Raw genomic sequence first — 233,185 nt, 5'->3', positions numbered from 1 at the left:
CAAGGGCTACAGGTGGCTTATGGCTACCACATCAGACAGTGAATATAAAATATTTTCAACATTACAGAAAGTTCTACGACAGCACTGCTCTAGATCTTAGAACACAGGACCTGCTAAATATTTTGGGTTCTGTGAAGGTTATGGAAACCAAATAACTAAGGACAATAAAAATCGATCATTGAGCTTACATGAGATACCCAGAATAGTTAAATTCAGAGACAGAGTAGAATAGTATTTTAAGGGGGTTTGGACAGGGAGAAAGGAGAGTTGTAATTATGTGTATATAATTTCAGTTTTGCAAGATGAAAAGTTTCTGAGACAGATGAGTGATGGCACTGCAAAAACAATGTGGATCTACTTAATGCCAAAGATATGTACACTTAAAATTATTAATTCTGTAAATGTTGTTAATGCATATTTTAGCAATATAAAATAGTTTTTTGTGTTTTTTTTCTTTTTTGTGGGCCCCTCGCCGGCGGCGGGGGAACGAACCGGCGCTGCAGAGGCTGCGGGCAGCCTCGCAGCCCAGCGCTCAACCGCTGTGCCACCAGCAGAGGCCCAGAAATATAAAATAGTTTAAAAATTGCTTTTCCTTAGCTGATTTTTAGTGCGGATGAGAAAACAACTGGTGTTATCAGAATTATGTCCGGTGTTATCAGAAAAGATATTAGAACTCAGAAACCCAGTTAGATTACTATCCATACTCTTAAGTATTTACTATAGACTTTCCTCAGCTTATAGGTGAAAAGAGAAAAACAAGTTGAGACTCTTTCTCCTGCTAGGTGATATCTGCCTTTTCATATAACACTGATGATTTAATTCGTTAGGTTATGGTACCATATGGCCAACAGTAGGAACAGTTCTCTAAATGAAGCTGAAATAAGAGTTTCTAACAACAAACCACCACCGAAGCACTCGATTTTGAAGATTTAATAATGGAAAACGTTGATCATAAGTGTAAAACGTTTGTAGAGTAAGGACTGTATTACATTAATTCAAGGAAAGTGAGGCCATGTATTAATACTGAGCTCTAAAAAGCTTGTGCTTCTGTAACACCACGTCAGTTTAAATATTACTTCAGGGGCCTCCCCGGTGGCGCAGCGGTTGAGCGCTGGGTTGCGAAGCTGCCAGCAACCTCTGCTGTGCCGGTTCGATCCCCGGCTGCTCCCAGGCCACCGGAGGAGGGTCCCATATGGCGCGCAGACCTCTCCTGCCGCCCGCTGCTCCCCTCAGCAGTGTACTTCATCAGTCTGCCTATTCTGTTTCCCGCTCTGGCTCTGGTGAATTCTCTCACCCTCCCGCGCTTCTGACTGTACCCAGTGCTTGTATATATGCATGTATCAATCAATCAATCAATCAATCAATCAATAAATAAATCTTTAAAAAAAAAAATAAATAAAAAAAATAAATATTACTTCAAATTCTCCTTTAAAACTCCTCAATAGGGCCTCTCCGGTGGCGCAGCGGTTGAGCACTGGGTTGCGAAGCTGCCCGCGGCCTCTGCAGCGCCGGTTCGATCCCCGGCTGCTCCCCGGCCACCGGAGGAGGGTCCCACATGGCGCGCAGACCTCTCCTGCCGCCCGCTGCTCCCCTCAGCAGTGGACTTCGGTCCTTCTGCCTGCTCTGTTCCCCGCTCTGGCTCTGGTGAATTCTCTCACCCTCCCGCGCTTCTGACTGTACCCAGTGCTTGTATAAAATAAATAAATATAATAAATAATAAATAAGCACAGAACTTACTCTTCTCAAAAAAAAAAATAAAAAAAAACTCTCCTCAATAAAGACAATTCCAATAAAGAAACATCGATTGATGGGTGGAAGAGAAATTAAACTTCATTTGAAGATGCTCATGCTAATAGCTTAGTGAAAAAAATCTCTGTTCGCTAGGAAGAGACTGAGATGCCAAATTGTCTATATATGCGCCTGATTTGCACATGTGCCATCTGGAAAGCTGTTCTCTAGGACCTCAACCCTGTTCTAAGAGATCCTAATAAATCTACAGATATCCTTTAATATTGAAAATACTGTTACTATCCTTCACAACTTACAAGAGGCAACATTTAACAACTGGACGTTTTCTTTGCAGAAATTACTCATGGTGTCTCACTTTCCCCAAGGAATAAAACCACACACTGACCCCTCCAGGTATTCAGGGACGGCGGAGACAATGAGGTTTTCAGGTAGGGCGTAGGCAATGTTTTAGGTACGGCGTAAACACTTATTGTTTTACTCAACAAATAGTTACTGAAGCCTCATAGAATCTATGTAATTTATTCATTCCATCCTCTCACACCCCTAGGAAATACTATGCCCCCCATTTTACAAAGAGAGAAAAGTTCTCAAAGAGACAGAAGTTCACGGACCCCACGGGCGCTGCCACCAGGGACTCCCACGCCAAAGCTCTAAACCACCAACCGCGAACCAACGTCTCTAATTGTTAGCTAAAGCACGCCAGCTCCCCAGAAACCTCGCGAGAACTCTCAAACTACGACTCCCAACATGCAAAGCGGCTTCTGTTTGTCAGCCAATAGCCACGAGTCTGGAGGGCCCCAGCATGCCTCGCGACGCGAAAGGCAACGTGGGAGTCGTGGTTCCGGACTCTTACCGGTCTCGCTGGCTCGGCAGTGGCGGCTCCCTGGGCCCCAGCCAGCGGTTCCTGTGAGGGCGAGCTGAGGCTGAGAAAGGGCGCGGAACTGAAAAGGGTGAGTCAGACACGGTTTACGCGATAAAAGGAGGCGACACCGTGGCTAAGACTGAAGTTAGTGCGGCCCCTGCTGGAGGCTGGGAAGGGACGCGGCGATCTTAGCGCTGGAGAGAGGAGGAGTCAGAGTCCATTCCGCGCACCTGTTCTCCCCCGGCACCCCGCCGCCATCGCCACCATGCAGTCCCGGGAAGAGGCCCCGCGCTCTCGCCGTCTCGCCAGTCCCCGCGGTGGGCGGAGGCCCAAGAGGATTTCCAAGCCCTCGGTTTCGGCGTTTTTCACTGGCCCAGAGGAACTGAAGGACACGGCCCATTCGGCCGCCCTGCTGGCACAGCTCAAGTCCTTCTACGACGCGCGGTTGCTGTGCGATGTGACCATCGAGGTGGTCACGCCTGGCAGTGGGCCTGGCACCGGCCGCCTTTTTTTCTGCAACCGCAACGTGCTGGCCGCCGCGTGTCCCTACTTCAAGAGCATGTTCACCGGCGGCATGTATGAGAGCCAGCAGGCGAGCGTGACCATGCACGATGTGGACGCCGAGTCCTTCGAGGTGCTGGTGGACTACTGCTACACGGGCCGGGTGTCCCTGAGTGAGGCCAACGTGCAGCGCCTTTATGCGGCCTCGGACATGCTACAGCTTGAATATGTGCGGGAAGCCTGTGCCTCCTTCCTAGCCCGCCGCCTGGACCTGACCAACTGCACCGCCATCCTCAAGTTCGCAGATGCCTTTGACCATCACAAGCTGCGATCACAGGCCCAGTCCTTTATAGCCCACAACTTCAAGCAGCTTAGCCGCATGGGTTCGATTCGGGAGGAGACTCTGGCAGATCTGACCCTGGCCCAGATGCTGACTGTCCTGCGCCTGGATAGTCTGGACATCGAGAGTGAGCGGACAGTGTGTCATGTGGCGGTGCAGTGGTTGGAGGCAGCTCCCAAGGAGCGGGGTCCCAGCGCTGCAGAAGTCTTCAAGTGTGTGCGCTGGACACACTTCACTAATGAGGATCGGAATTACCTGGAAGGGCTGCTGACCAACACCATTGTGAAGAAGTACTGCCTTGATCTTATCGAAGGAGCCTTGCAGCTGCGGTATGGTGATATGTTGTACAAGCCTGTGGTGCCAAAGCCGGAGACCAGCAGCAGCACTGTTGTATCTACAGCAGAAAATCCACCCCAGAGGCTGGGTATGTGCGCCAAGGAGATGGTGATCTTCTTTGGACACCCTAGAGACCCCTTTCTCTGCTATGACCCATACTCAGGAGATATTTACACAATGCCATCACCTTTGACCAGCTTGGCTCACACTAAGACTATCACCTCCTCAGCTGTCTGTATTTCTCCAGACCATGACATTTATCTAGCTGCCCAGCCCAGGAAAGACCTCTGGGTGTATAAACCAGCCCAGAACAGTTGGCAGCAACTTGCAGACCGCTTGCTGTGCCGGGAAGGCATGGATGTGGCATATCTCAATGGCTATATTTACATTTTGGGTGGGCGAGACCCTATCACTGGAGTTAAATTGAAGGAAGTGGAATGCTACAGTGTTCAGAGGAACCAGTGGGCACTGGTGGCACCTGTACCCCATTCCTTCTATTCTTTTGAACTGATAGTGGTTCAGAACTATCTTTATGCTGTCAACAGTAAGCGCATGCTCTGCTATGATCCTAGTCATAATTTGTGGCTGAACTGTGCTTCTCTTAAACGAAGTGACTTTCAGGAAGCCTGTGTCTTCAATGATGAGATCTATTGTATCTGTGACATCCCTGTCATGAAGGTCTATAACCCAGCCAGGGGAGAATGGAGGCAGATTAGTAATATTCCCTTGGACTCAGAGACCCACAACTACCAGATCGTCAACCATGGCCAAAAGTTGCTGCTTATCACTTCTACCACCCCACAGTGGAAAAAAAACCGAGTGACTGTGTATGAATATGATACTCGGGAAGACCAGTGGGTTAATATAGGTACCATGTTAGGTCTTTTGCAGTTTGACTCTGGCTTCATTTGCCTCTGTGCTCGTGTTTATCCTTCCTGCCTTGAACCTGGTCAGAGTTTCATCACTGAGGAAGATGATGCACGGAGTGAGTCTAGCACTGAATGGGACTTAGATGGATTCAGTGAGCTGGACTCTGAGTCAGGGAGCTCAAGTTCTTTTTCAGATGATGAAGTTTGGGTACAGGTAGCACCTCAGCTAAATGCACAGGATCATCAGCAGGGTTCTTTGTAAATATTTTGAAACACTAAGATGTTTATTACTGCTATGGAATGTATTGTAAGGAAAAAAGTTGTTTAGGACTCAGATTTGGTTTATAAAAGGTAACAATGGATTACTAATGTAATGTTACACAATTTAAACAGTCCACAAAATCAGCCTATGTAATAATTTACTGTGCAAAAAGTTGAGATTAAAATATGCAAAGATGAACTATATAATTGATTTGAATACTTGGGATTTTTTTTCATCATTTAAGTTTATTTTACAAGTTGTTTTAGTTTCTATTTCATTATCTCAGTTTTCTCTAACTTTTGAATTCTACTTAGTGATGCTAGGAATTTAACTTCTTAAATTTTATAAAATTGGATTTAAGGTTAGTAGGATTTGAAGGTTTGTATTTTTCTTTTAGAATAATGAAGGTAGTAGATTTTCCAAATTTTGAATGTAATGTCTTAGTATTCTAGGTTAATATAGCTTGTTAAATTTTGGTTTGATTTTTTTCCCTTCTGCAAAAAACAAAACAAAAACCTGGAGATAAATATGTAAAGGTTATTGAATAGTGATTTCATTTTCATGTACAGAATGATCTTAAGAACTCAAAGAAAGTAAATTTCAATGTTCTAGAAGAAATGTCACTTTTAATTTTGGAATATAAAGTGCGTATTTGCTACATGTGACCATATTTCCATCATAAAAATATCCATTCTAGTAGTGTCACCAATTATTTAAATAATCTTCTAGCCACCCTCCCCCCCACATACACACACAGGTAATTTTCTTTTAAGTTCATATTTTTAATCTATAACTGATACAGGCTTCATGGAGTCAGAGGAACAATCCTTTTTCACCGGACATATGACCAGGTAATGTAAATTTCATCCATGGTCATGCCTTATCTTAAAAAGATTATATACTTTCCAAAATTATTTTAAGTGTATACTTTTGGTATTTATCCTAGGGGATACTTTAGCAAGAATAGATTTATTCTAAATGTTTTTGTGAGGCAATAGTGGTCTTGAAAATAATTAAGCTAAAAGTATTTTACTGAAATCAGTAATTATTGTGTCTATCAACTCTAAAGTGCCAGAAGAGAACATTAAACCATTAAGTTGTGCATAGAACTGTTTTGTGTAGCATTGACAGATTCTATCAGTTTTTTAAGTTATTGTACATGTTTATCAACTTGAAGTTGTTTTTGTATTAAAAATGAGCAATTATAAAACATCCATAAGTGGATGATGACATTGGGGCCAACAGTGAAGGTATGCTTCCTCTAAAATATTTCAGTAAGCAGCAGCATACATGGTTATTTTACTAGGTTACTTGTGAACTATGATCCAGTTTGGGTTTCTGGTTTTTTTGTTTGTCACCATAATATAAAGGAAATGTCCAGAAATAGAGACTAAATTGCATAAAATTGACATTGTTGCTTATATGAATATATAAGTGCTTACATTTTGAGAGTCCATTAATACATTTGGTTGTCACTACATAAACACATGATAAATCGTATACTTTTACAAATGTTTATGGTCTATAATTTTTCTGTACCCACTTAGAGTTATCTTCTTGAAGCTTTGTTCAGTAGCTTGCTAATTATTCTGTGTTATTCAATCATTATAGTCATCAAATGCTGACATTTCTTACACCCTGGCTTAGTACTGAGAAGTGTGCTCAGAGATGGGGAACTGAATTTTGAATGAAAAAGAGAAAAGGAAGAAGAAAAAGATTACAAACCATGTTTTCTTAGCTATTTTGATTTTCATTTGAAGAATTCACCAGACATTCTTGTTTAACATTATTTCTAGTACAGTAAAATTCTTGCCCTGGTGATGCCTGCTCCTTCTAGAAGGCACACTTACTTTTTGGTCTAAAAGTAACTTTTTTCCATTCAGTGTCAGGGATGTTATAAGCACTGCTCTTGATATAGAAAATTATTTAAATAGTGTTATTTTTTTGGTGAACTTTTCTTGGCCAATAACATCTTTGTTTATAAATTTTTTTTTTGTATAGTTGAAACAGGCCAATGCTGATCTTAGATTATCCATCTGCAGAATTAAAGTATGCAACCAATTTATGAGACATATTCTCTAGTTTGTCATTCTCAACTCTTGAGTTAAGTATAAGTTACTAAGTAGTAATATCTTTTAAAAAGAGGTTTTCTTGGGAAGGATTTTGGTTTTATGATATATTGGGAATAGGGAATAGATTTTAACCATTATTTTATAGATAAGTGATTTGTACATGGTTAGTTACAAATAAAAGGGGCAGTATAACCCAGACCTTCAGACCTCTTAATTTACTGTTTCTGCTAAATGTACAAAGCTCTTGCTTGCACAGTTAATGACACAACTGGCAGTGTTGAAATGCCCTATTGACAGGAAAGTACCTTTGTCTTAGTTTTAGAATTAGTTGGCACATCTTTTAGCAAATGCTCACTATAATGTATATAGCAGTACTACTATTGGTAAGATTAGAATGATCCTGGTTATTTGTTGGTTTGTTTTTAATCTGTGTGCCTGTAGTCTGAAAAGCTCAGAGAATCCAAGTTATTTCAAGTACTTTAAAAATTCGAATGATAAATGACTGGTGTTTTCAAAAGGATAAAAGACTACTCAACAACTTGTTTGAGTGTAGAATTAAATTTAAGTTAGAGTTTCCTTTCTATTTCTAGTTGAGTAGTGGCTTTTTTTTCTGTTTTGATACCTGGTTCTTGAGAATCTGATGAAAGCCTATGACCCATTCCCCAGGAAAATGTGCATGTTCATGTTTTCATAATTTCAAGGTTGTTATGACACTTTTGAAGTTCTTCCACACACCAGGGTAAGAACACTTAGGACAATGTCTCAAGAACAGTTCTAAATATTTCACAAGGAATGTTGCTCAAATGCTTGTAAGGGGAAATGTCGTTCCTAAAATAAAGTCATAGAAATAATATACATTTACCATCTGAAAGGGATGTGACTATTAATGATAGAACAAAGGCAAAACTGACATTTCTGAAATGCAAATTTCCTCATGAAATAACTAAATGTTAATGAATGATTGAAAATGATGAGTCAGATGAGCAAATGTATATGAAATGTGATATGACTATTGTCTAGGAAGGCTGTGTATATATTAGGTCTCATGTATATGGTCCAGATGTTTCAAACTGCTGACATCACAGCAAGAATTCTTTATCTCATAATGAGCTGTTAAACATGTGGTTTGGAAAAGAGCTTCTACCTATGAGGAATCTTTTAAAAGTATAGTTAAGATAGAAACTAGACTTTTGGTGGTGAACAAAATGTAGTATATACAGATGTTGCTTTATATGCTGTACATTTAAAAAATATATAATGTTATAAGCCAATGTTATTTCAATAAAATGTTTTTAAAAATATTACATAGCAGTTCTAAAAGCAACACTTCATTCTGCGCTTTTATTGGGAGTGGTGAATATTTACTGGGAGTGAAGTGATAACTTGTAGGCAGTGCAGCATAGTGGTTAAGTCTATAGTATACTTTGTCAAGTAATCTTAATTCAGTTCTGCTACTTAGTATTTGTGTGACGTAAATTAACCCTGAACATCAGTTAACATCTTGTAAAGTGAGATAAAAATAGGGTTAATGTGGAGGTTAAATAAGGTAGTTGGAACAACAATTTTAGTTTAATATATTTGTAATACAGTGAAAATGTTCAGACAACACAAAAATATTCTTTACTGGACTGGAATTTTAATTTCATTGGTTTCACAAATTTTTTTTAAATGCAATTTACACCCCAATATTACCTTAGTTAAAAGTTAATTAAAGAATACAACTACAGATAAATTCCTGTTATGTAAAGGAAACAGGATAATCTATGCTGATGAAAGATGTAAAATTGAATCCACAAGTGCTCTGGCCATAAAATGACCTACGAATGACGATGTTTGTGCTTAAATGTATTCTGGAGTCAGACTGCCTATGTTCAGAGTCTCACTCTATCACCAATTATTTAAGTGACTTTAAACAAGTTAACTTCTCCCTATTCATTAGTTCATCATTCTTAAATAGAGAAAAACAGAACCTACTTCATGACATCACTTTGAGCTGTAGTATGTGTATGTGTGGTTTGTAGAAAAATGTCTGATGCATAGCACTTAGTGGTTTCTTTTGATATTAAAAAAAAAAATCTTCTTATATTCCAGAGGCCTCAAAGATAATTTGGGCCCATATTTTGCTAATCCCCAAATAAGATGATTCTTGTAAAGTTTCAATATCCAATATTATATCCTGCTGAGTATACAGGGATGTAAACTACAAAATTTGAGTTCCATGTTTACTATCATGTTTACAATGCTAAACTAAGCACAAAAATAAACCTCTAACATAATAAGTAGCATAGCATAGTGTTGATAATGATAGTTGCTAACATTAACTGCTAAACAATTGTGCATGCTATTTATGTCATTAATTGAGCCAATGACTCAGTAATGAAGGTATCTCTCATTTTGTAGATGAAAATTAAAAAGACCACCTAGCAAAGGACTTGGCATAGAATATTGTTAATACTTACTAGTTTGAACAATGAATGAATGAATAAAAGCAATCTGCTTTAAGGATTTTTTTATTAACCCAATTTATGTTTACAGTTTCAAATCAATTACTTCTATTTAAAAGTGTGAACAGGGCCTCCCTGGTGGCGCAGTGGTTGAGTGCTGGGTTGTGAAGCTGCCCGCAGCCTCTGCAGCCTCTGCAGCGCCGGTTCGATCCCTGGCTGCTCCCCGGACACCAGAGGAGGGTCCCACATGGGGCGCAGACCTCTCCTGCCGCCCGCTGCTCCCCTCAGCAGTGTACTTCGGTCCTTCTGCCTGTTCTGCTCCCCGCTCTGGCTCTGGTGAATTCTCTCACCCTCCCATGCTTCTGACTGTACCCAGTGCTTGTATAAATAAATAAATAAATAAATAAATAAATAAATAAATAAATAAATAAATAAATAAATAAATCTTTTAAAAAAAAAAATAAATAAAAGTGTGAACAAGTGTTATAGTTTTTAAGTTTCTTCTGAGCTTCTGAAATTAGTTAAACAAATTCTTGTTATACTGTCTGGCAAGAAAAGAAGGAAAGACTTGTAAATTGGTAAAATGTGCAAACTGTTTGGGGAACACTGACCTAAGCATTATAAATTGCCTCACAGGGGAAACAGCACAGCTCTAATAAAGCTATGCATACTATAAAAATATATTGTCGAAAATATAATCAGTTTGCTATACATTGCTCGTTAAACTAGGAACCAGTACTTTGCCAAAAGTCATTTTTACCAGTTTGTATTAAAATGAGGGAAAAATATAAAACATGATTGAAGAGTAGTAAACTAAAATTATTTAACTGTTTTAATGTTCATAAATTGGAAATGGATAAAGTTTGCAGCTCTATGTCAGTCATCTAAACTTTTTGAGATTACTTCTCTTTGAAATCTTAAAGTGTGATAACCAGAATATAGGCATCTACAGTCTGTTTTACATTTGAACTCTTGGTATCATTTATTTGCTTGCTTCTTAACTGTTTGTTTTACTTTGCCTCTGTTCTCTCATCATGTCTTTCCTATGACTACTTAATAGCTTTTCACCACTCCAGCTAACATTAAAAGAATAAACTGGACCTATAATTGTTTGTGGGTAAGGTAACAGTAGCCTGTGTGAGAAAAGAACTATACTATTAGCCAAGTTTCTTGCTTGGCTAATATGTTAGAGTATAGACCAAACTTCTATACAAAGAGGCCCTTTAATATAAGATAGAAATATGTCTCTCTCCATTCAGTGTAGAAGCGAGCATAACCACCTTTATTGGTAAGGTGGTTCTGTCCCACCTCGAGATTGTTTAGAGGCCAGGTTCCTACAGCTTTCTCCCTAACTCTAGCGTGTTGTGTACATCCTCTTGGGAAACATGCACTCACCAAAATTTTATCTATGTTGCAGCCTGTAGGAAAGAAGAAATATTATTTTAAATAAGGACTTAACTAAAAAGTCCTTTTTAAAGAACTTTTGTCATTTTTCCATTGGGGAAAACATAACCCTATCATCATACCCAACTGCAAAGTCAACTAGGAAATGCTGTCAGTAGATGGGCTTCCTGTATTTAAACACGACAATTCACAAAACCATGCAGGCTGCATTGCTATGATGGTCATCTCAAATCTTCCTTCCACAATAAATTCACGTCCAAAAGTTAAATTCCACATAATGCTGAAAAATTGTTTTACCAAATAGGCATCTCTCAGTGCCTTTCACATACACACACAGGCGCACACACATCCTGCACATCCTTGTCATTAAACCCTAACTCAGTCCAGCTTTTCCTAGAAATGGCAGGAATTAAGCCTTCAGTGTTTCAGAATCTTTTCCCTAAATCCCTTACTACTTTTTCATTTTTGCAAAATGTATGGTTTTTCATCTTGGTGTTATAGTCCTCATACAATTCCCACCCCCCTTATTTTGGCCATAATCCCTCCTACCTGCTCCCCCCCCTAGAGTGTGTCTCTGGCTTAACAGTTGCTTGTTGATTCTGATTTTTATTTTATTACAATTAGTCTTTCTCCTGGTCCCTTATTTAGGTTTTCTAAATTCCTGCTATGAGTGAGACCATCTAGTATTTTTCTTTTTCTTTCTGGCTTATTTTGCTGATCATGATCCCTTCCAGCTCCATCCATGTTGCTGCAAATTGCACGAGTGAGTTTATCTTTTTTGACTGCTGAGTAGTATTCCATTGTGTATATGTACCACATCTTCTTGATGCAGTCATCTATTTTGGGGCATTTGGGCTGTTTCCATAGCTTAGTTATTGTAAAAAGTGCTGCTGTAAACATAGGGGTGCAGGTGCCCTTTTGAATTAATGATTCTATGTCCTTTGGGTAAATTCTTTTTTTTAAATGTATGTATTTATGCATACAAGAGCTGGGGTACAGGCCAGAGATGCGGAGGGGGTGGGGTGAGAGGATTCCCCAGAGACAGAGTGGGGAGCAGAACAGGCAGAGTGACTGAAATACACTGCTGAGGGGAGCAGCAGGCGAGACAGGAGAGGTCTGCTGCGCCATATGGGTTGCTCCCTGGCTAGCTGGGGATTGAACTAATGCTGCAGAGGCTGTGGATTGCTTCATAGTGCGATGCTTAACCCCTTGCACCACCAGGGAGGCCCAATCCCCTCAATTCTTTACCAATCAAGCCTACCAACTTAAAGCTCTTACTGTTACTAAAAGCAAGAAAAGGAAAGTGTTTGGGCAATTAGCAGTCTCTCTCCCAGGTGACTAAGTGGATGGTGTTGGGTTCAGTGAATTTGAGAATATGGGAGTCAGACCAGATTTAGAGACACTGGTAGATGCGTGTGGTGACCCACATTACAACCCTTCAACCAACCTCTGATTTCAAATGCAGCTATGGCAGACACTCCCAGCCTACCTTACTCTAGTTTTGTTTTGAGGGTGTGTGTGTGTGTGTATGTGTGGTGTTTCAGGGCTTTCTCCGAAGGACCTTTTCTGGACACCACAGCTGCAACCACAGCATAGGAATTCAAGTGAGAAGTAAATACTCCCAGGGCAGTCCTTAAGCAACAGAGGGTGAGAATTAGTAGATACTTGTGTCAGCATTCCAACTTTAAGAAAGGGACAATTCTGAAGTGCATGTAGATCCTTAGAGGGTCCCCATCTTTTTTTTTTTTTTAATAATAAATTTTATTGTTATATTCCCCATACAATTGCAGCCCCCCCATTCTGACCCCAATCCCTCCCCTCCCGCCCCCGCCCCCCAAAAAAGTGTCTCTGGTTCATAGTTTTTTGTTGATTTTGATTTTCACTTTCTTATAGTTATTCATTTTCCTGGTCCCTTATTTAAGTTTTCTAGATTCCTGCTATGAGTGAGACCATCCGGTATTTTTCTTTTTCTTTTTGGCTTATTTCACTGAGCATGATCAGAGGGTCCCCATCTTGATGGACCCCCATCTTCCACAGCAGTAATCAACTCAGTAACACATCTTCTATTACTCTCAGGGTAGAGTTAACAATGTCACATCACAGAAATTTGACTTGGCAGTAAGAAGGTCATTGGTAGTATTTTACAAAGAAGTTTCTATTAGAACAACTGCTTGTGGGCAGCAGTCTGGTAAGAGTAGATTAGAATGAATGAGATAAAACCTTATTAGCCACAAGCCAAATATGGATTTACTCCCCTCTAATAGAAACATAAATTTAAGTCTCATAGCTCTTCTAACATGACAACTGTGAGATAAAGGAAATACTATTTATAGAACTTACCAAAATCCTTGTGTCATATATTAATATTGTAGTGATCCTAATAGAGATGTTGTATGTATTGAGATTGTAAAGATCCTGACTGATGGAAAAGCAGGTGCACTTAAGTTATCAACCACATGTTTATAAAGACACTGATAAACAGACCTGGAAAAATGCAAGGACAAATAAACATGTGGCTGTGTGGAAAGGCCTTGCTTAAGTCAAAATTATCTGTATCCTTAATCACCTTTAATAAACTAGTAGATGTATTTCAGTGAGCTGTGCTAGCAAATTAATCATACCCCAAGTGATGGAAGCTTAGAACAGGATGTAAGATCTCACAAGGATAAACACCAGAAGTGGGGGTAGGAATGATTAATGAATCTTAAATCACTCTAGAAGTTTCCAGAAATCTGAGGTGGGATCTGAAAAGATTATCAGCTAGAGGTAGGGGTAAAGAGGATTATCAATCATAGAAGATCAAGCCAATCTGACCCCAAGGCAATAAATTCCACAGTAATTTCATCAAGGAACACTATAAAAGAACACCCCTTGCTCTGGCAAAATGCAGCTGTCTGCACATCTGTGTCTACGCAGGTGTCTCTTTCTTAAACTTAAGCCTTTCAAAATGCAGATCTTCTTTTAAGATTGCTGGCATCTCTTTCCTTTTTTCTCTTAACTTGTTGTGTGCTGATGAATGGGAAAGTTTGCTGAATTATTTCTCAGTGGGATCCCAGAACCCCATGCAGTGAACCCTATCATCTGAATCCCAATACCTAGAGGAGTTGTGGGAACCTCTGTTTTGTAGTCAAGTTTGACACAAGTTCTGGGTAACCTGGGTAGTTACTACTAGCAAATGGCATGTTTTGTGGGGAGTGAAGTTTTGTGGGACTAAGCCCTTAACCTGTAGGATCTGACACTATCTCCACATAGATAGTATCAGAATTGAGTTAAACTGTAGGACACTCGGCTAACATTGTGGAGAATTACTCTTGGTGTGAATTAAAAAAACTCACATTAGATGGCCAGAAATGTCAGAAGTGAAGCCTCCTGTGTGAGTGTGGTAGTACTGTGAACATAAAGAGACAAAGGAAGGAGAACTGAGGTTTTTCCTATACAGGTATAAGATTAGTAGTTTTCATAAAAAGAAAACTCTTGTTTTTTAGAAAAAAAAAATAAAGTACCAAAAAATGTTGAACCTGAATCTAATTCAGCCATTAGAACAAACTTCAGTTTACAAGAAAGATAACAGCCAGAAGGACAAATTAAGAACACTAAGAAGGAATCAGCCAAATCCAGATGGTGGGACACCCAGCAGGACAACTGACAATGTCCACGGTAATCTAGCTTCCCTCACATGGTAAGAGGAGAGAAAAGTACAAACAGCAAGCATGGGTTGTTCTGTGGAGAGAGAGGCAATTCTTAGTGAGGGAGAGAATATCTAGGTTGTGTTTTTAGTTGCTATGATTCTAAAACACTGGACTGGCTCGGGCAAAAATCATAGACTAATGAGGGGCATCTGCCCAGTTGGCAAAGAACAAGTGGCAGGATTATAGTGGAACAGAATCAAGACCCCTCTTCTACAAAACTGGAGGAAGAGGGGGAGAGTTGGTATAGATGGGAATGAATGTCTAGGTATGGCTTTGGACTTCAGGGAGCTTATATCTCTTTGAGTTAGGATACAAGGCTTTGCAATAAGCATGGGGCTTTACAAGCAACATGGGGAAGTGTGCTTGAGGATAGGGTGAACCTATTAACTGGTAAACTTTGTGAAGCTGGAGGCACAGGGTCTACTTCATCTCTTCCCCACTCAACAGCAATTAAATTGCCTTGGGCAGAGCTTAAAAAAAAAATAAGATTGGAAGAGTTACTATAACATAGAACTAGATCTTAACAATATAATATATACTACTAAAATTTCAATTTAAAAAAATAACCCTTGGGCCTCCCCGGTGGCGCAGCGGTTGAGCGCTGGGTTGCGAAGCTGCCCATGGCCTCTGCTGCTCTGGTTCGATCTCCGGCCACGGGAGGAGGGTCCCACATGGCGCCAGACCTCTCCTGCCGCCCGCTGCTCCCCTCAGCAGTGTACTTCGGTCCTTCTGCCTGCTCTGCTCCCCGCTCTGCCTCTGGTGAATTCTCTCACCCTCCCACGCCTCTGACTGTACCCAGTGCTTATATAAATAAATAAATCTTAAAAAAATAAATAAATAAATAAAAAATAACCCTTGGGGCCTCCACGGTGGCGCAGCTGGTTGAGTGAGCACAGCGCTGTGAAGCTGTCCGCAGCCTCTGCGGCGCCGGTTCGATTCCCAGCCAGCCAGGGAGAAACCCACAAGGCGCAGCAGACCTCTCTTGGCTTGCCCGCTGCTCCCCTCAGCAGTGTCTTCGGTCCGTCCGTCCGTCTGCCCGTTCTGCTCCCTGCTCTGTCTCCGGTGAATTCTCTCACCCTCCCGCGCCTCTGACCTGTATGGCAGTTCTTGTATAAATAAATAAAAATCTTAAAAAATAAATAAAAAATAACCTTTAAATGGCATGAATATTGTTCTCAATCACCAGCTGATTCGTGATTTTTTTGTTAGTAAAAATCAGAATAGTAGAGATCTGCTTTAGTTCAATGCAAAGACCTTTAAATAACAGACCGAGTCAAACTATGAGTTACTAGTGAAAGTGGAATTAGCACTGTGTTTTCTGTCTCTTAAATCAAGCACTCTTTAGTATACCCTTTTGCCTCCTGAGTAGCATTTATGATGAAATCTACACCATTTTTTTCCCAGTGTGCACCCAAGCCAAAGATAGGACTTGGAAAGTAAAACTGCTATTGTTCTGCTTGATAGTTATTTGATTTGCCAATATAGATATGATGTACCGTAGGATAGTCAGTCTGGAATTTCTCCATTCTTACTAAGAACTCTGGATAAAGAAAGGCCTGAACTTGCAGCAAAGTCACATTACAGAATTGAGGAAGAAATAAAAAAATGTTTTTAGTTCAAAATAAAACCTGAGCATACCTGAGCAAATTATACATTTTCATATTTTAGTACTATATTTTTTGACCATCAGTTACAATAATCAGTTCAGATACTGTAATCTCAATAAGATTAATTTAAAAATAAACAGTAAAATAAAATAGTATCTGGAATATAGGCCTCTGGATAAACACATACTAACATCTCAAAAACATGAATCCCTCTAAAATGCTCTAAGTGAGGGCCTCCCCGGTGGCACAGTGGTTGAGCACTGGGTTGCGAAGATGCCCGCAGCCTCTGCAGCGCTGGTTCGATCCCCGGCTGCCAGCGAGGGTCCCACATGGCGCGCAGACCTCTCCTGCCGCCCGCTGCTACCCTCAGCAGTGTATTTCATCAATCTGCCTGCTCTGCTCTCCCCTCTGGCTCTGGTGAACTCTCTCACCCTCCCGTGCTTCTGACTGTACCCAGTGCTTGTATAAATAAATAAATAAATCTTTAAAAAAAAAAATAAAATAAAATGCTCTAAGTGGGAAAATTTCTCAAATCTTGCAGTATATAAAACATTAAAAAATCATTTTGCTTTGAACGTAATCATGACAAAATTAAATTACATTTTTTGGACTAGCATCCTGGGGACACATTTTATGAGCAGTACTTTGAAATCTGCTTTAAGAATATATAAAATATTAGACCCTAGAATATAATTTTTTTTAGTTATAGGAAAGATAAGAAATATACTATATTCAGTTTTAACTAGGTTCCAGTATGTCCCAGAGCAAATTGACATACCTTTGTTTTATTTTGCTTATCCTAGGATTATTCATAACTATGTATTTTTTACTTACCTACATCTCTACAATTCAGTTTTAAAAGTAACCAAAAATTGCCTCACCTATATAGAATTCCTTATGGAAGGGGGTGCGTCTCAAAAATTAGGTGATATACCAATATTCTAGCATTTTCTGTGCCTGAATAATACTTTTTTCAGTATTGTATACATGTAACCTAATTACCTGTTCAATAAAAACCTAGATCATTAGCCATATTAGTCTACACAAAACTTAGTGGCCTGCCCAGTTCTTGTGCCAACTTCACATTAATTGGAGTATCCGCTTATATTCATCATACACACACAATACCACTTTGTAGCTGTGAAAACTTCAAAATAGCTGCCAGAGTATTTTGAATAATTACTATTCTCAAATATGTGATGTAAAAGTTTCACAATTATAATTTTTCAATATGAACAATCATTTTAAATTTTTATTTTGATATTATTATGTATTGTTAGCAATAATAAAGTGAGATCTTTGCCGGGCGTGGTGGCGCGCGCCTGTAGTCCCAGCTACTCGGGAGGCAGAGGCAGGAGGATCGCTTGAGCCCAGGAGTTCTGGGCTGCAGTGCGCTATGCCGATCAGGTGTCCGCACTAAGTTCGGCATCAATATGGTGACCTCCCGGGAGCGGGGGACCACCAGGTTGCCTAAGGAGGGGTGAACCGGCCCAGGTCGGAAACGGAGCAGGTCAAAACTCCCGTGCTGATCAGTAGTGGGATCGCGCCTGTGAATAGCCACTGCACTCCAGCCTGGGCAACATAGCGAGACCCTGACTCGAAAAAAAAAAAAAAAGAATAAAGTGAGATCTCATAAACTCTTCACCTAGAAGAGTATCATCTTGCTTAACTATACTTCAGTATTACAATTGTTAGTGTGTGACTGAGGGGTACCCACAGACCTCAAGTTGTTAAGGGATGCACACTCAAAAATAATTCAGCCATCTACCACACAAAGGCATTAAGGAAGCAGAGTATTAGTGTTAAATATTCTTAATAGAATTAGTGTACATAGACAAGAAAGGCTTTCCTTAATAGTTTCCCAATAAAATACCCAAAATTATCCATCCCTCTTGGGCAAATGCCCAGCCAAACCAGGTCAGCCTGAAGTGGGCTCACTGAGGCATAAGAACTTGTCACAGTCTAAGGTACTTTCTGGTAAGGAACAAGTAAGGGGTTAGGCTGGGACATAAAGAGACAAAAATCAAAGTACAAATCAAGATAATGGCTGCCATTGTCTCTGCCAAGGCACAAGTCCCTATATGTTTCTCACTCACATGTCTCTTCCAAATTATTCCTTCCAAGTGTCTCTACATGTCTCTCCTCCACACTCCTCCAAGTCTCTGGAGGCAAGTCGAAACCAGAAAAGAAAGAGCAGGCCTGCTTGCCTTCCATATTACATAGGTTCACCGGGCCACTCAGCTCCAACCCTGGTTCCTACTGCCTCCCCAGCTTGGGAGGTCCAATTCATGGCATACTGAGATTTGTAATCCAAGGTGGCTGTATCTTAGTGGGTGTGGGGGGAATTGTGCCTCCCCTTCACGGAGGTGTATCTGTAACACAATCAAGAAATTGACATTGATATAAATCAAAGACATTCACATTTTGTCACTTTTTTTCACTTTATCACTTTTACATGCACTCATTTGCTTGTGTATATTTAGTTCTCTCAAATTAAAACACCAGTACAATAAAAATACAAAATAGTTCTATTACATCTATTCCTTGCTCTAGGCTTTTATAGTCAGAGCATTTTCCCTTCCCACTTCCCTAAACCCTTGTGAAGCCCTGATCCACAAACCATCTCTGTAATTTTTTACTTAAAGAGTGCTATATGAATGTAATTATATAGTATGATACCTCTTGAGATCATTTTTCTTCACTCAGCACATCTTAAAATTCATGCAAGTTATCTTGTGTATCAGTAATTCAATCTGAATGGTGCCACAATAACCCCGCAAAATCTCCTCCATAAAAGCAATGAAACCAGGGCCTCCCCTGGTGGAGCAACGGTTGAGCGCTGGGCTGCGAAGCTGCCCGCAGCCTCTGCAGCCTCGGTTAGATCCCTGGCTGCCGGTGAGGGTCCCACAAGGCACGACAGACCTCTCCTGCCGTGCCCGCTGCTCCCCTCAGCAGTGTATTTCATCACTCTGCCTGCTCTGTTCCCTGCTCTGGCTCTGGTGAATTCTCTCACCCTCCCATGCTTCTGACTGTACCCAGTGCTTGTATAAATAAATAAATAAATATTTAAAAAAAAAAAGAGAGAGATGTCATTATGGGCACTAAAAAAAAAAAAAAAAGCAATGAAAACAGCACAAACTCTCAAAATAAATTTATTGGAACACTGGAAATTAACTACAGGCCTACAATTCCAAAAAATGTTTATTAAAAATAACAGCTGCTGGGGTTCCCTGGTAGCACAAGGGTTAAGATGCAACCTATGAAGCTGTCCGCAGCCATTGCAACATGAGTTCGATTCCCGGCTAGCCAGGGAGCAACCCACATGGCGCAGCAGACCTCTCCTGACTCACCCGCTGCTCCCCTCAGCAGTGTACTTCAGTCAATCTGCCTGTTCTGTTCCCCACTCTGTCTCTGGTGAATCCTACCCCCACACACACACCTCTGACCTGTACCCCAGTTCTTGTATGCATAAATAAATCTTAAAAAAAAAAACAACTGTTGAATTTTGGTGAGAATAGTAACACTAATGGTGTTTTAACATATCCTGATCCCACCTCTCTCTTCCCAGCTCCTTGGAAGTCTTCAATTACAACAGCTTCACAAGTACAGTAATAATGAAAAACAGTAGTTTAGCAGCCTCTGGAGCAAACAGAATGGATTTGGAGCTCCCTCAAAGGCCTATCCCAGAGGATTGTCACTAGTTGACCAGTTTGATAGCTCACTGAAAAGCTCCATTATCTGGATTTGTCTTCATTTTACCTATTTCAGAGTATACTCTGTGAAAACATGCAGGGCATTTGTCAAAAAAAAAAAAAAAAATCAGTAGGGGCCTCCCTGGTGGGGCAAGAGGTTAAAAGGCAACCTACAAAGCTATCCACAGCCACTGAAGCACAAGTTCGATCCCCAGCCAGGCAGCTACCCACATGGCACAGCAGACCTCTCCCATCTCACCTGCTGCTCTCCTCAGCAGTGTATTTCAGTCCATCTGCCTGTATTTCAGTCGATCTGTCTCTGGTGAATCCTCTCACCACCCCCCCACCTCTTGTATGCATAAATAAATAAATCTTTTAAAAAGTGGAAAAAAACTCTCCTAGCCAAAATAATAAAGTTAGTAGTGTTTCTCTATTTTTAGTACTAAAAATTCTTAAGACTCAGTACCTTATTCCTTTACTAAAGTTCACATGCCCTTAAAGTCAAGATTTATATTGTATCTATATCCTATACTGGAGTAATTACACTCTACTTTGTCCAACAAATAAAACCCCTGTTTTATTTGCATTCTCACATGCTGGAATTATTTAGTGTATTGATTTATTTGCTCCTTATTATCTGTCTCCTCCACTAGAATATGCACTCTATCATAAGAGGGACCATGTATCTTTTTTACCAATTCCTAGAATGGAGCCAGACATAGAGTTCCCATGAAAGAAGAAATAAATTAATATGTTTTGTGCATGTTTGCATTTATAGGACAGATACCTGCATTTACAGAGCTCATCATTTAGTGAGTTGTAAGCTTTCAGGGCAAGCTATTATTGCGCCATTTTTCTTGTTGTTATAGCAACCCACTGGCCTCCAGAGCTACAAGTTAATTTTGATGCACTTATTTTCCCAGAAGACCAAACAGTATTTTCAGTTCTGAAATAATGACACTACTATGAATCACATTTCTCATATTATACCGGAGTACCAAGAGGTTTTCCTTTATGAAGATGGGAGAGACTGAGAAAGGAAATAAATCTATTCAAAGCAGTAAGTGCTATGAAAAACACCGCAAGCAGTATGACTCACTAACCTTTTCATATTTCCTCTAAGTCCTTGTCCTTTCCACATATATCTATGAATTTGGTTAGATTTTCTGACCAAATTGTTAAGGAAATAATTTTGAAACATAATTTTTGCAAAATAAAGAACTGCGAAGGACTCAATTATAGCCCAAATATTTTCTCATCTCCTTCTTGTTTAATTTAAATTTTAAATCTTATGTTAAATTAACAAATGATAATAGTTTTACAAAAAGTGATATTTCCAATTTTGAGCCTGAAAAGGTTCAGTATAAGGTACTTCTCCATCCCTCTCAATCCTCTTATATTTTAGGGACAGGAACTGAGAAGGATTTTATTATACTGGGTTAGTCATCATAGAAAACTCATTACTATTTTCAATAAACCAAGTCTTATCTGAGTCATTCAACCAACTATGAATGTAGTTTTTAAAAGGCAGAGTCTATCTTCTAGTGGTAGGGACCCTAAAAGGATCTTACATGTATCTTCTGTAGTATTTTCTTGTCTGTAAATGTCAAGATAAATATATTGAGAGCAGCCAGAGAGAAATGATGCATTACCTCTAAGATAACATCAATATGAACAATAGTGGATTTCTCATCCAAAACTATGAAGAACAGAAGAACATGGCACTGTGTTTTTTAAGCATTAAAGGAAAAGAACTGTCAAATGCAAAGTACACATCCAGCAAAACCATTTTCAAGGACTGAATAAAATAAATTCTCAGGTGAATAAAAAATAAAACTGTTTCTATCAGGTTATCCCTAAAAGATTGGGGAAAAAATGATAAAAGAGATGTCTTGTTATATTAGGAAAGAAGAAGGAACAACAGAAAAAAGCAGAAATAGGAATACATATAAAGTACTACATTGGTAATATATGGTATGTTTTATAAATCATGAGTTTTAAAATTCATATTTGATGATTGAAAAATTATAACAATACCTATACTCAAGATAATGATGATTAAAAGTAGAGGGAGGAAGTTAAAGGTGTAACATCCAAATTGGAAAGAAAGAAGAAACACAATCACTATTTGCAGATGAGATGAAAACAAACATAGGAAATCTCAAACATACCAATAAAAAGATTGTTAGAAATAATAAATGCAGTAAAGTGACAGGCTACAAAATTAATATACAAAAATTTGTTGCATTTCTAAACACAAATAATAAACCTGCAGAAACAGAAATCAGGAGAAAAAATTCCATTTATGATCCTATGAAAAAGAACTGAATACATAGGAATAAATTTAACCAAAGGTGAAAGACTTGTACATTGAAAACTATAAGACATTGTTGAAGGGACTAGAAGAAACAAAGAAATTGAAAGACATACTGTGCTTATGGCTTGGAAGAATTAACATCATTACAATGGTCATATTACCTAAAACAATATACAGATTCAATTCCTATCAAAATCTTAATGACATTCTTGACAGAAATAGAACAAAAATCATAAAATTTATTTGGAACTACAAAGGAGCCTGAATAGCCAAAACAATCCTGAGATAAAAAGAACAAAAATGGAGGTTCTATGGTTCCTAACTTCAAATTATATATATCAATAATAATCAGGGGCCTCCCCAGAAGCGCAGCGGGTTGGGCGCAGCGCTGTGAAGCTGTCCACAGCCTCTGCAGCACCAGTTCGATTCCCAGCTGGCCAGGGAGATTCCCACATGGCACGGCAGACCTCTCCTCTCTTGCCCGCTGCTCCCCTCATCAGTGTATTTCGGTCCTTCTGCCAGTTCTGCTCCCTGCTCTGCCTCTGGTGAATTCTCTCACGCTCTTGCGCCTCTGGCCTGTATCCCAGTGCTTGTATAAATAAATCAATCTTAAAAAAAAAATACTCAGGGGCCTCCCCTGGTGGCGCAGCGGCTGAGCGCTGGGATGCGAAGCTGCGCCTGTTCGATCCCCCGCCGCCAGCGAGGGTCCCACATGGCGTGCAGACCTTTCCTGCCGCACCCATTTCTCCCCTCATTTCATCCCCACATTTCATCAGTCTGCCTGTTCTGCTCCCCGCTCTGGCTCTGGTGAATTCTCTCACCCTCGGGGCTTCTGACTGTACCCAGTGCTTGTATAAATAAATAAATAAATCTTAAAAAATAAATAAATAAAATTAAAAAAAATCAAAACAGCATGGTATTGGGACTACAAATAGACACATAGCTCAATGGAACAGAATTTGGGGTCAGAAATAAATCCACACAAAAATGGACAACTAATGTATGATAAAAGAGGCAAGTGATTACAATGGGGCAAGGAAAACCTTTTCAACAGATGGTATTAGGAAAACTGGACAGCCACATGCAAAAGAAGATTAGATAACTGTATAACACTAAGTGATAACAATTTTAAAGAGGGTGTGGAGAAAAGAGACGTCTAGAGTACTGTTGGTGTGAATTTAAACTGTATAGCCAAATGGAAAACAGTATGAAGATTATTCAGATTATTGTATGAAGATTATTCAGGAAATTAAAAATAAAGCTACAGTATGATTCAGCAATCCCAATTCAGTATCTTGAACAGATATCTGCACTCCTATTTTTGTTGCAGCATTATTCACAATAGCTAAAATATGCAAAAGAGTCCACCAATAGATGAATGGGTTGAGAAAATGTATATTTTCCCCCTTGCTTTTAGGTGAGACAGAATGGCTAGAGTTGGCTGGGATGACATATTGCCCTTCTCCCATGTGGGAGGCTACGGCTGAGGAGAACTGGGTTTTTCTCTTCTCTAGGTTAGTTAGGCTATGTTTAGATCCCAGATGGTTAAGTTCTAGTTAAACAGCATCACCTGAGGACAGACCTTATTAAGGACAGCGTGCTCTGGTGTATTTTAAAATGGTTCCTTCTCCCCTCTCCCTGCGAGAAGTATGAGAGGATATTTCTCCATATGAACAGTGAAAACTGGTCGAGCTCCTAGAGGTAAATCTCACATTATGTCCCCTGCCTCTCATGACTGGATCACTTGGAGTTTTTAACAGTAGACTTGTCGTTCACGAGCATCCAGCAATTATTCAATTATAGTTCAAGATTTCCTCTCTTGCAAAGTCAGTTTCTACTCCTAGGCCTCTGCTCAGGTAAGCCTTGACTCTCTGTATTCATCTGTCTGTGTCTCCAATCTTGGTAAATTTTGCCCTGTGTCCTTCCCTCTCTTATGGGTTTAGTAAGAGTTGTTGATTTTAAGTCAATTTAGCTTTTTACTTGTTAGGACAGAGTGGTGACTTCCAAGTTCCACACATGTGAAACTGTAATTGTTTTCTATTTTTTAAATTGTGAAAGAAGTACATGTAGTACCCCTTGTAGTTTTTCAGCAGTGTTGGTGGTTCGGACAGTGTAAGATCCCTGAAACTTGGATTCAAGATTAGTTTTTTGATTTCTTCAGAAGATGAAATCTTCACTTTGAAAATCACGTAAAGCAATGTGGTGGGAAAGGTAACCTGGTGTGTTGACAATAAGTATGAAGTGTATTTAGTAAGACTTTGGCAGTATTTAAGAATAGATTTTGCATCGGATCAAATTACAAGTCATCTGAGGACCAGAAGAGGTAAAGCCTGCCAGTATTCCCTCATAAGGGGATAATGATTAGGTAGAAGACTTTGGGCTGACTGAGTTCTTTAGAGTTTGCTTAGTTTGAATTTAAGAACACAGTTGGTCTGTTTCATTTTTCCAGAGGATTGAGGGTGGTAATGACAGTAGGTTTTGCAAGTGGAAATACTGAATAACCTTACTATTGAAATGAGTTCTATCACTAGAGAAGAACAAAAGGGTCCTCAAGTCGGGAAAATTCTTTCTGGTAGTAGATTTACTTCCGTTGTGGAAATAGCCTGTTTGCAGAGAAAAGCTACTAATCTGAAAACAAGGATATGCGTTCGCCTTTCTTCTTGTGTATAAAAGAGGGAAGAGTAGGGCCTCCCTGGTGGCTCAAGGGGCTAAGTCTCAGCATTGTGAAACTATCAGCAGCTACCGCAGCATGAGTTCGATTCCCAGCTAGGGAGCTGGTCCACTCTGTCCTGGGTGGGTCCTTTCTGCACATCTGGCCTGCACCCCAGCTCTTGTATGCATAAATAAAATAAATCTTTTAAAAAAAGGAGTGAGACCAAAGAAGCCATTCCAAACTTTTTTCTAAATGTTGTCTTTAGTTAGAGACATATTCTTCCCTTTGGGTTTTTTCTTTTTAAAGATTTATTTATTTATACAAGAACTGGGTACAGTCAGAGGTGCGGGAGGGTGAGAGAATTCACCAGAAACAGAGCGGGCACCAGAACAGGCAGACTGACCAAAGACACTGCTGAGGGGAAAAGTGGGCAAGGCAAAAGAGGTCTGCCGCGCCATGTGGGAATCTCCCTGGCAGGATGGGAAATGAACCCACGCTGCAGAGGTTGCGGACAGCTTCGCAGCACCACGCTCAACCCGTTGTGCCATCGGGGAGGCCCTCTTACCTTTATTTTCTGGAGTCTTGTATCTTTAATCAATTTTTGAAGAAAGACAATGGGAATGGGTTTAAAAAGTCCTCTGTGTGATGGTTTTATTCTGCACATCAGCCTCAAGGGTGTTCTGATGTATTTAAAGGTCCTCCTGAAAAGTGATCTATTTACTTTTTCCAAACAATAAAATGGCATCTCTAGGTATATCCACTAGTAGTTGTACAGGTTGATATAAATCATTGATATCAGGAGAATCTGCCACAAGGATAAGTCTGGATTGATTACTAAATTCTTCTCTATTATCAGGATCCAGAAGGATTTTAATAACATGTAAATCTGAGTGAGGTCAAGGACTAAAAAAACACCTTGTTCATGTGGGTATACAGGTTTTTTACCTTCTTTCACAGGTGGGAAGGATCAATAATAAGGGTTGGATGGGGAGCTCAGGGCAAAGAATTTAATGGAGGCAAGGAGAGGTAAAGAGGAAGAAGGACTAAGGGAAGAAAACTAAGGGGAAAAAAAGAGAATCAGAAAAAGGAGAAATCAGGCCTTCCTGGTGGTGCAGGCAGTTGAGCATCGCATTGTGAAGCTGTGCGCAGCCTCTGCAGCGTGGGTTTGATCCCGCCAGCCAGCCGGCGAGAATCCCGCATGGCACAGCAGACCTCTCCTGTCTCGCCCGCTGTTCCCCTCAGCAGTGTATTTCATCAGTCTGCCTGTTCTGTTCCCCACTTGGTCTCTGGTGAATTCTCTCACCCTCTCGCGCATCTGGCCTGTACCCTGGTTCTTGTATAAAGAAATAAATCCTAAAAAAAAAAAAAAAAAGGAAGAATCAAGGGTAGAAGAAAGGGCTGGTTTGTGACATGGTGAGTTCTGGGTGAGGACAGGCTTGTGAATAAGATCAGTGATGATGGTAAAAGTCCTTAGGAAACTATACAGTTTGAGGTAGACTTACAGACATTTTCTTATTTTTGAGCTGCTTCATGCCAAGCAATGTAAGCTGAACATTGATGAGAAGGAATCTCAAAGTCTTGAGATTTGAGGGTACCTTATAGATAGACAGGTTTAGGGAGATTCCAAGTATCCCTGAGGGGCCACTGGAGTTATAAGTTATCCTTTGTCCTCAGTAAAATCTTGCCATTTGAGGAGGTGATGATCTGAATTTTTACCTTAGTGATGAAACATATAAATGATGTGAATTTTTAAGAGTATTAAGGAGTAGGTTGAGAGTTTCCCATAATACTAAAGTTAAACAATAGCTAACAGTAAACCAAACCAAGGGAAGGCTCAAAGAACCAAAGTCAAATACTTACTTTGCTACCAAGGACAGTTGTCTGGAGCCCATGGATCAAAAGCTGGATTTACCATGAGATCCTCATATTGCCAATCTGGAAGCAGCATTGAAGTTGGAGAGATCTCAGTACCTCGGTGGAGAAAATAGGGCCTAGAATTGGGCTTCTAGTTCCATTCCAGTAATGATACCAAACAGTTAAAGACAAAACAAACAAGAAAGGAAATGGATTTTATTTATACTTTTGCAATATAGAGAATAGCTCAGATCCAAAGGTATGGCCATTCTGCCTTAGACTTTTATAGGGAGAAGTTAGACAAGTTATACATGAAATGGTGGAGTGGATTACAGTTAAGATTGTTTTTGTAACCATAAGTCTCTCAGGTGAACTGGAAAGGTTTATGTTTTGATCAGGCTAGTTTGGGCAGGCTTTTACTCTGTTAATCATTCATAAGACAAAAGACTAGAAATTAGAGACTTAGTTTTTGACCTTGTCAGCAGGTTCAGGCAAAAATGGAAAGATTTGTGTTTAACCTTCTCACAAGGTAAATAAGAGGTCATCTGTGAGTATTACAATAGCCATGAAAAACAGTGGTCAGTGAGCCTTATGTAAGTCATATGGGAAAAAGGTGGCTGGTTATCATAAGCTATATCAGAATGCAAAAAGGGGTTAATTGGGGGAGAAAAAAAACCTGAAGGAATTTCAAAATTATCACTGTCCTCCTGGAGCACAGGGATTTGGCAAAGTTGAGCACTGTCAGTTTCAAGGTTAACTTTTTTCCATCACCCAGTTTGCTGAAAAGATTTTCCTTTCCCACATTGAATAGTTGCTGTCAGTGCTATGTTTCTGAAATCAAAACTTCAGTTCTTTAGCTGCATTAGTCACGCTTAAAGAACTTAAGAGACATTGTGCTTCGTGGCTGCCACACTGACTAGCACAGATATAGAATATTTTTATCATCACAGAGAATTCTATTGAACAATATTGCTGCAGGCCTTACAGCACAGTGTCTAATAAGTATTTTCCATTTTGTGATGAATAATCTAAAGCAAATAACAGTGTTAAGGGCAGAGATGAAGAAGTTAAAACTCAACAACTGAGCACAATTTTTTTTTTTAAAGATTTTATGCAGTCATTCCCTGTTGACCGGTTCCAGGAACACCCCTCACCCCACACAGATGGTGAAATTCTTGGATACCTAAATATCTTGTATAAAATGGCATAGTATTTGCATATAACCTACATACAGCCTCTCTTATACTTTAACCATCTGTAGATTACTTATATACTAACTACAGTGTGCATGTTATGCAAATAGTTGTTACACAGTATTATTTAGGAAATAATGACAAAAAAGAAGTTTAGAGGTCAGTACATTTACAACATCATAAGTGTAACTAACTACAGCGTGTATTTTTTTTTTAAAGATTTATTTATTAATTTATACAAGCACTGGGTACAGTCAGAAGCGCGGGAGGGTGAGAGAATTCACCAGAGCCAGAGCGGGGAACAGAACAGGCAGAGGGACAAAGCACACTGATGAAGGGAGCAGCGGGTGGCAGGAGAGGTCTGCACGCCATGTGGGACCCTCGCTGGTGGCCGGGGATGGAACCGGCGCTGCAGAGGCCGCGGGCAGCTTCACAACCCAGCGCTCAACCGCTTTGCCACTGGGGTGGCCCTATAGCGTGTATTTTTGACTCGAAATTGATAGAATCTATAGATATGGAACCCATCGATACAGAGGGTCAATTGTACTGAGACAATGTTTATAAATACAGCTGTAAAACACCTTAGACAGCATAGGTAAGACTAAAGGGATAGTAGGGCATGTATGACACTGAACACTAAGGAATTTGTGCAGAACAAGATCTCTTTGGTGAAATAATTTTATTTTAAATTTAATAACTACAATTCCAAAACCTTCATTTGATTTTGGATGGCAGTGAAAGGAGCTCTACTGAAATAGTTATAAATAATCACATTAAGAGCTTAGTGAAAATATTTTAGCACTGCTTTTTGAATATGAAATACTGGCTTTCTAAGATCACCAAAGCATCTATTTGTACTTCTGATTTGCATATTTGAGACAATCATACATACTGCTAAGAATACAATTTAGTGGACTTGCAGATATTGCTGATGTTTAAAATATTATCCTTCAAAACTTTTCCAAAGAGGCAAGTTTAAAATCTCTAACGTCTAAAATCCAAAGCACTGACGAGATCAAATAATAGGGAGGATGTGGAACAATAATTAATTACTATTGGGAATGCAAAACAAGACAGCTGCCACTTTGGAAATCATTTTGGCAGTTCCTTACAAAGCTGATAGGATACATCAGTCACACTCCTTGGTATGTACCAAAAGGAGCTGAAAACTTACATCCATGTAAAACCCAACAGATGAGTGTTAATAGCAGCTTTATTCACAACTTTATTCAAAGCAAACACATCATTCAGCAGGTGAATAGATAAGTAAAATGTAATACAATGGAATATTGTTCAATGGTAAAAAAATGAGCTATCAAGTCATTAAAAGACATAGAGGAAACGGAAATGAATATTGCTAGGAAGAAGACAGATTGCTAGGAAGATGAATATTGCTAGGAAGAAGAGAGATTAAAATGCTACATACTGCAGACATCCAACTATCTGACAGTCTGGGAAAGGGAAAACTATATGAACAGTAAGAAAATCAGTGGTTCCTTGGTATGGGATAGAAGGAGGAAGCATAAATTGACTGAACACAGGATTATTAGGGAAGTGAAACATTCTGTTACTGTAATGGTGGATATATCACATTGTACATTTTCCAAAATCCATATATTTTACAATACAAAAAGTGAACCCTGTTATAAACTATATGCTTTAATTAACGACGTTATCAGTATAAACTCATTTCTTGTTACAAATACACACACCAATGCAAGCTGTTAATAAGGGGAACTGTTAAAGGGTGGCGTATATTTGAGTTCCTTGTAATTTCTACTCTATACAGTGAACCTAAAAATGATCTAAAAAATTTAAAAAAAAAACCCAAAGGGATTTCTAAAGAAATCTGCAGGGTTTCTTTTTTAAACTCCAACAGTTTCACAAATTCAAATCAGAGGACGCTTCATCTTGCATAAACGCTAGACGAAACCTTATATCATAGGTGCCGCGACCATACCTTATTAATTAGTCTAATATTCTACGTTGCGAGCACTACCCGACGCAATTTCTCTTAACTCCATCGTCACATAACGCTCTGATACTACGGCTATTCATATTTTAAACACAGGACACAGTTCTAACAGCGAAGGCAAACGATCGATAAACACAGAACGGGTGGGTAACGCGGATTCCAAACCCCGGGTTCGAAACCGTAAAACCGAATCGAGGAGAATTACCGATTTTTCATTCCGTCAGCCGAAACAATGAACGGCCTCGATCTCGCGAGATTACTGAAACTACTATTCCCGTTATGCATAGCGGCCTCTGTCCAGCGGCCTAAGCCCATTACTCTGAGGGCCCGGCATGCCTCGAGGCGCGAAAGGCAGCCTGGGAGCTGTAGTTCTCCTGGACGCCTACCGGTTTTGCCAACGCAGCGGTAGCGGCTTTCTTGGCTCCAGCCAGCGGCTCCTGTGAGAGCGAGCTGAGGAGAGAAAGGGCGCAGAGCTGGAAAAGGGTGAGTCAGACACGGTCTACGCAATAAAGGGAGGTGGCACCGCGGAGTGGGGCTGAATTAGTAAATGGACACGTGCTGCAGTCTCTCCGGAGACACCCAGAGCTTAGAGCCAGTGAGCGGAGGCTGAGGAGGAGCCGGAGCCGGTCCCGCGCACCTGTTCTCGCCCGGCACCCCGCCGCCATCGCCACCATGCAGTCCCGGGAAGAGGCCCCGCGCTCTCGCCGCCTGGCCAGTGCCCGCGGTGGGAAGCGGCCCAAGAGGATTCACAAGCCCACAGTCTCGGCGTTTTTCACTGGCCCAGAGGAGCTGAAGGACACGGCCCATTCGGCCGCCCTGCTGGCACAGCTCAAGTCCTTCTACGACGCGCGGTTGCTGTGCGATGTGACCATCGAGGTGGTCACGCCTGGCAGTGGGCCTGGCACCGGCCGCCTCTTCCCCTGCAACCGCAACGTGCTGGCCGCCGCGTGTCCCTACTTCAAGAGCATGTTCACCGGCGGCATGTACGAGAGCCAGCAGGCGAGCGTGACCATGCACGATGTGGACGCCGAGTCCTTCGAGGTGCTGGTGGACTACTGCTACACGGGCCGGGTGTCCCTGAGTGAGGCCAACGTGGAGCGCCTTTATGCGGCCTCTGATATGCTACAGCTTGAATATGTGCGGGAAGCCTGTGCCTCCTTCCTAGCCCGCCGCCTGGACCTGACCAACTGCACTGCCATCTTCAAGTTCGCGGATGCCTTCGGCCATCGCAAGCTCCGATCCCAGGCCCAAGCCTTTATAGCCCACAACTTCAAGCAGCTTAGTCAGATGGGCTCGATTCGGGAGGAGACTCTGGCAGATCTGACCCTGGCCCAGATGCTGACTGTCTTACGGCTAGATTGTCTAAACATAGAGCAAGAGCAAACAGTGTGTCATGTGGCGGTGCAGTGGTTGGAGGCAGCTCCCAAGGAGCGGGGTCCCAGCGCTGCAGAAGTCTTCAAGTGTGTGCGCTGGACACACTTCACTGATGAGGATCAGAATTACCTGGAAGGGCTGCTGACCAACACCATTGTGAAGAAGTACTGCCTTGACCTTATCGAAGGAGCTTTGCAGCTGCGCTATGGTGACATGTTGTACAAGTCTCTGGTGCCGGAGCCAGAGACCAGCAGCAGCTCTGTTGTATCTGCAGCAGAAAATCCACCCCAGAGGTTGGGTGTGTGTGCCAAGAAAATGGTGATCTTCTTTGGTCACCCTAGAGATCCCTTTCTGTGCTGTGACCCATATTCTGGGGACATTTACAAAGTGCCATCACCTGTGACCTGCCTTGCTCACACGAGGTCTGTAACTACCTTAGCAGTCTGTGTTTCTCCAGACCATGACATTTATCTAGCCGCCCAGCCCAGGAAAGACCTCTGGGTGTATAAACCAGCCCAGAACAGTTGGCAGCAACTTGCAGACCGCTTGCTGTGCCGGGAAGGCATGGATGTGGCATATCTCAATGGCTATATTTACATTTTGGGTGGGCGAGACCCTATCACTGGAGTTAAATTGAAGGAAGTGGAATGCTACAGTGTTCAGAGGAACCAGTGGGTACTCGTGGCTCCACTACCCCATTCTTTCATCTCCTTTGACCTAATGGTAATTCAAAACTATCTTTATGCTCTCAACAGTAAGCGTATGTTCTGCTACGATCCTAGCCATAATATATGGCTGAAGTGTGTTTCTCTTAAGCGCAATGACTTTCAAGAAGCTTGTGTCTTCAATGATGAGATCTATTGTATCTGCGACCTCCCTGTCATGAAGGTCTATAATCCAGTCCGAGGAGAATGGAGGCAGATAAATAATATTCCCATGGTGTCAGAGACCAACAACTACCGGATTATCAATCATGGCCAAAAATTATTGCTGATCACCTCACGCACCCCACAATGGAAAAAAAACAGAGTGACAGTATATGAATATGACATTGGGGCAGACCAGTGGATTAATATAGGTACCACATTAGGCCTCTTCCAGTTTGATTCCAACTTTTTTTGCCTCTCAGCTCGTGTTTATCCCTCCTGTCTTGAGTCTGGTCAGAGTTTCCTCACTGAGGAAGAAGAGGTTCCTAGTGAGTCTAGCACTGAATGGGACTTAGGTGGATTCAGTGAGCTGGATTCTGAGTCAGGAAGTTCAAGTTCTTTATCTGATGATGATTTGTGGGTACAGGTAGCACCTCAGTAACTCGGGATAAGCAGAGCTCTAGATATGTGGAAACCCTAAGGTATATTTTTTCTGGTTTGGAAAGTTAGATACCTTTTCCGTTCTTCTGGAGAAAGGAAGGTTGATTCATTTCAGGTTTGGTCTCAAAAGGGTTTTGTTGGAAACAGTAATGTAATTTTATGTTAAAGAATCTAAACACGCAAATCAACCTATTTAAATTCACTGTTCTACAAGTCCAGCATTGATTTGATTGTTTAGTATACTTATGTTTATTTATGTTAATATATTATTTTGTTTATGTTATTTATATTTATTTGTGTTAATTATTACTGTTTAGTGCCACAACTACTGTAACTTGAATTTTAATTTTCATAACAGAAACTGATTGGGTAGGTTTTATTAGCTAGGGTTTTGAAAGTATATATTTTCCTTCAGAATAGTGTAATAGAGTTCCAAAACTATAAGCTAGTCGGGTTTTACAAAATATGTTCTGTGTTATAGTTTGCTAAGTTTTCGTTTCCTTCCTTTTCGTGGAAAAAAAATGTTTAATGTGACTGAATGTGATTTCATTTGCTGTATAATGTAAAATGGCTATAAGTTCAAAGAAAAAAAAACAAAGTACAAATGAGTATAAACAAAAACAGGTTTATACTGTTTGAAAAGATATTTCAGTTTTAATTTTGTAATATAAAATGTGTATTTACAAAAAATGACCAATTCTCCATCTAAAAATATTTCATTCTAGTAGTGTCATCAGTTATCTAAAACCTTAAAAAACAAAACAGTAACTTGGTTTTTGGTTCATATTTTTTTATCTATACTTGATAAATGCTTCATTGAATCAGAGGCAAAATACTTTTTTTTCCACTGGACATGATTGTGTACGTTTTTATCCATTGTCTTATAAAAGCTTATGTGATTATAAAATATTTTTGCTGTACAGTTTTGTGTGTTCATCTTAGAGACTTTGTCAACAAAATATGTGATTATTCTTTACTGTTTTGTGAGGTAATATCGACTGTGAAAATATGTATAAGCTAAGAACAGTATTTTATTGAGATAAGTAGTTATTGTGTCTATCAATTATAAAATCAAGTGCCAGCAGAGAATTTAAAACTCTAAGTTGTGTATAGAACTGTTTTGTGTGGTATTGACATATTCTGTCAGTTTTGTAAGTTACTAAATGTTATTATCAGCTTAAAGGTATTTTTGTATTAAAAGTTTACAGTTAAATAACGCAGGTGGATGATGGCATTTGAGGCCAGTAGTGAAAGTATGTTTTGTCTAAAATATTTCCCTAAGCAATGGTATACACAGCTATTTTATTAAGGTATTTGTATCTGTTCTATGTTTCTCTGTGAACCATGCTCCAGTCTTTGTTTCTGTCACCATATCTAAAGGAAAGTCCAGAGAGACTAAATTACACAATGCTGATGTTGTTTAATATGAGTAGATATAAGTGCTTACCTCTTGAGGGTTTGTTTACTAGATATGGTTCTCTAAGTCTATGATATTTATACATGATAAATGACCAGATGTTTGTAAGTGTATAAATTTTTCCATATCCAGTAATAATTATCTTTCTGAATCTTCATTCAATAACATGGTGATTCCTCTTCTGTGTTTCTCTAGTGACAAAATGGTAACATTTCTTACACTCTGGTAAAGTACAGAGCTATGTGCTCTTGGGCTGAATTTTTAAATGAAATACTGTGGGATGAATAAAAATCAAGAGAGGGAGACCCAAAAAGTTTTCTTTGCCCCTCTTAAAAAAGGTCTTCTTAGCCATTTGATTGGCCACTTGAAGATTCTACAAAATATTCCTGTTAAACGTTTTTAGTAAAATAAGATTCTTGTCCTAGCAGTATGTGTTCCTTTAAACCGGCAAATATGCTTTTAGTTGTCTACGACTATATTTTGTTCCATATGACCACAGGGTTGTTATAGCACTATACTTGACAAAACTGTTATTTATTTATTTATTTATTTATTTTGCCAACTCTCTTTACCAGTAACTTCTTGTGGATAGCTTTTTATTTTGTCAGATTAAATAGGATAGTGATGCTCTCAACTAGATTATCCATCTGCAGAATTAAGTTATGCCACCAATTTATAAAAGACAAATTTTCCAATTTATCATTTTCAGCCTTTCAGTTAAAGCATATGCGAAATAGTAGTAATATCTTTGTTTACAAAGAGGTTTTCTGGGAAGAATTTTGGCTTTGTGATGTGTTTGTGATTAGGGAATAGATGTTAATCATTATTTTATAGATAAGTGATTTGTATGTGATTAATTACAAATAAAACTGCTACTAGAACCCAGACTTCCTGACTTTTTAATTCGGTGTTTCTGCTAAATGTATAAAACCCTTGCTTGCGCAGTGAATGACACAAATGACATTGTTGAAATCCCTTCTTACAAGAAAGCACCGTTGTCTCAATTTTCTAGTTAATCGGCACATCTTTCAGCAAATGCTCATTATAATGTTGTTTGCAGAACTACTTATTGGTAAGATTTAGAGTGACCTTAATTATCTTTTATATCTGTGCCTGTAGTCTGAACAGTTCAAAGAATCCAAAATTTTCCTTCTCTTAATTTCAAATGATAGGTAGCATTAGGGTTTCGAAAAGGATGAAAATTAAGTTAGCAATTGGCTTGTCTAAATATGGATTAAAGATTAAAATTAAGTTATAATTGCTTTTTATCATTTTTAGTTGAAGAGGAATTTAGGGGGGGAAATGTACCTGATTTTGTTTAGAATGTGGGAAAACTTTTGATCTGTTCCCAAGAAAAAAGCAAATGTTCATAATTGTATTATTTCAAAGGTGTTGAAATAATAAAATTTTTATTACTTCTGAATCTCATCAGAGCCAAGGTAAGATCATTCATGATAATATATCTTTATTATCCTGCTTGAAAATTTTAGCCCCCTTTCTATCATTTTAACTAACTTATAGAAAATGTGATTAGTGTAGAAACTTAAGAACCAACAAGAGAATTTTTAAAATCAAGAGGGTTCAATAAATACATTTTTTAAAAAGATTTATTTATTTTTATACAAGAGCTGGGGTACAGGCCAGAAGTACAGGAAGGTGAGAGGATTCATCAGAGACAGAGCAGGGAGCAGAACAGGCAGACAACAGAAATACACTGCTGAGGGGAGCAGTGGGTGAGACAGGAGAGATCTGCCACACCATGTGGGATTCTCGCCAGCTGGTGGGGATCAAACCCTCACTGCAGAGGCTGCAGACAGCTTCACAGCATGGTACTCAACCCTTTGCGCCACTGGGGAGGTCCTAATAAATACATTTTTAAAGTAATACTACTAATAATAAAAGATACTGTTTCACAGAAGCTACCAACTACAAAGTATCATGGAGTAATGTTTTATGCAGAATAAGGAGGAGGGGTTCATCCACTCTTAGCTTTGAGCCATTGGTTATCTGAATCTATTTTATAAACTATTCAACACAGGGTTAAGGATTTAACCTGGCTTAAAGCACAGAGAGGGAAGGGAAGAGATTTTGTGTATCACTCCATCTATATCTGACACATATTTTCTCCTTAAACAATCTATCCATTCCAGTCAACCTTTTACATTTTACAAAGCAATTTTAGCTTTGGAAGTGAGACTGTAACCACCATATCTCAATCAGAAATACTTATTTAGGGCAACTATTCATTAGGTGTAGGAAAACCAATTAAAAAAACATTTACATAAATGTCAAAGTATTTCCTCCAAAACAGTTGTTTGTGCCTCAAAGAAAGAAAACAGCCAGGACCATAAACTGTAAGCAGTATTACCTGAATTTAGTTTATTCCTAAAAAAATAAAAAAACTTTTTGCATATTTTAACTGGAAAATTTAGTATCAGGCAAAGCCTGTTCTAGAGTCCAAATGTCTTCAGGGTGTTTTTGTTTGTTTGTTTGTTTTAAAGATTTATTTATGCATACAAGAACTGGGGTATAGGCCAAAGGTGGGGGTTGAGAGGATCCACCAGAGACAGAGTGGGGAGCAGAACGGGCAGATTGACTGAAATACACTTCTGAGAGCAATAGCAGGTGAAACAGGAGATGTCTGCTGTGCCATGTGGGTTAGCTACCTGGTCAGCCAGGGATGGAACTTGTGCTGCAGTGGGCTGGCAATAGCTTGATAGCTCTGTGTCTTTAACGCCTCCACCACCAGGGAGACCCCAGGGTTTGTTGTGTTTTTTTTTTTTTTTTTTACAGAGAAGATACAATGGGGATATTGTTTTCTCTTATTTTGTGCAGTAATTAGATTATAGGTGTGGTTATAATAAAAAACCAATAGTTGTTTAAATGAGAATTTTCTCATATGAAAGTTTAACCTGTTACATTACCTTTCATCTAGAAAGATAACTGAGACCTAGGCTTTACTGTGCACCTGTTCTGCTCTCCCTTGGATGTTGTCCTGTTTATATAGTCTAAACTGGTTGACCCTTGTGTCCATATTCAAGCCATCAAAAGGGAGGAAGAAGGCAAGATCCTGACCCTTCCCTGGAAGGAAAATAGTGTATATTGCTTTCAGTTATCTGATATTTGCCAGATTTTAATTATATGGCCACACCTAGGTGCAGGGGTACTTGGGAGAGGTAGTCTTTATTCTGGTCAGCATGTATCTCGTTAAAATTCAGAGAATGGGAGAGAGGCTTTTAGGTTAAATAGCAATCTCTGCCATATCATTTGTCAGACCAGATTTTATCACATGGCAATGACAACAGTTCAACGGGTTATTACAATCAACATGCTTCCTATCCCAGGACTTGGGCAACTCCCTGGGATCTTGCTCCTCTTCTATACAGAAAAGACAATGACACTTCATTTTGATTTGAGTAAATAAAGTTTCACAGACTGTGTACTGGTTTTCTAGATCATGACTATTGTCTTGGCTTTGTATCATGGGATGTTCCAACTTCCTAAAAATAAAAGAGCTTTGAAAAATGACTGTGTATAATCCATGGCAGTATTGAGTATCTTAAACAAATGTTGCTTTTGTTTAAAAATAAGAAAAATAATTAGAGTAATTATGAAAACTGGAAATTTCTTACAGCAAGCTGGGCATTCTAGCATTTTCTGCTTCAGGATCATTTTTCAGGGGCTAGGCTAATGTAATTTATTTCCCTCTATGTTGAAGCCTAGGGCCTCCCTGGTGGTGCAGGTGGTTGAGTGCAGCACTGTGGGGCTGTCTGTGGCCTCTGCAGTGCGTGTTCAATCCCCTCAAAGCAACCCATGTGACGAGCAGACCTCTCCTGTCTCACCCACTGCTCCCCTCAGCAGTGTATTTCGTCAGTCTGCCAGTTCTGTTCCCTGCTCTGTCTCCGGTGAGTCCTCTCACCCTCCCGCACATCTGGCCTGTACCCCGGTTCTTGTATAAATAAAATAAATCTTAAAAAAAAAAGATGTATGTTGAAGCCCAGGTTATAAACCATAATTATTCTATTTAAAACTTAGCTTCTTGCTGAATTCTTAAAGACTTTGGTTTAACCATTATTAAATATACATCTATAGAGTCACCTTTTTTGTTTGTGTAAAACTTTAGGGTAGCTGCTAGAGAACATTTTGAATAATGCTCCTGTCAAGTATGTGATAAAACATTTATCATAATTTCATTACAAATGCTTGTATTTAAGAAACAACCCTTATTTTCATATAGAACCCTAATCATTGCCAGCAAGTGAAGTGTATGTTAGTAGTGTGTTTCTAATCTTACATTAACAAAGACTATAAGACTCCATTCTTTATTTCATTTCTGCTAGTTTTTTCCTATAAGCTTGATGACAAATTTTGTTATACCTTGTGACTGGCTTCTCCATACTCTATACTAGATAATGCTTGTTCAATTACTTTGTTTCCTATGTGACTTTCTCACATGCTAGAATTATTTAGTTTATTAATTTGTTTACTATTTATTGTATTTCCTGCACTATAACATACATTGAATCATTGAGGAACCACATCTATCTTTTCCATAGGGCCTCACATAGTGCCAGGCACAGCACTGGCATTCAATGAATATTTGTTGAACAAAGAAGTAAATGTATTTGGACTTGTTTGCATTTATATGAGAAACACTTGCATTTATAGCTCTCTGTCAATTTTCCAGCTTTGAGGGAAAGCTATTATTAAACTCTTTTGTCTGGTTGTCATAGCAACCCACTGGTCTCCAAAGCTACAGGTTATTTGTGATGGGCATATTCTAGCAGAAAACCAAATGCAGTGTTTTCAATTATAGAATGATCATGCTCACACATATTTATCTTTTATAAAGATGGCAGATAATTAGAAAGGAAACAAATCTATTCAAGCTTACAAAAGGAAAAGGGAAGCAATGTGACAGCTCTACTTTCAACTCTTTCATATTTACTCCAAGTTCTCTACCTTTTCATAAGCTTCTACTAATTCAGTTGGGTTTTCTATCCAAGTTGTTTAGAAAGATAATTGTTATAAAATAAACTCGAGTTCAGTTACAGTTTTTTCTTCTCAATGATTGTTTAAGTTTCATGTAAATCAGTAAATCTTCAGGGATTGAGATTTGCTCTGAAGAGATCTAAACTCTGGTAATTCTTAACCCATCCTTGCCTCTCACATTTTAGTATCAGGACCTAAGAATAGTTTTATTAAACAGTTAGTCATTCAACCAGCCATAAATTTAGTCTTTGAAAGGCATAATCTATTTGCAAATGATAGGTCTCCTAAGGGGATCTTAACATATCTTCTGCGTGGTACTTTCTCTCCTGCAGTTTTGGGTTGCATATTCTAGGGCGGTAGGCACCACCCAGTTCCAAGATAGATCCCTTAAGTACTTCAATACATGGCACCTTTTTCTGTCCAACTCTGAATGCTTTTTGCCTCTATAGTTTTAATACCCACCAGTAAACATGCACACATTATTTAAGAGAAGTTATATTACCTTTAACCTTTTCAGTTTTAACATGATCATTAACCACTTCAGTACATTCAACCATGTTCAATAAATACACAATGGGGACAGTTCGAGGGGCAAAGAAACACAGCAAGAGGGTTGATGTAGTAGGAAGTGTCATTGCATATTTTGTACCAGACCCCCTGGGTTATTTTCTTTTACATATTTGGAAGAACTTCATTTTAGTCTTCTAGAAAACTCCATACATTTTAATTCTTTTAAATAAGCACTGAATATTATACATTGTCAGGTATCAAACCTTTGAGAGAACTAAACCAAGGTATCTGCCTATTGAAAATGAAAGGGAAGCTTTTGCTGAAGGATCAGAAATCCCGCTTACACAGATACTACTACAGTTGCTTGACATGCTGTATGTAGGCTTGTCATATATGGCCTTTGTCTGGAGCCGCCTGGAGCATGCACTGTGTTGCGCATGCACGCGATAAGTTAGGTTTTGATTTACCTTTCGCCTTCTGAGAAACCACTGCATTTTCCTGTAAATCACGTGGGACTGGGAGGTAGGATGGGAGGAGCTACGAGGGTATAAGAAGGGAACCACGGGAGAGAGTAAGGAGACTGTGTAGAGGATAAGGAGAAGAGACTGCGTAGAGACTGAGAGAGAGAGAGAGAGAGAGAGAGACTTCGAGAGAAGACACTGAGAGAGGTTACTGCGAGAGGAGCAGGGAGAAGGCCAGGGAAGGTAGAAAGACAGGGAAAAGAAAAACATGTAGAAGTAAGAGAAGGTAAAGGAAAAATAAAGAAGCAACCGCTAGCGGCAAGTCGTCTCAAGCCCCTCATTTCAATCCTCAGCCCTTCTCTTTTCGTGCCTCCGAATCCCACTGGTCGGGACAGCCTTTGTTATGTTCTTTTTTTTTTTTTTTTAAAAGATTGATTTATTTATGCATATGAGAGCTGGGGTTCAGGCCAGAGATGCAGGGGGTGAAAGGATTCACGAGACAGAGAGGGGAGCAAAACAGGCAGATCCACTGAAAAACACTGCTGAGGGGAAAAGTGGACAAGTCAGGAGATGTCTGCTGTGCCATGCGGGTTATCTCCCTGGCCAGGGATCGAACTTGTGCTGCAGTAGCTGCTGATAGCTTCATAATGCTATGTCTTAACCCCTTGCACCACCAGGGAGGGCCCCTTTGTTAATGTTCTTGAACATTCCTTCTTTACCTTTTTTGTTGAGGTTTTATCAATGCATGTTAAATTTTGTCAGATACTTATCCTGCACCTATCGAGATTTTCTCTAGCCCCAACTTTATTAGATAAAAAAAAATGCAGTAACTGTCAAATTGCTATAAGTTTCTAAACACTTTACTTTTACTGTGTCACAAATATGATTTTGTGAATGTACTTTGGAGTATTATTGGTTTCATTTGTCCTTATTTTTTATGTAACAGGTTTATAACATTACAAATCTGTATTTGTTACATACTGTTTATATGAAAAATCTGTGTTCCATCCTTCACAATACAATTGCTTCTTTCCCCTTCCCTTCTAGTAACCACTACTTTGTTCAATTTGTTTTTATTAGTTTATCTTCCACATTTAAGTGAAATCATACAATCTTCCCCCATCTGACTTTTTTTTTTTAATTTTTTTTTTTTTTTTTTTTTTTAGAGGCATGTTTTTTTTTTTTTATTTATTCATTTATTTGTTTGTTTGTTTTGTTTATACATGCACTGGGTACAGTCAGAAGCGCGGGAGGGTGAGCGAATTCACCAGAGCCAGAGCGGGGAGCAGAACAGGCAGAAGGACCGAAGTACACTGCTGAGGGGAGCAGCGGGCGACAGGAGAGGTCTGCACGCCATGTGGGACCCTCCTCCGGTGGCCGGCGAGCAGCCGGGGATCGAACCGGCACTGCAGAGGCTGCGGGCAGCTTCGCAACCCAGCGCTCAACCACTGCGCCACCGGGGAGGCCCCCCCCCATCTGACTTACTTAATGGCAGAATATTCTCTAGGCTCACCCTTATTGAAAATAGTGGGATTTCATTTTTTTTTTTTTAAATATCTTAGCAGTGTTCCATTGTGTATACCACCTTTCTTCCTTTTCTGAATCTTGCTTCTTTTACCTAGTAATCTCGATCTTGCAGGTCGATCTACCAAAGCATATACAGTTTCTTATAATTTTAAACAGCTTTGTATTGATAGACCATAAGGATGCTTTCTATCTCTGACTTAGAAATAATGTATTGTTTTTACACCGGTCGCTTTTCACAAGTGTGAGAAACAGGGTAAATTTCTGGTAGAATTGTCAGGACTACAAATATGTGCTTTTAAATTTAGATACAATAATTTATACTTTTCTAAGAATGTGTATGTTGGATATAATCTCCACTTTTTCTTTTTTTAAAAGATTTATTTATACATACAAGAGCTTGGGTGTAGGCCAAAGTAAGGGGTGGGGGTGGGGCGGGTAAGAGGATTCACCAGAGTGGGCATAGAACAGGCAGATTGACTGAAATACACTGCTGAGGGTAGCAGCGATGACTCGGGAATGGTCTGCTGTGCCCTGGCAGGGTATGGAACTCATGCTGGCGGACTGCTTCATAGTGCTGAGAATTAACCCCTTGTGCCACCAGAGGCCCTCTATTTATTCTTTCAAAGCAAATAGAAAGTGCCATTCTCATGACTTGATTTACTAAAATTTTACGGTCAAGAGTCTATTCTGAGGGGCCTCCCTGGTGGCGCAGCGGTTGAGCGCTGGGTTGCGAAGCTGCCCACAGCCTCTGCGGCGCCGGTTCGATCCCCGGCTGCTCCCCGGCCACCAGAGGAGGGTCCCACATGGCGCGCAGACCTCTCCTGCCGCCCGCTGCTCACCTCAGCAGTGTCCTTCGGTCCTTCTGCCTGCTCTGCTCCCCGCTCTGGCTCTGGTGAATTCTCTCACCCTCCCGCGCTTCTGGCTGTACCCAGTGCATGTATAAACAAAACAAACAAACAAACAAATAAATAAATAAAAAACATGCCTCTATAAAAAAAAATTTAAAAAAAAATTAAAAAAAAAAAAAAGAGTCTATTCTGAGCAATCCTTAAAATCATCCTCAGACTTATCCTCAAACTTCTAAGAAAACCTTATAAAGGCAAAAGGAGTCAGTTTAATAAATGCACCAAAAACACTTTGCATACTGAAGTATTTTCAAAAAATGTCTTCAAGTGCCTATTTTGTATGAGCTAAATATGGGTAAAATGTAGCATCATTCAATGATATTCTTGTCCAACCGAGGAGTGTCAAATACCCAAACTTACTCCCCTTAGCTAAATGATAAATGGGTTATCTAGAATCTAATATGCTTTTTCATAATGCGATACATTCACAACATACTCAAATAGACTGAACAAATGTAAAGACAAATTTTGAAATACTAACTCACTAATGCAAAGTTGTCTGACCAACACAAGGAAAAAAAAACAAATTATTTTTATAATGCTTTTAATAAGCTATCAGTTTCTTGCATGTATACTAGCAACCTTTAAAAGACAAATATTTACCACCAATGTTAAATACTGTACAATGTATAAAAATATAATTTTAAGAATCTGCAGTAATAAAGTACCAATTTCAAATGAATTACATAACAAACTTCTACTCTCTGAGAAATTATTCAGGAAACAGGACATTTACAATTTGCCTAAGGAAACACTAAAAACATTTATTGAAGTCAGAGAACTTAACTATTTTTGTTCAAGTCTACACCTATATGGCTTCAAATAAACCTTAAAAAATATTTTTCCAGGATATTATAAGGCTGCTGAATGGAATGAATTGCTGTTAGAGTATGAAGTGATGAAGAATTAGTGATATGCTGTATTTGTATTCGTAGTTTCTAGCATAATACCTAGTTCAAAGTAAAAATACTTAAAGCAGTTGTTACTTTGAGTTGAATTGGACAAATACATATTTCTACCTTTGGTGAAGCTTTCATTCCATATAAAGTACCACATTTGAAGGACCTGCATTGCAGTCCTAGTTCTTGACCCTTGATCATAAAATGAGTAAGGTATGCTACTACACATATACTTTCTACATCAGCCTCTGACAATCCTCGAAACAGAATCACCACTGTGTTGTCACTCCTAGATGATCTGATTCTTAATTCTTGGGTAACAGCTAATACCAAAATGTAAAATAATTCATTTTTAGTGCAACCTAACTATGTTCATATGAGTAAGAATGGAACAAAGGTCTTGCTTTTCCATGTTTTAAATAACAGATACATAGCATCTTAATTTTTGACAGAAGTAGCAATTTTTAGACACTGAATATAATACACTGTATTACAATGCAATGTGGTTAGGTTTCCATTTTAGGAACAAAAATAAATTTCACATGAAAAAAAGGTTTATTTTTAATTCACATAAAATACATTTAGAATAAATCTAAATTTTTCGCATCAAAGTATTCAGAAACAAACATAGGAGTTTTAAGATGTATTGTCTTCATTCTGTCCAAAAAGCACATAGAAAATGCTCTTATAATTATTGATCATCACCCCGTTGTCTTAAATTTCTAGACTTTCCATTTTCAATTCTTCTCTTTTTGAAGACTGGGGCGACTCCATCTGCCATGACTCCAAGAGAAGTGACTGTTTTTTCTTTAAATACCACTTTGGGTTCCCCACCAATATCAGCTTCTGAAGTTGATACATACTCATTTTCAGTGCTTGGAAGTTCCAAATCTACCTCTTCACTGAAACAGAAAATAAAACCATTAATTGTTCAACAGAGTAAGATATACTTACACACAACCTGAGTCTACCAAACCCTAAGATCATTCAATGATAATAACAGTGAGAAATGTGAAATTGGGGCAAGACACTAATTTAAATTACTGATTTTATAATATGATTTAAGGTACTGAGCGCTTATTTAGTTAGACACCTACTCTTTTCTTCCCATCAGACAAGTGTGCATTAAGGAAATGCTTGTACTGATACACCTGTATCCACAGAGGTGGATAAAAGAGAGGTATTTATGAAAATGTATTTTGCCAAAGACAAACAAGGACACTGGAGCTTACAGAGCATAAGATGAAAACCATGAAATCTCAATGGCCTCGGGTAGTAGGTGCTACATAGCTATTTGCCTAGCATCTATTTTCTAGTTAACTAGCCAATTAACTATCACATGGTTAATATAAACAGTTGATCACTCCAGAGACCAGTGCCTGATTAACACACACCTACCATGGCACATCCTTTACAGTCAACTGCCCTATGATACAGCAAGTAAGTCATGCCACACACATCAATCCCACCCATGAGCTCTCTGAAAAAGGACCAGTAAGATATAAGTATAAAACTTGTTGGGAACAAGGAATACTGCTATTTAAAGTAAGGAATTCATGAGGAGAAAAACTTGGCTTGCAGAGAAAAGTACAGATGGGAGATAAACCCTGTCAGTGCTTCAGGCCTGGTTCCACTAATTCTTGAGGTCCAGAACAATTCCTGCTTTCTCCATAGCTTGGTGGGTAGGACCTTTGTGGAAACCTTTGAACTAATAATCTCTTTTATTTAAGGTAACTCAAATTTTTATCACTCAAAACCAAAAGATTTCCTGGTCAGCATGAAAGAAAGTATGATAAAAGGAGAGAAAGGGAATAAAAGTAAAGGAATACTTTAAATGTCAGAAGTCCCAGATATCAAGGTCAGAAACTCCAATTGAGAAAAGAGGAAAGACTGGACATCTCAATCTCAGAGGAACCCAGGGAATGCTGTCACTCAACTTGATTCTGGGAAAAAAAGAGAACTATCTTTCCTAGAGGTCAGGAAGAGTTTGAAGGGCCATGGTAGACCTACACTAGTAGCTATTACAATAATAGCTACTCTGTGTGTTCACTATGTGCCAGATAATGCAGTAGGCACTTAGACTAGAAATATTCTCTTTTAATTTTGGCTCTTCTATTAACTAAAATTCATTTTCCCCCCTTTGGAAATCACCTCTTTTCTTTTCTCTGTTCATGAGTTCTGAGTTCAGTTCAGTTCATGTCCACTTAAAATGCAGTGGGTAGCTCAAAGTATTGTAAAAGTACACACTTATTTTCCTCTTACAGACTATATAGAAAGAACTAGGCAACAGCATTGAGAGTTCTTTTTATGTTCCTTCCTACATATGCATGAATAAAAATGTTCAGACTAGCAGGTCTCTAGGCATTGTAACAATTTTTGAAAATGCAAGAATAATTTGGAAATTTGCTAGGATTGTAAAAACCAAATAAAGGGGAATACATGTAATACGTACAAAGATAAAATTTCAAGTTAGTAGTGGTTAATTCAAAACTAAAGACAAAAAATTCTGCATAATATAAAACCTGAGGAAAAAATTATCTCAGTAGATATCATATAGCATTTCTTTAAAATTTGAAGAATTTTTTGAAAATGAACTGTAACAGGCCTTATATCTGATTTGTTTTAAAAATAGATGACTTCCAAAATTTTTCCTTATTGTATTAAAAAGATTAATGCCATTTTAATGTTTTTCCTACTTTTCCCTTAAATTGACAAGAATGATGCTTTCTAAGGAGGCTAATTATTCTTATATCTTTAGTCATTAAAAAAAAAAAATTTCGGGCCTCCCCGGTGGCGCAGCGGTTGAGCGCTGGGAAGCGAAGCTGCCCGCAGCCTCTGCAGCGCAGGTTCGATCCCTGGCCACCGGGGAGGGTCCCACATGGCAGGCAGACCTCTCTTGCCACCTGCTGTTCTCTCAGCAGGGTACTTCTGCCTGTTCTGCTCCCCGCTCTGGCTCTGGTGAATTCTCTCACCCTCCTGCGCTTCTGACTGTACCCAGTGCTTGTATAAATAAATAAATAAATAAATCTTAAAAAAAAAAATTCTATATTAAAAGTATTGGTTATTTTTAAGAAGACCCTAAAGAAATTAGACTAATCTACTTAGCAAGTCAGATATCATCAATCTCACATTAAACCAGATTATGTTAAAATTCAGTAAGAATGGCTTTATGGTATAATATAAGGAAAACAAAAGACTCAAAGGAAGTTTTAAGAAATCTCAAGTTTGAAGCATAGGAGATACAGTAAGACCATCTTCCTATTGTTATTCACTTAAAAAAATCACAGGCTAAAATAAAGCAAATCTATTATTTCTTTAACTTCAATTATTATAATCAATATGCTTATCATGGTGCCTGGCACTAAGTAGCATTAAATACCTATTTCCTAATATTTTATTAAGTAACAAAACCCACAGAGTTCACAATAATAGTAACATTTTAATAACATGTCAATAGATACAGTATTGTATCGCTTGGGAATCAATTCTAATGAGAACAGTGTATCAAGCTGTCCAAAACTTGTATTATACTATCTTGAGAAGAAATATGACCTTTTCATTAAAGAAGTTTTAAAAAAATACTTTTACTATAAAAGTATCCACAGAACAGTCATCTTACATTACCCTTCCAAAGAATTGATGTTTTGGAGAATAATTGCTTGATCATGTACATACTTCTTTTCACCTTAAGATTTTTTTTAATGCATTTAAGAAACGCTAATCTGTCAAGCTTTTATTGTGTAAATGCCTCTAATACAAACACAAATTTGCACACATAAACTAATAATAAAAACCCATTAATACCACTACCAAGATTTTAACTGATAAAACATTTTTAACTCATAAAAATACTCTGTTTTTTGAATACTGGCTTAAAAAATCTGATGAAATGTCACAAGCCACTCATTTCAGGACAGTATTGAGAGTTTTTTTCCCCATGCCTTTAGAGAAATTCTATGAAACTTTTATTGAAGATTCAGATGCTTGTTTCTCTCATAAAATAAAGACAGTGACTTAAGAGAATAATCATGTGTACATACATGGTGTAGTTAACAAGAATGTCATGTTTCAGCAGAAATTAAAACAATCATTATTGTGCTTTAAAAGTAATTAATTTATATTTAAAAATACGGGCCTCCCTGGTGGCACAAGTTAAGCACCATACTATGAAGCAGTTCACAGCCTAGTTCCATCCAAAGCAGACCTCTCCTGTCTCGCCTGCTGCTCCCCTCAGCAGTGTATTTCAGTTAATCTGCCTGTTCTGTTCCCCACTCTGTCTCTGGTGAATCCTCTCACCCCCCACACCTCTGGCCTATACCCCAGCTCTTGTATGCATAAATAAATAAATCTTTAAAAAAATAAAAATACTTAATTAGAAAAATAGAATATAGAAACAAAATAAATGAACTTTTAATAAGCACCTTTCCCCTGAAATTAGTACAATTTATGGAAGTAACTATGTAACAATTTATGGAATTAACAATTTAGGAATGTAAAAATACCTGTAATAATAGTGGGGTTAAGTTTTTCAATACTTACTGAGATTCAACTTCTTGTTTAATTTCTTGCCATTCTCCATATGGATTTGATTTTTTATGAACTTTGGGTTTTTCTTCTTTTGGACCTGATGAATTCTGTTCTTGGATTTTTTTTTCTTTCTGTGTTTCTTTATTCTTTAGTAATAAAGGTTCAGTTCTTTTATCATTATTCTTATTTTTTTCCTGAAATATCAAAAGAAATCAAATACTATAAGCAAAACTACGAGAATAAACCCCAAAATTTTTTAATGTAGTTTTGCTATTGATTTATAAATAATACAATACCTCACTTAGTTTAAAATTGCACTTAACAGAATCAGTGCACACAAAAGAACTCTTAACACTTGATTAAGATTTTAATGTTTAAAGTGTAACATACCTTACACCATAGCCAAGAGTACTTTATTTTAAAACACATAAATATATAAACACATTAACTTAAAACTAAATATATAAAACATAACACATTCCTATTAATGTTCCATAATTTAAATGTTCCACAATTAAAGACACAGTAGGCTTTTTAAATCCTCTTTTCTGCTCTTCCCTTGCTTACATATCCCATGTAACCTCCCTTTACAATTTGCCCTGTTTGAATTTAATGCCGTATCATTAGATCCTTCTTCATTCATTATCTGTTTAAAGTCCTCCCTCAACAAATTTAATGAAATCAGTCTTCATATTTAGAACATGGCCAGAATCTCTTGACCTACTGGTAACTATGTGAAATTAGAAAGACATGTCCATAAAGTAGAAGCATTTCCTATGGGAGCTCCTGGCTAGGGCTGTTACTTTCATGGCACCCCTTTCTTCATTTGGGATAATTAAGCTCTATGACCCAGCTTAAGCCAAGTAGATCAACGCACCGGATCTGTTTCTTCTCAAACTATACAACCATGGGTTGCAGTCCTCGGATACTATTTCATTTGCAATTGTTTGAATGGATGTTAACTCATCCCCTCATGCTGTTGGGATCACAGGACTAAGAAGTTGCATTCACTTTCTCTTGGCAATCCTCACTGCCTCAGGTAATGACTTTTCTAAAAACATTTTTAATGAGATCACAACACATTATCATCACACTTTGATCCTCATGCAGTGGCTCCTCATACTATCTTTTACATAGTTAACTTCTATTTTCCTCTGGCCACTACTCCACGTTCACTGATGACTCCTGTACCATGTTCTCTCTATTAATAAACTCTTGTTATCCTAGAGATAAAAAATTTCTGAGTCTCAAAATCAGTAACTTTGTTCCTTACTACATTTCAGTTACCAAATGTTATATAGTTCTGCTTATATATAGCACCTAGTGCATAGGCAGTACTCAAACACTAAATCTCACATCTATGTTCCTTTTAATGCTCCACCTGTAAAATTTAAGTTCCTCTGACCAATGCAAGTTATCCTCTGGACTTTCTGGCTGCTATACTTCTACTATACTTCCTGTCCAACATCAGTACCTTAACTTATTGTGTTCTGAGTTTGATGGGCTCTTCTAGACTTTATAGCCTTAGAGTCCTAAGCCCACAGGCAATCACTTTACAAGCGTTTTTTGCTAGTACTCTTAAATATATTTGTCACTCTGTCTGTCTACTGCAAAGGACCTAAAAACCTCCTCCATAAAGATCTATCTAATCACTGGTCTGTTAGTCAAGTGTTCAATGAAAAAAAAAAAAAAAAAAATCACACAACCATACAAACTGATGAGACTTCAATTTCAACCAGACACTTTAATGTGTCTAACTTTAAGTAATTCCTAAGTAATAAGTGTCCAGTTCTTTTCCTAGTTAACTTATTCAAAACAAATATTCATACCATAAAGTATGAATTATTTTAGTAAATTAAAACTTATTGGTATCTTTGTAAGAGTACATCAAAAAATGGCCATTAAACCTTTTTACAGTATGATTCCCTATTTTACTTAAAAGAATGTACATGTGTTTCAACAGAAAAAAATGACAGACCAATGAGCACCAAGGATTTATAGTGGTTTTGGGGGAAGTAGCAGGATTATAAGTAGCTTGCCTTTGTTTTTCTCCTGTATTTTGAAATTTTTTGTTTGCTTGAAATTAATGTCTGTCCCAGGCTGGATGCTGGGTTACTATAAACTTTGTGAGGTGGTTACTATATAATAAGGACTTTGTTGCTGCTTCTCTATAAACTGTATACATCCATTTATCCTAAGTTCCACCAAGTTTATGTGATAGGTGGAGAAATTCCAGGCAATAATATCCCAGGTATGACATGAAAGTACCCTCTCTTAAGCATCCTTGACTTTTCTTCACCTCACAAGCCAGTAATCTCAACCATGAGTCCGTACTACGTGTTCTCTGCTTTTGAGTGTGCTCTGAAAGGTCACAAAAGCAGAAAGATTAGCAACAGTACAAAATTGTCTGTTTTTTCTTTCCTGCTATGGCTGGACACTCAATACCACCTGTCAGTCCTCTTCCTTGTTTCATTTTCTCTCCCACCCCAGCTCAGTAATAATTATTTCAATTCATTAATGTTGTTGAGGACCCCAGAGCTCCCCAATCTCAGCAATCTTGATTTCTTTAGGAATGAATAAATTAAGGCTACAATTTCTTCCCTGATACCAACTCATTCATGCTCATCTCTTTTTATGGAAAATGGAAATCTTACTTACAGAAAATGAGTTTCTTGTTCAAAACCAACCTATCCATCTGCCTTTATCAATATCCCTTTCTACCTCCTTTGGAGTTCCCCTCAATAAAAATAACCACCACCACCATCACCAATCTAATGATTAATGAGTCAGTATGTAGCCATCATGTTATCAACTAATTTCTGCTTTTCATTTCATATCCAAATCACATATACCCCATGAGCCACTTTTCATCCCCCTGTAATCAGAACTCCAGTGAAACCATGAGAAGGGAATCAAGGACGACTTCACTGCAAAATTCAACGTACATTTTCTTTTTCTGTACCTAATTAATCTTTGATGATCGTGCTTCCTTTATCTTTTGGGATATTAAATTTTTTTTTTTTTTGCATCCCTTTCTAACCTTCCTTCCTCATTCTATCTATTTTTCCTTATGGGTTATTTTTTTCTCTGCCTGCTATTAAAATGTTCCCCAATGTCATTTTCCTAGGTTACTCACCCATTCTGAGATTTAAATTACTACCAGTATGCTGATGATACTCAAGTTAGCATTTTTAGGGTAGACATTCAGACTCACTTGTTCAGAAAGCTCTCTCAATGTCACAGGGTGAGTCCTCTCACCCCCCACACCTCTGGTCTGTACCCCAGCCTTAAATTTAGGAAGTCTAAAGATAAACTTCTTACTGTATTTCTACCAAAATATTATCAAGAAATGATACAACTATATATCCAACTGCCAAAATACATGTCTTAACTTTCATTCATCTTATACCAGAAAATTGAAAAAATCCGCAGAATTTTCATCAATTGATAAATTTTTGTAAAAACTGATTCAAGAACCTACCTTAAACTTTATTTTTAGCTTTTGTTTTTTCGTAGAGACTTCTTTTTCTGGTTCTCGTTCCCTATCTGAATCACTATGCGACTCTGATTTGGTCTCTTTTAGGGTGCCAAGGAACTTTTCGTTGACCTTATTAGAAAGATCGCCAGAGTGTGGAATAAAATCATCAGGTTTTTCCCATCTGGATTCTATTCAACACATTTTAATAGTCATGTTATTCAGTTAGCAATTCTATTTAGAGGAAATTCCCAATATAATGCTTCCTGCTAATTACATCTGTTTCACGTCATCACTTGATCACAAAGGTAATAAATAAGAATTTCCAAAACCCTTTCTTTTGTACCTTTCAGAAATGAACTTCAAACAATTTGGATTTATACTACATATAAAAACTATAATCCCCAATGGAAAGAGACCTAAGAACTAGACATTTCGAAGGATTCTCACCATTTACCTAATACAATTTCAGGCAACATGTGATAATGAACACACGTTAGATTTCCTGGGATGTTCACAAACTGAAATGGTACTCTGAAGATCTGAATGAATTTAATTTGTCATTTTTTACATAGAAGGAAAAAAATCTTGATTGAACTCTACTGCCATCCTGTGGTTTAGTGGGTGCTTTTAATAACATGATAGCACTTCTAATTATCTTACAGTTAATCTCTATTTTTAGTTTAATAAAAGGCAGAGGGATTCTAAAATTTATTGTCCAACTGGAACAGTTTTAAGAATGAAAGGTAACCTATCAAAAATTACACTGGTTCAGATATACTATACTTGATCTTAGCCAAAAGGCCGAGAAGCGATACACTGGTTCAGATATAAACTGAAACTGTTGAGAGCAATTCAATATGTATACTTCCTTATAAATACAGGATTCTTTACTGGACTAATGTAAAGCTTTTCCTGATCTATATTTCACAAGTAACAAAAGAACTTTCTGGAAATCATTTACTAAGCACCCACAATGTACCAGGCACTATTTTGGGAACATTGTAGATCTGACTGTCCTGACTCCAGAGTATATCTGATCAACTACAGGCACAGTGTCTTGTCCATGATATAGCTGGGCAAGGGAAGAAACTGCACTGAGCTCAGATCAAACTCTGGAATGAGGCTGTATCACTACATTTTATCTCTATCAAGGTTCAGTACCTCAATTTTACTGAGATAGAACCCACTGCAATCATTGGGCAGGTGAGATATTTACTTGGCGAATAAAAGGGCCCCTTCCTCCTAAAAGATGTAATGCTATGTAGAGCATATATGGATAACAGGAGTCAAAAAACAAAACAAAACAAAAAAAAGCCCTCCAAAGTTACATCAATACTAAAGCTATTTTGGTAAGTTTAACAGTAGTAAAAATCAAGTAAAATTATGAGGTAATAATTATGCATGTTTTAGAAATATTTAAACAATGACACAGCATCAAACAAGCAAAACTGAAAATTTGACAATCTCAGTCACTGCTAAAATAGCTTGGTTTTTTTAAAAAAGGAAAAGGCAAGTTGAATTAAATATCTATAAGGTGTCTTCCAAGGTAATTATGTTTCCAATAACCATGACTTTAAAAAATGGCCAAAAAAGTAAAAACAATTTTTTAAAAAATTGCGAATGGAGTGGTTAATTGAGAGTAACAAAGTATGTATTATACATGGAAATCTTTTTTGCATTGCACTACTATTTTTAAATTATGAAAAATATAACTTTACCAAAGAAATATGTTTATCACAATATAAAATCTCCAAGTTCATATGTCTTCTCAGCAGGCCAAAGGTACAATTTTAGATAAAGTAATCGAAGGTAATACTTGCCCCCTGTTTCTGTATTATAGTAATAGGTATAACCATCTTCGCTTAAACCTTCTATCCAAACGGACTTCGCTGTTGTCTAATGGGAGGAAAAAAGCAGCATAAACTGAGGCTTATAGTATGGTTGTACATTAGATCAACTAAGGCAAAGTCAGTCACCCTTTCTCCTTTCTTCTTGACACCTGGGAATTAAGATGGTATTACCTACTGATCATGGCCAGAAAGCTTGGTTTGAGTTAATCATGGGCCAGCTTTTAGGGATACCAATTTTCATCTTTGAAAGTCAGTAAACTATAGGTGGAGGGGATATATGAATGGCAACTGACAACAAAACAACTAATAATATTTTCCCTGCAAGGAGTTTTTGGGCAGACATCAATTTTCAACTTCACCCAGCCTTCTAACAAAAGAATTACAGGTAAAAAAGAATAAAGCATGTGTGTGTGGGGACTTATTTGGAAGTAAATTTGCTTCATAAGACTCTACAAAAACACTAGAAGCCAACAAAGAAAAAGTAAAAACACTATTAATTTGCTTCAGTTACCTTTTTTAAGTTTCCTTGAAATCCTTCAGGCTTCTCCCATTGAGATGCTTAAAAGAAAACATATTGTATTTATAAAATCTTTTTGCTTAAAAATAAAACTTTCCAAAATTTTTAGTTAGGCAAAAATTATAAGATAGTCCACGTGTACAAAAAACTATAGGTTTATAACAAAGTTTGTTAAAAAAAAAACTGAATAAGAACACAAGCAAATACAATGTAACCAAAAAAAAAAGGAAAGAGAGAATGAAGGATTAGAAGTTACTGAATTTCAAAGGAATTATTAGAAACAGGTAGGGCTTCTCTTAAAAGACTTCATGAAATGTAGGCTGCTAAAGTTTTGAAGGAATGAGTTGGCCTTGTGACATCTTGGGGCAGAGAGAGGGGTGGAATGAGTAACTTAGAAGAGGAATAAGAAAGTATGCAGGAATTAAAAACAAGAATTACTGAGAGCAAGAATATATAAAGTAGGATGGTGAATAAAAGCAAGCAAGCAATGGGCACTAGAAGGGAGAAAAGACATAATTAATAAAGTTTCTTTATAAATTTGAGTTAGATTACCAAACAAATAAGCACTTATGGTTCACTGTGGAACTACTAAAACATGCATCTTACTTCAGGCTCAGTGCAAGGCTAAAAGATTACTATTTCTATGTAGTCTAAAATTGATTGTGATTCTGAAAACCATAATTATAATAATAACTTGTAATACATGATTAACTCATCTCATTTTCTACCCTTGTGACCATTCATAACTTTTTTCCTGGTTTTTCTTCTATCCATTCCTTTTAGATATGTACTACCTACCATCTTTTTTTTCACCCACCCTTTTAAATTTCTGTTTTCTTTTTTCTTCTTGCGTTCTTATATATTCCTAAAAGTTAAAATACTGTCTACATTCCTAGATTCAATTTACCTCCCTAAGTCCAGATGCTAATCTTCAAGCAGCTATTGAAAATTGACTCATGAATATTCTATAGGTACCTCAAACTCAACATATTCAAAATTAAATTTATTAGCATGCCACTTAAATTTACTGTTTTTTCTGTATTTCATATCCCAGTCCTACAATATTTCATATCCTAGTTCTCTATGATATGACTTTAGTCTACTTTTCTGTCTTACTTTTTCTGACGTGACACTGTCTAAAGAACCTCACGTGTTACCTCCACTGGATGATTTTCAAAACTTTCAAATCCTTTTTAGATTCCCATTGTTCTGTCAGGAATGCTTATTATATCCTCTTAACACCGTACCAAAATTTGTCTTTATTGTAATAACTTTGGAGTGTCTCTATCATGATAGGGACAGTTTTAAGTATACAAATGGTGAGCAAGATGACATCATTCCTGATGCCCTCATTTTAATTTATAGATTTAGCTCAAAAGTAATTTCTGTCAGTTACTATTCTGTACTAGTTCCATGCATAGAAGACTTACCTCCTGTGATAAGATCATAATAGTAACGGTAACCCTCAGAGGATATGCCTTCCACCCATCTGCCCTTTGAAGGCTCTTTTTTCTTTTTTTTCTTTTCTTTTGGCTGCTTTGATGCTGAGGGTGGTGGGATAGTGCTGGTTACTGGTGATATGCTTGGCTCTGGAATTTCTAGAGAAAAGATGAGAGGCATGTGAATAGCCAAAGTAACTTTTTTTTTTTTGCTGGCACAGAACATTACTAATGTTATTTTAATCAAGTCTGCAAGATATTTTTGTGAACTTAATTATTATACAGTTCATTTGAAATACTAAACATGCATGAATATCCAGAAGACTTATGAAAAAGAATAAGGATAATATAGCTACCAGCTATTAAAATTCATTCTCAAACTATGGTTAGAGAAAGCCAGCAGTAGCTGATTCAGGAGTAAGTCAATAGGTTACTGAAACAGAATAGCACAGAAACAAATCCAAAGTGCAGAGTCCTGGTACTACTTCCTTTTTTTTTTTTTTTTTAAGATTTATTTATTTATGCATACAAGAGCTGGGGAACAGGCCAGAGGCGCAGGGGGTGAGAGGATTCACCAGAGACAGAGTGTGGAACAGAACAGGCATATTGACCAAAGTACACTGCTGAGGGCAGCAATGGGAGAGTCAGGAGAGGTCTGCCGCGCCATATGGGAATCTCCCTGGCCGGCCGGGAATCGAACAAGCACTGCAGAGGCTGTGGACAGCTTCACAGTGACGTACTCAACCCGCTGCGCCACCGGGGAGGCCCTGCACTGTACATTTTAAGGAATATATGTTATTTTGGAAAACAAAGCTGTGAAAAATATTTAATAAGAAAAACACATTTTATTTATTTTAAAAGATTTATTTATTTATTTATTTATTTATTTATGCATACAAGAACTGGGGATTATGAGGGTAAAAAGGTTTACCAGAGACAAAGTGGGGAGCAAGGCAGGGGACTGACTGAAATACATTGCTGAGGGGAGCAGCAGGCAAGACAGAAGAGGTCTGCTGCGCCATGTGGGTGAGCTCCCTGATCTTGGTTCAAACTCATGCTGCAGTGGCTGCTGATACCTTCAGAGTGCTGAGACTTAACTCCTTGCACCACCAGGGAGGGCTCCCCAAAATACTATTAATATAGAATATTAAAATTTGCTCACAGGGCCTCCCTGGTGGCCCAGCGGTTGAGTGCTGGGTTGCAAAGCAGCCTGCAGCCTCTGCAGCGCCGGTTCAATCCCCGGCTGCACCCCAGCCACTGGAGGAGGGTCCTGCATGGCTCGAAGACCTCTCCTGCCGCCCGCTGCTCCCCTCAGCAGTGTACTTCGGTCCTTCTGCCTGCTCTGCTCCCTGCTCTGGCTCTGGTGAATTCTCTCACCCTCCCTCGCTTTTGACTGTACCCAGTGCTTGCATAAATAAATAAATAAACAAACAAAATCTCCCAGTCCATGTAATTGATAACACGAATTTTCAACAACTCCTTTTAAATCTGCAGGAATGCTGTATTCTTTTTCCCCTTAAAATAAACACAGCTTCATCATTATAGAAACACTGTATCTTCCTGCTTCTCTTAAGTAACATGTTCAAAATAATATTTTTAAAGTCTGACTACAACTATTTTAATTTGATGAGGACAATGTCAATCACTGTTACTCTGCTTAAAAATTTAACTGAAAGCAGTTTTTATTAAAAATTATCATTCCATGGGCTTCCCCGGTGGCGCAGCGGTTGAGCGCTGGGTTGCGAAGCTGCCCGTGGCCTCTGCGGTGCTGGTTCGATCCCTGGCTGCTCCGCGGCCACCGGAGGAGGGTCCCACATGGCGCGCAGACCTCTCCTGCCGCCCGCTGCCCCCCTCAGCAGTGTACTTCGGTCCTTCTGCCTGCTCTGCTCCCCGCTCTGGCTCTGGTGAATTCTGTCACCCTCCCGCGCTTCTGACTGTACCCAGTGCATGTGTGAACAAAACAAAACAAACAAATAAATAAAAAACATGCCTCTATAAAAAAAAAAAAAATTATAAAAAAAAATTATCATTCCATGTTGACTATTCAATCCTAACATTATGAAAGATCAACCACTGAAATCTGCTACAAGCCTGGTTTAAGGACAATATGTCATAGAAGAAATGCTCACAGAAAGCTTCCAACTTAAAGTTCAAATGCAATGACAAGAGGAATAATTCTACTTAAATATCTTTTATCTGGAACTAGGTTATCCTTAAGCCCTTAAAATTATCTACCTTCTAGGAGTAAAGTTGTATCAATAATTACTATGTCCTTATTGTGTCCACAAAAAGTAAATTCACTGCAATTCAACCAGACAAATAAATATGGCTCATGGTTTTAATAAAGGATAAAATAAATTATAATGCAAGACTATTTCTTAATGAACAGTCCCTTTTAGTTGAATAATGAGAGTATCTAAGATATCCAAGTGTTTTTGAATCACTGACCTAAGACAGAACTAGGACCAGGTAACCATCAAAATAGTGTGGCTGATAAAAGATGAGGCTCTAAAAGCAAAACAAAAGTGCATGAGCAAAGTCCCACAGAACAAATAGAGCTACAACGCATATGAAAAGCACTAAAAATATATACCCTGAGTGTATAATCTCTTTATGGAAACAATAAAAGCTCACTTAGCATGACCTCTGATGTTACTTTGAAAACATGCTGTCTTTTTTTTTTTTTTTTTACCTGACTCTAAGCCAAGCCTTTTCAAATCCTCTTGGTATGCTTTGAGGGCAGCTGCCTCCATTGCTGCAAACTCCTTTGATGCTTTTTCTTCTTCCTTTGCCTTATCCAAGCTTTTCTGTTTAATCTATATAAGACATATAAGAGAGTGAAAGCTAGATAAAGGACTAACATTTACATAGAAAAACTGGCAAAGACAAAGAAACTTAAATTACCTCACTGATCCTCTTTGCAACATTTTCCTTATGATTCTTTCCTCTTTCATGAAATTCAACACTCTCGAAAAAACAAAACACAAAGCAACGTAATATGTATAGTAAAGTAGCAGGGTAAATATATAACAAAAATATATAACAAAATTGAAATTAGAATGATTGGTGGAAAAGAAAGATAATTCTAAGCAAATTGGCTTTTTTTATCAAATGAAGCTAAGAAACTGAACTGCATTATTTATTTTTATGCCCTCTGACTAGGTTTCCCCTTTGGTGCTTAAAATAGACTATGATGACCATATTAATGGAGAAAAATACAAGGTATTTTGATGACTAATCTAGTGAATATGATTATAATGAGGATTATAATGAAGACATGAAGCCAAAAGAGTAGGAAAAAAATCTTTAAGAAACAACTCTCAACATGAAATGTCAAAATCAGTAAGCCTCTAGAATTTGTACTGCTCTACCTGCCACATTAGTAAGAGATAAAAACAATGATCCTTAGAACCTTAATTCTCCAAACTCCTCCTAAATTATAAACAAATATTCTTATATACTGTGGTTATGATACAAAATGTAAAACTCCTATGGAGGACAATTTGACACTATTAGCAAAATTACAACTACATTTATTTACCCTTTGACTCAGTGATCCCATTTTCTGGGAGTTTATTTTCCGCACAAAACAGTATTATGTACAAGTATTCACTGAAGCCATGTCATAAAAACATTCCAAGTATCCACAAATAAGGAACAGGTTAAAAAAGCCCTGCAGGCTGCTGTAATAGAACACAAAGAATTTTCCTATATGCTGATATGGAGAGCTCCAGGATAGTGTTGACTTTTTTTTAAAACTATGGTGCAGGACAATGTACATTGTCTGTTACCTTTTACATATATTAGAATAAAAATCTATAGAGGCACATAGAAACAGTATAAAGATAGACAAGAAAATGAAAACAGTGGTAACCAAAGAGAATGATCTTAACTAGATGGAAAAGGTGGGTGAGTGAATGTAACTACCTATTTAAAACAGCCAGAAATGCTTCCTAAAATTCGAATGCCTGGTTGTACGTAAACTTTGCAAAATAAATTTTGTCAATCAAATCTTCTATGATGCACTAGCTGAGCTAGTCTAAAGTACTACTGTGAATTCCTCTTTAAAGTGTGTTACTCTATATAAAGTATCATCCTCTTCTCCTACATACTGGATTTCCAAAAGTTGATTATATCACATAAAGAATATGAAATAAATATAAAAATAAATTGTTTCTAATTAATGATTGAAGCAATGTATATTCGTAATTCAAGAAGATGACTATCTTAGAAGGGGTTATTTAGTCTAGGTAACTAATAAATTTCCTTTAATTGCATGGGTACCTTCAAGGAGGAGAGACCAACAGTAATCTGTGTAGGTTTTAAAATTTGTGTCCATTTATTTCTAAGGATGGCCTAAGTGAAAGAAGATAGTCAAGACCTACCTTGACTAAGGAAAAAACAAAACAATATCCAGAAGAAAAATAACCCAAACTCCTTACAGACAAGAATAACTACATGTCTATCAACGAAATACATTACTAAAGCTATTCTTTTGTGTATCCAACATTACCAAGTAAAAAGAATATGAATGCATGATATACTTAAAAGATGCTTATGTACTATGACATACATGAGTTGTGGAAAATCAACAGCACTGTCTTTTGTTTTATGTCTTACGAACTGAATCTAGACCATAAAATACAGTTAAAATGTTCTTAAAAGAAGTGCCATTTTCATAACAGAGGCAATGATGTTATTTCAAACTGAAGTGTTCACAGATATAAAGCTTTGTCTCAAATATATTTCTCTCTAGAGCAGAAACTAAACAAGAAAACCACAATAATGTTCTTTTTATGTGTTACAGGTCCTCTGCTTTTATTTTTTGGGTATACGAGAGTATTACAAACAATATCATAATGTAAGTGGTATACAAATATAACTCATAATACCAACTCAATGTCCACTTCCTGACTGTTACTAAGGGGTCATAGAGAAATAATTTGGCTTAATATATAATCAAATTTAGACTAAGTGAAAAAGACAAAGACTACAGATTTCCTACAAGGAGTGAAGGACAAGAGAAATATCCAGATGTTGTGTGGGGGAAAATGAAGCATAATATTTATGAAAGTGCCTTGTAAACTGAGTTTAGATCAAAAACAAACATTTCACAGAATTCATTATTATTAGCATCTCTAGTAGTGGAATTATCATACAGGCCTATTGTCCGCTATCCAGCACTTGCAGTAATCACAGAATTTCTTTGGCTGTGACTTCCAGTAGTCTGCCCTGAAAAAGGGAAAAACAAGACTAAGCTTTATCATTTGAAAGAATAAAATTCTGCTTGCTTTCCATCTTCTTAGACTGTGAAATATAAGTAAGCCCTGCTGAATCTTGTCTTGTTAAACACACACAACACCCTTGATTTATTATTTGTCTGAATGAAGCAGGCAACAGAACTTGCTGCTTGTAGAGTAGAAAAATTCTGCATCGGATTGAAAACACCCTGAAATAAAAAACCGTTGGCAATGGATCACAGTGGAAGACAATGGGTGCCTGGGTGGGTATGACGATGACTACACCTGGGGAATGGCAGGAATCCTACACTTCCAAAACGCTAACAAGGATGTAAACCAATGGTTTTAAAAAACCAAAAATTAAAAACAGCTTCAACCAATTCTCCTTACTGCCATCAGTGTGAAGAAATTAGTAACACGTTAGAGAAGATTATCCTTTCTATTCCTTTCTGACGTGGTGGGAGGCTGCTGTAATGGAGGCCTGAAGAAATAAAAAAAGTTCGCTTTAAATCAAGTTTTTCCCACCAGAAGAACAAAGCACAAGACTCCTCTGGTGGGAGACTGTGGTTCCTTCGAGACTTTCAGTTAATACAATTTGTTCTGGAGCCTCAGGGCAAAAGAGAGTTGGTGGAAAAGTCAAGAGACTTCTCAGCCCGCAAGACCAAAAAAAAAAAAAAAAAAAAAAAGTCATTACGTTATGCAGGCCTGGCCCCTTCTAGCAGGCGGAGGAGACAGGGGTGGCGGCTGTCCAACCCCAAACTTTCACAATCCTCCAGGGTTCCAGAGCTGAAACCAACAGGGTGCCGGCGACCCCGAACGACGAGGAGGCGGGCGTGCCCCGCGGCTGGGCCGGCCACAGCCCCACCTCCGCAGGCCGCCCGGCTCCCCCGCGAGGGCTCGCGCCCCAGGCCCGGGGCGCTCCGGGGGCAACACTCCCCCCGCCCCGAGAACCGGCCCGGCCGGTCTGAGACCGGTTCCGAGCGAGTTAAGAGCGCCTCCGTCACGCCCCCGGCCGCCAGGCGGGGGTGCCGGCGGGAGAGCCCCCGCGGGCACGGCCGCGCAGAGGAACAAAACCCCGTTGTTCCCAGCCTGAGACCCGACTCACATGACTCCGCGAGTCGCCTCCGGGCCCGGCACAGGCTCGCGATCTCCACGCGGGACGACTGGGCCCCGGCCCGCTCCCAGGCCCACCCAAGCCTCCCCGCCCGACGCCGCCCTGCGCGTCCGGCCCTGCGTCGCGCCGCTCCCCGCTACGGGTGCCCGGACGGCCCAAGCGGCGCTCGCGCGCGCCTCCGCTCCCCCTCCCCCCGGAGGGGCGGTACTCCGGGCGCCGGAGAGGTGGGGTCGGTATAAAGGGGTTGAGGTCACCGAGAAGGGGCGAAAGCGCGACGGGACCCGAGCGGGACGACAGGAGCCGCCAGCCTTAGGTCCCCGCGTCATCCTGCGTTCTCTCGCCCTCTCGCCCTGGGCTCCAGACCCGCCACCATCCTCCGGGGCTCGCTGGCTCGGGGCCAAGGAGCTCTCGCGCCGCCTCCGTCCCGAACGCAAACAGCTGTTCCCAGAGACGTCGCCGCCCTCAACTTTGCCAACTAGTCCGCACGCACTTTGACCGGCGCAACCACCCGGACTTGTAGGCTGGGGGCCGTTGGCGGAGTTTTAAAAAAAAAAAAGAAAGGTGAAATAGCTGCTTTCGGGCCTGGAGTGGCTGGGTTTCGCTTCAGAACTTTGCTGAGGCCGCCGAGCAGCCCCGCCCCGCCTCCGCGACGCCCGCGCGCTCGGGCCGGGCTCGTCCCTCGCCCCGGAGCGCGTGGGCAGCGGCGGCCGCGGCCGGAGCGGCGCACGGGCGGGAGTGGCGGTGACGCGACGGGGAACGGAGGCAGCGGCTGTGCTGGCGCTTGTCAGGTGAGTCTCCGCGCTGCCTCTAGCAGCTCTTCCCATATGGTCTAGCGGTTAGGATTCCTGGTTTTCACCCAGGCGGCCCGGGTTCGACTCCCGGTATGGGAACGACGTAGCTTTTTATTTTTTTTTTTGAAATTAATTTTTATCGTCGATACGAAAACGTGATTTATTTTATTTCCTGTGGTGCTGGCTCTTTCCTACCCCCTTTCGCGTGAATTTATAGAAAAACGAGGTGACTGCAGCTGTTAGTGGCACGGTGACCCGGGCTGCGGGGTGGGGAGCCACGAGTGCTGCATCGGGCGCTCGGGGTGCCCGGCGGCGGCGCCGGGAAGGAGTTTCACTTTTCCCTGGGCTGCTTTCCTGCCCCTCCGGCCCCGGGCCGTCCCTTTCCCAAACGCTTTTGGGGGATGATGATTAACTCCAGCTTCGCTTTATCTCCTCCCGGCGACCCCCTCAGGCCCACACCCTGCTCTGTCGCCCCCTGCTGATTGGCCCCTAGTGACGCGCGGCGAGGCACCCCCCACCCCCACCCCGTCCTTGGCGCCCCGGAGCCTGCATCCCGCGGGCAGAGCTCGTTATCTCCCCGCCGGGTGTTTACGAGACACCCCCAACCCCCACCTCAAAACATCCTCCCGGGGGCTCTGGGCGGGCGGGCGAGCCCGGCGCCCGCGGGCGCTCTGGCCCTTCCTCCAGCTGCCAGGGCTGCTGCGTGTGCCCCCAAGTCCGCCCTGGCGGCCCAGCCCAGCTCCGAGGCCTATCAGCGAGGCCGTCCCAGCTGGACATTTGGGGCGCTGGTCACAGCTCACAAAAAGCACCCCAGACTCCAGAGACACAGACTCAAGTGCTTTTGCTTGGGAAGCCCTCTGGAATAAGGAATGTCCCCCCTCTTCCCATGTTCCCCCCCCACACACACCCCGCGGAAAGAAAAATACCACTATGATGAGACAGACGTCTTTAAAGAAGAAAATCGCCTTTCCAAAGAGTCTAACTTCTTTGGTGCCGCTGATAGAAAATCATGGGGTGGAGGTGGGGCTTGGAAGGGGAAAAATTGGCCGCAGACTGGGGAGGGGATGTTATAACAGAGTTTCACTGTATTTTTAAATATAGAAGCTCTGTGTTTATTACAAAGAAGGGGCAGCTGTGTCAGCAGCATGTGAGCTGTAAATGAAACAAAAGCGTTATCTTAAATGCAAGCTGAAATGGGGAAACGGGGTGAGCTATGATGTTTAGTCTATTGGGCCTCTGGAAAGAAATGAAGAAGGAAAAAAGTGGTTCTTGTGGATGGGTGTCGGGTCATTACTATGAGAAGTTTTGGTTGCTAGTATGTGCATTCCCTGTTCCATAGTTGGAACTGCACAGTGAGTTTTGAAATAATCTGTTACTGTGATCTGCATGGTTAAAGTCTAATTACTTTAAAGTCGTAAGTAAACCTCCACAACTAAAAATGTTTTAAGTCTCTTCACTAATTCAAGCAAACTCTACCAGATGCTTTTTTAAAGTGACTGATGCACAGGTTCTTCATGTTAGGTGGAGGTGGATAGAATTCCGAATGGAATCTTGTTTTGGCCCTGGTGATCTGCTCTATGACCAGGAGTAGATCTCTCAACTTGTCTATGCTGAATTCAGAGCCCTAAATTCTCGATAATAGATATCACTCACAAACTTAAGATAGAGTTGCAAGAATTGTTAGGCATTTCGTGAACAGGTAATGAAAAGGGAAAAGTTTCATTTGAATTAAATAAGTATCTTTATTAAGAAAGTGCTTACATAAGGAATTATTGATAGTTTTGAATTTGGGAGGAAGCAAAGATCCTTCTACCTTTTCTCCAGAGAAGGCTTAACGCTTGCTTGACCTTGCATTTTGTTTTGACTTTGCATCTTATCATATCACACGGTTTTCAAATGTGTGTGATTTTTAACTGAGCACCCAGTAATTGGAAATAGCTCTCTATATGCCTGAGGTTATGCCAAGGGGAATAGTTTGGTGACACTCTGTCCAAGATGCAGCCTCATCTTTTGTATTGTTGTGTGCCAAGTGCAACTGAGTAAGGCGACATCTGAGTTGCAGATGTGTTGCAGGAACACAGAAGTGAGAATTTAGTTCTTATGAAGAGTACTGGAGTAGAGAACTGGAGGGGAGAGTGTTTGCTCCGAACCTTGAAGAACTGGTTGGATTTCTCCTGGTAGGGAATGTGACATCTTAAAACTGAGGTGCTCGCAAGTGTTAGTCTGGCAAGTAGTCTGAGTTTAGCAGGTGCCTGGAGGGAGAGCCATGGTAGATAGAGCTAGGACAACAGAAGAGAATTTCAACTCAGCAAGTTTTGGCTAGCTAACAAACAGGTTCTTTAATCAAGGCAGTACCATTTTATGTGACTAGAGTTTTTAAAACTCTAGTGTTTTTGAAAAAGCAAAACATTATCAGTGATATGTGACAATTTCTTGTTTTAGGAGATTCAAACAATGTCTTTTTCCATGTACCTGTTTTTTTTTTCTCATTATGTTTCAAAGTAAAGGCTTTGAGAAAGAAAAAAATTCAAACAATATGGAAAATGTAGACTATATTGTGCCTATGGTCTAGTAACTGAATATAAATTTTTAATTAGTAGAATGAGAGAAAAGCTATCATCTTGGTTTAAATTATGAGACTGATATGCAACTCTATTATTGACTTGCTGTATTGAAATAACCTTGCTATTCTGGATAGAGCTTCTAGTAACTGTTAGGCACGCACCTTAAATTGGAGATAATTTTGTAAGGATTCATTTGTGTGCTTATTTCTTGTTACCAAGGCACCATTGGTAGTCATGTTTTTTTTTTTTTAAAGAATTTTTTTTATAGAGGCATGTTTTTATTTATTTGTTTGTTTTTGTTTATACACGCACTGGGTACAGTCAGAAGCGCAGGAGGGTGAGAGAATTCACCAGAGCCAGAGCGGCGAGCAGAGCAGGCAGAAGACCGAAGTACACTGCTGGGGGGAGCAGCGGGTGGCAGGAGAGGTCTGCGCGCCATGTGGGACCCTCCTCTGGTGGCCGGGGAGCAGCCGGGGATCGGAGGCCGCGGGCAGCTTCGCAACCCAGCGCTCAACCGCTGCGCCACCGGGGAGGCCCGGTAGTCATGTTTTAGATGTTCTTTCTTGAGTCACAAAATAAAGTGATACTGATTGAATAGATTGAAAAGTGTGAATTTACTGTACTCATTAGTCTTTTTAATACTTGCTGCCATAGATGCAACTGGAAGAAAAGCTAAAGTTTAATAAATGTTTGCATAGATGAACACCTGTATTTAAAGAAGTGTAAAGGATTTTAAAATGATTGCAGTTTAGTAAAATCCAAAGACCATACTATTGAGGACCAACATTGTCTGACTTTTGCTTACCTCCCAATTTCATCTCTACTCTCGGCCTCTTCATTATAGTTCAGTTACACTGGCTTCTTGTTTATTCCTTGAACACACCAAACTTGTTCTTTTCTCAGTTTTATTACTTGATGTTTCCCTTTCAGCTCTTCACATCTCAAGTCGCATTATGTTCTCAGAGAGGTCCTTTTTGACTACCTTAGTGAGACACTCCCTGCTTACTTTATCTTGTTTTATGGCCTCCTCCCCCCTATTATTTGAAATTAACCTTTTTATTTCTGTCTCATTCTATTAGAATATAAGTTCCTTATGGATAAGAATATTCTAAAGTGAGGGGGACAATAGTGATGAAGTTGTAACCCTCACATATTATTGGTAGAAATGTAAAACATTGCAGTTGCTTTGGAAAACAGTTGGGGAGTTCTTAAAAAGTGTTAAACATAGTTACTATATGACTAGCAATTGCACTTCTAGGTGTATACCCAAGAGAAATGAAACCAGTACACACAAAGCTTATGTGCCACAGATGTTTGTGACAGTATTATTCATAAACAAAAAAGTGCAATCAACCCAAATGTCCATTTACTGATGAATGAATAAATAAAATGTGATGTGTCCATGCAATCAAATATCATTTAGCAATAATGATTTTACAATTTGAATCAGTCTCAAAGATGTGATGCTAAGTGAAAAATGCCTGGCACAAGAGATGATATTTTGCATAATTCCATTTGTATGAAATGTCCAAAATAAGCAAATATATAAAGAAAGAGACTAGATTCCTGGTTTACACTCCAACTCTGGTTCCTAGATAATGGAATGTAGCAAGTGCTCAGTAAATAACTGATGATGGAGGTTAAAGTGCACAGATAATTATGATACAACATATGGTATGATAAGTGTTCAGAGAGGACTAAGACCAGAGTCTTAAGAGTCTAAAGGTTTCCAAAATATCACATCTGGATTTGTCCAAAGGGCATTAGAAAAAGCTCATCTGGGAGGCAGCATTTGAGATGGGCTATGAAGGCTGGTTGGGCTCTTTCTGTTAGAGATAGTGGTGGTGGGAGGCAAGGCTTTAAGAGGAAGCAAGCGTGAACAGAGGCACATGAACAGATTGCTAGCACATTTTGGCTGAACTGAGGGTACAAGTAGGATAGGAATGGGACATAAGGGTACAAAAATAGATTAATGTCTGTAGCAGATAATGTCAGCACTGGAGATCTTTTTATCTTTATATCATCCCCAACTCCCAGGCCCTTAACCCCTAGTGGGCTTCCAATGGTTCATCCCTAGGAAGAGTCTTAGCCCTGACCTGCAGTGCCTGAGGGCCTAATCCCCTTCCCCTAACAGTTTTCAACCCAAGACCGGCCCTCCAGTCTGGAGTGTAACTTGGAACAGGGACTTTGTCTTTTTCCCCTCTGTATCACCAGCACTTGGAGCAGTGTTTGGAATTTGGTGAGCATTCAGAAAATATTCGAATGAAGGATGTGCAGCTTCAAGGTCTGTTCAAAGTAAAATTCACTTTGGAAATCTCCTTGACTCTTGCAGAATCTTTAGATAGGAGAATTTGGAAGGTTCTAATTGTCAAGGTCTTTGGATTTAAGGGTAACGAGTGTTTAACTTAGCTAGAGGAAGGAATTTCTGGTAATATGATAAATGTTACAATGAAATTAATTTGGTGGTAGTGTGCAGGATAAACTGGAGGATGGAAGGTTTCTGTCTGTGGTGCTCATGCCCCTTCCCAATCCCTAACAGCTCTCTGCCTCTAGTACTTTGCCTAAATAGGGTGGTGGCTACAGAATAAAAAAAGAGAGACATTGAATGAAAATTTTAAGATGTCAGAGTTATTGGGCCTCCCCCGTGACGTGACGCAGTGGTTGAGCGCTGGGCTGCGAAGCTGCTCGCAGCCTCTTGCAGCACTGGTTCGATTCCCGGCCACCGGCGAGGGTCCCACAGGGCACGCAGACCTCTCCTGCCACCCGCTGCTCCCTTCAGCAGTGTACTTCGTCAGTCTGCCTGCTCTGCTCTCCCCTTTGGCTCTGGTGAATTCTCTCACCCTCCCGTGCTTCTGGCTGTACCCAGTGCCTGTATAAATAAATAAATAAATCTTTAAAAAAAAAAAATCAGTTATTATTCCTAAAAAAAACAAAAATAGGGAAGTTGTGAACGAAGAATTTGTTTTGGAGAGGACAGGCAAATTTTTGTTCTTAGGGTTGGTCAGTAAACTATTATTGCCTACCTGCATGTGTGTATGTGTATGGCATTTTGAAAATTGAAATTGTGTATTGAAGCTAAATGCAAAGACTGTGAGACTGCCACCCTGTGGTCAATAAAACTTAGAATTCAAATATTATAGTAAAATTTCATTCATTTCAGATGTACTCATTTAAAACTGATTATGGCTCATCTACCTTGGCATATGCTGTTACTGTACTCATTAAATATAAACTTGAGATCATTTTCAAAACTTTCTTTGAGGTGTTTAAATAAATGGAATCTAAATAACAATAGCTTTATGAAAAAAGAAACTCAAAAGTTGTAAAAGAAATTCAAAGATGATTTTTGAATTTCAACAAAGAATGAAATTCAAGAATGCTTTTTAGGTGGCATACCTTTGCTCTAAAAATTCATAATAAAGATTGTGTCATTTAATTAATTGGTTTTTTATTTATTTATTTATTATACAAGCACTGGGTACAGTCAGAAGCGTGGGAGGGTGAGAGAATTCACCAGAGCCAGAGCAGGAAGCAGAGCAGGCAGAAGGACCAAAGTTCACTGCTGAGGGGAACAGCAGGCAGGGCAGGAGAGGTCTGTGCACCATGTAGGACTCTCCTCCGGTGGTGGCTGGGGAGCAGCCGGGGCTCGAACTGGTGCTGCAGAGGCTGCGGGCAGCTTCGCAACCCAGTGCTCAACCGCTTCGCCACCGGGGAGGTCCAAGATTGTGTTTTTCAAAGCATTGTGGCATGTGGGCCTGTTGTGAAATGGCCTTTACCTCCTTCTATTGTTAAGAATTTTTTTAATACATTTGGTATTGTCCTTGAGGACTACAGGTCTTGAGAAATACATGAAAAGTATTCTCCCCTCTTTTTATTGGGTGGGGTGGCTAAGTGAAAATTGCTTTCCCTTCCCATTTTTCATACAGTTGGTTTTTATTGTTAGACTTTCCCCATGCTTTAGTATATTGTCTTGTGTCTGTAAATGAGTTCGATTATATTATGTGTTAATTTAGGAGCGCAGTCTGCAAATATAACTGAAGTAGTGATTGTGAAAGACTTACTTTCTCTCTGCAAATCAGGAAATGGCTCAGTCTTGAACTCTACAAAATAAAACTTTCCCAGAACATAAACTGTTTGCAGTGTAATGCTGTAAGTAGCTTACACACTTGTATTCTCTGGAGTGTCAGCAGGGGTGGGGTAACAGGGGTGGGGTATTCATTTAGTGCTTGAATTTTGTGTTGCTAATAGCATAGCAGTGAAGCAGCCTTCTGAGGTCAGTAATTGTACGTTCTTTCCGAGTGTGATATCTAGACTGAGGAAGAGAATGGATGAAGTATTAATTGAGCCCCTAGCCTTTTAAGTTACCTGATACCTTAGGGAGCTTACCTTTTGGCAGTGGAGTGGTTTTCACACATAATGTTAATGTTTCTAAACATTTAAATCTTTATCTGAGTTAGTTTTTCTGAAAAGTGTTACGGTAAACATGATAATACACTTGTTTAAATATTTAGTTTTATCTAACTTTTCCAAAGTAAATTTATGGGGCTGTCATGACTTTTCTGAATTATTTTCTGCTTCATCTATTTCATTATATTCTACAGTTGACATATGCTGTGTCATTTTAAGTGAAGTAGACTATGAAGAGGGAAAATGTAAATGTTTATCTAGATTCACAAAGTACATTGCCTTAAGTTAGTGTTTAATTAGCATAAAATTGGTAGTATTTAAATGTGGTTTGAGAAAAAGAACTTTTAAAATAGTGTTCAGGGCCTCCTGGTGGCGCAGCGGTTGAACGCTGGGTTGCGAAGCTGCCCGCAGCCTCTGAAGCGCTGATTCGATCCCCGGCCGCGGTGAGGGTCCCACATGGCGCGCAGACCTCTCCTGCCGCCCACTGCTCCCCTCAGCAGTGTACTTAGGTCCTTCTGCCTGCTCTGCTCCCAGCTCTGGCTCTGGTGAATTCTCTCACCCTCCCGCGCTTCTGACTGTACCCAGTGCTTGATAAACAAATAAATAAATAAATATTAAATAAATAAATAAAAAAAATAGTGTTCAATCTATTCACTCCTTTCCTGAGTATTGGCACAAAAAGTCAATAAAGTTAGAGATATATTCCTGTTTCCCTAACCTTTTTGAATAGTTTCATTATCATATTGTTTTTAAAATTGTAAATGATGTTGAGCTTATATAAAGAAATGTTTAATTTCATATTTAGCCTGCACTTAAGAAACTTTATCACACAACATCTGCCTTTTTTTTAATGCTGGAATGGTGACTGTTTCAGGACCAGGGGTAGTGTTCCCTTTTAATTTTCAACACTGGTTCATTTTCACAAATGTTAACATAAAGCTTTTTGTTCATTGAAAAGTTATTCCAGCATAGGTAACTTGGAATTTTGATAAAGCAATAACAGCTGTTCCATAACTTTTTTGTTGTTGTGCAAATTTTAATAGGTCCTTTGCTTTTTTAAAAGTAGATCTCCCAATACATAATTTTGACTTAACGAAATACCTTTGATTTGAAACTTTTTTGTGTTTTATGTTAAATCTCTGGAAAGGTATTCAGCAAGTGACATCTAGATCCAGAGAATCTTGTAGATAGTTTTAAATTTTTACTGTAGTTTAGTTTTTTTTAACTTTTTTTTAAAAGATTTATTTATTTATTTATACACGCACTGGGTACAGTCAGAAGCACGGGAGGGTGAGAGAATTCACCAGAGCCAGAGCGGGGAGCAGAAGAGACAGACTGACAAAATACACTGCTGAGGGGAACAGCGGGCCCGGCAGGAGAGGTCTGTGTGCCATGTGGGACCCTCACCGCGGCCGGGGATCGAACCCGTGCTGCAGTGGCTGCGGGCAGCTTCGCAGCCCAGTGCTCAACTGCTGCACCACCAGGGAGGCCCTGTAGTTTAATTTTTTAATTAAAACTTCCTTTTGGATTCAAATCCCAAGACCAGGACACATTTCTGATTTAGGATGTGTTGAGATATTGTATTGTGTGAAACTTACTATGTTTCCAGATTTGTTAAAATTCAATTCCAGCTTTCAAGGTTGTGATGGGATTTGTTTTACCCTAGCTTTTCTAAATATCCATGTTTATAACTGATAACCTTTTATGCCAAGAAACACAAATGTCTCTATTAACTCGGAAGGATGGGTCCCTGCCATTCCCACTGAGTAAGGCAGGCATTTGACCCAGTTACAAGAACTGAAGTAGAAAGACAGTGTAATGGAAGGGATTGAGCACTGGCAGTCTCAGCACACAGGTGAGGGTGGAGAGTAGGGGGAAGTATGTTGTTGGAAGGTAGAACTGTAGGTTTAAATGGAATCGAAAACTCCAAGCAGGCAGTTGGCATCAGGGAATTTAAATATGAGTGGGAGTACCTTTTCTTTGTTCTACCTTGGTTTTTTTCCCATGGTTTTCACATGAACCATAATTTTAGTGTCTCTAGAAATCCTGCCTTGCAAGATTGTTTTTTCTTTTGCATTGTCTTGTAAGTTTATGTAACATGTTTTATTTTAAGTGGGCTTTTTTTTTTAATTTTTAAAGATTATTTATTTATGCATACAAGAGCTGGCATACAGGCCAGAGATGCAGGGTGTGGGGGGCTAGGTGAGAGGATGCATCAGAGACAGAGTGGGGAACAGAACAGGTAGACTGAGTGAAACACACTGCTGAGGGGAGCAGCAGGCGAGACAAGAAGGGTCTGCCTCACCATGTGGGTTGCTCCCTGGCTGGCCGGAGATTGAACTCATGCTGCAGAGGCTGCGGATTGCTTCATAGTGCTGTGCTTAACCCCTTGCGCCACCAGGGAGACCCTTAAGTGGACTTTTAAAACACGTTTGTAGGGAAAAGAAAACACAAAGTTTACATAAAGATGAATCCACCACATACAATCATTAGATTACTGCTAACAAAACAGAAAATATCAAGAGTTGGCGAGAATGTGAGGAAATCTGAGCCCTTGTGTACTATCCAAGGCAATGTAAAATGGTGCCGCATTGAAGAAAACAGGATGACAGTTCCTCAAAAAATTACAAGTAGAGTTAGCATATAATCTAGCAATTCCTCTTCTGGCTATATGTTCAAAAGAATTAAAAGCAGATTCTCAAAGAGATACTGTACCCCCAGGTTCACAGGGGCATTATTCACAATAGCCACAAGGTGGAAATAACCCAAAATGTCAGTCAGTAGTTAAATGGATAAATGAAATGTGGTATATACTTTTAGTGGAATATTTTCAGCTTTAAAAAGAAAGGACACATGCTACAACATGGATGGGCCTTTGGGATATTATGCTAAATGAAACAATCCAGTCACAAAAAGACAATGCATGTGATTCTACTTACATGTGGTACATAGAATAGTCAAAATCATAGAGACAAATAAAATGTGGTTGCGAGGGATGGGGGGATGGAAGATGGGAATTGTTGTTTAGGGGGATATAGTTTCAGTTTTGCAAGATGAAAAGAGTTCTAGAAATTGGTTGTCTAACATTGTGAATATACTTATTACTGCCAGTACCACCAAACTGTATATTTAAAGATGATTAAGATGATAGTTTGTTATGCATATTTTACTACACTTTAAAAAAAAGGCAAATTTGAATTTTTATTTAAAAATTGTACAAATGGGCTGCCGTGGTGACCTAGGAATTAAGTTTCAGTGCTGTCACCTTGAAGGCCCACTGCATGCCCAAGGCCATTGCAGTGGCCTGAGTTCAGTCCCACTAGGGTGCTAACCCACATATGGCACAGCAGACCTGTCTTACCTGCTGTGTAGTTCACCTTAGCAGTATATTTCAGTAAATCTGCCTGTTCTGCTCCCCATTCTGTCTTTTGTAAATCCTCTCACCCCTTCCATGTACCTCTGGCCTATACTCCCGTTATTCTACACAAAAATAAATAAAATCTTAAAAAATAAAATAAAAAGTGTACAGATATAAAACATACCTGTAATGAGATTAAAGTTACCAATTTGGTTTATATTTAAGTGTTAGATGCTGGGGAATAAAAAAACAAAAACAAAACAAAACAAAAAGACAACATCCTCAGGAAGCTTATTATTGCAGGGAGACAGACACTGAATAAATAACAAAGTCCAGGAGACACCTAAGGGAGTCATGGAAAGGGGCCATATTTAAAGGTTTCCCTAAGGAAATGACAGTTGAATAGAGGCCTGAAGGACTAAGTAAGTATTGATGAAGAGAAAGAGGGAAATGGGAAGTGAGGGGAGATTGAGGGAGTATCATTTTGCAAATTTTCAGAAGCAGGAAAGAAAAGGTATACTTTGAGAAATGAATGAAGGCCCTGAGGGCTGTAATGGAGTAAAATGTGATGGGATCAAAGATATATAAAAGATCATATAAGGCACTATAGACCTTGTTAATGTTACTGAATTTTATCTTAAGCAAAGTAGGTAAGCAGTGATGGGTTTCATGCCAAGGAGAATGAAAATGGAATGGAGGGGAAATGAGAAAAATCATGTACCTTTTCGTACAATATGGCCTTTAAATAGTAATTACCTACTTATTCTAGTGCTGGAATGTGAGAAGGACAAATGGTTCAATTATGTTTATTCAGATGCTGTATTGATTGCCAGTGTGGCTTGTTATTGCAAATTGTACAGCAAGTGTGAATTTAAGGGAATTGTTAATGGTAATTGATCATAGGTGCTTTTTATCTTTATACTGGCTTGGTAGTTGAAACCTTCAAAATAAATGAGTTTGCTCTGTGAGAGTCTGTAGTAAAAAGATGAAACATTAGGACATTCAGTGGTGAGGTAGAGAAAGTGGAGGACAGGAGATTGAGGAAAAGTAGTCCAGAACTGGGAGGAAACCAGTAAGAGAGCATTTATTTGGTCTAACAAAACTAATTCTGAAAGTATTAATTGGAATTAGCCCTGTGAGGTCATTGACTTCAGTTAGAATAGATTTAGTGGTATAATAGTAGCTATATTAGATTAGAGGGAATCAAAGAATGAATTGGGAATGAAGAAATGGAGTATAGACATGTCTTTGAGTGAATTTGACTGTGAACGGAGTGAAAAGAATGGTAAATGGAATTGGGATGTATTTGACAGTTGGGGTGTGAAATCATGAATCTTTTTTTAAGGGAAAGCATAAATTTAGAATTTAGATTTTTTTTCTAAGAAAAAACTTCACTAGTCTATGACATATTTGAAAAATATACTACACAATTTGTTTTCTCCTAAGTAGGATCTACTTAATACAAATATGACCTTCCTGCTGACTTAATCTAGATAACGTATTCTGGTGCTGTGTGCACACAGGTGCAGTCAGTGCTATTGACATTCGAAGGTCTGTCTGCTGTGCTGTGCTGTGCTGGTCATCCAAGCAATGAAAAATTGGAGACTACTGGCTCCGTTAAGACGTACTAAATTTGAATCCTTAGATAAAGGGCTCTGAAGTGCATGATGCATCGAGCTCATGTGCTCTCTTTGGATGATTATCATGCATCTGCTCTGTGGACTGGCTTTGGAGAATTACTGCATCAAGACTGCTCTCCTTTGAAATCTTTGAAATCTTCTTGGTGCTTTTAGTAGTAATGTCATGGGAGTTTAGTGAAACAAGTATGCCAAATGGTTAGCAAGGAAATATTTTCGAAAAGAAATTTTTTTTCAAGGTTTATTTACTTTTATACAAGAACCGGGGTACAGGCCAGATGCGCAGGAGGGTGAGAGGATTCACCAGAGACAGAGCGGGGAATAGAACAGGCAGACTGACGAAACACACTGCTGAGGGGAGCAGTGGGCGAGACAGGAGAGGTCTGCCCCACCATGTGGGATTCTCGCTGGCCAGCTGGGATGGAATCGGCGCTGCAGAGGCTGCGGACAGCTTCACAGTGCGGCGTTCAATCGCCTGCGCCACCGGGGAGGCCCTATTTTTGAAATTTTATCAGTATGATTAGGATAGTGGCAAGGATTTTTTGTTTTTAGTATGAAATTAACTTCATCTTTTTTTTCTGATTGTAAAAGCTATAGATACATGTAGCTGCTTTTCATACTTGTTTCCTCCCTTTCTTCATTCTAAGAGCCAAGGTACTCTCTCCTACTCATTGCCTAGTTTTTATGCTGCATTTCTAGATCTCCTTTTTGGCCACCCTTTCTAATTCTACCAAGTCCCCCCTCTCTCTAAAAACTGGAATGACCCAAGGGTCTCTCAGTTATCTTTTCTGTCTATAGGTTTATAGCTTTAATAACATGTGTTTTATATATTAAAAGAGTAATATAAATTATATTTATAATATGTAACAAATTACAATTTTAAGTGACTCCCAAATTTGTAGATTTAACCCAGACTTCAAAACTAACCATTTAACGCCACTACAATATATCCAGTTTGCCATCCCCACCTGGAGAAGGGCAGCTTAAATTTCAAGTACTCAGAGCTGAATTCCTGATCGTCCCTCACTCTAACCCATTGCCATCTGTAGTCTTTTCCACCTCAGTTTTGTCAACTACCCTCTTCCAGTTGCCAAAAATGGAATTTCAAAGATTTTCTTTCTTTCACAACCCACTTTCTATTCACTCAAAACTTTCATTCACCATTCCTTGGGAACACACCCTTAATTTAATTATATCTGCTGCTGCTGCTACCTCCTTTGTCTATGCCTTCTTATCTTTTCTGGGTGGATTGTATTAGCTTCTCCTTTCTTCCATTCTTGTTTTTTTGCAGTCTGTTTTCAACAGAACAGCAATCTTGTGACTCATCTCTTCAGAACTACACTTAAAGTCCATAAACAATGAGGCCCTCTGTTTGTATCTAACCCTTTTCCTTCTGTTATTCTCCTCCTTGCTTTCTCAACTCAGACTATACTAACTTCCTTCATTCCTTGAATATATCAGGCAAACTGCCTGTTAGAATCTCGGCACAGGGTTTATTCTGCCTAAAATATTATTCCTAGTCTCAAGGCTAGAGATGTTTATGCAAACGTGACCTAGCAAATGTGAGTCTTCCCTAGCTGGTCTGTCTAAAATGTCATGTTCTTCTCTATGCTATTTCTTCTTCTTTGTCCTTATTACTAACAGTTTATTTATATCTTTTATTTATAATTAATGTACTATATGTTTAATGTTTAGCTCCTAATGTTTATCTCTCCCATGCGGGAATGTAAGCATCATGGGGGCAGGGATTGTCCATCTGCAATGCCTGTCTCTTTTGTTCAGGTAGGGATGGCCTAGAACAGTCACCTGACACGTTGTAACTGCTCAGTAAGTGCCTTCAGTAAATATTTGTAAAATGAATATGAGACTAGGAGTAACTCAAATTAGTCGTTAACTTGACATTAATCAAGTCATTTTTCTCCATAGACATCCTTTCCCTATTTTTATTTATTTCCCACTTTTAGCCTATTACTAATCTCTTGTAACCTCCCAGTAAATGAGTTTATCAGCTCTTTCCTGAGGGTTGGTTTTTTTTTTTAAAAGAGGGGATGAGAGAAGCAGAAAAATGGAGCTCCTAGCTATGGAAGAAAGGGAGAACAAAGCCAGGGGATTAGGCATGTGGAAGTGCAGCTTCTTCACCATCTCGGTGAGTGAGCCTCAGAAGCTGGGAGAAGACCCCAGGAACTAAAGTGAGTAGATCTGAACCTCAGTGAAGGAGAGACATCACATACATCCCTGTATATGAAATGAGGTTGGATTGGTTCAGTATTTTAGGCTTTCTTAAAACAGAGACATCACATGACAGCTCCCTGTAGTAGATGAAAGTGAGTATATGTTGGATTGGTTCAGTATTTTAGGCTTTCTTAAAACAGAAAAAAAGACTTAAGTGTATGTAGTATCAAGGTTCCTTAAGGATTTTTGTAAGAATCGAGCTGCTTAACAGAAACACTGTAAAACTGGTGGAATACTAGAGGATCTCTGGGATCCCTTTCAGAGTCATGATAAGTTCTTATAATAATAATGAAGTGGGACTGTTGAGGGAATCCTTCTTGCAGAGTAGCTATTTGAGGAGAGAAGGCAGATAGGGGGTAGTCTAGGGGATGTTAATAAGGTAAGTGTTCTCCAGGCCCAAGGAAAGCAGACAAAAAGCAATGGAATAAAGCAAAAAGTTCCAATAAGGAGGGGGAAGAAGGGGACAAGAGGGAGCTAGAGGGAGGATGGTGGAAGAGGGGGAGAGAGTCAAAGACAGGGAGAGAGAGAGTGAGGAGATAGGACTGAAGATGGGTCAACTGAGTCAGATTGTGCAAGCCATCTTTTTATTTTGCCTCTTGGGTAGCAAAGTTTGTTTTTCAACTGTCATTTACAGAGTTATACTTTAGGAAGTTTTCTCTGATGTAGTGGAAGGTGATTTGAAAGTAGGTGTTTGGTAGTAGGAAAAGAGTCAGTTAGGGTGTTGCGATATTATTTTTCTATGATATGAAACTGATACCAGAAAAGTAGCAATGGAGGAGCTTAGGTTTCACTTTAAAGTCAGTATTAAAAAATTGAGGATTCCTCTCCCCTTTTAAGGACTATTGAATAGTAAGGTAAAAGATATCTCTTTGGGTGGCTACTGTATGAAGAGCACTAACTACATTAGAGAGTCTGTGGATCTTATAAATCTTAAGTTGTACCCTTTCTACTGAATCTCTTTCTAGAGGTAGAAGGCATAGAATGCATCTATGTCTCAAAAAAAATTCCTCTAGGAAATTCAGAGGTGCATCTCTGGTTATAGTCCACTAAAATAAAAGATACTATATTGTCTTTAATAGTGAATATAAAATGTAATTATAAGATATCTATATCAAGCAACTTGAGATTGCAGTCAGCATATTAACTGAGAACATCTTAATTCTGTGTACAAAATTGTACAATAATTCCTGTCTATTTTTTTAACAAGAGAGGAAAGAATAATACTCCAAACAACACCGACAATAGACTCTTGTAACACAGCTAATTACTTGAATGCTGTAGAGGAGTAATTATTATCACAATCAACATGTGGCCAAAAAAGTCCTTCTTTTAAGTTATATTCCTAATGTCTAACAGTATCAAGTTATGAGATGAATGTGAATGGATTCTCTTGGTAGATGACACCTTTTATGTATCCACACTTCTGGAAGAATTTCACACACTTAATATTACTCACTTTGTCTTTTAAAAACCTTTATCATAATAACACTCATTTGGAAGCACTTACAGTATGGTGATACTTTAGGAGTGTATAGAACTTACTCACCTCATAAGATGACTTTAGATTCCAGTACTTTTAAATTTATATTTATTATAGTTTTATAATTTGTAAACTTCCCTTTATCAGTTCTGTCACTTATTTGTTCTGATACCATCCTTTCACTGTTCCCCCTTTCATTCCTTATAATTTCTATTCTAGTTATCGAAATGAAAAAATTACTTAAATAAATTTAATCTCTGAGAAACAATTTGGGTTTTTTCAGTAAACATCTCCTGTGTCTGCTCAAAGGACATTTTTTTCTTGTCTTTAGGTTCCAAATAGTCATTCTCAATAAATGAACTAAAATAAGCTAAATATGACATTTGGTAACAGAAAAAGTGACGTTTTTTACTTTTAGCATCTTTTAAATTATTTTTATGAAGCCATGGAATTTCATTTAGTAAAAAGATAAATAGGAGTGCCTCTCTGGTGGCACAAGGGGTTAAGTTGCAGCACTATGAAGCAATCTGCCACTGCAGCCACTGCAGCAGGAGTTCGATCCCTGACCAGGGAGGTGACCCACATGGCCCAGCAGACCTCTCCTGTCTCTGGCCTATACCCCAGTTCTTGTATACATAAATAAAGAAATCTTAAAAAAAAAAGATAAATAGTATTCAGTGGGCTAGAATAAATAGGTACTTAATATGCAGAAAGTAGGTTCACAACTGTTAGAATTTTGTGGTATTTGTTAAGTTCCCAAGTCAGTGACAGCTTTCTTCCCCTGTGCACCTCTAGAAAGGTAGAATAATCACTTCCAGGTAATTAAAGGAGAAAACTTTGCTAAATTTTCCTTTCAGTAAAATATTAAGATGGTTAGCTAGTGAGCTGAGCTTCATCATTTAAAGTGTTTTTGGAAGTGCTACATGCTTGCAGGCCATTTTAATCAATTTTAACTCTTAGAATAAATGAATATTCACCCGGGGAGGGGCAGGACAAGTCGTTGAAGTAACATTTCAACTGCTTGGGCATCTTGTCAGATGTAAGGTGACTTGGAAAATTAATCTTAACCGTCCACCTCGTCTGTTGGTACTTTAATGCTCTGAGCAGAGTGCTGAACCCACAATAAGCTTTGATTTGTGGAAAATTTCTTTGAAAGGAAAAGTTTGTCACTTGGGAGTTAGTTGAATTATAAACCATGATTGCACTGATAAATTTGTTTAAATGGAGTTTTATCAAATCCTCAGTTCTATTTAAAAGCATCTTACTGTACTGAACTTTAGTTTCCGTCTAACTGTTTATTCACACTATTTCTCCACTGAACTTTGAATTTTCTTGTGGATTTTATCTGTTTAGCGAACTTATAAATCTGCATGTGGTATTACAGTTTGCTAGCTTTTCCAGATTACATAGCAATATACCCCTTTCATATGAGGGTTAATGAGTAGCCAGGTTAGGCTCACCAGGTCATTGTTATACTAAAAGCTAGAAAGTTCACTGTCTGCCTTCCACTCCCTCCCATACTTTTTTCTTTCATAGTTTTATTTACTTGATATATTAAAGTAACTTTTTAAAATTAAGATTTTAGTTTTTAGAACAACATATGGTTTTTAATTTTACTTCCCTGAAGATTCTGATTCTATTTTATTGTTAATTTAAAATTATGATAATTAACATGAGCTGAGTAATGGTTTAATACAAGTAGATCTTGCTCCTTGGCTCAGCCTCTCTCCTTTTTTTGTACTCTTCTCCCCTCCACCGTTTTTCACCTGTACATTTGCATGTTTGACCTAGCAGAGTAATTGGGTCCACAGCAACATGGGCGTGCCTCCCTTAGAAACACTTAGTTTCATGTATGACTCATAAGCTGAAGCACAGACACCACTTCCCCAATCTACAGGAGCCATTTTAACAGCATAAAACTTGCCGGGTTGCTTTTAATTTTCAAGCCCATGGACAGTATCTAAAGAGAAAAACTATTTGCAGGTAACTTGTTATGATTTTGTGTGTTTCCTTCTGACTCTTTTCTGAGCTGATAATCGGAGGCTGGTTCTTACCTGTTGAAGAACATGGCTGAAAGTGTTCTTTAACTCTGAAAAAATGTGTGTAGTCAGTCACATGCCTGATTGCACTTAACTAATGGGGGTAACAAAGCATTCAAAATTCGGAAAGGTTGAGATCTTCTTGGTAAAGCAATTTTGTATTTTGTGTGATTTTTTTTTTTTTCTCTGTATGACTTGAAAGTAAAGACGCTTTTTTTTTTTTTAATAGCACAAAGCAAACTAGGTCAAATTTTAATTTCAAAAAATCTAGTTGTGTTTATGGTGGTAATCAGGAAGTTACAAAAATGTTAACTGTACTATTCATGTATGATATGAGTCTTAAGAAAAAAAATCTAGAAGCAATGACTTTGTTTAGGGATTTTAGTTAAGGGAAAGTTTTGGCATAACTCAGTGATAGGTGTTACTCATTGAATGTTCTATCCTTTTCATTTTTCTTTTAGTTAATGCAAATACAAAACTTAACATTTAATTCACACTTAGTTGTGAAAACTAAATAAAAGTTTAAGTAAAATGAGCGATCATTTTGGGTAATAAGTAAAAGTGATTAGTAAATAAAGAGGAGGAAAGACTGGAATGATTCATTCACTCTTAGGAAAAAAAAGTTTTATAATTCACTCTGAAACTTGTTCTAAGTAGCAACCATGGAAGCATAACTAGCTTCTAAGGAAATGTAGTGTTTCAATTTTGTGTAAAAAGGAAAAGTAAAGAGTACTGTCCTTCCTTCTGTACTGTTTTTAAAATTTGCTTGGTTTTGAATTAAGAAATAAAAGTAAAGAAAGATTGCTTTCTTTTTGGGAAAGAAAGACTGTTCACTCTTTTCCTAAAATACTTGTCGTCATTGAAATTGTTAGATTTTGGCAAGTGTACATTCTGGTGTACCTTGAAGTTCTAGGTACTCTGAGAAGCTAGATGCAGCAGTATTTTACTTAGGAAACTTATCTCTGAAATTAAAACTTGTAAATAAAATTTGAATACACAATGATTACAAATAAAGTTTTTGGAATAACCTTGCCAAGTCATCTATTAACGACTATAACGATACTTGGTTCTTTTGGAATTCACTGTTAGTAACTTCCTAAGTGCTTGAAGACCTGTCAGATGAAAGGAGTGATAGAAAGGCAGTCGGTTATTATTTCTTACTCTTTGAAAGGGTTGTTGACATTAACAGTCTCAATTTTGCGGTCTTACAAAAAAGTCACAGCAGACTTTTCTACCAATCTAGCTCTGAGCTGTTTGCTATCATCTTTGTTTGCTTTTTGCTGGGTTAGTCAGCCTTTGAGTAAGCTGAGGGGCTGTATTTACGTCTAGCCTGGTCTGTATGAAAAACTAATGAAATTCTTTTGCCCTTTTTGTGAGTTTTTAAAGACCATTGACCCATAAGAGTGAATCAGTGACATACAGATAATTAAATAATTAAGATTTTGTTTCTTAAAGAGAAATAGAAGAGCTTAGATTCTTGAAATTAAGACACTGGTGCAGTTTAAGTAAAATAAAAACTGCTCATATGTTCCAGGTTTTTATATTGTAAGGGAGACTGTGATAGGTCTTCAAGGAGAAGGGAGGGGGGGAAAAACATGAAAGCGAGGGAAGGCCAGTAAGATTTATTCAGTAGTCTCTTTTCCTTTCACAGTGGTGAATACAAGTTTAAACTAAATCATCAGAATTAAACATTGAATTGCCAATTTAAAGAACTTTAGTGCTGATATGGAAGATCTTCCAAGTCCCTCATTTTTGTAGGGAAAACAACAACAACAAATAGCAACCCAAAGAGATCCTGGGACTGGCTAAGGTTGTATAGTGCTTCCTGGCAGGACTTCCAGGCTGGAGATGTTCATGCTAGTCCACATTAACAAGTGATGCTTTGTTTGAAATGGTCTGTTTCCTTAAGAGTAAATGAAATTTTAATGAAATAGATTGGTGATAAAATGCAGCTAAAATAATTAGCCAATGATTTTGAAAATGCATCCAAACTAGCTTCTTTTTTCATCATGTGATAAGTAGACCATGTATTTATTTAATTTTTACAAGAAGCCATTTTTCACTATTAAGAATTTTTTCATAGTTGAAGTATTGTTTGTGGCATTGCCGAAAATGAGCCTGGGAGAGTTGGGAATTTACCTTGAACTTGTAGATACAAAGAGACTTATTTCTACTTTAATTTTATCTTCTGTTTCTTAGGAGGGCAAATACTATTTAATGTGATGCCTTGTATTAAAATGTGTGTGTGAGAGAGAAAAACTTTGTGTATGAATTTACAAAGTCGAGAGGTCTCTAAAACTTGAAGATTATGCTTATCTTGACTTTCTTTCCCATAATTAATAATCTCACTTGTTTCTCTTCTTTGAGAGTTTAGAATCTTCTGGGGAACATAAAATCCTCGTTAATTTTTTCATGTGTTTTCATTTGTTTGGTATCATTCTTTAGGTCAGAAATTTAGGTTTTTTAAAATTATCTTGCATATTACTGTGAATCTCATAAATTTCCGAGTCTTCTAATCCAATTCAATATCAGATCCTCTATAGTGTAGACAGCTGTCCTAAGCAACAAGAGGCACAGAAGCCTAGAAAACATGGACTGTAGCTTCACAAATTTAGGATCTTATTGAGGTAACACTTCTTGGTAACATAGATGAAATAAGTAAAGAATGGAATCAAATCACAGAGTAAATTTAGGTTCATACTGTTTGCCTAGAGGTGAAAGTTGACTGAGACTTAAAATAATCAGGAAAAGTTTATGGATTTTTAGGAATAGTGAGTATTAAAGAATGAATCACATCTACTTAAGTTTACTGCTTTCACCAATCAAAATAAGATTAAAAGCTACTTGAAATCAGAAATGTTTTATTCTGTTTATCTGGTTTTCAACCATTGACAAAGGTACTATGCACATATGAGTAGGCTGTTATTATTTGCTGCATTAAGCCCTTGGTTACTCAGTGGGGCAAGTCCAAGTCCTGCCAAAGTTAGGGCTGGCAAATCTTTTAAAAGGCCCTCAGCTTAAGTTCTGGTGTCTGCCCATTATAACTATCAAAGAAAAGAAATAGTACCCACCTGGTAGTATACCTTTAAAGCAGTAATTTTCAGTCTGTGGTGTAACAGTATCACCTGACTTCCACTCAGGCTCTGATGCATTAGGCCTAGGGTTTTGGCTTATCTGTCTGCATTGGTAATAAGTGCCCTAGAAGACTGTGATGCAGTTAACTTACAGGCACACTTTCAAAAAAAGAGATTAGTTTTAAAAGCTGTGAAGAACAATTAATCAGCTGTATAACAGTTTAATAGTTGAATTTTCAAGCAAAATGATATCTTAAGCATATAGCCTCTAGTAAAAAAGTGATTGGAGTAATTTATTATAAATGTTAGAATTTATTTAGCCTTCTCCCTACTTGTTATTGCTCTCTATTCCAATTTTTGCTGTGTTGTCTTTCAACTTTGTGAGGACTCCTCTCTCTTTTCTCTAATTCTGCCTTTCTCTTCCCCTCCCCAACACACTGCCATATTAACCACAATATATAATTAAACTAATTGTTTTGTTTTCAAATGTAATTAGCTTACTTTTTATCTCTTAGTGACCATCACTCTCCCAGTGTTAGTTTAATTTTTTTAGTTCCACTTGTTGCTTCACTGTGCTGCCCATCATTTCCGTATCCTTGGGTTTCTAGGAAAAGTAATTCCCTTCCTGATTTAGGGTAGCATTTACAGTCTGGAAATCATTCTCTGCTGAGAAATACACTATTGTTACTTGTAATTGAGCCTGGGTGGGAGCCTGTGTTTTCTTTCTTTTACCAGGTAATGCTCAGATGTGATTTTTCAAGTATCTTTGAAACTGATTGTATTTGTAGACTTGCCTACATTCCGTTACATCTAACCGGGGTGCAGGTGTTCGCAGACTCTTGTAGGAATGGGAAGAAGAATCCCCAAGTTCAATTGTCTGAAAATAATCATTGCTTCCATTAGTTGGCCAGAATATTTTGCTCCTTTGCTTAAGAGCTGCTTCATGTATGTATTGGAAATTACATTAGTAATATTGCTGAGTCACCTACAAGGATTAGGGCAGTTTTCAACTATTCAAACGCTTTCTCTCAGTGTGGAGAACCTAGTAAAGAAGTAGTTTTTTGGGGAGGGAGTCATCTCTAGTATGTCTTGTCACCTCTGTCTTTGGCCTGGATGCTATAGTAAAAATGACTGTTGATCCATATTACAAATGTCAAGGTACCCCACCCTTTACAAAAAATATAATGTGTACTCTTTGCTTTGTGGGTTGAGAGGGGGAAATTATGCGGTTGAACTTTGGTTGTATACAGATTAAGATGCAACAACTTTCAGTTACAAATATCTGAATCAACACCATCTTTGTCATCAGAAAACTCTCCCTCAACTTATCTTTTCATTTAGATTCTCAGTCCCCTATTAGAATTCAGAAATCTTCATTGCTGGGTAGTAGTCTGAGAGTGACAATATATAAAAAAGTCACAAGCACTATGAATGCTTTCTAGAGTTTGTGTAAGGGTTGATTTAATAATTTTTATATTAAAAAGTTATGAAAGTGATTATACATGTTTAAAATCTAGTGTTTAAATACAGTTTAATATTAACATAAAACATTTGAAGTATTGTTGCAGTGTTTGCATGTCATGGCAATGTAGGTTAAGAATGTCCCTTATTAGGGGCTCCCCTGGTGGCACAGGCAGTTGAGCGCAGCACTGTGAAGCTGTCCGCAGCCTCTGCAGTGCTGGTTCGATCCTGGCCGACTGGCGAGGGTCCCACATGGCGCTGCAGACCTCTCCTGTCTTGCCTGCTGCTCCCCTCAGCAGTGTATTTCGTCAGTCTACCTGTTCTGTTCCCCGCTCCATCTCTGGTGAATCCTCTCACCTTCCCACACTTCTGGCCTGTACCCTGGTTCTTGTATAAATAAATAAATAAATATTTAAAAAAAATGTCCCTTATGATAGAAGTCCCCCACTTCTGCCCAGGTTTTTATCTCCTTAAAAATAAGGTGAGGGTCTCCCTGGTGGCACAGTGGTTGAGCGCTGGCTTGCGAAGCTGCCCGCAGCCTCTGCAGCACTGGTTCGATCCCCGGCCACCAGGTGAGGGTCCCACATGGTGCGCAGACCTCTCTTGCTGCCCGCTGCTCCCCTCAGCAGTGTATTTCGTCAGTCTGTCTATTCTGCTCCCCGCTCTGGCTCTGGTGAGTCCTCTCACTCTCCTGCGCTTCTGACTGTACCCCAGTGCTTGTATAAATAAATAAATCTTATTAAAAAAAAGGCGAGCTTGTGGAAAAAAAGGAACTCTCCTGTACTGCTGGTGAGAGTGCAGACTGGTCCATCCACTATGGAGAGCTGTGTGGAGATTTCTTGACCTACTAAAGATAGAGCTTCCATATGATCCAGCAATTCCACTCCTAGGTATTTACCCAAATGACACAGAAACATTAATTCCAAAGGGCACCTGCACCCCTATGTTTATAGCAGCACTATTTATAATAGCTAAGCTATGGAAACAACCCAAATGCCCAAAAAATAGATGACTGGATCAAGAAGATGTGATACATATACACAATAGAATATTACTCAGCAATCAAAAAAGGTAAAACCATGCAATTTGCAGTAACATGGATGGAGCTAGAAGGGATCATGCTCGGTGAGATAAGTCAGAAAATACCAGATGGTCTCACTCATAGCAGGAATTTAGAAAACTAAATAAGGGACCAGGAAAAAGACTAATTAATACAAAGTAAAAATTAAAATCAACAAGCAACTATGGACTGGAGACACACTGTGGGCGAGGGAGGGGGTTGGGGGGGTAAAGAAAGGATTAGAGTCAAAATAAGGGGGGGGTGCAATTGTATGGGGAATATAACCAAAATGGTCATGCATACATTGTGCAAAAATTAAAAATGATGTAAGAATTATATAAAATAAAATATTTTAAAAAATTTAAAAAATAAGTACTATCTTCTGTGGAACATATACACAATGGAATATTAGCAATTAAAATGATAAACTCATGCCATTTGCAGCAACTCTTGCCATTCACAGCGAGAAGGAATTATGCTCAGTGAAATAAGGCAGAGGAAAAAGAAAAATAGCGGTTGGTTTCAGTTATAGCAGGAATATAGGCAAACCAAATAAGACATCAGTGTAAAAACAAAAATAGCAATACAAAACACAACAAAACAAAAACAGACAATTATAAACCAGACACATCCTGCAGGGGAGGAGGAGGGAGAAGAATCAGAGGGAGGGAAGGAGGAGCACAGGGGACTGAGGTGATGGTGCACGGGTGCATTGGTGAAGGAAACTCTATGGGGACTACACCTGAGGGGGTCGGGGGAAGCAAATATTGTTTAAAAATGAACAATGATGTAAAAAATAAATAATTAAAAAAAATAAGTACTATCTTCACTTTTTGGTACCTATATAGTTTTATGCCTTTGAACTTCATGTAAATGGTATCATGCCATATATATCTTATAATTACTCGCTTTCATTCAACTCTATGAAAGTTATCATAATTAATTTTAACTGCAGGATAGTATTCCATTGTCTGCATTTGTTATTTTTTTATTTATTTTCAATTTGGGATCAGTCTTGCACAGTTTTTGGGACATATGTGCAAGAGTGCTCTAAGGCAGTGTCATCACATTGACGTATGTGAAGAGTTTACAGAGAATATGCAGAAAATGGATAGTTTAAGATAATTTAGAATTTTTTTTTTTTTTTGATAATTTAGATTCTTCATTATCTTTCCTAGGAGCAAATGCCTGCCAGTACATTCAACATATTTTTATGTATATTGCGTTGGTGGGCAAAATCCTAAACACTAAACATTTTGACATTCTTGTCATTGATTGACTAGAGTTCAATTATTTCAAATACAATTTTAAATACAAATAAAAAATAGTTTTTAGGGCCTCCCCGGTGGCGCAGCGGTTGAGCGCTGGGTTGCGAAGCTGCCAGCAGCCTCTGCAGCGCCGGTTCGATCCCCGGCTGCTCCCCAGCCACCGGAGGAGGGTCCCACATGGCGCGCAGACCTCTCCTGCCGCCCGCTGCTCCCCTCAGCAGTGTACTTCGGTCCTTCTGCCTGCTCTGCTCCCCGCTCTGGCTCTGGTGAATTCTCTCACCCTCCCGCGCTTCTGACTGTACCCAGTGCATGTATAAACAAAACAAACAAATGAATAAATAAATAAATAAATAAAAACATGCCTCTATTAAAAAAAAAATAGTTTTTAATAGAATAGATACAATATGGTCCTAAATATAGCCATAAAACAGTACTACTATTAAGACATACCTGGTAGGGCCTCCCCGGTGGCGCAGCGGTTGAATGCTGGGTTGCAAAGCTGCCAGCAACTTCTGTAGTGCCGGTTCGATCCCCAGCTGCTCTCCGGCCTCCAGAGGAGGGTCCCACATGGCGCACAGACCTCTCCTGCCACCCGCTGCTCCCCTCAGCAGTGTATTTCATCACTCTGCCTGCTCTGCTCCCCGCTCTGGCTCTGGTGAATTCTCTCACCCTCCCGCGCTTCTGACTGTAACCAGTGCTTGTATAAATAAATAAATAAATCTTTAAAAAAAAAAAAAAAAAGACATACCTGGTAAAGGTATAAAAATATTGACACATGGATGACATCAATTGAATATAGAAGACAGAAAATGAGATTGGAGTGAGATATGTAAGAGACTTAAACAATACTTTTTTTCCCCCTTGACAATCTAACAGAAATTATGTAAAATGTTAATACAAAGTTGGATGATGGTTGTGTCAATTATTTTTCCTCTTTGGTTGAACCATTTTATACTAAATTTTACTATATAAGGGTAGTTTACTTTTATCCCATATTTATAAATAAATGAGAGCTAATGCTTACTTTGATGGGGAGTAGAAATTTATTTTTTAAAAGGAAATAAATACTGCATCAGTTAAGAGATGTTAATATTTCAAAGATAATTGCAAGCATGCTTTTGATGGATGAATGATAATTTCTAGTTGGGGTCCATTAACAAGTTGAACCTGTAGTTTGCTAGTTTAGTCTTTTGGATTATCTCACATTCAAATATTTTTCAAAAACATATTTCAGAACAGAGTCATATAACACAATTGATATAGTTTTAATTCATGTTAATAGTAAGTAACTAATACCCCAGCTTAGAATTTTGCATCTAGCCAAGTTTATTGACATAATCAGTATTTCATCTTGCCTTCTGATATAACTCATCTTGCTTCTTTAAAATTCTTGATTACAGTGATAGCAATTCCTACATCTTTATTGATTTATTTGTTATGAACTTGATACAAGATCTTTATGTAAGGTTTCTGAAATTTAAAACTATAACATAAGAATTGCTATAAAAAAGGAAAAATATAAAGAAACAAAATAAATGAACAAACAAAATAAATCTGAAGAAATCCCTCAGAGTCTGTCAACAGAATCGTAGTTGCCAGAGGGGAAAGGTGGTGGGACCTGAGAAGCCAGGACATGCTGTTGATTAGATGGTGGTGAACAGTAACTAGAAATTTGATTGTGGGTGGGGTGTGGTACATACATTTTACGAGGTGTGAAGCAATATCTGACAGACTTACACAGTGTTGAAAACTGGTCTTAACTTTGTAAAAAGCAAAAGAAAATATAGATCTTCTTCTTTTTATTATTATTTGTATTGTACAGCCCTTTAAAAAGGAAGGACTATACCTAGAAAATAAAGATTTTAATCCAGACCTTTGTTTTCTGTTCTGAGATAGTTTCCACATTGTATGTATAAGTAGTGGCAAGGACAAAGAAGAACAAATGAAAGAAGTTGTCACGGGATTTATTTATTTATTAAAGTCATTTATTTTCTTACTTCTGTGTTCATTTTGTACAGTATTTGATTTCTCTCCTCTTTTGTAGTCCCTGTAGTTCTCCCACCACCACAGCACCCAAGATCTTTCACCACGGTCTCATGTGCTCTTCCTTCCCTTGTTTTGACCTTTCTCCCTCTACCCCCTGTAGGCCTTAGGTCTGTGTCAGCTTGCAGGTTTTGTCTTTTTCTTGTCACAGGATTTAACAATTGAGATTCTTATATGTCAGGTTGTTCAGGGGTTTCCTAAATTATTTTATTATATTTTTCTCATCCTGTATAATCTATTATATTTAACAATTACTTATAGTCTGTTAGGCGTTATTCTTGACACTGGGAATAGAGCAGTGAGCAAAACATTCATAACAAAACTTTATAAATTACATATTTATCATATTAACTTTTATTTAAAATGTATTATGTAGTATTCTAAACTAATATTACCTTAATAAAAATGTAAATAAAATACATTATAGCATAATAAAGTGTGCACATAGTATATGTAAATTGCAGATAAATTAGGTTAGTGGACTACAAAATGCCCTATGTAGTCTACAGATATCTATATATGTATATATATATTTTTATTTTTAAGGTTTTTTTTAAAAAGATTTATTTATTTATTTATACAAGCACTGGACACAGTTAGAAGCGCAGGAGGGTGAGAGAATTCACCAGAGTCAGAGCAGGGAGCAGAACAGGCAGAGTGAGGAAGTACACTGCTGAGGGGAGCCGCGGGGGGCAGGAGAGGTCTGTGCACTGTGTGGGACCCTCTCCAGGCAGCCAGGGATTGAACCAGTGCTGCAGAGGCTGTGGGCAGCCTCGCAACCCAGCGCTCAACTGCTGTGCTACCGGGGAGGCCCAATTTTAAGTTTTTTTTTTAAAGATTTATTTATTTATGCATACAAGAACTGGGGTGTAAGCCAGAGGTACGCGGTGGGGGTGAGAGGATTCACTGGAGGGAATGGGAGCAGAACAGGTAGATCCACTGAAATACACTGCTGAGGGGAGTAGCGGGCGAGACAGGAGAGGTCTGCTGCGCCTTGTGGGTTGCTCCCTGGCTGGCCTGGTGCAGCGACTGGCAACAGCTTGATAGCACTGTTTTTAACCCTTCGCCACCAGGGATGTCCCCTGGAACTTATATTTTTAACAACTTTATTTACCAAAGGAAAAAATGTTAGTTTTCTTTCTGATATGGTAATAATCTTCTAAGAGAGGACCTTTACCATTTACTTGTGCCCTTCCAAGTTCCTACCACACTAAAATTTGGAAGAATATTAAATTGTTATATTTAATATTAAAATACTAAACTTGCTGCTAAATGAATGCAAGTTAAATGATATATCTTATTTTTTTTTTAAGATTTATTTATTTATTTATATAAGCACTGGGTATAGTCAGAAATGCGGGAGGGTAAGAGAATTCACCAGAGCCAGAGCGGGGAACAGAACAGGCAGACCGATGACATACACTGCTGAGGGGAGCAGTGGGCACGGCAGGAGAGGTCTGTCGCACCATGTGGGACCCTCAACCGCGGCCAGGGATCGAACCGGCACTGCAGAGGCTGCTGGCAGCTTCACAGCCCAGTGCTCAACCACTGCGCCACCAGGGGAGGCCCAATATATCTTATTTTTTTGCCATCATATTGACAAAAATTAAGGTTTGTGGGTTGTTGACAGTGCCATTAAATGTACGTGTGTATTCTGTTAGTAGCAGTGTATGCTGAAAAAGCCTTGAGGGCAAATGGGTCTGTATCAATCAAATGCTCCAAAAATGCACATATCTCTTAATACAGCTCTGGAACTCTAGCCTAAAGAAAATTTAAGGTTTGCAAAAATGATGTGCTGATTGAACCAGTGGTTGTAATAATGTACAGTTCTTAAACTGTATGCCCTTTCTTTCTTCTCAAACTTTTTATTTTCTTTATACCCTAAAATTTTTAAAAAATTTTTAAAATTTACTTTTTATTATTTTTTTAAATTTTATGTATTTTTTACGTCATTTTTCATTTTTGCACAATGTATGCATTTTCATCTTGGTTATAGTCCCCATCCAATTCCCATCCCCCCCTTGTTTTGATCCTTCTCCCTCTTCCCCCATACCCTAAAAATTGAGGCTCCCAAAAGAACTTTTGACCGTGTATAGATTAGTTATCAATATTTACCAGTATTATACATTATTTTATTTATTTAAAATTTTTTAAAGACTTTTTTTATTTATACAATAACTGGGGTATAGGCCAGAGGAGTGGGAGGGTAAGAGGACTCACCAGAGACAGAGTGGGGAGCAGAACAGGCAGACAGATCGAAAGCACTGCTGACGGGAGGAGTGGACGAGGCAGGAGAGGTCTGCTGCGCCATGTGGGAATCTCCCTGGCTGGCCTGGAATTGAACCCTGTGTGGACAGTCCCACAGCACGCTGTGCTCAACCCGCTGCGCCACCGGCCAGGCCCCCAATATTGTAAATTGAAACAAAAAATGTTAAATATTAATACATTAAATTATTAAAAAATAATAAACCCATTATATCTTAACATACTACTTTTTGTTTTTGCTTTCCAAAACAAAAACTGTATGAGAGGAATGTCTTTTTATTCTTAAGCATAACAGAAGACAACTTATCAATATATTCTGTCTGCTGCTGCTTCATTAAATCTGTTGTAATATGTTGCTTTGATTGAACAATGTGAAGAAAATTTGACCTCATAGAGGTGTTTAGTTGGAAAAGGGGGTTGTATTTCAATATCCACTTCAGATAGTGGTGTGTGTTTTCTTTGATACTACATCAAAACTATAGCAAATTCTGTTTCCTTAAAGGCTAAGTAAAGGGACTCTGAAGCTCTAGCAATGAATTTTTTTTTTTTTGTCCACTATATATAACAGTGCATTAAATTTCATTCATTTGTCTTGCACTTTGAATGAATCTTTTATCTAAGCGAGATTTTGTAGTATCATTCCTTGGCCATTTATGTAATCCAGATGTTGACATAATATATTTTTAAAAATCACATTTTAAAATATCATACCAATCTCATCAGAAAAATTAACAGATTCAAAGTAGTGGATACAAATTTTCCAAAATTCTGGTTTTATTAGAAAGCTTGCTTTTTCTCATTGGTGACAAATGCTATTTTTTTCCTTGAAGCTATGGACCTGTTTATTTTAGGGGAAATATCTGCCAGACATCCAATTCTGAATAAGTAGTTATTTCATGTAAAAATGGTGCTCTGTTAAAGAAGCAGGTAGTTTAGTTCACAATTCAAATAATGATAGCATTAATGCTTTTCTTCAGGACAGCTGTTCTATTTTAGTATGCAATAGAAGTACACTAGGGCACACTGCCCATTTTGCACTCAGAAAGTGAAAGAGACATGTGTTTAATGGTTGAGATTTAAGAAAGTAGTTTTTACTCCTTAGAAAGGACACTTTAAGGTGAAACTACCCTATTAAAATGTGCCTACTGGTAAAGAATACAAAGAATACCGGGGTCTAGTGGCACAACCTTGATTCATGGTAAGGCAAGCAGAGTTTTATCTGCCTTTGCACTGGCAGTGCAAATGTTAACACAGTGAAAAAGGTAAATAATACTTTAGTATTTCTATGAAAATAATTTTGACCTCATGAATAACTTGAAAGAGTTTCTGGATCCTCTTTGAATCTGAGGATTATGTCTTGAGAATTGTTGTAATAGTGCTGCAGTGTATGAAATATTCCAAATGTCCAAAAATAGGAATTGGCTAAGTAAATGATAATACTTCCACACCATTATGTGGTAAAATATAATTATATTAAAGTTTATGTTAAATATTAGCTTACTTTATAACATTTTTCTATTTTTGGTGCTTCTCTAATGAGGAAACCAACATTTCTTAAAGTAAAAGTATCCATTCTGAACCTAGTATTTCTATTTAGTGATTAAGAAAAGATAATTGAAAAACAGAAGAAGGCAGTTACTATGTCAAGGCAGTTACTATGTCTCTTCTAGTGAACAGGTTTTTTGTGCAGTAACTTTAACTTGCACATTAGAGGGATTGGTGGTGGTATTAATCATTTTTATATACTTTATAGTGACAGGTTCTTTCAAAAGGTTGAATTTCTCAGCTGGCAATTTCTAATTAACATTTTCCTGTTAATTGGGAGAACTTTGAGTCACTTCCGAATGTATTAAAATAGTAAGTTTGTAAAACAAACTGAATGAGAGATTTTCTTTTGGTATTTTAGAACAAATATATGTCAATGGAAATCATCACTGCGGCACCTTTTAGGTGAGTTAGAGACTTGGGGTTAGACTCCTCAGGCTTCTTGCTAAGATCTCTACACTTGGCTTCCTTAAGGTGGACTATCTATGTCCCACAGAAGGTCAGAACACTTTGTGACAGGCATCATTGGAAATAGACTGCTTTGTGCATTCTAGATATTCTGTTAATAGAAACCTAATATTGTTTGTTCTATGCACTAAGTTTTAGAAAATGTTTAATGTTTAAAATCCCTTTCCAAATAACCTCTTGTGTTCATTCAAAATTTCTCATCTTAAAGAACATGTTAATTATGCTGGAAAAATATGTACAATATGATAATAAAGTTTGAAATATAACACATAATTATGCATAAAAATAATGTGAAGATTTTATATTTAAATTAGGATACTTAGCATAATTCTAATTATGTGCTCTTTCATTTGAGAGACAGTTTATAACAATTTGTATTTACAATCAGATTTCTTGTACAAATCATTTTGCTCAAAATGTTTTATGGTGTGAGATTTCTAAATTGGATGTTATATCTGATTCCCTCATTTTTGGGTCTGGGTCAGAGACAAACATATATTATTATCAGATAAATTACAACCCGTTAGTCTTGGGAGTAAACTGAAGAGAAGGTGTAGTAGTCATCTACACTCAGTAGAATAGAATAGTTGCAATCTTTGTTAGTGTACTTGATTGTTAAGAAGATGGTGGACATTTGATTCTCTGTAGGTGTTCTGAGACTGCTTGTGCCATTTGAGGTGATTCTGCAGAGCATCAGAGTCAGGGGCTATGGAAAGGAAATTAACACTTCCTTCCAGTTCAGGGAACACTTGCTTCCTAATATTAGGCAACTGAGGCAATACATTTACAAATAAGAGCTGAAAGATAATAAAGATATGTTAGGAAGGCACTAATAACTTATAATCTTAAATAGAATGAACTAGAATTCTATTGTTGAAAAATGTGGGGTAAAAATGAAATTGTATTCCAAGCCACTCATTTAAGAAATGCTACTTTAGGAGCATGGTATCGTGCTTGAAGCTGATTATTAAGTATATATTAAGTTCTGTTTAGGAAAAAGAGGTCATCAGAAGCTTGAGATGTGTTTATGTGCAGTAAAAATATTGAGTCATTTTGGACATTGACCTAGAGAGGAATAGCAGTAAGGCCTGGTGAAATTGTAGTTGTGGTGGTTTATAGCTTATGTAATAATTGACCAATATGTGTAGAGAAGGTGACTGCATTGTGCCCAAGTTTTTACAGAATATGAGGCATATGAGTAATGAATTGAGTGATTTTTAAGAATAATTAGCTTGGTAGGCAATTTGACGTAATGAAAAGTGAGAGCTTCTGTTTTCATTGTAATTAATTAGAAGTTTGCTTAAAATTACTTAAAATGGTTAAGAAGTCACCATTTGAGAATTTTTAAATAATGTAAGCCAAATTTTGGATACACGGGCAAGTGAGCAATATCATAGAGATAGTTTGTTTGGGAAGAATGCTGAGAAGAAAGATCTTTGACCAAAGATGAAAAAGGTAAATTAATTGCTCTGCTTTGTTTTGAGTTAGTTGAGTGAGTGTGTGTGGGGGGTGGGGGGGGCTCGTGTGGTAGTTATTTTTTTTGGGGGCAGGATTGTCATATGTCTAGGTGGTCAAGTGTTACTTATCCAACTAGTTGGGTAAAATAGTTTGAGGACTTGTTCTGTTGTTCAAACATTTGATTTTTTTCACTCAGTCATTGTGGTTTACAAGTCTTAATTTGTGAGGTGTTTAACTCCTTAGAACATGTCTTCAGAAAACTATAATAATGAGTCTTTTAGACCCACCCTCAAACTGCCTTTTGTTTACTCTGTATTCATAAATACTCTTCATTTTTCGTATGTTATGTTTCTGACACCATACTTTGATACATTTTTACATAAGCTATTGCACTATTTATAAAACCAAACATAAAGATGAAGCAGAAAGGGCAGGAAATACTTGACATTTGTATGCCATATCTTGTTCTCTGCTTCCTGTCAGTTAAACCACGATGAGAGGAACAGAGAGACAGATGTACAGTTTCTGCTTTAATTTCCCATTAGGGAGACCAGTTAAGTATAAAGCTTGTTTCATTAAACTTCTCTTGATTGTTGATTCTGGTTATGTTACAGGTTTGTTTTACATAATAGGTCTTGTATGGATTACAATTAGAGATGATTGACATTGGAAATATAACTTTTGTAATTTAATATTTGCTTTTGTGAAAATTTTATAGGCTACAGAAAGTTAGCATTCAAATTTGTGTATATGATACACAATCAATATGAAATGATAAGCTTATATTTACACCTCAGAATTTTAGTATTCAAGCATTAGTTTTTTTTTTGTGTTTTGGTGTATCAAAATTCTTTAAAACTTTTAAACATTTTATAGTTAAGTAAAATCTTCTCAGTCCAACTTTAAGGTGATGAAAGGAAGATCATACAGGTTTACCTTATCTAAGAAAATATATGTAGTGACTGGTAGAGCTAGGATTTGAATACAGGTCTTCTGATACTAGATTTTGTGTCCTTTTAGGGAAAAGATTGATTTCATTAAAGTATTATTTCACATGTTATTTAGTAATTTAAGTTTTAGATATACAACCTTTGCTCATTCTAGCTGAAATGACCACCACCTTTTCTCCTCACAGTCCCTCTTCTTGGATAATAATAGATGCTACTTAACGCCAAAGAAATGGCCCACATGTTATTTTCTTGTGGTTTTCTCAGTTTCTCACATATACTTACTCCTTTTGTAGTCCCTGTTCACTTGGTTTACTTGTTTATTTACACTGTTCAGTAGTTATCTGTTTGCAATTTTTTTTTTTCTGTAGGCAGTACATTCTTTAATTTTGTATATCCACTACTTAGAATCTGCTAGATTTTGTAAATGCTTGTGAAGGAAAAAAAATACATGCTTGGTGTTTATTTCTTCTTTCCAAAACCAACAGGGTGATTAAACAATTTAAATATGGCTCTTTTCTACAGTCTTCATGGTTTATTTGTAAGAAATTATAATTTTATTAAAAGATATCTTTCCTGCTTCTGCCTGCCTCTTCTTTGTTGGGACTATTGATTGAAATCAAGTATCTTAGTGAAAATATTAGTGTTTCCATCCTAATTAAAAGTGGTGGTTATGTATTAGTCTAATAGAAAATAGCTGAGAATGCCTTAGATATCTTAGGTTGCTGAGCATCAATAATCTTTTTGCTTTTGTCTTTAGATTAATCTGGAGAAAATGCCTCACTCTTCATTGTAATTCTCCTGGCTTCCTCCAGCATGGAAGGGATAATTCCTTTTACTGCTTCTTGCTACTCTGTATTTTTTTCTGTTCTTGTCTTTGTCTTGTGTACCTCCGTGATTTTTGGTTTGTAAATTGTGATCTTATCAACAGAGCAAGATTTTTTGCAAGTGGAACTTTAGTTTAAACCTGCCTTTTCTAGGAATGTATTATAAAGTTCATATATTAATAGTTTTTCCAGCTGATGATTGATGTAGGTTACAATCTTATTTTTAAAAATCAAATTCAGATAATCAAGTAAGAAAATTTAATATAGGTATCCAAATATGCTCCTTAAAGATTGAAAGAGAAATGATAAAACTAGGAATTTTGTTTTTAGGAGTTGCAAAAGAACCAACTTGGTAATTATTTAGCTTAAAACTTAATTTAGGCTAGAAATGTGGAAAATAGTTCATAGGACTGTTGAATATCCTTTTACATGTGAGATACCTTGTTTTTGTACCATTTGTTGATGGTGTTGGTATATTCTATGGTTGAATCCGAAAATATACGTGTGTGTATATATATCACTCTAAGGATTGTGTGTGAAGCCTAATCTACCTCCATTTTTTGCTGGCAAGTAAGTTCACCAGGCAAAATTCTATAAAATGAACATACAAAAATATTGATATTTCACCATTTTAATGAAGAATTTTAGTAAGTAAATTTTTTATTAACAGAAGAAAGCATCCTTTTATCTTATGGCCTAATCTGATTTTCAACACAGTCTATTCCTAATATTCTTTTAAATTATGTTAGTTGATGAAGACCACATAGAAAAAAATTTCTTTTGTGTTCAAGTAGCTTATAATTTTAAGGTATGGCACATAGTAAATGATTACAGAATAGTATGGTGGAATAAGCGTTGCATCCACTTTTGCTAAATCTTGTGTACTGTTGTGATAAACATTTGTTTTATTTGGTATATTGGGATTACCCACAGGAAAAAACTTTTAGCCATTGCTTCTCTCTGACTTTCCACCTTATCCACCTTTTGTCAGTGTCTGACAGATAGTTGAGTCTCTGTTGAATGGTTGTTAAATAAATAAGACAATATAGATAGTACTAATTAATAAGGGCCTATAATATATAGGAAAAGATAATAGCTGTATCTCTTCTGCCCCTCCCCATATTTTCCCTTCCCCTCTCCTTATCTGCTGGCAGATTGTCTGAAAGGTAAAACACTTCTCCCAGTATGTCCAGTTGTCAGGGACTGGGAGGTAGGCATATAAGAGCTCAAACCTTGTATTCATGGATTGTATTATAACAACCTGTGTTTCTTGACTTTTTTGTCAAGATTTATTTTTATTTATTAATGTATACAAGAATCGGGGTGCAGGGAGCATGGGGTGAGAGAATTTACCAGAGGCAGAGTGAGCAAAACTTTGAAGTAAATTAGTTTAGTGATTTTTGTGAGTTTTATTTTATTTTTCTTAAGGATTTTTTTTTAATTTATGCATAGAAGAACAGGGGTCTAGGCCAGAGGTGCAGTGGATTAGAGGATTTACCACAAACAGAATGGGGAGCAGAACAGGTAGATCTACTGAAATACACTGCTGAGGGAGCAGCGGGCAAAATGGGAGAGATGTGCTGTGCCATGTTGGTCATCTCCCTGGCGGGGTTGGGGGGGGAGGCAAACTCATGCTGCAGTGGCTGGCAGTAGCTTAATAGTGCTATGACTTAACCCCTGCACCACCAGGGAGGCCTGTTTTTTTTTATGTTTTAAGTAATTTTCCCAGACCTTGGTCAATTTAAAAGCCATTGTTGAGAATCTCTATCATAAGTAATTAATGAAGAATTTAAGGAGGATAGTATACACATTGGTGACTGAAAGCTATCAATGTAGCAAGTAGCTGTGGAATGTTTGTTTAAACTCTCCTCATTCATTTTGGATGACAGTTAACAGATTCTGCATACATGACTTGCATTGGTCTTTGTAATCATAGAGTCCACACTATGTTGTTGCAATCAGATTTGAAAACCTCCAGAAACTTTCCACTTCTTACCAAATCAGGCCTAAATTCCACTGACTGACTTTGGTTTTGCTTTGCATTTTTAACCACATTTTCTACTACTTCCCAACTCTTAGCTCTCGTCAAGCTGTTACCTATCTCCAGTCTTATTTTGGTCAGTATTGATTCTCTGATTCGTCTATGTCTCAGTGTTCATATACATTCTGTAATTTATTTTCTTTTTCTTTCCCTATGCTATCTTCACATACTACCTTCTTCTTCTTCTTTTTTTTTTTTTTTTAAAGATTTACTAGATTTACTGGGGTCTAAACTAGAGGTGTGGGGAAGTGAGTGGTGTGGGGAGGTGAATGGTGCCAGGAGGTGAGAGGATTCACCAGAAAGAGTAGGGAGCAGAACAGGCAGATCTACTGAAATACACTGTTGAGGGAGCAGCAGGCAAGACAGGAGAGCTCTGCTGCACCATGTGGGTTATGTCCCTGCCCCAGGATCGAACTTGTGCTGCAGTGGCTGGGGATAGCTTCATAAGTGCTGAGACTTAATCCCTTGTGCCTCCAGGGAGACTCACCTACCTTCTTTTTTAAGGTTAATATAGGTCCTTTTTTGTGAAGTGCTCCCCTGACATATTTGACCATCTCTTTAAATATTGCAGTACCAACCAGCTTTACTAGCATTTATTTAAATAGCATAGTTCCCCCTTATCCCTGAGGAATATGTTCCAAGATCCCAGTAGATGTCTGAAACTTTGGGTAGTGCCAAACCCTATATATACACTATGTCTTTTCTATACATACACACTTATGATAAAATTTAATTTTGCATAGTAAGAGATGAGCAACAATAATATAATAGGAAAATAATAACATATAGTATTGAAAGTTGTGTAAATATGATCTCTTTCTCTCTCAGAATATCTTTTGTTTGTAATATTTTTTGGACCACAATTGATCACAGGTAACTGAACCTAGGAAAATGAAACCTTGGATAAAGATGTATCTATTCTTCCTTTTGGTGTTTTGTCTCTCTGCCTTATTTCCTGAACTAGATTGTAAGCTGCCTGGGAACAAGGCCATGCATTATCTCTTTGTATTTTCCACAGTGCTGAACTTAGGGGGAAGTTAGTAAATGTTCATCAATTTCTTATCAACAAGCAATCAGTAGAAGTATAGTCTCTTAAATTGGATATTGTGGGATTTTTTTTTGATTAGCTCTGCATATTTGTCAAATGTAATAAAACTGTTTCTTATAGGCAAAAACCTAATGCAAGGATTGTAGATGCACTTAACAGTAATGGAAATGGATACAAATGATTTAAAACTGATTGAGAAGGTTTATTCTGAAAGATGGCAGGCCTCAAATTTTAACTGTTCTTTACTGTAAATCTTCATGTTACTTATGAATAATATTTGAAGTTGTTTCTAAGGTTTATACAATAGAAAAATATAGTAACGTGTAATATATAAATATTACATGACTGTATTTTAAGTATATAATATTATGATACTAAGTCTCTGCTTTCCAGTTCTAGTCTTCATCCTTGTGGATTTGCTGTTTCATGTTTTTTGGTGTTACAGAGTTTAGAATCTCTGGGAGTGCCAGAGAGTTATGAGGGTGATTGTAGGAAGGAATCTCATGTTAAGGCTTTTGACATGGAGCACTAGAATTGTTTGATTATATTCAAACTGATTTAAAAGTTTTCTACTTAAAGAAGAAAGGGGTATGCTGTGAAAAGTAGGTCATTAGGGATCTTCTCATGCTTAGGGAGCAAGAAGTTTTGTGCACAGGGTACCTTGAAGTCCATCAAATTTGTTGGTGATCTGTGAAAATGTTTTCCTTCTCTGAAATTTATAGCCTAAGTCTGGTTGCCTCATGACTTGTAAGAGGACCCTAAAATGCCACAGGCTTGAAAGGTTTGGTCATCTAGGGACACATGCAGAAATCTGAGTTGAGTGTGCCATGAGCACAGATAGGAGCCTGGGAAACGGTGGTAGTACTTGTGTGGTTCTAGAGGATTGGGCTGGCGCTTCTTTAAAACGGGAGTGGGGTGGGGCCGTGAGGGACTAAAATGAAGAAATGCTAGAATACCTATTTTTGAGATGGGAGTGGACAGTAGTAAAATTGTGACAGAGGTGTGCTTTTCAGTTTGATTTGTGGACAATTCCTGTTTACTCTTCCAGTCCAGGTGTTCAGATATCCTGCTTTATAAATCTGACTGGCCACATTTTTTTCATACTTTTTCCTGCATCAGGAAAAGCCACTTGAGCCCTGTAAAAGGAGTTGAAGTTTTTCCTATAGGCAGTAGAAGTCACTGATTAGTTTCAAATGTTCCAGTAGAAGCAAGTTGATAATATTTTCTTTTTGGTGATTTATCCCTACTGCAGAGTGAAGAACTACTGTAGGTGGAAGGTAGAGTACAGACAGTAAGGACCCATCAGTTGTATACATGAAGCAGCTAGCGCCCAATAATACACTCTGTGACCATTAATCTATTTATATGACCTTAAGACTTTGCTTTCAGTTGGTGGTGTGTCTCTTTGTAAGAGAATGTCTTAGATAGTTTTTTCTAAATACTTAATTTTGTAGAAGAACTGGAGTGTAAGCCAGAGGTGTGTGTGTGGGCGATGGGGTGAGATGATTCATCAGAGACAGAGCAGGGAACAGAACAAGCAGATTTACTGAAATACACTGCTGAGGGGAACAGAGGCCAAGCCTGGAGAGGTGTGCTGTGCCATATGTGGGTCATCTCCCTGGCCTGGAATTGAACTCAGGCCATTGCATTGATAGCGCTGAGACTTAACCCCTAGGCCACTAGGGAATCCCAGAATCTTTTCTTCTAGATGATTATTATGCAATATAGGAGTTGGAGGTGGGGGACTATGTAGCAGAGTATCCTGAGGGACTAAGCAGTTTATTCCCAGAGTGAAACACTGTTATTGATGGGAGTCAATTCTAAGGTGTTCTCAGATGAAGGAAGTACTGCACAGGAGTATATTTTTCCAAGATGAAAATTACGCAGGAGAATAAGCAGCTATAGAAATGATGCAGAATTTCCTTGCAAGTTCATTCTTGCTTGCTATAGAGAAATTTTTTAACTGCCTGAACAGGTTTTGCTGATAAGCATATTTTAGCATGTTTGTGTTCCCTGAATAAGTATGTTTTTGTCAGAGTTCAAAATTTGGGTGCTGGAGGGAAGAGCAGTCCTTCAAATCAGTTTATTTACATATAAAAAAGCACCATTAATGATATCTTGATAATTACCACTGTCTGAAGTTAAGCTTTTTTCATGGCTGAAGTTAAAACAGTATGACATTACGGTTGGATATTTCACTTTGGCTATAAATTCTCTTGTTTTTAAAACATGTTCAGGAAAAGGGTTAATCTTGAAACCACAGGTATGGACAGGTCCAGGTATGTGATCTGTTTGGCTGTTTTGCAAGGTGATATAAATGCTGCCTGAGTGTAATCTGACACCAGGTAGGCCCAAGTGGCCAATGATGGAAAGTGGAGAACAATGTGAAAGAACTGGAATTTCAGGTCTGGATAGTGAGTAATTGCAGCCTGCCCTCTGAGCCCTGGAACTGTTCATCTGGATGTCAGCAAAAAGGTGAAGGCATAGAGAAGTCAGACTATTTGGTTTGATCTTACTTTTTTTTTTTTTAAACCTTAATGTGGTTGAAAGCTAAGGTGAGCTTATTGGGTTTCCAAGGCCTGCTTCACTTTGCATATGTCATCAGAAGCTTGACTCTGAAACTCTCTATACAAAAAATCACCAGCTTGTGCTTCATTCACATGAAAATAAAACTAGAATTTTGAAAAAGTTCTAAGTGCTTCACTTGCCCTTGCTTCTCCCCCATGTGCAATGAAAAATGCCTAAGGCGGGATGGCTGCTTAAAGGTTTTGGGGATAATGCATATGGTACTTGTATGGGTCCCATGAATGTATTTTTAAACTTTTTCTGGGTTTTCTTATATTTCTTGAATATTTGAAAGTATTCCAATTAAAAGATAAGGATATAGAAACATTTACTTTTTGAATTAAATTATGAGAACCCTGAATGTATGCTGTGGGGAATGATTTGGTCCTCTTGTGTCATTGACTTGGGTTCCCTATTTTGTGTTTGGTGTACATGATTTAGAGAGGGCTATATAGTGAGCTTTATTTTATACTGGGTGTCTTTCTTCTTCTTCAATAGGACTAACCTTATTGGAGGAAGTTCAAATCTGGTTATATTTCAGTAAATCTGCCTGCTCTGTCTCTGATGAATCATCTCACCCCGTTGCCCACACACACACCTCTCGCTTACACTCCAGTTCTTCTACAAAAATCATTTATGATTTTTTTCCATATCCACATCTAAAAAGTATAAATGATAATAATATTATATTGAAAAAACTAGCAAGGAAAATGTCAATAAAGTATTTTAGTGAGTTATTAAGTTGTGGTAGCTTTTATAAAAGGCTTATTTTTTTAAAAGATTTATTTATGCATACAAGAGCTAGGGTACAGGCCATAGGTGGGTGGGTGGGGGTGGGGAGGTGAGAGGATTCACCTGGAGACAGAATGGGGAGCAGAACAGGTGGAGCTACTGAAATACACTGCTGAGGGGAGCAGTGGGCTAGACAGAAGACGTCTGCTGTGCCATGTGGGTCACCTCCCTGCCTGGGGATTGAACTCGTGCTTAACTGGCTGCGGATAGCTTCATAGTATGTCGACTTCACCTCTTTTGCCACCAGGGATGCCCTATAAAAGGCTTATTGTTTCCATTTCACTTTTAGTCTGAGTGAGGGTAAAACTAGATAGATGACATGACAGAGTTTGATAAAGAACAGTAGTAGTAAAAGTTAAGATTTACAGCAGTATAGAAAAATTTACAAACTCATTCTGCTTCAGTTTTCCCTGGTAAAATGTGATTAAAAATTATTTACCAGGTATCAGAAGGTTGCATGGGTAGTGTGAAGACCTTTGCTACAGATACTTGTGTAAGGGATTGCTTATTGTTCCAGATATTCTTTTAAAGAAAAGACTACTGAGGTTCTATTAATGTTGTTATTGCGGTATGAGTGGAGAATTTGGCTAGGAATCTGGGCCTCTCTTCCCTTTTTTTATTTTTATTTTTTGCCACTAATTGTCTGTGTGACCTTGGTAGTCAGATTATTCCAGGCCCAAATTTAGCTGTTTGATGAATACATTGTCCTAGGTAATCTTTATATCTTTTCCAGTTTTCCCAAACTTTTGGTTGAGAATGGGAGGCCCTTCAATGATAGTGCAGAATTTATCTGATACCACTGAATTTATATTTTCATTTTGGTGGGAGCTAATATAAAGCATTCTAACATAGTAGAAAGAAATGACAAGGCCTATAACTATGGTTTCTTATAAAAGGACTCTATGTCATTGAAGCTTACAGACTTATTGCTTACATTTCTTATTTGTATAGCTTCTCTCATTTTCTTCATTCTGTTTTCTTTAATTGTATTTCTTTTAATGTAATACATTTTTCAGTGCTCATGCTTTTCTTATAGGCATGTCGTGTTGAAAAGGGACTATATAGTAGGATATCACTTCATGTAAAAATACTTTTGTTCAGATACTTGACATTTGGGGTTGCTATAGAATTCTAATTCTTTAGATACTCCCAATCCTATCTATCTATCTATATATACACACACACACACACACTTTAATAAAGGTAGTCATTCAACCATGTCATTGCCCTAAGCTGATAATATATCCTACCTTCTATGGGCCAGAATTGTCTAAAACCTTTTTGCTTGCTTGTTTGTTTGTTTGATTGGCTTCCTTTACTAATTTTCATAGTGAGAGTGATGAGTTGGTGGTCAAGTAACTGCCCAAGGGTAGTAGTGATTTTTTAAAAAAAAATCATTATAAATTAATGCTTTTTAGACCCTTTTCCTTTTGAAGGAAACCTAAATGTAATTTTAATCACACTTAATAGCCAGTAGCGAGGTATAAAGTTTTGTGTTTATAATCTATAAAATCTTTCTGTTTGGAATAGGTGCATAATGGAACTCAGTGTAAAGGGACAGGGCGAGAGTGTGAGACAGGGTGAGAGCCTAGCCTTGAAGCAATTGAGTTCACCAAATAGGTGCTAAATTTTTAGACACTAGAATAGAATTACACTTTTGTTGATAATTGGGCTGTGGTGTTCTTTGTTGGAGTGTGATAAATAGCTGTGGTAAAGGAGACTCCCAGGGAATATGGAAATGAGGCTTAAGGAATAATTAGTTACCTGGTATGCACCTGTTACCTATCTCTTATGCTCTCCTTAGATTAGAATGAAGCTAATATATATTGAGTAAAATTTATGTGCCAGGCATTCGTTACATACATTTGCATTCTGCAGCTCTAGATTTGGGTGTTATTTATTATACCCATTTTACAGAATGGAGAAACTGACTTCATATGTTTTATAGAAAGAAGAGACTTACACTTAGTAAGTTACTTGTCTATAGTCACATGCAAAGATTAAAACCCTAGTAATCTTTCTATAGAACCTGTACTCTTAACTATTTTGTTTGATTTACTGTTTTGCCTTAAAATTGAACCTTATTTTGGTGATAAGAGGTTAGGTCCTTGAAGAATAAGAACATGATCCTAACCCAGTTGAAAGACATGAGAACCAGTTTAGGAGTTTTTATAATTTGGGGGATGCCCAACAAGATGACCTCTCACATAAGTAAGTCTTTGTGTTGAATAAGCAATTTCACTTAAATTTTCCTTGTTGTCTTATAAAGACTAAATGATACTTTGAAAGTGAAATACGTTTGAAAATTATTAATACAGCAGTGTTCCTGAATATAGTACATATGGCTAGTGGTTAGTAAATTTTAGCAAGTTTTAAATTTACTGAAGACCTTATACTTTGTTTGAGTGAAACAGAGGCCTTTTTCCTCTTCAGAGTACCCATGTTTTTCCATACTAGGGCAAGTTTGAGGAACAAAATGTTAGTTCGGTTTTGACATGTTTTAGACACATTGACCTTGAGGACCACTGACATATATGTATCTGATAGTTTAGTAAGTCAATTTGGAGATTAAGAGCTGAATTAGAGATGAAAATTTCTTTCCCTCCCAGTTTGATTTATGTATTCACTTAGAAATCTGTGTTATAAACTGTTACAGAAAGAACGGTTTGGGTCGATTTAGATATGAGCCTGTGCATCGTAGTCATGGAGTCCTAATTTAGAAGTGGGAATTCTAGTTGTTCTTCAGTGATGTGCTCAGACCTTGAGAACTTGGGCACAGGGACTCAGTTTACTCATGAAATTGAATCATTGATTAGGATGTTGTAAGGGCAGGACTGGGCACAGTGCAGGTTTTCTGATCCCATGCAGATCGGGTAAAGGAGGAGTCAGAGTCCTCAGTGGTTTTGCAGGTCTTTTATTTGGGGTTCACCAGGCATATGGCAGGCAGGGGTGCTGGCTGGGGGACTGGGAGGCTGGCAGGCCTCCCAGCCCCCAGCAAGTCTTCACTCTATCTGGGCTCTCTGGCGTTCGTTCTGCTGCTTCTCGGCTTCTCTTTCGGTTCTGCTGCTGCTGGCTGGGGCTGCTAGCGTCCCCCCCGTGACGCCGCCCTTAAAAGCACAGTCTTAGCTCAGCTGAATCCCATCTACCTATGCCCACACCCTACTCCAGGTGCCCGCCATCAGGCATGCATTCAGGACAAGGATCCATCATCTATTCTGATGGCGGAAGGGCAGAAAAGCCTGATATTTTCTTTACCCTACAGATGTTTAGTGTCATTTATTACCAAAAAAACTGTGAAACACTATGGCTTTGTTATGTAAGTACTTGTTATGATACTGCTGAATCAAGAATCAAAAACTTCTTCCCAAGAACCACCTTGGGATCATAGACCTCGTAAGTATTCATAGAAGAAGAGGTGTGGGAAAGAGCAAAAGAAGATTAAAGGATCAGAGGGGTAATTAAACCAATAAAAGAAAGCAAAAGCTTATCTTATAAATTTGCAGTTTATGAGCTTTTAGGTAGAAATGAATAAAAACAAACTCCCTTCTCCCCCCCCCCCAAAAAAAAAAAGGTGTTCCTCTCTTAACAAACAGCTAGTGATCATGGGATCATTAAGTTTTGGTTTAGTATGTTGGTTGTTAATATATACCAGTAGTGTGTAAGGTGTGGGTATGTTGATTGCTTGTCACTATTTTTGTGATCTGAAAAACAATTAAAGTAAAAGTGATGTGGAAGTGCTAATAAAAAAAGTACATGATTGCTGCAGAAAAGAAAGTGAAACAACTTTACACAGATGTATTTATATTGGTATTTTGTTCCAGTGTCACTTTGTATTTAGTAACAAATGGATTTTGGAAATCTTTTGGAATCCAACTTGATACAGAGAAACTTTTGCATCAGGAGACATCCCTTGAATCTGTCTATATTTTCTTTGCTATGGGATTTCAAGTTTAGGTAAATAATTTCCTCCTTATCAAAAGTACTGTAATTTTTTGAAATAAAGAATATAGTTAGGAATAGCTTAACTATTTAATAACCTTTAAAAAGCAATTATCTTTCATTAATATAGCCCTTTTATTATTACTTTGAGGACACAGGTTTGGTACATACAGAAGAAATTTTAGATAGTGATTACTTACCCAGAAAGGTACTGCTGTAATTATCTTGGTGCCTGGCACATTGATTGCAAATAGTAAGCACTCATACATTGACTTGAATAGGGCTGGGGTGAATAATTTTCAGATGTGTGATTGTTAGTGCTAACTTGGCAGTTTGGGCAATAAATGCTGTATTTTTTTTTTTTTTACATTTTTTTTTTTTAAAGTTCCATATTACCATTTTATTTTGTTTTGTATTTTTTTAAAATAAATTTTATTTTTATATTCCCCATACAATTGCAACCCCCCCATTCTGACCCCAATCCCTCCCCTCCTGCCCCCGACCCCCTAAAAAGTGTCTCTGGTTCATAGTTGTTTGTCGATTTTGATTTTCACTTTCTTATAGTTATTCATTTTCCTGGTCCCTTATTTAAGTTTTCTAGATTCCTGCTATGAGTGAGACCATCCGGTATTTTTCTTTTTCTTTCTGGCTTATTTCGCTGAGCATGATCCCTTCCAGCACCATGCATGTTGCTGCAAATTGCATGTGTTTATCTTTTTTGAATGCTGAGTAATATTCCATGGTGTATATGTACCACATCTTCTTGATCCAGTCATCTATTTTTGGACATTTGGGTTGTTTCCAAAGCTTAGCTATTGTAAATAGTGCTGCTATAAACATAGGGGTGCAGGTCCCCTTTGGAATTGATATTTCTGTGTCCTTTGGGTAAATACCTAGGAGTGGAATTGCTGGATCATATGGAAGTTCTATGTTTAGTAGGTCCAGAAATCTCCACACAGCTCTCCATAGTGGTTGGACCAGTTTGCACTCCCACCAACAGTGCAGGAGAGTTCCTTTTTCTCCACACCCTCGCCAACATTTGTTGTTGCTAGTTTTTTTAATATGTGCCATTCTCACTGGTGTAAGATGGTATCTCATGGTAGTTTTAATTTGCAATAAATGCTGTATTTTTTGAAGGGAGAACAAACTAACAGTCCAGGTAGAGGGGTTGGGAGGCTTTGTGAAAGAAATGGGACTTGAGTTTAGCACGGAAGAATGGAAAAGTTTCGAATGGGTGTTGAGAAGTGAGAGAAGTATTCTGGGAATAATGACTAATAGGATTGAGAAAGGAGACAGTAATGGATGTAATTTATGTGGACAACCTTAAGAAGGCAGGCCTAGTGTAGATAGAGAAATAGGGCTAGGTAATACTTTGAAGGAAAAGATTTTTCTAAGACCATTATTCTAAGACCAAATATATGCCTTATGTTTATATCTGTCTGATCAATTTAGATCTAGCACTTTTCCCACCACTAGGTATATGGCACATTGTTCACAAATTACCTAAATATGTTAAAAGACTTTCCCAGTGTTGAACTTGAACTGTTATTAAAAGGGCTGGGGTTGGGTGTGCATGGGGAAAACTGCTGGATTAGAATTTATTTTAGTGAGTTGAAATATCATCTGCACTGGATTCTTAACCGTTATTTTGTTTTGATTTACAGTTAGGGAAATTGGTCATCCATAACCTCTAGAGTCCAGAATATATAGGAATTGGCTTTATTGAAATTAGGAAATCTAGTATGTGATATGACTAGCACATACTAACTGGATTCAAGTTTTCAGGAACACTGATACACTAGCTCAGTTTATTTCTAAGCTTTTTTCTTTGAAGTTGTAAATGGTATTTCAAAGAACTAGATATTATTTATGTGATTTTTTAAAAATATCTTTGTCTTATGTCACATGGCCATAGTTGTAAAAGGCAATTTTTAATAAAATTGTGATAAACTTAAATTTTTCCATTTACTTTAAAAAAATAAGCAAACATCTCTGGCAGGCACTTTTTAAAGCATTTATCCCTCGACTATGAAATTGTTTTCACTTGTTAAGTTGCGTTTCTGTTTTTCTATTGTAAAGTGCAGTTCTTTGCATGTTCTAATTTGCCATGACGTGGTCAAGGGCTGTTTCCTTCCTGTTGCTTGCAAGCCTGTGCTAGAGATAAGGATACATTTCAGTGCATTAAAAAAGAAGCCACTGAAGACAGACTTATGCATGGTAAAGGATTCTACTTATCAGAAACATTTTTTAAAGAACAGAAATAGTACGCTTTAATTTCTGCTTATTTAAAAAAAAACTTTTAAAATAAGTAGTACATAGTAAACTTTAAATATATTAGATTTTAAATTCTTACATATATTGGGCCTAATAGAGAAAATGTCTGAATGTTATTAAGGCAAGAAAATACACTATGAAATTACTCACGGAGTATCAGTTCCCAGGTATGTGACTTGCTGTGTTAGTGGAAAGAAGGAACTTATTTTTATACCTTTATTGTGATTACAAAACTAGTTATTGCTGGTGACTTTTTTTTTTTTTTAATTCAGTACTTTAAGTGGGAGGAGTTATGGGCAGGGAGAATGGCTTCATTTTCAGTAATGAGAGGTGATCTTTACAGGAATGAAATATTATATATGTAAAATCTCCAACTTTAAAAACAACCTGTGTTCATCATTTTTATGATGTTTAAAAATATTAATGAGGAGTACTGTAGAGACATTGCCTTTTGTATCAGATTGTTGTAATTACTTTTTCATTAAAAATATCTTTGCATGATTACTTTTTCATTACAAACTTAAACTTTTATTTTTCAGGCCAAGAAGTTCTAGAGAAGAAAACTTTCAGAAAAACTGCCTCAGAATTATCCAAGTGAACTAAGAAAACTTGAAGCACCTTCCCTAAAGAAAACCTGGGTATAAGTAACTTCACATACTTAGCTGAGAATTTTTTCATTCAGTTGGTCACTGGACTCTGTTGCCTGATACTTGGACCTGTTGGGAATTTTTCTCATGTGGATCTAGGAGGAATGATTTATTATGGCTGCTGTTGTCCAACAGAACGACCTAGTATTTGAATTTGCTAGTAACGTCATGGAGGATGATCAACAGGTATGAATGAGACCCAAAGGAAATTGTATTTTAATAAATTTATTATTGTAACTTCTATTTGTATCAGAAAATTATTTATTCCACAGTAGAAGAAGCTATAAATGTAAAATTTAGATATTAAAAATTTGGAGGTAATGTGATCTTAGGGTAAATCATTCATTTATTAAGAAAGACTTTTAACTTTAGCATTGATGTGGTAACAAGGAAGTAATACTTTTGGGGTTAATCTTGTTTTTCTGCAAAATGAGACTTAACAGTAAATTTCTTAAGTAATTATTTCAAAGATCTGGAGACCCTACTAATAAGACATTTGAATGTCTTTTTCTATTAAAGTATTGGATTATTGATTATAATAGTTGTCTGTTATTATACAGCTTTAATATATTGTATAATTAACATTTATAGGCTTAGGCTATTCATATGAAAAGATGTTAGCAGCCCCTTAGTCATACATTATTTCAGTCCAAAGCATGTGATTCTGAGGAAGTTACTTAACTTCTCTAGATCTAGATTTCCTCATGAATAAGAGAATTGAATTGAAGAATTTCTAAATAGGCTTTAATGAACTTTATAATATGTGCAAATTAATATTTCTAGAATGTAAAAATGTCCAAGAGATACTGAGAAAAGAGTCTCAGTTGATTCCAGTCCCTCCTGCTTTTTTACAGGGTGAGCCTAGGGTTTCTTGGGACTTTATAATTTACTTCATTTTTAAACAGGATATTGGGAATGTAGGGTATTATGTGGGAGAAATGGTATGTTAGACTCAGTGTATTGGGTAAAATATTTTGAGAACTGGTAGGTTTGAAAGATGCCTAATAAAGTTGATTTACATATTGAAAGCCTAATACCAAATACCTAAGTTAAGTAGGCTTATTATAATGTATCATGCTTTTATTTTAGAAGCATAATATCTACAAATAATGAAATTGATTCTTACTTTGGTCTGGGCATTATAATTTCTTAGCTGTTTGTACTATCTGTTGAAATGATAGAATAAATAAATTTATAAATCTACAGAAGATGAGAATTTGGATTAAGGTATCTTAAAATCAAGATGAGCTTTAGCTGGGGAGGAAAAAAAGATTGAAAGAGAGGATTGCTTGTTCCCAATTAAAAATATATTAATTAGATGGATTTAATCTAGAGATAATAGAAAAAATATTTTAGGAGGAGAAAGTGTTTTGAATTTGTTTTAAAACAGGATGTTTCTCTGTATGTTAAGGTTTGAAAACTGTTTACTGTGCAGCCTTCGTAGATGAAAGATCCCAGTCTTGATGTGGTGAGGTTTGTTCTCGGGAAGTGGCCACAGAGGGTAGAGTTCTAAGCAGCTCACTGGTATGCTGTGGTGCAGTGACTTTGATGCCCTTTTGACTATGAGAAATATATTTTGCATTATGGCTCAATATTCCTACATGTGTCTACATAGCTTAAAAAATTTACACAAAATGATACCCTTACTACATATGATGCACTTAGTTTATCTTGGCAAGCTTATTGAAGTTTTTGAATAGGGATATGGTGCTCTTAACATCAGAACACATATATGTATTTTCTTAAGTTTTTTCCTTCAACAAAAGGATTATATGTTAGTTTTTAAGGTTTTCACAGATTTTAAACATATAGGAAAATACTGTTATCTCTATTTTTTCGTGAGGTTATTGAGACACAGAGAGGTGAAGTGATTTGTCCAAAAATCACATACCTAGTTAGTAGTGGACCTGCACTTTGAAACAAAGCAGTTTGACTCTCACTAATGAGGTTGAATGCTTATGATGACGTATGCCAGTCTTAACTGTTTTATAATCAGTATGTAAATGTTTGGAACAATTGGTCAAGTTTAGAGTTCTTCAGGCTGTGACTATGAGCATAGCAAACTTCACTGATTGACATAGCGGAGTATATCCAGTAGTGTCAACCTTATTAGCATCTTACCTAACCTGTGGTTCTATTTCCTTGTATATATTTCTTAACTGAAAAGTTAAAGCATGTCAGTTATCTTTAAAAAAAATTACCTAATATAAAATATTTAAAATAAATAGTAAAAGTCTCTCTTTATGCTCATTTTGTACTCTATTTCCACATACATTTTCAAATCACTCTGTCAATTTCTATCCAAAAAAAGCCTGCTGGGATTTTTGTTGAGATTGTTGTGAATTTATGGATGAATTTTTGGAGAATTGGCTTTGTAATAATATTAAGCTTTTCGATCTATTGACATGGTATATCAATTAATTTTTTAAAAAATTGAAGTAATATTGATTTACAGCACAATGTAGGTTTTAGTTGTACAGTTTCTAACTTCAGCGTATATATCACACCACGCCCACCACCATGTGTCCATTTACCATTTATTACCAAGCAAGATGAGTAGTTTTTTAGGCAAAGGACTAAACCAAAGAATGATGTACATACATATAAAACCTATCTTGTTTTGAAAAGTATATGAAGTGATGAGATGAAAGTATGTGAAAAACTTTTTTTGTGAATTGTATTTCCATTGAATGTATTATAAATATTTGTGCGTTTATCTGCTGGCTTTACATTATTTTTCCACGTGATGGATGGATCATTATTTTATCAGTATTTGATCATGGACAACTGACTGTTACCTGTATTTTGCTATTTCAAACTCTATTGCAATGAATATTCTCGTTTGGGAAGCAGTAGAACTATAGTGGTTAAAAGCTCAGATAGTGGAGGCATAACACCTGGTTTGGAATGCTTGCTCCATTACTTTTCCTTCTGTGACCTTGGTCAAGTTTACTTAACTTCTCTGTGCCTTGGTTTCCTTATATGCAAAATGGGGGTTTGATAATAATAGACCCAATATTAAAAGGTTGTTGTGAGGATTAAATGAATTGATATATAGGAAGCTCTTAGAACCATGCATATTTCCTGATAAATATTGTTTTGTTATTGCATCTGTATGCAGTGTATCTTTGTACATTTGTATGATTAATTCTATAGGATTTCTAAAAGTAGAATTGCTTAGTTTACTAAATGCATATATACATTACCAAATCATTCTTCCTAGAGACCATCTAAGTTTCTAACGTTAACAGTTTATTTCTCAAACCAACAATAACAAATCCTTTTCCCCCCCCCGTTTTGGTCTGTCATTTGGGTATAAAAATTACATTTTGCTATTTTAATTTCCTGGACTACTACTAGTGGCGTTGTTGGAATGTTCATTAATTTTATTGTTCATTTAAATTTTCTTTGAATTAGTTATTGATATCCTTTGCCCAGTAGGAATTATATGTGTGTGTGTGTGTGTGTGTGTGTGTGTGTAATAGCATAGATAATTACATCAGTATCAGTGTCTTCAAAGTAATTGTGTCATGTGGTGCAGCTATTTTTTCTCAACTTGGTACTATCTTTTAACAATATGATACCTCATGCCCTGTAAAAAATTTAAATATTTATCTAAAAAAAAAGTCACCAATCTTTTTTTTCCTTCTTTTTTCTTCTTGTTTGTTTCTATTTAGGCAAATTTTCTTTATCCCTGAAATATTCTCTTTATGTTTAACCTATCAGTCCATGTGTAATCTATTTTTTATAGGATATGAGATACAGGGATGTGACAGCTCCTCTCTTCCACAAATGGTGATGTTGACCCTTCACTATTTGCGTGTTTTTATGATTTACACAGTACAGATACCATACCTTTGTTATCTACTAAATGACCATATGCACAGACATCATTTTTTCCCTTATAGTGTGTTCTGTTCCATTTAACTGTTTTTTTCAGTCACAGTATTTTCATTAGTATCACTTTATAGATTTGATATCTGATAGGATATTCCCCGCCCATTCCCCCAACCCCCTCCAGAAATGGGGATAGAATTTTGAGTGAATTTTAGAATTAGTTTGTTAAATCACATAAAAATTGTGTTGGAATTTTAACTTTTTAAATTAAAAAATGTGTCTTTCAAAGTAATTATGTTTTATGACCCTGTATTGGTTTGATTTGTTGGTTTCCTTATTCAGTCAGTGTTTAAACACACCAGATTAGAATATATTTCTTGTTTTCTGTTATGATCTGTGGTTATTGGTTATAAATGTAGTTCTGTAAAGAAACTGACACCTTTAACCTCTGGTTGTTACCACCTTAGTCATTTCCCTTATATTAATTCATACTCTTCAAATTAACTTGGAAGAATTCCTCTGGGCTGGGGTGGAGGTAGGGGTTGGAAAGGAAATATCAGCATCATTGGCACTGAGAAGTCAATTAAAAACCTATTCTTGCTGTCCAAACTGGGAATGTTTGTAGGTGAAAATGAGACACTTCTGTAGGAGTAAATTCTGTCAAGGTTGAATTGCAGTGTATTTTTATTTGCAGGTTCCTTGACTTGACCTTACTAAATAAGAGTTTATCTGGCAAATGTATGCGAATGAGAAGAAAACTTAAGGCTGTAGAAAGAAGAGTCTAAGGAGAAAGAAGCTTGACTATATGTTCAAATATTTGAGAAGTTAATGAAAAACAACTGGTAGTTCAGTGCTTTGCATAATCTTGCAAAAATGTTACACTGGTTTGTCAGTTGTTTCTGAAAGTAGAACTCAGTAGTTCATGGCTATTTATGCTTAACAGACTTAGCTCACTAGGGAAAATCTTGGTGACCTGCTTGGGAAAGTGAAACAAATATTTTTATATTATTCAATTGCAATATGAGATGGGTGTAATTGGCTAGGTCAAATGCAATGGGCTTGTTCTGGCTGCTGATTCCTAGAAGCTAAAAGGCAACTGAGTGTTGCTGATTTTTTAACAAGCTGCCCTGCAGTTTCTCATAATTAGAAATCACTAATCAATGCAGCAGTTGTAACCACAGAGTGATGGGATAGAGATAGTGGAACCTTTGAACTACATTGCATTTGAACCAGCTCATGAAGGAAGATCCAGTGTATACAATAACTGAAGAAGAACTATTCCAGAACAATGGAATGTTGCAAAACTTTTGATAGATTTCTCTTGACCAGATAATCTAGATGCATTAATTCATGGTTAGAAAATTTTCATGATGCTGTTTCACACTCTTTTTATCTCTTGTTGTATTAATTTTGTCATTTGTATAGTTTTCCCAAATGCTTTTCTGTTTCCCCATTGTTTGGTCACCCACATTCATACCTGTTACCTTTAAAGTTCTAACCATCTTTCAGGATATTAGGACAAAACCTTTTATTCTAGGAATTTATCCTATAAAATCATCCCTTTTGGAATCAACAACTTTGTTCTGTTCATCCTCTATCACCTGTTGTCAGAGTCATGTTAAATTGGCATGTTAAATTTTCATAAGTATATTTCTAATTTCTTAAAATAAGTGGAGTTTGCTTCCTCCTCTTGATGTCTCCCAAAGCATTTAACATCATTAATGATAAATTTACTGATTGAGTCCTCTTAGAGATTTTATTCTTCCTTTTAATCCTGTTGATAAAATGGTATGGATTATATGTACTCAGTTATGGCCCTTATCAGGAGACCTTTGAATGGTGAGTGGTACGTAATATCCTACACCACAACTCTCTTGATGACATACAGTATGCATTTTTGGGGTATCAATTTTTCCACACTTTTACTTGGTCTATAGGCAATGTGGCCCTTTCACCACAATTCCAAGACCAGAAACAAATACGTGAGTCCTTTTTTCTGATATGTGTTTAAAACTGTTCTGTTGTACCTGTTTAGTGAAAACCATGTCAAATAACCTTCAAAAGTTACGGAAATTATAAGTAAAATCCACTAAAAGTCAGTGATTACATTTATCAGATATGGTTGGTAAGCGTAGACACTTTGATTTTTTGTCTGCTTTATTGTAGATTAAAATTGTTTCTCAAAAAATCAGAAAGACTAACATCATTGTAGAGTTTTCCTGTTTCTTGAGAGGCTCTTTTAATTTATAGAGGGAGTATTTGATACCGTTGTATTGAGAATGACACTGTATTTTGTAGACCAACAAAATGCATGTAAGAATATATATCACACCAATCTGGCATTATCAACTGGAATGGTAAGTTTCTACTAGTCAAGGTTAAGTGTGCCCCAAACTTCGAGTAGAGCGAATGAGCTGTTAGTATTCACGGACTGTACATGGACCCCATGGATTCTCTTTCAGTTTGCCTAGAATTCCAAGTTATGTGGATGAATCTGCTGGTCCTGTTACTCTCTCTTTTTAAATGTTGGCAGATAGACTTAGTCAAATCCATTAAATGTTTGGCCATATGTAATACAGAGGTTATTTGCTTCTTTTCTGTACTTTTGGAAAGGCCTTCATTAAAGAAGTTCTGCCATAGAATTCCCAGAATGATCTTTGGCAAAAATCTTGTGTGATATCTAAGGCCCTCTTCATGTTGTGTGACAGCACAGCCCTGGTTATAGCCTAGTATTTGATCTGTCTTATCTCGTTGCCAACTTTTGGCAGCAAGGAAGATGATGCTTATAATGAAGGAAGAGTTGGTGAGGGGAGTATAAACTTTGTTTTGTAGAATCTTTCTTTAAGTGCCCCTCAGCCCTCACATAGAGGCCCATGACAACATCTTAAAAATGAATGTGGCTGAGGGCCTCCCTGGTGGCGCAGTGGTTGAGCGCTGGGTTGCGAAGCTGCCCGCAGCCTCTGCAGCACCAGTTCGATCCCCAGCTGCTCCCCGGCCACCAGAGGAGGGTCCCACATGGCGCGCAGACCTCTCCTGCCGCCCGCCCGCTGCTCCCCTCAGCAGTGTGCTTCGTTCCTTCTGCCTGCTCTGCTCCCCGCTCTGGCTCTGGTGAATTCTCTCACCCTCCCGTGCTTCTGACTGTACCCAGTGCTTGTATAAATAAATAATAAATTAAAAAAAGAAAGAAAGAAAAAAATAAAAAAATAAAAAAAAATTAAAAAAATGAATGTGGCTGAGATCTTTGCATAGTGTAGGACATGTACTAGATAGCGATAATGAATTTTTCTAACTCGAGTTTACTGGACATTTTATCCTGTGCACTGTTATGTACTTTATTTTTTTTTAAGATTATTTATACAAGAACTGGGGTACAGTCAGAGGCATGTGAGGGTGAGAGAATTTACCAGAGACAGAGTGGGGAGCAGAATAGGCAGACTGACAGAAGACATTGATGAGGGGAGCAGTGGGCGAGGCAGGAGCGGTCTGCCACACCACATGGGTTTCTCCCTAGCTGGCCAGGAATCGAACTTGCGCTGCAGAGGTTGCAGACAGCTTCACAGTGTGGCACTCAACCCGCTGCGCCACCGGGGAGGCCCTGTTATGTACTTCACAGCGATCATACTATTTAATTCTTAACAGCAATCTTATGAAGTAGATACTTTAATTCTCATTTCACAGAAAAGTGGGGCCTGTAAAAGAAAAGTGTATATTTGAGTAATGCCAGCCACTGAGATGTGTAAGTGGTAAAAAAGTAGTTTTAAAGCTGGAAAATATTACATTTTGCATTTATGATTTTGGCAAATGAAAAATGATACTCAGACTAGTTAATTTGCTAGTGTAATGACAGATTGACAGTTTTTGTGCCTGATACCTAGGTATACCTTTTTTTAAAAAAAATAAATTTTATTGTGATATAATTTATTTGGATAGTTTTTTAGATATACCATATAATTTGTCTATCTGAAAGTTTCAATTTAATGGTTTTTTAGCAAATAAACATGCTTGTACATCCATCACCATAATGGACTTGAGAACATTTTTATTATCCCAAAAAGAAACCTGTACCGATTAGGGAGTTATACCCTATTCTTCTCCACTCCAGGCCTTTGGCAACCACTAATCTACTTACTTTTTCTATGGATCTGCCTATTCTCGACATTTTGTATAAATGGTGTCATACAGGATGTATTGTCTTTGTGACTGTTATTTTACTTAAACATGCTTTCAAGGTTTATTTCCATTGTAGCATGTATCAGTACTACTTTATTTTTTTAAATTTTTTAAAAGATTGATTTATTTATTTATACAAGCACTGGATACAGTCAGAAGCGCGGGAGGGTGAGAAAACTCACCAGAGCCAGAGTGGAGAGCGGAACAGGCAGACTGATGAAGTACACTGCTGAGGGGAGCAGTGGGCGGCAGGAGAGGTCTGCACGCCATGTGGGACCCTCGCCAGGCGGCCGGGGATCAAACTGGCATTGCAGAGGCTGTGGGCAGCTTCGCATCCCAGTGCTCAACCTCTGTGCCACTGGGGAGGCCCACAACTTTATTTTTATTGCTGAATAATATTTTATTGTGTAGATATGCTACATTGTATTTATCCATTTTTTATATTTTTCAAAAGAATACTGTTTTCTAATAGCCAGGTTATGGAAATAACCTAAGTACCCAAATAACATGAGTGGATTAATAAGATGTGGCGGGTGTGTACACATGTGCACACACACATACACTTACACTGGAACACTAAATTATATTATATGTCACAACATCAAGATGAAATCTTGATGAAATCTTGATGTTGTGACAACTTGTATGGAATTGGAAGGGATTATGCTAAGTGGAATAAGAAGTTAGAAGGAGGTAGACAAACACAGGATAATTTCACTCATGTGGCATATAAAGAAACAGAACAAAGGAACAGACAAAAACTGAACCAAAACAAAACCTACAAATCTTATTGTAGAATTCAGGCTACCAGAGGGAGAATGGGAGGGGTGGGGGGTAAAGGAGGAAGGGGTCCCAATGGACTAGGGTTGAGGACTATGGGTGCTTTGATGGTGGGTGTGGTGTGATAACGTACATTTGAAGAGATGGAAACATATAACCCTCAGTCATATACAACATTATAAATCAATGTTACCTTAATTAAAGAAAATACAATTTCATTTTTTAGAAAGAATGCTATCATTTTAATGAGATTTGTGTTGGTCAGTTTTTTGTTTGGAATAATATTAGTGTCCTCTATTCTCTTGGAAAGTATTTAATCACCTAAAGCAGCCTTGCGATGGAAGTTAACACCTCTTTGTATCTCAGTTTAGCTGTGTAATCTTGACAATTTTTACCTCCTTGCCATTTCACTTAATGCATGAAGGATAAACCATGATGTAAACAGATAGTATTACTGTGTTACTAGCCCTTTTTTTGTTTCTAAACATCCTCATCTTTAACACTCTTTCAAGAATATTGATGAAGATACTGCCCTTTGATGTACTGGACTAAAATGAAAACTGATTGTTAAGGGTTTGTTAGAATATAAATTTAACAAGTGATATGCTCAGTAATGTTCATAAATCTAATGTTGCTAATATTGAATAAATTAGAATACAGACAGGTATTTTAAACACAATAACCAAAAATTTTAGTATTAGGCCAGTTTTTTAAAAACAAAAATTATATTGTAATGACTGGTAATATACTTGTAAACTTGTCAGTTTTTATAGAATATGAAGGAACATTGAAGTTATGAGACAGGGCCAGGGGAGTTAGCTTAGAGTTGTGAGAATCAGAGTTAGAGAGTAATTTCTTCTCCTAAAAGGTGATATATTTATTTTTATTTTTTTTAAGATTTATTTATTTATGCATACAAGAGCTGGGGCACAGGCCAGAGATGCGGGGGATGAGAGGATCTACCAGAGACAGAGTAGGGAGCAGAACAGGCAGATTGACTAAAATACACTGCTGAGGGAAGCAGCAGGCGAGACGGGAGAGGTCTGCCTCAGCATGTGGGTTTCTCCCTGGCTGGCCGGGGATCGAACTTGTGCTGCAGAGGCTGCAGATTGCCTCACAGTGCGGTGCTTAACCCCTGTGCCACCAGGGAGGCCCGAAAGGTGATAATTTTAAGATTACAATTTAAAGGCATATCTTATGGGTTTGTATGACTTACCCACTTCTCTCATTCCATTTTATTTCCTGGTATGGGGAAACTAAAAACAAAGAACATTTAAATAAAACTTCTATTTATATTAAGAAAGCAACTACTGGGGCCTCCCTGGTGGCGCAGTGGTTGAGCACTGGGTTGCGAAGCTGACCGCAGCCTCTGCAGCGCTGCGCTGGTTCGATCCCCGGCTGCTCCGCGGCCACCGGAGGAGGGTCCCACATGGCGCGCAGACCCTCCTGCCGCCCGCTGCTCCCCTCAGCAGTGTACTTCGTTCCTTCTGCCTGCTCTGCTCCCCGCTCTGGCTCTGGTGAATTCTCTCACCCTCCTGCACTTCTGACTGTACCCAGTGCTTGTATAAATAAATAAAAATAAATCTTAAAAAAAAAAAGAAAGCAACTACTGGGTAGTTCAAGAACAGGTACCTCCTCCCTACCCTTTCTCGTCACCAAATGTAAGTATATTCAGATATAATTTCATATTAAAGATTTATCTGAGAGATGATTTTTTAAAAAAGTGATTGGACTGCGGTAATTATATTAATGACCTGAGTTAAATCAAGAAAGGATACTAAAAGTTTGCGGTGTTTCACTATGTACTCTATTTCTCAATTGTGTTACTTTAAAAAAAATTTTATTTTTGCGTAGAACTGGGGTGTAGGCCAGAGGTGCTGGGAGTGAGAGGATTCAACAGAGACAGAGTGGGGAGCAGAACAGGTAGATTTACTGAATATACTGCTAAGGGGAGCAGCAGGCAAGACAGGAGAGATCTGCTTTGCCATGTGGGTTAGCTCTCTGGCTGAGATCTAATTCAGGCACTTGTGGTGATAGTGCTGAGACTTAACCCCTAGGCCACCGAGGAGGACCTTTACTTAATTGTTTTAGATGAGTGAAGTAATGAAGACAATTTTTATGACTTGGATATCATTAGACAAATTCATTCAACTGCTAAAAATGTTTTTTATTTTTTCTTTGCTATTTGAGAATGCAGGACTTGATTCTCCAAGATAACCTTTTTTTTTTTATTATTGGAATAGAATAATAACTGAATGACATTAAATTTGTCACTCAGGATTTGAAAAATCTGGCAGATTCCTTCTGTAGGGGAACACTCTCCTTTAATATTATAATATGCTAAACTTATTTTATTTTATTTTATTTTATTTTTTTATAGAGGCATGTTTTATTTGTTTGTTTGTTTGTTTTGTTTATACATGCACTGGGTACAGTCAGAAGCACAGGAGGGTGAGAGAATCCACCAGAGCCAGAGCGGGGAGCAGAGCAGGCAGAAGGAACGAAGTACACTGCTGAGGGGAGCAGTGGGCGGCAGGAGAGGTCTGCGCACCACGCGGGACCCTCCTCCGGTGGCCGGGGAGCAGCCGGGGATCAAACCGGAGCCGCAGAGGCTGTGGGCAGCTTCGCAACCCAGCGCTCAACCACTGCGCCACTGGGGAGGCCCGCTAAACTTATTTTAACATAGTTTGACCTGTAATTGTTTGGGTTTGTTTTGGAGTAACTCTAATTTATGTCATGACTATGATAATGTAGTGTGAATTTGAAATTCTGGAAAAAGCATTGGTATACCTGTCTCGTTTATTCTGTGCTTTATACATGCCATATAAGATTGTCAAAGTTTTTCTGGTTTTAAAAGCAGGAATTGTCTCTTTATGGTTTTAAATTTATTTATATAGAATCTTTATGTTTAAAACATTTATCAATCTGCTAGTGACTTCTGATGTTTATTATCTAGGTTTTAAATAAACACTAAACCTGATTAAAATTTACTAAAACTCCTTTAATGTACCTTTTTTTTAGACCTCATAGCTAATTCTGTTCATACTTAAACATCCCCCACCCCACAATCAACCAATATCTTAAACTTTTAAAATGGTCATTCTAATAAGAAAACTGAGATTGTTTTCAGTGACTTACTTTTTGACATGCCATGGCAAAGTTGTAATTTATCCTGGCTGAAAAAAAGAAAAATCTGGGCAAAACTAAAGACCAATTGTCATGAAAAATTTAAACCAGAATTAACTTTAACTAAATCAACTCCTCAAGGATTTAGGATGGAATTTCAAACATTACCATGGGAGATCTGGAGAAAAGACCATTTTACTTAGACCTTTCTATTTTTCCTTGTGTTATATAAGAGAGAAGTGAAACTTCTTCAGAAACATTATCTCTGCTGGGGCCAGCAGATACAAAACACAATATTTCAACTGTAGCTCTAACACCCAACCTTTAGCTGAGATGACTAATTTATCGGTCCGATCCTGTTCTTTTTTTTTTTTTTTAAAGATATATTTGTTTATGCATACAAGAGCTGGGGTACAGGCCAGAGATGTGGGGGGTGAGAGGATCCATCAGAGACAGAATAGAGAACAGGACAGACAGACTGAATGAAATACACTGCTGAAGGGAGCAGCGGGCGAGATAGGAGAGGTCTGCCTCGCCATGTGAATTTCTCCCTGGCCAGCCGGGGATGGAACTCATGCTGCAGAGGCTGCAGATTGCTTCATAGTGGGGTGCTTAATCTCTTGCGCCACCAGGGAAGCCCCTGATTCTGTTCCTGTAGTGCATTAAGCTTATACACTCTGGAGTCAGAGTGCTTGGGTTCAAACTTCCAGTTTTGTCTCCTCTTAACTGGTTGACCAGTGTCAACAAATCAGCATCATGTTGTGGGGGATTCCTGAGATAAACCACATGATGTACTTACTACCACTACATTTTATTTTTTATTTTATTCTATGTTATTGTTTACTGTATTGAACTTTTAAAGTTAGGGACTGGAGAGAAACACTTTACATAGCAATGTCGTGAGTTTGTTTTTAATAAGTTTAAGAAAGTCCTTTTACTATATTGTCAGAGATTTGAATCACTTTTCCTTTACTAAGCTACTGGCTATAACATAATATTTATCTACATCGTGATACTTGAAAAGATAAATGAGTAAACAGGAAGTGAGGGAACTTGATAGAAGCTCATGTTTAAATTTTGATGTTATTTTGGATATTAACCTTTGTGCCATGAAAATATTACCTGATATATAGTCTTTGCTATATAGTAAAGAGTAAAATTAACTGACATTTTGTTTAGTCTTATATTTATAGTTTTCAAAATTTTCACCACCCACATATGCTTTGGTCTCACAGATGATACTGTGATACAATATTCTTTCCATTTTCTGTAGTAGACTGTTATCTTGAATTTAACTACTGGATAATTACAAGAACTGTATTAGAAGCCTGTCAGATTCCTAGGGCAAGGTTACAAAGCCACCCAGAGCATTATTCAAAACAACATTGTGCATTTAGTAAACCTGCCTGCTTGCAATTTGTGACAACACTTAATTTGTTTGCTTATAATTTCTACTAAGAAAGAGATGGTGTAGAACTGTGTGAGGAGTTGATATCTCACTTGAGCTACTACGTTGAAATATTTTTTAAGTTTTGAAATGATAATTATCAATATTTGGTATTTTATTTAAAATGATGGGCCTCCCTGGTGGTGCAAGGGTTAAGTTTCAGCACTATGAAGGTATTGGCAGCCACTGTAGCATGAGTTCAATCCCCTGCCAGGGAGCTAACCCACATGGCCAGGGAGCTAACCCACATGGCTCAGCAGACCGCTCCTGTCTCACCTACTGCTGCTCCCCTCAGCAGTGTATATCAATCAATCCGCCTGTTTTGCTCCCTACCCTGTCTCTGGTGAATCCTCTCACCCCTATCCCGCACACCTCTGATCTACAGCCCAGTTCTTGTATGCATAAATAAATAAATCTTTCAAAAAAAAAAAAAAAAAAGAAAATACACTAGTAACAACAATAACCAGAAAAGCTCTGAAGAAATTGCCAGGGAACAATTTCCCACATACACAGAACTGGTAGGCACAAAGAGTTTCAATGGGTGAGTTATTTTGAACTTAAATGAATCATTAAATGGTTTTAGTTCAGAGAGAGAAGTTCCCAAATTCATTTTGAGAAAGTCAATGTAATACTGATAGGAAACATGGCTAAGTGTGTGCATACATGGGAATAAGCTAGTCTCACATGGATTTTTAAAAATATTTTTCATTGAGTTAATATTGATTTACATATAAAAGCTAATATTTATTGTCCTTCACCATTGCCAGGTCCTGCAGACAATATGCATTTTCTTCATTGAACCTTGCAGTCACCATGTAGGGTGTGGCTACTGTTATTATCTTAATTTTATGAATAAGGAAAGCTTTTTTTTTTTTAATAGAGGCATGCTTTATTTATTTATTTGTTTGTTTTATACATGCACTGGGTACAGTCAGAAGCGCGGGAGGGTGAGAGAATTCACCAGAGCCAGAGCGGGGAGCAGAGCAGGCAGAAGGACCGAAGTACGCTGCTGAGGGGAGCAGCGGGCGGCAGGAGGGGTCTGCGCGCCATGTGGGACCCTCCTCCGGTGGCCGCGGAGCAGCCGGGGATCGAACCTGTGCTGCAGAGGCTGCAGAGGCTTCGCAACCCAGTGCTCAACCACTGCGGCACCGGGGAGGCCCAATAAGGAAAGCTTTTGACACAAAAGAATCTCAGAGTGATTGAATGAGGAATGAATGTTGCTTAGAAACACAACTATAAACTGGCAGCAGCTACATTGGGAATTGAGTTTTTGACTCAAGAAAACTATAACTTAATCTTTTATGCTAAGATATAGTAGGAAAAAGGAACCTTGAAGTAAAAAGATAATCTGGAAGAATATTGAGTAAATTGTCTTTTATAGTGTGTATAACTGAGATAAGTAGGGTTTTTCATTTTCTCCCAAGTACGTATGTATTAAAATTTTTTAAAGCTCGGATCATGTACCACAATTTTAGTCAGGAAAACTGATATTTTTCAAGTTAGACTAAAGTGTTGGGAAGTCTGTACTACAATTATGTAGTCTTTTCTGCCTGATCTCTAAAACTCATTTTCATTTTCTTTTAAAATAAAAAAGACTAGAACGTATAAGTTTCTTAAAATAAAAAAGACTAGAACGTATAAGTTGCACTAATCAACAGAAGTATTCTTATTTGCAGATCATGAAGCTATTTCAATGGCAGATGTTTGAAAGTATGCAGAGAATTTGGCTGTGAAGAATTCTTCACAAAAACTTTGTGCTAAACCTCAGAACTATGTTGCACAATTCTACCTCGTTTTATGTAATACATCAATTCTTGAAATTATTTAAAAGTATTTTAAAAAATAGTAATAGTGGTAGCTTTTGGGAAGGGAAACTATATAAAGGGGAGATGATAAGGTTTTATGTGCTTGTAATATAGATATGTTCATATATTAACCTATTCCCCCAAATAATTTTTTTGTTTATATATATTTTAATTTTATTTTTATATTCCCCTTACAATTGCAACCCCCTTATTTTGACCCCAAGCCCTCCTTTCCCCGCCCCCACCCCCCATAGAGTGTCTCTGGTTCATAGTTGTTTGTTGATTTTTATATTTTCTTTCTTATAGTTATTCTTTTTCCTGGTCCCTTATTTAATTTTTCTAGATTCCTGCTATGAGTGAGACCATCCGGTATTTTTCTTTTTCTTTCTGGCTTATTTCGCTGAGCATGATCCCTTCCAGCTCCATCCATGTTGCTGCAAATTTCATGTGTTTATCTTTTTTGAATGCTGAGTAATATTCCATGGTGTATATGTACCACATCTTCTTGATCCAGTCATCTATTTTTGGGCATTTGGGTTGTTTCCAAAGCTTAGCTATTGTAAATAGTGCTGCTATAAACATAGGGGTGCAGGTGCTCTTTGGAATTGATGTTTCTGTGTCCTTTGGGTAAATACCTAGGAGTGGAATTGCTGGATCATATGGAAGCTCTATGTTTAGTAGGTCAAGAAATCTCCACACAGCTCTCCATAGTGGTTGGACCAGTTTGCGCTCCCAACTTGGGGGGAATTTTTAAAGACTGTTTTTAACTTACTTTTTTTTCTTCAGGAAAACGCTTGATAGATTTCAATTTAAGCAACTTCATAGGGGATCTTGGCAGGATGTTTCACAATAACCATTTACCAGATTGAGCTGTGCTGTAGGAGAAGTATGACAAACAAATTATTTAAAGTCTTTATGCTTTTTAATATCCAAAAACCTGTTGAATAAATTTTTATTTACTTAATACAGTTGCAATAATGAGTTTCTTAACTATCTACTTAGGACCTTATACATTGGCATATTGAGGGAACACGCCTACTGTTTGCAGATTTAACTGTTCCTTTCTTTTTTCTTTAACTTGATGGTATTGCCACATATGTCATCTACCACAACAAATGATGATTACAGAGTGTACTATATCGAAATTTGGGCAGCCTTTGCTTTCCTGCTAAAACTTGGGGTGATTTTTATTATTGCTGTAAAAATATTGTTAAAGGTTTGCTTTCAGCACATACCCTAAATTTACATGAAATACGTAGAGAAGGAAAAGTCACAAAATAGTTGAAAGTCTGTTTATCACTACAGTTTCACTTGCTTATTAGAAACAGAGGGTTTGAAAACTCTATAATCTTTGACAGATTTTAATTCCCAGAAGTCTGCCCTCTCAATTTCCACCCATCATTTGTGATTTATTTTTGTTCTATTCCAAAAACAAATGGGAAAATAATCTTAGTGTGCCAAAACACCAAAAAATCCCATAATATAACTGTTTGTTACTTTGGAGTTCTAGTGTATGAGAAACTCTTTTAAGTAAATTGGGAAGGGGCCTGGTTGAAATGATGTAGAAAAAAACCAAAGTGGATAATTATGGTTTAATGGTCTTCATCAAAGAAACCTGAAGAATATTGTCAGTCTCATTTTAGAAATAATAACAAGATATGTTGCCATAAGCTATAAAAGTTACTTAGGGTAGAGGGAGCTAATGATAGACTGAAAGGTTAATTAAAATGGAATTCTGTTATAGGTTCAATTATCCCTCCCCATTCCCATTTGTATATTGAAGTCTCTGCCTCTGGTATCTCAGAATGTCACCTTTATTTGGAAATAGGGTAATTGAAAACCACCTTAAAAATGTAATCAAGTTAGCGTGAAGTTATACTAGAGTAGAATGGACCTTTAATCCAATATGATTGGTGTCCTCATGGAAAGAGGAAAGGATACAGGCACATACAGGGCAGCACAGTGTGAATATGAAGGTGATCATCTCTACACCTATGAGAGAGGTCTGGGACAGATCCTTTCCTCAGAGCTTCCAGAAAGACTTAAACAGACTCCAGAATTATGAGACAACAAATTTCTTTGGTTGAAGCTACCTAATTTGTGGCCTTAGCAAACTAATGTAAACCCTCATAATTTATTTATTTAATCTAGGAAAATTCAATATTTGAAATTTTGCCATGCTTTCATTTCAGAGTTTGGAAACCATTTCAGAATGTGTGGTCATAAATTTTCTTAGGTTTCTGATAACTCAGAGTTTAGACAATTTGTAGGTAATATGTTTAAAAGGCAGGAGTTTATTATGAGCCAGGCAGGCAACTATATTTCTGCAATATTTTCCTTCCATTTATGACAATAGAGGGAAGATTATTTCCAGTGACCTGAGAGATATTCCTCAATATCTTGTTCTAAGATTCAGAGTTGGTCTGTTTCTTTTTATTTGTTTATTTATTATTTTTTTAATTTTACATATTTTTTACATCATTTTTCATTTTTGCACAATGCATGCATTTTCATCTTGGTTATAGTCCCCATACAATTCCCACCCCTCCTTGTTTTGATCCTACTCCCCCCCACCCCGTAGTGTGTCAGAGTTGGTCCGTTTCTTATATATGAACTAATAGCATTTTGGAGACATTAAAAGATGATCATCTTTGAGTATATATCTCCACTTCAATGGACTAGAAAAGAGTGGCCATGTTTTTCATGAGAGGAACAAGTACCTTGGAAGGAGAAGATGATATGGTTAAACTGGGTGTGAACTGGGAAGTCCCCGGGGACCAGGAGGAACTGGCTTTTTTGCCCATGAGTAAGTTTATAATAAACTCAGATTAGAGAAGCCCTGCAAAAGAATATTAAAAACCATCCTTCAAATACAGCTTTTTACATATTGCTTTTTCCAGCAGAGCCAAGTAACTATCCCAAAAACAAATTCACACCATATTTGAGACTGACTCTAATTGTGTACAGGTAAAGAACATAAACCTTGGAGTCCAAGTTAAGTCTCTGCCACTTATCAGCTGTGTGACTTGGTGTAAACTTTTCCCCTTCCCCTTGTGCCTCCATTTTTCCATCTATAAATTAGATAATCCAATATTATCTCCCTCATAGGATTTTGATCATTAAGTAAGGTGGTAATCTATGTAAAAAGTGAGCAGAACGCCTGGTGCATATAAAGTTCTCATAAGTGCTAGCAAAGGCAGCAGCTATGTGGCCCTTGTTTGTGCTCTTCCTTCTGTCCATTTCGTCCATAAATATGAATATCTTGTAGTGTTATAAAGTCAGTCAGTTTTAGGATTCATGACTTTAAAATAACATCTTAACAAAACAACCTGGAAATACCCTTCCAGAATCAGCTGATGCACTTTTGAAAATTAGGTCATGACAATCAGAGAAGACTGTAGGTCTCCTAGTTCACAATCTTTCTTAATGTGTGTTGCTGTCTTCTAAATCAAAGACCACGTGTCTTTGATTTAAACTCTTTCTGAATTAAACTTTTGCTTAAAAGGAACTGATTTATTTTCTCTCTACTTTTGTGTGTTTGAATTTTTTCTGAATAAACAGTTTAAATATCACTGCAATCTTTGAACTGAAATGAAAAACAATTGTTTATAGAGCAAATTAGAATGTGCTTGATTACACATAGATGGTCTTTGTTAGGGAACAGAAACACCAGTTACAGCATTTGCCTCTGTAGTGAAAGTAGCATTGATTATAGTGGTTCTGTGACAAGATGGTTTTCTGCGACTTCTAAATTTGTGGAGAATAATCAGTTCCTCAAGTCCACTTATAGGCTAGTAGAATAGGACAAGGAAGAAAGTAGTAACAAATATCTGCAGTTATTTGAAACTCTGGAGACTATAAAACTCAGAGACTATAAAACTCCAGATAAAGGTCTGGAGATCTCTCATAATATCCACACTCTTAACACTCACTACCAGATATTAGGAGTCATAGATTTAGATGAGGAGAAATACTTTGGTTTCATTTTGGTGAGGACTGCTCATGTGAATTGTGTTGATAAGCCTCTCTCTCTGTCTTTGGTGCATAACTTTGGGTGAATTTCTTAACCAAATTCTGTACCTGTCAATGGATGGAGATGATAGCCCCATGCTTACCTAATACATAGGATTGTTGTTGCATAAAATGAAATCATGAAAATTAACTCAATTCTGAGATCAGCCTTCTTAGAAGTCTAGGAAGCTTAACTATAATGAGCTCTTAGGAGAAATGAGAAGTATATGTTAACAAGCACATGTTCATGCTAGACTGGATTGTGGTATTCACCTCTCAAAAAAGAGGGAGAGCCAAATGACTAGATTTTGGCTGGTTTATATACTTTATTGCCTCTGGCTATATGTGTGTGTTTTATAGTGTAATTTTTGAGCCTCCTCCTTTCTGTTTTAAAACTTTGGAGAGCCTGTTATATCTAACTTGTTTTTACCCAAAATAGGAAAAAACATTTTGAAATGAAATGACCCAAATGTGTTTTAGGGTTATTACCTATACATTTAGAGCATAGCATTATTGAAAGCACAGATAATATCTGTATACTTATGATAACGTACATTTAATTTAGGTAATTAAATTCTTATGGTAGAACTAATATTTAAACTTACTGTAGTGCTATAATTTTAAAAGATTGAAACTGCTTTGTTATAATGAAACTTTAGATATTTCCTATATAGTAGACTTACTCAAGGAAAATAAAGTACCTAATTTTATTATCTGTGGGCAAGAACTTTTTCTTACATTTTAGATAATGTTACAGAGAGAATGGCAATTTAAAAGTGTAGCAAATGAATACCATTACCAAAGGACATGTAGGGCACTATTAAATGAGTTGACAAGTGCCTTTTTACTATATTTGTAAAGTAGTTCCTTCTAGATAGTCCTCATTATAATTTAGTATTGTGAGTCATAGATTCTAAAATCAGATATATTTAAAAATGTTTTATTTGGTTTTTACATGTAACTTTAAATTATTTTTATATCAAATTAACAGATTTTTGAGTAGATTATAAACCCTCTCTGAGTAGGATCAAAACAGGGGTGGGAAGAGCACAAGGGACTATGATCGTGGTACATGGGTGAATGGGTGGTGGGAATTTCATGGGGACTGTAACCGACATGAGAAAGCATACATTGTACAAAAATGAAGAATGATGTAAAAAATATGTAAATTAAAAAAAAAAAAACCTCTCTGGGTTAGTTTCCTTACCCATAAAATGAGGTGACTGGACTAGATTAAATTTTAAGAGTCATTCAGTTTTAAAATCCTTCAATCTTATAACCAAATAGAAAATGAAAGTTAATTTTTCCATTGAGTTAAAAGCTGTTTTTAATCACAACCCACATTCCTTGTGACAGTGTCATATTTATTAAACTCACAGATTTTTTGTGTCAAAAGCTTTTGTTGAATTTTTTTAAAATATTTTTTAAAAGATTTATTTATTTGTTTATTTATACAAGCACTGGGCACAGTCAGAAGCGCGGGAGGGTGAGAGAATTCACCAGAGCCAGAGCAGGGAGCAGAGCAGGCAGAAGGACCGAAGTACACTGCCGAGGGGAGCAGCAGGTAGCAGGAGAGGTCTGCGCGCCATGTGGGACCCTCCTCAGTGGCCGGGGAGCAGCTGGGGATCGAACCGGTGCTGCAGAGGCTGCGGGCAGCTTCGTGACCCAGCGCTCAACCGCTGTGCCACCGGGGAGGCCCTTTTGTTGAATTTTTAATTGTACATTTCATTTCTCTGTCACTTTTTTTCTCACGAATATTTTTCTTATTAATATGGGTTAAAATTATACATAAAAGGATTACTCAATGAAAACTTGGTTGTTAAAACCCAAGATTGGTAGTGAAGTTGAGTCTTAGATATTCTTTGCATTGTTAAGATACAAAGTAACTGGTGATATGAAAGCTAAATATATGTCCAAGTATAACATATTTTGGGGTTATTTTTAACTAAAACGAACCGTGTTTAATGCTTTTATTCCCTTTCCCCCTCCCAGCTTGGTGATCCAACAGCTATTTTTCCTGCCGTCATTGTGGAACACGTTCCTGGTGCTGATATACTCAATAGTTATGCTGGTCTCGCCTGTGTGGAAGAGCCCAGTGACATGATCACAGAGAGCTCCCTGGATGTTGCAGAAGAAGAAATCATAGAGGATGATGATGACGACATCACCCTTACAGGTATGTGCCTCTAATAGCAACTTGCTGCAGCATAGCTTAAAGCATTGTTTCCACCATGTGATTTTTGGGAAAGCCCCTAACTTTTCCTGCAGAAAGTCAAGTCTCATAAGGAGAAGGAAAATGCATTTTCTTTCTATCTGCCTGTGTTTCAGAGTGCTTTCTCACCTTCCCTTTCTTCTTTCCTAAATATAATGAGATAAGTATGGAAAAATTTTATTTTAAAATTAGTAACACCAACTTAATTCATGAAGTCTTCACTTTGCACTTTTTATATGCCTAGCTTTATATACCTGATAACAATGGGAAGTTGTTTGTCGGGAAAAGGATAGGAATGTTCTTCTTCTTCTTTTCTTATTGCTGCCACAGGAAGCAAAATAGAAAATAGACCATGACATAAATGTAGGATATGGTTCTGGTATTTGAAGAGAATTTAGGTTCTTCTGGTTTAGTCAGAACCAATAGGATATTTCAAACTTGAAGAGTTTGTAATTGTGAGATAGTGAGTGATAATGTTATTTTTGCCAGTTTTAGAAATTGGTGCTGTACTTAAATATTTTATATATTTTATATTCATATATCTTAGCCACAGATTTGGAGGTGTTTGAGAAAATTATTTGGAAGCAAAGTTTGTTTGAATATTCTTAAGTTAAAAAGAATAGAAAAAATTTTTTAAAGATTTTTTTTTTTTTAATTATTCATGCATACAAGAACCAGGGTACAGGCAAATGTTTGGGAGGGTGAGAGGATTCACCAGAGACAGACTGGGCAACAGAACAGGCAGACTGACTGAAATACGCTGCCGAGGGGAGCAGCGGGAGAGATAGGAGAGGTCTGCTGGGCCATGTGGGTATCTCCCCGGCCGGCTGGTATCACACCAGTGCTATAGAGGCTGCAGACAGCTTCACAGCGCTGCGCTCAACTGCCTGCACCGCCAGGGAGGCCAAGAATAGAAAATTAACAGTTGTTACAGTATTATTAACTAAACTTTGATCTTACTGGTAGTTGCTTTCTCTTAACTCCCAACATCTTAAAAAGGTTTTGTTCATTTGTAAAATGTGAAGTTTTCATTAAAAAGTTTTATATAAGAAATAGGCAAATATTTAAGTCCTATTCAGTACAGAGTTTGTATTTTCATAAGAATATGTATTAACCCCACATATCACATATTGTATCTTGGTCAAGAAATCAGAATATTTGTTTCAGAGCAACAATTACCTTATAGTTAATTTTTTCTTTAAATGTATTATAGTTGAAGCTTCCTGTCAAGATGGAGATGAAACAATTGAAACTATTGAAGCTGCTGAGGCACTGCTCAATATGGATTCTCCTGACGCTATGCTGGATGAAAAACGATTGAGTGAGTGGTTATATGTTAAGATTGCTATGTTTTTATAAACCAAAGTTATTCTTGACATCTGTATTAGGTATCAGACCAGAGACCATGTTTGTGTTTTTTTGTGCCCTGGCATATTTTAAGATATAGTGTTAGTTGAGGCACCTTTGCTAAAGTGTTTAGTTAAACAAGACTTAAAATGTTTTGGGGTGGTCGTCAGTCTGCCTGCTCTGCTCTCCCCTCTGGCTCTGGTGAATTCTCTCACCCTCCCACGCTTCTGACTGTACCCAGTGCTTGTATAAATAAATAAATAAATCTTAAAAAAAAAAAAGTTTTGGGGTGGGCCTCCCCGGTGGCACAGTGGTTTGAGCGCAGCGCTGTGAAGCTGTCCGCAGCCTCTGTAGCGCAGGTTCCTGGCCGGGCAGAGAGAAACCCACATGGCGCTGGCAGACCTCTCCTGTCTCGCCCGCTGCTCCCCTCAGCAGTGTTTTTCGTTGTTCTGCCTGTTCTGCTCCTTACTCTGTCTCTTGTGAATCCTCTCACCCTCATGCGCCTCTGGCCTGTACCCCAGTTCTTGTGTAAATAAATATACCTTTAAAAAAATAAAAAAAAAAGTTTTGGGGAATGAGGCCTATAGAAATAAAAAGTAGTTTATTTATTTAGTTAATTGACAAATAGCAGATTATGCCTAATTACTTCTCTTAACCTCATTCATGAAACTGTTAGGATATTTAGGACTGAAACTGTTAGAATCTAGAAATCTCTGTAGATAATCATCAGTGAGTAGACAGCACTGTTGAAAAATTTCTAGCACTTCACGGTGCAAAATTTATGTCTACATTATTGATCTGCTGTTAAATCCAGGTTGTCCTCTGTACTTTTCTCACAAGAAAGTAATCAAACTCATAAAATGATTACTAAATCAATTCAACATGTTTATTGAGTATTTTCTTTTGCACAGTGCATTTAGTGCACTAGACAATAATGTGATTGATATATACAAACAGATGTTGTTTCATTCCTCAAAGTTATAATTTGAAAACAACAATTTGTGTAAGTAACTATAAAAGCCAAAAATAAATGTCATCAGAGGGATAACAGCAGGGTCTGGAAGTAGGGAGTATTCTAGCTGCAAACACCGGAGATTGGTGGAGAAAGATTTGAGCTGCCTGTAAATGACAAACATTTAACAGGTAGAGGAGTCAGGAAAGGGCATTCCGAATAGAGGAATAGATTGCGTCAAAGACAGACCTGTAAAAAAGAATGAAATGTTGAAGATAAAAATGCTTTGATATAACTATAGGGTAAACCGTGAATGGTGGGTGAAGAGATTGGAAAGGTAGGCTCGACCTAGCTTTTGAAAACGTCCAATGGAATGCCGTGGAGCTTGAATTGTTCTTATCTTTTTTTCTGCCTATAATCTAGTGGATAATATCTCAATTTTAGAGTGTGAAATTTTTATAAGGAAGAGTAATTTGGTCAGATTTTATTTCTACTTTATTCTATATAGGAAAAGGACATTATCTTATGATATTATCTTGACTTATAATACAAAGTTGATTTTATTTCCATTAGATAATGATATATTTAGTTCCTCTGAAGACATTGTTGTTGCCCCAATCACCCATGTCTCCGTCACACTAGATGGGATTCCTGAAGTGGTGGAAACTCAGCAGGTTCAAGAGACATATGCGCATTCACCAGGTGCCTCTTCACCAGAACAGCCTAAGAGAAAGAAAGGTGGGTGGTTAGTTTGTTTAGGGCGAGTAGTCTAGTCTTATGTGGAATTCAAATATAATTTTAATTCAAGGATATTTCTACACCAATGTATATTAAACTTATATATAAGTAAGAAACTGAAGGCACAAAACCTAAATTAAGAGGCATTTCTTCATATTAGATTCATTTTTAAAAATTAGATTGTATACATTTGATAGTTTTGATCCGTTTCACAGAAGAAAGATTTTCCAACTTTTTAAAGGCTCAGCCTTTTACCCAAGGTAAGAGCGAACTTAGGGCTAAGGGCAGATCAGCTTCTTCCCATAGGACATAGTTTGAAAACCACCAGCATGGATTCCAGTTGGAAATATACATTGAGTTGGAAATTGGCAGGTAAGTAATTAAAGAGGAAAATGTTAAAATGTATTAAAAGGGAACTTTTAACTTTTCACACATTTTTGGACCATTATTTGTATTCTATAATCTGATACTTTTCATTTCATAGTCTTAGGATTCTACTCCAGCTTATTTAATATTTTGAGTTTTTGTCTTGTTTAAGTGTACCACTAGCCACCCAGTGACTAAGTTCATGTAAAAGTCAGGGAAATTCCAAGAGCCAAAAATGAGCTGACATTGCAGTAGCCTCGGAGGGCTGAGAAGGCTATGTCCACTCTTGATGTCCAAGGGGCTTGGGTTTTATTGCCCATGTACAGGCAGATGTGTAAGTCTTGCTCTGGTGCAAAATAGGATTTTGGACAGATACATCACCTTGTAATTGGGACCCTTTCACGTTACACCCTCAGGGGAAAACAGTCTACCCATTAGCACTGGCAGCTATCAAGAAGGTTTGTATTTCTCTTTTGAGATTTGTAAGTGGAAAAATTCTTCCTTTGAGAATTCATAATCCTGGGCTTGCCTTAACCTAGGTTTGCGATTAGATTTTAAACTATCACTGAGTTTACTGGCATAAAAGTGACCCTTGGTTGGCAGTAATTTTGGGGTACCAGACAAGTTCTTGTAAAATTGCTCTTATCCTAAAGTTTATTAGCCTTATAATCTAGCCCAGAGAGAGAATCAACCTCAAGAATGTTGGGGTGAGAGGTACTAACTAAAGAATCTATTTATGTCCAGTCTTCATTGTTTCTCATATAAAGCCAACACGGTCATCTCAACCTAAATCACAGCACCTTGCCACTGGCTTTAGTTCTAGTTACGTGGCCAAAACAGATCACAAACAATGCTTTATAATGTTGGTTGACCCGGACTAAATCTGCACATAATATAGTTTAATAGTGTTAGAGTAGACTTGTTTAGACATTAGATGATCAATAACCATAAAATGTTTGCTATGAATTGAGGGAAATACAGGAAAATGATAGGTTTAAAAACACGAAGAAAAAATAAAAATTGACTATGTGGCTTACCAAAATTTTGCCTCCTTTATTTACTATATTGCCAGAATTTGGGGACTTTTCCATTATTTGAAAACTAACTGTAAGCAGAGATATATTTAGAAGATAGAAAAGTTAAAATTCTACTTTTTCACTTAAATAATCAACAGGTAGACAAATCTGTATGGCTTAATTTTTGAGTAAAAGCTTTATCAGCATCAAGAATATGTCCCCAAATTTAAGAAAACACTATCAGTATTGTCATCTTAAAGAAAAGGTATATTTTAAACTTATTTTCATTTTTACATATAAGCTGAAGTATCATTTCCTATGTAAATATGTTTATGATCTCACCTACATTAATGTTAATTTTTTCCTGAAGTTAATTTTAAGTATTTAACATTTTAGGAGACCAAAATATGTGATCCATGTATAAAGTATTTGACATGAAATTTAGGATAAATGGGAGGAAAAATGCGTTTATAAATAGTCAAGTTGTTCATTGTCTCTCACCTTTGAGGGCAACTATTTATGTAGAAGCATTTTGATTTCAGGGAGAAAAACTAAGCCACCACGACCAGATTCCCCGGCCACTACCCCAAACATATCTGTGAAGAAGAAAAACAAAGATGGGAAGGGTAAGCACTACTGTAATTTTTCTACAGTACTCATGAGTCAAGTGACATTTAGATTGCATTCAAATCTGCATATTATAAGTGGAAACCACCAACTTTCTTGACATGTGATGGATCTCATTGCTGCCACGTGCTTGTAAGATAATTTCTGTAAAGAGACTGGTAATGATGTAACCCACGAAGTCCATTTAAGAGATTTTTCACTTACCTGTCAAAATAATCCATTCTTTTGTTAATAGTGTCTTGGTAGAGTTCAGGCAGGTTAAGTTTTTAGTTAAAAGACATCTGTTAATTGCCTTGGAGTTGTAGTGTTTTGATAACTGCTGCCCAAATTTGAAGAAAACGGTTATGACTGATCTACTGGCTCTAATAAAAAAAGACAGGTCTGTACAAATCTTGTTCACTATTTCTTCTAGGTAATGGTTCTTAAAGAGATAGAAAGATTCTTTCAAAATACTTTCTTCCTAAGTCATCACAAATCTAATTGGCTAGATTACTATGCTTGAACATCTTATTTGCAACTAACAGAGATCTTATATTAGTCCCTAAAAACTATGACCATTATATAACCAATAATACTTGAGTTGTGTAAATTTTTGTATAGGTGGAACTTGTAATACTTTTATTTGTGCTTTATTGTGCTCTTTCAAAGAAATTTTAGTCACTTAAAAATAAATTGTTTTTGTTTTAGGAAACACAATTTATCTTTGGGAGTTTTTACTAGCACTACTTCAGGACAAAGCAACTTGTCCTAAATATATCAAATGGACCCAACGAGAAAAAGGCATTTTTAAATTGGTAGATTCTAAAGCAGTATCCAAATTGTGGGGGAAGCACAAAAACAAACCTGATATGAATTATGAGACCATGGGAAGAGCTCTCAGGTATGTGAAGTTTTTGTAGTTTATTGGTAAGAATATATTTTCCTAAATACTAAAAAATAGTTAATTGCTAAAAACTTAAGGAATTAAAGAAATTACTTGGTGAAGTTTATTTACTGAAACACTAAATTACACTATACAGAAATCAGTAAGTATTTAATCAAAATATTATTCTAATTTGGAAAAATGGTTTTCCTTTCTCAAAAAATCTTAATGCAGATATTTTATTTATAAAGTGATCAGAGCAATTAAACGATCATCAAGAATTGTAAATTCACCAGAGAGCTCCTATGTTTTGAGATCTCAAGTATATGTGTAATATATATTACAGAATAAATTTCAGAATATTAGACATTATAAAAATTTTGGTCTTAAAACTCACTTTTAGTTTGTTTTTCTGTGATCATATTCTTCAAGTTATGCATATATTTGAGATTTATTAGAATTATCAATGATCTGATAACATAATAATTAGGTTTTTTTTAAAACTCTTATTTTGGTGCTTGGATTAATTCAAATCATTAACAAAATTTACATCCCTTGTATTTTTACATTAAATTTTTTCCCTCAAATTTCATTGATTTGCCAGTTGCTCACACAATTATCTATAAATTTTGTAAGAAAACTGAGTCAAAGTTACAGAATTAAATTCAAACTGGTAGGGAAATTATAGAAAAGCATGGAAGAGATAATCTCTAGCAACCTAGCAGGTGGTTAGAGGAAGGGGTAAAAATGAAGAGCTCAAATAATCCATATACTTTATGAAGAATCCCCTGATTAGAATTGTTTTTTTTTTTTAAAGATTTATTTATTTATGCATACAAGAACTGGGGTACAGGCCAGAGGTGTGGGGGTGGGGAGTGAGGATTCACCAGAGACAGAGTGGGGAGCAGGACAGGCCGATTGACTGAAACACACTGCTGAGGGGAACAGCAGGTGAGTCAGGAGAGGTCTGCTGCACCATGTGGGTCACTTCCCTGGCTGGGGATTGAACTTGTGCTGCAGTGGCTTTGGGTGGCTTCATAGTGCTGTGTCTTAACTCCTTGCGCCACCAGGGAGGCCCCTAGAATTGGTTTTAGATTGAGTTAGTAATAAGGTCTTTTTTCTCTCTGGTGAATAAAAGTGTTTTACATATTTATTTAGAAAATACTTTTTAAATTATACTATCTTATATAAAATACTGGTGCCCTTCATTTAGAAACTCATTTCTTGTTTGTTTCAACTTTCAACTTTAGTTTATGATTAGGAGATTTTTATTTTGTTTAATATTATTTTATATTTAATGGAATAAAATATTGATGAATTGTCTGGTTTGAATAGGTACTATTACCAAAGGGGTATTCTGGCAAAAGTAGAAGGTCAGCGCTTGGTGTATCAGTTTAAGGAAATGCCAAAAGATCTCATTTATATTGATGATGAGGATCCAAGTTCCAGCATAGAGTCTTCAGATCCATCACTGTCGTCAACAACCACTTCAAGTAGGAACCAAGCAAGCCGATCGAGAGTATCTTCAAATCCAGGGATAAAAGCAGGAGCCACTACAGTTCTAAAACCAGGGAATTCTAAAACTACAAAATCCAAAGATCCTGTGGAAGTTGCGCAGCCATCAGAGGTTCTGAGGACAATGCAGTCCACACAGTCTCCATATCCTACCCAGCTCTTCCGGACTATTCATGTGGTACAGCCAGTACAAGCTGTCCCCGAAGGAGATGCAGCCATAACCAGTAGCATGCAGGATGAAACATTAAATTCCTCCGTTCAGAGTATTAGGTGAGAAAATTAAGTTACCAATGCTTATCACTATGTGATATTTCTGACCAGTCCTATTTATTTGTTATGTGGGTTAAGATTTAGAAGTAAACATAAAATTAGACAGATTTCAAATTAAAACTCTTGTTCAACAGATTGTTTCTGCAGTAATATGTGTCAGCCCTGTGGTTATAGCAATGACTTCTTATTAAGCTTGGATCTTACTTGATGTTACCTTATCACTTTAAGTGTAGTCCAAAAACTTTTCGTATAACTGGGTTGATCTATACAAGAAGGGATGCATATATAAGAAAATTCAGAAGGTAGTTTAAGATCTTTTTTTACAAGCTATGTTCGAAGCAGTAAAAAATTCCATCACAAATGGACATATCATGATCTTTCAGAGTGCATTGAGTTCCAAGAAATAACTGTAATTTCTGGGAAGATACTGTCATAGAACAGTTGTGAAGTATAAACTGGTAGGGAGGCCAAGAATCTAAGTTCCTGTTTTTCAGGTTTTTAAAGTTGCAGAAGTTGGAAGAATAGTTTTTTGGTTTAATCTAATCAAATTTGTCTGACAGTCTCAGGAAAGATACAACTTTTGACCAAGTATAGCTTGATCTTTTGCAGAAATTTGGGACTGGTCTTGTTGATTTAGAATAGGACAAGGGAGGAATGCAGAACATTAGATGGACATTTGCAGTATTCTGATTTTCTGCTTCTACTGTCATGAATTTTCAGAACATGTATTAAAATATAGGAGCCCTTCCAAATCTAGTAAAAGTGACTCTAATTGTTTTCTTTAGCCAACTTCAGTCTTATATTTGTACATTCCAGAATATAAATGCTGGATTTGTGTTCCATTGATTACAAAGTAAGTAAACATTACTTAGAATTAAGATAGTGTTAGATAATTCAGTCTTCCTTGTATGACCCATTTAAACTTTTAACATTGTAAAAATGTAATTCTCTTAAATCTTTCATTGACTTGCAAGGGTGATATCTATATGTATATATTATATATATATATTTTAGTGTATACAGATGTTGATTTATTTTTTCTATAATTATTTTCTTACATTGTGGGTCATCTTTCTGTAGTTACTGTTTTCTCTTAGGTGTGGCCTTCTCACCAGTAATCCACCTGCATACCACTCTCCCCCCACCCCCATTGATTTACAGGCTTTATCATCTTATCATTGTATTTATGTTGATAGGAAACATAAAGAGATCACAACTAATCACTGCTACCCACTACCTGGAGATTCAGTGGTATTTTTAAGAATGTATAATCAGTTTCCTTTTTAGATATTGAGAATAAAACCAAATAAACCAAACACATACACACATAAAATGACTCTGAAAGATAGTGATACTATATTGGGTACTTTATTATACTCTAAATGTCAATTTCTGAATAGGTCTCAGTGCCAGATATTAAAACATTATATGACCATACTCCCCTGTGATTGTCAGCTGTATGTAGTAATGATTAAACACATAGGCTGTGCTGTCAGATGACTTCTTATCTGGTCACCTTATGCAAATTGTTCAACCTCTGTGTATCTTATTCATATGTAGAGTGGGAATACTATTTAAAGGGTGGCAGGGCTATACATATTTATAGGCCCAATCTGTAAGCTTACTATATGTCTAGTACTATTTTCAATATGTCCATGGTATATGAACTCTAGCCATGGGAAATCCTTTGAGTCTTTTTTATTTAAAAGATGGTATCTGGCTTAGGATCAGGTGCCTTACCCAGGCTCAGATTTCTCCCAAGATATCTGCTTCAGGTGGGAAGTAGGAGAAAGAAGACATAGTGTATTTTGGAAAAACACCCTGGCTTCCAAAGTTGTTCTGATTCCTTCTAGTTTATCCTTACCTGCCCAATAATAATTAGCAAATTTGGCCTTTATTTCCTAGCCATACTCACTTCACCTATTAAATCTTCATTACCTGATTCATTTCCATTGTCTTCCAGCTCTGTCCTTCAAAAGAGCTAGTAATATCCTGCTGTTGACTGATCCTATGTGGCTTGGGTAGCAATCTGAACCTGGGAATCAGTATCCTCCCTGAATGGGTAGGCTTTAGTCATCCTGTATCTTCCCAGTTCCTTTAAGAGTCTCCTTAGTGGCTAAGACTTTTTTTTTTTTCTTTTTCATTTTTCCATCTAGTCCATTTGTTTTCTTCTCCAGAATTTCATTTCTCACATATGTGATAGACCACATAACTATAACTTACTAAAATTTACCTGTAATAATTTACTGGCAGTTATTATCATTTGGCCTATGGGGAACTGATCTGTTATTCATTAGAAGTAGCATTCATCTATCTTCTGTAAACTAGAATTCAGAGGGAAAACAAGTGAGATCCAGATGCTCAATTTTTTCAGCTGCATTTGTTTTATATTAACAATGGCCATAAAATACAAACCCCACATCTGTGAACTTTAAAATTAGGTTGACTCATAAGATCATTTGTGTACCTCTTTCTTCAGTAAATGAAATTAACAGCCTTACAAAAACTGAGCTTTATGATAAATTGTAGTTTTATGACTAAAATTTGTGAAATTAATTTAAACTGAAAAACCTGGTAGAAATGTTTCCATATATTTTTGCCAAAGCTTGGTTTTATTTTGTGTGATGTCAGCTTCTAGAGCCCTCAAAAATTAATTATATACATGACTTGTTTATATATCAACTGTAAACCATAAAGTTCTTGTAATAATCCTGTCACAGGTTTAAGACCAAGGTGATTTTCATTTTAGTTGAGCAATTTTCCTTTCTTTCTATAAAAAGCAGGTTAAAAACTTGATTATAAACATGAGTTTTGGTAATTATAGATGAGCATGTTGATGACAGTATCCCTCCAGTATAAAATAATTGTGAATCAAATACGTTTGTCTTACAATTATATCCTCCTCCACACCCAATAAAATTGCCCCCCCCCCGCCATTTGTGTTAATGTGGCACTTTGTAAACCTTTTTTCTCACCAGATATTATCAAGTTAATCATCTGGGGGTTCTTTGTTGGGTATGTCTTTATGTACATTGTTGTTCAATACAGGTTCTGACACAATGCTCATGTTGTGTTGAAAATAAAGGAAGTCACATTTGAAATGTATGGCTCACACTGTCAGCATGACTTGTTGAATGCTGGTTTTAAATGATGTAAAATATACTAATTTTCTCACTTTTATTTTATAATCTCAATAGGACTATACAAGCTCCAGCTCAAGTTCCAGTGGTCGTGTCTCCTGGGAATCAGCAGTTGCATACAGTAACACTCCAGACAGTGCCAATCACAACAGTTATAGCCAGCACAGATCCATCATCAGGTGCTGGATCTCAGAAATTTATTTTACAAGCCATTCCGTCATCATCACAGCCCATGACAGTACTGAAAGAAAATGTCATGCTCCAATCCCAGAAGCCGGGCTCTCCTCCTTCAATTGTCTTTAGCCCTGCCCACGTCCAGCAGGTTCTTACTAGCAATGTGCAGTCTGTCTGTAATGGAACCGCTAGTGTAGCCTCATCTCCATCTTTCAGTGCTACTACACCTGTAGTGACCTTTTCTCCTCGCACTTCACAACTTGTTGCTCACCCACCTGGCACTGTAATCACTTCAGTTATCAAAGCTCAAGAAACAAAAACTCTTACACAGGAAGTAGTGAAAAAGGAGGTCGATGATAATTTGAAAGAAGACACTGAGAAAACAGAGCAGCAGCCACAGCCTTATGTGATGATGGTATCTAACTCCAATGGATTTACCTCTCAGGTAGCTCTGAAACAAAATGAACTGCTGGAACCCAACTCCTTTTAATTAACATACCAAAGGAATTATGGATGATTTTTTTTTTAATTGAACATTTTCAGTGTATGCAAACTCTCTGATTGATTCTAAGATAAATTCTACAGAGGCTCCTAATTTTATAGCTAGGCGTTAAAAAATAATAATTTAGAGTTTATTTTGACTTTGTTAGAGGAGGGAGGAAAACCCAAGTGTTTCTCTGTTTTCCAAATGTTTCAGAATTCAATTGTGAAGGAACAGGCATTTTATACTATGAAGACAGTCTTGAGATTTTTTCACTTGCTATATAATAAGCATTTTTAAAGTTTCTTTTTTTAAATTTTACATTGTATTTGTTTTTCTGATTCTTTTGTGTATATATAGTCCTTAAATATGAGACAACAGGAAATTTATATAGGAACTATTTTCATTCCACTTGTGTAAGTTAAGTCTTGACTCTGAAGTGCAAGATACCTGTTTAATGCTTTGTTAAATGATGATTTCACTTAGATTCTGACTTTAGTTGCCTGCACTGTATAATGAACTATGAATATATGAAATATAACATTAAAATTTGAAATCTGCCCATAAGAAGGCTGGCCCTGTTTTCAGAAGCAAGATGAGTACAAAAGCATCGGCTTAAGAATGGCTCTCCTATTAACTAGTTTTGTGACTTTCCTCAAGCCGCTGATCTCTCTGGGACTCAGTTCCCTTATAAGAAAGGATGCACTGGATCAGCTAAATGATCTCAAATTTATTTTCTGGTTCTAAATTTTATGATTCTGCTATATTTTAAATTAGTATCAATTAAAACATTATCAGTTTATTTCCAAATGTAAATATAACTAAAATATTGCAGAAGTGGCCCCATAAAATTCATTCTCCTGTTAGCCATAAGATCTGCTACGCATCTGAATTCTTTCCACTTTCTTCATTAAATTTTTACACCACTGTGGTCTGTTAGTAGGTTTATGTTGCTGAGTGCTGAACGCTATACTGCTATTCTGAGAGTCAAGGCTTCTTTCTTAAGGGCCCAGAAAGCAACCAAGCTTTGGGCTAATCTGGCTGACTAGTCAGTTGTTATAAAAAGCATAATCGCTTTATATTTTGGATCATTTTTTATTGGGGTTCGAGGGGGGAAATTGCATACAAAGAATATACATATATATACAAGTTTCTGAGATAAAATAGTTTTTAGATTACTTTTTCAACTGTAAATAATGTACATTTAATTTCACAAGAAAAATTGTTTTCTGCAAATTTTCTAGTATAGCAAAGAGAAATTTTTGTAGATGAAAAAATTATGTTTAGAGGTCTAATGTTGTTATATGTCTTCCTAATACAGAATGAATTTGTATTTAAAGAAAAGTTTAAATTTTGGAATCCTCTAAACATTTTTGTATCTCTAATTGGTTTATTATTAAATAAATCATGTAAAAATTCTCAGTGTTTCTGTTTTGAAGCAAATGTTTCTTTAAAAAAGTATACAGAAAATGCTGGTAGTATTTACCATGTTATTAGAATGTTATCCTCTCACTTCCCTTTCTACCATGACAAATGGCAGTTTCCAGGCATCACAAATGGATTGCCAAGCTCCAAAAATTAGAGAACAGTGAAATGTTCTCACTATTAAACACACTTTTAAAACTAGGCTTTCTAATTAGAAATTAGGCCAGTTAATTGTTAAATTTGGAAAACACAGAAACTGGAAATTTAAGAAAATGAAAATCCTAATACTCTTATACCCAGTACTAAGTTGTCTTATCATATTTTTAGAGTATTAATATTCTTCCAAAATAGTTTTAAGAGGTCATGTAATATTATAGATTGTAATCCAGTTAAAACCTTTTTGACTAGATAAGTTCTGTAGTTTTTCATTTCATGGACAGCAGTGAATATATAGTATGTGTTTTTTAAGAAATATTAAGGATCTTGTATTGAATTATCAATACAAGAATTATTGAATTATCCTAATAGGAGATACTAGACTATAATGATGTGTGGCATTATTTAAATTTTATTTATGTGTTTTACTTTAGTATAAAATATACTCTGAGCATAAGAATTTTTAGAGATACTTCATTCAAAGTTACTGGAATAGTGTACAATTAATTACCATGAACACTGAGTAAAGATTGAAGCCTAAAAGTCATATAATAAGCTTAAAGCTTAATGATTTTTGAAACTCAATTTTTCAAAAGCTTAATACAATTAAATCTTTTGTTCAAAACTATCAGCTACTAAGAGTCCTATTCCTCCCCCACATTAGAATGTCTTATTTATCCATATATACCCTCTTATATCTATTGCCACCCTCCGAATTTTAGTACTTACATTATTTCTGTCACTTATCATGTAGTGAATACTGAGTGTCAACTCTGTGCCAGGTACACTTCTTGGTGCTAGTAATAGATAAAAGTTCTTTCCTTCTCAAAGATTGTATTTTGTAATAAACTCTAGCCGTCCACGAGACTTCCCGCTTGTGAGTTTATCATGCAACAGATTACAAAATACACTTGGATTATGCAATGTCCAGATTTAGAAACCCTAAGGTCTTTCTGCTACCTGTAGAATAAAGTCTAAAATCTTTAGCTTACTATCCAAATTTCTCTATCATCTGCTTTGGAGTTAATGTTAATCTTAAAACACAAATTCCTTGGTCTTACCCTATATTTAATGAATTTGTATCTCATGGGAAAGTTCTACAATTTTCATTCTAACCAATATGTATGGTTCTTGATACTCTGAGTTGTCTCAAAGCAGCAACAACATCAACATTATTTAAAAGCTTATTAGAAATGCAGACTCTCAAGACACTACTCCTGACCTACTGAATCAGGATCATGTACAAATTGGAAATTGAGAAGCCTTGGATGACTTTAATGTACATTTGAAAATTTAAGAATCAATTTTCTAGCCCCAATCTCCCCTTTTAACATTTTTTGTCAACATTGCTCTTTGTCACTCAAATCAACATTTATTGGGTTGTGTATCAACAATGGCCACACAGAGTCCTTGACCTTGGCATACAAAGCTGAAAGAAAATGTATCCTCCAGACACATCGGGGCAAATCAGTGAGGCTGCTTACTGTTATAGATGACCAGTCAGTGGTTCCCACAGCCATGAAGACCAAAGGGATAAATATTTTTTGTATACATTCAACTCATTCATGGTATATTAGCTAGCTAGGGAACTCTACCATATATGCTGGTACTTCTAAAGATTACATTTTAGTTTCTTCCCATTGCATCTATGCTCCTTTGATAACCTTATCCACCTCGGTGGCTCAGTCACATCTGACATCCATATCCAGTCAGTCATGCAGTCTAGGTAACTTTCCTCCTGCAAAAGTTCTTTTAAGTTTTCCCTTTCCATTGTCATGAGTCTATCCTAGCTTAGGCTACTATTTCCTCTCTCCAGGATGCAAACTTCTTAACAGTTTACAAGACCTAGCACGATATATGTGTATTTTACATTTTGACTGTGTGGTTCAGAACACACTACCTCCAATCAGTAATTTGGCATTTTGAATAATTTAAGCTGAAGCAGGTCATAGAAATATTAAGTGCTTAAGGGATTCTCTGACTTTCTCCTTCTTCCCTGAAGCATCAAGTCATAAGACCTTACAGTGTGCGGTGACCTTACTATACCTGGAGGAAAGAAACAGTCTTATCTTTGAAGACAGAGGGATTCCTAGAGGAATCTTGAACAGGCCTTGCCAAATTCCCCTGGATATTACCCTTAGGTCATGACCTTTTGTCTGATTGTTTTTTTCCACAACTTTCCACTCTTCATATCTGAGTTTTCATTTCCTTGTAAAGGCCCCCATATCACATAAAACTTAAATACATTTATATGCTTTCTCCTTTCATCTATCTTTCATTTTGATTTTTAGGCCTCGCTGGGGACCCTATAAGGAGATGAAAAGTTTGTCCTCCTCTATCTCTCTAGCCATTCATCTCCTAGCATAATCTCATACTGAACTGAATAGCTATATAGTACTTTAAATTATTGACTCAACATGTATTTATTAAAGGTCCTGTGATGTTACTCTATTCTTTAGCTATAAATCTGCTACTTCCCATTCATTGTTTAACCCTCTGTAGTATTGCCTTTGTCCTTAATTTGTTACAGAGATCAGTAGTAGTAATCAGTTTCCAAACTGTCAGTTCCGTCCTTCTGTTCTTGGGCCTCTCCAGCTTCGACAACCTTTTATAACGCACTCTTCCTTTAAACTCCCTATTGCCTTCACTTTTGTGTTCAACTCTTCCTGTCTTTTATAATTTCTTAGTATTCCTCTAGGTTGCTCCAGAGACTTTTCAAAGGTCAAAGTTCCCCCAAATTTTATCTAAAGGTCACAGTTCTCATTTTCTTTGTCCCCTTTGTTCCCCTCCAATCTGTTCTCCCAAATGCAACAGGAGTGCCAATTAAATTATGTCAAGCCCTTCAGTGGTTTCTTACAATCCTCAGATGGAATTGAGGCCCTAGATGGGTCTCGCCTCTTCTTGCTCTCACCAGCCTTCTCCTCAGATTTCACTCTCCAACTTTGTAGTCGGGGTTAAGATGCTTTCAATTGCAAGAAACAAAAGATGAATTCAAAACTACTAAATAAAATAAGAGGTTTTCATATTGGTTAAATCAGGAGCTCAGTGGTGATACTCAGTGAGCAGATTTCTTCCATGTTTTTGCTTACCATGTTTAGGATGTTTCATTTCCAGGCTGGCGCTTGCCATGGTTGCAGAAGGGCAGTAGTTCCTTCTGTTTGTTTGTTAGTAAGAAGACCTTTCTCAAAACCCCCTGAGCAGCCATCTTTTCAGGGTTCTTTGCTAGATTGGTTACACACACTCCTTTCTAACCAATTCCTAACCAAAACCAAAGAAGCAAAGACTACCCTAACATAGTCATGTGTTGGGGAGATGGACAGTCAAAATTGGGACTCCATAGTAAGGAATGAGAGGAATGAATTAGCCACATGTCACCCATACACATTCTTCTACTTAGCACTTTCAAAACTGCTCACAGCCGGGCGTGGTGGCGCGCGCCTGTAGTCCCAGCTACTCGGGAGGCTGAGGCTGAGGCTGAGGCTGGAGGATCGCTTGAGCCCAGGAGTTCTGGGCTGCAGTGCGCTATGCCGATCGGGTGTCTGCACTAAGTTCGGCATCAATATGGTGACCTCCCGGGAGCGGGGGACCACCAGGTTGCCTAAGGAGGGGTGAACCGGCCCAGGTCGGAAACGGAGCAGGTCAAAACTGCTCACACCTTATTTGAAACACATTCCTTCCCAAAGAGAGATTAGCTAAAGTCTAATTTAGTTTTACATTTAGGATCTTTGGGGTGACGTGCAGTCCTCTTCAGATCAGTTATAACTCCCTAGTTTCTTGTCCTCCAGAGCCATATCTAGTATGAGCATTAAGAAATACTCTTTCCAAGACTTCTCAGCTTTAGAATGCATATCTGGTGCTTTAAGTTTAATGCGTTGTTGTAAGGTCATATTTTTCAGCCTGGGATAGTTGTGCCCTCAGTGTCTTCCATCTGCCTTTTCAACCTGGCTGGTTATATATAGCAGGGTCTGTTTTGTAATATTCCATTTCCAAATGCCAAGTTGTTAGATAGGGTTCTCGATCATAAGCAACAGAGACTGATTCTGGTTTTCATCATAAAAGAAATTTTAATCAAAGAATATTGTGCATCTCACAGAACAGACAAGAGCATAAGAAGATTTGGGTCAATTTAAGCCACACAGCTGGGTACAAATGATAAAACTATTCTGCACAACTGGTCAGTGAGGAAATTATAGCCACTGTTGTCAAGCACTAACCACTGAACTTTGCACCCACTGTCTGTTGCTTTAGGAATTTCATCTTAATAGTGCTACTGCATCTAGAGACAAAGTGTTTCCCACTTTGATCTATTGTGTCAATTAGCTACCAATTTATGTGACTGACAGATCTTAAGTCAAGTGCCATGCTTTTAACTCCCAGACAAGTTGAAAATACAAGTCCAGGGCCTCCCCGGTGGCGCAGCGGTTGAGTGCTGGGCTGTGAAGCTGCAGCCAGCCTCTGCAGCGCCAGTTCGATCCCTGGCCACAGGCAGGGGTCCCACATCGCACGAAGACCTCTCCTGCTGGGCCCGCTGCTCCCCTCAGCAGTGTATTTCGTCAGTCTGCTTGCTCTGTTCCCTGCTCTATCTCTGGTGAATTCTCTCACCCTCCTGCACTTCTGACTGTACCCAGCGCTTGTATAAATAAATAAATCTTTAAAAAAAAAAAAAGAATACCAAATTATATAGAGGGTTTGAAAGGACTTATGCAAGTGAAGAGTCTTAAGGCCATACTTCCCAGATCTCTGCTTGCACTGTGTTCCAGACCTCTGCATTTGTTTTTCCTGTGCTCAACAGCTTATCTCATTATATTTGACTACCTCTTACCTGTTCTTTAGGTCTTAGCTAGACATTACTTCCTCTGAAAGCTTTCTTTGAGCTCTTAAAACCTTCCCACTGCTGTCATAGAACCCTTTAATTTCTTCCTTTTGGGCACATATACTATAATGATTACCTGTCGATATGTGACTCCAATGCTAGGTTATAAAGAGCCAGGGTAGCAGTAATTTTTATACCCTCAGTCCCTAGCATAGCATCTATACATAGTGGGTGCTCAGTATGTATTAAATATGAAACTAAACCACATTTTTTTTTATTTTCACACTTAGGTTCTCACTTTGCTAACTACCACTTCTATGTACATAACTACCTATTTCTCTCTATGGCTCTGAATTTGTTTTAGAAATAGCTTTATAGAGCTATATCATTGACAACATACCACCCATGTTCAAAGTTTATGGCTTGATATTTTACATATATATAAACTCATGAATTCTTTGCCATAATCAAATATTTAACCTAATCACATATTTAGTGAATATCACCCCAAAAGTTTCCTTGATTCCCTTGTAACTATTCCCTTCTTGCTGTGCTTGTTCATGGCTCTCACCAGTCAACTACTGATGGGTTTTTTGTCACTATATATTGTATTTTCTGGGATACACACACACACACACACACAGAGGCAACAAACAAATGGACTATATAAGTGAAAATTTAATGCCATATGAAATAGCATAAACATACCAACTACCTTAAGATAAGTCTAATGAAAGATATGTAATACCTTGTGGGAACTACTGTAAATCAAATAGATTCTAGTTTTAATCAAACAGATTCAACATCGCATCTCTAGCAGCCATGTTGAAATTTCTGGGTGAATTCCTGAGTGCAGCAATTCCATTTTCTCCTTATCTGTGACTATGAAACAGGCAACCATCTGCTGCATGTTACCAAAAACCCCACACTGCAGTCTTTTGCCTGAAGACCACTGTCAACCAATCATAAGAAGACAAAGGAACTTAAATTTCAAAACAAGTTACCCAAGTTCAGACCACTTCCCTACCTTGACCATTCAAAAATTTATTTCCTGCCCTTGGTGGAACACATCTTGGGTGGCTGCCCTTTGCTTGATCATGACCATGATACCTTCTCTCAAGTAATCACTTTCTTGATTATATTACAGCCTGGATATTTCTTGGTGGATAACCTCTACAGTGCAATCTATAAAACACTGCTATGTGAAATTAAGGACCACTTAAATAAAAGGAGAGATGTATAATATTAGTGGATTGCATGACTCAATATTAAGATGTTGGCTTCCCCAAATATATCTCTAAGTACAACTAATATTTCAGGAAGTTTTTTGAAATTGACAAGTTATCCTAAAAGTTGTAAATGGAAAAAATAAATTTTATAAGATAATGGTAATACAAAGGATTTAGAATAGTCAAGGCAGTCCTGAAGAACAGTTATAGGGCTTCGAGACATACTATAAAGTTACATTAAGACAATGTGTTACAAGTACAAGATTGGACAAACAGACCAGTGAAACGAAAAGTTAGAAACATATCCATGAATAAAATGGCCATCTATTAATACTTCACAATAGTGCCATTAGAAGTTAGTGGGGGAAATGACAAATGACAGTCTTTTCAAGAAGTAGGGCTGGGCCAGTTAGATATACATATTAGGGACAAGGCAGTGAGCACTGACCCCAACCTCATAGTGATAGGGGCTAGGAAAGGAGGAATTGGGTAGGTATAGTAAGAAATCTGCACACACACATTGTTTATGGCCTATCTACTCTGAGTTCATTTTTCTAGCACAAGGACACATCTGGAGGAGTGCAGAGAGCCAGTGCTATCAGATGACCAGACTCAGCACACTGGGGCATGCTTGAGGCCAGGTGTCCAGTAGAGTGATAAGGAGCTCTGGGGGCTGGACATCACAAGCTCCTGGCATCAGTGAAGGCCTGTTTATTGCTGAACTTACTGCTTATCTTTGTTCAACTTACTACAAAAAGCCAGTTTAAAACAAAATGTTACAGCAGTTTCTTTAGGGTATTAAACCCCCTCTTCTAGATTGCTGGCTATCTGATTAAAGTGCACCTTAAAGATTCAATTCTTGTTTCTACTTCATTGGCATTTAGTGGTGACAGGTGGCCTGAATTCTGAGCTTCCAGTTACAACAGCTGTAACAAGATTTAACTTTTTAAAGATCACAGACTTAAATGTGAGAAGTAAAATAATAAGACATTAAAAAAATCTCCATGTCTTTGGACTAGGCAAAGTCTTATTATATCTGATACAAACAATAATCATTATAAAGGAAGATATTCTCAAACTCATTTTGACATCAAAAATTTGTCTTACCTTCTTCTCCATCTGACAATCAGGGATCTATTTAAGAGTGTCACTTTGGCCCATAATACAGCAGTTGTCTCCCAACAACTGTTATTTTCCCACAGCACAGAATATTTTTAAAAAGGAAATTTGTTACTGCCATTGAGACTATCACAACACACCACATATATCCCTTTATGACCAAACATTTGCCTACCTCTACAGTAAGTCTGCTTCTCCTTAACTTAAATTTAGGCCCCACCAATTTTAGTGTTCACATTGTTTTCTAACACACTTGCTATTGCTTTTCCATTTCCTTCATCTAAAAATTCTAATCCATCTTTCAAGGCTAAGACTCATTTATCATAACTTTGAGGAATCCATCTCTATATTCATACGTGTCACTCCTTGCTATCACTGCTTTCTCCACACCTTTCGCTTAAAACTTACAAGTCGCTTAAGCATCTTCTTAAGGAATTAGCATCTTTGGATCCTCAGCTTAGTTTATATTTTGGATGTAGTTATTACTCAAATTCAGTTACCTGGTTACTGACGGAACCACTCACTACCATTCCCTTCTGCACCCCTCACCCGGGTCCTAAGGAACTTGCTGGTGGTTGTATTCGATTTACATGGGCCAAAGTGCAATGAGCGAGCGCCTGGCTGGTTACACTGGAAAGTAAAGCTGCACTGAGACCATTTTAGGGTACCGTCCTCCCTTCAAGGACGACTTCGGATGGAACAGATTCTTCTTCTCAAGCGATTAAGAAAGATAGGAAGAAAAGCTGGACCTGAGGAGTTCTGGGGCCTGGACCATTACCTCCAAGCGGAACCAAAAAGCTCTCTCTTGTGTAGCCTCTGCAGGAGCAGTACGACTTCCGGCGAGTCCAGGTCCGTTAGGGTTCCCAGAGCCAGCCGGAACTCTACTCCGAGAAAAGAACACGTAGCAGCGAATGACGTCACGGCTCACAAAAGGCTGGACTGCCTCGGGTAGCCATGATAAGAGCGGCGGCTCGTGTTATTAACACCCTCAAACGCCACATTTCCTGAGGGAGAACAGTACGTTACAAAAGCGCTTTCAGTTTACTACCCCTGAAAGCTCCGCTCAAGTGCGGGGGTTAGTGGAAGAGAGGTGAACAAAGTTGGGGGGGGCTTCGTAACCATGGCTGCGAGGGGTGGGGCCTGGGCGCGCTGGTCACGGGATCCGGGGCTGGCGGGGAGGAATCGGTCCTCCACTGTCCCAGCGCGCTCTGCGGCCACGTTTCATGGCCCCTCCCCGCGCGCACGCTGCGTGGCTGCTCTTTGGCTTCTCGGACGGAAGCTCGGTTGGTGTTTCTCCAGAAGTTTCCCCCTGGGGCGGCGGCAGCGCTTCTAACCTCGGTTGTGGCAACTCCAGCAGCAACAACAGAAACTGTAAGGGATGGCGGCCGCCGCAGCAGGGCCTGCAACAACCCAGAGGTACGTATTTTTTCTTCTCTTTGCTGTTTATTTCTGTTCCTCCTTTTATTGGTTAGCGATTCCTGCTTTATTCGTTGTTTTCCTGGCAGGTTTTTCCGGAGCTTCTCAGATGCTTTGATCGAAGAGGACCCGCAGGCGGCGTTAGAGGTGAGAATGTCGTTCTCAGCCCCACCCCCTCTTCTCTGGGGTACGCGACCGAGAGGGGATCTGGCCGACCCCGCCTTCTCCCAGCACTGCCTGCCTGGGACTCGAGCTGCTGATTTTACTTTGATTCAGCCCCTAATATTAACAGTCTCTGCCCCTCCTTTCTCTGTCCCACTCTAGACTACCTTGTTCTTGCTCTTCACTCCTAAACCGTAAAACCGTTTCTATTTTTTTTTTTTTTGAGGTGGGGGGGGATTTCGTTGACATTTACAGTTACCTTGAAAGGATTTTATTTAATAGAATTTGTGCCTGGGAGAAAAGTGGAATCTAGGATTGTACAGTTCATTAGGTTTTTCATTTGACAGTCATCATCTCCATTGACAATCAGTGGCAAGGAATTGACATACTTAAGTAGCAGCCCAGTGCTCCCGAATCTGTAGGAACTCAGACTACTGGAACAAACGCCTTTTCACATGTGTCCCTGAAAATTCTCACATGTGCTGTTCCCTATTTATTCATCATAACATTTTATTTGCTGTGGCACTGATAGCTGTGGTTTAAAATCTTATTTCTACATTTAACTGATGAATAAAGCACTTTGTGTTTGTGCGCAGTGAAAGACAAAGCCTGTAAAACATAAAGGAGCACAGACTAGCAAGAGTTCAATTATAATTAAAAGTAATAAAGTGAGCTCAAGCTAAAGACACTTGATGTAGCAGATCACAAAATTTAGTGAGAGGTTTCTTGCTTCAAAGCATAGAACAGAGGAAACTGTTGCCTTGTTGCAATCAAACAAATAAAAGGTTAGCAATTTGAGGCTAGAGAACGTCTTCCTAGCTATGACTTCTAAAAGAAATTTGCCACATGGGTAGAAGGATTTCTCTAAGGAATGACTTTTGAGCAGAAATTTGAGGGAATGAGGGACTAAACTTAGAGGCTCTGGGAGAAGAGCAGTCAAGGCAAGAAGAGCCAATGCAGAACTCCTCAGGTGGGAATAAAATTGACCTCTGCAGTGAGCAACAAAAAGATCCATTTGACTGGAGTAGATAAAAAATAAGAGATAGGGGATCAAGAGAGGGAAGAACCATAGACTTGGTCCCTTAGATCCTTTAGCTCAGAATACAATTTTTGGATCTGGATAATAAAGGCCTTAAAAGAAAATGCTGTCATGTTTCATAGGCTTCTGCTGTCATTATTAGAATAATGTAACAGGAGGCAATGAGACTCCCCCCCCCCACAGGTCCTTATGTTATTTAAACAATTGTTTATTTTCAGAATCTACATTTATTACCATCCTCTTAGACCCAGTGTCTCCTTTGGAAATTCAGTTTATGTAAAAATTATTTTTAAAGCTTGTCACTTTCTATCTTGCTTATTTTGCTTTTTTTTTCCAATTGAAGTATATATGTAATCAACACAAGTATTAAGTGTACAAGTAGTTAAATTGTAGCTTTACATATGTGTGTACCACCCAGGTCAAATATAGAATGCTCCATCCTCAAGGCTCACTCATGCTTCTTCCCAGTCAATATTTTCCTGTACTCAACAGATAACTGCTATTCTGACCTCCATCACCATCAGTTAGTTTTGCTAGTTCTTGCACTTCCTATAAATAATCAAATAGTAGGTACTCAGTTCAGTATAGGTACTCTCTTTTGCTTTAAACATGAGATACATCCATATTGTGTAAAATAGTAGTTCTTTTTCATTCTTGCATAGCATTCCATTGTAGTAATACAGTATAATTTATTCAGCAGTGCACATATGGTTATTTCCTGTTATTAGCTAGTATGAATTAAACCACTGTGAGTTTTCTTGTACATGTATTTTGGTGAATACGTGCACTTCTGTATTTTTAAGGTATATACATGGGGGTGAAATTGCATTAGAGTAGCATGTGATTAGCTTTAGTACCTTAGTTATTAATGTGTGGCTCTTGGACCAGCAGAATCAGCATCACCTGGGAACTCATTAGAAAAGCAGGTTCCTCATATCAGTATCATTTCTGGACTGGCAAAATACAGCTCTCCTTTTCCACCTGTGAGAGTGCAGGTGTTTTTTTTCAAAAACCTTTTCCATTTGCAAAACAGGAGCAGCTCTCCTGCCCACCTGTTACTATGGAGGTGTCTCTTTCTTTCTCCTTTTCCTAATAAACCTGTCCTTTTAAAATGTAAGGGAAAAAAAAAAGGAAAATATTCTCAAATCCCACACCAGATTTACTGAATGTCTTTACAGTTCCTGTAGTTTAGTACTTCTTACCTTTCCATTTTACAGAAGAAAACTGAGACGCAGAGAAATCCAAGTGATCATTCGCAGAGATGTATACAGCCAGAGGCAGAAGGGGGCTTTGGGACACATATTTCTTTACTCTGTCTTGTCCTGTCTACACACCAATTGCAGCAGCATCAACTGGGAACTTGTTAGAAATACAAATGATCAGAACCCACACAGACCTGAATCTGAAATTTGGGGTGGGGAGGATGATCATGATAAGAAACAGCTGTATTAAGAGAAAATGATCTTTTTAAAACCTGAAATAACTTCACAAAGATGAATAGGTAAATGTTAATTACTATTAACCTTTAGAGAAAGTGAGTCTCTCCCTAGGTTATCCTAAGGGCCAAACAGTTTGAAATTCATATCACTTGGTATTACATTTGTTAAAATGTTACATTTTTATATAAGACTGCTTTAATTAGTAATAAAGGGGAAATATTTGTGTCAAGAAAGATGATACATATTTTTCATTCATTCATCAGGAAACAGTGTACATTAGTGGTGACTGCTGTATTAGGAACCGTGGATCTAAATATGACGATTGCAGTGAGGAGGTTTGCAGTCTAGTGGGGAGAGATCAATAGTTCATTAAAATAGAAGTACGTTGGTGGAGTCTTTATTAAAGTAAACTAAGCATAGTATAGTGGAAGTTGACTAGGAAAGTAAAAAAAAATGCAATTTTATGTAGTAAATCTCAGTTTAGTAAGAAGAGAAACCATGGATTTTTGAGAATTTTGAGGCCCAGTATGAATTGTGGTTGAGAGCATAGACTCTGGAGTCAGACTGCTTTGGTCCAAATCCTGGTTTCAGGATAACAAAGCCTCCGAAAAATTCTGAAAACTCAGAGAAATTTCTGGTGCACTGGCTCAGACTTCCTGGTTATAAAATGAGACTAAAGAAGACCTATATATAAAGATTTATAATGAAGAAAAGTAAGGTACATGGTGACGTTCTTGAGGTAGTCATCTGTAGCTTCTTTGCTCTCTAGGTTCTAGCAGTGTTTTTCTGTAACTTGAATGCGTCAAGCTCAGTCCTACTGGAGTGCCTTTGAACTTGCAGTTCCTTTTGTCTGAAAAATATTTCTTTTTTTTTTTTTTTTCCCCCTAGAGGCATGTTTTATTTATTTATTTGTTTGTTTGTTTGTTTTCGTTTTATACATGCACTGGGTACAGTCAGAAGCGCGGGAGGGTGAGAGAATTCACCAGAGCCAGAATGGGGAGCACAGCAGGCAGAAGGACCGAAGTACACTGCTGAGGGGAGCAGCGGGCGGCAGGAGAGGTCTGCGCGCCATGTGGGACCCTCCTCCGGTGGCCGGGGAGCAGCCGGGGATCGAACTGGCGCCGCAGAGGCCGCGGGCAGCTTCGCAACCCAGCGCTCAACCGCTGCGCCACCGGGGAGGCCCTGAAAAATATTTTCTTTACCTAACTCTTATTTTGTCTGTAGATGCTCATCACTTTAGCTTTCAGCTGAAATGTCGCCTCAGAAGCTGTCCTCTCTCTGATCTCCCCTATCTAGATTGGGCTTCATTGTAAGCTTCAAGAGGGCAGGGCTGTTGTTTACTGACTGTGTTCTTAGTGTAGTGCTGGGGATGTGGTAAATGACCCCTGCCATCATTCTTGCAGCAGCTCTGAGGTGGGTATTTGTATTTTATTAGTAAGGAAATGGAGGCTAAAGAAATTAACTTGTTCAACATTATATAGTTTCGAAATGACTAGTCTTCATGTTCTAGGCATCAAGGTCAACCTCTGGAGAAGAGGGGTAGGATTGGGGATTATGATATAATGAAAGATTTGGTGGCTATCTTTGAAGTAGTGGACTAGCAATAGTTTGCTTTTTTAGCAGTGTAAACTGTAAAAACTGTTCGTATAAACCGTAGTGGTATAAATATGCATGGTTGTGTGTTTTTTCTCCAGCGGTGCTAGGCAGGTTAGGAAGAGAGATTGGATGTTGTTTATCCTTAATTCAGGTTTAACTGTGGCAGGAAGAAAACAAAGTGGAATCTAATTGAGATACTCAACAAAAGGCCTTTAGACATTAGGTCAGACTGAGCAGTTGACTTTTGCTTTTGCCCTCAATAACACCTTACCTTGTTAAGTAACATTTTAAAAAGAACCTAAGGGCCTCCCCGATGGTGCAGCAGGTTGAGTGCGGCTGTGAAGCTGTCCACAGCCTCTGCAGCGCGGATTCGATTCCCAGCCGGCCAGGGAGATTCCCACATGGCGCAGCAGACCTCTCCTATTGCGCCCCCTGCGCCCCCTGCTCCCCTCAGCAGTGCTTTCCGTCGTCTGCCTGTTCTGCTCCCCACTCTGTCTCTGGTGAATCCTCTCACCCTCCTGTGCCTCTGGCCTGTAACCCAGCTATTGTATAAATTTAAAAAAAAAAAAAAAAGTTATAAAAAAAAAAAGCACCTAGAACTTGAAAGACTTGGAAATTTTCTACATTTCAAGTCTTAAACAATTTTTATGCCCTGAAAAGGCATTTTTCCTCTTATTCTGGGTTATGAGTACTTCATCAGCATTGTCATGTTTCAGTATAATTTACACTTTACCAGATTTCTTTATTTTTAAAAACTTTAAATACCAAATTGCTTGACATTACTTTAGTAAGAATATCTTTGGACAGGTTTACACTATGTTCCCCATGGGTCTGCATTTAACAATAGCCTTTCCCACTATGGCACTGAATCCGTCCCTTTTGAGATACGTCCCTGTAGGCCTTTTTTTAAAAAAAAAAAAAAGATTTATTTATTTATGCATACAAGAACTGAGGTACAGGCCAGAGGTGTTGGGGGTGGGGGAGATGAGCGGATTCACCAGAGGCAGAGTGGGGAACAGAACAGGCAGATCTGCTGAAATACACTGCTGAGGGGAGCAGCAGGTGAGTCAGGAGAGGTCTGCTGTGCCATGTGGGTAGCTCCCAGGCCAGGGATCGAACTTGTGCTGCACTGGTTGCGGATAGCTTCATGATGCTGTGATTTAACCCCTTCCGCCACCAGGGAGGCCCTCCTGTAGGTCCTTTGTGTTCTAACAGCCAGCAGCTGTTGTCACAGAAACAGAATGATAAAAACATGCCACAAGTCAGATGTAGTTAAGACAACCACAAATCATTAACTTCACTTTCTTTGTCCTTTGCTATGCTGCTACTGCTTGTACAAAACAAAATAAATACTGTGTTTTATTCATGACATTTAAGTTTCCGTGTCAAAATGTTGTGTTTAGTAGTTCTTTGGCAACCTATTTTAGTAACAACATGAGTTAGTTGGTTAGTTTCACTGAATCATGGTAACTGCAATCAACAATTAGTTCATGTCTTTAAAGGTTATTTGCAAGTTGGTTGTTTGAAGTTCAGAAATTTTTATCTGACTTCTTAGTAAGTAACTATTAATTTGATTTATCTATACACCCTAAGTGTGTGACCTATGTTTGTTAAATAATGTGTTTAAAAATTCTGTTTTGGGTTGATAATGTATATATTAACAATCTGTATGAGTTTTTTTTTTTTTTTTTTTTTTTTAACCATAATACACAATTTTCTTGCTGAGGAAAGGCTAAAAATTTGGTCTGAGTTTATGCTTTGAGTATTTAGGTAAGAAGCTATCAGCTGTCTCAAGATTGAAAGTTTAGTGTAAGATGGTATTATTAAACTTAGGAATTTCAAAGTATTAGAAAAGATACTAACTAACACATGTCAGATGGTATGTGTAAGAAACATGGAGTAAAGAAACATTTATAATCTGATTTGGAATGTGACCTGGATTTGAATCCTATCTCTGGTCTGGTCTTTGCGACTAAGTAGGTAGTAAGGGGATAGATTTTTTTGTGCACATTCTAGTGATAGAGAGCATCAAGTGCAGAAACCTAAAGTATTTGAAGAACAGCAAAGAAGCCACTGTGGCTAGAATGGTAAAACAAATAGAAGAGTAGTAACATGAAATCAGAGAGCTAGCAGGGATTCATATCAAAATGGACCTTGTAGATCATTAGAAGGACTTGGACTTTTGCACTAAGTCAGCTGGAAAGGCTTCGGAGATTTTTGAGCAGAGACATAGTAACAAGATCTGGTTTTTATTACTGTTTGGATAAGGGTGATGGAGTAAAGATGGTAAAAAGTGGTTTGGATTTTAGGTATGCTGAATTTTAGGTAAATGAATAGCAAAATATAGTACATTGCTTTTTGAGAATCATATTACTAAGTTAAAGCAAAGTCATCGACACATGTGGCTATTGAGATAATTTTACCTTTCGAGAAAAGTACCAAAACCCTAGGGTGTGTGAATATTGGGTAGAGAATCAAAGTGTTTCTGGTTGCCTGCAATTGCCCTGGCCTCACTGATTGTGCTCTGTCTTCTTGCATCATTATTTTTCCAGCTGCCACTTACTTGCTGTGACTGCCCAGGGTAGCAAAAGTTTTAATCTCTTTAAATGTTAGCACTTGAACAATTGATGATAGCTATCTATGAGATCTGGGTTTTCAACAGAATATAATTTCTTAGGGTGCTCTGCCATTGACAGAGAGTGAGGGAGAGAGCGTGCCAGGTAAGCTTGATTGTGTACTTATTGATACTGTTAACCTTCCTGAGCTCTAGATTTTACCCCTATTTTTTTTTTAATTGGACAGCTTTACGTTTTCTAGGCATCTCAAATTCTACATGATATTCGAGTCTTCCAAATTAGAAGGAGAAAATGTGTGATGCTCAATGTATATCAACTAAGCTTTTCAGAGTAAATGAGGTGGTGATAATTACCATTTATTGAGTTCCTACTGTAGGGCAGGAACTGTTAAGTGCATTATATAGATAATATATTAGATTGTGTGCTTTTGGGGGGAGAAGGGAATGGTAGGGAAGAATGTCCTCTTGCAAAGAAAAGTTCCACACTTGATCCCTGTTATCTCTAACAGCTTATGAAGTTTATTTGATTAAAACTTATACTTAATTAAAATGTAATAGCTTTTGAAAAACACTTACTGACACTCAAAATGTTTGTATTTGTAGGAGCTGACTAAGGCTTTGGAACAGAAACCAGATGATGTACAATATTACTGTCAAAGAGCTTATTGTCACATTCTTCTTGGGAATTACTGTGGTAATTTTTCTTAAAAAAGTTTATTGTATCTTCTTTGTAATTTACTTATATATTTTGCCGAAGATGTAGTGAATCAAATAAAATAGAGAACAGTGTTAGGATTTTAAAATTGATCTTTCAGGGCTTCCCCAGTGGCTCAGAGGTTGAGCGCTGGGTTGCGAAGCTGCCTGCAGCCTCTGCAGCGCCGTTTCGATCCCCGGCTGCTCCCGGCCACCAGAGGAGGGTCCTGCATGGCGCGCAGACCTCTCCTGCCGCCCGCTGCTCCTCTCAGCAGTGTATTTCGTCGGTCTGTCTGTTCTGTTGCCCGCTTGGCTCTGGTGAATTCTCTCACCCTCCCTCGCTTCTGACTGTACCCAGTGCTTGTATAAATAAATAAATAAATCTTTAAAAAAAAAATTGATCTTTCATACAAAGTAAAGTAGCTGAAGTGAGCCAAGCATGATGGGCAACGCCCATGTAAATTTTATGGATGTGTATACTTTGGTGAGTAGAGAATTTATATAGATTTCATTTGTGGTTATTGGACCTGTTATTAAAGAATAACATCACATTTATTGTTTTACAGAATATTTATTGACATACTCTCATTTGCATTTTTTGAAGTGATTTTTTTTAAAAAAAGATTTATTTATTTATACAAGAACTGGGGTACAGGCCAGATGAGCGGGAGGGTGAGAAGATTCACCAGAGACAGAGTGGGGAACAGAACAGGCAGATTGACTGAAATACATTGCTGAGGGGAGCAGTGGGCAAGACAGAGGTCTGTCGCTCCATATGGGATTCTTGCCAGCTGGCTGGGTTCGAACCCATGCTGCAGAGGCTGCAGGACAGCTTCACAGTGCAGTGCTCAACCGCCTGCGCCACCAGGAGGCCCACTCTCATTTGCATTTTTAATTGAAATATATATTTCAATTATTCTATGACTAATTATTTTGGATAGAGAATCTTGGTAAGGAAAAGTTAAATATCTTGAGTCAAATTACATAATGATGTTAATAAAAAATACATGAACTGTGTCACACAGCTTTATTCATTGAAGAACTTTAAAAATGAAATTAAATATTAGGCTAATAGGTATGAGGGTAATGTTTCTTTGAATTATATCTTTGGTTAGCTTTTCCTATTTTAAAACTTGTATATTCCAACTTGAAACCTTAAAAATGTAAGACTGAATTTTTTTTTGGTAATTGTGAGACTATAAATAACTGATTAAACTCTTCTTTTCTTCATTTCAGATGCTGTTGCTGATGCAAAGAAATCTCTTGAACTTAATCCAAATAATTCCATTGCTATGCTGAGAAAAGGGTATGCAGTAACAACTCTTCTTATTGTGTGCTACAGATACTAGATTCTTAGTGGAATGAATTGATTGTAAATGTTACATAATTAATAAAATCTATTTTTTATATTTTATATCTAATATAGGGTTCAGTTTTAAATATAATTTCTACTTCTGTTCTATTAACTACAGTATGTGACAGGAACTCTATTTTACTGTGTTTTGAAATAGTGATAATTTAAGTAACGGCAAGGTATAGATGATATTGATGGATTTCAAATCCCTTTTTTATTTATCACTTAGGATGACTACATTTAGATGACCAGAGAACATTCTATTCCTCAACCAAGTTGGATAGGCTGCCTTAAATGCTAGGAAAACACGGTCTCTCTCTGTATTTTATATCCCATCTGGTTTCTCTTGTATAACCCAGTCTTAGACTTTTGATAAATGTGACTTTAGTCTTTACTCAGAAACTTGTTTAATTCCTTAATCTTACTATAGTTTGGAATAATTAAGTTTATGTAATTGAAATCAAGAAATTCCTTCTGAAATAAGTTGCAAAATTGGATTTCAATGTAAATTATACTTATTGTTACAGTAGAATATTTTAAATAAGCTTCAGTTTGTTAATATATACTTAAAATCTTTTAACAATAGAGATTACTAGGAATTTTTTTTTGTAAGAAAGGCTATTTTTCATGATCTCATGTGTATGTGGTATTTGTTTTTAATATGCTCATGCAGGATATGTGAATACCATGAAAAAAACTATGTTGCTGCTTTAGAAACTTTTACAGAAGGACAGAAGTTAAATAGTAAGTGTTAAAATTATGTTAATAAATCTATTATTTCTCTGTCTTTAAATACCATAGCTAAATTTAGTTAGCGTAATCTCAGGTTAATTGTAGAAACCCAAAACCTTTTTTTTCTACCCTCAATGACATTTTGTGTTGATTACAAAATTTGAATTTACTTAAAAAGTAAATGGACCTGGGCCTCCCCTGGTGGCGCAGTGGTTGAGCGCTGGGTTGCGAAGCTGCTTGCAGCCTCTGCAGTGCCGGTTCGATCCCCGCCTGCCGGGCGAGGGTCCCACATGGCACGCAGACCTCTCCTGCCAACCACTGCTCCCCTCAGCAGTGTACTTCGTCAGTCTGCCTGCTCTGCTCCCCGCTCTGGCTCTGCTCACCCTCCCGCGCTTCTGACTGTACTCAGTGCTTGTATGAATAAATAAATAAATCTTTAAAAAAAAAAAAAGAAATTCTTTCCTCTTTAAAAAAAAAAAGGTAAATTGACCTTTCTTTAGCATTCAAATCACAAGTAGACTTTTACCATTAGAAGCTAGAAACTATATAAATACTCACCGTGCTCCCTTTATGTAGCCTGGCATTATTTTTTCCTAATGGACAAGTGAAAGTCTAATTTGTTCTTGTGTTCAGATTGCTGAGATCTTTTTTTTTTTTTAAATTTATTTTTATTTATTCATACAAGAACTAGGGTGCAGGGCAGGCTAGAGGTCAGGCGGGTGAGAGGATTCACCGGAGACAGTGGGGAACAGAACAGGCAAATCTACTGAAATACACTGCTGAGAGGAGCAGCAGGCAAGACTGGAGAGGTCTGCTGCGCCATGTGGGCTAGCTCCCTGGCCAGGGATCGAACTCATGCTATAGTGGTTGCTGGATAGTTTAGTAGAACTGACTTTAACCCCTGTTCCACTAGGGAGCCCTGAGATAGGAAATCTTAAAGATTTTTTTGAGAAGTGAAGTTAGTTTGGATAATTGTGATAGGGTACAGAAGAACCATGGAGCTTTTTAAGTATTGTGAGTTTTCACTATCTTTTTCAGAGCAGTATAGATGTCTAGGCATATATACATAAATTGTAAGAGGCAAAAACCAGAAAGTGCAAACTACTGAAAGAGGTTATAAGTAATCTCATAGTTAATTATAGACTACGTAATCCTAATTGCTTGCTATCATTTTTATCTTCACCTTATGTTATTGAAGTGTTACTAGAACACTTTAAAGTAGTGGTTTCTAACAACAGGGGGTGAGTTCACTCCCTGAGGACATTTGGCAATGTCTGAATATACTTTTGATTACTATTAACTGGTGGATGGAGGAGTGTGCTATTGACATCTAGTTAGTAGAGGCCAGGGATGCTGCTAAATATCTATAGTACACAGGCCAGTTTCCCATAGCTTGATCAAGTGTTACTACTACTAATGAGTAGTGCTGAGATTGACAATTGATTGTCTTCTAGAAATCTAGAAGACAGAATGATTAATGTCTCTAGGATCTTCAAATATGTATCAAAGCTCTAGATATTGGGACTCTTAGAATTTGATTATTCAAATTGATTATTCCAAGTATAGTACCAAATCTTCTAGATTTCCAGATTGCTCTGCTCTCAAATATTGTAGAATTATATTTTTATATTTTAAAATATTCTTTACTGTGCTTTGAATACTTGCTTTTCTGTTGTATACCTACTTGAGCAGGAACGTTAGGCCCAACTTTGCAAGTAGAAGCTACAAATTAGGAAAGAAGATATTTAGGCATTGGAAGTTGTTCCCAAACTTGGGCCTCCCCTGTGGCGCAGCGGTTGAGTGCTGGGTTGCGAAGCTGCCCGCAGCTTCTGCAGTGCTGGTTTGTTCCCTGGTCACTGGGCGAGGGTCCCACATGGCGTGCAGACCTGTCCTGCTGCCCGCTGCTCCCCTCAGCAGTGTACTTCGTCACTCTGCCTTTTCTGCTCTCCGCTCTGACTATGAATTCTCTCACCCTCCCACGCTCTGACTGTACCCAGTGCTTGTGTAAATAAATAAATAAATCTTAAAAAAAAAAAAAAAGTTGTTCCCAAACTTGATTATTCCAAGTATAGTACCTGAACAATGTGACTCTTCAGTTAGCAAGCCAGAATATTTGCACTCATAACAAAATCTAAGAGTCCCAATATCTAGAGCTTTGATACATATTAGAAAATCCTGGAGACATCATTCATTCTGTCTTCTAGATTTCTAAGCTCTATTGCTTATCTTATTTACAGCAAGAGTGTTGCTATTAGAATTTTCTACCTACCTTTCTTGCCTGAGTAATACCTTATTATCATACCACTGACTTATCCTGAAACTGTTTCAGATGTAGCTAAGATGATGATGTCTGCTCTTTGGTAAAATTGCTATTGAGGATTTAATTTAAAGACAGTATGTCTTTTTATGTAATTCCAGGAAAAATCCATGTTAAACTATTAGACTTCCATTTTGATCAAATGGTAAAAAAATTATAACTCGGAACATTACCATTTTTCCCCTTTGCATGGTAGGAAATTTCTTTTTATTTACTGATTGATTTGAGTAATAGATTATTCAAATCTAGGGTTTTTATAATTGTTCTCTACTATAACCTTGTGTGTGCGCACGTGCGCGTGTATGTGAGTGTGTGTATAGCTGAATTTCATTTATATGTAGTGAATTAGAAAATTTCATTCTAAGATATTTTTGCTGTTTTCTCAATATAGTCTTTCCTGAAATTAGCTTGAATGAGTAAACTTTTATTAGAGTATTTCTAATAAATTTTCTTAACATTTTATTAAAGCCTTAGATACTATTGTTTTGAGTATTAGTAACTTGTTTATGTAATGTTTACATTGCTGTTTGACATATAGTTCAATGTAGTGTCTTGACTGCCATGAAACTTGTAGATATGATAAAACTCCATAAAGTATATAAAAAAAAGCTCCTTCTTGTTGGTAGGAAAGCCTTGGTAACAAATAAAGCCATTGAGAAAATAGCAGACAGAATGCTAGGCAGCTTGCATAGGACAATAAATGGGCTGGGAGAGACTTCTGGACCTCGACCCAGATGTTGGTTACTAGGCCTCCACTACAACCTGTTTGATGTCATCTTGCCAGTCTGATTCATGTCTGATTTTGTTGTTTGAGAGGAAGCTCTTCTACTAGAAGGGTTAGGGAAAATGTAGATTGTATCTTGGAACCAGTAAGGTTGATTGTCACTAAAACTTTTTCTTTTTCTTTTTTTTTTTTCTTTTTTTTGATCAGCATTCTTCAGGATGAACTAAATGTTAAACCTATCGATATATTTATTTTTTTATATTTATTTATTTATGCATACAAGAGCGCTGGGGTGCAGGCCAGAGGTGTGTGTGTGTGTGTGTGTATGAGGATTCACCAGAGACAGAGTGGGGAGCAGAATAGGCAGATCTACTGAAATACACTGCTGAGGAAGCAGTGGGCAAGACAGAAGAGCTCTGCTGCACCATGTGGGTTATGTCCCTGCCCTGGGATCAAACTTGTGCAGCAGTGTCTGGGGATAACTTCAAGTGCTGAGACTTAACCCCTTGCACCACCAGGGAGGCCCCTTATTGATATATTGAGAGCAATAACATTAGGGTTGCTCAGCTCTGTTAAGACAGTTATTTTTGTCTTTTTGATTCACTGCTGAATCCTCAGTGCCTAGAACTAGAACAGTATTTGAATTGTAGTAAGTTTTCAGTAAGTATTTGTTGAACAAATATGTTAGATTGTGCAGATGAGTGATATAGTCAGTTTGTTCTTTCTAGGTGCAGATGCTGATTTCGTTGTCTGGATTAAGAGATGTCAAGAAGCGCAGAATGGTAAGTATATCTGTTTCTCATGGGCTTTTAGTTTAAAAAAAAAAGCTTGACATTTTTTTATTTAAACCAGTTTATTTTTTTACTATAACTTGACTTTTGTGGTACATGTTCCCTTAGGGGTTTCCAAAGGTATTCTGATTTTTGCCTAGTTTATCATGTTGAAAGGGAGATTTGATGGATTTGTTTTGCAATAGTATTATTGGCAGGCAGTTACTCAGATGTAAAGTTAAGTCACTTTCCTTTACTTGGAGTGTATGGAGAGTGGTTTGCTTAATCAGTATGATTGTGCCATTGAGGTAGCTTTGTCTGTTAATTTCTTGTTAACTGAAAATACTTAAAATACTTCCTTTTGTGTTTTTATTAGGATCACAAGAGGAGGTGGTAAGTCCAAAATTTTTATCCTTCATGTTTTTAATTATGTTACTGTGGTATAAATAAGACTTAGAATGACCTCTCTCAGTTAAATATTGAGTAGTTCTGTTTAAATGCTTTGTTCCTTTAGTAACTGGTAAATTTCATGAAAATTATTGTATTCTTCTAATGAATTATTTAAATTGATTTGGTTTGTTTGCTGGAAAGTCATTACCTCTAGGTTAAACAGTTGCTATCTTAGAAGCAATTTTTAGGCTGCTAAAACACAAAGGTTAGCTAAAATTTGGAAATGTTTATCTGTCTAAATCAGTGTTATATTTGTTTGGGACATCAAGATTTTTGAGTCTTTTACTAAATATTATGATAGAGTTGGAGAGTGATGTTTAGTCAAGGTGTCAGGATATATATGTTTAGTTCTTAACTTTCTTTGTGGACAATTTACTTAACCTTTCTGAATCCTTTCTTAATGTTGGAAGAATGATTTACATTTCTGTCTTCCAGGATTGCATTGTAACATCAAGAAAGTCACTTATTTTTTGAGCTTTCTACATGTGTAAACTGAACTCATTTATAGCTAATCCACTTTAGGTAGTTGGTTGTGAGTATTAGTGCAGGTATATATACACATGTAGTGACTGGGATTTTGAACATAGCAAACATGAGAGCTCTGTCTGACCATTCCTATACCTCCAGACTTGTCCATATTCCTGGGGGTGACAGGTGGAGAATAGATTTGAGGAGGTATTTAAAAATTGGCTTGCTTTACCTGCTAGTGTTTTTGTCCAAGTCTTACAATATTTGGGATATGGATTAGAACTGAAGATAATAGAATGGCATTTGCATAACAGAAACTCTAATAACACAAATAGCTTTTTAGCCACATTGTTTTTCTCGCTGCTATAGTTTTATCTTGGTACCAAAATGAATGGAATAATCTCTTTTGGTCAATGTATCTGCTTCATATTGTCTATGTTCAGGTATTTCTCAATACTTAACAGTGGGGCATAATTCTGAGTAAGACTTAGATCTCTAGAGAAGTTTTGCTTATTTTCCTCCTCCAAACACCATCTCTTCCATTTTTCTACAGGAAAAACTTAAGAGATTTCCTATTAAGACTCAGGCCAAGTTTTTCAGATTTATGTAGTCTTGACGGGTGCATTATGTACCTTAGGAAAATATGAATTGGTCAAGAATCAGTTCATTTCTTGATGTACACTGTAAAATGTTTGTCGTTGAGAGACCATGAAAGGAATAAGATGTTTTCAGTAGGGCACACCATGTAAATGTTCTTTTATATGAACTAGAGCAATATATGATGCCATTATTAGACCTGAAGGCTACACTGTGTGCTAAGAATGGTTTTTTGTATGTTGTTATTTTCATTTTATATAGAGAACTGGACATTTTATATCTAACCTTTTCTGATTATACCTTTAGGAAGTTTTCTGGTTTTCATGTTTTGTTTTAGAGGAAAAGTATTTTTTGAAATTGAAGCTAATAAAATTACGAAAATGGTGACTATTTTAATTTTTTGTGAATGGTATTTAACAATTGTATCATGTTACTTGTTTGAAGGAAGTTGTCATGAAGTTATTCCATATGAATAACTATCAACAGTGGGTAAATTAATAATATTTGCATTTTAATACGCAGTTGCTAAACTAATTTGTAAATATCTTTCTCTTCCAACTTGCTAAAATCAGGCTGCATCCCAGCGGACTCATCAGTCAAAAATCAAGTAAGTTTTTCTTTTTCAAAAAATAATCATGTTAAATACATTTGAAGGGAAAATAAAAATTCTTGTCATTTAATTGTAACTCCTTACTCTGTGATTTTGTTTCTCAGTCAAAAAAAAATTTGTAACATCTTAAAAAACAAATTTAAAGTTTAAATTTGTTTAAACAAATTTAAGGTGTTATTAAGGTTAAATTCAAATGACTTCTCAACTTTAAACTTACTTCACCTGGTTCCATTATTTGTCACTTTTGCATATATTAAGGAGACCCTCTTTAGGACATTATTATCCAGATAAGTTAGTAGTAGGCTTAATAGAAATTGTAATTTTACCAGCCTTTATTATTTGGAGTAAATTTTTTATAGAATAATTCTGCTTAACTTGAATGTGAGTGTTGCTGAGGACAGCATTTACAATAATGAAAAAGCACCTAACAAGTATTTGAATTTATTTTTAATTATTTGTACACCTTGTATTCTTGGGCTGTAACAGAATAAAGCACAAGGCATTGATCAGAGCTTGCTTCCTCACTGAATTTCAAAGGGAATTTGTGAGACTCTTAAAGCTTTATGTCTTTAATCTAGGTGCTTTTTGACATAATTATCTAAAATGACTTGGAAACTTTAAAACAAAGCAGTTCTCATTTCTGTGGAGATGCAGGATGACTCTTCAAGTACCTAGTAGAGAACTTTGATTAGGCTGGTGGCTGCCACAGGACACGTAAACATCAGAAAATAATTATGTTATTTGGAGCATAAGATGGCCTAAACATTGATTTAATATATCATTTACCAGGCATTGTGCTTAGTCTTAAGAATGTAATAGTGGCAGGATAAATAGTCTAACCTCATGGTGTTTATAATGTAGTCAGACTTGAAAGTGAAGATCCTTATATTTTTGGAACTTTAAGTGGAAAAGATACACATAATTAGACTCTCTGGGCATACTTGTTTTCCTACATTCTTGAAAGTGAAGAAAGATACCTTTTTAATATGCAGGATGAATTAAATTTTAAATTATTTTAATTTTAGCACATTTGCTTCTGTTTGCTGTGCTCAGGAATGTTTATTTCAATTTCATTTGAGAGATCTAGGAGTATAGCTTGAAGCTGACCAGGGTCAAACTAACACCTGCCATTGATTGGCTGATTGCTTTACCTTCTGAGCTTACTTCCCCCCACCCCTTACTAATTTTTCATTTTCTTACATTGTTCATTTTTGTACATTGTTTGATTTCTCCATTCTAGTTTAGTCCTTGTGAATATCCTACCATAACATTGCCTATGAACCATCACCATGATCCCTTGCACTTATTCCACACATTTTGAGCCCTGTTCCCTCCTCTCCCTTGCTGTAAGCCTCAGATCTAAAGTTGCATACAAATTTTGCCTTTTTTTTTTTTTTTTTGCCCTTTTTCGGTTTCCCTGTATTCCTCCTATAAATATCATCTCATATTTTCCTTTTTCCTTTTGACTTATTTCACTGAGCATAATCCCTTCCATAAGCTTACTTTTTTTTAATCTGTAAAATAGGGATAGAAGTGTTGAGAATGTAAAACCTGAGGTTGAGAGTGTAAAATTATGGTTTAAAAGCTTAGTTAAGAATAAGTTTCATCTTTTAACATTCTCTTTTTTTTTTAATAATTTATTTTTTTTAAAGATTTATTTATTTATTTATTTATATAAGCACTGGGTACAGTCAGAAGGGCGGGAGGGTGAGAGAATTCACCAGAGCCAGGGAGGGGAGCAGAGCAGGCAGAAGGACCGAAGTACACTGCTGAGGGGAGCAGCGGGCGGCAGGCGGGGTCTGTGCGCCATGTGGGACCCTCCTCCGGTGGCCGGGGAGTAGCCGGGGATCGAACTGGCGCTGCAGAGGCTGCGAGCAGCTTCCCAACCCAGAGCTCAACCGCTGCGCCACCGGGGAGGCCCTTTTAACATTCTCTTAAGCACAAAAGTATTAGAAATATAAGTGAGAACCCAGAAAATCAGGTATTTAAATCCCCTAGAAAGATTTGGAACATCATCTCCCTTACTGCTCTGTTTCATTAGTACAGATCTTAAAAATAATGAGTTAAAATTGCTTCTGCAAATCCTCGACTGCTTTGCTATGTTGTTCCTCAAGGTGGAGCTCTTGTTGTTTATAAAATTGCACATTTTATTTGATAAAGAAGCAACAGCTTTAAGAAAATAAGAAGTCTGTTTTAAATTTGTTTTCTTTTTTAATAGGTATGACTGGTATCAAACAGACTCTCAAGTTATCATTACACTTATGATCAAGAATGTTCAGAAGAATGATGTAAATGTGGAATTTTCAGAAAAAGAGGTTATTACAGCCTTTGAACAGTCTTTGTGTTGAGATTAAGTGGTTTTATTTGCAACTATAGTATATTGCAGAATAATCTGGCAATTTGTGGTGTATATGTCATTTCTTGAGATAATGTGGAAAATGCTCAAAATCTGAGGCATTGCTTTTTAATTTGAATCACTTTAAATTTTGAGACAAGAGTATATATATAGTGTCAGATAAAGTTAGATGTACATTACTTTCTTTTTCTTTACATTTAGAATTCAAAGCAGAACTTGGTTCTGCTGATTTCTGTAGTAGAAATCAGTAATATATGTGATTTGGTTACATTCGTGTATATACTTAATGAAGGGGTCTACTTGTTTTATGACTTACGTGTCTTAGAATTTACTTACCATATTAAATGAGAAGCTTTTAATAATTTGGCTCCCTAGCATTTAGCAGATAACCTTACATTTAAGCGAGTGGCAGAACTAGATGTTTTGCACATGAATATTTTTGTTATATATGTATCATTTTATTGTTGTATTTTGAGACTTAAATTTTAAGTTTGTTATGAGACACATTCTTTCCTGCCATTTAATTATATACACATAAGAAATCATGTGATGGATACCAGATGAAAAAGGATTATTTTGAGGTCCTTAAATCTGATATCCCATGTAATATCAGCTTTATAATAATATGTAGCAGTATTGAAATTATGTGATTATATTCAATTTTTTACCTTTAATTTTATAAACTCATAAAATATATCGCTGATTTTATATTAATTAGTTGTCTGCTTTGGTGAAACTTCCTTCTGGAGAGGATTACAATTTAAAACTGAGACTTCTTCATCCTATAATACCTGAACAGAGTACATTTAAAGTACTGTCAACAAAGGTAAGACAATTGAAAGGGTAGTATTTTCAAGATAAAGAAACTTTGATAACTAATCCCCCATCTGATAGGCTTGTAGGTCCTTCAGCCATGTGTCTTTAAATTAAAAGGGACAGATCCATAACAGTGGTAGTTTCTGAGAATGGTTTTTCCCCTTCCCAAATTCTAGGACAATGGAGTGTAAAAATCTCCTTAACCTTAGTGGTATTTGTATACTTATTAAAATAGGTATAGGGCCTCCATGGTGGCCCAGTGGGTTGAGCGCTGCTCTGTGAAGCTGTCTGCAGTCTCTGCAGCACGGGTTCTATTCCCAGCCGGCCAGGGAGAAACCCACATGGCGCGGCAGACCTCTCCTGACTCACCTGCTGCTTCCCTCAGCAGTGTCTTTGGTCCATCTGCCTGTTCTGCTTCCCGCTTTGTCTCTGGTGAATTCTCTCACCCTCCCACACTTCTGACTATATACCCAGTTCTTGTATAAATAAAAATAAACCTTAAAAAAAAAGTAGTTTTAAAAAAAGAGATTATCAAAAGAGAATAATCAGCCTCTCCTTAAGATTTGTTACTGACAGTGTCTCTTCTCTTAAATCTTTTGATATATACTTTTCTCACTCTGCCTTACGCAGTTAAAAATACAAACTAAAACTATTATAAAGATTAATCTGTTCTTGTTTTTTAGATAAGCTGAACTTTAGGTTACTTTTTTATTCAGGATTCATCACTAATTTAAATTGCAGTTTGTGTAACTATATACCTTAGTTTTTTTTCCAAAAATAATTAAAAATATGCAATAGAAATAAAATTCAGGGAATATTTTAAACATTAATCCAAAGATGTAGGTAATAATATAACCCAGTAGAAATACGGTACTGAAAATTTAAAAATCCATTCTGGTTCTTTGCTTGCCTTGTGAGTTTAGACTTGTCACAACATGATTATAGGACTAAAATTCTGGCATCTGTAAAAATAAAGGTTATAGACTAAATAAGTGTGTCATGAACAATGGTAACTAGACCTGCAGAAAGAAGAGGACATCTGCAGCAGGAAGTACAAAGTAAAGAAGCAGTAGTTTTTTGCATGTAATTAAAAAAGTCTGCCCATTTACTGAATATTCCAAAATACAAAAATACACTTTGGAGGTGGAGCTAAACAGTTGCTTTTATGAAAACGTGATGAAATCTTACTAATTTTTATTAAGGTAATATAAGTTTACATTTAAGGATTCAGGTGTACCATTTCTTACCTTAACAGCTATGTTTTATTCCATGCCCACTGCCAGGTAGAAATGGGATAAAATCTTACCAATATTTCAGTCTTGCCCCATCCCACATAGGGTGGAATTTATTTAATAAAATAATACTGGGTAAAATAACTAAACACAAAGTTAATGCTAGATTTGGGAAGGAAACGGGTCAACTATTATGAGTTTGACATTTTTGTACATATTTCTGTCAAGAAGTTAGTAATTAGTATGAACTGATATATGTACATAGATGGTGATTAAAAACACTTGTGTTACTGAGCCATCAAATATAGTAAATATTTGTGTGTAAATATTTGTGTGTAAACATACAGTAAATAAACATTTGTGTGGTTAGAATCAAGAGTGTAACTAAGCACTGTCTTTTATTAATTCTTTGAATTTTGTGTGTTTTTGTTGTTCTAACCTTTCTCAACTTCCCTTATTGTATCCCCTATTTGCCTTTTTTCTCCTTTTTCCTTTTTTTTAAAAGATTGATTTATTTATATAAGAACTGGAGTTCAGTCAGAGGTGTGGGAAGGTGAGAGGAGTCACCAGAGACAGAGTGGGGAGCAGAACAGGCAGATGGACCGAAATACACTGTTGAGGGGAGCAGTGGGCGAGACAGGAGAGGTCTGCTGCGCCATGTGGGTATCTCCCCGGCCAGCCAGGAATCGAACCAGTGCTGCAGAGGCTGTGGACAGCTTCACAGCGCTGCGCTCAACCCGCTGCGCCACTGGGGAGGCCCAGCTTTTTTCTTTCTTTAAATACCTCGTAGGTACTTGTATAATTGTTTATATGTATATTTTATTTCCCTTGTCCTTAATAAATCTTTTGAGGATTAGAAATACATCAAATTTTTGTCTTTGTATATAGTCCATATAGAGTTGCCAGATAAAGTACAGGACATCCAGTTAACTCTGCCATGAAGAATTTCTACTATCTATGTTCCCTTGGTTAATTTTGGCAAGACCTTGCCCTGTGCCTTGCGCTAATGGTGTTCAGTAATTGCTTAGTGAGTGACTTTAAGTAAATTCTAATGTTAGCTGTATGAAGCTGGCAGATAAGATATCTTCATTCTTATTTTTTTTTTAACATGTGAAGAGAAACTGAGGTTCATGGACTTTAAAATGCTTATCCCAAGTTTACATAGTTAATGAATTGTTAAGCCTGTCTTCAGAGGAATAGTTTTAGGAATATGAAACTGGTCATTGCTTAGGTTTTTCTAAGTTGTAAATTAAAGAATTTATATTCTAAGGTGGTATTTTGAAGAATAAATTTTTTCTTGTCCTAACCCAAAGTAATGTATATTACTTTATTATACTGCCAACTTTTAAGCTATATTTTATAGAAAACAAACTGAAAGAATTGTTCTTAATTTATGTCATAAGGGAAATGATGAAAATTTTGAGTCTTTTTTTCACACAGCAGAGGGAGACAATGTTAAAATAATGAAAAAATCTTTTTGGGGGTTACTGCGGCTTATTTAGAGATGGCATTAAGAGGAGACAATAGTGAGGTAATTTTCTTTTCCTACGTATTCAGATGTCTTGAATCCTTTATGTGAATTGAGAAAATGATTCATTTTGCTCAGGAAAATCTGCTTAAAATCAGAGATTCTTTTTAAATCTGTGACTTACAAGGTCTGTTTCTTTGCTTTTGAGAGTCCTGTTTTGTTTCCCATCTTCAGGATGGAATGAATGTTGAATATTTCATGTGTTAATTCAAGTAAAAAATATAATTTGCAATAAAAATGGAGGTAGGACCCTTAAAGAAATAGCATTTCAAAAATAAATGTTTTACAATAGAATGTCTAATATTTTTCCAAGTCAGAATTCATATTTTTTTCAGTATCTCTGATAATTATTTGTGCCTTTTACTGAATCCCAGCTTTATGTGTGCCTGTTAATCCATTTTCTTTAATAAGCTCTCATGCTTCCTTTTTTTTTAACATCTTATTTCATTACAGTATTTTCTGCACATAATCACAAGATTGTAACGTCAGTGATATTTTTACTGTGAAATACTTATTTTAAAGATTAATACTTATTTCTCTAAGTGAAAATTAGAATTCTCTTCTGGAGCAAATTTGCCCTTGTGGATATATTCGTGTATTCTGTATTAGTGTAAAATGTTTCTGTATTAATATAAAATATAAAAGCTTTTAACTAGAATTGTGAGAAGAGAAAATATATTTCTTAGTGAAATAGTCTCCTTTCCCTTCTTAATTCTCTAAAGTTTGGTGTTTTAAAGTGAATTCATAAAAGAATCCCAATGATGTAATAGTGGTTGTATCTAGACAGAATATTACTGCTTTTTTAAACATATACATATGTGGAGATTTTGGGTTGTGTTTTATACATCTTTTTGATTCGGTGGTGGTAAGTTACTTTTTTTTTTTTAATAACCGACTAGTTGCTGACACGTACAAATTGTAGATCTTGAGGTGCATTCTTGCCTTTTCTATTAATCTACCATTCATATATTTCCCTCAAAAAAAGGATTTTACTGAACATGCTGTGTTTAAAACTTACCCATACATTATGAATAGTTTTTCGTGTCCTTAAATATTCTACATTAAAATATTTATAGTAACTTATTTAGCCAGTCCATATTATTTGACGTGTGGAGAATTATAGAAGCTTGCTGTTTTGACTGCTGTGTATTATCCCATGTAATTCTTAAGCTGTCTGCATGGTATAGGTATTTTTATCAGCTTATTCATAGGTGTGTAAATAAGTTGTCCAGGTTTTTTTCGCTGTTTGTAATAATGGTGATAAAGATTTTGAAAGTTGCTAGCTTTCAGTTATTTAATAGATTCAATGTTGTATTTTATATATGGCCCCATTTAATCTTCCTAAGAATCCTAATTTAGGTAAGCCCTATTAATCCCATTTTATAGGGGAAACTGAGACTCAGTATGTATGTTTATAACATACATACATAACACAACACATGTTGGAACCTATTTGTGACTCTCTTCTTTCTAAAGCTGCACAGCTGATTTTGTCCTGTTTTCAACTGCTTATTTTAAGGAAATAAATCAAGTAAAACCTCTATTGGTAAAGTACATTTCCAACAGGTTTTTCTATCTGTAAAATATTAATGGTAACCTTTTATTGGGATGTTCTGTTAGATGTACTATAGTTTACTTAGTACAAAGATTATGTGATAGGTGCTTAATAAATGTTACTGCTATTAATACCATTTTATACTGATTAATTTCTGTTCAGGTTATAAAAGCAGTAAATGCATAAAATAGAAAATTTGGAAATAGATGAAGAAACTGAGAAAGTAATCACTCAGTCTTGCTAAAAGTGTCTTTCTAGATAACTAAATATTTCTCAATATTTAGGTCTGTCACTACAGATAATACTGACTGGTATTTTTAATCATGGGAATATCTCATGATACTTTTTTAAGAAGAATTGAGGTTATGATCTTATACCAACACAGTGTCTGGCTCAGAGTAGATACTAAGTAAACAGTTGAAGTGAGCTATTAGAACTTTGGAAAAGATTTTTCTTTCGGTTCTCTTAATTATCTTTTGAGTTTTTAAAATACATTAGAAAGTGATATGACTGTAAAAATAAAGAAGGTAGTTCTGTACAGCCTCACCTCAGGAAGACTGGGTTTGATATATTAAACATGCAGAGAACTAAGAGAGAATGTTGGGAAAGCTGTATTCTGATGATCAAAGGAACAATTATTTTGTGAGTATAGCCATGAAAAATATTGTTCTCAAAAGTTTGCTGGGGGGAAAAATGTTTTATCATTAAAGTGTCCCAACTAGGTAGTCTTTGAGAAAGATCCCTTCACTGTCAAACTGTACCAGTAAGTGAAAGCTTACTCATCACTTCTTAAGAAGGCAGTGTCTAGATGCCATGACCCCTTAGGAGAATGGGTTATCTTTTGGTCTTAATGTTTCTTCCATTGGGAAAAATTCAACTTCTGTACCAGGGAGAACTAATGATAGTATATATAATAATGAAAACTGACAATTTAGAATAGTAGGGACTCTTATTAGTAACTTGTTAATATTGCTTTGGAATATTCTGGCACATTGAAAACCTTTTCCATGCTTATGAGAGTAACATGCAAGCAAACTATCAGAGTTTTAAGTTGACTTCTGAATTATTTATGACATAAAGGAAAATTGAATGGCTTGTAATAATTGTAGTGAAAATACTTGAGATTGGACTGGCAGCCAATCTAGAAGTAACTACCAGAATCATCAAAACTTAAAACTTAATTTTTAAAAGCATGTATAAGCTTTGAAAGTGAAGTAGGTGTAAAAGGGAATTTAGAGACAATCAGTTTTCCCTCTTTTTCCTTTAAAAAGAATGGCTTTAAATGGCTTATTATGTGCAACTATGGTAATGAATGGATTTTCAGGTCAATGTATCTCATTTGAGACATGTTAATAAAAACTCAGGTTACTCAGGTTAGAGTGGTTTTCAGTAGATATATGTGCTGGTGTGTGTTACTCTTCAGGTGAAACAAACTTTGTAGACAGTACTTTAGCACAGGAACTTGAAGTACAAATGTAGGGTGTGCTGTACTAAGGGTAAGTAAGGATAGTGTTGGTGCACATACTGCTTACCAGGTCTTCATTTCCAGATGAGTTGAAAATTCAAGAAGCAAGATGTGGGCCTCCCTGGTGAGGGGTTCAGTCTCAATGATATCACCACTGGGGCTTGAGTTAGGTCCCTGGCCAGGCAGCTAGCCCACATATGATGCAGCAGACCACTCCTGTCTCGCCTACTGCTCCCCTTAGCAGTGTAGTTTAGCAGTATGTATCAGTAAAGCCACCTGTCCTGCTCCCGAATCTGTCTATGGTGAATCCTCTACACCCAGCATCTCTGGCATATACCCTAGTTGTTCTAAAAAAATAATGGTGCAAGATGCAATTTTATATTTTAGGATAGTATCCGCAGCTCTTTTCGGTAACTAAACCTTTGCACTCCGAACCATTCTGGACATTGGCTACCAATGTCCCCTGAGAGGGGACAGCGGAGTGCAAAGGGCTAATAATGTGTCATTGTCAGCTGTTGGATTTCTGTTCTTTTTTTGAGAAATAACCTAATAGTGAACACTTAATACTATGTAAGAAAAAAAATATTGATGGTATTTTACTTTAAAAATTTATACATATTCTAGGAATTCTTATAAATGCTTGCTTTTATTTATGTAGAATTTAAGCATGTAAATTGCATTTAAAATATACTTTTGCATTTAAAATATACTTTTTCCTAGTGACATGTTTTATATTTTTCTCATTATAAAAACTATTTTTGCTCCATTTCTTATGCTTCTAAAGAAAATATACTCAGATACCACATCCCTTCCATACCATCACTTCTTGTTTGAGTCAGAATACTGGCCAGTTTCTCTGTCTCATTAAGGTATTTTTTCATTAATATAAAACCTGAAGTTGAGGCAAATTGGTGCCTTTCTACTCCTTGAGGCATTGCGTCCTTCCACAGCTATGAGTTCCAGTTTCAGGCTATTTCCTTTGTGTCTGGGGACTCCCGCTTTCACCATTTCAAACTCTGCTACCCTTGACAGCTCTTGAAGGTGACCTAAAACCCTTCTTGTTCACAGCCAGGTATGAGCTTTCCTGAGCTTATAGAACATTTATTTGCCTTTTTTGGTTCACTTTCTTCATGTATCTCTCTTGATCCTAATAATTAGGGATATGTCTGTAATATTTTTTAACATTTCTCCACATTCTGAAGACTATAAAAATACCTTGCTCAGAGTATGTGTTTAATAATTATTGAATGAATGCTTGTAAAATTGTTGTCATTAGTCTTAATTTTTTCTTTTTCTTTTGCAGTTTTCACTCTTAACAGTCTGGTTAAATCTCATCCACAATGACTAGATTTTTGAAAGTAGTGACAGGTTCATAGGTAACCAATATATTGGCTTATTAGTGATTTTTCAGTAGGTTTTCTGGCCAACTACACATGGAAACAATATGGGATTTCTTATCCTTTGGCCCAGAAAACTTTTGGTGTCAACACGCACAACCTGAGTACCCATTTTCTTCATTGCACATTTTCAGATCTCTGAAGGGTATTCTGCTTGAAGCCCACTCTGTGAATGTGCTTGTGAATGTTGAGATAGTATCTGGTCACTATCTTCTCCTCACCCTTCTTTGAGGGAGCCATTCTGCTGGGCCCAAATATGAAAAGGGTATTTGTTTTATTTTTATGTAGTGAAATGAATCCCTGCATTATAAAGTTGGCTACTATTCATGCAAACATACCTTCAGAACTCAGTATTTCTCATTGGTGGGCCCTGTTGACATTCTGAGCTGGATAATTTGTTGTGGGTGTTGCTCTTTATATTATTTTGTGTTTAGTGGCATCCCTAGCCTCTCCTCACTAGATGTAAGTAGCACCCTTCACCCTAGTTGTGACAAACCAGCATTGTCTCCAGACATTGCCAAATGCAGAATGACCTCTCATTTAGAAGGAAGAAAAAAAGTGTGTTGATTTCAAGACTCTTATATGTATGTTATTTTTGAAGGATAACTTTTAATTAGAAACAAAGTGTTTGAAAGTTCTTCAAATCTAATTTTATATAATTCAAGGAATCTATCTCAGGGACATTATTCTTACGAAATTTTGATGACTTAAAAAATTGCAATTTTTTCAGTTTTGTGTATGTTAACTTGAACAATGTATTTTTTTTTTTTTCCTCCAGATTGAAATTAAAATGAAAAAGCCAGAGGCTGTGAGATGGGAAAAGCTAGAGGGGCAAGGAGATGTACCTAAGCCAAAACAATTCATAGCAGGTTTGTTTTTCTGGCCATGATGAGTTTTGTATTACATAGTTGAAATTAAATAAGGATGAACATTCTTTCTACTTTCATTATTTATGTTCCCAAGATAAGATACATTAAGTATAATAAGATGGTTCTATAATGAATACAAAGTAGTTTTTTGTTTTTTTTTTTAATGAAAGTTCCATCTTCTTAAATTCCAAGAATGCAAGTGAATGGCAGCAGAAGCCTGAAGGGAATTGGGATTTATTTACTTTATCAGTTAATGACAGCTGTTGGGGTTGTTTGTGTGTTGTCCTTTCTTATTGCTTATTGCTTTTGGTTTGAAATGTATTAGTAGTTATTCTATTAATACATTCATTCTCTTTCCCATCTTTTACTTACTCTGTTTCTATTTCTTCTAATGATATTGTTAACTCTAGTTTCCTAGAATTTCAGTTTCTCAGAGTAAGGTTTATAATCCATTTCACTATATTGCTAATTTAAAAGTGAACACAGACAGATAAGGGCTGCCCAGAGAACCTAGAAGAAGAGTAGAAAACTGGAGTTGATTGTTTAACCTTTCAAATTTTATGTTGGGGTTAATTCTAAGCATATGCAAGGTAGGTATATTTTAACAATCTTTAGAACATTCTTAGAACTACAACCCAAGAATGTAATTTGCAAACAATGGCCTCATTAATGAATGGAGAAAAATTTATTTTTTGATTATAGTTAATGTTCCAGTTTGGTTACTAAAATGAGATAACTTTGTGGTTTAGCTGCTTTTAGATTTTCACTGCTTCTGTAACACAAAACACGTCCTTGTGGAAACACTTCCTTGTGGCATTATTGAATAAACAACAGAGGTTAGCTAGCATTTTTATTATTTGCTTTTATTTTGAAATAATTTTAGATTCTCACAAAAGTTGCAGAAATAAGAGTTTCGATGTGCCCTTCACTCACCTTCCCTACATGATAATGTTCTAAATCGCCTAAAGCATAATTAGGAAGAAAACAGAAAATTAACATTAATTTTTAAGGATTGAAATATTTCAAGATTTTTTTTCAGCTATTAGAGTAAGCTTCTATTTCACATTTTATTTGATACACGTAGTGCAGCTGTTACATGCATCTTTTGGGGCTGATCCCAGAAATTTTGGAGCTGAGGTTTATATATTGTGTAGGATTTTTTTTTTTTTTTAAAGAATCACTGTAAATGTTGTATCTCATTTAATTCTACCAACAGCCTTATATAGTAGGTATCTCAGTAAGTCTTCCTATTTTATAGGCTCAGGAAGGTTAAGCACTTGTTTAAGATCACCCAGCAGTTTTCATTGTCTGGGACAAAATTCCGATCTGTAGGATTTGGGTCTTGTTCTGTTAACCCCATGTGTAGTACTGCTTGTTGCCACATTTTCTGACAATGGAAAGTCTCTGTTAACATGAATATCTTTGCAGTTATTTGATAGTACAGTGAATGAGCAAGTTTAGATTACCCTATCAGTTCATCTACCATCTGTAGGTGTTAAAGTTTTCTGAGATTAAATATTATAGTTAACAAGTTTTTCTAAACTCATTGTCTTAGATATTCAAGACACTGTTCTACCTACCTATTAACTTTTTATAAGGAATTAATATGCTTGTCATTTTCTGGTGTACTGCAAACTAGAGGCTACAGATAAGATCAGGTTGCTTAATCTATCTGGGCCAGCTTTCTTATTTGTAAAATGAGATTAGAACTTGTGTTCCCGTCCTTTTGGGGAGTCAGTATTAGGATTAATTGAACTCATGTAGGGTCATAATTTATGATGGCATGCTTTTTCCCCACTTATCTACTAGTGAAATGTATAAGATAAGGGATTACTGGTAGAAAAAGAGAAGATAGGATTTGAAAAGCAATATGCTTGCCCCAAACAAAACTGTATGGGATGTTGTGCTTTTGTTTTGATGTTAGTGAGTCATTTTACAACTGAAGAGAATGGATGGAAAAATAGAACAAATGTCTAGTAGTTTCTGATCTGTCATGAGGAAAGGGATATACAGAGGTGGTCGTGGAAGAGGTATCTTTAGATTAGGACTAATGTGACCTATGTTATTGCTCAAGAAATGTTGAAACACTTTAAAGCTCTATAGCTACACTGTCAATCTTAGTAGCTGCTAACCACTAGTATCTATTGTATGCTTTCTCATCTCCATTAAAGTTCCCGTGAAATTCCCACCATCAGTTCACCTGTGTTCTATCACCATAGTCCCTTGTGCTCTTCCCACCCCTGTTTTGATCCTATCCCTCTCCCCCCCGCTGAATGTCTCTGGTTTATAGTTGCTTGTTGATTTTGATTTTCACTTTGTTATAATAACTCCCACACCATCCTTTATTTGGATCCTCTACATTCCTTCTATAAGTGAAACCATATGTTATTTTTCTTTTTCTTTCTGGCTTATTTCATAGCATGATCCCTTCCAGCTCCATCCATGTTGCTGCGAATGGCATGAGTATATCTTTTTTTGATTGTTGAGTAATATTCCATTGTGTATATGTACCACATCTTCTTGATCCAGTCATCTCTTTTTGGGCATTTGGGTTGCTCCCATAGCTTACCTATTGTTAATAGTGCTGCAGTAAACCTAGGGGTGCAGCAAACATTGAAATTTAATGACCAAATTGCTTAGAGGATTCTGTTAATACCACACAGTTCACATGCCTTGACACAATCTTTTGATTAATGACTTCTGTGTTTTTCACTCTATAGATGTAAAGAACCTATATCCATCGTCATCTCATTATACAAGAAATTGGGATAAATTGGTTGGTGAGATCAAAGAAGAAGAAAAAAATGAGAAGTTGGAAGGAGATGCAGCTTTGAACAAATTATTTCAACAGATCTATTCTGATGGTTCTGATGAAGTGAAACGTGCCATGAACAAATCATTTGTAAGAACATTAAACTTTAAAAAAAAATTGTAAATTTCAGAAATTTAAAAAAGTAGGTAATTTGGGACCAAGTTTCATGTACTATAGCTGAGTGACCTTTCTTTTGAATATGCTTTGTTTGAAACTTCTTGATCCAAACTTAGCGTAATTACTGAAGAAATTGGAAGCTTGTGAAGGAGACGAGAAACAAGGGGTTTATTGTAAATTATTTTTTTTTAATCAGTAAACTAGAACTTTTGGAAGGCTTAAGAAATTCCAAGGTTATAGTGGGTGATAGAGATTTATTCTTGTTGGGTAACCACAATAAGTGAGCGCATTTATATCTGGGATATAAGTATTAGTAAAATTTGTTCCTATAAATTTTAGTAAAATTTGCTCTGTGCCTTTTAGGCATCCTCATTTTTAGTTGGAGCCAATGGTAAGAAGCAGATACAAGAAGACAAGCCCTTAAAATTTTAACAAGTGCGCGTGATACATATAATGTTAGTGGTCATTATGTTCATACATTCTACAGGATAGAGTCCTGAATAGAGCTAAAGAAAGCCATAGAAAGGTGGCGAGATGTCATGTTTAGAGTGTGACTAACATAAAAATTGGGGTGGAATGAAGAAAAGAATTTCCTTCAAATGAGCCCACATATGGGGTCTTGGCAGAGTATGACGCATAGGTTTGCATTGAGGTTCCAATGTACATGTGTACATATGTAGGGTACATAATTTTGTGTTTGCCAGTAACACAGCTGATTGTTATTTAAATGTTGCGAGTTTAATAATTCACATTGTTCTTTGCTGTGATCCAAGTCAGTCAATTTTTATTGCATTGAGATAAACAAATTTCCAGGTTTTTTTCTTTATTGTGTTTATGAATATGCCAGGGTTGTCATTCTTTGCTGAGACACTGACTTTGTGTACATGTGGTACACTTGAGTTAAAAAAAATATATACTTGGCATATATTTGGCACAGAGAGAACATTAAGATGGGGCCCTTTTAGTTCTGTCCAAACAGCATTGAAAGTTTACCTTGCTTGGTCTTTATTATCCTCTGCAAAAGAGATCCCACCATTGGTTTCTCTGAGAGCCATTTTTATTTTCATCTGCTGATTAGCAAGAGTGGGGAGAGAAAATGCTTTGTAATGATAATGTGAAATGATGCTTCCATCTAACTACTATAGAATTTTCTTTTTAGATTATGTAGAACAATGCAAGCTTCTTTAGAAAGCCTGAGATTAAATATTGTGTTGAGTTTATATTGAACCAATTATAGCTTATTTGGGGTACTCTATGTTAAAACACTTTTAGAAAAATAGTGTTTTAAATATATGGTCCAAGAGTTAATCTATTTTTATTTCTTATTGCAGATGGAGTCTGGTGGTACCGTTTTGAGTACCAACTGGTCTGATGTAGGTAAAAGGAAAGTTGAAATCAATCCACCTGATGATATGGAATGGAAAAAGTACTAAATAAATTAATTTGCTATGGCTGTATTACATATATTCACCTAATGCTCATTGTGTATTAACGCATTCTCGAATTTTGAACACTGATTGTCATTTTGAAAGGTTATACCTCTTTACCTCTTTGTGCTTTAGAAATTATTTTCGTTCAAGTGTTCCAAGAGTCTAATGAAGAATGAAGATCATATTTTATCACTTCTGTCCTTAAGCATTTCAGACATGCTGAAATGGAATGAAATATCATTTGCTACTAGATAGATTTGTTCTACCTAGTTAGGGAAGTGGAAAATTCATTAATGGGATATTGGGTTTTTGCCTTATTTTTGATGCAGTATTCTAGTAATAATTTATTAGACTTGGCAATTTTGGGTGAGCATAGATTTTTCAACCTCAGTGTTACATTGTTTGCTTTTGAAAACTGCTTTTGACTGGAGTTGTAAATATAATTTTTTCTATGAAGAAGTTTGTTTTACTTACCTTTTCTTAAGTTTTTAATGAGAACTTTGAGGAGACGTATCTCAGAGAATTCCCGTTTGGTTCTTTTTATGGGAAATATTTGTAGTTGCGGTGATATTTTTGGTTCTTTCCTTCCAAATCCTTATATAAGACATACACACCTGAGTTCTGCTGCATTTCTAACTATGAAAGATAATCTGTGAGACTGGAGCAGAGAGTGATTTAGAAAAGCCCAACTCTGTCTTGTTGCTTTTGCCACAGCATGGGTCCTACAATTACAGCACTGGTGGTTTGTTTTTGTTTTCTTTAGATTTTTTTCTTTGTTAGGAAAACTCTCTTCTTACATCCCCATGATTATATCAGTTTCAGTGATTTTAGGGGAACTGCTGAGTGAGTAAATTAATATGAATTAAGTGGCATCTCTCTTTTTAGAGTAGGTAGATACCATGGGAATACAAAACTAAAAGACTTGAGCATTAACTGCAAGAGTTTATAATCTAGCAGAGAAAAAAATGAATATTCATGAAGGAATTATCCAATGCTTGAATGCTGAACTCATTTAGAAATAGTTTTGAGACATTTAAGTGTTCTATGATTAAAATTCTTTGGAGTCTCAACTGTTAAAGCATAGGCTATAGGCTATAGATGACCTGCAGTTCTGACTTTGTTTTCTGATCATGATTTCTAAACCATAATGCCCTAGAGTTGATGTGTTATATATCACTAATATTTTTACAGGACACTATTCTGTATCTTTGTAATTGAGGATACAGAGTCAAATCGGTCATCTTTTCAGCCTCTGAAACAGTGGGAGTTTGACATGATCAAATTGACAATGAAATCAAGGGGAGGGGAGTTTATGAGGAAAATGATGGTGGGGTGATAACCAGAGTATGTCCAAACTTGTTATAACTTGTTCAAGCATGGGGTGGGCAATGGGGATTTTCTTGTCCTCTTGTGCCAGTAAGAACACTGAAGGAAAAGCAAAATAAAATCGCTTCTCAGGATTTCTAAAATTTTCTCCTTACAGAAGAAGAAAGTGATTCCTGTACTCTGTAAAGTTTTTTCAGTACCACTAGTCCTACAGGGTAAGAGGCTTTTGTTATGGAAGTGATAAGTCAGGGACATTTGGCACCACCCCAGAAACGAGAATCCTAGCTCTAGCAAATCTCTGCCACTCACTAGTTTCATAATTTTCAACATGTTGAACCTTTATGTGTCTCAGTTTTTAATTAAAAATCCATGATGCTAAATAAGAAAACATTTTTCCCCTTAAAAACTTTTTTCTTCCCTAAGAATGACAATATTATAATAGAAGTTGTCTTTAAAATTCTGTTGCTAGTTTTGCTTGTATTTTAAAGGATACATTAACTTATGCTTATCTGTTGGCTAGATTTGCTTTACTTGTGGGATTCAAGATTTTGCTGAGCCAAATGTAGTTTCTAGTATACATGATTATGTTATAAAATGTACCTGGAGTACAAAGGACAGTAGATTTATGGGAAGTTTTGAGAAGGGAATTTTGAGAAGTAGGTTAGACTTCGGCTCTAAAGTACTATTTTAGAGGAATGCCTCTTTCAACATTTTAGATAGTGAATATGTATAAGCCTCTAGAAAGTTAAAAATCTTTATTTTGATTAAGAGTCTCTTTACCGGGCCTCCCCTGGTGGTGCAGTGGTTGAGCGCTGGGCTGTGAGGCTGCCTGCAGCCTCTGCAGTGCCAGTTGGTTCCCTGGCCACCGGCAAGGGTCCCACACACACACACACACACAAAAAAAAAGAACCTCTTTACCTTTATTGTCTACTATCTTAGCTTAGCTGCTTGGTTTCTCTGGGCTCTCAATTTTCATTTATCAAATTTTGGTTCTCATAGTGCTGTAGTTAGCCTTTTGTTTATTCAGGATGTACTTTTTCCTCTTACCATTTATTTTCCTTTTTAAGATTTAGTCCTGGAATGCTTTTTCTTACTCTTACGATTCTTCATCTCTTCTGCTGATTTCTATAATCATTTCTTCCTTGATGACTTCCAGAATTTTCCCACTGTCTTCAAAAACTCTTGAATGGGATAATCTGTTTCTTTGAACTTTTACATAGTAATCACATTGGTGATTTGAAAAACAGGATGAATTTTAATAATTTTCTGTCTTATGTCCTAATACCTGCTAATAAATTTAGTTTGCTAGCTAATAAATTTAGTCTTGAACATTGGCAGTTAATAGCCACTTGAAAAACAAACAAAAAAAACCAGTTTTCTTTATTTTTACATGGAATGGAGAGAAAGCATGCATTGCATTGATAACTACAATTTTTTAAAAACATTTTCTTTCTTTAGATGAGTGATATTCATCATAGAACATTGAAGTCACTATTGTCTCCTTGAATCTGGAACAACTTCATTTTGGTAGCTTAACTGTATAGGACAAGGAAGAAAAATAATTGGTGTGTCTATGTAGATTTCCTAGTTAAATTTCAGAAAACTATTTAAAATTGTATTAATGGCACTATGCCATTATAATTAGTTTATATAGAAATTTTAATTTGGTTGAATATTTAATTTTTTTGGCTATCCTTTCCCATTTTACCTTCCTTTTCTGCTTCCCTAATTATTTGCACGTCAGATTAGTAGTTGATCTCTATATCAGTGACCCAGAGTACAATTGCTTATGTGCCATCTGATCTACCTGATGTACTTAAATTCTGTTGGGCTCTTCCTTGGCCTGATTTGTGTACTACACATCTCTGATTTGTAGCTGTTATTGACATTGCTCAAAATAGGTGGAAAATTTCTGGATTGGGAGGGAGGGAGAGAGTGAAAAGAAGGAAAGGTAGTTACTACATCTACTTTTCTTTGTAATTGACTGGAAACACTCATACCTGCTGTTGGAGCCACATAAGAATATGGATTTCAGTTATCTAGGCCTTGGAGGAACCAAGGAGAGGAGGTAATAAAACTAAGAGGACAAAATGATGGTTTTTGTGCTGGGAAGAGTTACTGAGTATCCTTTTAAATAAGAGGGAGAGTCAACATTGATTTAGTTTCTTTTGTCTACAGCTATGCATTTTCTGTTATAAGATCATTTTATACATACCAGGAGGTTTCATTTTGGAAATGTCTGGGAATTTGTGGGCAAATTAGAAATACTGATTTATTCACAGATGTTGCTATTTGGGATCATAACTGTGATTTGATTGTGAAGTTAATTTAGCTTTTAGGATGTTACCCTCCCTCAGTAAACTTGCCCCTTTCCCAAATCAGATAATATCATCAGTTAACAGTACTAACCCATTAGGATATTAACAGTGTTTGCTATTCTTTATTAGTACTTCTTATGAGCCAGATTCACTAAGTGCTTTATGTACATTATCTCATTTATAAAAGCCTTGTGAAATAGTGACAGCATCCTATTATTACAGATCAGAAAAGTGAGTCCAAAGTTAGGGCCTTGCCCAAATTTTACGACACTGGTAAGTGATAGAGCTGGGATTTGAACCCAGATTTTTTAGACCCCAGTGCCCATGTTTTTTGTGTTTTTTTTTTTAATATTTTATTTTATATAATTCTTATATCATTTTTTGTTTTTGCACAATGTATGCATTTTCATTTTGGTTATATTCCCCATACAATTATACACCCCCGCCTTATTTTGACCCTAGTCCTTCCTCTCCCCTCCTCTCCCCCCATAGTGTGTCTCTGGTTTATAGTTGCTTGTTGCTTTTGATTTTCACTTTGTATTAATTAGTCTTTTTCCTGGTCCCTTATTTAGGTTTTCTAAATTCGTGCTGTGAGTGAGACCATCCGGTATTTTTCTTTTTCTTTCTGGCTTATTTCGCTGAGCCATAATCCCTTCTAGCTCCATCCATGTTGCTGCAAACTGCATGTGTTTATCTTTTTTGATTGCTGAGTAATATTCCATTGTGTATATGTACCACATCTTCTTGATCCAGTCATCTATTTTTGGGCATTTGGGTTGTTTCCATAGCTTAGCTATTGTAAATAGTGCTGCTATAAACATAGGGATGCAGGTCCCCTTTGGAATTAATGAATGTTTCTGTGTCTTTTGGGTAAATACCTAGGAGTGGAATTGCTGGATCATATGGAAGCTCTATGTTTAGAGGTCAAGAAATCTCCACACAGCTCTCCATAATGGTTGGACCAGTTTTTGCACTCACACCAGCAATGCAGGAGAGTTCCTTTTTCTCCACAACTTCGCCAGCATTTGTTGTTGCTAGTTTTTTTAACATGTGCCATTCTCGCTGATGTAAGATGGTATCTCATTGTAGTTTTGATTTGCATTTTTCACTGATTACAAGTGATGTTGAACATTTTTTCATATGCCTGTTGGCCATTTGCATTTCCTCTTTAGAGAAGTTTCTTTTTAGCTCTTCTGCGCATTTTTTGACTGGATTATTTTCTTTGTTTTTGTTGAGTCTCATCAGCTTTTTGTGGATTTTTGTGATCAGTCCTTTATCATTAGTGTTGTGCGCATAAATTTTCTCCCAGTCGGTGGGGTTTCTCTTTGTTTTGGTTATTGTCTCTTTTGCTGTGCAGAAGCTCTTTAATTTGATGTAGTCCCAGCTGTATATCTTTCCAGTGCCCATGCTTTTAAGAACAGTGTCTCCCTTTTTAGGTGAATGAGATGGGTGTGCAATGAATATTTTTATTAATAAATCAACTAACAATGAAGCAGAAATGTGTCAGTTGAATTGTTTAATTCTTCTTTAATTCTTCTTGTATATCATCTGGGAAGATATACTCCTAAAATTCAAACTGCTGTCAGTTTCTTAAATAGGAAAGCTTATTAGGAATCCAAATCTCTTGCCTCTTGTAAAAGGTAATAAACATAGATAGTTTTGATTCATATGAAGATGCTGTTTTTCTCATATGCAGATAATTGTGGAGAAACCAAATACCCTTACAACTCTTACAGGTGTAAGAGGAATGGCACATCGTGCTAATCAAATTTTTGCTCTTCTAGGGAGAAAACTTGGCAGCACTCACACTGGTTTCATTGGACAAACGCTGAGATTGTTTCAAGGGTTTTTTCCTAGATACATATACCTGTTCAAGGGTAATTTTTAGCTTATTGAGGAGTTAGGAAAAGAATCTTTAGCGTCTATCTGTGGATTTTTAAAAAACTTCTGCAATGCAACCACAGTAACTAAATAATAGTAAACTATTGCACATACTGTATGCTTGATTCCCTGTTGAATGCATTAAAATTCAGTATTGTATAGTGTTTAAATATATGAACTCTGAGACGGAGCCTGCTTGGGATAAAATCGTGGTTTCTACTGTCAACTGCAGCAGCTATTTAATGTCTCTTTTCCTCAGTTTTCTTAGCTAGAAAACTGAAATAATAGTAACGTCCCCCTCGTGGACTGTTAAGAGATGAATGAGCTAATATAATTCCATAATTCTTTAATTCAAAAATTTCTAAAAGTAATTGTGTTATCTATATGTGTGCTCAGTGGTACAAAATCTGACCTGAACTCACAATATTACCACTGATATTTTGCAGCAGAAATATTCTTTAATTACAGTATGCTGGCATAGATACTGCTGAGGTCATTACGTAATAAATGGTATATCCATATTGTGTTCTGTAATCTAAATTCTGAATTCAGAAACTGCATCTGACCTTAAGGGTTCTAGATTTAAAAAAAACTACCTGTATATGTAAAATTCAAAAAACAACATTTAATGTTACAGATGACATGAGATTATCTTATATGCATTTAGGATGGGAGAATTAAATCCTATGGAAAACCTTTTTATTATAAATTCAATCCTTTATGAATCATGAACCTGATAAAAGTATTTAAAATTTTAAGTTTATAGAAAAGGTTTTTAATTTGAGTACTTAAGCAGAGCTTAAATATATTGTCCTTTAACAAGAAGCATAAAATGCATGATGGTGGCAGAAGAAAGTATATTGTAGAATGTTAAGGAGCTTCCTTATAGAAGTTCTTTGGTTTTATTCCATTTTGATTTAAAATCTCAAAGCATGCTAAAACAGGGTTTATAGAATAGTCTATAAAAATAAGGTGCAAAATTGTATCACTTGTAAATCATGAATTCTGTTATTTCCTTCAGTGTGGAAAAACAAGAGTTAATTTGTCCATCCTTTTTTCCTCCCAAATAATCAGTGGGGAGTTATGATAAGTATGTGCAGTTCCTTTGTTTATAGACACTACTTGGACTCAGATTTGGGGTTCTCTTCCCCCAGTTACCACTTTTTGCTGATCATTTGTCCTCCATTGTTGACAATTTTCTGTCATCTAATTGACTACAATGACTATTTTCATGCATTAGTTCAGGCGAGGGATATATATTTAGTGACCATGAAATATGTCAAGAAATTAAATGATTTCCATGACTTTACTATTATTTTGCTAATAATGAGTTGCAAAATCGTCACTTTATTTCTACTCTACCACAGAAGCAACTGTAGGAGAGAAAAGCATATTAACATGTGAATCTGGAATCTTAAAATCCTATTCTGATATATTAATGGTGTGTATTGAGACAAACCCATCTGAACTTAAATAATAAATTCCACTGGAGCAGTAGAATACCCAAAAGGAGGTTAACAAGTCTGACTTGAATCTGCTATTGAAGGACTTTTATAATTCAGCCTCAGTTAATTTTTTTTCCTCATCTGTCACTCTTTCACTGTGTACCTAAATGAAGCCACACAAGAATACTCTTGGGTGGATAAACTTCCTGTAAAGGGCCATATAGTGAATGAATATTTTAGGCTTTGTGGGTCACATACAATCCTTATCACATTTTCTTGTTTTTAGTTTATAGACTCCCTGCTCTGTCTGAATGTACCATGTGTTTTTTTTTTTTTTTAATAGAGGCATGCTTTATTTATTTGTTTGCTTGTTTGTTTGTTTGTTTTGTTTATACATGCACTGGGTACAGTCAGAAGCGCGGGAGGGTGAGAGAATTCACCAGAGCCAGAGCGGGGAGCAGAGCAGGCAGAAGGACCGAAGTACACCGCTGAGGGGAGCAGCGGGCGGCAGGAGAGGTCTGCGCGCCATGTGGGACCCTCCTCCGGTGGCCAGGGAGCAGCCGGGGATCGAACCGGCGCCTCAGAAGCCGCGGGCAGCTTCGCAACCCAGCGCTCAACCGCTGCGCCACCGGGGAGGCCCTGTACCATGTGTTTTTATTCCTTCTCCCATCTGCCTTGGAAAGCTCCAGTTCCAACTCAGTTGTACAAAATCTGATCTGAACTCAAAACTGAGCTCAAAAGCCATCTTCAGGAAGCCTATTGAATCTTGTGTTACTCTGTCAACAGCTGTTTTGTAGCAGTTGGATTGTGTTACTAGCTTATGTTTGAAGCATCCATTAGATTTTTTTTTTGGTAGAGGAATACCCAAAACATGGTGACTCATGAGCATGTTTGGGATTCTGGTCTATCCTCTCTTTAGCAAATAACTACAGTTGACTTATTTCTTCTCCCTGTGACTGAGCATTTTTTTGGTGAAGAGGAAAAACCTGGTTTTCAGCTTTGACAGTTTTTTAGCTCTAGCTCTTTAGTGCAGAGCACAGTGCCTTTCACATAGGTACTCAGATACTGGAACTGTTACTTTACTCCAAATTAAGTAGTTTTTGACAGTTGTTACTATATTGTGCCCTTACAGTTGATTTTGTTTCATCCATGTAGATAATTTCTAAGTAAATTTTTAACCAGTGGTTGTGAAAGCTAAATCTAAATTTTCTTGAGTTATCTGTATTACTAGAAAGAATACCATCTATATAACTAAAAAAACTAGTGTGAAAGCAAGAATTTTTTATTTTACTATTTAATTTTCAGATCTTGGTCCTGATTGTTGTGGCTTTGGAGAGGGGATTCTGATTGTTTTAAAAACAAAATGTGTGATTCTTTAAAAAGGGACTGGAGTTTATGTGCTAATGTAAGGCTCGTCATTCTTTCAAGAAGAAATCTTGAACCCAAGGAACTTGAGTCTATAAGGGAGGCTAGAGTTTTATAGAGGCAGGCATGGGATTGATACAGACATACACAACACTATAAAGGCCAAGAGTGAATCAAGCAGTTTCATTTATAAGCACACCAACTTCTGGAGACAAAAATTCTTAATTGCTTACTAGTATGTTTTTTCTGGAAATCCCCCAAAGAAAATGTGAACTATTTAATACTATAGACCCTCTTTAGTGAGAATTGTGTACTTTTGAAGTTTTTTACAATATTGGAAAACTGAGGTTTTTCTTTAAAACTCACATATTTTTCTTGGAGTGGGTCTTCACTACATGGTAGGTGATACACTAACACAGTAAGTGAAGAATGCATGGTTCATGATATACCCATTCATTCATCAACGTTGAGTGCCAAACATCTACCAGATGTTGTTCTAGGCACTAGGAGGAGTATGCTGGTGAACATACAAAATTCCATGCCTTTATGAATAAGCTTAACTTAGGGTGGAAATAAGAGAAATGTATGTTAAATGATACTATGTACCAAGGAAGAAAACTGTAAAGAGGGTAACAGGTAGTTAAAATTTTAAGATAGGTCCCAGATGAAGGAAAAGCAAAACGTGAAGCCTCGTGTGTTAGTGAAACTGTTAGACTCTGCAGCTGAAATAGAGTGAGCGGGTTGAGCAGGTAATGGAGGCCTAGATCTTACAGGGTCTTGCAGACAATACAGATGAGATGATGATAGCCAAAGCTAGGGCTTGTCCCAGCTTAATATAAAATCCTGTTGTCTTTAGTGCTGTGAAAATTTTTATCAGTAACCATTTTTAAAAATTTTCTGATTTTTATCGGATGTGTATACATGCAAATGTACTTTATAAATCTGTCAGGAATTACTCTATACTTCATGGTATTCATGTGAATGAATTTGAGTTGTGGTATATGAATTGATGAGTATATGGGGAACACTCAGGCTCAATGCTTTCCTTATTTCTGCCCTTTTCTCCTTATTCATTAAATTACAGGTAATACCCAATTTAGTTTAATCTTTGTTTAACCAAGCTATATTTTATTCTGGAGCATAAATACAGTTTTCGCAGAATAAATTACTGAGACAGAATTGGGTTCAATAAAATGACTGGTTGTGAACAGGGACTTCAGAGTAAGTATGTAGAATTTCATGTTTAATAGAATCATTAAAATCAGATGAGCAGGACATGTTATGGGCCATCTGCCAAGACTCAAAATAGTTTTGATATCAGTTACTCCCTTAAACATGTATTGTTCCCTGTAATATGAGGAGACCAAACAAAGAAAAATAAAATTTCAGAGCTGAAAGCTATCATAAGTACTGTCTAGTCCACCTTTGGTTTTGCAGATGCCTTTTTATCCATAGCACTCATACGCTTCATAACTGTTCCTTTTTTTTTTTTTTTTTTAAGATTCATTTATTTATGCCTACAAGAACTGGGGCACAGGTCAGAGGTGTGGGGGCAGGGGAGTGGTGAGAGGATTCACCAGAGACAGAGTGGGGAACAGAACAGGCAGACTTACTGAAATACACTGCCAAGGGGAACAGCGGCGAGTCAGGAGAGGTCTGCTATCGCCATATGAGTAGCTCCCTGGCGGGGGATCGAACTCCGTGCTGCAGTGGCTGCGGGATAGCGTCATAGGTTGCGTCTTAACCCCTTGCACCACCAGGGAGACCCTCATAACCGTTCTTAAACATAATTCAAACATATAGTTGTTGGTGGAATGTGAATCTAACCCCTTAAAACTTAAATTATTTACCCTAATCTTGTGCTGCCTTGTGACAGTTCCCACAAATATCAGATAACTAAAATAGTGTTGGGCAGATATTTCACATAATATATAAAGTAGTGGTTCTCAAACTTAATGGTCAATAATCCTTACCTGGGATGCTTGTCTTTTGTTTTTTGATGTTAACACAGGCTTTCTTGGCTTTCCTCCTGAGATTTTGCATCAGTAGGTTTGGAGTAGGGCCCAGTAAGTCTATGTTTTCAGTGACCTGGGCTATTGCTTTAAAAAAACATTGATTTTGAGGAATAAAGGGATTTACTTGCCTCTTGCATTGATACAAAGGCAGAGAAAAGATGCTTAATGATTGTTCTTTTGTCATTAGGGTCTTAGGATCCTTATGATACTGAATCCATATAGCATCTTTTCTGTCAAAGTGAAACAAGTTGAGATTATTTGGGCAGGATGTCAGTTTTTCACCAATTGGTATTATAAAATTGAGAGAATACTAGAATAATAATAATTACAGCCATGGCGTAGTGCTGACTTATAAATGAGGTACTAAACTCTAGCTACTTAAGTATTCTCTGAAGTTGCTTGATTGGTTTAATGCTAAGTGAATATTTAAAATGATGGTGCTGATTCAGTAAAGTTTGTAGAATGTGTGTTAGGGTACATCCTGTGGAGATTTTTACTACATAGTTGTATAGTTACACAAAAACAGGAATAATTTTTTTTTTTTTTGTGGGACCCTCGCCGGCGGCCGGGGAACGAACCGACGCTGCAGAGGCTGTGGGCAGCCTCGCAGCCCAGCGCTCAAACGCTGCGCCACCAGGGGAGGCCCAGGAATAAATATGGTGTTAACTGGAAAAAAAATTTAAAAGCATTATATCCTTCTAAGAGAAATTTCATGCTTGACTAGTTTATTCCAGGTCTTTGACTATGTCAATGTAAAGCAAATTAATTATAAAAAGATGAATTAAGGTTAATAAACTTTATTTTAGCCAGTTGAAAAGATAATTTTTAGCAATTAAATACACTTTGGAAGGCTGAAGGACAGATGGGAAACCACAGAAATCATGATTTAAAAAGTAGTTGCAAATAAATTTGCAAATATAATGCTAATTTTAGAAAATAGTATACAGAGGCTATTCCAAGAAATTTCTTCTCATTGATTATTAAAATTTTTGTAATCTGTTAAAGATGAGAAAAAGGGATTGAATCTTTTGGGGTTCTGATTCAATTGTAGGAATGTGATGTATAAAGAATTTTTATAAAGGAGCAGACACAGAATAGGAATATGACGTGTAAAGTTATTACTCATAGAATACCTCTTAAAACAAATGGTTGTTAAATAACGTGGTGTTTTAACCTAAGTTTTTTGGGTATACTATTAGTGATTTTTATCACTATAGTGATAACATATGCTAATAAAGACTTCTATATAATTTATTTAAAAGCTATTAAGATGTGGAAAAGTTTCAATAAGCCAAACACCTTGGAAAATAACATCACCTGTTTGCTAGGTTTAGGTCGTATGTGTATAAATATATGTAGAGATGTACTTACCTTTACACAGTAAGTACATAGAAACTAATTTATTTAGAATGTCAACAGTTTAAATAAAAACTGTTGAGTCCTTTTATTAAATCATTGAACACTAACTTAACCTGATCTGTAAATTTGATTCTAATATTATGTTGGGCTTTTGAAAGTAAAATCTCTGTATGCATATAGAATATAAGCATGCATATATGTACAAAAGCCCTTAAAAGGAATTTGACTTTCTTTTATAAACACACCCAAACTCATTCTGCCTATAAAATGTTCTTGCTAAAGTCTGCATCATTGACTTGCAAATTTGCACTTTCATGTTTAAGATCTGCTGCTAGGATTGTGTATATAGATTTTTGTCAACGCCTTCCTTCCCTTCAATAAATCAGTAAAAAAAAAAAGATTGTGACCATTTCTATATAATGTTCATAAAGCAGAATAGCATATTCAGCTTACACAAAAGTAAAATTAAGTTAACCACTCACAGAAGATTTTCTATTTTGTAAAAATGTAGCTTATATTTCAGAGTGTAATAAAATCTGGTGTAAGAAGTAAACTTTCAGTTGGTTGATTATTCCAAAATATTTACTTTTTTAGTGTCAGTTATTTGAGATGGTGGTGGGAGAGTGGTATAAGGTTGAGGTTAATAGGATTTAAAAATTTCAATAGAAATTTGTTGGCATATTTCAGTGAGATAAGTTAATGTAACATGGAAAGAACATTTCAACATAATGAAACCTTGTAATCCCGTATCTTCATTGTCTGTGTGCTGATGCAGCAGCAACTCCATCAGAAAGTACAGTGGTTTTTCCAATCTGAGTCAAACTCAGTCCTTGAAACTTAACCTGTAATGTCCATAGACTTGGCTTAAAACACCATTAAATAAATATTTAAAAATACAGATATATCACTAAAATGTGTGTGTGTCTGTGTGTGTGTGTATGTGTAGTTAATAATTCAGCACAGCAAACTAAGCTGCATTTGCAGTTTTTGTATTATTTTGGTTAAAAATCTGGAAATCATTACTATTTTGTGAAGAGTTTGTATTCTTCAGTGTCCTCTCTTCCTGTATCAAATGTTCTTTCTTTGTGTACTTGTATGTTCTCTTTCAAAATAGACCTTTAGTTTTCTTCTATGAATACAATTTGAATTTCTAATGTCATTCCTATCCGTAATCTAGTGAGCTTCACTCTGCCCTTCAAACATCAGTTTTTTTTGGTTGACTTGTATATTTAGTGACTTTTCATAATAACGTAATTCCATCATTTATGAAGTCAGTTACCATCTCCAACATTCCCATTTAATTATGGTGCTTTGTAAAGGGAGCACCTCTTCAGGAGGTAGCCTGCCTTCCCTTAAATGCTCTCCTTGATAAGCACCTGCTTGCTTCTGTCATAGAAAGCTACCAAGGTAATTCATCTAAAATGGAAACACTACACCCCTCATCTGAAACCTCTTTATTGGTTCCTTATTTCTTATCCACCAAATACATACACGCCCAAAGGTAACATTCAATATAGAGCTGCTGCCTACATTTCCATCTGCTGTTTCCTATCTCAACTTGAGTGTTGTTGACCTGCTTTGAACCATGTAACTTCACACCTCTAACTTCACTCGAACTACTACTGTGCCAGGAATACCCTTCCTCTGTCACCTTCACGTTACTCCTTTACCTTCAAGACCTCACAGAGGCATTCCCTTCTCCAAGAAGCCTACTGTTCCCATCTTTATCAAGACCATTGGTGAATCCTAATTACCTGTATCTCAGTAGACCAAAAGCTTTTCTGGGTTAGCATCACTGAGTTTTATTTCTAGAGCGAAATACAGGTAGCTGGGTGGTGAGTTGGAGAGGGTGGGCAGAACTGTTGGCACATGATTGCTTGGTTAATGGAGTGACAGTAATTTAAAGGCTGATAAATTCATAACTGCAGGAAGTAACTGCTTGAGAAAAGTATGGAGGTGAACGTGACACATCAGTGTATGTCTTCATCCCTTTCCTCCTGAGACCTCGCTTGTAGTGTATTCTGTTAAGTACAGGCATGTGAGCATTATCTAATAACCAGGTTTTAAAAATTCTTTGACTTTACAGGCTCAAGTTGGCAAACAGGACATAAAGTAATAAAGTATATTTAGAATATGGGATGTTAGTGAGATCATGGTATCAAGACCTCTTCTGTCATTTCTCTTAATCCTTGTGTTGTTAATGGAAAACTTTCCCTAAGAAAGTTCTTTACCTCTTGAACTGGGGTTCAAAGCTAAAATGTCAAATACGTGAAATACCTGTCCATCTTCCTGATCTAGTATTTCAGTTTTTAAAGATCTTGTGCCCAGGAGACTCTGTCATTACAGATAAATAAGCCATTTTTCCTCAGCTGTATCTGGCAAGCAGCCTTGTCAGCCCTATTCCTGGGAGAGTAACTTATTGGTAATTGGACTACAACATGAGCCTGATTTGTACTACAAAGGTAGAAATCGTTACCCTCTTTCATGCCCAGTGACCACTTCCTAAGAACAGATTGAAGAGGGTGTGAAGACCTGCTTTTCAGAATGTCAATGAAAGTCTCCTCACGTTTGATTTATCATTAACCATTTTCCATCTTTATCCTAATGCTCTTCTCCTGGAAGTGACTCAACATAGAACAGCCACCTATTAATCACATACTCTAGATGCAGAACTTCCCAGGAACTACCTCCTGGAAGTTTACAGTGTTTACCTGGGTAGATTCTATTCTATGTCTGTTTTCCTTGTTTTTTTCTGGGACCTCTGGGGGCACATTTAAAGACTGGGAAGGAGGGTAAAGGTTAAGAACAATTGAAGGATTCTGTACAGATAACTGAGAGCAACTTAATTATTTTAGTGACTTGATTAAAAGGAATTCAAGTGTACAATTGAGATCTCTGACAAGTTGTCAATAATTTTTCATGTTTATTTCAAAACAGCCTGGGAAGGAAGTATTACAAGCAGGCTTTACTGGCAAAGCGAAGCAAGTAAGAATAGCAAGTAATAGGAATATTATGACATTGTTAGATTTAAACTACTCATTCAGTATATCTGCACATTCTGGGTAAAGTTCTATAAGGCAACTGAGAAATATCTGTTAAAAGTATCTTGAATAATATCACCCAGATTGAGTATAAAATGCTTTGTGATCCCTTCAGCATCAAAATACCTCACACTTTGGTTGTCTCTTGAGTTCTTACTTTTACAGCACCTGCTATATAAAGTGTCTTCACACCATGCCCAAGATGCGGGCCACCCACCAGCTACATGGCATGACAACTCTGCAGGCTGAACGGCAACCTTGGTAGTTATAAGGCCATGGATAATAACCCCCGAGGGGTTCACAGATCTTCTGGCAGTGGGTGTAGCTTCGCCTACATTCAATACAGCAGATTCCTTCGTGATCCAGTCTAGGGTCGAATGTCATGCCTTCACCTTCCTGCTGCTGTGAAACAAAGGAGATTTATTTTGTGTTTTCTTCATAATGAGTTTATAGCATGCACACGTTTTCAATAAGATCTTCAATATTACACTGCTATAAAAAAATCAGTCTAATTTTCTGTAAGGTGTTTATACTGCAGAATTCCTTTCAACATTAAGTAACTTACACCTACCTAATCTGGTACTGGCAGAAAGGTGGGCTTTCTAAATGTCATGCTAAATTTCTCCCTGCCTTTAGTGAACTATCATTACCACTCAATAGTGACTCAAACTTGTTCTAAATAGGCAAACAAAAAGGAAGCATGATTCAAAAGTAGCATTTCTGCCACTACTAATTTTAAGTCACTTGAAGACTGGTGCCTTCTTGTAGTAATGGCTTCCAGGGCTCTTGGGAGCACATTTTGAAACTCACTGATCTAGGCCAACATGCTATTCCAGTTGCACTGTCTAAACACTAATTTAGCTTTTCCCGCCTTCTTTTCAATGTGAGGATCTCTTACCCCTCGGGAAAGATATAGCATAATGTGTAAGAATTCAAGACCTTAAATGTTACCATAACTACAGCTAAATAAAAACAAAGTAATATTGATAGGGTAAAAGTCTGCATTTTCACTGTGGGAAAGAGCCCAGAACTGGAGGAACTTTACCCCTGCCAAATGTATGCACTGGGTTTTCCTTTTTATGGATTTCTAGGGGTAACCTCTTTAACATGGTATTGCATTACATCTCCCAGAAGCCCTTGTCAAAGTAAATTCCTTATTCAATTTAAGAATCTTTCCCGAAGGTAACTGAACTTGGAAGTTGCAGCACCAAACACAGGTTATGCTTTTAAAGGAAACATAAGCAATCCTATGCCTTTTTGTATGCAAACAGTTCTCAACTGGGAGGTGGGGACATGCTTTTTATTATGAAAATTTACATTGGAATGTGGAAATGTTTATCGAGTATCAGTTAGATTTGACAATTGACAAATGTACTTGATTTTTTTGTTGTTAATTCTGAAGTCAATTTGGAAGGCATTATGACTGTTCATCCTTAAATACATTTTTTTTAAAGATTTATTTATTTATGCATACAAGAGCTGGGGTACAGGCCAGAGGTGTGTGTGGGGGGGTAGGATTCACCAGAGACAGAGTGGGGAACAGAACAGGCAGATTGACTGAAGTACACTGCTGAGGGGAGCAGCGGGTGAGTCAGGAGAGGTCTGCTGCGCCATGTGGGTTGCTCCCTGGCTGGCTGGGAATCGAACTCGTGCTGCCGTGGCTGTGGATAGCTTCATAGGTTGCGTCTTAACCCTTGCGCCACCAGGAAGGCCCATTAAATATATTTTTGACTGCACCACCAGAGTGAGGGATATTTTCCTGTACAACCACACTGCCATTATCAAACCTAACAAATGTCTTAACACTATCTGATGTAGTCTGCTCAAATTTGTTATTAAGGTCTTACAATTTTTTTTTAATTCAAGCTCCATTTTATTCCTTATCTGAAATAGTAAAAAGAAAACCACCTATTTTAGCTAACTCCTCTGTGGTAAACCTGTTTGTTGGTTGAGGCATTTCTTCATCTCAGGGTGAAGTGAAGGTTTATTAGGATCAAAAAGTTGGGAAGAAAACTCAGGTGGCTTACCTAAAGTATTTCCTTAAAGGAATTTGTAAAGGACTGAGATCATGGGAGGTGTTTATGCTTAAAACTCAACAGGTAATAAAGGAATAAATGGATATAAATTTGAGTTATTCAAGAAACGTGAACCACTAAAGTCTGGAAACAGGGTAAAGTCACATCCTGCCCTTTTGAGAAGAGGCTGATGTGATGCCCTTGTCCCTTGTACCGGATTCAAATAGTCCAGTTACTTGGGAAAAAAAAAAGATACTAAATTTTGTTTGCCTATTTAGATTTAATTTTTTTTATTCCTTAAGCTTTAGGAAATAAAGTACTGTGGTGTCCTGCATCTCCTGATAAGCCTTGGGCAATTAAATATTTTCCCCTCTAAATCAAAATATATTAGCCTAAAATGATAAACTAGAAATATATTTGCAACACATGAAAGTAGGTTGTATAAAAAAAAATATACGAATGACTTACCTGTCTGTGAAAAAATGTTCGGCCATAAACAGTAAAGACAGGCACAATAAAACCATGAGCTAGAATTTCACATCCAAAAATTAGTAAAGGTATTTTAAAGTTTGATAGTAAGTAATCACTATTTGAAGATGTGTAGGTGGTGTGATTTCTTGGGAAACAATTTGGTATTCTCCATTAAAATGTAAAATTTCCTTCTACCAAGAGCCCCATGCATCAGTATTTGTGCTAAAGACATACTTCCACTTGTGTACAAGAGGTTTAATAAGACTCAACCCTGATTACATGAATACATTAAGCATTAACTATGTCAAACACTACTAAGAGCTTCACCTGCATTACTTAATGGTGGTTGCTGAAGTTATTACCTCACTTGACACCTTCCCATAACCCTACGAGGCATGTACAAGGATTTAGAGACTATTAAATATATTTGTAACAACAAAAGAAAGGGAAGTGATTTATGTGTCCATCAAAGCAGAACTAGCTAAATTTCTGTAAATCCACACAATGGAATTCGAGGTGGCCATTAAAATGAATGAGGTAAGTCTGTGTAGAAAATATAGATCAACCTCAAAAATGCTGCCTGGTAACTGGGAAGAAAGTGCGGTATAGAAGTTTTTACATGTTCGTGTCAAGTTGAGTGTGTGTGTGTCTTATGCAGAGAAACTGAGAAAAGAGGTATTGTTAGATTGCACTGGGAGGGGTGTGAGGTGGAAGAGAAACTCATGGTTGTAGAACCATTCATACCGTTTAAAAATACAAATATGCCTGTCTTTTTCAATTAAAACATGTTTACAGGGCCTCCCTGGTGGTGCAGTCAGTTGAGCGCTGTGCTGTGAGGCTGTCCGCAGCCTCTCAGTGCGGGTTCGATCCTGGCCAGCCAGCGAGAATCCCACATCCGAAGCAGACCTCTCCTGTCTCGCCCGCTGCTCCCCTCAGCAGTGTATTTCAGTCAGTCTGCCTGTTCTGCTCCCCACTCTGTCTCTGGTGAATCCTCTCACCCTCCTGCGCATCTGGCCTGTACCCCGGTTCTTGTATAAATAAATCTTAAAAATAAAACATTACAAATAGTATTCTATTTTCACTCTGCAAAGTATAGTAATGGTAAGTAATATTTCTTCAAAGATTTAGGATGTTTTTAGCCTGTTGGTGTCATCTTGCAAACACCAATTCTCAGTCTAAATTGTTTTTCCTGTATGAGTCTGTCTCCCTTCTGACTACAAGACCCAAACACAAATATTTCTCCTGACAGGCAGTGTGCAGAGGGCAGGTTCTCAACAAGTACCTGCTCAATGGATGAGTAAAGTGGACATAAAGGGAGGGAAAAGAATACTTTCACTCTGAATTGCCTCCAAGGCTCTCTTGGAAACATTTTAAAAATAATCAAATTTCTAACACAAATTTGCTTTAATGGAGTTACCTGTGACCAAAAAAAAAAAAAAAAAAGCCTTTGAATAAGGATTAAAGCCAATCAGTTTTTATACGACAGAAGCACTGCTTAAATATTCTTACCTTCATTTATAAACCTTGAAACAAATCAGTTAAGATGTAATTTTAAAATAATTAAGTAAAAGTTTCAGTGGAATACTAAGTGCTCATTTGAAACCACCAGTAGATACAGCACCACTGCACTGTCACATGGCTGCAGTAGTCTGAGCATGTCATGGAAACACCAGCACGTACGTGGTAGGGGTTGTCTGGGTTGAAAGGCTCTGAATCCTCTTGAACATCGGGTCTGGTTTCATTGTTCTGTCTTCCAGGGCCTGGATTGCCCCGTGGTCCACTGCTTGGTCTTCTTGTGGTACTTGTAACAATTTTTCTTACCAATTCTCTTCTTTCCCTCTGGATATCTGCCCCAAAAATTATAAGTTAATTCCTTTATTTTAATAATTCAAGAAGTTTGTCTGAAAACCATTAGGAAAGGATATCAAAACACCTGACTAGCTGCTACCTATATTTTTACTGATGATTTTTATAATAATAAAGCATGCTTCAGTCTTGAGTTAGTAGATAAACATACAAATAGTAGCATTTGGTTTTATAATAGTCATTAAAGTACACATTGCAAGGCAGCTGATAAAAATCTGTTCTCAATCTCCTTTTTCTTTGCCAGCCTCTGCTATAAGGTCTGAAAAAATGAATTATCACTCAATTCCCTAGCCTCCTTTGCAACTAGAAGTGGCCAGATGAGACTTTGCTGGCTTGTGAGATATAAACAGAATGTGCTAGCGTAGCTTCTGGGAAAGCTTTTGCTTTTTGGTAAAAGGGGACAGATTTGGCCTCTACTGTCCTGTCTTCCTCTCTTGAATGGAGATGTGCTTCTGGGTTCTGAGAGGCAACTTGTGATCAGAAGTGATAGGCATGAGAATAAGCCAGCACGCTACAGGTTGCAAAAAGGTAAGCGAGGAAGAGACTTGATGTTGTCACTGAATAGACGATAATACCGGAAATCAGTCTCCACAGTCCCAGCTACATGAAAAAATCAACTGTACTTGTTGAAACTACTGTTGATTAGGTAGTCTGTTGCTTGCAGCCCAGTGCATCCCTAATGGATTGATAGAAAGACTTAGAGTTAGGAAAATTTGTTATTTTGACTGATTCTTTAAAAGCTCCTATGGGGTAGAAAAAGCAGAATTTTTATTTTTTTTGTAACTTTTTTTTTTAACTGAGGGAACATTGGTTTACAACACTGTATATGATGTAGGGCTCGCATCTTCAGATGTATGTTACTAAAGCAGGTATTTATACATGAGGGCTTAGAAAGACCAAGTGACTTGACCAAGAGTATAGAACAGGTGGCAGAGAGGAGCTGAATGTGAACCTCTCTGGAGGAATTCCAGCCTAGTGCTCTGGTAAACCACACTGCCTCACAGGCCTGCAGCCTGACTTGGGGCTGCTGAGTAAAAGAGAGAGCATCACAGTGTGGCTGGGCGTCTCTCTGAGCACGTTTCTACTGTAAAATAGGGATGACAATAGTAATGAATTCACAGGATAGTGATAAAAATCTGGAGTTAACGAGACTTTGTATCTAAGGATTTGTGGCAGTGTGTAGCACATAATAGGCACTCAACATATCACATGATGATCATGTCATGCTGTGTTACTTAGGAGAACTTAGACATGATTAACAGCCAGGGAGAGCTTCCACAGATGGCTTCTTGGTTTCAGAGGCATGGTTGGAGAGGCATCAGGGAGATGTGGATTCAGACCTCAACGCCACCTCTTTTAACTAATAGAATGAGCTCAAGCGAGTTGATCTCTGTGAGCCTTAGTTTCTTCATCGGTCTAATGGCTATATTAGAAGTTACCCAGACAGCTGTTGGTGTTAGTAAGTAAGAAATGACAAAATTAAAGCTCTGGCTCAGTGCTTGGCACCCAGCCAGAGCTCAGCAGCTAGGAGCTCTGACCTTTGTTCTGACCTTGGCCAGGTGCCATTCTCAGTGTCTCTGTGATTTAGCTCTGTGATGGTGATGACCTGTAGCCAAAAGATCCAAGGGCAGGGGCTGCTGGACCCTTGAATCAGGGATTTTTGTCAGGATTTGGTGGTGGGGAGTCAGGTATCCTCAGAGAGGGTTTTATTGTCTTGATTTTATTGTAAAATGTGACTATTAAAGATTGGGGGGAATTCCCTATTTTTTTACTTGTGCAATTTTTTTTTTTACATAGATATTCTGTAAATGTGCTAAAACACACAAGATAAAACTTGCCATCTAAACTATTTTGAAGTGTACAATTCAGTAGCATGAAAGACATTCTCAGCGCTGTGTCACCATCTCCTCACCTTGCAGTTCTTTCTCATCCTCCAAAGAGAAACTATCCTCGACAGCTCCCTAACCCCCTCCTCTGGTCCTGGCAACCACCATTCTACTTTCTGTCTCTACAGTCTCAACCACCAATCTACTTCTGTTCTAGATACCTCATAAGTGCAATACTACAATGGCTGCCCTTTTGTGTCTGGCTTATCGCACTTAACACGTTTTCAATCGTGATAAAAAGCCCTCATTTTTTTTTTTTAATAGAGGCATGCTTTATTTATTTGTTTGCTGGTTTGTTTGTTTGTTTTGTTTATACATGCACTGGGTACAGTCAGAAGCACGGGAGGGTGAGAGAATTCACCAGAGCCAGAGCGGGGAGCAGAGCAGGCAGAAGGACCGAAGTACACTGCTGAGGGGAGCAGCGGGCGGCAGGAGAGGTCTGCGCGCTATGTGGGACCCTCCTCCGGTGGCCCGGGAGCAGCCAGGGATCGAACTGGCATTGCAGAGGCTGCGATGATCGAACACTGAAGTTGGGGCCTTGTAGTTGATCTGTGAGGATCAAGCTGAATCTTGGATGTTGAGAACAAGCTCTTTTCCAAAGTGTGAAGGTTCTCATTCTGTCAGCCCTTCTAGAATCACCAGTAGCGCTGTCTTTCCATCCCTACTCCAGCTCTCTTGCCCGGCTCCATTATTTTTCCATAGCATCTCCATCATACCATACAACTTATTTTAGGAATTTTTAAATATTAAATTTTTTTATTGAGGTAATGTTGACTTTCCACACTGTATATGATTTAGGAGTACAGGTTCACACCTCTTCATATGTATGCTACCACACACACCCGCCACCAAGGCACCCCTAATGCTCCATCAGAGTCCTCTGAGCCCCTTTCCCTCATTTTCCACACCCCAAACCCCCCTCTGGTAGCCTCAGTTCTGTAGTCATGATTTCTAGGGTTTGTTTTCAGTCTTCTGTTGTTTTTTTTTTTGTTTGTTTGTTTTTAAATGCTTAGCCATACATTTTTTTTTTTTTAAATAGAGGCATGTTTTATTTATTTATTTATTTGTTTGTTTGTTTTCGTTTTATACATGCACTGGGTACAGTCAGAAGCGCGGGAGGGCGAGAGAATTCACCAGAGCCAGAGCGGGGAGCAGAGCAGGCAGAAGGACCTAAGTACACTGCTGAGGGGAGCAGCAGGCGGCAGGAGAGGTCTGCGCGCCATGTGGGACCCTCCTCTGGTGGCCGGGGAGCAGCCCGGGATCGAACCGGCGCCGCAGAGGCCGCGGGCAGTTTCGCAACCCAGCGCTCAACCGCTGCGCCACCGGGGAGGCCCTCAGTCTTCTGTTTTAATTCAATGTTGATTTACTGTCTCCCTTCGAGGGCCTGCCTGGCTCCTCAGCTATTCTCATCACCAGTGCACCCCAAGTGTCTAAAATGAGTAAATGGTACATTATAGGCTTTCATGAAATGTTTGCTCAATGAATGAATGAACTCCATGGATAAGAGATGTGTCCTCCAACAGAAAGGACTAGGGAGAGCTCTACATGGTGGCAGAGTCAGAGACTTGTCCTTGGCTGTGGAAGGTGACAAGGTATTGGAGGAGTTCCTGGGAAATGGAATGTAGGAAGACCCATTCCAGATGGAGACAGGTGGAGGACTCAAAGTCAGAATGAGGCAAGTATCACGGAATTGTGAGCTGCAACCACCCACTGGGGCAAGAGGCAGGGCTGGCAAAAGTGACATTCCACATGACAGCCCCTCCCCAGGCCCCTGAGTGTGGCACACACTGCTCTCAGCATCCTTTCTCACCAAGCCTGCATGTAGTCTTGGGGTCCCCCTCAACCCACTCTTCCAGAAAGCTACTGCCAGTGGCTTACAAATTGCATCCGATGTGCTGTGTCTGGGCTAGAAAGTAACCATTTTATCCAAACTTTGGAACAACAAGATGACTTGTGAGCTGTAGGAGTAAGTTAGCCTTAGCAGACCTAGAAGCCTGGCTTTGTAAACCTGGGGTCAGATCCGCTTTTTTTTTTTTTTTTTTTTTTTTTAACTGTGGTAAAATAGACACAAAATTTACAGCACTTTAACCTTTTTAAGCGTGCTCTTCAGTGACATTAAGTAATTCACAATCCTGCGCAATAACCACCTCCATCTACCTCTGGAACTTTTTTCATCTACAAAACTGAAACTCTGCACCCATTAAACAGTAACTGCCCATTCCTCCTCCTAAGCATGGTGGTTTAGTGCCAGTATTTTCTTTATTTCCATGCTGTTTTCTCTCAGTGTTCAATAACATCTTTCAGAAAACACGTCCTATCTCAGTTGTGCTAGAAGAAAGGCCTTTCGTCCACATTTGCGACAGCGTTACAAAATAGACCTTTGGGAGCCAGTGGGATGACATAAGTGTGGGTGAAATAAGAGCGTGTACCTCTGGAGATGGACAACCTCAGGGGAAAGAGCCAGGCCCACAGCATACAGCTGCCCGTCCCCACCGGAAATAGCTCAAAAATATGTTCCAACCTAGCTCTGAATCCCAGGGGCGCTTTGTTTATTTTCACCAGACTTGGAAGCTGATGCTCAAGTCTTGAACTTGAGGAATCTCAACTGTACCCATAAGTCTAAGGATGAACACAATAAAGATTTGGTGGTATGACAGCTTTTTGGTCCCTCGACTCTATGCCTTAGGAATAAAAAATGTAAAATTGAAAAGTGCAAACAACTGAAATGAAGGGGCAGAGGGGAGAGAAGAGGGAGTGTCATAAATAAAAACTGCAGTTGATGCAGCTGTTCTAATCTGATTCCTGTTAACCTGGTGGCTCCGTCCTAACCCATAACATTCATGGCTGTCATTTCCCTTCCCTTTGAGCTCCCCTGCCAATTACTGCCACGCTGTGGCACTGTGACGTGCATCCTGATTTATCCTCCCTGTTACCTGGCCAGGCCTGTGGAGGGTTCCAGGAACCTCACATGAGAACGGGGAGAATTCCAAGCAGATTAAGGTAATTTAAAATGTTACCTTTTGGGTATGTTGGTTTAAGCCAAAAAATAGGGAGGTCGCCACAGAGTTCCAAGACTTTAGAGCTCAGGAAGCTGTTGTCCTTCACAGGCTGGTCTACAGCCACCCAGATGAGAGAATTTTCTTCATATTTAACTGGCATGATCTTGCCTTCCTGTGAGAAAGTAAAAATGAAATACACTGAGCGAAGAGGACAGTCGAAATTGGCTGCATATTAAGATTCACATAGTAAAATGTTATTTTGTCTCACAACAACTTTTTTTAATAAAAGACTCACTGCATAGAAGAACTGGGGTACAGGCCAGAGGTGCAGGGGGTAGGATGAGAGGATTCACCAGAGACAGAGTGGGGAGCAGAACAAGCATGTCTACTGAAATACACTGCTGAGGGGAGTAGTGGGCAAGACAGGAGAGGTCTGCTGTGCCATGTGGGTTAGCTCCCTGGCTGGGGATTGAACTCAGGCCACAGCAGTTATAGCGCTGAGACTTAATCCTCAAGCTACCATGGAGGCCCCTATCGTATGACAATTTAATGAGTGTGTGTGTATGCGTGTGTGCCTGTGCACATGTGGGCATGCACATACGCTGGAAGGTTCTACTATGTTTTCTTTGGAGTTGTATTCACAATATTCAACATCCCTCCTCATGTCACCCTGCCTTTGGGTAGCTGGAATGTGTGAATCTGAGTATCCTGAGTAGAAGTGAAAATTACTTGATACCAACTTTGAGATTTGGGTTAATCTGATGTTTTTGATCAAAGATGATTTTGAGGAAAAGCAATTGAACGGACCCTGGAATCTTATAAAGGATAGAGGAACCTTTCATTTGAAGTGAAAATCCTTTGGGGTTTTGTTCTGCAGCTCCCGAACAACAATGGAAAAAAAAAGTGATTGGTTCTTTAATGTCTTGAGTTCAAAGTATTATTTAACATAAACCATTTCTACATTTCCCAGCTATAACAAAACATATTTCAGATGTTCCTCACATCAAGCACACCACAGAGATTTCAAAGCTAAACCCTGGATTTACTTCTATGGCAAGATGCTGAGAATGGTTTGATAACCCAGGAGACAAATTTATTTTGCCAGTTTGTTCCTTTCATGTGCTTATGTTTTTGCAATAGGTTGGAGATATTAAAATGTTTTCTTCTTATTTTTAGCTAAAAGCAGCACTTCATTTATGCTTTCTCCCCCAGGCACATGGCTGCATTAAAACAACTTAAAGTTATTGGAGGAAGCTAACATTCAGGTAATCCAGTTATTTACCTTAAATTAAATGGATGCATGCAGGAAATGAATGCTCTTTGGGTATAGTAGCTTTCTAAAGTTATATAAAACTAATGAAAAATTTATGAGAGCAAGAAGTGGTGCATAAATCTACCCCATCATAATCTAAAGTGGGGGCAGAGTGGGGCGAGTCGGATAATGCATATACAAGCAACCCACAAGTGAGGAATGTTAATAAACTGTGGCATATATGCTGAATGACCAACCCAATTCTCCTTCCTCCCTCCTTTTCCTTGCACACAACCCTGCTTTTGTTTGAGGAGATAATACGTCTGTTGCTAGAAAAGACACTGGTTTTCTTGGCCTCTCCAGCAGTGAGGGGTGCCTGTGTGACCTGCTCTAGCCAATGAGATCCAGGCTGAAGTGTGCAGGGGCGGGGGGCGGGATGGAAGCCTTTTGCTTTCCCTAGCTCAAGAGAAGTCTTGGTTGGCACCACTCCTCCTCTTCCTGACTTTCTTCCTGGTATGCATGGTTGATGTTTGGAACCACGAGGAAAGGCCAAAAACTCTGCGATGCCGGCCATTGAGTCAATGCCTGCATTTACCTACCTCCATGATCTGTGCTGTGGTGGAAAACATCCCTATTTGTTTAAGTCACTCTTAGTGTGATCTCCTGCCACTGACAGCCAAACACATTCTTAATTCACACAAACATTTTGTCTGAATGTGGTTTCATTCATCATGCACAGTACAAACAACTAAAACACAAGAAAAATAATCTATTTCTATGGGCTAAAAAAAGAATTAGATGCAGACAAATATTTAAATACAAAACTACTCACCACAGTGAATATAAAAATGATTTTGAATTATTATTTGACAATGAAAAATTGAGGATATTTGAAGTATTCAAGAACAAAAGACTTAAAATTATAATCATATGACATACAACACATCCATTATAATCTACATTTTCAAAGAATTAAAACGAAGTGAAAATAATAAGAATGTACAACAGCATAATTTCGATTATGAAAAGAATATCACCAGAACATGAAACAAATTCACCAGAACACTAACATTAGCTAGCTGTGGACTATACAATTGTGGGTGATTTTTTTTCTCTTTCATGTCTTTCCCAAATTTACTACAAAGAAATCAGGAAGAAAAATTTGTATTTGAGAAAAGCCCAGGAAATGTACTGCCAACTTCTGATTTGATAGGGGTTAGCTCTGGCTGGAGAGGTGGTCCTTGATAACAGGAGAGAAGAAATGTCTCCTTATGGAGGAATGTCAGGGATTTCTAAGAAACTATAGGTTTCTTAACAGAAATTGAGTGACATGACTTAAAAAAAAAAGGCAATGCAGTAAGAAAAGTTCAAGGGTCAGAATACAGGAGGCCTTGGTTTGTTTACACACTGTGCTAGGAGGTTCACACGAACAATTCTGCCTTGGGTTCTGAACAGCACAGTTTGGGAGCAACACTGTAACATGACCCAAGGAGGATAACTAGAGCAATAAGGTTCTGGAAAACATGTCCCAGGATGGTTAGGGAAACTGGGAGTCGGAAGGAGAAGACACAGGACATGACAGCCAGCTTTAAAAATTCCCCGGTTTGGTAGCTGATCTAAGATGATGGACTAGTAGAAGCCTGGCATGTCTTGTTCTCCATGGACGAAACAGACAGGAGAAACTGCACTTGAAGAGAACTGGGGGCTTGATGACTGGCACAAGGAGGTGAAACAGAGACCACTGGAAGGAGCAGTAAGCCTGAGAAAGGGTCCTGGCAGGAATGACAGCGCAGCAAGAAAGGGGCAGAAAAAGATACACTAATAAATGGGAGCAAAAAATTGCACATCACACATCTGACATACATCTAATATCGAAAATCTCCAAAGAACTAATACAATGCAAACAAAAAAATAACCCCATCAGAGAAGTAGGCAGAGGTGTTAAATATATACTTCTCCAAAGAAGGCATACAGATACTCAACGGGTACATGAAAAAAATTTTCCTTATCACTTACCATCAGGGAAATGCAAATCAAAATCATAATAAGATACTACCTCACACCTCTGGGAATGGCCAGTATCAAAAAGACCAGAAATAGCAAATGTTGGCAAGTATGTAGAGAAAAAGTTACACTTACTTACTGTTGGTGGGGATGTGGATTTGTCCAGCCTCTAAGAAAAATAGTATGGAGATTCTCAACACATTAAAAATTAGATCTGCCACATGATCCAGAAATCCCTCTCCTTAGTATCTACCTGAAGAATACAAAACCACTACTTTGAAGGGATCTCTGCTTTCCTACGTTCACTGCCAGCAGTAGTTACTATAGTCAAGCTGTGGAAACAACCTAAGTGCCCAAGGACAAAGGAGTGAAGAAAGAATTGTGGTAGATGTACATAATGGAATACTACACAGCTATAAAAAGATGAAGTCTTGCTATTGGCAACAACATGGATGGAACGGGAGGGAATGATGCTAAACAAAGTAAGTCAGGACAAAGACATGTACACAATGATTTCACTCATGTGTGGAATATAAAGAAGCCAAACAAAGGAAAATACAAAGTCAAACCAAAACAAACCCTTGAAATCTGACTGCAAAACAGAGGCTTCAGGAAAGGGTAGGGGTGGGGTGGGTGCAAAGGAGGGCAGGGGCCTGAATGGACTGTGGGACGGGGGTGGGAGATAACTCAGCTCTGGTGGTGGGCCTGGTGTGGTAACAGGCACTTGTACAGGTGTGACCTGATATCCCTAAACATATACAGTGTTGTAAAACAACTTTACCTCAATAACATGATTTTTTTAAAAAAGCTCCCAGGTTTGTTTTTAGCTCGTTTAGCTTTGTTTTGAGACAACGCCTGCTGCTGCTCCTAGGAGGGCAAACACTCGGGCAGTTTCCAGGCACCTTTATTTACCGTTATTTTTCCTCTTTTGCCTTGAGGGAACTGGTAGTTGCTTCAGCTCCCTCTTAGGAATACTGAGAGGCTCAAAGGGGATCACAATAAAATTAATAATTGTAGCAACGATCATCTATTCATCATCTAGGAGGTTCCAGTGGCTACAGGGACAGTATTCTTGTTGGTAGATGACAAACTGTGGCTCAAAGAGTTGAAGCCACATCAACACATAGGAAGGGTCAGAGCTGGGATTTGAACCCATGTTTTTCTGACTCCAAAGGCTACTCCTTTCCTCCATATTCTGCTACTATTTAAATGGAAGTCCAGAGTGAATGTAACCACTTTGTAAGCCCTAAAGTATCAAATACATGTAGGGCATTATTTTTAAATGTGTCATTAGATCTCTATGTGAAATTCTAAAAAAGTTCATTTTTTAAAATGAACTCAAAGGCAAGTTATTAATAATAAATAGAATTATGTTTTAAAATCCTCACAAGTTTGACACATTAAAAAAAGGAATTTGATAGATATTGTCTAAGTTCATAGGGCTGAACTGGAACTAATGGGAAGACACTGTAGGGAGAGCTGTCTCAGCTCACAGTCAGGAAAAACAATTAGAACCACCTCCAGTGAAGTTGCCTGACACAGGGAGGAAACGCTGTACATTGCTTTCCAGAGGAAGCTGGGTGATCACCTACTGAGGAATTCCCATACTGAGTGGAACTGAGGCAAGAGTCTCCTGATGCCCTTTTGATAAAGCTTCTATCATGTGGAGTCCTTTATGCCACCTTCATCACTGATCATTTGGCTTGCTAACATCGGGCAAACAAGGGCCATCTGAACACCAAGACCTTTGACACACTTTAAATATGGTTTCCTTAAGCCTTTAAATATACTATGTCATGTAAGTATAATTACTTGGAACCATCAGTAGGACCACAAGACTTTAAATTCATCTGCAGAGAAGAAACAGAACGTAGGTTCTGGTCGTGAACTTATCAAGGAACTAAGTATGGAAATGGCTGTCTTTAAACAAGCCCTCTTGCTATCTGGAGCACATGGAACCTACCAGTTCAGAAGAGATGCTCTGTTTGGTCACAGTGCCCACCTCAGGAATGCGAGCCTTCACCTGGGCTTTGATGTAGCACTTCTCCCCTCCAGCAAAACGGATTCCTGTGATGCCCTAGAAGACAAAAGTTTATCCATCCATCTATCCAGCCATTCACTAATTCAAGGACTGTTTACTGTGAGCCAGGCACTGCTCCAGGTACTGGGTATAGGATGAACAGAGAAAGATGGATTCTCTGCCCTCATGGAGCTTACCTTTTAGCCTCACTTACCAATAAACAAAAATAGAGACAAAGCCAGGTGGTGAAAACCACTATAGGAAAAATAAAACAGTGTGAGATGGGAGTGAGGGATCACACTGCAGGCAGCGTGATCAGGGTGGCCTTTAAGAGAAGTATGTTAATTGCTCCATTTGCACCCACAAGCTCAGATAAAATGCAGCATTTCTACCAGGTTTCTTTGACTATGCCAGGTCAAGTGTACATTTTTATAAAAAGATTTATTTATGCATACAAGAACTGGGGTACAGGCCAGAGGTGTGGGGGGTGAGAGGATTCACCAGAGACAGAGTGGGGAACAGAACAGGCAGATTGACTGAAATACACTGCTGAGGGGAGGAGTGGGCGAATCAGGAGAGGTCTGCCTCGCCATGTGGGTAGCTCCCTGGCCGGCTGGGACCGCGCTGCAGAGGCTGCAGACAGCTTCATTGGTTGCATCTTAACCCCTTGCACCAACAGGAGGCCCTCAAGCATATATTTTTTGCTCTGATTTCTGGTAAGCCCTCCCGTCTCAGCCCCTGCTTAGTAGAGTTCACACTGCCCAGATGGTAGCTCTTTGTGAATGTCATCTCCCTACTCAATTATAAACTTCAGATCAGTGTCTGGATTTGTTTTTCCATCTTTTTAATGATCCTACAAAAGTTCTCAGAAGATGTCAATTCAATGAGTGAATTCCATGAATTCTGATTTTTCCTGATTTATTGAGCCCAGAATGAACAGCAAGCCTTTCTACAACACCAGGAGCTAAACTCTGATCCTAGACTGTACCCAGGGACTTGTTTTGTTTTGTCCCCTTGAGGTATAAACAATGTCTCCTCCTCTGCCAAGGGACCAGTCTCCAGGGGAAGGCGCGCTGCAGGTGCAGGTCTTGGCTGAGAACTCGGCACTGCTTCTGCACATGCAGTGCACCAGGGACACTGTGCACTGTCCCCAGAATGGTTACTTTCACCCTGCTGATTAATTTCAAAATGAGCGAGTGGCCAAAAACTGTATTAAAGGACTGAAAATTTCATGCCATAATATTGTAGACACCAACACAACTCCAAACCTTGTTGGGTTCAGGCAAATGTTGGGAGGATATGGAACTTGTTCCTGTGTCAATGCCACAGAAGCAGAGAAGAAAAGCATTTAGAAACCCAGGGGCCTGGCTCAGGATTCAGTGCCCTTAAGTGAAGAATGCAGTAAAAAGCAAGTCACACTTGTGGACATTCATGGAATGTTATGTAGGCCAGTCATAAGTCACTCAGAGCCAGGAGCCCCACGAAGCTGGTGGGTGAGAGAGCTGAAACTCCTCATTATTTTTCTTGTGGCCTGATTTGGCCTTGTACATATAGGTGACTTGCTTCACTTTTTGCTCCCACCATCCCCTCTCAACCAAAGACACGTGGTGGCCTTGCCTCTGTGTAGGATAAACGAAGATTGCTCAGGTTTTGTACTGTTAGCCTCTGCGGCTATCACCTGCGGCCTTGGATGCAGGAGGTGCTTGGGACCATGGGCTCGGGGTACCCATGCCTGATGGCGGGCACCTGGAGTATGATATGCGCAAGCGTAAGTGGGCACACCTGAGCTGGGAGGCTGTGCTGTAAGGGCGGCGTCGCAGAGGATGGAGAGCAGTGGAGAGCTTGCCGAGAACAGCTACGAGAGGAAAGAACACAGAGAGGTTTGCAGGAGGGCCCAAGTTGCTGTCTCCTTGCTGGCTTGTTTCTGCTAACCTGTGGGGATGATGCCAAGGGCTTTCTCTTTTAAGCTGCCTGAATTGACGATGAAACTACTGAGCCTGGGGTGGCTGCAGAATACCCTGCTTTACAGTCAAGGAACTCCAGGCTGACTGCAGAGGTCATGACTCACCATAGCAGAATCACCTGGGGAATTTCTAAAACCAGAGATGCCTGGGTGTCTTTCAGGAGATTCCTATTTAATTGGCCTGGGTGGTGTTCATACTGATAAGCTTAAAGGGTTCCTTGGTGTTTCTCACATACACCAGCCTGAGGACTACAGTGTAGGGGAAAGGATTTTGTTCAGGGTAACAGTTTTGTGTGTGTGTGTATTTTTTTTAAAGATTTATTTATTTATGCATACAAGAACTGGGGTACAAGCCAGAGGTGCGGGGGGTGAGAGGATTCACCAGAGACAGGGTGGGGAACACAACAGGCAGACTGACTGAAATACACTGCTGAGGGAAGCAGCGGGTGAGACAGGAGAGGTCTGCTGTGATGTGGGTAGCTCCTTGGCAGGTCGGTGATGGAACTTGTGCTGCAGAGTCTGCGGACAGCTTCACAGTGCTGTGCTTAACCCCTTGCGCCACCAGGGAGGCCCCAGGGTAAGAGTTTTTAATGACTGAAATGGCCTGCTACAGACTGTGCCCACCCTCCCCCAAACATTTTTTTTGTGGAAACCTAATCATTTAAAGATGGTATTTGGAGGTGGGGCCTTTGGGAGGTGATGAGTTCATAGGTAAGTGCCCTTATAAAAGAGGCTTCAGAGAGTTCTCTCATCCCTTCTGCCATGTGAGGGTACAGTCCAAAGGTGGCTGTCTATGAGCCAGGAAGCACACCCTGACTCGCCACTGACTACCAGCACCTTTATGTTGGACTTCCTGGCTTTGAGAGCTGTGAGAAATAACTTTATGTTGTTTGTAAGTCACCCAGCTTGGTAATTTGTCATAGCAGCTCGAGTGGACTAACACATAGCCTTTCGACCCAAGTTTCTTCTGTGCCAGTGGTTCACAAATTTGCCCTTGCATCAGAATTATCAGACTTGCTAAATAAAACAATGTTGGGCCCACCTCCAGAGTTTCTGATTTAGTCTATCTATAGTGGGGCATAAACTTTGTGTCTTTGACAGGCTTTTAGGTGCTTCTGCTGTTGGTGTCCTTGGAAACACACTTTGTGAACTACTGCTCTTTCCTATGTTACCTCCTGAAGGTCTGTTGCTTTTATTTTGCATATAAATTTAGGACTCCTAGTTTGAAAAACAGAAGGCAGGGAGGGAGCTTCTTCCCCGTTATGGGATATGTTCTCTTGACTTCAAACTCTCATATCATCCAAATAAAAGTGAAGGAGAGGAAATGCCATGTACCATTACCATATCCCCAAAGGAGAGAGTTGATTCTGTGTTGAAGGATTCACACCCTCAATGTGCATCTAGTATTGAGTTAGTTCTGACGGTCTACACACTGCAGAGAGAACTGAAACCCCACAGGGATGGGTCCCGAGGGAGTGAATTCACACATACTAACCACCATGTCTAGCTACAAATCCACATCAAGCAGTGAGATATATAAAGAGATTAAACAGAGAAAATGAAAGCATAAGAAAGCCAAGCAAACCTCCTGGTTTTGCAAACAAGGCCTTAGAAGCTGGTGATAATGAAGAAATTTTTTAACAAAAGTAATGAGTGAAGAGTCCAATGATCTGACACTCTTTTATTGAGACCATTAATCTCATTTTAGCCACACATTTTTTTCTCTCTAGGAGATCTCATCTATTTTTGTGGCTTAAACCAGAAGTTCCTGGGAGGACAAGGAGTCCTTCCCCTGAGGGAACGCTTTGGAAATCTTTGGAAGAGTTTTTTGTTGTCACAAAGATCAGAGACATTCCTGGTCTTTCCTTGCAAGAGCTGACTGCCCTGAGGCCCTGCATGAAAAGTTCTATAGTATCTGATCCTAGAACCTAAGACAGTTTTACATATAAACACAAAGTGATTTTTGGCATAGTCTTAATGTACAATGAATTTTGTAGGAATGCAATTACTGTGAAAATGGTGAGAAACTGGTACTCTTTTTATTCACTCCGAGAAAAAGAACTGGTATTTGATTTGCCAAAACCTGCTATGTCTGAAGGTTACTGATAGTGATTCAACTACTGGAAGCAAACATGATTTTATGATGACTTCAAGTACATCAGGTTGAGCATTTACATACTGCAGCCCAAATTTTATTATAAATTACTTTTTTTTCCTTTTCCTTTTTGTGATAGTTGAGGGCCGTACTAATTTTTGAAATCAATAACCTACCTATTTAAGAGGGTATGTATTCTGTTTCCTCCTTTTTCGTTTATGTACTCACCTGTATATACTCACCAGTTTATTCTATCTTATTTTCTAACCAGAATGGGTTATTAGGTCTGAGAAGTCTGGCTCTTGAGGAATAACTTTCTAGAGTTATACCTAGAGTAATCATACACTATGAATTAATCCACTTTTTGTGTTTCTCAGAGTATTGACAAAGACTATCCTAGACCTATACTAATCAATCTCCTGAATCTTCTTTTTGACTACAGCTGATCTTGGGTTCTATCTTGGTCAGTTTCTCCCACTTTATTTTTTTTATTTTTTTTTTTTTTTAATAGAGGCATGTTTTATTTATTTATTTATTTGTTTGTTTGTTTTGTTTATACATGCACTGGGTACAGTCAGAAGTGCGGGAGGGTGAGAGAATTCACCAGAGCCAGAGCGGGGAGCAGAGCAGGCAGAAGGACCGAAGTACACTGCTGAGGGGAGCAGCGGGCGGCAGGAGAGGTCTGCGCGCCATGTGGGACCCTCCTCTGGTGGCCAGGGAGCAGCCGGGGATCGAACCGGCACCGCAGAGGCCGCGGGCAGCTTCGCAACCCAGCGCTCAACCGCTGCGCCACCGGGGAGGCCCAGTTTCTCCCACTTTAAGCAAGAATCCTGTGGAGTGGTTGGGGGAACAGTGTGTCATGAATGAAATGTACCGGCTGATATTTTATGGATCCCACCTCTACCTCCATGCCAAAGAGATCCCAGGAACCAAGTGAGACAGGGCACGCTAGGGTTATTAGGCAGTTTTAGGGACAGTGCAGGAGGGGACCTCTGAAGAATTTAGGGAGGCTTCAGAGATAAGGACAACCAAAGAAATATAACCAATTCCATTAGGAAAAACAAACATGCCAGGACCAAGGACAACATTGTTAATGCTGGTCCTGGTTTCCTTCAGGTGGTAAAGGGAGGCGGAGATTGGAGAAATGGAGAGTGGTTTAATTTATGGTCACATTAAAAGGGCAGCTGTTTAACTTCAATGCAGGGATGCCCATCCAGAGGACTGGGCCATAAATTTAAAGATGCAACAAATGGGGAAAGAGAAACCTGTTAGATAAGGAATGTGAAGATCCCCACTCAGTAGCAAATTGAGTGAGACAGCCGAGAACTGACCAATCACAAAGAGACTGGGGCAGCTTTAGAATAATGAGGGAAAAAAGGTATATATTCCCTAAGACACGACTCTACTTGGGCTTCCTTGCCCCTCCCAGGCCTGGTTCCCTGGCCTGGGAGTCCCACTTTATTTCTGCTCTTTTCCTCCTCAATAAACTTTTTCTTTCTATAAACGAACCTGCCTCTTCTCGCTTGCTTGCCTGAGCGTCTGCGAAGTTCCTGCTGCGGCTTCGTGAGACACCAACCCGTGGGGGTCTAGTGGCTGGGGCTCAGCGCTGCCCCAGCTGCTGCTCAGCAGCCTGGGATCCGTTCCTGGCTGGGAGACTAGGCCTGACAATTCCGATATCACAAGGATTACAACTCCCATTATGCCGTGAGTCTGCCATGACTCTTATTGAAGGGGGCATTGCTGGGAACTAGGGTGGAGTTAAGCAGCCATGTTTGGTTAAAAAAAACCTGAATACATGTGGGCCTGGAGGAGGTTGGTTTTTAACCTATCTTCAGTGTGCACCTGGGGTCCCAGCTCAGGAAGCATCATTGGCCAATTAATATCTCTCTGTGTGTGTCTCTCCTTCCCCTCTTTGAGTTCCCTTGTAAATAAGCCTTCTATTAACATTTTTCTGTGTGCCTGCTCTTGAGTCTTTTTCTTTTTTTAAAAGATTTATTTATTTATACAAGCACTGGGTATAGTCAGAAGCACGGAAGGGTGAGAGAATTCACCAGAGCCAGAGCGGGGAGCAGAACAGGCAGACTGACGAAGTACACTGCTGAGGGGAGCAGCGGGCAGCAGGAGAGGTCTGCGCGCCATGTGGGACCCTCACCTGTGGCTGGGGATGGAACTGGCGCTGCAGAGGCTACAGGCAGCTTTGCAGCCCAGCACTCAACCGCTGCGCCACGGGGGAGGTCCCTGCCCTTGAGTCTTGTTCAGTTTTTTTTTTAAAGTGGGCTGGTGAGGACTCACACCCTAGCCATCCCATTTCCCTTTGGGGTTGTCCTGTAACAAAGTCACCCTTAGTCTGACTACCCGCCTTGATCTTATCATCCTGGCCTGCCTTTAGAAAAAATCTTGGGCCTCCCCGGTGGCTCAGGGGGTTGAGAGCAGCGCTGTGAAGCTGTCTGCAGCCTCTGCAGTGCTGGTTTATGCCGGTTCAATTCCCGGCCAGCCAGGGAGAGTGCCACATGGTGTGGCAGACCTCTCCTGCCTCGCCCACTGCTCCCCTCAGCAGTGTGCTTCAGTCCCTCTGCCTGTTCTGCTCCCCACTCTGTCTCTGGTGAATCCTCTCACCCCCCCCCACATCTCTAGCCTGTACCCCAGCTATTTATAAAAAATAAATCTTTAAAAAAGAAAAAGAAAAAATCGCATAAAGTCAGTTTAGCAAAGAATCACTATCTTCTACTAATTTTCCATCTACCAACACCCCCACCTTGCTCCTTGGCAATAAATCCCCACTTTTCTTTATTATATTCAGACTTGGGTCTGATCTCTCTGCTCTACTACAAATCCCCACTGTACTAGTTACCCTCCCACCCCCACCCCCATAAAGTCTGCTTTATCTTTAACAAGTGCCGGGACTCAATTTTTCTTGACCAGTATAGAGCCTGGAGCCCTTTGCGTGGTGCCCTTCCTCCAAAGAGTGTTCTTTTCCCACTGAATGCTACTAAATCCTTGCTGGATCCAGAGTTAACAGAGGAGACTTGAATAGCTGCAAGGCAGAACCTTTCCAAATCTGACCCCCCTAAGCCCCCAACTCCTTCCCACCCCACACTGCTCTGCCATACTGGGCTACTTAGAACTCCAGAGTAGGCCTGCGCATTTATTCAGTACTCGACCCTGGGCTTGGAAGCCTTGCCCCTCTTTCTTTGCTACTTGAAGTCCTAATTGTTCTTTAAGACCTGATTCAACTGTAATCACCTGTGTAAAACCTGCTCCTAACCCCTAATTAGCAGCCATTGCCTCCTCGCTGTACTCCACAGCTCTGTTGACAGATCTGTTACATTTCCCAAGTTGACCTGATGCCACTTCTGAGTGTCTCCTGGACTGGCTGGTGAGGTCCTTGAGGGAGGGGACAAGTGCCAGTCACTTCCCATCCTTCATGCTTAGAGCCATCCCTTGCATGCAGTAGGCCTCAATAAATACCTCTGGTATTTCACTGATGGGTGAAAACACAGGAGAAAGTAGTAGAATAGGTACCATCATGGCTGATTCATGTGTTTTCAAAAATTCAGGCTTGTTTAAACCCATAACAGGTTCTATCCATCAAAAAAATGTTCTACTCACCAGTTCTGACTTAGAGAAATGTGGAAGCTATCAAAGAGAATTGATCAGTTTATAAAATATTTGTAGCCCTGTTGGCCTGTGAGAACAAAATACAATCAATACCCGTATTAAAGCCAAAGGATTATAAAGTAAAAATACAGGTTTGGGATTAAAATATTTTAAAACTATACTCCTGATACATGCATATCTGGAGAGAGATGAATCTTTTCTTATTCATCTGTGTAGCTGCCTTTGCAAATCTTGATATTGTGGCACATCATGGGCATTCAATTTTCTTCAAAATTGAATTGATGTGTGTGGGGGAGCCACATCTCATATTTTATATTGAACAGTACAATGGGGAAAAAAGGTTTTTACCTTGTCCTGGGTCTTGCAGTAAACGTCTTTAATAGGTCCAGAGAAATCATCCTTGTGCATCGACCAGAACCATTTGCAAAGGCAGGATTAAGCAAAGTGAAGTTGGGCACACACAGGGCTGCAGAGCCTGTCCTCAGGGCAAAGTCCAATCTGAACACAGCCAGATCTTGCCATCGCCAAATGATATCTTACATCACTGGGGCTCTAAAGTTAGCATCTATTTGGTATTCAAAAGGACCTGTGAAGTGTACTTTGGTATCAACAAGGGGAGTTCTTTCAGTCAAATGAAAAACATCTCAGTTTTTCTCATCAATCAGAGGAAGACGGTCGATGAGATGTTTGTAGACCAATAAACTATCAGAAGGGAATTATTTTCAAGAGTCTTTTTTCATTACAAAGTCTCACCTACTCCATCTACAGATTTAACAGAAGAACACAAACAGCGATGCTTCTTCCTCATCTTAGAACATGAAAGAGAATAAGATATTTATGTTGGCCAACAGGAAAATAGGCTGGGAGTGACATTTTGGTTTGCAGATATACACTGAAACATTGATGCATAGCTTAATGTCTAAGATTGCCTGTAAATTGAATTTTTGAAAACAAACATGTTTGCCCTTTTCAAAGGGGACTTGAATGTTTTATCTGTAATAGGCCATGGTCAGAAAACATGATATAATAGGAGAGTTTCTTCTGGCTAATTTTCTGGTTTAAATGGGAAATCTGAAGAACTGAGAAAAGTATGTAAATAAATCCCACCTGTTGTTGATCAGATTATTAGGTCATTAAAATTTCCCTCCATAAATTCAAATTTCTGATCTTCTCATTCACTTGTAGAATATAAATAACCAAAGAGAACAAACTGGCGAAACAACAAGAGTAATTCTCAGACTCTACGAATAATATGAGGGAATGCGGGGGGTGGGGGGATGTAGGGTAAAGAAAATATCAGGCTTTTCTGCCCTTCCGCCATCAGGATAGATGATGGATCCTTGTCCTGAATGCATGCCTGATGGCGGGCACCTGGAATAGGGTGTGGGCATAGGTAGATGGGATTCAGCTGAGCTAAGACTGTGCTTTTAAGGGCGGCGTCACGGGGACGCCAGCAGCAGCAGAAGCAGCAGCAGCAGCAGTAGCAGTAGAAGCCGAAGCCGAAGCCGAAGCCGAAGCCGAAGCCGAAGCCGAAGCCGAAGCCGAAGCCGAAGCCGAAGCCGAGAAGCAGCAGAACAAACGCTAGAGAGCCCAGATAGAGTGAAGACTTGCTGGGGCCTACCAGCCTCCCAGCCCCCCAGCCAGCACCCTTGCCTGCCATATGCCTGGTGAACCCCAAATAAAAAACCTGCAAAACTACTGAGGACTCTGACTCCTCCTTTACCCGGTCTGCATGGGATCAGAAAACCTGCACTGTGGTCCTTCCTGCCTTTACAGGGGACAAGGTCTGGCACTGAAGCTGTGATGGAGGGTGAGTGAGGCACATCCGCATATGGACGTGTGAAGTTGTACTCCCAAATTCTACAGTGCCAAGTCAATAAAGCGGAAAAAAAAAAAAAGAGGAACCCCCACTCCCCGCTCAGTCCTTGTACGTTCTAGGATAGCTGGAGCATTTTATTCACTGTGTTATAGAAAGCTGCTTGGGAAGAAATGGCTCTTTCAAGTCTTTCTGCCAAGACTTTATATAGTTCCAAGAACTGTTCTTTTCAAGGTGTTTTTTTTTTCCTTTTGGAAATATAAAGGACAGAGTGTGGTCCTTTCTCAGAAAGGATATGTTGCGTGATATATATGGATTGGCAGCACTGTGACTGCCAGAAAGAACAGTTCCCATTTGGAGGAGTGTGAGAGAGACTGTTTCTCCTTGAATTAGAAAAGTCTCCCAGGCCTGTCTGGTTAAACTCTCTAAATGCATGAAATATACTTACATTCTGGAAATCATTAACTTCAATTGCTTCTTCAGCTCCACTTCCCATTTTAAAGGTCTCCAAGTTGTTCCCAGCATCTATTTCCATTGACCCATCTTGTAATTTCCCATTGATACTCATGGTATAATGGACATTGTAAATCTGGAAGAGAATAAAAGAGTTAGTGATGCTTTCCTTTTAGGGTAATTCAGGACTTATCTTTAGACCTGCAGCATATGAGGTGGCTTTGGAATTTGTGAGAGATCTACTGAATCATCCTTAATAGTAACACATGTATGTATGAAGACTTCATCCATACAGAAATCTTTTTTTTTTTATAGAGGCATGTTTTTTATTTATTTATTTATTTGTTTTGTTTATACATACACTGGGTACAGTCAGAAGCGCGGGAGGGTGAGAGAATTCACCAGAGCCAGAGCGGGGAGCAGAGCAGGCAGAAGGACCGAAGTACACTGCTGAGGGGAGCAGCGGGCGGCAGGAGAGGTCTGCGTGCCGTGTGGGACCCTCCTCTGGTGGCCGGGGAGCAGCTGGGGATCGAACCGGCGCTGCAGAGGCCGCGGGCAGCTTCGCAACCCAGCGCTCAACCGCTGCGCCACCGGGGAGGCCCATACAGAAATCTCTTAATACAGTGATTTCTTTAACAATATCTCAAAAGAAAAAACCTTTGATAGTCTCCGATACTAATTCAAATTGCCCAGTGATACTCAGACCTAACAACAGGAAGTATCTGGGTAGACTCTCTAGTTCTCATGCCTGGGTCTCCCCCTGGACCAATGAAATGAGAAGCTGTGGGAATGGACTTTGGCATAGCTGTTTCTTGTACTAAAGGTCAATTCTATGCAGCCAGCAAGGAGAGTCATTGGTGGATGAGTGGGAATTAAGGAAGCAGAGGGTTAACAGGGCTGTTGAACAAACAAGCCTGCAGTGGTACCTCATTTTGAAAGGGTTTTAATTCTTTGGTAAAGATTTGGCATGCCTCCTGACACGTAGTGAGGACTGAAGACAGCAGTAGAATCTGTTTGCTGCAGAGCAGCAGTTGTAGAGAGCAAGGTCAATGTGCACATCTGTTTTTGCTCAAAATGGGAGTTACTCACTTTAATGACTCTGTGGGACAGGCATATGGTATGGTAGGGCATTTAGTTATGAGATGTGTCAGGGGAGAAGGAAGGGAGACTTGGCAGCGTGAAGAGCCCTGGTCCAGAAATCAGAAAAACAGGTGGTCACACCACTTATTGCTGTGCCTCGGGAGTTGCTTCCAGGGTAAAATGAAGAAGTTGACCCTCATAGGTGGTTTTCATTTATGTCATTAGAACTCAGATTTCACAAAGGTTGCCGAGACGTGAGGGCGGTAGAGCAGGTGGGAACTTGGGACTCCTTTCTATCCTGTCCACCCATAATTTAACTGATCTGCTTTGTGTGTTGGATTTCTGAGTACAATTTTCTTATATATATATATATATATATATATATATATATATATATGATTTTATCTAATTTATTTTTGCACAGAAGAACTCAGTGTAGGCCAGAGGTGTGTGTGTGTGGGGGGGGGTAGGGGGTGAGAGGATTCACCAGAGACAGAGTGGGGGGCACAACAGGCAGATCTACTGAAACACACTGCTGAGGGGAGCAGTGGGGGAGACAGAAGAGGTCTGTTGTGCCATGTGGGTCACCTCCCTGGCCGGAATTTGAAATCAGGCCCTTTGCAGTGGTAGTGCTGAGACTTAACCCCTAGGCCACCAGGGAGGCCCTGAATACAATTTTCTTTTTTTTTTTTTATAGAGGCATGTTTTATTTATTTATTTGTTTGTTTGTTTGTTTTGTTTATACATGCACTGGGTACAGTCAGAAGTGCGGGAGGGTGAGAGAATTCACCAGAGCCAGAGCGGGGAGCAGAGCAGGCAGAAAGACCGAAGCACACTGCTGAGGGGAGCAGCGGGAGGCAGGAGAGGTCTGTGCGCCATGTGGGACCCTCCTCAGGTGGCCGGGGAGCAGCCGGGGATCGAACAGGCGCCGCAGAGGTCGCCGGCAGCTCCGCAACCCAGCGCTCAACCACTGCGCCACCGGGGAGGCCCTGAATACAATTTTCTTAAGAAAAATTCTGCCATTACATTTTTGGAAAGTTTGCCATTAAGTTAAATGATTCAAAGGACTCTCAATTTAGACAATTAATACATGAATTTAAAAAATAATTCACATGCTGCTCCTGTGCAGTGTGCTGCTACCCTGCTAGAACTTTCCTATGTTGTGGGGTAGTAGGTGGGTTTCTTTTCTTTTTTCTGACTAGAGGCTAGAGGCAGGTGTTTATAAGTGTGTGTGTGTATATATATATATATATATATATATTACATATATATAAATGTAAAATATATATACACATATTATAAATAAAATCTTTAAAGGGGAAGGAGTCAGAACTGATAAAAGGCACTAGAGTGTAATGTCAGGTTAGTAGGTTAAAACTGCAAATAGACTCAATTCAAATCTGATTTCTCCCTCATTATGAAAAACAACTGCTATGTGGACAGACACTGGAGAAAAATATCTGTTGTTATTAGAGCACTACTTGCAGAAAACTTGTGATTACAAGACCCAGAGAGCACTCTTATTTTATCAGCAGAGATGCAGAAATGGCTTTGCTGGTCTGTCCCCTTTTGGGCAACAAAAGCATTTATGCCACAGAATAGAAAATATCGACATACAATTTCAGCTTGACTATCACTCAGTGTTCTTCCTCTCCTCCTTCGATGCACTTCCATTGCTGCAGCACACTGTCTCCGAGCTCGCCTGAGCATAACAACCACTTGTAGAGGTTCTGATTTAGTAGACTTGGAGCAGAGCCTACCAATCTGTTTTTGCTTTGCACTTCAGGTGGTCCTTATGAACAGCCCAGTTGGGGAAACCTGTTTTCTTTGGCCAAGGCCACACTTTCTGTAGGTTTGGAAAACAGGCCCTGTTCTGTCCCTGTACTCACTGAGCTGCTACTATTCACAGGGGTTAATGGTGACTGCTAGGGGGAGCATGGCAGCAATGCTCGCGAGAGTTCCTGCTGGCACAAGCATCCTTCACTCATGCAAGTAGCTCTTTTTTCCCTTCGAAAGCACTATACCTAAGCTTTTATTAGAAAGTAATGCAAAATTTAAGAAATTAACCATTTCCAAATTGTTACCAGGGGCACTATTGTAACAATAGTAAAATGGTTTAGCTCCCAATTTCTCCTCCACCACTTTTCATCACCTTCCTTGTAACAAAAGCTCCCTAACTAGGTATGGGTATGCCTTCCATTGCAATGGAGCTCCAGTCCAGCTTTTGTCAGCAGTACACCCTCTGCATGGGGCAGCAGTGAGAGGCCTGTGCCCTCCTGAAGAGACTGCGGGGAGGGGATAAATAGTCCAATATTTCCAGTACTGGGCCCTGGGCTCAGGAGGAGGCTGGGCTGGTGGAGTAGTAAACACATTATCTGCTCTGAGTCGAAGGAGCTGTTGGCACCTCGGGCTATGTTTCTATCCAAGTACAATGAAGTTTATTATTTGCCTAAATTCTGCTCAATATGGTGCCTTTTATAGCCAAGAATATTCGTTAATGAGTTTCTAATAAAGCCTGGGTTTTCTATAAGATTAATTATGCGTTTAGGACAATGTCAAGAAAAATCAGTCTGAGAATAAAGGCCTCAAGCAATGACCTCATGCCCTCATCCCACAGGATAAGGTTGTCAGTTATCTCACCCTCGTGGGCATTTCCCATATTTCAATGCCTTGTTCCATTTACAATAATGCGGCTGAAACATGGCCTCAATATTTGAGCCCAGTCACTTGTACCCCAGTTATTAGCACTCAGATGCCACATAGTCCTTCAACTGGCTCTGAGCAAACCTGTCTTCAGGGGATTTACCCATATGAAAGGGAGGGGAGGTAAATTACTGCTGGTTCTCCTCTACAAACCAATAAAGAGGGAGCACAGGCACTCGGTTCCCAGAGTGGTAATACACTGGTTGAAGATGTCTCTCTGTTTGACAGGGAGTTACCTTTTGTGACTATGTTTTGTTTGAGCTCTTCAGATTGGTATTTATGGGAAGCACACTCGTGCATGTGTTATGCATGCACAATGCCAAATTTACTTTATTTAATATTTTGTGATTTGTTCTTCAGCCTTAAGTATTATGGATCAGCATGGAATATTTTAGAAGAAAAAAACATGAATTTTTTCCATTCTCCTGTCTGTGTAGGAAATAGCGATAACTTTGATTGTTCGCTATAAAAATGTGATTCACTATTCCTCTGTATTCTTAGAATTTAATACTGTTCTTCTGAACTAGACAACCAACTATCTTGTGGTAAAGTAAAAGATATGACAAAAGAGAGCTATTCTTATTCAGTATGATCATTCAGTCTCTCTTTTTAGATGCTTGTCAGTTAACTGTGTTTGCCTTAAATAATTAAATGCCAAATGATATTCATTTTAATATATATCATGACCAAAATCTTAACCCCTCCCCAGCAAAGCTATTTTTACCCCCAAATAACTTACACCATTGAGGTTTTGTCATCTAAAATATAGCATTTACATTCATACCATACACTTTTTCAAGGATGACAACCTAAACCCTATTAATGGAGATGTAGATATTGAAATTGTTCTCATGTTCAGATTTGCTGATTTCAAATATGAGCATCTGGCTCAGCTTCTATGTTTAAAATACAAATACATTAAGGCACTTTTCAAATATATACAAAATACTGTGTAATTCTGATCTTACAAATCAAAGCTTGTAAATTTGATATAGTCTCTAAAACAGACTCAGTGCTAAATGGCATGCTTATCTACATTAGGCATTTGAGTTAAAAATACAAATTATGCAGTGACTGCGGAAGATATGATGTGTAAAATGGTTGAATTGCTTTCAGCACCATTTTCTCTAAGTACTGGAATTCGTTCATGCTTTGAATTTCATGGTGGGAGAAGGGGGGCATGTGGAAACAGCAGTCACAGATTCTCTGAGGGTAGTGATTAAGAAACAACCCTTTGTGTGACACTGGAGATGGAATCCCTTCCCATTAGTTGAAATAAGCTTATACCAGGCCTGGCAATGGTCATTAAGATAAAATGCTCTCCTTTACATAGGTGAAGAAAATTCAGAGTATTCAGCGAACAAACTGGAATTCTGCCCAGTCAAGTTAGAAGCACTTTTTATACTCCTTCAGAGCCACAGAGCTTTAAAATAAATACTTGCATACAAAGAAAGTAGGACAGTAGTAGTTAGTGAAACATTTCCCATTAATTACATGCAACTAAGCCAGAGTTGATTTTTAAAGAGATTTGTCACCTTTAAGGAAGTTAGAATTCCCTTGCCCCCACCTCAGAGCAGGAAAGTGAACTTTTTTATTTTAAAATTTATTGAGGTAACATGGGTTTATATCCTTGTTCGTGCTTTAGCAGTATAGGGTCTCCCCCTTCAGATGTGCTACCACAAAGCACCCACCATCCAAACACCCACAGTCCATTGCCAGAGTCCGTTGTGTTTCCCCCCCACTCTCTTCTCATCCTCCCCAACCCCCCCCGCCCCCCTTCTCCTCTGGTAGCCTCTACCTTCGCTTTTTAAAGTTTATTGTTAGACTTTGACCCTTAGCTTGCCTTCTCTATAGACCACATATAAGTGAAACCACACAGCATTTGTTTTCTCCTTCTGACTTATTTTGCTTAGCATAATCCCCTCCAGTTCCATCTATATCGCCACAAATGGCAAACGTTCATCATTTTTCATAGCTGAGTCCACTTGTGTACGTGTACCACCTTTTTCTGATCCACTCATCTGCCTTTGGGCATTTATTTCCATAGCTTGGGGACCTTTAATGAATAGGTCACTCTAAAACCAAACCAAAAGCAGACAAATCCTGACAGGCCAAATTCCTCCCCAATTACTGGATCTAAATAGTCTTCTACTATCTTTGTCCTTTGTTCTTAAATTCTCAGCTGAGAGAGGCCTTAGAAATCAGTAAGGTTCAGTAAATCGCAGCCAAAATTTTACCACCCCCCTCCCAACCCTCCCGTCCCCACCCACACGGCAGAGTGGAAACGTCAGGCTTAAATATGCCAACAAAGGCTTTCCTCCAGCTGTCCTCTCTACTCTCCCCGTTCGCGTTTCCTCAAAGCTGGCTGTGCGCAGAGACCTGGGAGGTGGAGCTGGATGGAAGACGCGAGAGGCTGCCCAGGCCAGGCGGGCTGGGGTAGCCTCGGGGAAAGCGCCCCGTGGCGGACCAGCGCTCTGGCGCCACCTAGTGGGCAGCAGGCGGGAGACAGAGAGGACCCCGCCGCCCCCCGCGCCCCCCCGCTGCGGGCTGCTGGGGTCCTAAGGCTGCGCCGCCCTCCTGACTTACGTGATTGTCGCTCCCCTTCCAGAAGTAGAAGGCCCCGATGGCCCCAAAGAGCAGCAGCACCGCCCCTGAAATGAGGACCACGGCTCCGGCCTTGAGGAGCCGCGCGGGGCTGGAGGGCTTCACGGTCACCGCGGTGTACGCCTGCGGGCGGGGGCGGGGGGGGGTAGGGGTTCAGGTCTGAGGCTGCCGCCCCCCCGCCTGGCTCTGCATCCCCCGGAGTCTGCTTGGGGCTAGGAAACAGCTCCCCCGAGCTCCCGCCGGCGTCGGCTCTCGCAGCGCCCCCTCCCGAGGGTCCCCGTGCTCCGGCGGGGCCGTGCCACCGGCCACCTCTCCCGGCACAGGGCCCGCGCGCTCCGCCCGCCGCGGGGCGACCCCTCCCAACGCTCCTTCCACTCTCCCCTTCACACCCCTCCGTGCACTCGGTGCTCCTGCACGCACGTGGGGCGCCACCTCAAGCACACATCTGGGGACCCACGCTGGGTGTCACAATTCCTGGCCCCGGACAGTGGGGCCAGAGACCCGCGCGAAGGCCGGGCCAGGCGTGGGGCGAACGCCCCAGCGGGGCTGGGGGTCCTGAGCGGTACTCACTGGGGGGCTGCAAAACTCGACGTCGTCAGGTCCCACGAGGGTGATGGGAACTTTGTCGGAGTTCTCGGTCATGGCTGCGGCAGGAGGAGCGAGGCACTGGGAGGCTTGGCGCGCCCACTGGGCTCTGTCCTGCGGCCCCGACGTGCAGGGCATTTCAACGCCCCCCACACGCACGCGCGCACACGCCGTGCCCGGGCCTCCTGGGCCAGCCCCGCGGTCCCCACCCCTTCCAGCGCCTCACCTCTCTCCCTTTCCTACGCCAGTGCAGTCTGGCAGTGCGAGCTGCTCCAGCAACCCAGATCACCCCCTCTTCTCATTTTCTCCTGTCTACTGCTCCCCCACCCTCCACCCGGAAAAAAAAAATCCAGCTTAGTAAACCTGTGTGTCTTGTGGGGGAGATAAGTGGTTAGGTAAACCAGGGGTGCTGGGTCCTGCGACCCCAAGAAACCTAAATTACCAGTATTCTTTCCAACTTCCAAGGATCTCTTAGCATGTCAGAGGACTCTCTGCTCTGACACCAGGATAGAGGTGTGGAACAGGATGCAGCGTCTTTGTGCATGTGTGTTTATGCGTGTGTGTGTGTGTGTGTAGAGGGGTGGAGGGTTGGCCCTGAGGCAGAGTTCAAAGACCTTCTTTCCCAAGGACACCAGTAATGGAATTTCAGAAGGAATATGAGGAGTCACACAATAAGAGAAGTGGGATATGATCCAAGATACAGTAGGGATGTAAGAAAAAAAAAGTTCTGGAAGGATGGTTCAGTAGTGTCAAATGCTGACAAAATGAAAGATTACACAGAAAGGTCTCTGGATTTCATGGTTAAAAGGGATTCATGAGGTATCAGTTCCATTTGCTTTATTGGGCACAGAATTATTGCTAAGGGTTACAGACTGAAAATATGTGCAGCTCATATTACAGACAAGGATCTAGTTTTCTTGAATAGAGAGTTCTTAGGACTCCTTAAAAGACCAACCATGTAATAGAAAAATGGGCAAAGGATAGGAAGAGACAATTCACAGAAGGAGAAATCCAAATGGCTCTCAAATACAAGAAAAATGCTCGACTGCACTTATAAAAAAGAAATGCAAATTAAAAGTATTCTTTTTCACCTATCAGACAGGCAAAAATAAAAACACTTGTTAAAACTATCTGTTAGAGAGCATGAGGGAAAACTAGGCCCTCCCATGTATTGCCGTGGGGCAAGATGGTACTACTTTATGGAGAGCAATTTATTTCCAAAATTCAAAGGGCAATTTCATTTCTGTGGATTTATCTCACAGATGCATTCACAAGGGTGGGAGAATTCTATATGTGCAGAGATATTATTGCAGGGCAATTGTTAGACCAAAGAAATGGAAACATTTTCACTGTCCACAGTAGAGAATCTTTGGTACATCCTCACAGAGGGATCTCAGCAGTCATTAAAAGAATGAAGCAGCTTTGGATATACTGATGCAGAATACTTTCTAAGGTATTTTAAGTGAAAAAAAAAGCAAAGGGCAGAAAATGTGCACAAATGCCTCCATTTATATGAAACACACAAACAAGAATATATGTGAGAAAAGGCTCTCTGGAAAAATACACAGATGTTGGGGTTGCCTCTGGGCAGACCATGAGGCTTGAGGACACCAATGGAAGGAAGAGGCGATGGGCTTTTGGAAAGTTTTGAGATTTGTACTCTGAATATATATTAACCATTCAAAAAATGAGTGGATAAAAGAATAACAGTGAGTGAGTGAGGAGGGAGTGAGTGCTGCACTCTTTCTTTCAAGAAGGATAGATCAAGGAAGTTGAGGATCAAGAAAGGCCTCCAGGCCCCCAGATTGGAAAGATATTTGAAGGCTAAGAGGGAAAGGGGCAGGGGTGACTGATGGAAAAAAGAGGGGATGGATCCAAAGCAAGATTAACCTTGAAAAGGAGAGAGAAAACAGGGACTGATGCCTTGGGACTACTTGGCTCCTGAAAAGAGGGACATTGAGGAGAGGCTGAGGAGAGAGAGAGAGAGAGAAAAGAGAGAGAGAGAGAGAGAGAGAGAAAGAGAGAGAGAGAGAGAGAGAGAGAGAGAGAGAGAGAGAGAGAGAGAGAGAGAGAATATACACACGTGTGCAGTATTCTGCCTCTTACATATGAAAGGAGGCACTGTGTACCAGGCAGGCAGAGCACAGAAAACAGGGTTGGACAAGAAGACCGGTGCATCCTGTGAGCACAGTCTCCTAAAGTGGCATATTTGCAATAATTTTAAGGTAATATGATTTATGATGGCAAGAGTGATAAAAGACAGTAGAAGCAGCAGCGAGAAAGCAAGAGTGGGAGCCCCAAGAAGAAATGGATCAAAAGGGGAGCCCCGTTTCATAGACTTGTTCCCCATTATCTATCCTCCTGCTGGATCCAATCCAGAGGTTTGTTCCCTGGACGGAACTCTTCCCTTGTGGCAGGCACTGTGCCAGGTCTGGGGACACAGCAATGAGCAAATGAGATATGGTCTCTGCTCTTGAGCCACTTACTGAGTAGAAAACAGTCATTAAGCAGGTAATCACAAAATAATGGTGTCATTGCCTTTGTGATAAACAATATCAGAGAAGAATACAGGGCACCTCAAGATATTTTAAGTGGCATTTAAACTGAGCGTTGAACAGAAAAGAAGAATTGGGACGTTCCAGGTGGAGATGGGGGGTAGAGGTGTGGGAAATGTGGAGGGATGTGTGGGAAATGTTTAGAAGGCCATGCGGTAACATAAAGTTTGGCATTCAAAAGAAGAGATGATTGGATTGCAGAGAATGAATAAAAGTATGGCAAGAGATGAGGTTGCAGAGAGATGCACTTGCCTTTGAAAACAAGGTCTTCTGGGCTATGTTAAGGATTTTGAAATTTTCCCTCTTAATATTGAGCAGTCATTTAGGGATTTGAAACAATGGAATGTTATGATCAGGTCTGCATTTTAGAAACATTATTTTAACCACTGTAGAGTACATGATTAAATTGGATGGGGTAGGATAGGAGTGAAAGGGGTAGATTTTTTAGGAAGTTCCTGCAAGAGATGATAGGGGTCATGAACCCGGGGATCCACAGCGTGGGCTGTGAGACAAGACTGGAATTTTCCCAACTCTGCCTATGCTTGGAAAAGTGATGGCCATTTACCCACCCATGGAGCAGCCCCTCCCCTGGGCGCCAGCGGGGTATTAATGCAGAGCTGGCTTGGAATTTCCCACTGGCTCCTGGAGCTCTGCTTCAGGTTAGCTGCATAGGCTGCCCTGCTGCTGATGGCTGTAGAGGGCTTTTC

The 233,185-nt window shown here is 38.2% G+C and overlaps 6 protein-coding genes, 2 long non-coding RNA genes, 1 other non-coding gene and 1 pseudogene across 14 annotated transcripts; 5 read left to right on the top strand and 5 right to left on the bottom strand.

The window, feature by feature from the left end:
• Positions 1-2,524: 2,524 nt before the first annotated feature.
• Positions 2,525-9,033, top strand: KBTBD7 (kelch repeat and BTB domain containing 7). The gene has a single exon (XM_037526931.2). It carries the CDS (start codon positions 2,877-2,879, stop codon positions 4,917-4,919), a length of 2,043 nt encoding a protein of 680 aa, XP_037382828.1. The 5' UTR covers positions 2,525-2,876; the 3' UTR covers positions 4,920-9,033.
• Positions 9,034-18,236: 9,203 nt separating this feature from the next.
• On the bottom strand, positions 18,237-30,016 carry LOC129146902 (uncharacterized). The gene is made up of 3 exons (XR_008554263.1): positions 29,805-30,016; positions 26,658-26,732; positions 18,237-18,507 (listed from the first exon to the last, which is right to left on the bottom strand). It is a non-coding gene; the product is annotated as an uncharacterized LOC129146902 (long non-coding RNA).
• A 79-nt stretch (positions 30,017-30,095) lies between these two features.
• Positions 30,096-35,246, top strand: KBTBD6 (kelch repeat and BTB domain containing 6). The gene has a single exon (XM_037526930.2). It carries the CDS (start codon positions 30,492-30,494, stop codon positions 32,499-32,501), a length of 2,010 nt encoding a protein of 669 aa, XP_037382827.1. The 5' UTR covers positions 30,096-30,491; the 3' UTR covers positions 32,502-35,246.
• A 7,538-nt stretch (positions 35,247-42,784) lies between these two features.
• WBP4 (WW domain binding protein 4) lies at positions 42,785-61,453 on the bottom strand. Its single transcript, XM_037526929.2, has 10 exons — positions 61,368-61,453; positions 60,182-60,254; positions 57,927-57,989; positions 57,715-57,838; positions 55,014-55,181; positions 53,578-53,624; positions 53,037-53,112; positions 51,220-51,404; positions 47,751-47,932; positions 42,785-44,113 (listed from the first exon to the last, which is right to left on the bottom strand). Coding segments are annotated over exons 1-10 (1,131 nt in total). The 5' UTR covers positions 61,370-61,453; the 3' UTR covers positions 42,785-43,902.
• LOC119260074 (U2 spliceosomal RNA) lies at positions 51,955-52,029 on the bottom strand (annotated as a pseudogene).
• A 639-nt stretch (positions 61,454-62,092) lies between the features above and the next one.
• On the top strand, positions 62,093-143,904 carry ELF1 (E74 like ETS transcription factor 1). 5 transcript variants are annotated; one of them, XM_037526922.2, is made up of 9 exons: positions 62,093-62,164; positions 109,499-109,792; positions 130,775-130,958; positions 132,208-132,315; positions 133,936-134,031; positions 135,956-136,039; positions 136,728-136,920; positions 138,238-138,687; positions 141,885-143,904. In XM_037526922.2, the coding sequence occupies exons 2-9, from the start codon at positions 109,721-109,723 to the stop codon at positions 142,489-142,491; spliced, it is 1,794 nt and encodes a 597-aa protein (XP_037382819.1). In that variant the 5' UTR covers positions 62,093-62,164; positions 109,499-109,720; the 3' UTR covers positions 142,492-143,904. The 5 variants fall into 5 exon arrangements, with proteins under 5 accessions (XP_037382819.1, XP_037382818.1, XP_054557391.1 ...); XM_037526921.2 differs by having other exon boundaries at positions 133,867-134,031; XM_054701416.1 differs by lacking the exon at positions 62,093-62,164 and adding an exon at positions 79,533-79,828 and having other exon boundaries at positions 133,867-134,031.
• TRNAE-UUC (transfer RNA glutamic acid (anticodon UUC)) lies at positions 62,195-62,266 on the top strand. Its single transcript has one exon. It is a non-coding gene; the product is annotated as a tRNA-Glu (tRNA).
• Positions 133,218-152,382, bottom strand: LOC119258705 (uncharacterized). Its single transcript, XR_005128288.2, has 3 exons — positions 152,003-152,382; positions 135,915-136,009; positions 133,218-134,016 (listed from the first exon to the last, which is right to left on the bottom strand). It is a non-coding gene; the product is annotated as an uncharacterized LOC119258705 (long non-coding RNA).
• On the top strand, positions 152,104-191,140 carry SUGT1 (SGT1 homolog, MIS12 kinetochore complex assembly cochaperone). The gene is made up of 14 exons (XM_037526924.2): positions 152,104-152,241; positions 152,524-152,640; positions 152,730-152,787; positions 160,055-160,145; positions 161,381-161,450; positions 162,172-162,242; positions 166,000-166,053; positions 166,418-166,434; positions 168,129-168,163; positions 170,385-170,481; positions 171,241-171,348; positions 179,294-179,384; positions 182,105-182,286; positions 183,645-191,140. The coding sequence occupies exons 2-14, from the start codon at positions 152,603-152,605 to the stop codon at positions 183,744-183,746; spliced, it is 1,014 nt and encodes a 337-aa protein (XP_037382821.1). The 5' UTR covers positions 152,104-152,241; positions 152,524-152,602; the 3' UTR covers positions 183,747-191,140.
• Positions 191,141-198,333: 7,193 nt separating this feature from the next.
• CNMD (chondromodulin) lies at positions 198,334-230,076 on the bottom strand. 2 transcript variants are annotated; one of them, XM_037526920.2, is made up of 7 exons: positions 229,909-230,076; positions 229,321-229,461; positions 222,947-223,087; positions 212,950-213,063; positions 207,749-207,902; positions 202,660-202,826; positions 198,334-198,892 (listed from the first exon to the last, which is right to left on the bottom strand). In XM_037526920.2, the coding sequence occupies exons 1-7, from the start codon at positions 230,059-230,061 to the stop codon at positions 198,680-198,682; spliced, it is 1,083 nt and encodes a 360-aa protein (XP_037382817.1). In that variant the 5' UTR covers positions 230,062-230,076; the 3' UTR covers positions 198,334-198,679. The 2 variants fall into 2 exon arrangements, with proteins under 2 accessions (XP_037382817.1, XP_037382816.1); XM_037526919.2 differs by having other exon boundaries at positions 198,335-198,895; positions 229,909-230,075.
• Between the last annotated feature and the right edge of the window lie 3,109 nt (positions 230,077-233,185).

This window comes from Talpa occidentalis, unplaced genomic scaffold, assembly GCF_014898055.3.
Source record: "Talpa occidentalis isolate TD23 unplaced genomic scaffold, MPIMG_talOcc4v2.1 talOcc4.5, whole genome shotgun sequence".
Taxonomy (NCBI): domain Eukaryota; kingdom Metazoa; phylum Chordata; class Mammalia; order Eulipotyphla; family Talpidae; genus Talpa; species Talpa occidentalis.
This window is presented reverse-complemented; position numbering and strand designations above follow the sequence as displayed.

What these genes read in the sequence shown, in the direction of transcription:
- KBTBD7 (XM_037526931.2), top strand. Translation starts at nt 2,877, where the DNA reads ATGCAGTCCCGGGAAGAGGCCCCGCGCTCTCGCCGTCTCGCCAGTCCC.
- ELF1 (XM_037526921.2), top strand. Translation starts at nt 109,721, where the DNA reads ATGGCTGCTGTTGTCCAACAGAACGACCTAGTATTTGAATTTGCTAGT. An exon ending in TCATGGAGGATGATCAACAG is followed by an intron (nt 109,793 to 130,774) that starts GTATGAATGAGA and finishes TCCCCCTCCCAG; the next exon opens with CTTGGTGATCCAACAGCTAT. An exon ending in ACCATGGGAAGAGCTCTCAG is followed by an intron (nt 136,921 to 138,237) that starts GTATGTGAAGTT and finishes TGGTTTGAATAG; the next exon opens with GTACTATTACCAAAGGGGTA.
- CNMD (XM_037526919.2), bottom strand. Translation starts at nt 230,061, where the DNA reads ATGCCCTGCACGTCGGGGCCGCAGGACAGAGCCCAGTGGGCGCGCCAA. An exon ending in GGAAGGGGAGCGACAATCAC is followed by an intron (nt 223,088 to 229,320) that starts GTAAGTCAGGAG and finishes ATTCTCTTCCAG; the next exon opens with ATTTACAATGTCCATTATAC. An exon ending in TAAACCAACATACCCAAAAG is followed by an intron (nt 202,827 to 207,748) that starts GTAACATTTTAA and finishes TTTTTGGGGCAG; the next exon opens with ATATCCAGAGGGAAAGAAGA.
- KBTBD6 (XM_037526930.2), top strand. Translation starts at nt 30,492, where the DNA reads ATGCAGTCCCGGGAAGAGGCCCCGCGCTCTCGCCGCCTGGCCAGTGCC.
- WBP4 (XM_037526929.2), bottom strand. An exon ending in TTGCAAAGAGGATCAGTGAG is followed by an intron (nt 57,839 to 57,926) that starts GTAATTTAAGTT and finishes TGTCTTATATAG; the next exon opens with ATTAAACAGAAAAGCTTGGA. An exon ending in TTATGATCTTATCACAGGAG is followed by an intron (nt 53,625 to 55,013) that starts GTAAGTCTTCTA and finishes TTTTCTTTTAAG; the next exon opens with CATCTCAATGGGAGAAGCCT.
- SUGT1 (XM_037526924.2), top strand. Translation starts at nt 152,603, where the DNA reads ATGGCGGCCGCCGCAGCAGGGCCTGCAACAACCCAGAG. An exon ending in ATTGCTATGCTGAGAAAAGG is followed by an intron (nt 161,451 to 162,171) that starts GTATGCAGTAAC and finishes ATGCTCATGCAG; the next exon opens with GATATGTGAATACCATGAAA. An exon ending in GCCAAAACAATTCATAGCAG is followed by an intron (nt 179,385 to 182,104) that starts GTTTGTTTTTCT and finishes TTCACTCTATAG; the next exon opens with ATGTAAAGAACCTATATCCA.